Below are 288358 nucleotides of genomic sequence, written 5' to 3'. Positions count from 1 at the left end.
TGCATATGAAAATATTTATGTGAAGCTCTTTAAACATGTTTATAAAATTTAGAAAATATATTCAGGTGGTTTTAAAAATATTTCATATCATTAATAAAATGTTTACTTATGTTTTTAAAATACTTAACACATATAAAAATGTGAAAATCATTAAAATGTAAATCATGTATTTAAAAAATGTTAGATAAATATGAAGAAACTATATGTATACGGGAAATTTAAAATATTTGTGAAAAAGTAGACTTAACACGTATATTTTAAAATTATTAATTATGTATCATGAACATGTTAAACATATATAAAAATTGTTTTGCAGCTTACAAAAAATGCATAATATATATGAAAAAATTAGACATGTGTTTTTTTATATGAAAAAATTAGACATGTGTTGAAACAGAGAAATAAAAGAAATAAAGATAAAACAAAAGATAAAAATAAATAAAACCAAAAAATAAAAAGAAAAGAAAAAAAGGAAAATCAGAGGAAATTGAACAAATTTGTTCTCAATAGACAAGTAAGATTTGCGCAACTAAAATGTTGGGCTGGTCCAAATGAGGCCGCACCGTAGGTGATTTCTAATTGGAACCACTACGAGCCGAAATAAGCTCTCGCAACATATCATTGTCCCGTCTGCTACGGTTGCACTATCGTTATGTTTGTGCGTCCATGAGGCGTGTCAAAAGGCCGAAGGGGTCAATGGGTTTGTCACAATCTAGCTGGTTGCAAAGAGAGCAACTAACCGATGAGTACTCTTTCTTGAGCCCGTCTAAAGGTAACTTCGGGATGGACTGGGAGCATGCCACTTGACACGTTCTCATCGTCGTCATGAGTCGCGTTCTGTGTGTTTTATTAAAATTTATTATTATTTTATTTTCTATAGGCGTTCTCTGCTTTTAGATGATATTTTTGTTTTTTCGGCTTTCCTGTGTCCCTCATTTTTCTTAGGATTCGGATCAAATGTTAAAAGTCATGATTTTTCTACGAGAGACACAAATTTACTTCTCGTAATTCAAAGATTTGCTTTCACGAGAGGCACGGTCATGCCTCTCGAAAAAGATTCCCTCCGCGAGAGGCATGGTCATACCTCTCGGAAAGGGAAAATACTGGTTTTTCATTTTTTTGTTTCCTTCCACAAGAGTTACGGATCTCATAGAGGCACCAATTTGATTCCATGAGAGCCATGGCCATGCCTCTCAAAAAGAAAAGAAAAACTCTTTTTCTTTCGTTTCATAGGAGGCACGGATTTACTTATCATAAAGATACAAATTTCCTTCTTTGAGAGGCATGGATTTGAACAAAGTTTGTGATTTAAGTAAAATTCATGAGTTTGAGAAAAATATGATTTAAGAAAAATATATGAAGAATGGAAAAAGGAAAGGATAAGAAAAAACACCCAAAGAAAACCTGGCCAAAAAAAAAAACAGACGAGGAAGCATCTACAAGCTTCACAAAATCAAAATGCAGAAGTAACTGGCCAATACCTGGCGGGCGCTCCATTTTGTAGTGTTACATGCGATGTATATATTTGACACGCTGTGCGATAAGAAAAAATAACATAAATCGTCAAGCGCCAGATGGGGGTGCACGCCACATTGCAAAACAGTACTATTTTCTTCCTTTTTAAATATAAGACCTTTTGAAGATTTCATTATAAATTATATACGGATTTATATAGACAGATTTTAAAGTATAGGTTTACTTATTTTACTTCGTATCTAGTACATAATATTTTTTTTAAAAAATATTTAGAAAAGGAAGGAGTAGAAAACATTGCCTTAGGCACCAAACAGAGATTGGCCGAAAGGCCACCATTCTTAACAGAAAGGATATTTCTCAAGAAATAAAAGGACAAAAATAACGAGTTGTCCTAAAAAATGCAGACCAGGACAAAGGGACATAGTGCAACACCGCAGCTTATTCTTGGAGCTTATCCAAGTCCCATGCTGAACAACGAAGAGTGCAGAACAATTACATGGTGCCTTTAATTATTTTATATAGAAGGCGACTTTGCAAGCTCGCATCAGCTGTAATTGGTGCTAATCTCCGACCGAACCCATAATTTCTGGAGAGGATAATGCATACACGATGCATGTCATACCCTTATCTGCAAGCTAAGCTCCAGCGCTTTTCGGTCTCCTCCTTGCATGTTTGCCTTGCATTGCATGCCTTCTTGTAACTGCATGATAGTTGCAGCCTTCATTGCTTAATTAAGAGTTAAGACAACTAGGGAGAAGTCTATTACTAGCATACTATGGAGAGCAACGATCCGATGCCCAACCATATCTGTACCTACGATGAAGAACAAAATCAAAACAAATAGCTATAGTATAAAATTATACTAAGCTTGAGATACTTATTTTGAAACGGAGGAGTTTTCATGGCACATCCACATTTAGACCACTAGTCGGTCTCCTCAGGGGATATACGAGTGCCACTAAGTTTTCCCTCCCACTCAATAAACCTCGATCACTCCGGAAGCACCTAGTGCAGAATCCATATTAGTTCTGACGGACCCGAGTACTTATGTGGTACTCGGGACAAATCAAGTCTTTAGTGAATTCGTTCTATAAAACTTCAACCGATTCAGGTGTTAATGTTGGGGTTGTCTACTACGGATAGGGTCACAAGACATGCATCTTGGGCCTTACCTAGGGCCCAACATCAACAAACATTAAGGCCTATGAGCCACAAGCACATTCAAACGATCACCGAGACTAATTTCATTCAGATGTCATTCATCCACTCGGACACTACGTGTCCACTCGGATGATGACGACCCACCGGGAGACTGTTCCATCCACTCTGCTATCCCACCACCACTCGAACAAGGGAGATGAACAACCAACATAAAATCTAGAGTGTCCAAGGGCACAAGTCTTCTGGCTTTATCAGCAATCAATGCTTCAACTATCAGTAGTAACACGTGTAATAAACCTCATACTATATGACCCAAAGTATGTCTAATGGGGGTGGGGGTGATTAGACTACTTGACCAAATAAAAATTTAGCATTTTCCCAATTTTAGTTGTAGGCCAGTTTTAGCAATTATGACTAGTCAAGTTCACCCTCCGGAATTTGTAGGGCAGGGAAGGAAGATCAAACGCAAAGGTTGACACGATGATTTTTGGCGTGCTTCCGATAGGTGGTGCTATCATACGTTCACGTTAATGGAGACTTCAACCCACGGAGGGTAACAACTGCAAGAGACCATGGAGGGCTCCACCCACAAGGGGTCCACGAAGAAGCGGCCTTGTCTATTCCACCATAGCTTACGTCCACACATGACTAGCCTCACTCAGAGTAGATCTTCACAAAGTAGGCCATCTCCTTGCCCTTACAAATTCTTGGTTCAACTACACAACATGAAGTAGGAGGCTCCCAAGCAACACCTAACCAATCGAGGAGGCACCACCCTCGAAAAGGTAATAGATATGGTAGAACGATGAACTCCTTGCTCTTCTGCTTGAACAGATAGTCTCCTCAACACTCAACCACCCTCTCGCAGATTTGGCATGGGTAGGAGAGATTTATTTTGTGGAAAGAAACATGGGGAGGCTATAGATCAAGTTTAAAATGGTTGGATTGGAATCTCTAGATCTCAGCACATGAGTAGGTGGCTCTCTCTCAGAAAAATGGATCTCGCAAGTGTGGGTGTGTTCTGAGTGCTTCCTCTACGAATGAGAGGAGGTGGATGGGTATATATAGGCATCCCCCAAAATCCAACCGTTACAACACTATTTCCCAACTCGGTGACACCGAAATGAATCTCCGTGGTACCGAGTTGCACTAAATGTGGCAACTTCTGAATTCTTGGTGAGACCGTTATATAAATATCGGTGGTACCAATTCGACGACCTAGGACAGTTTCCAAATCTCGGTGAGACCAATTTCAAAATCAAAATTTCAATTCTTGAAATCTACTCAACAGAAAGTTGGTCACATGCTTTCGGTGGAATTGATATGAAACTTGGTGGTACCGAGAGATTAGGGTTTGGCAAAGTATCTGTTGCTAGAAAAATCGATAGGGCCGAGTGGGAAAAGTTGGTGGCACCGATTTTGCTGTTTTGGCTTGGGACAAAGATATTTGCGGGAGAATGACTGAATACTTATTATGGCTATCTCTAAGCACTTGAGCAAACAATTAATCATAATATCTCACCCCCTTTTAGTAGTACTGGCTTTCCCATGGACTCAAAAACTGATTTCTCAGAAATGTAAAATGTAGAGTCCTCTTGCTTGAAGCTTGAGCTAATCCTATTCCTTTCCTTGCATCAAGGGGTTTCTCCTCACAATCCTTTAGCCAAGGCATCTTTGAACTTTTCTGAAATATACTTGGATAAGATCATTAGTTCAATGATACATATGTTGTGATTAATTTCCAAAACCACCTTAGGGAGCAATTGTGCTTTCAATCTCCCCCTTTTTGGTAATTGATGACAACATATATATCAAAGCATAGAAAAAAGATATAAGGAATGATTAGCATCTTCGCTTTGAAAAGTATGTGAAAAACAAGAGCTCTCCCTAAATTTATGCATTATTTAATTTGCGTTTGAATGCAAATGCACAATCGATTAGGATCATGGGTCACTCTTCCATGTCACATACATCTTGGTGGGGCGCATGAATGATATGAATGATTAGTAATGCACATAACACGAAACAAGCAAGTGAATGATCATCATGTAGATAGATCAAAGGTTTAACATAGTCGCATCAATAATCAAGGTGTATGATCAAACACAACGAAGTTTAAATCATCCAAAAGACCAAAAGTTTTGTAAATCCGAACGAGAGCAAATAAAATGCAAATTTCTCTCTCGAAGCCCTAATTGATCTATACACTTCCCCCCCTTTGGCAACAAGTTACCAAAAAGTTCAAAGCTCTAGAACTAATCGTCTGTGTGGGCTCGATCTCCTCCAGTGTCAGTCGATGGAGTGGATAGAAGAGCGTCGTCAAAGGCCTTTGTGGATGTCCTTGGAACTGGAGGTGTAGACACTAGAATTGCAGGAGCTCGAGCTGAAGCTGAAGATGCTGAAACTTGAGCTGATGAAGTTCGTCTTGCTTCCGGTACTAGCACAATTGCTGACCTAGTCTGGGTCATGAACTGAGTAGTCATGGGAAGAGGCAACTCTTCATCATCACTGTTGGAATGAGGAATCTGCACAGAACCAACTTCATGTTGGAGCTGCTGAACAGTGGTAGTCAACTTTGTCACCTTAACATCTAGGTCATGGAGTTTTTCTCCACGATCCCCTCAAGGCTCTTCTGCTTCAACAATATCTCTGAATTTTTGTTCTCCATCCCTTGGATGGTGTTGAAAATAAAATACATCTGCTCCTATCTAGTTATGACCTATGGAGCTGGTACTGGAGCATTCCTAGCTGCCTCTGCTGCCTCTACGGGTTAACGCGCTGAAGCTGAGCTGGGATGGCTGGGGTCCATCACAAATATGTTATCCTCGAAGTCTGGATGAAGTGGCACGTGAGGACGATCAAATTGATATGCATGCTTGCCAATCTTGGCATTGATGAGCATTTGAATGTAAGGTGCATACCCACAAGATATCTTCTGATCTGCAGCAGTCCTCCTGATAGTCTCTACTATCAAGTCCATCAGTATGAACTAGGTGTGGGTGTCTAAGTGGTGCAGCATGTTAATGGAATAACCTCTGATCATCTTATCATCTCCTGATTTAGGCATCAGTGTGTGTCTCAAAATGGTGTTCGTTGTAGGTATTCCTACTTGCAGAAAATAGACACAACCAAATTCATGTGTCTTCACATAATGATGGGGCACTCGATTGTACATATTTGACATTGTGTTGTGGTTCATCTTGGATTCTGAGTACACATCCAAATCTCCCTCTTGTGCCTTCGGGGCACCAATCATAGTGGCCCACTCATCTACCGTAGACTCATACCGGTGACCTTGTGTCATCCATACTATCGTTCCATCGGGATAAAAATGAGCAGTTGAATAGAATTGCATGATCATCTTATCGTTCCACTCAGTCATCTCTGTGCCAACAAAATCTTCAATATCAACTAGCCTGGATTTTTTTCTCACATGAGGAAAGTAGTCCTCATTAGCCTTGATATATTCCCAATCAACATATCGCATGTCACTACCTATAGGACTCTTTAGAAGCAACACTATCTCATAGAAATCTTGTTGCTCCTTAGTGTGGAAATGAGGATCAACATCAGCATACGTGCATCTCCTTCTCCCTCTGCAGCAAACTCTCTCGATGCAGAGTGTTTGTTCTTCTTTGCTGCAGTTATATCCTCTGTAGTCCTCTTGGGATATACTAGCTTCTTAGGTGCAGAAGGCTTGGGTGCAGACTTCTTTGGCATAACATCAGCCATGAGCTTCTTCTTCTTAGCAAGAGGGGCATTAGTAGGAATCTCTTCCTCCCCTTGCTCAACAGCTTCTGTTGGGTCTTCAAACATTGATGTTGGCCTTCCAACAACATGCGCGACTCTCTTCCTGGGTCTTTTCTGACCTGGCTTCTTAGCAAGCCTGGAAGAAGGGGCTCCAAGGGTGAGCTTCAATCCTATCCCAGTAGCCTCTGGAGCTCTCACGTATGCAGGTCTGGCATACTCCTTTCTCACAGTCTTTTTGACAGTGGTCTTCTCCTTCTGCTTCAAGGTTCTAATTTCCTCTAGGATAAAATTATCATCTTCTTCATCTGAATTACGCTTCTTCCTAGACCTGGTAGCTGCCTTGGGCAAACTATGGAATATAGGTGTACCTGGGTCAGAAGCTGTCCTCTTTGGACTAGTGCCTGAATCCATCTCAACAGTGGGCTATCCGAAGTTGTTATGACTATCCTCTGATCCTGACATACTGATAGACAACCAAGCAGACAAGCAAACCATGTGAAAAGAATTAGAAGAGCTGGAATGGATGAGCTTTACAAAACCAGAAGTTTTTTTAAACTTTTGAACTCTAAAAAAATTAGGTTAACTTTCTACAAAAAGGAATATCGGTTCCATCGAGACAAAATTTTCGGAGCCACCGAGGCTGACATTCCCTTTAACATAAATTTGGCAACCCTTTTTGCTTTCACCGAAAAGGGAAACTCGGTTTCACCAAGAATGTTCTGTATAGCCCTAAAACCAAAATCGGTAAGACCGATTTTTTGACTCGGTGACACCGAGATTAGGTTTTGCGGACTACTAACCCTAATTTCTTCTTCGTTCTCTTATCTACAAGAATATTATTTTGGATGGAGTCATTGCAATCGTGGATATATTTAATCAAAGCCTCTTTGCACATGATTCGAAGATGGGAGCGCAAAGAGGCGTTGGATCCATACCCTAGCGCGATGACAGATCCGCTACAGCGATGACGATGACGGTGTAGATTCCTATCAACAGTGAAAACTCCGGTGGCGAGGGCGCACGGGAGAAAGTTGATGAAGTCCTGGGGACGAGGGCACGAAAGCGAGGTGCGGGAGGTGAGGTTTCAAGAAGATATTTCATATGTCGAGTCTGCGAACAATATATACCCCCTAACTGTCATTGACACTGAGTTGGAACTTTCGGTGCCACCGAGTTCCATAACTATGAGTTGACAGTGAAACTCGGTGAGGCCGAAAAGAACCAATCGTGGTATCGAGAATGAAAAACCTGATCAACCCCAGGCTTCAATGGGACCGAGTTTTTGAGTTTGGTCACACCGAGTTGCTTTTGGGAGGTTTTGGAAGTCAGCCCTTGTCGAGACGGATCTCCAAGCGCTGCTCACACAGAGTGTCCCTAAAGTTCTTGCTCAAATTTTGTGATGTAACATGAATATAATTTGAGACGAGGAAGCATATATAGCTAGAGAGAGGTACTTAGGCATTCTTGTATATCCAATTGGCCAAATAAGATAGAAATCCAAATAACAACAATTGGATATCCTCAAATGAGAAAAATATGCATACCAACATGCTCACATAATAAGATGTCAAATAAAACTTGGTGAACATGCACAAACACTCTAGTATCTACCAAGAACTTTGGCGATGACGAAGTCATCTATATATGAGTATATTGACTTAGGATCCAAGCAAGAGTACTTGATCATAGGTCATACTCATCTTTTGAGCACAAGTGGGGTTACCACTTTTTCATAAAGTGTTCAATGTGTTCACATCTTTAAGAGATGCTTATACTCAAGTCTTAGAGTAAAGCTCCCCCTTGATGTGACATCCCCCCTAAGAGGGATAAACCAACCTTGGGTGTCGTCGTAGAAGACTTCATGTAGGTGTAGTAGTGGTGGATGCTCATTGTTGATGAAGATCATATTGAGTTGGGAGTAATCCTTGTTGTTTCTTACTCTTTTCAGCTACATGGGTTAGTCCCAAAGCACAAGGAACATATGCAAGGATATCTATGGACATGGAATGAAATGCATGTGATATGATGTCCAAAGATACATTACTTACCTTTTCCCTTTCTTACCTTTGAGGGAATGTGCGACTCCTTGAAATAATGCATATGGTTGGAGTTGATTGCATATAGTTCTTTCCAACATGAATAAGAGTGAATTTCATTGACGAAGTCACCCCTCAAGAACTTCTCTAGTTCATCTTCTTGGGGACCCACATCAACTTGATGGGGATCCTTGGAGTTTTGGTAGCACTAGATGAAGTAGAGATAGTAGTGTACTTGGGAAACCACTTGACCTTGGCTTGGGGTTCTTCCTCAAATGACTCAATCTCCTCTTGAAGCTTGCCTTTGCCCTTGTGGTCTTGTGGTAGAAGGTCATCTTGAGAAATTGTTCCCTTGGGGAGAGTAGGATGGTACTTCTCCTTTTGAGGAACAGACTTCAGGATGGCATATTGACCTTCATCACATTCAAACCAGTTGGCATTGAAGTAGCCAACACCTTGTTTCTTCCGATGTCCTCCTTGCTTGCGCACAATTTCCTCGAATTGCTTACTTCCGACAAGAATCTTGAATACACCTCTCTCTGTAATTCCTTTCAATAAATCATTTTCTTGCTCAAGTGTAACTTGGCTAAGAGAATCATTAGTGGAATCAAGAGAGCTACTAGCAACAACATCATTTGGTTTGACTTTAGCATTGTTGTTACTAGATGAAGAAACTTTCTTGCCTTTGTTACTAGTGCTCTTAGGTTTAACTTGTGGAACAAAAGTAGACAAGAGTAATTGTTTGGCTAGGTAAGAAGAATGCTTCTTTGAAAGACCATCATTGATTGCTTTTAGAAACTCATGCTCTTGCTCTAAATTTAGCTTCTCGAAGTGTAGCTTCTCATGAGTTCTTGCAAGCACTCTATGATCTTCTAGAGTAGTGTCATGAGATAATTTAAGAGTGTTTAATTATTTAGTTAGTCGTTCAACCTATTTATTATTATCATCATTCGACTTCTCTTGACTAGCATGATTATTATCAAGTTCATTTTCAATGTTATCACTAGTCTTATCAAAGAGCAAGTCATCCTCTCCTAACAAGCCATCCTTATCACTATCAAAGTAAAAATACTCGGGTTGTGATACCTTGGGGCCTTCTTCCATGAACTAGTTTCCAATACCTTCATTTGGTGAATCAAATAAGTCATAGGAGTTGGAGGAAATGAGTGCAAGACCAACAACACCTTCATCTTAACTATAGTCGGAGTCAGATGGTAGCTTCTCTCGGATTGGTTGTCGAACTCGGAGCTGGATACCCATTCACCAACGTGAGCTTGATGTCTTCTTCTTGAGCTTCTCTTGGTGTACTTGTCCTTCTTCTACGATTCCTTGCCTCTCCGGGAGTGTCTTTGTTCATAACGGTATTCTCTACTCCATCTTTCTCTGCGAGGTGACTCATCTCTTGAGCTTCATCTTCTAGGAGTCTCTTCTCTTCGTTTGTGGGGAGCTGAGCACTCATTGGAATAGTGTCCGGGCTTTCCACAATTGTAACCGTTTCTGTCACAACTCGATGAATGCTTCTCATCATATCTTGAGTTTGAGCTTCTCTCTTTGCCTCTACTCTTGTAGAACAAGTTGAGTTTCCTGACCATGAGGCTTATCTCTTTATTGTTAACAAGGTTGTCATTTGAAGTAGAGAGAGCATCACTTGAATATTTGTAAGCACCGTTTGACTTGTTGTGCAACTCATCTTTGTCCTTGAGTGACATTTCATGAGCAACAATCCTTCCAGTGACTTCCGTTGGCTTAAGATCCTTGTAGTTTGGCATCATCTGTATCAATGTGCACACGGTATCGTATCTTCCATCCAAGGCTCTAAGTATATTCTTGATGATGAATTTGTTGGTCATCTCTTTGCTTCCTAAGCCGGCATTCTCATTTGTGATGAGAGCTAGCCTAGAGTACATCTCAGCGACTCCTTCACCATCCTTCATCTTGAAATTGTCAAGCCGACCTTTAAGCACATCTAACTTAGATTCCCTCACACGTCCAACACCTTCGTGCATATCAACCAAAGTATCCCAAATTTCCTTTGCATTCTCAAGGCGACTAGTTTTGTTGAATTCTTCGGGGCACAAGCACTTGAACAAGATGTCAGAGGCTTGAGCATTGCATTGTAACATCTTCAATTCTTCCACTCTCGCATCATGACCCGGTTCTCTTCCTTCTCTGAAGAAATCACCTTGCACACCAACACCAACAACATCCCAAACGGCACAGTTATGACCAAGAATATGCATTTTCATCTTATGCTTCCAACCAACAAAGTTTGTACCATCAAAATATGGACCTCTAGAGTGCTAATTCCCCTCAGTAGACGCCATGCGCTCCTAGGTTGTGAAACAAATGCAATGGAGACCACTTGTAGGATCCGAAGTATGTCTAGAGGGGGGGGGTGCTTAGACTACTTGACCAAATAAAAACTTAGCCTTTTCCCAATTTTAGTTGTGGGTAGTTTTAGCAATTATGACTAGTCAAGTTCACCCTACACATTCATATCTAAGAGTATAACAGCAGAAAGTAAAGACATGCAAATGTAATGTAGAGGGTAGGGAAGGAAGATCAAACGCAAAGGTTAACACGATGATTTTTGGCGTGGTTCCGATAGGTGGTGCTATCGTACGTCCACGTTAGTGGAGACTTCAACCCACGAAGGGTAACAACTGTGAGAGTCCACGGAGGGCTCCACCTATAAGGGGTCGACGAAGAAGCGACCTTGTCTATTCCACCATGGCTTACGTCCATAGAGGACTAGCCTCACTCATGGTAGATCTTCACGAAGTATGCAATCTCCTTCCCCTTACAAACTTCTTGGTTCAACTCCACAACACGAAGTTGGAGGATCCCAAGGGACACATAATAAATCTAGGAGGTACCAACCTCCAAAAGGTATTAGATGCGGCAGAACAATGAACTCCTTGTTGTTGTGCTTCAAAAGATAGTCTCCTCAACAGTCAATCACTCTCTCACAGATTTGACATGGGTAGGAGAGATTGATTTTTTGCAAAGCAACTTGGGGAAGCTAGAGATCAAGTTTCAAATGGTTGGATTGCAATCTCTTGATTTCAACACATGAGTAGGTGGCTCCTCTCAGAAAAATGGATCTCGCAAGTGTGTTTGTTTTATGAGTGCTTCCTCTGCAAATGAGAGGAGGCGGAGGGGTATATATAGGCATCCTCCAAAATACAATCATTACAACATTATTGCCCAACTCAGTGTCACCGAAATGAATCTCGGTGGTACCAAGTTGCACTAAATGTGGCAACTTATGAATTCTCGGTGAGACCGATATATAAATCTCGGTGATACTGATTCGATGACCTAGGGCAGTTTCCAAATCTCGGTGAGACCGATTTCAAACTCGGTAATTTCGATTCTTGCAATCTACTCAACATAATGTTGGTCACATGCTTTCGGTGGCACCGATATGAAACTTGGTGGTACCAAGAGATTAGGGTTTGACAAAGGATGTGTCACTGAAAAGTCAATAGGGCCGAGTGGAAAAAGTTGGTGGCACCGATTTTGCTGTTTTGGCTTGGGACAAAGATATTTGTGGGAGAATGACTGACTATTTTTGGTGGCTATCTCTAAGAACTTGAGGAACCAATTCATCATAATACCTCACCCCCTTTTAATAATATTGGCTTTCTTATGGACTCAAAAAGTGATTTCTCCCAAATGTAAAATGTAGAGTCCTCTTGCTTGAAGCTTGTGCCAATCCAATTCCTTTCTTTACAACAAGGGGTTTCTCCACACAATCCTTTAGCCAATGCATATTTGAACCTTTATGAAATATACTTGGATAAGATCATTAGTTCGATGATACATATGTTGTGATTAATTACCAAAACCACCTTAGGGAGCAATTGTGCAATCTATTTCCCCCTTTTTGGTAATTGATGACAACATATAGATCAAAGCTTCGACAAAATATATAATAAATTATTAGCATCGTCGCTTTGACAAGTATGTGAAAACAACACCCCCCCTAAATTTGTGCATTATTTAATTTGTGTTTGAATGCAAATGCACAATGATTAGGATCATGTGTCACTCTTCCATGTCACATACATTTTTGTGGTGCGCATAAATGATTAGTAATGCACATAACACCAAACAAATAAGTGAATGATCATCATGTAGATAGATCAAAGGTTTAACGTAGTAGCATCAACAAACAAAGCGTATGATCAAACAAAACAAAGTTTAAATCATCCAAAAGACCGAAAGTTTTGTAAAACCAAACAACAGCAAATAAAATGCAAAGCTCTCTCTCTCTCTCTCAGCCCTAATTGCTCTATATGTTGGGGAATGTTGCATGGGAAACAATTTTTTTTCTACGCACACATAAAATCTATCCATGGTGATGACCATCTATGAGAGGAGAGATCGGATCCACATACCCTTGTAGATCGCTAAGCGGGAAGCGTTAAGAAATGCGGTTGATGTAGTTCGCCATCCAATCTCGATCCATCCCACGAACTCCGTCCCGATCTAGCGCCAAATTTCCTGCACCTCCGCGTTCAGCACACGTACAACTCGATGACGATCTATGCCTTCTTGATACAGCAAGAGGGGCAGAGAGATAGATGAATTCTCCGGCAACATAATGGCGTGACGGTGATGTTGGTGGAGCTGCTCTCGTAGGGCTTCTCCATACCGTGTCGAACTAGCTACGGGGTGTCACGAGGTGGTGGAGTGAGAGAGGGATGCACCGTGGCTTGGATGGCCCCTCCCGGTGGAACTCCGGAACCCATTTGTCACTCCCGGTACTTTACCGATAATGCCAATCTTCGTCTCCAGACCATTCCGAAAACCCTCGTGACGTCCGGGATATCATTCGGGACTCCGAAGAACATTCGGTGACCAACATCAATAATTCAACTATACTGAAATGTCACCGAACCTTAAGTGTGTAGACCGTGCAGGTTCGAGAACTATGTAGACATGACCGAGACACTCTCCGGTCAATATCCAATAGCGAGACCTGGATGTCCATATTGCATCCTACATATTCTACAAAGATCTTTAATCGATTGAACCTCTATGTCAAGGATTCAGTTAATCCCGTATAACATTCCCTTTGTCCTCCGGTATGTTATTCGCCCGAGGTTCGATCATCGGTATCTCTATACCTATTTGAACCTCGTTGCCGGCAAGTCTTTTTACTCATTCCGTAATACAAAATCCCGTGGCTAACTCTTTAGTCACAATGCTTGCAAGACTTGATGTGATGTTGTATTACCGAGTGGGTCCCGAGATACCTCTCCGACATACGGAGTGACAAATCCCAGTCTTGATCCATGCTAACTCAACTGACACTTTCGGAGATACTTGTAGATCACCTTTATAGTCACCCAGTTACGTTGTGACGTTTGATACACACAATGTATTTTTTCGGTGTGAGTGAGTTACATGATCTCATGGTCATAGGAATGAATACTTGACATGCAGAAAAACAGTAGCAATAAAATGACACGATCACATGCTACGTTCATAGTATGGGTCTTGTCCATCACATCATTCTCCTAATGATGTGATCCCATTATCAAGTGACAACACTTGTCTATGGATAGAAAACCTTAACCATCCTTGATAAATGAGCTAGTTGTCAGCGTTCTGGGAATGGGGGTACCTAGACTTGCCTGCCTGTGGCCCAGGGCTGGCCCACTTCATCGAGCAAGCACAATCGGGCGCGGCACCACTCAAGGCAAGATCCTCGCGAGGGGCCAAGCCTCGCGAGGAGGAACAACATCAAGACCCGCAGGAGGCCTCATTAGGACCCCTCCGGAGCGGCGGATATTACGAGGCGAGACCCGGCATCAGGAATCAAAGATGACGCGGAGGAAGGATAGGCGAGGAGCAGACAGCAGGATAGAGCAGTTTCCTCTTTAGTGCAAAGGGGGCAAGGACGAACCGGGGTTCCCAAGGCATCTTCCAAAGGTTTCCTTTCTAGTGCAACAAGGCCATCGCCGCCCACCAGCAGGACATACGTCATCCCTGGACCCATCCCTGCAGCGCTGGCAGCCACTTTGCACGCGAATACTACCTTTGGGTAGGGGAGCATGTTCCCCTGTTCCCTTCAAAATTGTCCGTTGTGGGATCCCTTCCCGCTGAAACGATAAGGGAAGAGGACCGGGGACGCCACTACATATATAGAGAGTAGGTTACTTCGTAGGGGACCCGATCGATTCATTCGCCCAATGGCACCACCCAAAGGCCACCCAGCCTCCGGAGGCCCTCGAACACTGTACTAGTTCATCCACCAACCTCCACGAGAGGCAATCCACCAAAGCAGGAGTAGGGTATTACGCTTCTCAGCGGCCCGAATCTAGGTAAACTTGTTGGGGAGCATTGCATGGGAAACAAAAAATTTCCTACGCACACAAAGACCTATCATGGTGATGTTCATCTACGAGAGGGAGATCAGATCCACATACCCTTGTAGATCGCTAAGCGAGAAGCGTTAAGAAACGCGGTTGATGTAGTGGAACAGGTTCGTGATTCAAATCACCGTCGTCCCCCGATCCGTTCCGATCTAGCGCCGAACGGACGACACCTCCACGTTCAGCACACGTACATCTCGATGACGATCTCCGCCTTCTTGATCAAGCAAGAGAGACAGGGAAGTAGATGAGTTCTCCGGCAGCGTGATGGCGCGCCGGTGATGGTGATGGTCTATTCCTGCACGGCTCCGCCCGAGCTTCGCAGAAAACCAATCTAGAGGAAGAACTACAAAGTAGAGGTTAAGGGTTGCAAGTGGCAAAGTTGTGTCTCAAAAACCCTAAAACCTCTAGTATATATAGGAGGAGGGGAGGGGCTATCCTTGGGGCTAAAGGAATCCCCTAGGGTGCTGGCCAAGAGGAGGAGGAGGAGACTCCAACTCCAATTCGGTTTGGGGAAGGAGGAGTCCCCTCCTTCCTTCCCACCTCCCTCTTTTTTTTCCTTTGATTTCGTCTTCTAGCCTACATAGCCCACTTGGGCTGGACTCACCAGCCCACTAAGGGCTGGTTCACCACCCTTGGGCTATTAGGTTCACTCTTGGGTGGGTGGGACCCTCCCGGTAAAAACCCGGAACCCATTCGTCACTCCCGGTACACTGCACGTAATGCCCGAAATCTTTCCGGAGGCCAAATGAAACAATCCTATATATCAATCTTCGTTTCCGGGACATTCCGAAAACCCTCGTGATGTCCGTGATCTCATATGGGACTCCCAACAACCTTCGGTCACCAACACCTATAACTCAACTATACCGAAGCGTCACCGAACCTTAAGTGTGCAGACCCTGCGGGTTCAAGAACTATGCAGACATGACCTGAGACACTCCCCGGTCAATATCCAACAGGGGGACCTAGATGTCCATATTGTATCCTACATATTCTATGAAGATCTTATCGGTTGAACCTCTATGCCAAGGATTCATATAATCTCGTATACCATTCCCTTTGTCCTTCGGTATGTTACTTGCCCGAGATTTGATCGTCGGTATCCCTATACCTATTTCAATCTCGTTACCGGCAAGTCTCTTTACTCGTTTCGTAATAAGAGATCCCATGACTAACACATTAGCCACATTGCTTGCAAGGCTTATATGTGATGTTGTATTACCGAGTGGGCCCCGAGATACCTCTCCGTCACACGGAGTGACAAATCCCAGTCTTGATCCATGCTAACTCAACAGACACCTTCAGAGATACCTGTAGAGCACCTTTATAGTCACACAGTAATGTTGCGACATTTGATACACACTAGGTATTCCTCCGGTGTCAGTGAGTTACGTGATCTCATGGTCATAGGAATGAATACTTGACACACAAAAAAAATAGCAACAAAATGACACGATCACATGCTACGTTTATAATTTGGGTCTTGTCCATCACATCATTCTCCAAATGATGTGATCTAGTCATCAAGTGACAACACTTGTATATGGTCAGAAAACCTTAACCATCCTTGATCAACCGGCTAGTCAACTAGAGGCTTACTAGGGACATTGTTTTGTCTATATATCCACACATGCATCTATGCTTTCATTCAATACAATTATAACATGCATAATAAACGATTATCTTGAAACAAGAAATATAATAATAACTATTTTATCATTGCCTCTAGGGCATATTTCCAAAAAACCTGTCGTGTTCTGTGTCTTCCTCACCATCGAGTGAGTTATCTGCCATCCCTAGCAAGTAGGGAGTTAGGTGAGGCAAGCCCGTGAGAGATCTTCGTACACGCCCCTGAGTTTGAACCTTTAGGGTTTTGCGGAGCCCGAAATCCGACACTAGTCAACTAGAGGCTTACTAGGGACAGTGTGTTGTTTATGTACCCACACATGTATTTAAGTTTTCAATCAATACAATTATTGCATGGACAATAAACAATTATATTGAACAAGGAAATATAATAATAAATATTTTATTGTTGAATCTAGGGCATATTTCCAATGCTATACACATCTCACCCTTTGGCAACATGTTACTGCTACCTCTTGAGCTTGCGTTGGTTTTTCCCTTGAAGAGGAAAGGGTGATGCAGCACAGTAGCGATAAGTATTTCCCTCAGTTTGAGAACCAAGGTATCGATCTAGTAGGAGTATCAAGATGAGGTACCAATGTACCTGCGCAAAAACAAACAAACTTGCACCCAACACTATAAAGGGGTTGTCAATCCCTTCACGATTATTTGCAAGGTGAGAACTGAAGGTGGAAAGTGCAACAAAGTAAAAGTGTAGATCTGAAAATATGATGTGAAGTAGACCCGGGGGCTATAGTGTTCACTAGAGGCTTCTCTCATGATAAGAAGTATTACGGTGGGTGAACGAATTACTGTCGAGCAATTGATAGAATCGCGCAAAGTCATGATGATATCTAAGGCAATGATCACACATATAGGCATCACGTCCGAGACAAGTAGACCTATGCTGTCTGCATCTACTACTATTACTCCACACATCAACCGCTATCCAGCATGCATCTAGTGTATTGAGTTCATAACAAACAGAGTAACGCTTTAAGCAAGATGACATGATGTAGAGGGATAAATTCATGCAATATGATATAAACCCCATCTTTTTATCCTTGATGGCAACAACATGATGCGTGCCTTGCTACCCCTTGTGTCACTAGGTGAGGACACCGCACGGTATGAACCCAAAACCAAACACTTCTCCCATTGCAAGAATTATAGATCAAGTTGGCCAAACGAAACCCACAACTCGAAGAGAATTACAAGGATACGAAATCATGTATATAAGAGATCAGAGGAGACTCAAATAATATTCATAGATAATCTGATCATAAATCCACAATTCATCGGATCTCAACAAACACACCGCAAAACAAAGTTACATCGGATAGATCTCCATGAAGATCATGGAGAGCTTTGTATTGAAGATCCAAGAGAGAGAAGAAGCCATCTAGCTACTAGCTATGGACCCGAAGGTCTGTGGTGAACTACTCACGCAATATCGGAGAGGCAATGGTGTTGATGAAGAAGCCCTCCGTGTCAGAATCCTCCCTCCGGCAGGGCACCAGAACGGTCCCCAGATGGGATCTTGCGGAGACAGAAGCTTGTGGCGCCTGAAAAGTATTTTCGTGGCTCTCTTTGGTGGTTTTGGATTTTTAGAGAATTTATAGGCGGAAGAGGTAGGGCAGAGGAGCCACGGGGGGCCCACAAGCCTGCTAGGCCCGCCACCCCCTAGGCCGGGGCTAGGGGGCTTGTGACCTCCCTCGAGGTCCCCTGCCTTGGTTCTCAAGTCTCCTGCGTATCTTCTGTTATGGAAAAAATCATTCCGCAGGTTTTATTCCGTTTGGACTCCGTTTGATATTCTCCTCTGAAAAAGGTCAAAAACATAGAAAAAACAGAAACTGGCACTTGGCACTGAGTTAATAGGTTAGTCCCAAAAAAGATATAAAATAGCATATTCATGCATACAAAACATCCAAAGTTGACAAGATAGTAGCATGGAACCATAAAAAATTATAGATATGTTGGAGACGTATCAGTTACCCAAAAGTTCAAAGGTCTAGAACTAGTCGTCTATCTCAGCTCGATCTCCTCTGGTGGCAGTCGATGGAGTGGACAAGAGAGTATCGATGAAGGCTTATGCGGATGTCTGTGGAGCTGGAGGTGTAGACACTGGAGATGCAGTAGCTGGAGCTGAAGTTGTAGGTGCTGAAAGTTGAGCAGATGAAGTTTGTCTCGCTTCCGATACTCGCACAACTGCTGACCTAGTCTGGGTCATGAACTGAGTAGTCGTGGAAAGAGGCGACTCTTTATCATCACTACTGGAATGGGGAATCTTCACAGAATCAACTTCATGCTCGAGCTGCTGAACAGTGGTAGTCAACTCCGTTACCTTATCATCTAGGTCATGGAATTTTGTCTCCACGATCCTCTCAAGGCTCTACTGGTTTAGCAATATCTCTACAATTTTCTTCTCCATCCCTTGGATGGTGCTGACAAGAAAAGACATATGCTCCTCTCTTCTTCTGAGCTATGCAGCTAGTGCTGGAGCATTCCTAGATGCCTCTGCCTCTCCTGCTTCACGTGCTAAAGCTGAGATGGTATTGCTGGAGTCCATCACAACTACATTATCCTCGAAGTCTGGCTGAAGTGGTAGGTGCGAACGATCAATTTGATATGCATGCTTGCCAATCTTGGCATCAATGAGCATGTGAATGTAAGGTGCATACCCAGAAGATCTCTTCTGATGTGCATCAGTCCTCCTCACAGTCTCTACTATCAAGTCTATCCCTCTGAACCGGGTGTGGGTGTGTAAGTGGTGCAGCATGTTAATGGAATAAAACCTCATCATCTTATCATCTCTGATTTAGGCATGAGGATGTGTCTCAAAATGGTGTTCGTTGTAGGTATTCGTGCTTGCAGAAAATAGACAGAGCCAAATTTATGTGTCTTCACATACCGATGGGGCACTCGATTGAACATGTTTGACATTGTGTTGTGGTTCATCTTGGATTCTGAGGACACATCTACAGTAGACTCATACCGGTGACCTTCTATCATCCATACTATCCTTCCATCGGGATAAAAATGAGCAGTGAATAGAATTGCATGATCATCTCATCATTCCAGGTAGTCATCTCCTTGCCAAGAAAATCTTCAATATCAACTAGCCTGGAATTTTCTCTCACATGAGGAAAGTAGTCCCCATTGTCCTTGATATATTTCCAATCAACACATTGCATGTCACTGACTGCAGGACTCTTGTCAAGCAACACTGTCTCATAGAAATCTTGTTGCTCCTTAGTGTGGAAACGAGGATCAACATTAGTTGTTCTCCTGCTAGCATATGGATCTTTAGTCCTCCACTACCTCAAACCTTTATCCCTTCTCTTCTTCATGTCCTCAGCAACAGGATGAGCAACATTGTGCAATGGAAAGTGAGATCTCAATTTCATCACCATAGGTGCATCTCCTTCCTCTGTAGCAAACTCTCTGGATGCAGAGCCTTTGTTCTTCTGTGTTGCACGTATATCCTTTGTAGTCCTCTTGGGAGCTACTGGCTTCTTAGGTGCAGAAGGCTTGGGTGTAGACTTCTTTGGCATAACATCAGCCATGAGCTTCTCCTTCTTAGCACGAGGGGCATCCACTGGAATCTGTTACTCAACAGCTTCTGCTGGGTCTTTATACATCGATGTTGGCCTTCCAACAACATGCACTACTCTATTCCTCGCTCTTTTTTGATCTGGCTTCTTAGCAAGCCTGGAATAAGCGGCTCCAAGGGTGAGATTCAATCCTCTCTTAGTAGCCTCTGGAGCTCTCACATCAGCAGGTTTGGCATACTCCTTTCTCACAGTTTTTTGATAGTGGTCTTCTCCTTCTGCTTTGGGGACTAATCTCCTTTGGGATAAAATCGACATCTTCCTCATCTGAATTAAGCTTCTTCCCAGAACTGGTAGATGCCTTGCGTAAACCATGGGATCTAGGTGTGCCTGGGTCAAAAGCTGTCCTCCCTCGACTAGTTCCTGAATCCATCTCAGCACTGGGCTCACTAAAGTTGTTCTGACCATCCTCTGGTCTTGACATAGTGACAGATTTCCAAGCACACAAGCAGACCTTGTGAAGTATTTTTTTTTGTTTCATGCTATTATAATATAAATGTTGAATACTTTTTATAGTAATTTTTTTGAACTAACCTACTAATTTAGTGCTTAGAGCCATTTGCTATTTTCTATATACTTTTGCTTTTCTAAAAAACCCATATCTATGGAGGTTAAAAAACCTAAGTATTTAATACATTTTTTGCGACCAGAAGATTCCAGTAAGTGTCGGGACCTGCCGAGGGACCAGCCAGGGCTGCCACATCGCCAGGTGGTGTGGCCTAGGGCTGACCCTCATGGGGCCCGTGGCCACCACCTTCCATCCATTGTTCTGCCTATAAATTTCACATCTCAGATTTTTTCCACCACTTGAAGTTCCTTTTTGGAGGAAATACAATTTGGAGGCCAGTCCCAACACCTATATGATGTGCTTGGTGCTATGTTTATTGGGATATGATGAATTGCCACTTTGTGATCAAATTCTTCATTTAAATTAGTTGAACCTTTTTAAATTTTCTTTGTTGTATAATTAATAGCTTTACTGTCTATATTATGTCATCTTGCTCATTGCATTGTTGTGTTTGCTTGCTCCAAAGTTAATACTTCAATATGCATGCTCGATAGCGGTCTTGGGATGAAGTATTGATTGTAAATGCAGTTGCATAATGGTCTATACATCCGCTATTTTTTAAATATAACATTTTTTATTAATTTTGAAAAATATTGCGTAGGTTCAAAAATTTGCAAGAATAATACACCGTCAGCCTCACCAAAGCCGACTGGATCTAGTCGGCCTCGCCATGGTCGATTAGGGCCTATCGGCTATGACTAGGCCGATAGTCATGTCGGCCTCCCACAGTACCTCCAATCGGCATTGGCTAGGCTGATTAATACTAATCAGCTCCTCCATGACCAATTAGCACCAATTGGCTTACTTGTGGCCAATTAGTACTAATTGGTGTTGGCAAAGACGATATGTGCATGGAGTTTTTTCCCTTCCATAACTCCAAATTTTTTATGACCACAATAGCAAAATAGCCCCTCTATAATTTTTTCCCGCCAATTTTTCTTGCCTTTTTCCTACCAATTTTTCCCGCCTTTTTCACGCAAATTTTTTCGTCCCTATTTTCCTGTCATTGCACTTGTCATCTAAGCCTATAAAACGAGGCATTGCAACTGTCTTCCTCCATCGTTGAGACACACTTCAAGGCACCAACATGCTAGTCATTATGAGTTTGCCTTGCTCGGATCAAAGCATTAGGCCTAGGAAAATGAAGAGTGCGAGTTTGGCTCACGGGGTGGAAGTACTGCATTATTGGTGTAGCAATCTGTGCAAGGTGAAGGAGGTGACGGATTTTTCTGATTGGTTGGTGCTACTGCAACAAAAGACCTTCCAACGGCGCCAGAAACAAGCGTGTTGACGGGAGACTATTCTTGTCTTGATACTCCTCAACAACGGCACCAAGAATCCTTCTGTTATGGCTACGCCTTTAGGGACTTCCTTGGAAGATATGCAAAGGATTCCCCCGTGGCCTTGGAGCCTTGCGTTGGTGTTCCCTCAAAGCGGAAAGGGTGATGTAGCACAGCGGCGGTAAGTATTTCCCTCAGTTTAGAGAACCAAGGTATCGATCTAGTGAAGGATTGTCACAAGTACCTGCACAAACACAAAGAGATTGCACCCAACACTATGAAGGGGTTGTCAATCCCTTATAGATTATTTGCCAAGTGAGAACTGAAAGCAAAAAGAAACAAAGCAAAGTAAAAGTGAAAGCGGAAACGATAGTTGTGAATAGACCTGGGGGCCGTAGTGTTCACTAGTGGCTTCTCTCATGAAAGCAAGTAGACGGTGGGTGAATGAATTACTGTCGAGCAATTGATAGAACCGCGCAAAGTCGTGACGTTATCTAAGGCAATGATTATATCTATAGGCATCACATCCAAAACAAGTAGACCAATACTTTCTGCATCTACTACTATTACTCCGCACGTCGACCGCTATCCAGCATGCATCTAGTGTATTAAGTTCATGAGAACAGAGTAACGCCTTAAGCAAGATGACATGATGTAGATGGACAATCTCATATCTACGATAAAATCCCATCCTGTTACCCTTGATGGCAACAACATGGTGCGTGCCTTGCTACCCCTTCTTTCACTGGGAAAGGTCACCACACGGTATGAACCCAAAACCAAGCACTTCTCCCATTGCAAGAATCATAGATCTAGTTGGCCAAACAAAACCCAAGACTCGGAGAGACTTACAAGGATATCAAATCATGCATATAAGAAATCAGCAAAGACTCAAATATAATTCATAGATAATCTGATTACAAATCCACAATTCACCGGATCTCGACAAACACACCGCCAAAGCGGATTATATCGGATAGATCTCCATGAAGATCATGGAGAACTTTGTATTGAAGATCCAAGAGAGAGAAGAAGCCATCTAGCTACTAACTACGGACCCGTAGGTCTGAAGTGAACTACTCATGAGTCATTGGAGAGGCGATGATGTTGATGTAGAAGCCCTCCAACTCCAAAGTACCCTCCGGCAGGGCACCGGGAAGGGTCTCCAGATGAGATCTCACGGAAACGGAAGCTTGCGGCGGTGGAAGAGTGTTTTCGTGGATGCCCTTATTTTTTCTGGATTTTAGGGAATATATAGGCGAAGGAGCTAGGTCAGGGGGGCGCCAGGGAGGCCACAAGCCTGGTAGCCGCCGCCCCCCTGGTGGCGGCTACAGGGCTTGTGGGCCCCCTGTGGCTCTCCTGGCTTGGCCCTCAAGTCCACTGATCTTCTTCCGTTCTAGAAAAATTTATTTCGGGGATTTTATTCCGTTTGGACTCCGTTGCAAAATCAGATCTGAAAAGAGTCAAAAAACAGAAAAAACAGGAACTGACACTTGGCACTGAATTAATAAGTTAGTCCCAAAAAAGATATAAAAGGTACATAAAACATCCAAAGTTGACAAGATAATAGCATGAAACCATCAAAAATATAGATACGTTTGAGACGTATCAGTTGGGCAGGAAGTTTTTCATGTGCGCCAATTATGAGGAGATCCACCCATTGCTAGTTCACCATACAAGAAGCCTCTAGTATGCTTCAGTCATATAGAATAAACACGTTGTTGATATTATTGTTGATTTGATATTTCTATTTCTATTTTTGTTGTAGTCTCCTTTGCCTCTGTGCATGTACTATCATTGTATTGACACAAAAATACCGGTCTAGGCGGTGACTGAGATTTGTGAAAGAGGTCATCGTGCATGGGAAAGTTTGTATGCGGAAGAGCGTTGTGAGAAGGCGGCATCAGAGGAGAAATTACAGGAGGAGAGAGAGTGGAAAGAGTACCATGTGAACCAGAGGTGTTTTATTGATGAGATGCAGAAGAAAAACCGAGAAGAGAGACTTCGACTGGAGGAGGTGCAACGACAGCGATAGGAGGCCCGTGAGGCTGAGAGGCAAAGAAAGAAGAAATGGCTCGTGCGGCCGAGGCAGCCAAAGAAGCTGGTGATGGAAAAGGAAAATATCCACGTTGGACTCACTAAATTTGTGTTATTGTATCCTAAAATTCATATCACATCAAGTTTTATCTTAAAATTTGCAGCAAGTTGTATCTTAATTTCAGCAAGTTGTGTCTTAATTTCAACATGTTAATTTTTCCCTCCTCACATTCCCACCATTTTTTCCCGCCTACTCTGGTCTCCGGCACCTATAAACCCCCCTCACACTAAGGTGGGTAAGCAGTGTAATCTAGTAGCTTACTCTCGTCAAGATGTCCCATTATCCTTTCGATCGTAGTTTTCACTCTGGTATGTCCGAATGTCTTATGAGCTTTGCTAGGAATTTCAAGATAGACAATAGAATAGTTTCATGGGACGAACTCATCAGTAGTGACACGCTACTGAATGAGCTTGCTTACGCATTAGCTAGGAAGGGGTGGCCTCCAAGGACATTTGAGGAGATACAGAAAGAACTTATCAGGTTGAATGGGAGATGGAAGAAGAAATGCCAACACATACACGATGGAGTGAAACATCCTTTTTGATGGATGGACGACAACGAGGACGAAGACAATATCTTCATGCCGAGTACCAAGGCCAATAGTACCTCATCGTCGAGGGGTAAGAGCTATGCATCAACGAAGGGCAAGAGCTCTGCGTCGACGAAGGGCAAGAGCTCTACATCGACGAAGGATGACGATGATGCCTTCATGTATTCGTTCACCTGTATCTTGTAAGTTTAGTCGTACCTTTTAATTTAGAGGTATTTTCTATTATTTGTTTGTAATGTCATGTTGTGGGGCCATTATGTTCTATCTAAGCATGACGTTGGATGCATCTGTTTGTAGTATAAGTGTTATCCCCGCTAAACCAACTAAGCATTGAAGTAGAACATGAATATGTCTCATACATAAAATAGACATATGTCTCATACATAATTAGATAGTCATGTCTCTACTGATAGATAGAAGCGTCACTGATGACGTTTGCCATGGCACTCACGAGGCGTGCTAGGCATACGCCAACCAAACCTATGGGGGGCCTAATGTTACAAAGAGGAATCACTACTAGGGAAAACCCTACTAGTAGCGCTGGATATATTAGTACCGGTAGCGCTGGTCCACACGCTACTGCTATCGCGCTAGAGCTAAAAACTAGTAGCAGCGTAGATACAGGCAACGCTACTGGTAAGTTTAGTAGCAGTGCTTAATCACAGAAAGCGCTGCTGCTAATATTTTCCAGCACTACTTCTAACGTTTACTATCAGAATGCATCATCATCGACAATATTAGCAGTATTCAGAATATTCACATAACAACTCATATAACTCATATTCATATAACTCATATAACTCATACTCATTTCACTCATATAACTCATACTGATTTAACAACTCATATAACTCATACTCATACAACTCATACTCATATAGCTCATACTCATATAACTCATACTCATATAGCTCATATTCATATAGCTCATACTCATATAGCTCATACTCATATAGCTCATACTTATATAACTCATACTCATATAGCTCATATTCATATAACTCATACTCATATAACTCATACTCAGATCACTAATAATAATCCAGTTGACGCCTCACGGTGCAGCCGGTGGCAACCCAAAGATAAGGAACCTTCACCGAATCATAGCTCGGGTGATGTCCTTGGAGAACCTGCCAGGTATTGGAGAACCTGGCATCCAATGCAGCCATGTAGCGATAGACGTGCTCGTCCTCCTCCCTGACACGACGATGTACCACCTCCGTGGGGGCCGGCTCCCTCGCCACAGATAATGGCCCACACGACAGCCACCAAAGAAGCTCCGGGTCAACGATGAGACCCAGATTCTGCACCAAGGTGCGCCCAGGGGGAAGGTAGCACCTCCCAGTGCCAGCCCGACGAAGCCTAGTCCCGCACATGCTGGCGCCTATCAAGCAGGTGGTCGCCATCGAGTCGACAACGAGGATGCGGGATGGGCATCGTCGACGTCGAGACAAATTCCTCTGAATTTGTTTAGCTCATGTTTAATGTTTGAACCGAATATTACATGGCAACATCATATGACAAATTAACCAAATATTACATAGGCTATCTCAAGAGAACATGGCAACATCATATGACAAATTAACCAAGTTCATATGACAAAAACTAATTAGCTCATGTCCAGGGGATCAACGCTCATGACAACATCATATGAAAAATTAACCAAATAGGATTGTGCATGTTTGCAAGTTTGAGGTAGTATGAACTAGAGGGGAGTCACAGCATGGTAGTACCGTGCGGGGGCGACGTCGGAGGTGGTCGGGGGCAACGTCGGAGGTGGCCGGAGGCGGCGGCGCTAACTCTAGGAGAATGACATAAATAGAAATTAAACAATAAGAAATTAGTTGTCAAATATTTTTAAACAAACGACATAAATTACTTAATAAATATGGTTGAGGAACTTAAATAAACGACATATGATGGACACTCTTCTCTCATGTATGGTGGACACCCCCTCACCGATTTTTCGACCGTCGATGATGGTCGCTACTCCTACTTCCCCTAGTGCATAACAAATATCTAGCACAAGGAGAAGAAGGAGAAGTGACCCCCACGACAACAGTCGGCATTATTATTCTCTCATATATGGTGGACACTCCCTCACCGATTTTTCGACCGCCGATGATGGTCGCTACTCCTATTTCCCCTAGTGCATAACAAATATCTAGCACAAGGAGAAGAAGGATAAACGACCCTCACGACAACAGTCGACATTCTTCTTCTCTCATATATGGTGGACACTCCCTCACCGATTAAACTATTTCTATTAAACAATTACTAAATAAACTATTTCTAATAAACACTTACTAAAAACAGTAAAAAAAACTATATTATACTTATATTGAAATATAAGTAGCACAAGGAAATAAACGAAGAAATATGACATGTTCATTCTAGCAACTATCCCAAATCAAAATGTTGCATATCAACTAAACCCTAGAAACTATCCTAAATCAAAATGTTGCATATCAACTAAACCCTAGAAATTATACTACAAACTATTAAGTAAAACAGAATGTTGCATATCAACAAGAAAATATCAACTAGCCTACTAAATCAAAATGAAGCAGGGAGGAGGGGTTGTGGATGGAGGAGGGAGAAGGGAGGAGAAGGGGCGACTGAAGGAGGGAGGAGAAAGGAGGACAGAGGAGGAAGGCGGAGCGAGGAGGGGCCGACCGACAACGAATGGAGGAGGAAGCGAGGAGGGGCCGGCCGACGGCGAATGGAGGAGTGGAGGGAGGACGGAGGAGGTGAGGCGGGGAGGAGGGAGGAGGGGGAGGTGATGGAGACAGAGGGAGGAAGGGGGGATTACCGAGTCCAGGGAGGAGGGGGAGGTGACGGCAGCAGAGGGAGGAGGGGATTACCGAGTCCAGGGAGGAGGGGGAGGTGACGACGACAGAGGGAGGAGGGGTAGGCGATGGCGGTGGGGGGCTGAGATGGAGCGACAGTGTGAGGGGGGACTGAGGGGGCCCCAGGAGTGAGGAAGAGAGAGGGATAGCACGGGGTGGATAAGGTGAGCATAGCAGCAGCGCGGGTTGGTGCCCAGCGCTACAACTAAGTAGACTAGCAACAACGCTGGTTTAGGAAGTGCCCTACTACTATACCTAGTCTGTCGGGAATGGTGTGGTAGTTATAGTAGTAGCGCGTTTTATAGGAGACACGCTACTGATATGAGTTTATTATTAATGTTGTTTTTGTACACGCGCTACTGCTAAGTAGCAGCAGCACGTCCTTTTATAAAGCGCTATTGGTACGCTTCTGTGTATAAGGTTTTTCCTAGTAGTGAATCTCGGACCCGCCCTAGTCATTCTTTGTATCGTGGGTGGTCCATGATGGAGGATTCGAAAACATGTCGAGCCACATGTTTTGCTGTGATAGTGGTTCTTCTTGTTCACTCGCGTAGCCGGATCCGGACGCTGATGACTCCTGATATGCATAGGATCCTGCAGGTGGGATCATATGACCTGGATGTTGTTGAAACATGAAACCCGTTGTGGGACTTTGATGTTTTGGTGGAGGCTGAAACACGAAGCTGGACGAGGGAGCATGATGTTGTGGTTGCTGCCACGCTGAACGGACAGCCTGATCAGGAGGGGGTGGATGGGGCATCGATTGTTGTTCTAGGCGAGGACGCGGTTGCTGTAATTGCATGGTTGGACACGGGCGCTGTTGGTGGTGGTGTTGAACAACGTCCAAAGTGCGAGTGCACGTGATAGCTCTGTAGACATCTCGTATCTTCTGCTCCATGCGCGCGAACCATGGTTGGAGCTGAGACCTAGGTAATAGAAGAGGTGCAGACAACAATTGTCGTCCATAGTTCATCACGTCACTATGAAGAGTGTACATCAACTCAACCTGAAATTGTCACGATGATTATTAAGTATGGAGGACAAAGTATATATAGCAACAATATGCATTAGATAAATATAATAAATATTATCGCGTACTTCCTAGAGCCCGAAGTATCATAGATTGGGTACGTGTCCGACGTAAGAGAGTCCAGTATCTCATCTGCATTAGAGTGCTGAACAATGCATAACCGTGTCCCTTCCATGTACTAATCCAAATAGGCATTGTATCCAGCGAGATCAAATCTCACTGGTTCATGCCACAGACGTTGAGTGGCAGTATCCCAGTCTATAATGTACTGCTGAAGCCTCTGTAGCCACTCAACTTGTGTCCTGCTTGTTCCCTTCCTTGTCATCCTGTAATCGAGGTGTGTGTTTAACAATTAATCGGTGCTTCACCATAAACAAAAGTGAAAGACAATGTAATATTCAGTAAGTACTCCTTGCAGTTGTTTCTCTGTAGGGGCTGGATTCTCGAGCGGCCGAAGACCAAATTGCCTCATAACCCGTTGTTGCGCCATTTCCTTGATGAAGACATCGAATATGATCTTCGATTTTGTCATCCAGTAACCCCAACCTCTCATGCATAGTTCAGAAATACCACCGGGATATGTGGTAGCTATGGCTGCTTGTGTGTACGGTTGCCAGATAACCCGTGTTTACGTACCGAACTGCTCATTTAATGCAGTGTAGGCTCGCCTAGTCTGTACACATTAATACATAGTGCCACACTTAGTACAAATAACAAGATAGTGTCGTACTTAATACAAACTTAAAATATAGTGCTTCACTTAGTACAAATTAAAAGATAGTGCCATAATTAATACAAATTTAATCTCTTGCTCTCCCTCTTGCTCTCCCTCTTCCTTCTCTTCTTCCCCGTCTGCCTCGTCCACGCCCACTGCCCCTTGCAGTGGCAAAAGTGGGACAATCAGGGTCCCTATGCCCAAATTCATTGCATAGAATGCATTGTATGGTGCGCCCGCTGGTTTTAGATTCATCAATGTCATTCCAGATGCGCTGACACTGCCGTCTACCTCTACTTGTACGCATATTCTCAGGGTGTGGAATATATTGCATTTCAACAGGGTCAACAGTGTTGAAGTTACCCATTGATCGAAAACCCATCAACTCACATGTCCAGGTACTGAGGACGAACTCTTTCAAAAAGTATGAAGATACGTATGAGATTGCATCAAGTCCTAGCTGCCTGCAAGCAGCAAGTACATGCGAGCAAGGTAGGTGAAGCAACTTCGGTTTGTTGCATGTGCACTCGCACGTTGGCCTGACTTCGTTTCCAATTATGACCTCATGCGTCCTCACCTCATTTGCACATTCGAATTTGTTGTTAGCTAAGTGGACCTCAAACCTTCGCTCTAGATTTCCGATGGCGATAACGCTGTGTAACCGGGCTTTCTTCATTTGTTGATCCATGTACTTCATAACCCTTTCACAGCAACATTTGTTCAGGATGTTAGTGATATGCAGGTCAGCGCTTTGACGTCTATCTCTAAAATACTTCACCATGCCATATAAAATACCCTCCACGATGGCTGTAAGTGGCAAATCCCCGTTTCCTGTGAGGAGAAAGTTATATGTTTCAGCGAGATTGGTAGTCATGATGCTGTACCTTGGTCCATGCGTGCCATGCAAAAGAGACCACCTCTCTAGAGGCACATGCTCTCTCCACTGATCAAAGGTTTTAATCGTCCTACCAAGCCTTCTCCTAGTACCAGGAGGGTCAAATCCCGGCAAGTCACAAAGCCCAAGAGGCTCTTCCTCCACATCAGCTAATCTTGTTGCTAACTTTGCATCTACTGCTTCAACATGTGCCCTCACAGCTGCATCTCTTGCAGCTCTCCTGTCCCTAATGTGTTTGTGTGTGCAAACATTAAGTCTGTTATGTATTAGCTCATACTTCCATTGTTGGTTCTACTTGCAGAGTTTCTTGGATAGATTCATGAGGTTCTTATTTCTGAATTGCGAGAAGAAATTGGCCCCAAGATGGCGCATGCACCAACGGCTGTGCAAGTCATGCCATGGAGTTTGTTCATCGGGACCAGGGTTTGACAATGTCTTGATCGCGCTGAGTATACCTGCATGCCTGTCATGAGGGATGCACACATTCGGCTTATCATGCAAAATTGCTAATTTCAATTGCCTGACACTAGTAGGAAAAGGGCCATCAGTCCCGGTTCTAGAGGGGCTTTAGTCCCAGTTCTTCAACCGGGACAAAACAACCGGGACTAAAGGCCCAAACCTTTAGTCCCGATTGGCTTATGAACCGAGCCCAAAGGATCTCCACGTGGCCATTGCGGGGGGCCCAGGCAGGAGGACCTTTAGTCCCGGTTGGTAACACCAACTGGGACCAAAAGGAAGCCATGCGTCAGCAGCTCGCAGGCGCTGGTTTTTTTTGAAGGGGGGGGTTAGTGGTTTTGGAGGGTTTTACTAGGGTTTTCATATTGTGTTCGCTAGCTACTACATATAGAGAGAAGTGCCTTTGTTTCTTCGTTCTTGGTCGACGGTAGCTTCTACATATAGAGACAACTCGATGCTAGCTAGTAAGAAAATGAAGGAACCATTAATTACACAACATCGTCATGAACATATATAGAGAGAAGTGACCTCTCTTTCTCCGTGCTTGGTCGAACAACTCGATGCTACTAGATATAGTACACGATCATGCATATATACAATATACAACATCTCTTGGGATCCCTAACTAGATAATATCTATCGTCCACCAAAATCGGTAAGGAAACCTGATGATATTCCCCGTCTCATGGTATGACATGCTCAACAAAGAATCCCACCAATTCCTCTTGAATTGCTCATATGCGATCAGTTGGTAGGAGTTCTTCCCGCTTCCTCTTGATCTAATTTAAAGAAGGGGGTCTACATATATATATATATATATATATACATACATACATACATACATACATATATATATATACATACATATATATATATATACATACATATATATATATATATATATAAATGAAACTCAACACAATTGATGGTAATAAAATAAAAATGTGAATATTGTTTACGTACATCAAGTTCTTTAAAACATCTGCCCTTCTCACAGGTCGTCTGGTGAATTTACTCGCAAACGAAGTATCCACATAAATTAGTCCCAGTTTCCTGCCTCAAGCAGTACTTTACGAGAATACAGTTCAATCAAAATAATAATCAAGCATGATAATGGTATTAAAACTAGAATGAATGAGAGATGCGCGGAACTAGCTAGAACTACTTACTTTACAGAAGGTAAATCGCAGCTCCTTATTCCATTCACCATTAGATTTCTTGGTGAACTTTTTCAGAACCCTGCACGGCAAAAAAATGATTACTTGATATCAGGAAATGAAAGGAAAGTTGTCGATATGGTGCGATAATGATTGAACTTACTTCTGGAGCATTTGAGTAGTTAACGCCAACTCTGTAGGGTCTTTACGTAGCGAGTCCAGGACAAGTACTACTCCCTTGCCAAGCTTAATGATTAGCAAAACAAAGTGAAACAAGCGCACACACAACTCATCAATTACACTTAACCTCGAGTAAGTGAAACATAATGTGCAGAAGACAACTAGTAACACTCACCCGAAGTTGTAAGGAAATAGTATTTCCCTTCTATCATGTTGTCGAAGTAACAATGTTAGCAAGTTGTTCTCTATATCCTTGGGTGTATTACATATGTTATATGAATTTACGGTATTTGGGTTCATGAACCCAATGTCATATATTTGTCCTCTTTTGCATTCGAGGATCTTCAATCTGCATAATATAGCAACGATCATTACACATGCAATAATGAAGGAGATGAGCTAGAGACTTAATTACATAAATAATACATACAAACAATAGGAACTGACGATCCTTTTGTCGAGGGCGTCTTGATTGTATAACTAAAATAATTCATCAAATTCAACAAACAACGACCCGTTTTCCATTACAAAAGTGCTCATCTTTAAATCCCACGTAGATACTCTTGATCGAATCATTGCAAGCTTTCAAGTATCAATCATGCAGTCTTCGCATCATCGTTGATAGTTCCGTCAACTGCTCAGGTTTCACGAGAGGCTTCCCGTACTGGTATCTAAGGGTACTATCAGGGCAGTTTCGAACTGTAAATCACCGCTTACGAAATCAGCAGGACTAAAACTACGATAATTAGCGGCCACTACCCCCGGATCAACAATAATGACATCGGTAAACACCTTGAACGGGGGGCACGGTTGCTTCTCCTGTAAGCCGAGATGGGGACTTTTTTCCCACTTCTCGAACCAATGGTACTTAAGCTTTCCGAGTGCTTCTGTTTAACATATGTCTTCTGAATATTTCGCTCATAGTGTGATGGCAGCGGACGCAGTACCGATGTTGGTCGCTCAAGGGCATCCAGACAGCGCTTCGCTTTTACCGGATCAACTTTCTACTTTGGAGGTGGACGTTTTGGTGCAAAATGGGCCTTATTGTAGGCAACCACGATTTCCGCGTTTTCCTCGGGAGTCCTCTCATATGGTAACTTTGGAAGAGCCTTGAGGCTTGGACCATATTTGAATTTCTTCCCTCCTCCAATACTGCTAGCCACCGGAGTGGCAGCGTCTCTATTCCGCCATTGCTGACGCACCGGAGGAGGAGGAGGAGGCGGAGTGTGCTCACGCGCTGGAGGAGGCAGAGGAGGAGGACGCAGAGGGCGCTCACGCGCCGTAGGAGGCGGCAGTGGAGGAGGAGTGGAGCGCACTTACACGCCAGAGGAGGCGAAGGAGGAGGAGGCGGAATGCACTTATGCGCCGGAGGAGGCGAAGGAGGAGGAGGCGGAGTGCGCTCACACGCCGGAGGAGGCGGAGTGCGCTCACGCACCGGAGGAGCCTGAGGAGGAGGAGACGGAGGAGGAGGAGGCGGAGTCTGCTGAGGCGTCCAGTGTGGAAGCCTGATGTATTCCTTTCTCCATAGACATGTAGAGCTTAAAGCATTTTCTAGATGAATCTCCACTTTACCTATAGGGTAGTCAAGCTCCTGCTCCTCAAATCCCTCCGTTATTTATCCACAATCACAATAGCATAATCATGTGGAATCAGACGGCAATGGAAAGTTCCCTCAACTCGAGGAGGTAGAATAGAGCCGACCGCCGCCTTCAAGGTCAGGTTCACACATTTCGCCATTAGCACACAATCTTCAGCGTCCGTGATACTATCCATGGGGTAGCGAGGAGCCGTGAAATCAGGCTGAACGAGCTCCGTGGAAGCCACACTGCTTCTCCACTAAGATGGTGGGGTAGCTTCCGTGGCAGCGTCCAAGGAATGATCTTCGTGCCGCTGAGATGGTTGGTTGGTAGCTCGCTGGCTCTCAAGTTCCTCTAGTTTCGCTAATCTTGCACCGAGCTTCTGCATTTTGGTTGCTTCCTCTTTTTTCTTTCTCTCTCGGCTTCTATAACCTTCGCTGTCAAGAAACCCATGCACCCACGGAATGGAGCCTAATGTGACCTGTGTTTGTCCAGGGTGTTCAGGATTCCTGAGGGCCTCTATCAGCTCATCCTTCTCTTTGTCGGGAATGAACGTCCCTTCCTGCGCTGCCTTGATTTCCTTCGGAAGCTTGCTAATGGGTATTGCAGGTTGCTCGTTCGTCCAAACACACTTCCCTAATTCTGGGTCCAAAGTTCCCCCAACCCCAAAGAACCAATTCCTTGACCGATCTGGCCAGTGCAATGTCTCTAGTTGGACCCCTTTAGCAAGCAGGTCTTGCTCAGCTTTTTGCCACGACGACCGGGCTTTGCTGTAGCCACCTGACCCCGTGGTATGGTGATACTTCTGCAGTGCAACATTTTGCTTGTTTGTCTCTGACCTTTGATTACCCTTGTTCAATTTCTTGTAGGCCACAAATGCGGGCCAGTGATCTCTGATCTTCCCATATTGACCGATGAACTCTGGAGTCACGTCTTTGTGAACAAACTTCGTGTTCAAATGTTTCCTCAAGTTCTTGAATAGTTCTGCCATCTTGTTTAGAGCAAACGCCTTGACCTTTCGCTATATAGCTGGATTATTCGGATCCTCCTCTGGAGGTAGGCTGAAATTTGTCATCAGCGAGGTCCAAAGATCATCTTTCAACCTATCATGGACATAAGAAACTTCAGGGTCCTTCTTCTTATTCCATTCGTGGATTGTGATCGGGACGTTGTCCCTAGCAACAACTCCGCACTGATGTACAAATGTGTCATTGGTCCGCTTCGGAGCAATCGGTTGTCCATTTTTCGCGACTTCTATGATCGTGAACCTCTCATCCTACCGCAACCTTTTCTTCGGGCCTCGTCTCCTTACGGAAGTTTGGCTCGATTCGGAGGGCTAAAAGAAGAGAGAAGCGTTACCAAAACATATAATGCATCAAGTCAACACATGCTTATATATATATATATATATATATATATATATATATATATATATATATATATATATATATACCTTGCCGGATTTTGCAACATTTAAGGCTCCGTCCTCCGTTCGGTGACCAGAGCCATCAACATGATCTCCTTCCTCCATGATTCGGTCACCGGATCCGTCATGACCTCCTTGCTCCTCCATTGTTGGATCACCGGAGACGTCATGACCTCCTTCCTCCTTCATTGTTGGATCACTGGAGCCATCATACTCTCCTTCTTCACCATCGGTGTCATTGAGAAACGACAAGGGACCACGTCCGTCGCAAATTATACCCCCAACAAACCTTCTTGTTCCCAGTCTGTGTCCATGGTTTCTGCAAATATTACAACATGACAATATACAAGCATGAGAGATGGATTAGCGTGGCCTCGATAGTTGGTCGAGCGAGCGGACTGCCTCTCTCTCATGCATGTCCGACGTCCCCCCTCATGTCGAAGTTATTGGGGAGGGGGTAGATCGACAACGACGCTCTTTATTTTAGGGTTTGGGTGGCCTCGATAGTTGGTCGAGCGAGCGGACCGCCTCTCTCTCATGCATGTCCGACGTCCCCCCTCGTGTCGAAGTTATCGGGGAGGGGGTAGATCGACAATGACGCTCTTTCTTCTATGGTTTGGGTTGCCTTTATATTTGGTCGAGCGAGTGGACCGCCTCTCTCTCATGCATGTACGACGTCCCCCCTCATGTTGAACTTATCGGGGAGGGGGTAGATCGACAACGACGCTCTTTCTTCTAGGGTTTTGGTGGCCTCAATAGTTGGTCGGGCGAGCGGACCGCCTCTCCTCATGCATCGTTGACGTCGATAATAGGATTATGAATCATAACTGATTCTCTTAAACTTTAAGGGATTTAACAAAATGGCGCCATTTTGGATGTGCAGAAAATGGTCCATATTTTTCCTGATCTCATCTACCCTTCTATATGTCATGTTGTCTACTGTCAAAGGATTCAAGAAAACCATGACTTCATCATTAGCCGGAAGTAACAGGCACATGATGGTACGAAGCTCTCCAAAGTTGTTTTGGAACGGAGTCCCGGATAGGATAATTCGCTTTTTGGTACGAAGTTAGCGACAGCCTTCCAAATATCGCTATCTGGAAGGCCTTTGTTGAACTTCGTACCAAAAAGCGAATTATCCTATAAGGAACTCTGTTCCAAAACAACTTTGGAGAGCTTCGTACCATCATGCGCCTGTTACTTCCGGCTAATGATGAAGACATGGATTTCTTCAATAGTTTGACACAAGACAATGTGACGTATAGAAGCTAGCTAGGGTACGTATATGATATTAGAAAAAAATGGATCAACTTGTGCAAATCCATAATGAGGGCATTCCTGATAAATCCCTTATTAAAGAATTCTGAATAATCCAATCCTCCAAAAATTCTATGTTTTTCTTGAATCAAAGAAGTTGCGTATTAAATGTAATGCTCCAATAAAGTATATGACAAACTACTTTATTTTGAAAATTAGCCTAATAAAGATCTTTAGTATATATATGACAAACTTTATAAATTTTGACCAAGTTTATACAAAAACACTAGTGGAGAAAGGGGTATTAGAACCGGTTGGTAAGGGCCTCTGGACCCGGATACACATCCGGTGCTACGTATCCGGGACTAAAGGCCCCCCCTTTAGCACCGGTCTCTTACAAACCCGTGCTAAATGCCTCCACGTGAGCGCCGAAGAGTGTGCGCAGGCGGAGGACCTTTAGAACCGGTTGGTAACACCAACCGGTCCTAATGCTTTTTTTTCTTTTTTTTCCTTTTCTTTTCAGGGTTTTCGATTCCGTATTTCGGTGTTTCCGTGTTCCGTATTTTCAGGGTTCTCGTTTACGTGTTTCCGGTTCCGTATTTCCGTTTACGTCTTTCCGATTCCGTGTGTCCGTGTTCCATTTTTTACGAACACGGAATCGGAAACACGTAATCGGAAACACGTATCCGGAAACACCGATTCCGTGTTTGCGGTTAAGTGTTTCCGATTCCGTGTTTGCGGTTAAATGTTGATGCACCAAATAAAAGTACATATATACATGTAACACGAAGTACTGGACTGATTATCATTACATAATTTGAAGTTCGTTTCCTATAGCTGTATACTTGCATAGAGAAGGGAGCTGGCTATTGGTTCATAAGATGGAAAAATTCTCCGCCTTCATCTATGACTTGCGTGAGGAGAAATCCTGCCAATTTCTCTGCAACTGCCTTGCAACGTTGGATTGGTCTTAGCATCGCCCGCTTTCGTTGCAGCTTTAAAAGAAGTAGATGAAAACAATTAAGTTATGAACAAAACTAACATAATTGATGGCAACATAAATAAAGTTGTGAAGATCCGGTTACGTACCTCTAGATTTCTGGAAGTACGGGATTTCTCATTGATAATCCTGTGAATGTACTCGCAAACGTAGTATCCACAGTAATCAGTGCCCTGTGGTTGTTGCGGGACGCCCTATATACGAGAACATAATTTAGTCAAATTAATAATAATCAAGAGAATGGTAATGGTATTGAAACCAGGGTACGTAGTACTACTTACTTTGTTAATCTGAAAGTGGAGCTTGTCTGCCCATGTACCGGGTTCTTCCTTGATGAACATTTGCCAAACCCTGGCCGACAAAGAAAAATGAATACAAGAGTTAATTATTACTTACTTGATATCAGGAAATGAACGAAAAAGAGGCCGATGAACGAAAGAGGCCGATATATATATACCTTTGACGCATCTGACGCGCGCTCTTCCATTTGTCAGCGTCCCAGGTTAACGGGTCCCAGACTTCAACTTGTCCTTGATCGATTCTAATGATGAACAATATGAAGTGGGACCTGCGCACGTGTACACACGCAGTCATGCATACTCATCAATTACACTTAACATCAGGTAAGCAAAATGGAATGTGTACAAGACAGTAACACTCACTTGAATCCGTAGGGCCAAAGTATTTCTTTTTTGGTACTTTGTCGCTTCAAAAACCTTAGCAAATCATCCGGTGTATCCTTGTTGAACTTTTCTATTGTCTCTTGATGAAACGAATACGGGTCAATGAACCCAAAGTCCCAGATTCCTGCCAGCCTGCATTCACGAATCTTCATTCTGCATAGTAGCGTACAAAAAGAATGTCTCGTGAGTGATAATTATACGGGCAATGAACGCGAGCTTAACTAAATAATTAAATTACACAAATAAATCACTTACAAACAGTAGCAGCTGACGATAGCTTTGTCGAGGGCACGTTGATTGTACATCTGGAAAAAATCATCGAACCCAACCTCCACACCGTACTCTCCGAAGTAGTGTTGATCCTGAACTGCCGCCATGATACAGTCTCTCTTTTGCCTTGCGGCCTCCAAGTACCAACCATGTAAATTCCATAGTTGGGTTGTTAGAGCACTAGGATTTTCGACCAGAGGGTGCTCGGGCTTATATTTATATACCACATCAGCAATAGCGTAACCTACGTCGCCCATGCGTGGACCGGACACTGAAGCCTGGTCAGATAACACCTTGAGCGGGGCAATTGACTGTGCTTCTTGTTGTCCGGGCTGGGGAACTTGTTTCCCGCATTTCGTCTGCTCCGCCTGCTTCATCTGTGCGGTGTGCATCTTTTCAATGAACCGTTCATAGTTTGAAAGGGGCGGCGGTGGCGGCGGTTCAGGATAATATAAGTTGTCGATGGTGCGCTCAATTTTCCACTTTTGTACGTTCTTCAGAGTTTCCTTCCAGATGTCTGGAGGGGGCTTCAGGGGAAACCGTGCGAACCATGCTTTGTTTTTGGCTTTCACGGCCTCGTCTAGTTCCTCCGGAGTCATCAGTCCTGGTAACTTCGGGGGAGTCTTGACTTTATTGGGTTTCCTTTCTCTCTTCTTGGGAGGAGTCCCGTTTCTTCTGAACTGCAGCTTCCGCTTTGCCGTACCCGTAGTGGGCGCATCCGTCGGCTCACTGGAGTGCACGGGCGATGGACTCTCGGCCTCGGGCTCCCTATCTTCATTGTGGGGTGGACTTGGAGGTGCGTTGGGGGGTGGACTTGGAGGTGCATTGGGGGGTGGACTTGGAGGTCGTGCATTCTCTGTACGAAAGTGAAAAAACTATTAAAAATAGGCTTACATGTGGTGCAACATTTAGTAATTGTTGGAGGTGGTGCATTTGTACCTGGAGGAGTCGGTGGCCTTGGCGCCGCGTTAGGAAACACGATGTGTTTCTTCTTCCACAAGATGATACCAAGCTCCATTTCTCCCAGTGTCTTCTTGCCTTCACCTCCAGGAATATCAAGCTCAATTGACTGGCATCCCGGCGTAATTGTTGACAACCCGACACAAGCATGGGATGCTGGAATCTGACCACCATGGTAGGTTGCTCCAGGTTGATTCGGTAAAGCATAGCCTGACGCCACCATGAAGGATATGTTCCCCATTGGCATATGTATCTCACAGTTTGTCTTCTCCGTGACATCATCCACGGGGTAGTGAGGCGCCGACGGTTCGACTGCAGGACCGTCTTCTAGCTGCAGCTGCGTGGAACCCACGCTGCTTCTATGCTGAGATGGGACGGCATCTGCTACATGATCGTCTTCTAATTGCTGCTGATCAGCATCAGGTGCAGGATCTTCTTCCTCCTCTTCAGTGTCAGGTACAGGGTGTCCCCCTTTCTTCAAGAGAAACGCCACCTTTTCTTCTAATGTCGCTATCCGTTCCAGCGCCTTCCTCTTGCTTCTACCACGGCTTCTGTAAGTGCCAAGGTCCGCCGGAAACCCTTGGTTCCACGGGGTAGTGGCTCCAAAGCCTCGTGTTCGTCCCCACTTTTCGGGGTTCCCGAGTGCCTTCGTCAACTCGTCGTTCTCTCTATCGGGAACAAAAGTTCCTTTTCGAACAGCTTCTATTGCCTTCTCTAGATCTGATACGACTTGTGTTATTTTTTCCGACCATGGTCCCTCCGCAACAATCATCCCAGTCTCAGCGTCCAACGTTGCCCCATGCGCGAACAACCAGAACTTGGACCTATCGGGCCAGTCATGTGTCTGTGGAATGATATTTCTTTTCAGAAGCGCATCTTCATAGCGTCGCCACCTAGGCAGGGCAGTCATGTAGCCACCTGACCCCAAAATATGGTGATATTTCTTCTTCTTCGCATTCTCCGTATTTGTGGCTGATCGGGATGTAAAGACACCCGATTTCTTGTACGCCTTAAAATCAGGCCAAGCGTCTCTTATCTTCACTAGGTGCCCAGTGAAAACTGGATCTTCGTCCTTATATTTCTTCCACAAGTCTTTCTTCCACCTCTGGAATTGTGTGGCCATCTTCTTCAAAGCCCACTCCTCGACTTTCTTCTTCTTATCTTCCGCTACGCTGAAATTTAGCCAGACCGTGTCGCAAAGCACTCTTTTCAATCTGTCATCGACATAAGTAGCTCCAACGTTGGCGCTGGTCTTCGGCTTATTCCATTCTATTAAGTTGATCGGGACCAGGTCTCTTACAACAACTCCGCACTGATTTACAAATTTGCGATAAGTTTCTGGGGGTTCCAGTGGTTTGCCATCAGCAGCAACTTTATCGATCGAGTACCTTGCAGTATCTTTCAACCTTCCGGCCGGGCCTCGTTTCGACTTTGTCTCAGTACTTGCGCTAGGTGTTCCGGAGGGCACCTAAACGGGAAAATAATGATTCGTTAGTAAGTGCAATACAAATTAATTGTTACGTCAACAGTGACTTGAGATATACATTGGCTGAGTTTGTTCCGGAGGGCACTTCTGCATCTACTACATCTTCTATATTCTCAGCTCCGTCACCGGGGTCGTTCAAAAATTGATTGCTAAACGCATGCCCACCGTCATCATCATGATATATGGCCGTTGCATCTTCAAAAATCATCTGGCACATGTATCTTTCCTTCTCCGCCTCACCCATTCCCGCGAGTTGATCGGCATGCTGATCATGTGGTTCTTGGGGATCCATAGCTCAACACCTGCTAGTAACAAGAATTTAACTTAGCAAAATTATTTACGGAACCGGAAATTTTACGGAATCGTCGGAGTCGTAATCGTCGCAAAGTTTTACGGAATCGTCGGAAAGTTTTACGGAATCGTCGGAATCGTCGGAAACTTTCCCCGCAGTTATGGAATCGTCGGAATCGTAGGAAAGTTTTACGGAATTGTAATCGTCGGAAAGTTTTACGAAATCGTCGGAATCGTCGGTTTAGGGTTTTACGGAATCATCGGAACGTCGGAATCGTCGGTTTAGGGTTTTACGGAATCATCGGAGTCACCTCACGTTGCACGAATGTTGACCGACTTCGTCTATAGGATTTGTACGTCGGAAAGTTTTGAATGTTGACTAAAAAAGCGAGTCTACTAGAATCGTCTTCCTCGCTTTAGCGACATAAATGATGAAGGCGGCTTCAAATCGAGCCGTGAGAGCATCTCTAGCAGGTACGATTTGTACGTCGATAGAACAAATCCCATATAAACCAATTGAATTTACGACAAGGTCCAACAAAATAGCAGCCTCTCCCGTAGAAATGGCCGAGAATATGCATGATCACGTAACTTTTTTTTATAGGATGTCTTATTCGGGCCGGAAAAAAACTAATATCGACGGTTATAATTACAAGCATACAACAATATGGATATACGAAAATATGGATATACCGTACGTGAAGAAGACGAAGTGGGGCGGCGAGGAGGCGGCGTGGGGCGGCGTGCGAGGAGGCGGTGAGGAGGCGTCGAGGAGGCGACGGCGCGGCGAGGAGGCGGCGAGAGGATCGGTGAGGAGGCGGCGCGAGGAGGCCGCGCGCGAGGAGGCGGCGGCGCGGCGAGGAGGCGACGACGCGGCGAGGAGGCGACGGCGCGGCGAGGAGGCGGCGAGGATCGGCCGGCGAGGCGGCGCGAGGAGGCCGCGCGCGAGGAGGACCCGCGCGAGGAGGCGGCGCGCGAGGAGGCGGCGAGGAGGCGGCGAGGATCGGCGAGGAGGCGACGGCGGCGAGGAGGTCGAGTCGGCGAGGAGAGAGGCGGCGTGGAGAGAAGGCGAGGAGAGACGCGCGGGAAGGCGAGAAGTTGGCGACCCCGGAGAGGTATAGACCCTTTAGCACCGGTCTGTGTTAACAACCGATGCTAAAGACCCTTTAGCACCGGTTGTTAACACAGACCGGTGCTAAAGGGTCCAAAAATTGGGCGCGAACCGAACCCACCTTTAGGACCGGTTGTTGTTACAGACCGGTCCTAAAGGTTTTTTTCCTTTTTCTTTTTTCCTTTTTTCTGTTTCCTGTTTTCTTTTTCTTTTTGTTTCCTTTTCCTTTTTCCTGTTTCTTCTTTTATTTTTCTTTTTTCCTTTTTTCTGTTTCCTGTTTTCTTTTTCTTTTTGTTTCCTTTTTCTTTTTCCTGTTTCTTCTTTTATTTTTCTTTTTTCCTTTTTTCTGTTTCCTGTTTTCTTTTTCTTTTTGTTTCCTTTTTCTTTTTCCTGTTTCTTCTTTTATTTTTCTTTTTTGTTTCCCTTTTCTGTTTTCTTTTATATTTATTTACAAATTGTCAAAATGTCATTTTAACACTTAAAAAATAAAAATGATATTTATCAAAATGGTCAAATTTAGTGGAAACTGGTTAAATTTTTAATATTTATCAAAATGGTCAACACAATTACATAAAAGGTTTAATACATTATTACACATCACCAACAACACCCCCTATCTATTTTTCTTCTTGCCTTTCTTCTAATTGCGCCGTAACCATGGATTATCTTCATCATTTAACGGGATGCTTGGATCATCTTTGACTTTGAAGGGAGGAATTTCATCAAATTTATTGTAATCTTCTGACATGTCTGTCTTGTCCTCGACTCCCACGATGTTTCTTTTCCCTGAAAGAACTATGTGGCGCCTTGGCTCATCGTCTGATGTATTCGCTTCCTTATCTTTTCTTTTTCTCGGTCTGCTAGACATGTCCTTCACATAGAAAACCTGAGCCACATCATTGGCTAGGACGAATTGATCATTGCCGTACCCAAGATTCTTCTGATCCACTGTTGTCATTCCGTACTTCGGGTCTACCTTCACGCCTGACAGGTTGAACCATTTGCACCAGAACAAAGGGACCTTAAAGGAAGGTCCGTAGTCAAGTTCCCATATCTGCTCTATGTAACCATAGTATGTGACCCTTTGCCCGTTGTCGTCTTTTGCATCAAACCGGACGCCACTGTTTTGGTTGGTGCTCTTTTTATCTTGGTCTGCCGTGTAAAATGTGTTACCATTTATCTCGTACCCTTCAAAGGTCAATACAGTCGAAGATGGTTGCTTGGCCAACAAGTATAGCTCATCTTCAACAATGTTGTCATTAATGAGCCATCTTTGCAACCAACCGCCGAAAGTCTTCGTGTGTTCTTTAGCAATGAAATCTTCAGGTTGCTCCGGGTATTCCGAGCGTAAAATATCCTTGTGTTCCTGGATATATGGAGCTGCCAAGCTGGAATTAACTAGAACTGTGTAGTGTGCTTGAGTGAAAGATTGCTCGTCCATACATGTTGTTGATTTCTTTCCTAGCGTGCCTTTTCCACGCAGTCTCCCCTCATGGTGCGACTGAGGAACACCGATCGGGTTCAGGTCAGGAATAAAGTCAACACAAAACTCAATGACCTCCTCTGTTCCATAGCCCTTGACCATGCTTCCTTCTGGCCTAGCACGGTTTTTAACATAATTCTTCAAGACTCCCGTGAACCTCTCAAAGGGGAACATATTGTGTAAGAATACAGGACCGAGAACGGAAATCTCTTGGACTAGGTGAACTATGAGGTGCGTCATAATATTGAAGAAGGTTGGTGGGAACACCAACTCGAAGCTGACAAGACATTGGACCACATCCTTCTGTAAACTTGGTAGAGTTGCTGGATCGATTGCCTTCTGAGAAATTGCGTTGAGGAATGCACATAGCTTCACAATGGGTACTCGCACGTTTTCTGGCAGAAGCCCCCTCAATGCAATCGGAAGTAACTGGGTCATGATCACGTGGCAGCCATGAGACTTTAGGTTTTGGAACTTTTTCTCTTCCAGGTTTAGTATTCCTTTTATGTTCGACGAGTAGCCAGACGGGACCTTGATACTGCTCAGGACTTGGAAAAAGATCTCCTTCTCTTCCTTGGTAAGAGCGTAGCTGGCAGGACCTTTGAAATTCTCTCGATTCATCAGGTCGTCTCGTTCGTGCATACGTTGGTGGTGCAGCCGTGCTTTTGGTGTATCTCTCGACTTCTTCCCATGCACGCCCAATAAGTTTAGCAGGTTCACGCAAATATTTTTCGTCACGTGCATCACGTCGATCGCAGAGCGAACCTCTAGGAATTTCCAATAGGGTAGTTCCCAGAATATAGATTTCTTCTTCCACATGGCTACGTGGTTGTCGGCGTCATTCGAAACAGATTGTGCGCCAGGACCCTTACCAAAGATTACTTTTATATCTTTGACCATGTCATATATATCAGTACCTTTAGGGAGGGTTGGCTTCCTCCGTGTATCTGCCTCGCCTTTGAAATGCTTTCCTTTCTTTCTTACGGGATGCCTGTCTGGAAGAAATCGACGATGCCCCGGGTACACATTCTTGCCTATATGTATACTTTTAGTCTCGCCTAAACAGTGTGTGCATGCGCTATATCCCTTGTTTGACTGTCCTGAGATGTTACTAAGAGCGGGCCAATCATTGATGGTTACAAACAGCAACCCCCGTAGGTCAAATTCCTCCTGTTTGTACTCGTCCCACACATGTACACCTTCGTCAGCCCATAACTCTAAAAGTTCATCAACCAGTGGCCTCAGGTACACATCAATGTTGTTGCCGGGTTGCGACGGGCCTGGGATAAGCACTGGCATCATAATGAACTTACGCTTCATGCATAACCAAGGAGGAAGGTTATAGATACATAGAGTCACGGGCCAGGTGCTATAACTGCTACTCTGCTCCCCAAACGGATTCAGGCCATCTGTACTTAGACCAAACCTTAAGTTTCTTAGGTCACGTGCAAAGTCCTCGTACTTATCGTCGATGTTTCTCCACTGCGACCCATCATCGGGTTGTCTCAGCATATCGTCTTCCTTACGGTCTTCTTTGTGCCATCGCAGCAACTTGGCATGCTCTTTGTTTCGGAACAAACGTTTCAACCGTGGTATTATAGGAGCATGCCACATCACCTTGGCAGGAACCCTCTTCCTGGGGCGATCGTCGCCCTCAAGATCACCAGGGTCATCTCGCCTGATCTTATACCGAAATGCACCGCATACCGGGCAGGCATTTAAATTCTCGTGCTGACCACGGTAGAGGATGCAGTCATTGATGCATGCATGTATCTTATGCACTTCCAATCCTAGAGGGCAGACAACCTTCTTTGCTTCGTACGTACTGCAGGGCAGCACGTTATCTCTTGGAAGCATCTTCTTCATTATTTTCAGCAGCTTTTCAAATCCCTTGTCAGATATTCCATTCTCTGCCTTCCATTGCAGCAATTCCAGGGTGGTGCCCAGCTTTTTCTGGCCATCTTCGCAATTTGGGTACAACAATTTTTTGTGATCTTCTAACATGCGCTCCAACTTCAACCTCTCGTTTTCACTTCCGCAGTTTATCTGTTCTTCACGAATGACCTGACGAAGATCATCATCAGACTCATCAACAATGTTCTCAAGTTCAGGCTCGTCTTCCCCCATTTCAGTATCACCGTGTTCACCGAACATAGGATAGTTATCATTATCCTCTTCTTCTTCATTGTCTTCCATTACAACCCCTCTTTCTCCGTGCTTGGTCCAACAAAAATAACTGGGCATGAAGCCTTCTTGCAACAGGTGGGTGTGTATGGTTCTTGAGTTAGGGAAATTCCTCTTATTCTGGCATTTTTTACATGGACAAAAAATAAATCCATTCTGCCTGTTTTTCTCAGCCACATTGAGAAAACTATGCATGCCATTAAGGAATTCGGGACGACGTCGATCACTGTACATCCATTGCCGGTTCATCTGCATTATATAAATTTATCAAAAACCATTATGCTAAATCATCATGACTAAATTAATTAATTAATACAAAAAGTTCATCACACGTTAAAACCAAAGTAGCGGAGTGACCATACATATATAGTTCTCATAAAAACACACACTGAAACCAACCATAAAAACTCTCTCTAATTAATGCATTTAAAAACAACAACAAATGCGATCAAAATCGCAACAAAGGTAACAATTGACCCGACGGCATAATGATACCAAGCCTCTTTACTAATTGCATATTTTCTAATCTTTCTAATCTTCAGACGAATTGCGTCCATCTCGCTCTTGTGACCATCGACGACACCGGCAAGAACCTTTTCCAAGGTCATCTTCTCTCTTTCAGTTTTTTCCAACCTTTCTTCAGTTTTTTTCAATCTTTCTTTCAGGCCAACATTTTCTTGTTCAACTAAGTGTAACTTCTCAACAATAGGGTCGATTGGCATTTCCGGTTCCACTACCTCCTAGATAAAAATATCTATGTCAAGTTGGTCGGCGTAATTAATTGTCATATAATCAGGAAATGAAAATATGTAGTTATAAAAGATAATATACCACATCCGAATCATAGACTGGACGAGGGCCAACGGGGACGGATATCAAAACCATGGCGCTATACATATAAAAAAAATCTTACACAATAAGAAAATTATATACAAGTAAATATGTAAATCATACAAATCAAAATTTGTTTTGGTAAATAAAAACAATAGGCTCACCAAGGTTGTGTCTGTGACGGGGCGATCGACGGCGGTGAGGAAGGGGACAAGGCGCGCGACACTAAAAAAAACCACAAATCATAATTAAATTTGAGCTCAAATTGCATATGTATACATAACAAATGATGAACTCTCTCTAGCTTAGGCATTTCATCAAACACCTAGCTAGCACAACAAAAATGAAATGAGCAAGAAAACGAGCAAAACTTGCAATACCGGAAGAGGGAATGTTGATGCTAACCGTAGGACCGATGGGTGCCAACAATCTTGACAAATGGTGGAGAAAAATGGGGATGGATTAGAGCTCCCAAGAGGAAGGAGAGAGCAAAAATGGAGTTGAGCTCGAGCTAGAAAAAATGGAGCTAGAAAAAATGGGGTGGAATATAGGGGTGCTCGGGGAGGAAGGAGAGGAGGGCTTTAGGACCGGTTTGTGTTAAAAACCGGTGCTAAAGTGTCTGACAGCGGGGCCCCGCAGTTGCTGCAAAAATGAGAAAACCTTTAGCACCGGTTTGTGATACAAACCGGTTCTAAAGGGTCTGTCCACTGGGCCCCCTCCCTGCAGCAAACGGTCCAACCTTGCGGCCATTTGCTGCAGGGAGGGGGCCCAGCGGACAGACCCTTTAGAACCGGTTTATATCCAATCCGGGTCCAATGTGGTTGGCTCAATGCCCTGTTTTCTACTAGTGAAAGGTATTAACACCCACAATGTACCATTAGAATAATCATTGAATATATTTTCACAACATATAAATTTTGACCAAGTTTATACAATATGGTAGCTTGTATCTGATTTTTCCTTTTTTCTTTTGCGGGGAAGCTTATATCAGACTTATGCACATCGTTATGTCAAAACTGATTGATATACATTGTTGTCGATTTCACATGCTGTCAAAATTGTCGTTCCAAAGTACAAAAATAACCCTGCAACTCTTACATGCACGATAGCGGGATCGATGGAGAACGGCAGCGGCTACACGAGGAAGCAGTGGAAGTTGACGGGGGCGGGATCGACGGAGAATGACACCGGTCCTCGTAGTCGAAGGAGCGAAGCTCGACGGGGGCTGCTTATAACCTATATATGAAAATATCTCTAACTTTTATTAGTGACCTATGCAAATTTTCCTAAAAAAATGACTTTGATCATGAATATCTCTAACCATGTAAATAATTTTCTTATATTTAATAAATTCCAAAGTTGAAATTTCAATTATTCATAGTTCCTTTGATTTGCAAAGGAGCTATATTCTCCCCAATTCTTTTGCACCCACAAAAATTACCCCATCTATTTGACAGTACCCACAACCCATTCCACCAAAAACATTTGGTTCTATAGTTCAAAATTTTCAAATTTCATTCAGTTCAAATTTGGACTAGATTCAAACTCCTTGGTCAAAGCCCAATTTAACTTGCTCCAAAAATTCTGAAACTTTGCCAGACTCTCTTTTGTGCACCAAGACCTCACTACAACAATTCTAAAATAATCCATAAATTCCTAGAGCCCTCTGGAATTCCAAATTTTCAGAAACCCACACTTTCTGCTCATCCCTGCCCTCTTTCCAGTTTTATAGCCCAACACATAATTAGTTAGATGCAAGAATTTAAACATATGCTCCTCCTCGGATATAAGATTCTGCGGCCTCTCAATCATGATACTATAGCATGAACATGAACAAACAACTGAACATTTACAAACCCTTAAAGAGAGAAAATATAACACGATGTGACATTTTACTGATCCAACTACATGCTCATCCTTTGTGGGCGTGTCGTCGCCGCCGCCGTGGCCGCTGCTCCCTCCTGGAGCCAGCGAGAATCTTGGATTCGCGGCCGGAGCCCATCGGTGTCTCCTAGTCTACTATGTAACAGGGGTGGAGGAGAGGGGTGGAGGGAGTACCTAGCACGGCGGCGTCGGGGATGGAGCATGGCGGCGTCAGGGCATGGGTGCAGCGGCATCGGGGCAGGGCAGGGGCGTGGGGAGTGGCGTCGGTGGGGGCAGGGGCGTCGGCACCGTCGGGAGAGAGGGAAGAAACTAGACTGAGTTGCCGAAGGCTTGGAGGCTTTTATACACAGACCTTTAGTCCCGGTTGGTGGCTCCAACCGGGACTAAAGGGACCCCTTTAGTCCTGGTTGGAGCCACTAACCGAGACTAAAGGTGAATTTCACCAGCCCACCTTTGCAGGAACCCTCTTCATGGGGTGCTGGCCTTCGATATCACCAGGGTCATCTCGTCTGATCTTATACCGTAATGCACCGCATACTCGGCATGCGTTCAAATCCTCGTATTCACAACTGCAGAGGCCGGAGTCATTAGGGCATGCATGTATCTTCTGCACCTCCAATCCTAGAGGGCAGAGAATCTTCTTTGCTTCGTACATACAGTCAGGTAATTCGTTATCCTTTGGAAGCTTTGTCTTCATTATTTCAGTAGCTTCCCATATCGCTTGTCAGATAAACCATTCTCTGCCTTCCATTGCAGCAATTCCAGTGTGGTACCGAGCTTTGTGTTGTCATCTTCACAATTTGGGTACAACCCTTTTTTGTGATCCTCTAGCATGCGCTCGAACTTCAACTTCTCCCTTTCTCTTTCGCATTCTCTCTGTGCACCGACAATGACCCGACGAAGATCATCATCAGGCACATTGTCTGGTGCCTCTTGATCTTCAGCTTCCCCCGTTGCAGTATCACCATATTCAGGGAACATAGGATCCAGATAGTTGTCATCATCCTCTTCTTCTTCATTGTCTTCCATCATTACCCCTCTTGCTCCGTGCTTGGTCCAAACATAATAGTGGGGCATGAAACCCTTCTCAAGCAGGTGGGTGTGAAGGGTTTTCGCCGAAGAGTAATCCTTCGTATTCTCACATATAACACATGGGCAGTATATAAAACCATTTTGATTGGTTGTCACACCGAGAAAATTACGCAGGCCCATAATGTACTCCTAAGTGCGTCGGTCACCGTACATCCATTGGCGGTTCATGTGTATTATGAAATTAAGTATATCAAAAAGCATTGCAGAACATCATGAATAGAGAAATGACCAAATTGATACAAGTTCATCATCACATTAAAACCAAAGTACAGTAGTGATCAAATGTTATTACTGCAAAAATAAATACATAAAGTTCATATATAGTTCTCATGAAACAACATACAATTATGTAAATATTTAAATGCAACAACAAATGTAATCAAAATCGCAACTAAGGTAACAATTTACCCAACAACATAATGATACCAAGCCTCTTTATCAATGGCATATTTTCTAATATTCCTAATCTTCAAGCGCATTGCATCCATCTTCAACTGTATTGCATCCATCTTGATCTTGTGATTATCAACGACATCGGCAACATGCAACTCCAATTCCATATTCTTCTCCTCAATTATTTTCAATTCTTTCTTCAAGTAATTGTTTTATTTTTCAACTAAATTTAACCTCTCGACAAGAGGGTCGGTTGGAATTTTTGGTTCACATACCTCCTAGATAAAAACATCCATGTCATGTTGGTCGACATAATTGTCATAAACACTAAATGAAACAAATAGTTATAAAAGAAAATATACCACATCCGAATCATAGGATGGACGACGACCGGCGTGGGTGGATACCAAAACGAACACACTATATAGTAACAAACAATAATAAAAGTAAGAAATTTATACAAGTATCTATCTAAATCATACAAGTAAGATTTTTTTCTAAAAAGAAGATAATAACAAGAGGCTCGCCACGGTGGTGCTGGCGACGAGATCAATGCGGTCGATCGACGACGGTGAGGACGGGAACAGGACGGCACCCTACACATGTGGAGACTCTAAGAAGTTAATTTGAGCTCAGATTATGCATCTAAATCAAAAGAACTCCCATATACACTCCTACACTAAAACCCACAAATCACTCTAGTTCTAGAGCATTTGAAATGAGCTAAACTAGAAGTGAGAGATGAAAGGATGAAGTAGCTAACCTTTTAGAACACTTGTGTAGTTGGTGTACTGGCAAACCTAAACAAATCTTGAGGAAAATGGAGCTTGGAGAGGAAAAAGCTGAAGTGTGGCTCGGGCATTTCATCGAACACCTCATGTGCATAGGAAGGCAAAACAGAGCAGCACACACACCTCCCACCTTCTAATGGAAAAACAGAGGAGAGGGTGGAGGGGCAAGTATATATAGGCATCTCTTTGGTCCCAGTTTGTGGCCAGAACCGGGACAGAAGACTGACCTTTAGTCCCGGTTTTAGCCGCCAATTGGGACTAAAGGTGCTGTGCGAGGAGCGAGGACCATTGGTCCCGGTTCGTGTCTAGTACCGGGACCAAAGGGGTCACACAAACTGGGACCCTGGCCCAGCCGACGTCCTGGCCTCACAAACCGGGACTGATGCCCCCATTGGTCCCGGTTCATAACAGAACCGGGATTAAATCCCTTTCATCGCGTGGATCAAAGCCCTGTTTCTACTAGTGTGAAGAACCATGTCCAACTCTCAATGTTCTCGCTCTCCACAAAAGCAAATGCAAGTGGGACGACTTGATTTTGTCCATATTGACCAATGGCAGTGAGGATCTAACCCTTGTACTTGCGAGTGAGAAAAGTGCCTTCTACACATATAACCGGTCAACAATGCGTGAAAGCTTCGATGCAGACATCAAAAGAGAAGAACAATCGATGCAGCACCCTCACAGTTGGGAACTCTGGCATGCACATGTCTTGGATATCGACATACGTGCCTGGATTCTGGTTCTGCAGTGTGTGGAGGAGCCAGACAACAGAGTCATATGCGCCAATATACAAACCAAATTTGGTCTCAAGTGCCCTTTGCTTAGCCCTCCAAGCCTTGCCATAAGAAGTTTTGTACTTGAACTTAACGAAGACTTTTCTATGGATAGCCTTAACTTTCGTCGCTTTGCTCTCCACTATCTCGTTGTAAAGCAACCAAGAATGACCATGGAAGTAAGGTTAGGATGATCTTGAGGGACACATGGAATAACACAAGTATGATGAACTATGTCACTAATGACCCAGCTTGTGCCATACTTAGGGAGATAGCCATACACCCTTGCGGGACAACCCTGGTTTCTACATACCATTGTCAAGTATTTCAGACTTGACACATCAGCTACAAAGCCCCTTTACGTGGACATTGCCCAACCAATGATTGCATCGTTCACAGCTTGCTTGTTTGGATACATGGCACCTGTCGCAATGTTGTTCTGGTTATACTACCAGGTAGAATCATGACCATCATTCACGATCATTGCAGATGAGAAGTCCTGATTCCATGACGCAGGAATAAGCACTTCATGTGCGTTCTCTTCTTCGTCCGACTCGGCGGAATCATCGGCAATATCACCATCTCTATATTCTTCCTCCATCTGGTTTTGCATGTGCCCATCTATCTTGTCAGCGTCCACCTCGCCATTGACATAACCATCTCCATTTCCTCCTTCTACCTGACCGCTCCGTCCTGCTTCGTAAACATCATCTCTTGCATGGGACGCATAATTTGGCTGTGAATCATGCATCCTTTCACTGCTCTGGCCATAATCGTAACTACATTCGGCTTCAGGCACACTAACCGGCTTGACCAAGGGGAGCAGTAAGGCGACATGATTACATCTCCTATGCTCGCAAGCTTTTAACCAGTGCACCCACTGACCGTCCGCTCTATATGCTTCAAATAAAAGTACATATTTGAGTTGGACCAGGTCCATAATGCATGGACACCTATGGTGTGTGTTTCAAACTTTTAATATTAAACTCTAAACATCCGGCCAACCATTCTGTCAACTGGCTAACAGACCATGTTTCACGGGAAGTCACTAGCACCTCAATGTACTGAAATTCACCTAGATAAGTTCCCATCTCATTTGTTTCAACAGTACGAGGACCATAATGAGAACCTAACTTCACTACATCAGACTTCTATACTGACCTAAAAATATATTCAACATGGACAAATTTTAAGCAAAAGGACAAACCTATAAAAATACTAAAAATATACACATAACTAAATATTTGACATCTACGTTTATTACCAAAGAAACTACAAATATTCTCACAACTAAATACAAGAGGAAACAGACGTTGAAACTTACCCTTTAAGCGTGCGAACGACGAACCACAGGGGAAGAATGACGAACACCGAGAGACGAACGACGAACACAGCAGCCTCCACCACCACCAACATCACCACCACCTCCACCTACACCTCCACCACCACCACCACCACCACCACCACCACCACCACCACCACCACCTGCACCTCCACCTCCACCTCCACCTCCACCACCACCACCACCTAAACTACCACCACCAAAATGGTCAATAGCACCACGACGAGCTACCCCATCACAAGATTGAGGGTTCCCTTGCCTCCTCTAACCCTTTAGAATCCAACCACAGTGGAAAACGAGTAACAAATCAGTTCATTTTTCGTAGAAAAATTGAGGCATGGAAGAGGGGGGAGATAAAGGAAGAAAGAAAGAAGAAGAGGAGAGGAGGAAGAAGGGGGCGCGGGCAGCCGAGGGTGACCAGGGCCCTATCGGCCTTGCCGTGACCGACTGGCCAGTCGGCTTCGCTGCGGCCGATAGAAAACCGGCCAGGAGGAGTGACGTGGTCCAGCCAGTAGTCGGCTGCCACGCGGCCGAGTGCCCAGTTGTTGGCCTAGTCGTGGCCGATTGCGTCCTGTCGGCTTTGGTGCAGCCCACTGGATCCAATCGGCCACTGTTAGCCCGACGGTGTAATATAACTGATTTTTTTAAACCTGTGCCATATTTCTCAAATTTAATAAAAAGCGTATTATTTTAAAAAACTTAGCTATATATCACAGACGTAATGCCTATATGAGATGATACCATGGATGATCGCAATCATAAATATAAGTATTATAATTTAAGCGCTGCACAATTGTAATTTGCTCACCACACTACATTTTTATGCTTACAGAGATGCCACAGTGACCCTGGGGGCTATCTTTCTATACTGAAAAGCTTACGGAGGTGGTGTTTTGGCTCATAGGTGTAGATACACCTATTATGAAACATATATAAAAACACATTTTCAAATGTTAAAAGATTCCGAACAATAATTTCACGTGTACATCCAGACATTTTTGTTCGCACACAAAATCTATGATTTTTTTGTGACATGTATGAAAAAGATAAAGAATGTTTTGTGAATAGTTATAATCAAGCATCAACAATTATCTTTTTTGCACAAGCCACAAAAGATGTCATTTTTCACTGCAACTTTGCGCATGGATATACAATGTCCGGATGGACACGTGCAATTTTTTCTCGAATTGTTTAACATTTTAAAACGTGTATTTAGACAATGAGTACATCTACACCTATGAACCAAAGTAAATTTCTCAAACTTTACCAAAAATATTATTTCTTTGCTATACCGTTTCTTTTATTTTGTCTATCTTTCCATTCTTATCAGACCGTACAGTTTAATCTTGTAACTAGCACGGCAAGAAGATTGACAACCTTCCTGATGTCTTCAGAACCACAAAAGAAGTTTGCCTTGTGTTTTGTGTGCATCTACGAGTGACTTTGTGGTAGAAGAACTCCGTCTGGTTTGATAAACCTTGATTCTTTATTGAAGAAAATACTTATTGCTAGGTTACATCGCCCTTATATTTAAGGGGTTGCCAACCATTCTTATGAGAGAGCAAGCAACGACAACCGATCGGGATGGGGTTGCGATTTGGGAGGTGTTCAATGACTGATGTGGGCAATGGCTACATATTTGAGAGGAGGAAAATATTCATGACATCATGTATTGCGTGACCATTTTGCAAAAAGGAAACGGTGCACAAATGGACCATCTGCCCCCAATTTATTCTTTAATACGGCGAGCGAAGTGAATTTGAAGGACAAGTCCAATGACCATTAATGAATTTCACTTTGGTGCTAGCACATACATGGATGGTCTATCGCTCAAAGAGTATGCAACAAAGGTAGAATATAGAGCCGAAGCATACGCAGTGACCGTGGTTTTCACTGATGTGACTTTGATGACCGTATTTTGGATATTTCCTAAGTTCAATGACAGAAGTGAAATTTGGGAAGAAGTTCAGTGACATGGGATGAATTTATCTCAATTGCATGGTATGAGTTTCACTTCCGTTACTAGATTTTAATACATTGATAAGTTTGAGTGGATCATTGACATCATCATGCCCAACAGATAAAATTCGAATGGGAAAGAAGATATATGCTCCTGGCCTCAACTTGTCATTGGCCATCATCATGCATGTGATTATGATGGGTGGATATGTTACCCATACAGGCCGCTATGCACATGCTATTTTTGTTCGTAGTCAACATTTATGGAAAGATAGGGCATAGACTAAAATAGCAAATTAGGGAGTACCACTTTAAACTTATTCTTGGGCATGCTATGATCAGTAGCTATCTATGATCGAGCATGCAAACTCAGTCAAAATTTTAGCACGAAGGCCACGTTGATATGTTAATTTGGAGCTCTATAATTGAACTGTCGAAGGCGATTGATATGTCAATGCATGTTGGCTTCAATGCAGTACCGAAATTAACCAATGGAACCCTGAAGGACCAGCAAGAATGTTCGATTTGCCGCGGATGACCTTGCCTGCATCTTCGGTCGTATGGCTTGCCTCCTTTTGGGAAGTATATAGAGGCCACGAATACTTGCCAATGGCGACCCCTGTTTGGTTGTATGTGCCCTTCAGATGCCTCGTAATTCCAGAACGAACTTGTACCAGCCCTACTAATCAAATGTGTTAACCGCCTGTGGAAAGCATAATTTAGGATTTATCCGCACTTGGGCTATAGCACAGAACATGGGAATGTACGTAATGCATGACATAAACGAAATGTCGCACGCTGGCGCTTGTATTAACTATTCCTTGACCAACCAGATAACAGTATTGTGTAGGGTCAGAGAACCCTCATTGGCTAATCACCTGCATGCAGAAACCTTTAATAATTCAGGTCGTCGCGGATACCTGTTCATGGGTCGACCCTGTACGTACGTGGCATGAGAGCGTGCCCGCCTGCAAGCTTGCAGCTGCAGGTAGACGAACAGTCCCAAGCTTGCCAAAGGTAGTCAACCAAATATAAATGTAGGACTAATTATTTGTCAAACTATCCCGAAAAACAAGGTGTCAACGTACTACTATTTGCCACATAAGCATAAACATATGTAGACGACCCCAAGTTTTTTATGCTTTTCTCCGTCGAAAGCAAAGCTTTTGCTAACAATAATTAGCAAAGAGTACCTCCACATTGCTCTTGCGATTCAAAAGGGCCAAAAGTACATCTTTTATATAAACAAAACGGCAGTAGAAATGTGAAGGAAAAAAAAACTAGAGTTGGAATTATTCATATAAACACATAAAATCAGTGGAAGATGATGCACTCCCATTGAAGTGCCAAAGGACGGGGCCGGACCCGAGTGTAAATCAAACGACTGAACCTGCGCTACAGTGAGCCGACCCCAACGAACGACGGTTTTTTATGCTTTTTATCTATTAGAGTCGGTCTGATGAACACCAACGTTCGCTTTTGTGTTTGAGTCGGCACATGCGTCCAACGTTGTTCCGATCCATTTTGACGGTGCATTTTTTACAAACATTTGCAAAAATAATAACAAACATAAATTAAACATTAGAGCGGGTCACGAAGGTCGATAAGAGTCCACGTGTCCCATTACGTTAATTAAACATAAAAAATAAAATGCGCGCTATCCTAGGCGTCCTCGTCGGCGGCGTCGAGGCCAATGAGGTCGATCTCAACGACAGCGTCGGCCCAGGGGCGAGCTGTGCCTGCGCGGTCAGTACTGGTGGCGGCAATGGTGGCGCGGGCAGTGCTGGTGGTGACAGTGGCGGCGGTAGCGTAGCACGGGCGCGCTCCTCCGTCAGGCGCAGCGCCCTCCTATGCTGGAGATAGGAGGCCTTTCCAAAGGCAGCGCGCGAGGATAGATGATGCCGGACTTTCCCTTGTTTTGGGCGGAGCCGGCCATGGCTGCTGGCTAGGTTTTGCCGTCGATGAGGGAGCAAAGAGGTGGCGAGATGGGGACGATGTCTGGAAGCATATGAGGCCGAACCCCATTGCACGCTAGGATTAAAGAAGGCCGACGGCGGTCACTGACGCGTGGGCCCGCGAGGATGGCCGTCATTAATTAAGTTGACCGCGGGTAGTTGGACGACTGGCGGGTGTGGATGGGACGGACACCGACAGGGCGCGCGTGTCCGCTTTGTGTCCGCGCCGACACATTTCAGTTTCAAATTTGGGCCGAAAATGAGTCGGCGCGGACGCGTTTTGGCAACGGATCCATCCGTTGGGCCATCACATTTGTCCGTACGGACCCAAACGGACGATGGCAGACGAAATGGGTCGCCGCGTTGAAGTTACTCTTAAACACTTGTTTTTCTTTACTTTTGACACCGGACCAATGGAGGCGCTTCTTGTTTGAGTTTGTGTTTCAGACTTCGATCCTTCTCGACTTCTGACATACTTGACGGAGCTTCATTGTAGATTTTTGGCGTCTTGTTGAAACGATGAGGCTAGGGGTTTTTATCATGTGACGAGATATGGCGCGGGGGCTTCAGATCTATGTAAAAGTGTAATGGCGACTACTGCAGCTCCAGGACACTGGTCATTAGGGGCATGCGCACAAAGACTTATAGCTGTCATTAAAGTCAAGCCAACTTCGATAGGGGAGCGACGACAATGGCGCGTCGACGACTCGTTTTAGTGGGAGTAGTGGTCTTTCATTTGGTCTCAAAATCTTCATGTATTTTCTGTTACGGTTGAGTAATATATTTGATTCTTTTCGTAAAAAAATGGAATATGGAAAAAATAAGAATTAAAATTATTCGTATATAAACACGTAAAATCAATGGAAGATATATGCACTCCCATCGAAGTGCCAAAGGACGGGGCCGGGCACGAGTCTAAATCAAATTGCACTATAGTTAAACTCTTGTTTTTCTTTACTTTTGACACCGGCCAATGTCTTTGGAGCTCGAAACGCAGCGAGACACGTAAGAAGGGCTTAGTGTTTTTATTTAGTCATCTGCGGCTGCTACACCGATGGATCGATGAAAATTATGCGTCCGAAGGCCAATGAAATCGAAACGCCGATCGTCCTCGTTCTATACAGATCGATCACGGGATCAGATCGATGCACCTATCGACCGATTTGCCGCGCGCGGGGGGGTTGGCCTCTCCATCGATCCGGCAGCTCTTTTTGAGCATCAGAGGCCGGGCGTGCCGGCTCCGATCATCATCTATCTCTGCTGATCTCTTGCTGTTAGCTTGGTGTACTTTTTTCAGTTAGTTTACGGAAAACAATTATACTCTTTCAGATAGCCGGCGTACATCTACCTATGAAAGCCCACGTAGAGAATAGGTTAGTTATTACTACAGTTCGTCGATTGTCTATGTTGAGGACGGCACGAACTGGTAAAAATGCGATATCTCGCTAGTACCTACAGTTGGTTAAACTCTGCTAGCTTGCGACATCTGTCGATGCATGCAATCGCTTGCATGGCCATTCTCTTTGACTGTTTATTTAGGGCATCTACAATATGGATCTCAAACCGCCCATAAATCGTCCGGACCAAATTGTTTGAACATATTTTGCCATCCAACGCAGTCTCGCATTAGTCTACTATCAGGTCTTGCCTTTTGTTTTCCTGCAAACCGGATGCAAATTTATGAATGTGGGAGGGCTTTGCGCGACTCTGAACCGTCACCACGCAGGACTCTGATAACCCCGGCCCGCTGAAACCCCTCTTTCGATGCACTTTTTCTCCACTCCATCCCTGCTGTCCCTTGGTTCCACTCCGCACCCTCCTCGTTCATGCCACTGTTGTATCTCTCCGGCTGCCGTCCAGGCTTCTAGTGACGGGGCTTGGTGGGGCCCAACCTGGGCCATAGCCCCCCACTTCAAAAACAATTAAGCCTATATTTACTTATATTAGGTTCATTTTTGACTCAAAATCAGTTAAAAATAATGAGGTTTGCCTTCCCCCTCCTTCACGTTTTTGGCTCAAGCTCCGCCGCTACAAGCATCCTCAGACGTTTCCAACCCCCACCAACAGGCTTGTCTGCATTGGACTACGTCGGCGTCCACCCAGGATCCATAGTGGACACCGTCCATAGTGGACACCACGCCCGACAAGTCTTCGGTCAAATGTCATTGAGCTTTTTTGTTGTTTCCTAGAGTAATTTTATGGCGGGGTGTTCGGTGCTCGAGGATGAGTTGATGTAAGATGTGTGGTTGGACGTATCCACGGACTTTATAGGCAGGAACTCAAGGAGCTTGATCTTGTGACATCCCGTGCATGCTTCGTTTAATTAGCAAAATAACTCAACGTTCCACAACATGCATGTTATTCATGAACATAATTTAAAGTTGATATCGCATCGATGATATACCATCTATAACTCTGTTAAGTTTTGCTTCTTGCTGCTTCACATGTTAGTTATACCATTCATTCACGGAAGTTGCTCTAAAAATTGTATAGCATGAATGCGTTGTCATGTTGTACTACATGACCGAGGACAAAGTAATTCACACACATACATTGTTGGATGAATCTCAATAGACAGTATGTGTGGAACGGCATGTGCCGATTTTGACTCAAGTATCATTGAATTTAAAATCGATGAATTCAAAAAACTTATTGATTGTCCGGTCATTTGGGATGTAATATTTACATTTGAACTATTGCTGTAGGAGACATATTTACATGTTATTTATTAATGAATAATACTATTTATAATTATTTTATGTGTCGTGGACTTGAAGAAACTGTTTAGGCAAAAGGACTGGATGTCTAGCTCCTACTCCCTCTGTCTCAAAATAACTGTCTCAATTTTATACTAACTTTAGTATAAAATTGTACTAAGCTTAGTACATTTATTTTGGAACAGATAGAGTACATCAGTATCTGTGGATTGATCCGGATCAATCCACTGATAAGTAGTGTGTCCATTTTGCGGGGTGAGATGCCCTTATCCAGTGATCTACCAGGCCAGTTATTAGACAGGTACAATAAATTAATGAAGCAAAAGTTATACATACTGTACCGCTGCCAAGGGAAAAAAACATACTCTACACGGCAATGCATTCGCGTAGGTTCAGCAATTTAGACATTAAGTCACCTAGTGTCCAAGCTGCTCCATCTCCACCTTTTTCTTTAGTCACCAAGTGTCCAAGTTGCTTCATCTCCACATGTATGCATATGCAAGCTCCTGCTTCGTCATTGGGCCTGTGTGTAAAATCGGAGATCCACGGCCAACCGAACCATTATCTTGTTTCTTTGGTTAGCAAAATGCTGACGTCCTGGAAGGAAAAATGACAGCTTACATGCATGCATTTAGTTGGGAAGCTTCATAACAGGCAAGCATTCATATATAGTATTAAGAGTAAGGAGTCCTTTTCCCTTACGTACATGCAGATTCTTTCCTTTTTCTTTGCATTGGAATCCGCCTGCAGATTCATTCTTAGAACTCAAGAAGTGCAGCGATACGCAGATGTCTACTACATCCTTTCTCAATATAAGTCTTCTTATTTTTTTAATAAAGGACTATATACGAAGCAAAATGAGTGAATTCATACATTCGTATGTAGTTTTATAATGAAAACTTCTAAAAAACTTATATTTAAAAAAGGAAGGAAGTACATTTTTTACCGATATATCTAGTGCTATGTTTGAATGTTGATATTCAAGGCCATGGAATTGAATTGGACTCAATATCAAATCTTCTTGACTTTGATATTGACATTGAACCCAAATTCTGTTGTTCACATGTGCTCATAATTCACACTTGAAATTTGCATGAGAGGCTCAATTCTGTAGCTTGTTTGGATGGCCATCCGATACATTGGAATTGCTTTGGATCTTCCTGCTTCGCTCAAATGCATTGACCTGCAAAAAGGAGCAGATCTGCCATGAGAGGAGCAGATTCGGGCGCCTCTGTTGTCGCCGGGAGCCAACCTGCGCCTCCGATGGGAGCTGAGCTGCGCCTCCACCGGGAGCTGGCCTGCGCCTCCGCCGGGATCTGACCCGTGCCTCCGCCGGGAGCTGACTTGCACCGCCGGGAGCTTCATTGTCGCGCCTCTGTCCGCCTCCTCTTCCCCTCGTTCGCATGTTCCTTTCCCTCGAGCGCACCGAAGCGATAAGTCGAGCGCTCGACCCCGAATATCAGCCAAACCCGAGCTGCTGACCTGTCGGGGGGATAACCCCGGGGTAGGCTCAACGAGCCTGCTCCTTTATCTCCGGCCCCAAAGGAATGACCAAGAACCATTCCGCAAGGCCCAAGTCCTCTGGCCGGCTAGGCCACACCTGCCGGCTAGGTGGCGAGATGGCCAACTCTCTGGCCGGCCAGGCAACACCTGCCGGCTAGAGGCAAGATGGCTACCTCTTCCTGGCCGCCTAGGCCAAGCCGGCCGGCTAGGAGCGAGGCGGCCGTGCCCGAGCCGGTTAGCCAAACGGGCTAGCCGGCCGGGGATCTCAAGTCACATCAGATCGTAGGTCATGACGAGACCCTACGATTAAAGGTGGCTACGCGTCACCAAAGGTACTGGATTGGAGTGCACGGCAGGTACCAGCGTCGGCGGCCACGCTGCTGACCTACCCCGGCTCTGATCCATCACCCAACATAGTGTCGGCCGTCAAACTCCCACTCTATTACTGCACTCGGCGTGGGAACAGTGGAGGCGGCCGTACCGTCTGCCCATGACGAATGTCGCTGGACGACGCCGGACGTACCGCGCGTGTCTTGCGTCAACCTTACGCGAGAGCTCCATTGGCTAGCCGGCGGGTCCCACAGCCAGACGGGACCTCGCAGCCGGCGGGACCCTCAAGCGACAAGACAAGACCCTCGTGGGCCCGTCTGGCCAGCCGGCGAGGCTGCCAGCCGGGCCCCACTCTTGTACCCTTTATCCATATTGTAGGCCGGTGGGTTCGTCTATAAAACCCCCCGGTCCCCCTCCATGCAGAGGGTCGGTCAACAGATTACACACACCTTCACTAACCACATAGGAGAGGCAGAGAAGAGTCGGCTGCTCCCCTCTTCCTCCTCCGCAATACAGCTCCAGGAGGAACCTTGTAATCCCACCCATATACATCATACACTCCGACAGGACTAGGGGTATTATCTCTACGGAGAGCCCTGAACCTGGGTACATCGTGCGTTCCATGCTTGTACCAACCTCGTGCCTAGCATCCTCTGTTGCCACTTCGGTTCTCACTGACTTTAGCCTACCTATGGCATATGTTGTGAGTATTCACCGACATTTGGCGCCCACCGTGGGGCCGATCACGGCATCGACTAGCTTTACGTGCTGGGCGGGGCCCGGCACCTACGCCACCGGATGCATCGCGTCCGGATCGATCTGCATGCCCGTGGAGACCGCTTTTGATGAGGCAACACCGATGATGATCGATGTCCCGGTCCGCCATGTGGATTCGGACGAAGATTCCGATGACGAGGCGCCTCCTAGCGTCGTCGTTGCTGCTATGGAGAACCTCAGCATTCTCTTTAGCGACCTGCGTCTCAACGACGATCCTCGCTACTTCGGCGAGGACTTCGACGTTGAGGCACTATGTGCCAGTTTCAGTAGGCTCTCTATCGCTGAGACGCCTACACATGACGTGTACCCCAGCAATGTACTAGTCTTCGACGGCCCTCCGCCGTCGGTGGGGTTCTTCACCCCCTACCATGTCGCCACCGTCTCCAACGTCGTGGAGGTGATGGTCATCGGCGCCGGCACCAGCACGTCTCAGGACAAAGCGTCAGCACACACTGTTGACCCTGCTGCCGCCGCCGCTGACGCTCTTCAGGCTGCGCTAACCGGCCTGAAGATGCCGAAAGCCGCCTCCACAAACCCTAACGACGCACGAGCCACGCTGGAGGAGGCTTGCAGGCAGATCTTGGAGGAGGGCATCGCCGTCACCTCGGCAAAGCGCCGGATGGAGGCCACGCAGCGCGAGTATAACTCCGCATACGGCGTCACTCCGGTTTCCGAGGCCCCTAGCCGGCTTGGGTCGGTCCGCGCTCGCGGCCGTTTCATTGCCGAGATTCTAGGCGGCAAGCATCCCGTCTACGAGACCCCTGCAGCCAACTTGCGGGCGGCACAGGCGGCCATGGAAGAAATGTCGAGCTTGGAGGGCGAAGAGCGCGCCTTCCAGGAGAAGCGGGTCAAGGATCTCCTTGACGCCGCCAACGAGTAGCAGATACGGCTTGACCCCGGTCAAGCCCAGTCAGAGTCTCCGGGACCCAACCCTAGAGCGCGCCGCAACCCTAGCGGTCATCACCATGCGTAGGGATCTTCCTCGCATCGCACCTCTGGCCGGAGGGGCGAAGGAAGTCAAGACAGGCGCTCCCAGCGTCAGAGCGAGCACACTTCGAGCAGGCGTCGCAGAGGCGACAAGAGGGACTCAGTGTATGAGGTTCCTCGTCCGGCGAGGACCCATGCCACCGGTTCGCAAGGTGCCCTTCCGATCGCAGCTCAGATCGGCGCTCGTGTTCCCTAGGGCGACCAGGACGCTCGCAGGCGTCTCAACGCCCTGGCCCAGTTAGCCCTTATGGAGGAGGACGGCCCCATCGGTCCGGCCTGCTTCGGCCCCCGGATCTGAGGTGAGCCGTTTCCCCGAGGCTTCACCTTGCCTCGGGACACTCCTAAGTACAATGGCACTGCCAAGCCGGAGGACTGGCTGATCGACTACACCACCGCCGTTGGCATAGCCAGGGGCAACAAGCGCATAGTAGTCCACTACATGCCACTCATGTTGGCCGGCTCGGCTCGGACTTGGCTCAACAGCCTTCCAGCCGGCAGCGTCAACTCATGGGTGGACTTTGAGGAGGCGTTCGTACGCAACTTCACCAGCACCCACAAGCGCCCTGGCCGGCCTTGCGAACTGGCCATGTGCGTCCAGAGGCCCGACGAACCCCTTCGCGACTATGTCACTCGCTGGAAGGAGCTTCGCAACTCCTGCGAGGGGGCGCATGAGGTACAAGCCATCCAGTACTTCATCGACGGTTGTCGAGATGGCACCCTCCTCAAGCACAAGCTCATGTGCTCCGAGCCTACTTCTCTGGCGGTGCTCATGGCCAAGGCGGACAAGTACGCCATGGTGGACTCCGCGATGCGGGTCAAGATGACCGCCTCGGACAAGGTTGTCCCTACGCCGGCTACTCCCAAGCCGGCTGGAGACAGTCGAGGCGGCCAGAACAACAACAAGCGCAAGGCGGATCAGCTAGATTCGCGCTCCAACAACAAGTTGGTAGCAAGCGTGGAGGGTGAGGCGTCGGCTTCTCAAGCCGGCTCTCAACGGAAGCGGCCCAACAGGGGCAACACGAACTGGTTGCCCAAGCAGACTTTCGAGGAGCTTCTTGACACCCCCTGCAAGATACATTCTGGGGCACAACCTTGTACCCACACCCTTCGACAGTGCAGTTTCGCACGACGGCTGTCGCAAGGGGAGGGCCTGCCGGCTGCCCCTGGTGCACAGGCTGCGCCTCAAGTCCTGACTCCTGGTCCAGCTCCAGCTCCATCGCCTCCGCCTCGCAACGACGGCGCCTCCACGATGACTACCCCCATCAAGACGGAGCCTTCATCGTCTTCACCAGTGAAGGCAACGACAAGCATAGCCTGTGCCAGCGATAGCGTGAAGTGAATGCTACGCCCCCCCGGTTCCCCAATACATGCATTGGTCCGATAGGCCAATCACATGGAGCCGGGTAGACCATCCTGCGGTGATGCCCAACCCGGGCTCATACGCGCTCGTCCTCGACCCCACCTTCGCCTCCAAGAGGCTCACCTGCCGGTTCTCACGGGTGCTGGTCGATGGCGGCAGCAGCATCAACATCCTCTACCTCGACACTCTCCGCAAGCTCGGGCTCAAGGAGACGGACGTCCTGTCGACCAGCACTGTCTTCCACGGCATCATGCCTGGGCAGTCCCGCTCGCCTATCGGCAAAATCCAGCTGGACGTCCTCTTCGGCGACAAGGCTCACTTCCGCCGCGAGTCCATATGGTTCGAGGTAGTGGACCTCAGCAGCCCGTATCATGCACTGTTGGGCAGACCGGCTCTGGCCAAGTTCATGGCTATCCCGCACTACGCCTACCTGAAGATGAAGATGCCGGGTCCAAAGGGCATCATCACCATTGCTGGCGAGTACAAGAAGTCGCTCGAGTGTGCACAAGACAGCAGCCGCCTGGCCGACGCCCTGGTGATTGCTGAGGAGAAGAGACAGATCGACTGGCTCGTGGCTCAGGCTACCGAGCAGCCGGCGATCCCTTCTCTTCCGTCCCAGTCGGCCGGCGAGGGCTCCTTCAAGCTGGCCAAAGAGACCAAGTAGGTGCCACTCGACCCAGCAAACCCCAAGCAGTGCGTCACCATCGGGGCTGGCCTCTGCCCCAAATAGGAAGGCGAGCTCGTCGACTTCCTTCGTGAGAATCGGGGCATCTTTGCATGGTCCCCCAAAGACATGCCAGGTGTTCCGAGGAAGTATGCCGAGCACAAACTTCACGTGCGACCGGATGCAAAACAACACTTGCACCGCTTCGCTGAGGGGAAGCGGCGCACAATTGGAGAAGAGATTACCCGACTCCTTGCAGCCGGCTTCATCATGGAGGTTTTCCACCCGGACTGGTTAGCTAATCCAGTCCTGGTGCTGAAGAAAAACAATACTTGGCAAATGTGTATTGACTACACTAGCTTGAATAAGGCCTGTCCAAAAGACCCTTCCGCGTTGCCTAGGATAGATCAAGTGATCAACTCTACTGCAGGCTACGAAATGATGTCGTTTTGGGATGCTTATTCAGGCTACCATCAAATCAAGCTGGATCCAGCTGATCGCCTGAAGACCTCCTTCATCACGCCCTTCGTGGCCTACTGCTACACCACCATGACGTTCGGTCTGAAGAACGCTGGTGCGACGTTCCAACATTGCATGCAGCAGTGCCTACTGCCACAGATCGGCGGAAACATCCACGTCTATGTGGATGACATCGTCATCAAGACGAAGTAGCACTTCAGCCTCCTCGACGACTTGCGGGAGACGTTCGCCAACCTGCGCGAGTACAAGATCCGGCTCAACCCAGAAAAGTGCGTCTTCGGGGTTCCAGGCGGCAAGCTCTTGGGGTTCTTCATGTCCGCTCGTGGCATCGAGGCGAACCCCGAGAAGATTGGCACCATCGAGCGGATGGTGAAGCCGGCTCAGATCCTAGTCGTCCAGAAGTTCGCCGGCTGCCTGGCATCCCTTAGCCGGCTCGTCAGCCGGCTCGGCGAGAAGGCCCTTCCACTCTACCAGCTCATGAAGAAGATGAAGAAATTCGAGTGGAATGACCAGGCGGACGAAGCCTTCAACGACCTCAAGATGGTCATCTCGAGCCTGCCAATCTTGGCAGCGCCGGCTGAAAGGGAGCCCATACTCATATACATTGCAGCGACCACTCGCGTGGTTAGTGTATTGCTGGTAGTTCAACGCAAGGAGGAGGGCAAGGTACTGTTAGTGCAGCGCCCTGTCTACTACCTCAGCGAGGTCTTGTCCGCTTCCAAGCAGAACTATCCCCACTACAAAAAATGTGTTATGGTGTTTACCTTGCTGCAAAGAAGTTGAAGCAATACTTCCAAGAGCATGCTATCACCATGGTGAGCACTGCTCCACTTTCAGAAATCATGGGCAACCGTGATGCAACTGGCAGGATCACAAAGTGGTCCATCGCCATGGTGGATCACGATATCCGCTATGAGCCTCGCACCTCCATCAAATCTCAGGTGGTGGCCGACTTCCTGGTCGACTCGGCCGAAACCCAATGTCACGCCCAAGATGCGATGATGATGCGACAAAAGAAAATAGACACCCGACGAAAACGGAATAGAAGGGGAATCTTCTGAAACGTCGGTCTCGGGCTGTCACAACTCTCCTACACTACAAGAGGATCTCGCCCCAAGATCCAAGAATGAAAGGGGGAGAGGATGAGAAAGAACAAGAGGTAAAAACTTAGTCGCTTCTTTGACAAACAAGTGAAACCAACAATCCTTGAAGGTTGCAAAGATATGAGGACTGATATGAGAAAGAAGCAAGAATTCATGGAAAATTTCGGCAGCACTTCGGTAGGAAAATGGGACAAAAAAATTCGATAAGAAGAGAGAATTACACAATATACATAACAAACAACTAAATAGAGCAAGGGAACACCATGATCTTGATAGAACAACATAATAGACCCAAAAGAGCAACATCACAAAGCCTCCGGAACAAGAGAATATGAACTAGCTCAAGCGGAAGAAGAGAATGAAGAAAAGAATGACGACTATCATCACAATAGAATTGAAGGGCCTCCGGACAGAGAATTGACGTAGTAGTTGGAAAACCTACAACGAAAAGAACAAGATAGTAGTGGGCTTATGAAAATCATCTCAACAAATATGAGGTGACAGTCAACCACTAAAAGAAACAAGGGTAGAAGAAAGCAAAGATATAAAAACTTCTTACACCAAGAGGGTGCATGAGAACTGGGATTAATGACAAGCACCATGATAGCAACAATCCATAGACAAGCTTTAGGTGAAGTCCAAACCAAGATAGCTCAATGAAGAAATCATGGGTTGAAAATATCTCATGATCAAAGAATTGGTGGGTTTAATTATCTCATACTTGAAAGGAAAACTCTTCGAAACTCCTACACTAACAAGAATGCTATAATACCACCTCAAAGGATAAAGGAAGAACAATTGCACATATAAATGCAAGAGAAAGGATACTTGAGGTTCTCCAACAAGAATCTTGAAGAACACTTGAGAATGGATTGAAACCTTGGTGAACCACCATGAAGGACCTCCGTATAAAAATGAATGAAGCAAATATATGAAGGTAGAAAAGAATAAGATTATGACCTTGCCAAGATTTAGATGAAGCTTCACAAACAAATACTTGATAAAACTTAGAACTCCGGAAAAGAAAAGATAAGAACACTTGAGAAAAGAAAAGAATTGATAACGTGAGCCACTCCGGAAGAAGAATTCAGATTACTATGAACAAGAATAAGAATTATGTTATGCTTATCCTTCATCAAGTTTAATTGATGACAAGCAACGGATTTAGCATACCCCTTATTCTTCTTGACAGAAACTTGAAGAGAGAGATAGATATGCACCACAAGAAGAAGTCTTGAAGGAGACACCAGTGAGAATTCACAATTGAATGGGAATACCAAGAAAGCATGGAGACACATGGGAATGAAGAGATCATGAGCCACCTGAGAGAAAACTTGAACAAGGCACCGGATAATCGAGAGACGAACGAAGAGACAACAATTGAGAAGAATTGAGGATGAAAGCTGAAAGCTGAGAACGAAGAATCTTCTGAAATAATAGCCTTCGGAGGATCGAGAATGAAAACAACTCAGAAATGCACCGGATAGCGAGAAAGGATTTACTCATGATTGACAACAATTAAGATGACGACACCAAGCTGAAATTATGGATCTTGTAGATAAAGAACCAAGACTGAGAAAAACACTCCTTCGATTGCAAGTTGAGAATGATGACGAGAACAACACCGAGAATAACTGAGACACTCCGGAATAAAGACAATGAAAGGTTGAGCCAAATATGAGAACTAGTTTCTGATAGATCTTGGAGAAGTAATATGACTGATGAAATTCATACTTACGTCATAGTTGAAAAGAATTAATGATCTCCGGAAAAAAGATTAAAAGAGCCAGGAAAGATCCTGGGAAAAACATGTGGGTTATGGGCCCACTCAAAAGAACCACCGTTAGAAAAGATTGCTAGAAAGATTGATATTGCACTGGTACAATGAAGACTAGATGAGGTTAGCACCTCGAAATAAATGCAAGAATTGAAAACAAGAATTTCTGAGATAACTTCAGCACTCCGGATAGACTAGAGAGAAATGAATAACAAGATAGGCTGAAAGAATTTCCAACGTCGGAAAAAAATTTAATGGTTGAAAAGGATATGATGACCATGGATAACTGAACTGAATTCACCGGTAAGGATGACAAGAATGAATAAAGATGAACATGAAGCTTCTGAGAATCTTCACAACGAGTCACCGGGTACAAAAGGAAGAAGAGATAGCGGAAGCATCACTGAATAAGAAGGCACTAGGATGAAATCCAAACACTGAAGAAAAGGACGGGAGGGCGGGGAAAAACAAAGTCAACTTGAGACAGATGAGACAACTCTGGTAAGAATGAGAGAATGATCTGACAAAATTGGAGAGGATATGATTACTTGAAGAGAAACACACCGGTTGAAAAGGATTTACAAGATGACTCCGGTTGACAAGAATTGACATGACAATCTGATTGAGCAAAGAATTTGCATTCTCAGATAAAAATATGAGAACACCTCTTGGAAAGATCTGAAATCACCACTTGACATCGAAGCAACTTGAATTACCATATTCAGTAAAACAAAGGGATGAGGCTTATGAAACAAGCCAGAACAAACTCATGAGAAAGATTGCATCCGATATTTTCGTGGACTCGATCGCACGGGCTCGATTTTACAGTAGCCATCAAGTGCAAGGCAGTGCACCCGACATACGAAGCGTCCCCGAGTCGTAGCAAGCTACAAGGACTCTTTAAGACACAACGTGTACCGTTGTAAGTCGACCGTGAACAAACGAATCCACTAGATGTCGAACCCCAACCTAACATCATGTATTTGTTGGAAGATTGTCCTATAAGTAACTACTTGAATTCCCACCTATGAATTCCCGAAATATCTGGTCATGCAATCTGGTACACGGATACAAGGAGTTATAACACACAACTCCTATACTAACCCGTCACCTGTATCACATCCGTCAACACACAACCAGAATCTCGGACCTTCATCTACAACAGACCCTCGTGATCACAACGATACAAAGTATGGCAGTACTCCCGAACAATCTGCACCAGTACTGGGGACATCGGGGTTATCTCGCCACTACTAGTATTGAAGCAATTACGAACATCCTTCGTACTGAGACATTAAGAAATCTGAATGATAACGATGTGCTCGAGAATCCCCTGGAGCTCAACTCCCCTGAGACTTAGAGCAGATAGGAGGCACCAAGACAGAACTCCGTCGCATCGGCATCATATAGATTCCAAAAATATCCGCGTGATCCTAAAAATAATTTTTGAGTGAGAAGAGGAGTAGAATTAAATTATTACGTCAAGATTCCTCACCAGAGCATAGAAGAGGAGAAAAAAGAATCCTACTCTCCGATATATAACTAAGACTCAATAGTTTTTCACTAGACTTGACTCAGCCAAGTTTGATCAATCAAGGGGGCTCCTAGGTCGGTACTTCTCTGATACCAACTTGTCACGCCCAAGATGCGATGATGATGCGACAAAAGAAAATAGACACCCGACGAAAACGGAATAGAAGGGGAATCTTCTGAAACGTCGGTCTCGGGCTGTCACAACTTGTCACGCCCAAAATACGACCCTATCCTCAATTTGGCACGAGGGCCTCGTTAGGGATAGAAGCACATCTCGTCGTGTCGCAAGAATGGATATCGTTACAAGTACATGTACTGAAAAGAAGAGATGTATAAAGAGTTTGGCTTACACTCGCCACAAGCTACATCAGAGTCACATCAGTACATTACATAATCATCAAGAGTAAGAGCAGGGTCCGACTACGGACGAAAACAAACTAGAAAATGAAACGACGTCCATCCTTGCTATCCCAGGCTGCCGGCCTGGAACCCATCCTAGATCGATGAAGAAGAAGAAGAAGCAACTCCAAATGAACAATCAACGCGCTCGCGTCAAGTAACCTTTACCTGTCCCTGCAACTGGTGTTGTAGTAATCTGTGAGCCACAGGGGACTCAGCAATCTCATTTACAAAGGTATCAAGACTAGCAAAGCTTAATGGGTGAGGCATGGTTAAGTGGTGAGGTTGCAGCAGCGGCTAAGCACATATTTGGTGGCTAATCTTACGAGTACAAGAAATAAGAGGGGGAGGATCAAATGAATGATCCTGAACACCTACCTACGTCAGACATAACCCCACCGTGTCCTCGATCGGAGAAGGGACTCACGAAAGATACAGTCACGGTTACGCACACAGTTGGCATATTTTAATTAAGTTAACTTCAAGTTATCTAGAACCAGTGTTAAACAAAGTTTCCACGTTGCCACATAACCGCGGGCATCTCTGTGTTACAAGATGCAGACTGGTCTGGGAGCCGGCATCGTCTTGACGTCTCCGAAAGGAGACCATCTCAAGTATGCTCTCGAGATCCACTTCGCCGCCTCCAACAACGTCGCCGAGTACGAAGCGCTCGCTCATGGCCTCCGGCTCGGCAAGGAGATTGGCATCCGGCGGCTCATCTGCTTCGGCGACTCAGACCTCGTGGTGCAGCAAGTTTCTGGCGAATGGGACGCCAGGGACGCCAACATGGCAAGCTACCGCTTCCTCATCTAGCAGCTCAGCAGCCCCTTCGAGGGTTGCGAGTTCCACCATGTTCCTAGGGAGGACAACGAGGCGACCGATACACTGGCCAAGATTGGCTCCATGAGACAAGCTATCCTAGCCGACGTCTCCCTCGAGCAGCTCCACAAGCCGTCTATCAAGCCGTCTCCAGAGTCGGCATCAATCTTCGTGCCGGCTGATTCTTTGGTGCAAGCGCCGTCGGCTCCACCAGCTACACCGGCTACAACTCCTGTGCCGGCTACGCTGGCTCTGCCGACTCCAAATGCGGCACCGGCTGATTCTTCAGCTCAAGCATCATTGGCTCCACCAGCTACAGCTCGTGTGTCGGCTACGCTGGCTGTGCCGACTCCAATTGCGGCACCAGCTACAACCACTTTGCCGGCTACGATTACTTCACCGGCTACAACAACAAATCCGGCTCCGCCCTGCCTCGAATCATGTCGTTTCGACACCCAGTGGGTGGACGTTGATACGTCTTCGTCGTATCTACTTTTCCGAACTCTTTTGCCCTTGTTTTGGACTCTAATTTGCATGATTTGAATGGAACTAGCCCGGACTAACGTTGTTTTCAGCAGAATTGCCATGGTGTTTTTTTGCGCAGAAATAAAAGTTCTCGGAATGACCTGAAAATTTACGACTTTTTTTTTCTGAAATTTATGAAAAATATTGGTGCAAGAATCAGCGGAAGGAGTGGAGCCGTGAGCCCACAAGCCCACCAGGCGCGGCCCCCCTGGCCGCGCCTGGCAGGCTTGTGGGTCCCACAAAGCTCCACCGCTTCTCAATCCAGCTCTATATAGTTCGTTTCGTCCGAAAAAAAAATCAAGGAGAAGAGTTCATCGCGTTTTACGATACGGATGCGCCGCCACCTCCTGTTCTTCATCTGGAGGGCAGATCTGGAGTCCGTTCTCGGCTCCGGAGAGGGGAGATCATCGCCATCGTCATCACCAACCTTCCTTCATCGCCAATTCCATGATGCTCTTCACCGTTCGTGAGTAATCTCATCATAGGCTTGTTGGACGGTGATGGGTTGGATGAGATCTATCATGTAATCCAGTTAGTTTTGACGGGGATTGATCCCTAGTATCCACCATGTTCTGAGATTGATGTTGCTACTACTTTGCCATGCTTAATGCTTGTCACTAGGACCCGAGTGCCATGATTTCAGATCTGAACCTATTATGTTGTCGCCAATATATGTGTGTTTTAGATCCTATCTTGCAAGTTGTAGTCACCTACTATGTGTTATGACCCGACAACCCGGAGTGACAATAACCGGAACCACTCCCGGTGATGACCATAGTTTGAGGAGTTCATGTGTTCACCAAGTGTTAATGCGTTGGTCCGGTTCTTTATTAAAAGGAGAACCTTAATATCCCGTAGTTTCCATTAGGACCCCGCTGCCACGGGAGGGATGGACAATAGATGTCATGCAAGTTCTTTTCCCTAAGCATGTATGACTACATAGGGAATACATGCCTACATTAGATTGACGACCGGGAGCTAGTTACGTATATCTCCGTGTTATAACTGTTATATGATGAATAGCATCCGACATAATCATCCATCACCGATCCAATGCCTACGAGCTTTTTCCTACTGGTCCTTGCTACGTTACTTTGCCGCTACTATTGTCACTGCTGCTGCTGTTACTCTGTTGCTACTGCTGCTACTGGTTACTGTTGCTACTGCTGCAATCATACTACCTTGCTACTGATACTTTGCTACACACACTAAATCTTTCAGGTGTGGTTGAATTGACAACTCAACTGCTAGTACTTGAGAATATTCTTTCGGTTCGCCTTGAGTCGAATCAATAAATTTGGGTTGAATACTCTATCCTCGAAAAGTGTTGCGATACCCTATACTTGGGGGTTATCAAGACTATTTTCTGGCGCCGTTGCCGGGGAAGCACAACTATATTCTTTGAGTCACTTGGGATTTACGTCCGCTGGTCACTATGAGGAATCCGATAGATCCAAGAACTAAAGTCTTGCCCTCCACTACGAGGACAGGTAAGGAACTGCCATCTAGCTCTGCACTTGATTCACCTTCAGTAATGAGTAAGTTTGCGACATCACCTCCTGCTAGAAATCTTGATATGTCGCCTGTGCTTGATGATGCTACTTCTGCTGCCCATGATGCTTATGATGATGCTATGCTTGATACTGCTTTGCCTGATGATGCCATGCTTGATACTGCTTTGCCACTAGGTGCATTCCTTGATGCACAAATTGCTAGAGTTGCTGCTAGATGTGATGATACTTCTGAAACTGCTGATACTATTGAAGTAGAACCTGCTATTTTGCCTGCTAGAACTAACTCTCCTAGCCATGAATTGCCTGATATGCCTGAGCGTTATGTTATGGAGAGAGAGATAGCCGAGGACTTTCTTGCGTGTAAGCATAGCTATGATGTTGAGAAATTACTGCTCAAGTGGAAACAAAAATCTTTGAATGCTAGGATGAAATACGACCCGAAGTTTGCTACTTCGCCTATCTTTGTGACCGATAAGGATTATGAATTCTGTGTCGACCCTGAGTTAATCACTTTGGTCGAATCTGATCCTTTTCACGGTTATGAGTCTGAAATGGTTGTAGCCCATCTTACCAAACTGCACGATATAGCCACCCTATTCACTAGTGAGGAAAAGATCCGCCACTACTATATCCTCAAGCTGTTTCCTTTCATGCTAAAGGGTGATGCTAAGACTTGGTTCACTTCTCTTGCTCCTGGTTGTGTGCGTAGCCCCGAGGATATGGTCCACCACTTCTCTGAAAAATATTTCCCTGCCCATAAGAAGCAAGCTGCCTTGCAGGAAATATACAACTTTGTGCAAGTTGAGGAAGAGAGTCTCCCACAAGCTTGGGGGAGGCTTTGCCAGATCACCCTCTTGAGAAGAATGAAATACTTGATATCTTCTATGATGGACTTACCGATGCTTCTAGAGACCACCTAGATAGTTGTGCTAGTTGTGTTTTTAGGGAACGAACCGTAGAACAAGCTGAGATCCTATTGAATAACATCTTGTGCAATGAGAATGCTTGGACTATTCCCGAACCACCTCCTAAGCCAACTCCGAAGAAAAGAGGTATTCTATTCCTCAGTCCTGAAGATACGCAAGAAGCTAAGAAATCTATGCGAGAGAAAGGCATTAAATATGAAGATGTCAAAAATCTACCACCTATCGAAGAGATCCATGGTCCTGATAACCCGATACAGGTAGTAGAAGTAAATTCTCTGTGTAGGTTTGATGATAGTGATATTCCTTTTGATAAACCTGCTAGCTTATGCCTGGATGAATTTGATAACTTTGTTGCCAAACAACAGAGTTTCAATGATTATGTTAGCAGACAATTGGAACAGAATGCTCATATGCTTAGTCATTTAAGTGCTTGTGTGGACAGAAACGTCAATGATCTTAAGCTCTTGAGTAAACATGCCTCTATGGTTACCACTCAAGTAGAACAAGTACTTAAGGCTCAGAATGACTTTCTCAATGAGTTGAATGACAATTCTGTCAGAGTCGTCACTAGAGGCGGTAGAATGACCCAGGAACCTTTGTATCCCGAGGGTCATCCTAAGAGAATTGAACAAGATTCTCAAGGAGTTAGCACTCATGCACTGATGTTTGCTGTGTATCCCTTGCAACGGCGCTAGAAATAGTTGTGTCGACGGCACCAGGAATCCTTCAGCTACGGCTACGCTTTAAGGGACTTCCTAGGCAAGTATGCAAAGGATTTCCCCCGTGGCCTTGGAGCCTTGAGTTGGTGTTCCCTCGAAGAAGAAAGGGTGATGTAGCACAACGATGGTAAGTATTTCCATCAGTTTGAGAACCAAGGTATCAATCCGACGGAAGAGTATCTCAAGATCCTGCACAAACACAAAAGCTTGCACCCAACGCTATGAAGGGGTTGTCAATCCCTTATAGATTGTTTGCCAATTGAGAACTGAAAGCAACAAAGTAACAAAGCAAAGGAAAAGCGGAGATGTAAACGATGGATGTGAATAGACCCGGGGGCCGTAGTGTTTACCAGTGGCTTCTCTCATGAAAGCAAGTAGACGGTGGGTGAACAAATTACTGTCGAGCAATTGATAGAATTGTGCAGAGTCGTGACGATATCTATGCAATGATTATTTCTATAGGCATCACGTCCGAAACAAGTAGACCGATACTTTCTTCATCTACTACTATTACTCCACACGTCGACCGCTATCCAGCATGCATCTAGTGTATTAAGTCCATAAGAACAGAGTAACGCCTTAAGCAAGATGACATGATGTAGAGGGATAATCTCAAACCAATGATAAAAAACCCATCTTTTTACCCTTGATGGCAACTGCTTGATGTGTGCCTTGCTGCCCCTACTGAAAGTGCATTATATCGACTAGAGGGGGGGTGAATAGGAGATTTTTAGAATTTCATCACTGAGGAAATTCCTTTTGAGGAAATTCCTCACTGATGACTAACTTACAGCGGAAACAGTTAAGGATCAGTTGTGCAATTGTTCACAGCAGCAGTATTACAGAGTGAAGATTATGAAAACAGATTGCACAGCAAGCAGGCACGCAGAATACAGATGATGATTTACTCAAGTGAAGAATTTGGGGTTGAGGAAATTCAGAGAAAGTCTTCAGCAAATTCTGTTGGGGAACGTCGCATGGGAAACAAAAATTTTCCTACGCGCACGAAGACCTATCATGGTGATGTCCATCTACGAGAGGGGATGAGTGATCTACATACCCTTGTAGACCGTACAACAGAAGCGTTAGAGAACGCGGTTGATGTAGTGGAACGTCCTCACGTCCCTCGATCCGCCCCGCGAACAATCCCGCGATCAGTCCCACGATCTAGTACCGAACGGACGGCACCTCCGCGTTCAGCACACATACAGCTCGACGATGATCTCGGCCTTCTTGATCCAGCAAGAGAGACAGAGAGGTAGAAGAGTTCTCCGGCAGCGTGACGGCGCTCTGGAGGTTGGTGATGATCTTGTCTCAGCAGGGCTCCGCCCGAGCTCCGCAGAAACGCGATCTAGAGGAAAAACCGTGGAGGTATGTGGTCGGGCTGCCGTGGAAAAGTCGTCTCTCATCAGCCCTAAAACCTCCGTATATATAGGTGGGAGGGAGGGGGCCTTGCCTTGGGGTCCAAGGACCCTCAAGGGGGTCGACCGAGCAAGGGGGAGGACTCTCCCCCCCCCCAAACCGAGTTGGACTAGGTTTGGTGGGAGGGAGTCCCCCTCCCTTCCCACCTCCTCCCTTTTTTTTCCTTTTTCCTTTGATTTCTTATCCTTGGCGTAGAGAGCCCTTTTGGGCTGTCCCACCAGCCCACTAAGGGCTGGTGCACCACCCTTATGGCCTATGGGCTTCCCCGGGGTGGGTTGCCCCCTCCCGGTGAACCCCCGGAACCCATTCGTCATTCCCCGTACATTCCCGGTAACTCCAAAAACCTTTCGGTAATCAAATGAGGTCATCCTATATATCAATCTTCGTTTCCGGACCATTCCGGAAACCCTCGTGACGTCCGTGATCTCATCCGGGACTCCGAACAACATTCGGTAACCAACCATATAACTCAAATACGCATAAAACAACGTCGAACCTTAAGTGTGCAGACCCTGTGGGTTCGAGAACTATGTAGACATGACCCGAGAGACTCCTCGGTCAATATCCAATAGCGGGACCTGGATGCCCATATTGGATCCTACATATGCTACGAAGATCTTATCGTTTGAACCTCAGTGCCAAGGATTCGTATAATCCCGTATGTCATTCCCTTTGTCCTTCGGTATGTTACTTGCCCGAGATTCGATCGTCAGTATCCGCATACCTATTTCAATCTCGTTTACCGACAAGTCTCTTTACTCGTTCCGTAATACAAGATCCCGCAACTTACACTAAGTTACATTGCTTGCAAGGCTTGTGTGTGATGTTGTATTACCGAGTGGGCCCCGAGATACCTCTCCGTCACACGGAGTGACAAATCCCAGTCTTGATCCATACTAACTCAACTAACACCTTCGGAGATACCTGTAGAGCATCTTTATAGTCACCCAGTTACGTTGCGACGTTTGATACACACAAAGCATTCCTCCGGTGTCAGTGAGTTATATGATCTCATGGTCATAGGAATAAATACTTGACACGCAGAAAACAGTAGCAACAAAATGACACGATCAACATGCTACGTCTATTAGTTTGGGTCTAGTCCATCACGTGATTCTCCCAATGACGTGATCCAGTTATCAAGCAACAACACCTTGTTCATAATCAGAAGACACTGACTATCATTGACCAACTGGCTAGCCAACTAGAGGCATGCTAGGGACGGTGTTTTGTCTATGTATCCACACATGTAAATGAGTCTTCATTCAATACAATTATAGCATGGATAATAAACTTTTATCTTGATACAGGAATTATAATAATAACTATATTTATTATTGCCTCTAGGGCATAATTCCAACAGTCTCCCACTTGCACTAGAGTCAATAATCCAGCCCTCACATCACCATGTGAATTACATTGTAATAAATCTAACACCCATACAGTTCTGGTGTCGATCATGTTTTGATCGTGGAAGAGGTTTAGTCAGCGGGTTTGCTACATTCAGATCCGTGTGCACTTTGCATATATTTACGTCCTCTTCCTCGATGTAGTCGCGGATGAGGTTGAAGCGTCGTTTGATGTGTCTGGTCTTCTTGTGAAACCGTGGTTCCTTTGCTAAGGCAATGGCACCAGTGTTGTCACAGAACAAGGTTATTGGATCCAGTGTGCTTGGCACCACTCCAAGATCCGTCATGAACTGCTTCATCCAGACACCCTCCTTAGCCGCCTCCGAGGCAGCCATGTACTCCGCTTCACATGTAGAATCTGCTACGACGCTTTTCTTGGAACTGCACCAGCTTACTGCACCCCCATTAAGAATAAATACGTATCCGATTTGCGACTTAGAGTCGTCCGGATCTGTGTCAAAGCTTGCATCGACGTAACCTTTTACGGCGAGCTCTTCGTCACCTCCATACACGAGAAACATCTCCTTAGTCCTTTTCAGGTACTTCAGGATATTCTTGACCGCTGTCTAGTGATCCACTCCTGGATTACTCTGGAACCTACCTGCCATACTTATGGCAAGGCTAACATCCGGTCTAGTGCACATCATCGCATACATGATAGAACCTATGGCAGAAGCATAGGGGACGGAGCGCATATGCTCTCTATCTTCATCAGTTGCTGGGCACTGAGTCTTACTCAATCTCGTACCTTGTAAAACTGGCAAGAACCCTTTCTTGGACTATTCCATTTTGAACCTCTTCAAAACTTTATCAAGGTATGTGCTTTGTGAAAGTCCTATCAGGCGTTTTGATCTATCCCTATAGATCTTAATGCCTAGAATGTAAGCAGCTTCTCCTAGGTCCTTCATAGAGAAACTTTTATTCAAGTAACCTTTTATGCTCTCCAAAAGCTCTACGTTGTTTCCAATCAGTAATATGTCATCCACATATAATATTAGAAACGCCACAGAGCTCCCACTCACTTTCTTGTAAATACAAGATTCTCCAACCACTTGTATAAACCCAAATGCTTTGATCACCTCATCAAAGCATTTGTTCCAACTCCGAGATGCTTGCACCAGTCCATAAATGGATCGCTGGAGCTTGCACACCTTGTGAGCATTTTTAGGATCGACAAAACCTTCGGGTTGCATCATGTACAACTCTTCCTTAAGGAAACCATTAAGGAACGCCGTTTTGACATCCATCTGCCAGATTTCATAATCGAAAAATGCAGCTATTGCTAACATGATTCTGACGGACTTAAGCATCGCTACGGGTGAGAAAGTCTCATCGTAGTCAACTCCTGGAACTTGTGAAAAACCCTTTGCCACAAGTCGAGCTTTATAAACGGTCACATTACCGTCAGCGTCCGTCTTCTTCTTAAAGATCCATTTGTTCTGAATAGCCTTGCGGCCCTCAGGTAGTATCTCCAAAGTCCACACTTTGTTCTCATACATGGATCCTATCTCGGATTTCATGGCTTCTAGCCATTTGTTGGAATTTGGGCCCACCATTGCTTCTTCATAATTTGCAGGTTCATTGTTGTCTAACAACATGATTGATAAGACGGGATTACTGTACCACTCTGGAGCAGCGCGTGATCTCGTCGACGTGCGTGGTTCAACAGAAACTTGAACTGGAGTTTCATGATCATCATCATTAACTTCCTCCTCAACCGGCGTTGCAACGACAGAGGTTTCCCTTTGCCCTGCGCCACCATCCAGAGGGATGAGAGGTTCGACAACCTCGTCAAGTTCTATCTTCCTCCCACTCAATTATCTCGAGAGAAACTCCTTCTCGAGAAAAGCTCCGTTTTTAGCAACAAACACTTTGCCCTCGGATTTGAGATAGAAGGTGTACCCAACTGTCTCTTTTGGGTAACCTATGAAGACGCACTTTTCCGCTTTGGGTTCCAGCTTTTCAGGCTGAAGCTTTTTGACATAAGCATCACATCCCCAAACTTTAAGAAACGACAACTTTGGCCTTTTGCCATACCACAGTTCGTATGGTGTCGTCTCAACGGATTTTGATGGTGCCCTATTTAAAGTGAATGCAGCTGTTTCTAATGCATAACCCCAAAATGGTAACGGCAAATCAGTAAGAGACATCATAGATCGCACCATCTCTAACAAAGTACGATTACGACGTTCGGACACACCATTACGCTGTGGTGTTCCAGGCGGTGTTAACTGCGAAACAATTCCACATTGTCTTAGGTGAGCACCAAACTCGAAACTCAGATATTCACCCCCACGATCAGACCGTAGGAACTTGATCTTCTTGTTACGATGATTTTCCACTTCACTCTGAAATTGCTTGAACTTTTCAAATGTTTCAGACTTGTGCTTCATCAAGTAGACATAACCATATCTACTTAAATCGTCAGTGAAGGTGAGAAAATAACGATATCCGCCGCGTGCCTCTACACTCATTGGACCACACACATCGGTATGTATGATTTCCAACAAGTCACTTGCACGCTCCATTGTTCCGGAGAACGGATTCTTAGTCATCTTGCCCATGAGGCATGGTTCGCACGTGTCAAGTGAATCAAAGTCAAGTGACTCCAAAAGTCCATCAGCATGGAGTTTCTTCATGCGCTTTACACCAATATGACCCAAGCGGCAGTGCCACAAAAATATGGCGCTATCATTGTTTACTCTAACTCTTTTGGTCTCAATGTTATGTATATGCGTATCGCCATCAAGATTCAATATGAACAATCCTCTCACATTCGGTGCATGACCATAAAAGATGTTACTCATAGAAATAGAACAACCATTATTCTCAGACTTAAAAGAGTAACCGTCTCGCAATAAACAAGATCCAGATATAATGTTCATGCTCAACGCAAGCACTAAATAACAATTATTTAAGTTCATCACTAATCCCGATGGTAGCTGAAGTGACACTATGCCGACGGCGATTGCATCAACCTTGGAACCATTTCCTACGCGCATCGTCACTTCGTCTTTCGCCAGCCTTCGTCTATTCCGCAGTTCCTGCTTCGAGTTGCAAATGTGAGCAACAGAACCGGTATCGAATACCCAGGCACTACTACGAGAGCCGGTTAAGTACACATCAATAACATGTATATCAAATATACCTGATTTTTCTTTGCCCGCCTTCTTATCTGCCAGATACTTGGGGCAATTGCGCTTCCAGTGACCCATACCCTTGCAATAGAAGCACTCTGTTTCAGGCTTAGGTCCAGCCTTGGGTTTCTTCGGCGGAATGGCAACAGGCTTGCCGCTCTTCTTCGAATTGCCCTTCTTGCCTTTGCCGTTTCTCTTGAAACTAGTGGTCTTGCTCACCATCAACACTTGATGCTCTTTACGGAGTTCAGACTCTGCGACTTTCAGCATCGCAAACAACTCGCCGGGAGACTTGTTCATCCCTTGCATGTTGTAGTTCAACACAAAGCCTTTATAGCTTGGCGGCAGTGATTGAAGGATTCTGTCAGTGATAGCTTCTTGCGGGAGTTCAATCCCCAGCTCAGCTAGACGGTTTGAGTACCCAGACATTTTGAGCACATGTTCACTGACAGACGAGTTTTCCTCCATCTTGCAAGCATAGAATTTATCGGAGGTCTCATACCTCTCGATCCGGGCGTTCTTCTGAAAGATAAACTCCAACTCCTGGAACATCTCAAATGCTCCATGACGCTCAAAGCGACGTTGAAGTCCCGGTTCTAAGCCATACAAGACTGCACATTGAACTATTGAGTAGTCCTCCTTACGTGCTAACCAAGCGTTCTTAACATCCTGATCAGCCGTAGCGGGTGGTTCATCTCCTAGCGCAGCATTAAGGACATAATCCTTCTTCCCAGCTTGTAAGATTAGCTTAAGATTACGAGCCCAGTCTACAAAGTTGCTTCCATCATCTTTCAACTTAGCTTTCTCTAGGAACGTATTAAAATTCAGGATGACTGTCGCGTGAGCCATGATCTACAACACAAATATATTCAAAGTGGACTTAGACTATGTTCAAGATAATTAGAGTTCAACTTAATCAAATTATATGCTAAACTCCCACTCAAAAAGTACATCTCTCTAGTCATTTGAGTGGTTCATGATCCACTTATACCATCCCAAGTCCGATCATCACGTGAGTTGAGTATAGTTTCAGTGGTAAGCATCCCTATGCTAATCATATCAACTATATTATTCATGATCGACCTTTCGGTCTCATGTGTTCCGAGGCCATGTCTGCACATGCTAGGCTCGTCAAGCTTAACCCGAGTGTTCCGCGTGCGCAACTGTTTTGCACCCGTTGTATGTGAAAGTTGAGTCTATCACACCCGATCATCACGCGGTGTCTCGAAACGACGAACTGTAGCAACGGTGCACAGTCGGGGAGAACACAATTTCGTCTTGAAATTTTAGTGAGAGATCACCTCATAATGCTACCGTCGTTCTAAGCAAAATAAGGTGCATGAAAGGATTAACATCACATGCAATTCATAAGTGACATGATATGGCCATCATCACGTGCTTCTTGATCTCCATCACCAAAGCACCGGCACGATCTTCTTGTCACCGACGCCACACCATGATCATCCATCAACGTGTTGCCATCGGGGTTGTCGTGCTACTTATGCTATTACTACTAAAGCTACATCCTAGCAAAATAGTAAACGCATCTGCAAGCACAAACGTTAGTATAAAGACAACCCTATGGCTCCTGCCGGTTGCCGTACCATCGACGTGCAAGTCGATATTTCTATTACAACATGATCATCTCATACATCCAATATATCACATCACATCGTTGGCCATATCACATCACAATCATACCCTGCAAAAACAAGTTAGACGTCCTCTAATTTTGTTGTTGCATGTTTTACGTGGTGACCAAGGGTATCTAGTAGGATCGCATCTTACTTACGCAAACACCACAACGGAGATATATGAGTTGCTATTTAACCTCATCAAAGGACCTCCTCGGTCAAATCCGATTCAACTAAAGTTGGAGAAACCGTCACTTGCCAGTCATCTTTGAGCAAAGGGGGTTACTCGTAACGATGAAACCAGTCTCTCGTAAGCGTACGAGTAATGTCGGTCCAAGCCGCTTCAATCCAACAATACCGCGGAATCAAGAAAAGACTAAGGAGGGCAGCAAAACGCACATCACCGCCCACAAAAACTTTTGTGTTCTACTCAAGAAGACATCTACGCATGAACCTAGCTCATGATGCCACTGTTGGGGAACGTCGCATGGGAAACAAAATTTTTCCTACGCGCACGAAGACCTATCATGGTGATGTCCATCTACGAGAGGGGATGAGTGATCTACATACCCTTGTAGACCGTACAGCAGAAGCGTTAGAGAACGCGGTTGATGTAGTGGAACGTCCTCACGTCCCTCGATCCGCCCCTTGAACAATCCCGCGATCAGTCCCACGATCTAGTACCGAACGGACGGCACCTCCACGTTCACCACACGTACAGGTCGACGATGATCTCGGCCTTCTTGATCCAGCAAGAGAGACGGATAGGTAGAAGAGTTCTCCGGCAGCGTGACGGCGCTCCGGAGGTTGGTGATGATCTTGGCTCAGCAGGGCTCCGCCCGAGCTCCGCAGAAACGCGATCTAGAGGAAAAACCGTGGAGGTATGTGGTCGGGCTGCCGTGGAAAAGTCGTCTCTCATCAGCCCTAAAACCTCCATATATATAGGTGGGAGGGAGGGGGCCTTGCCTTGGGGTCCAAGGACCCTCAAGGGGGTCGGCCGAGCCAAGGGGGAGGACTCTCCCCCCCCAAACCGAGTTGGACTAGGTTTGGTGGGAGGGAGTCCCCCTCCCTTCCCACCTCCTCCCTTTTTTTTCCTTTTTTCCTTTGATTTCTTATCCTTGGCGCATAGAGCCCTTTTGGGCTGTCCCACCAGCCCACTAAGGGCTGGTGCACCACCCTTATGGCCTATGGGCTTCCCCGGGGTGGGTTGCCCCCTCCCGGTGAACCCCCGGAACCCATTCGTCATTCCCGGTACATTCCCGGTAACTCCGAAAACCTTCCGGTAATCAAATGAGGTCATCCTATATATCAATCTTCGTTTCCGGACCATTCCGGAAACCCTCGTGACGTCCGTGATCTCATCCGGGACTCCGAACAACATTCGGTAACCAACCATATAACTCAAATACGCATAAAACAACGTCGAACCTTAAGTGTGCAGACCCTGTGGGTTCGAGAACTATGTAGACATGACCCGAGAGACTCCTCGGTCAATATCCAATAGCGGGACCTGGATGCCCATATTGGATCCTACATATTCTACGAAGATCTTATCGTTTGAACCTCAGTGCCAAGGATTCGTATAATCCCGTATGTCATTCCCTTTGTCCTTCGGTATGTTACTTGCCCGAGATTCGATCGTCAGTATCCGCATACCTATTTCAATCTCGTTTACCGGCAAGTCTCTTTACTCGTTCCGTAATACAAGATCCCGCAACTTAAACTAAGTTACATTGCTTGCAAGGCTTGTGTGTGATGTTGTATTACCAAGTGGGCCCCGAGATACCTCTCCGTCACATGGAGTGACAAATCCCAGTCTTGATCCATACTAACTCAACTAACACCTTCGGAGATACCTGTAGAGCATCTTTATAGTCACCCAGTTACGTTGCGACGTTTGATACACACAAAGCATTCCTCCGGTGTCAGTGAGTTATATGATCTCATGGTCATAGGAATAAATACTTGACACGCAGAAAACAGTAGCAACAAAATGACACGATCAACATGCTACGTCTATTAGTTTGGGTCTAGTCCATCACGTGATTCTCCCAATGACGTGATCCAGTTATCAAGCAACAACACCTTGTTCATAATCAGAAGACACTGACTATCATTGACCAACTGGCTAGCCAACTAGAGGCATGCTAGGGACGGTGTTTTGTCTATGTATCCACACATGTAAATGAGTCTTCATTCAATACAATTATAGCATGGATAATAAACTTTTATCTTGATACAGGAATTATAATAATAACTATATTTATTATTGCCTCTAGGGCATAATTCCAACATATTCTTCAAACAGTCACAGTGAAAGTCATCAACACATAATACAGATAAAGTAAAGAGTTGAGGAATTAGAACCCGATTCTTGGTGAAGACTGTTGTTGATGACCCAGTTCCAACTGCTGTGACAGTTGTACATCTGGTTTGGAGCGGCTTGGTATTGAAACCAAAGGACACCCAGTCCCGGGACACACAGTCCCTACTGTATTCTCCTTGAGCTAAGGACACACAGTCCTCGCCCAACACTCGTGGTAAGTCTTCAGGGCAGACTTCCAAACCCTCACAAACTCGGTCACCCGGCGATCCACAATTGACTGCTGGATTGCTCTAGACCATGACGCCTAACCGTCTGGAGGATGCACAGTCCTCAAAGGTAAAAGGCTTCAGTCCCACACAGGAACAACTTCTTCAGTGATGCTCAATCACTAGATTTGGTTTGTGGTTTCGGTGGGTGGTGTATTTCCTCACTGATGATTTACTCTCGAAAGCTTTGAGGAATTGGGTTGCTCTTATGACAAGTGTCAGTTTCTAGCAGAGCAGCCAACCAGCTAGTGGTTGTGGGGGGCGGCTATTTATAGCCTGGGAGCATCCCGACATGATTTGACATTAATGCCCTTAAATAATATGACCGTTGGAGTGGATAAGATCAGTGACTTGGCATGGCTTATCGAAACAGTCGGGACTCTCAACTGTGAGAGTCCTCATGTCACTCATATTCCTCACTTGAGGCTTTTGGTAGGATTTGGCTTGGGTTGAGCATCATGAGGAAATCCATTCCATAGTGTTACTTTGACCCCCTTTAACAGTACGGTGTTCCTATTCATCAAATGCGAAGAAAGTAAAACAGAAAGCGAAAATCTTCACGCTTCAATTTCTTCATAACGAATTTCTTCAGGAATCACCGATCTTCTCAATATTAATATCTTCATGAGGAATATCAATTTCATCGCAGATTCTTCGCGATTCATTTCTTCAGCTTCAGACCCATTCCTTCAACTGAAGACATATATTTTTAGGGGTCGATATTCTTCAAATATCTCAAACTCCTCAATGACTTATAGATCTTGTGTACACTTATAAACACATTAGATACTTAACCTACAAGTCTTCAAACCACCAAAATCACTAAGGGGCACTAGATGCACTTACAATCTCCCCCTTTTTGGTGGTTGATGACAATTAGGTTAAGTCTTCAACAGGGATCAAAAATATGAAGTGTAAATGCCCATTTGAGGAATTTTGAAAACAAGATTCACAGAGACTCCCCCTGAAGTTGTGCATACCTTGAGGATTTTTCTTTTATAGCATATGCACATTGATGATTTATATCATGGAGATCTCCCCCTGAATCTTGTAAATCATGCATACATATAACATATCATATGAAGAAAATGAAGATGCATGATGACAAATGGTATCTGACGAATTTTAGCATGCGTGCATTAAAACTTGAGGAATAAGCATGCGAAGAAAAACGTTCAAAAGCGTCAGAGTACCATCGGGCTTAAGTTACAACTCATTACATAAACACTTCAGAAGAGCCAAGAGTTTGTAACTTAAATATAGTTCATAAGCCCCAAAAATTAATCCCGTTTGAAGACTAACTCTCAAGCTTCTCCCCCTTTGTCATCAATGGACAGAAAGGGACAAACTGAGGACTAACGCCCGTGAAGACTTCATTGCTTGGCAGTTGATGAAGATCCTTGGCGCTTCTTGGGTGTAGTCTTCTTCCTTGGGCCGGTTGCGGTGTCAAGTTGTACATCATCAGATTCGGCAGTGCGGAAGGACGAGAAGGAGCTGTCTTCAAGATCTGGCACTGGAATGGGCCTGAACTTCTTCTTGGGAGGCCACGACCAGTCAAAGTACTGCTCAAAGTTCAATTCTTCAAGCTCAGTCTGGGTCTTCAGATGTGCAAGGGTAGCCCAGGTGCGATCAAAAACCTCATGCAGATAGTGATGATTAAGCTTCACACTATTCTGTGTCTCAGTGAGGGTTTTCACAATGGCACCAAACTGGCGTTTGACCCATTTGTGGTTGTGATCCACCTTCTGATGAAGACTGAGAAGAAGTTCTCTGGTGGTTAGCACGCGAGGAGGAACTGGGCTTGGCGGACGAGTCTCAGTGTCGTCCCATGAGGAATATGCATCTGGTTCTTTGAACTGGCCATCAAGGGGCCTGCTTCCTTCATCAATCACAGACTTTCCTTTTCCCTCAATGGGCTCGAAAGTCTTCTTGTTGACCCGGATAGGCGGCATATAACCAACATGGTTCTGGAAATCTGCGTGAAAGTTGATGCCTGTCCTTGTCCGGAGGAATCTCATGATCCATGGTGCATAGATTTTGTGATCATAGGGGCACATTGCATTGTCAGCCAAAGTCCTCAAGAAGAAATCATGGATATTCATGGGGATACCGTGAATGATGTTGAAGAGGATATTCTTCATGAGGCCGACGACATGTTCGTCATCATCATGGCCTTTGATTGGCGCTAGCACACTTCAGAGAATGCGGTAGACAGACCGGGGTGTGTACTTTAGCTCATGGACGAGGAATGTGGTTCTTGAGGGTTTTCCTGCAGCCAAAGGCTTCATGAGGACTTCCATCATTCCATTTGGCAGCTCACGCTCACCATAAAGCTTCACTGCCCCTTCTGAAGGAATTGGTACGGGCAGTTCTCTGAGGAGTTCAGACGCTGGAGCCTTGTAGTGAGTATTTTGGGTCATCCAGTCGAACACCCAAGTGTTGATGTCATCAGCATTGCCCGAGATGTGCATAGTTGAATAGAACTGAAGAATTAGCTCACTATTCCAATCTGATATGTCTGAGCACATAGGGAGCAAACCTTCATCATGTAGTACACTGAGGACTAGTTCCATGCAGGGAATCTCTTCAAGTTCATCATGAGGAATGTGCCTGTGCTGGAATATCTTGTTCCGGCCACAGAGCACAGAGGCATAGTAGTTCATCTGAGTCCTTGTCCAAAACTTCAGATGCCTCATTTGAGGCCTGTCATAAGGATTCTCGCCGATGAAATACATGCGTTCCTCAAAGAAATTCTCTTTCTGAAACTTTGGCCTCTTCGAGAATGGCAGGCGCTAAACTGGATTGAGATTGTGCTGAGGAATGGGAGGGGAAACAACCATGGCAGATTCTGGGTTGAGGACAATGAATTCATTGTCAGGGGCGGGAACATTTTCTTCAGCAGTTTCCTCATGATGAGGAATTTCTTGTTCTAGCTGAGCATCAGGTTGAGGAATTTTTTCATCCTTCTCAGCTTGAGGAGTTTGATCATCCTGTTCAGTGGGAGGAGCCTGCTCAGACTGGACATTTTCTTCAGCTTGATTTTCATCAGCTGACTTTGTGGCAGAAGCAGATTCATCAGCTGTTGCAGCTGAGGCTTCAGTAGTTTCTTTCTAAGGAATATGAGGTTGAGGACTGTCATCAATCTGTATTTCCTCATCAGTATGCTCCTCAAAGGCAGCATCCTTCATTTCCTCATCTGCCCTCGTAGTGTGGTCACCAACGACGACCATTTCAAATGATGGTGCAACATTAAGAGGCACCAGGTCCAGTGGGGCAGATTCTTCAGTTTCCTTGAGGCGTTTTGCCTCAATCTTTTCTTCTGCTGAGGAAGCTTTTCTCTTCTTCGCTTCCTTCTCAGCAGCCCTTGTCTTTTTCACTTCTGATGCAGACGGGATTAACCTCTTCACCTTTGAAGTTTTTGGTGAAGGTGATTTCTCAACAGATTCTTCAGCTGGCAGTGAGGAACCAGCTGGAACAGAGTCATGAGCCTGCTTTGGTGAAGCAGCTGGATCAGTAGCAGTTTCATCAGGAGCGGTCTCAGTGATGATCTCTTCAATGGCCGGCTCATCAGCACAACGCTCTTGGTGTTGTTCCTCAGCTTGAGGAATTTCCTCCTCAACAGGAGATGCATCTTCTGGCTGTTCAACCAGGGGCTGAGGAGTTGGTGCTGGTGGGGGGTGACGTCTGTTGTAGTCATCAACAGCACTAGTGGCTAGCTTGATGAAATTGCGTTTGATGCTTGTGCGGTCTGACAGTTTCTCACACTTGTCAGTTAGGACTTGCAGTTCTGCCTGGGTGGACACCAATGCTTCAGGCGTCAGTTTGAGAACATTTTGCCTGAGGAATTTCTCCTTTCTGGCCTTTGCAATCTTTGCCTGCTTGGCCTTCTGTTCCTTCCACTTGGCTTCGCTTATGAAAGTAGCCACCATGTGGCTTACACCAGGAGGAAGTTTCAAATCATCAATGGGTGTGTTTGGGTCTTCATACCACACGTTGATGAAATTGAGGAGGACCCTGGGATCCATCGCCAGAGGAATAGCACTGCCTGATGCTTGTGCTACCCTTTCTTGTTTGTTCCTGATGATGGCTTCCAGAGTTTCATCATCATATTCTTCACTTCCCTCTGATGCAGACGGGACTGTGATGATTTTGCTTGGGCTGGGCAGAGGTGCAGGTTCAGTAGTAGCCAAAGTCTTCACATGGGGAGTTGAAGACTTTGTCTCCGAGCTAGTTGCAGCTGGGAGTGAGGAGCTGCAGCTGGCAGTCGTAGTCTTCACGGCTTTCTTCTGTACTGGCTTTGGAGGTGGAGCTGAGGACTTTGGTGTGGATGCGATTGGTGCTGAGGGTTTTGGCGTGGACGGTTTTGGAACCGGGGGTTTTGGAGCTGAGGGTTTGGTGACAGAAGCCTGTGCAAACTTTTCTTGGGGTTTTGAAGCTTTTGCCTTTGCTGGCACAGACTTTGGTTGAGGAATCTCGGAGCCTGAGGTTTCTGCTGCTGAGGAATGAGCAGCACCGGAGGCAGCAGCTGAAGATTCATGAAATTTCTTTACCGCTGTTTCTGCTTGCTTCTTGAGCTTGGCCAGATGCCTTTCTTTTTCCTCTGGGTAGTCATCAAGTGTCATGAGACTTGAGGGATGAGCAACTTGATGATCCTCAAGTGGGGCCCTTTTGCCAGGAGGCTTCAAGGCGAATTTCTTCGCATACTTTGGAGTCACAAACCTGTACTCCTTCCACTCCTTTGCCCATCTGCGTTCAATTTTCTGCAGCCTAATCTTTCTTTTAGGCATAGTCTCAGGTTCATCATCAGGCGTGCAATAGTCCAGGTATATGTCATCAGGAATGTCCACAACTGTGTTCTGCTCCAGTTTCTTTCCTCCCCTTTGTTTCCTTTCTTCCTCCATTTTCTTCAGACGAGGAACTATCTGAGGATTTTAAACTCTTGAGGATTCTGATGAGCCTTGAAGAGTTTCTTCCAGAAATGCTGCAAATGAGTTAATGTGATGAGAACCGAGAGATTCATCAGCTGACATGTGTGTACCTGTGAACAGAGTATAGTTGCGAGGAATTTGGAGAAGTCATATGCGTTCTCAAATTTGAAGAAAAAGGAAAGGTTTGACAGTTTGAGGAATATAACCAGTGGTTGAGGAATTTGCTTAAGCATTCTGTTCTTGGGTTCCAGAGTTGTACAAATCCGAAAATTCGCACAATTGAGGAATCTCGTGAAAATCTTAGATGCTTAGCTAGTTCATCAGTGATTGTGGTGATGGATAGTGTGTGAGGAATCATGTGCGCATCGTATCTCGAAGAAAAACAGATTTCACAAGGGAGAGGTAAAATTTTAGATCTAATCTGTTGTAAAAATGGGATATAATTACCCTGGAAGGTGCGAACGAAGAACAGAAAAAGGTGGTGTTGGAGAGGTTCTTCGGTCAAGTGTCCAATGCACCCTAACTTGGCAGCAGAGGACGTCTAAGGCGGCGGCGGACGTAGATGTTGGCGCTAGGGTTCGGTGTGCTGTGGCAGGAGAGCGATGAGGCGAAGAAGATGATACAGAGGGGGTTAAGGACATATTTATAGCCCGAAAGTTACTGTTTGGCGCGAAAGTTTCGGACCGAATAGCCCTTGCCTCTACGTCTCCGCAGGACACGTGTAGCTCCCGTACGATGCGGTGGAGATAGTGGAGATCGTGGCTATCCAATCGTGGGAAGTGGGGGTTCACTTACTGTTCCTTTGAAGAAAATATTTTTTCGAAGATTTGAGAATTTTCATTACAAAATCATCAGCTGACAAGGATGCAGTGAGGATTTTGAACAAAGTTTCAAGTAGAACGCATATGAAGAATTGAATAGACTGGATAACTATAACATAGAGGGAAAATAGGGTCCGATCACATTCACTTAGCGGAAACATCAACTTGAAGAAATAGCAATAAGTGAATGCTGTTGAGGACTAGAAATCACAGTCTACCTAGGCAAATGAAAGTCATCAAGTGTTTTTGAAGATTTTGCAATAGATCATCACAATTAAGAACAGCTGTTTTGATGAAAGATGTATTGTGAGGAATTTGATCATTTGAAGAAAATCAACTTGAGGAATTTCACATTGGGCGGTGGCGTTGCCCACCATATAAGAATGTTGATTACAGACGCCGCGTACCATTGTCGTAGGGCCGTGAGAATCAATTTCTTCGTTAATTTCTTCACATTCAGAGTGATTTTCTTCATTGGTTGAAGAAAATCGTTTCATCATGTGTTGCACATCTAAGTCATCAACTTTGCATAAGTGTTAGGATGTGTGCATGTTTTTACAAAACATTTGAAGACTAGATATTTAGCTCACACCGCAACTTGCAAAACCTTTTCTCATCCAAGGGCTTAGTGAAGATATCAGCCAGTTGATCATCAGTCTTCACATGGTCGATGAGGATATTTCCCTTGAGGACATGGTCCGGAAGAAAATGATGACGAATCTGGATGTGCTTGGTCTTCGAGTGCTGTACTGGGTTGTAGGCAATCTTGATGGCACTCTCATTGTCACAATAGAGAGGCACATTCTTCATGTTGATGCCGTAGTCCTTGAGGGTTTGCTTCATCCATAGTAATTGAGCACAGCAAGAACCAGCAGCAATGTACTCAGCTTCGGCAGTGGAGAGTGATACGCAGTTCTGCTTCTTTGAGGACCAGCAAACAAGTGATCTTCCGAGGAAATGGCATGTGCCAGATGTTGACTTGCGATCCACACGATCACCAGCATAGTCTGAATCAGAATACCCTACCATATGAAGATTGGAGCCCTTGGGATACCATAATCCTAGTGTTGGTGTGTGAGCTAAGTATCGAAGAATATGTTTCACAGCCTTATGGTGTGATTCCTTCGGTTTTGCTTGAAAACGTGCACACATGCAAACACTAAGCATTATGTCTGGCCTAGATGCACATAGATACAATAAAGAACCAATCATAGAACGATATACCTGCTGATCGAAATCTTTACCATTTTCATCAGTGCCGAGGTGACCGTTGGTAGGCATTGGAGTCTTGGCACCTTTGCATTCATGCATGTCGAATTTCCTCAGAACATCCTTGAGGTATTTCTCCTGTGATATGAAGATTCCATTCCTTTGTTGACGAATTTGAAGACCTAAGAAGAATTTCAGCTCCCCCATCATAGACATCTGATATTCTTCACTCATCATATAAGAAAATTCATCACTGTATCTTTTGTCAGTACAGCCAAATATGATATCATCAACATATATTTGACATACAAACAGCTCATTATCATAAGTTTTTGTGAAAAGAGTTGGATCGAGTGAACCAGGTTTGAAGCCTTTCTTCATGAGGAATTCCTTCAATGTATCGTACCATGCCCGAGGGGCTTGCTTGAGGCCATACAGAGCCTTTTTGAGTCTGAAGACTTTGTCTGGATTCTTTGGATCCTCAAAACCTGGGGGCTGAGCAACATATACTTCTTCCTCAAGCTTACCATTGAGGAATGCACTTTTCACATCCATTTGATATAAGATGATGTTATGATGATTAGCATAAGCAAGTAAAATTCGAATGGCTTCAAGTCTAGCAACAGGTGCAAAAGTTTCATCGAAATCTATTCCTTCAACCTGGGTGTAGCCTTGGGCTACTAGTCGTGCCTTGTTCCTCACCACTTGACCGTCCTCATCTTGCTTGTTTCGGAAAATCCACTTGGTGCCGATGATGTTATGCTTGCGAGGATCTGGTCGTTTGACGAGCTCCCATACGTCATTCAGCTTGAATTGAAGAAGTTCGTCTTGCATGGCTTGGATCCACTCCGGTTCCAGAAAAGCCTCAGCTACTTTTGAGGGTTCTGTGATAGATACAAAAGAAAAATGCCCACAAAAGTTAACTAAGTGTGAAGCTTTTGAGCAAGTGAGAGGACCTGGCGCGTTGATGTCGTTGAGGATTTTGTCAAGTTCTACTTCATTTGCAATCCTCGGATGAGCTGGTTGAGGATTTTGTCTGGGCTGAGGAAGTGGTGCTGTTGCAATTTCCTCAGGAGCATCTTCTTGGTTTTCATCAGCGATGGGAATGGTTTCTTCACCAATTTCCTCAGTGGGGACAATGTCTTCAGTAGGCTTAAGCTTTATCGCTTCCTCAGGGGACAGTTTATCTAGATCAGAAGGCAATTGCTCTCTTTGCGAGCCATTAGTTTCATCGAACCGCACATCTACAGTCTCAACAACTTTGTTGTGATAGTTGTTGAAGACTCTGTAGGTGTGCGAGTCCTTTCCGTAACCGAGCATAAAACCTTCATGTGCCTTAGGTGCAAATTTTGAGCTATGATGAGGATCTCTAATCCAACATTTTGCACCGAAGACTTTGAAATAACTAACATTGGGTTTCTTGTCAGTGAGGAGTTCATATGAGGTTTTCTTGAGGAATTTGTGAAGATATACCCTGTTGATGATATGACATGCAGTGTTAATTGCTTCAGGCCAGAAGCGACGAGGAGTCTGATATTCTTCAAGCATAGTTCTTGCCATTTCAACCAGAGTCCTGTTCTTTCTTTCGACGACACCATTCTGCTGAGGAGTATAAGGAGCAGACAATTCGTGAGTAATACCAAGTTCATCAAGATAATCATCAAGACCAGTGTTTTTGAACTCGGTTCCATTATCACTCCTAATATGTTTGATCTTGATGCCGAAGTTCGTCGAGGCCCTTGAAGAGAATCGTTTGAAGATTTCCTGCACTTCAGTTTTATACACTATGATATGCACCCAAGTGTATCTCGAATAATCATCAACTATGACAAAGCCATATAGAGATGCTGCATTGGTTAGTGTTGCATAGTGAGTAGGTCCAAACAAATCCATATGAAGCAATTCAAATGGTCGGGTAGTGGTCATGATGGTTTTAGAGGGATGCTTGGATCTGGTCATATTCCCAGATTCACAAGCACCACAGAGATGATCCTTGAGGAATTTGACTGATTCAATGCCAATGACATGCTTCTTCTTTGCAAGTGTGTGCAAATTCCTCATGCCTGCATGACCTAGTCTTCTGTGCCACAACCATCCTTCTGAGGTTTTTGCTAGTAAGCAAGTGGCTGGTTGAGGACCTGTAGAGAAGTCAACAATGTACAAATCCCCTCTTCTTACACCTTCGAAGACTTTGGATCTGTCAGATTCCATGATAACTACACATCTATATCTACCAAATATAACAATCATATCAAGATCACAAAGCATTGAGACTGACATGAGGTTAAAACCAAGGGATTCAACAAGCATCACTTTGTCCATATGCCTATCCTTGGAAATAGCTACTTTGCCAAGTCCCAATACCTTGCTTTTACCTTTATCAGCATATGTGATTTGCTTCAGAGGTGATGGAGTTAGTGGCATATTCATTAGTAGGCTTTTATCACCAGTCATATGATGTGTGCAGCCACTATCGAGAACCCACTCAGTATTTTTGGGTTTGTCATCCTGCAGATGAATTAGTACTGCTTACCATCTCATACGCTTCAAGTTTGAAGAATATGATACTAATTTCATCATAACAGAAATGTAAGGACGTGTGAAATATTTCCATTTCATCAATCATTAGCTTGCGTCCTATCAAGCATTTTCTCAGGTCTCCAGCAAATTCTTCAGATGATGATTTTCATCTGGAGACCTGACCTGCAGAAGTGATTAGTTTGATTTCTTCACCACCCACATTTGAAGGGGTGGCAAAGCGTTCATCATCCTGCGAGCACCATATGAAAAAGGTGGCATTGACGCTAATGCACTTCTCTTAACAGTAGGGGGGTTAAAGTACTCATATGAGTATGCAGAGAACTGGTTTAAGGATTTATGAACATAATAATTTGAAGAATAGCGCTCATAATCATATTCCTTGTAGTTTCCGTGCATGTTAGACGCATAAGCACGGGTATGAGCATAGTTTTGACCAGTTGAGGATTTTGATCCTCTTGAAGACTTTGGTCCTCCTGAGGAATTTGATCTGGGGTTCAGATTCTTCAGAGGTGATGTCATGAGGACATTTACTTGAAGATTTTCAAGACAATTTTTGGGAACCCAGATTTTCCTGAGAGGAGGGCCATTCCTGCAGTTAGTTCCAACATATCGAGCAAATACTTCACCAGATTGATTTTTGAACAGTTTATAGTTGGAATCAAATGACTCATCAGAGGAATAGGATAATTCACATGAGAAGCCAGTTAGATTAGATGGATCAAAAGGAGGCCCAGTAGCAGCAACCCATGAGGTTTTGGGATACTGCTCAGGTTTCCAATAAGATCCATCAGCATTCAGCTTCCTCTCAAAGGCAATTCCTTCTTTCCTCGGGTTCCTGTTCAAGATCTGCTTTTTGAGCACATCACAAAGGATTTGATGTCCTTTGAGGCTTTTGTACATGCCTGTCAAGTACAATTCCTTCAACCCTGCATTTTCATGAGTGACATTTGTGTTTTCCTCAAGTGAGGAAATAGACACAACAGGTGCAGTTGAAGAATTTGTAGCAGTGGTAGCATTTGAAGATTCTGGTGAAGAATTAGCAGTTTCACGATCAATGCATTTAAGACATGGAGGAATAAATTCAACTTGACTAGCGCTGATCTGTTGAGCTAGTAATGAATCATTTTCAGTACGAAGATCATCATAAGACATCCTCAGCTTCTCAAGATCAAGCTTCCTTTGAAGAAACTCGTAGGAAAGCTTCTCATGATCAGTGAGGAGTGTATCATAACGATCCTGAAGAATATCAAATCTAGACTGAAGATTTTTCATGTCATCAGCAAGGATTTGATTAAGATTCATTTCATCATTCAACAGATCATCACTTTTGTCTAGCAGTTTTTGAAGCTTTTCCAGAGCAGTTTGTTGTTTAGTGGCAATGATGGCAAGTTTACTGTAACTGGGTTTTTTGTAATCATCATGTTCACAGTCACTTGAATCAGATGAGGAGGCATTATGTGATACCTTTGAACCTGTTGCCATGAAGCAATAGGTTGGAGCGAAGTCATCAGCATAGTCATCAGTATGGATGGTGCACTCATTTTCTTCATGATTGAAGATTGACTTGCTGACGAAATTGGTTGCTAGTGCAAGACTAGCCTGTCCGGATTTTGAATCTTCTCCAGAGCCTTCTTCATCATCACATTCTTCTGATTCTGCCTCGGAATCCATTTCCTTGCCAATAAGTGCCCGAGCCTTTCTGAAGCTAGTCTTCTTGTGTGAGGAGGACTTTGAAGATGAGGATTTTGAATATTTCTTTTTCTTCTTTGAGTCATCAGAACTGCCATCCTTGTATTTCTTCTTCTTTGATTCCTTTCCCCAGCGAGGACAATCAGCAATGTAATGACCTGATTTCTTGCACTTGTGACAGGTCCGTCTCTTGTAGTCCTCAGATGCAGATTCTGATTTCCTCATGTCTCTTCTTGATGATTTACCGAACTGGCCTCGTCGTGTAAATCTGTGGAATTTCCTCACAAGCATTGCAAGTTCCTGACCAAATTCTTCAGGGTCACAACTGCTGTCATCTGTGTCTTCTTCTTCAGATGAGGAAATTGCTTTTGCCTTCAGTGCACGTGGTCTGGAATAACTTTGTCCATATAGATCTCTCTTTTCTTTTAGCTGGAATTCATGAGTATTTAGTCTTTCGAGGATATCAGCAGGATCTAGCATCTTGTAGTCTGGTCTTTCTTGAATCATCAGAACTAAAGTGTCAAATGAAGAATCCAAAGATCTCAGCAGTTTCTTCACAACTTCGTGATCAGTGAGGCGATCAAAGGTGTCTTGACAGCTTTCAGTGTCATGTCTCTTGAAGCGATTGAAGAGATTGCGAAGAATATCAACACGAGAGTCGCGTTGGGTTGATACTCCTTCATTTACCTTGCACAGTCTCTCCCAGATCAGTGTTGTGGAGCCTAAGGCACTTACTCTTCCAAACTGGCCAGGGCTCAGATGACCACAGATGATGTTCTTCGCTTGAGAATCGAGTTGCTTGAATTTCTTCACATCAGCTGCAGTGACACTGGCAGAAATGATGGGGACACCATTTTCCACAATATACCAGAGATCATTGTCTATAGCTTGTAGATGCATTTGCATTTTGTTCTTCCAGAAGGGAAAGTTCTTTCCCTCGTAGGTAGGACATGCTGCAGTCACCTTAAACATGCCTGCAGTCGACATAACTAAAACTCCAGGTGGTTAAACCAAAATCACACAGAACAAGGGAGTACCTCGCTCTGATACCAATTGAAAGTGCGTTATTTCGACTAGAGGGGGGGTGAATAGGAGATTTTTAGAATTTCATCACTCAGGAAATTCCTTTTGAGGAAATTCCTCACTGATGACTAACTTACAGCGGAAACAGTTAAGGATCAGTTGTGCAATTGTTCACAGCAGCAGTATTACAGAGTGAAGATTATGAAAACAGATTGCACAGCAAGCAGGCACGCAGAATACAGATGATGATTTACTCAAGTGAAGAATTTGGGGTTGAGGAAATTCAGAGAAAGTCTTCAACATATTCTTCAAACAGTCACAGTGAAAGTCATCAACACATAATACAGATAAAGTAAAGAGTAGAGGAATTAGAACCCGATTCTTGGTGAAGACTGTTGTTGATGACCCAATTCCAACTGCTGTGACAGTTGTACATCTGGTTTGGAGCGGCTTGGTATTGAAACCAAAGGACACCCAGTCCCGCGACACACAGTCCCTACCGTATTCTCCTTGAGCTAAGGACACACAGTCCTCGCCCAACACTCGTGGTAAGTCTTCAGGGCAGACTTCCAAACCCTCACAAACTCGGTCACCCGGCGATCCACAATTGACTGCTGGATTGCTCTAGACCATGACGCCTAACCGTCTGGAGGATGCACAGTCCTCAAAGGTAAAAGGCTTCAGTCCCACACAGGAACAACTTCTTCAGTGATGCTCAATCACTAGATTTGGTTTGTGGTTTCGGTGGGTGGTGTATTTCCTCACTGATGATTTACTCTCGAAAGCTTTGAGGAATTGGGTTGCTCTTATGACAAGTGTCAGTTTCTAGCGAAGCAGCCAACCAGCTAGTGGTTGTGGGGGGCGGCTATTTATAGCCTGGGAGCATCCCGACATGATTTGACATTAATGCCCTTAAATAATATGACCGTTGGAGTGGATAAGATCAGTGACTTGGCATGGCTTATCGAAACGGTCGGGACTCTCAACTGTGAGAGTCCTCATGTCACTCATATTCCTCACTTGAGGCTTTTGGTAGGATTTGGCTTGGGTTGAGCATCATGAGGAAATCCATTCCATAGTGTTACTTTGACCCCCTTTAACAGTACGGTGTTCCTATTCATCAAATGCGAAGAAAGTAAAACAGAAAGCGAAAATCTTCACGCTTCAATTTCTTCATAACGATTTTCTTCAGGAATCACCGATCTTTTCAATATTAATATCTTCATGAGGAATATCAATTTCATCGCAGATTCTTCGCGATTCATTTCTTCAGCTTCAGACCCATTCCTTCAACTGAAGACATATATTTTTAGGGGTCGATATTCTTCAAATATCTCAAACTCCTTAATGACTTATAGATCCTGTGTACACTTATAAACACATTAGATACTTAACCTATAAGTCTTCAAACCACCAAAATCACTAAGGGGCACTAGATGCACTTACAATCTCCCCCTTTTTGGTGGTTGATGACAATTAGGTTAAGTCTTCAACAGGGATCAAAAATATGAAGTGTAAATGCCCATTTGAGGAATTTTGAAAACAAGATTCACAGAGACTCCCCTTGAAGATGTGCATACCTTGAGGATTTTGCTTTTATAGCATATGCACATTGATGATTTATATCATGGAGATCTCCCCGGTATTGGCCAAGTAATTGTTTCACAACTTTACTTTCTCAAACCTTTTCAACTCTCACGCAATACATGAGCGTGAGCCATGGTTATAGCACTATAGATGGCGTGGAGTGTGGTGGAGGTTGCAAGACAAAAAAGGAGAAGATAGTCACATTAACTAGGCATATCAATGAGCTGTGGAGATGCTCATCAATAGATATCAATGTGAATGAGTAGGGATTGCCATACAAATGATGCACTATAGCTATGAGTATGTGAAAGCTCTTAAAGAAAATTAGTGGGTGTGCATCCAACTTGCTTGCTCACGAAGACCTAAGCCAATTTTGAGGAAGCCTATCATTGGAATATACAAGCCAAGTTATATAATGAAAATTTCCCACTAGCTATATGGTGGTGACAAAACGAGAGATTCTCAATCATGAATATCATGGTGCTTAATATGCACAAGTGTGGAAAAAGTGGTAGCATTGTCCCTTCTCTCTTTTTCTCTCATTTTTTTTATTTTGGTGGGATCTTTGGCCTATTTTTTTATGGGCTTCTTTGGCCTCTTTTATTTCCTCACATGGGACAGTGCTCCAATAATGATGATCATCACACTTTCAACTCAAAACTTAGAGCAACTATGACTCTGTATGGAATGCCTTCGGTAGTGTACCGTGGCAATGATCTAGCATGGCATAGACATCAATGGAAACATCATGCTAGCTATCTTACGATCGTGCAAAGGCAATGTAGACGTGGTGGCACATATCATGGTGGTAGTTGCATGGCAATATATCTCGGAATGACTTTGAAAAAGCCATAGTAGGTAGGTATGGTGGCTGTTTTGTGGAAGGCTAATGGTGGGTTTTGTGCATCGGCGAAAGTTGCACGACACTAAGAAGATAGTGGTGGTGAAAGGTGAAAGTGCATCTAAACCATGGACTCAACATTAGTCATGAAGAACTCATATACTTGTTGCAAAAGTTTTATTAGTAATCGAAACAAAGCATTCAACGCATACTCCTAGGGGAAGGGTTGGTAGGTATAAACCATCACGCGATCCCGACCGCCACGCAAAGGATGAAAATCAATAGACTAATCATGCTCAGATTTCATCACATAGCGGTTCACCATACGTGCATGCTACGTGAATCACTAACTTCAACACAAGTATTTCTAGATCCACAACACCTTACTAGCATGACTTTAATATTACCATAACCACAACTCAAAACTAATTGAGATGAATCAAACTTCTCTAACTATTCAATGCACATGAAGGTGGAAGTTTTCGTATCCCTTTGGATAACTACCCCTTTTGAGACTACTTTCAAAGCATAGATCAAGTACCAAGCCACACACCGCTGTGCTCTAGAAGATATAAGTGAAGCACATAGAGCAAAAATATCTAGCTCAAAATATATAAGTGAAGCACATGTGAGCTGAATTGTCTACCAAAAGATATAAGTGAAGCTCGACAAAATCATGGTGTGTGCATGTCTCTCTCTCTAGGTGTGCAGCAAGGATGATTGTGACACAAAAAATAAAATAAAATACTCCTACGATACAAGACGCTCCAAGCAAAAACACATAACATGTGGTGAATAAAAATATAGCCCCAAGTAACGTTACCGATGGATTGAAGACGAGAGAGGGGATGCCTTCCCGGGGCATCCCCAAGATTAGGCTTTTACGACATCCTTGAATATCTTGGGGTGCCTTGGGCATCCCCAAGCTTGAGCTCTTGCCACTCTTTATCTTTTTGTCCATAAGAACTTCACCCAAAACTTGAAAACTTCACAACACGAAACTTAAACAGAAACTCGTGATAACAATAGTACAAGAAAGCAAACCACCACTTCCTTAGGTACTGTAGAAAACTTAAATTCTACTTGTGCTGATGTTGGATTACTGTACTTTCAGTCTTCCATGGCTAATACCCCCCGATACTATCCATAGTTTCAGCAAAATAAGCAACCAACACAACAAAAACAGAATCTGTTAAGAGCAGACCAGTCTGTAGCAATATGTATGTTTCGTATACCTCTGGTACTTAAAAAATTCTGAAACAATACGAAAGTCTGAAGAATTTGCGTAGCAATCAGAAGCAAAAAGAATCAACTCAAAATATCTTACAGAAAAAACATGAAAACTCTTTTCGTGAGCAGAAAGTTTCTGTCTTTTCCAGCGTGACCAAACGATCATCCCCAAGACTAATCATAACGGTTTTGCTTGGCACAAACGCAAAAAGGAACACAAACAACACAATCATAACAGAATTATGAAAGTGTGGAAAACACAAAACAGAAAGAAAAAGGATAAATTCGTTGGGTTGCCTCCCAACAAGCGCTTTTGTTTAACGCCCTTAGCTAGGCATTGATTTCAATGATGCTCACATAAAAGGTAAGGATTGAAACACAACGAGAGCATCATGGAGCAAATGGCTAGCACATTTAATTCCAACCCACTTCCTATGCATAGGGATTTTGTGATCAAACAATTTATTGGAGCAAGAATCAACTAGCATAGGAAGGCAAAATAAGCATAGCTTCATAAATTTCAACATATGGAGAGGAAGCTTGATACTATTGCAATAAGTAGAAGCATATGATCCTCTCTCATAATAATTTTCAATAGCATCATGAATGAATTCAACAATGTAACTATCACAAAGGATATTCTTTTCATGATCCACATGCATGCAAAGTTGATGCTCTTCAAAAATAGTGGGATTATCATCTAAAGTCATGACTTATCCAAACCCACTTTCAATAATATTGCAAATATCATATTCATCTTCAGGCTTGAACAAATTTTCAAGATCAAAAGAAAAATCATTACCCCAATCATGATATTTGCAACAAGTAGTGGTAATAGCAAGACTAGCATCCCCAAGCTTAGGGTTTTGCGTAATTTTAGCATGATTGTCACTAATAGGATTTATAGTGAAATCATTGCAATCATGATTTTCATCCAAGGAGCCCTCGTGAATCACTTCATGAATTCCTTCCTCACAATTTTCAGATTCACGCATCTTACGCAAAACTCCAAAGAAATAGTCAATTGCCCTCAACTCACTAGCAATTTGTTCCACACGAGTGGGTCTCTTAAAGAGATTAGCTAGTGGATGATGATCCATATCAATGGATTTTTAGCAAGAAAAGATGTAAGCTAAAAGAAGGCACATGGTAACACAAGCAAACATAAAGCGAGCGGAAGAAGGGCGAACGGAAAAAGGCAAATGGAAACGGCAAACGTGAAGTGGGGGAGAGGAAAACGAGAGGCAACTGGCAACAAAAGTAAATGCAAGAGAAGAGTTTGTGAGACCTACTTGGATAGATCTTGATTTCTCCTCCCCGGCAACGGCGCCAGAAATACTTCTGATGTTTGCTGTGTATCCCTTGCAACGACGCCGGAAATAGTTGTGACGATGGCACCAGGAATCCTTCAGCTACGACTACGCCTTAAGGGACTTCCTAGGCAAGTATGCAAAGGATTTCCCCCGTGGCCTTGGAGCCTTGCGTTGGTGTTCCCTCGAAGCGGAAAGGGTGATGTAGCACAGCGACGGTAAGTATTTCCCTCAGTTTGAGAACCAAGGTATCAATCCGGCGGAAGACTATCTCAAGATCCTGCACAAACACAAAAGCTTGCACCCAACGCTATGAAGGGGTTGTCAATCCCTTATAGATTGTTTGCCAAGTGAGAATTGAAAGCAACAAAGTAACAAAGCAAAGTAAAAGCGGAGATGTAAACGATGACTGTGCATAGACCCGGGGGCCGTAGTGTTTACTAGTGGATTCTCTCATGAAAGCAAGTACACGGTGGGTGAACAAATTACTGTCGAGCAATTGATAGAAATGTGCAGAGTCGTGACGATATCTATGCAATGATTATTTCTATAGGCATCACGTCCGAAACAAGTAGACCGTTACTTTCTGCATCTACTACTATTACTCCACACGTCAACCGCTATCTAGCATGCATCTAGTGTATTAAGTCCATAAGAACAGAGTAACGCCTTAAGCAAGATGACATGATGTAGAGGGATAATCTCAAACCAATGATAAAACCCCCATCTTTTTACCCTTGATGGCAACTGCTTGATGTGTGCCTTGCTGCCCCTACTGTCACTGGGAAAGGTCACCACATGGCAGAACCCAAAACCAAGCACTTCTCCCATTGCAAGAATCATAGATCTAGTTGGCCAAACAAAACCCAAGACTCGGAGAGACTTACAAGGATATCAAATCATGCATATAAGAAATCATCAAAGACTCAAATATATATCATAGATAATTTGCTCACAAGTCCACAATTCATCGGATATCGACAAACACACCGCCAAAGAAGATTACATCGGATAGATCTCCATGAAGATCATGGAGAACTTTGTATTGAAGATCCAAGAGAGAGAAGAAGCCATCTAGCTACTAACTACGGACCCGTGGGTCTAACGTGAACTACTCACGAGTCATTGGAGGGGCGATGATGATGACGAAGAAGCCCTCCAACTCCAAAGTCCCCTCCGGTAGGGCGCCGGGAAGGGCCTCCAGATGAGATCTCGCGGAAACGGAAGCTTGCAGCGGCGGAAAAGTATTTTCGAGGTTCCCCTGATTTTTTGCGGAATATTTGGGAATTTATAGGCCAAAGACCTAGGTCAGGGGCAGCCAGGGAGGCCACAAGCCTGCCCACCGCCGCCTCCCCCTGGTGGCGGAGTGGGGGTTGTGGGCTCCCTGGAGCCCACCTGGCTTGGCCCAAAAGCCCCCTGGACTTCTTCCGTTCGGGAAAAAATCATTTCAGGATTTTTCTTCCGTTTGGACTCTGTTCCAAAATCAGATCTGAAAAGAGTCAAAAACACGGAAAAAACAGGAACTGGCACTTGGAACTGAATTAATAAGTTAGTCCCAAAAAGATATAAAAAGATACATAAAACAACCAAAGAAGACAAGATAACATCGTGAAACCATCAAGAATTATAGATACGTTTGAGACGTATCATGCACCTAGTCATCCTATAAAGAAGAAGAAAGATGATAGGGATTTGCTCGCTAGCAACCCCGTTGCTGCTACACCTGAGAGTCCAAACGATGTCTCCGTATTTGATGCCGAAACACAATCTGGCGATGAACATGAGCCTAATGACAATATCGATAGTGATGTTCATGTTGATGCTCAACCTAGAAATGATAAGGATGTGGAGATTGAACCTGTTGATCTTGATAACCCACAGCCTAAGAATAGAAGATACGATAAGAATGACTTCACTGCTAGGAAGCATGGTAAAGAAAGGGAACTTTGGGTTCAGAAACCCATGCCCTTTCCTCCCAAAAACCATCCAAGGAAAAGGATGATGAGGATTTTGAGCGATTTGTTGAAATGATTAGGCCTGTCTTTCTGCAAATTCGTTTGACAGATATGCTCAAAATGTCTCCGTATGCTAAGTACATGAAGGATATTGTGACTAATAAAAGGAGGATACCTGAGGTTGAGATTTACACCATGCTTGCCAACTACACCTTCAAGGGTGGAACTCCCAAGAAACTAGGTGATCCCGGAGTGCCCACTATACCTTGCTCCATTAAAGGCAACTACATTAGAACTGCTTTATGCGACCTTGGAGCCGGTGTTAGTGTTATGCCTCTCTCTCTTTATCGTAGACTTGAACTGGATAAGTTGACACCCACTAAAATCTCTCTGCAAATGGCCGAAAAATCAACTGCTTTTCCTATCGGCATTTGCAAGGATGTGCCTGTTGTGGTTGCCAACGTCACTATCTTAACAGACTTTGTTATTCTAGATATTCCCGAGGACGATGCCATGGCGGTCATCCTCGAAAGACCCTTTTTAAACACTACAGGGGCTGCTATAGATTGCAACAAAGGCAATGTCACTTTCCATGTCAACAGTAATGAGCATACGGTGCACTTTTCGAAGAAACAATATCGAGTACATTGCATCAATGCTATCGAAAAAACTTCATCGATTCTTATTGGGTGCTTTGAATGCCCTATACCTCCTGTTAAGATGAAGTATGATTTGCTTGATGGGGAGATACACATCCCCATTGAGGTGACCTAGTGACTGTTCGAAAATTCTGCGCTCTGTTTTGCGATTCGAAAAGGTTTGTCGAGGAGACTTGATCAATCTCACTCACGGATTTCTTTCGATGACCATGAGATGGATGAATCGAGAAGTCACAAACCTCTGTTCCAAGCTTTCACCTTCGGTTGCTTAGAAGAAAAATGATAAGTTTAGTTTAGTTTTCCCTGTTTTCTGTCTTAGCGTCCCATAGAAAAGTATCCCGAAAATAAAAGTTCTCCGAACGTCCTGAAAATCAAGTATGATTTTTCTGGATTTTTTGAAAATACTGAGACGAAGAGCTAGTCTTGGGGCTACACCAGTGGGCCACAAGCCCTGGAGGCACGGGCCCCCCTGGCCACGCCTACTAGGCTTGAGGGGCCCACGTGCACCCCTCCACTCATTCTAGGTCCCATCTGGTTCTCCTACCTCCAGAAAAATCGTTTCGCAGCTCAAACCCGTGTTCTTGCTCTTCTTGCTCGGATTTTCGATCTCCTTGCTCAAAGCACCATTCTCTGAACTGTTTTGGGGAAATTACTCCTTGGTAAGTGACTCCTTCATTGGTCCAATTAGATTTTGCTCTACTGCCTTATACTTCGCGTATTTTTGCTGCCTTGGTGACCATGTTCTTGAGCTTTGCATGCTAAATTTAGCTGGTCCCAAGTAGTTTTGATGTGTAATATGGTCTCTAGGCACTTGTTGGAGTAGTTGCTACAAGTTTAGTTGAGCCTTGTTCATTTTTCCTTAGAGTCACTGAAAATTTCAGAAAAGGAAGATGTTCAGGAGAAACTATCATGGTGGTTCCTCAAGCAAGAGAGGTCCCCGTCTTGCAATTCGGGAGCCCGATCCTTACCAAACAAGGGACGCGCAGGTACAACCATGTGAATGGCCTTCTGATGAATTCATGATTGAGGCAGGTTTCAAAGACGAGTTTGATGCACTTGTTCACAACGTCGGACTCGAAGAATTCATCTCCGATAAATGTGAACAGTATGTTGCTCTCACTGCCTCTTTTGTTCATAGATTCAAATTTTCAGTTGGCCGTGATACATCTGTACTGTTTGATCTCTGTGACAAATCGTATACCATGGATTTATAGGATTTCAATAGAATTTGCAAAATACCTATTTGGGGTAGTCTTAATGATCCTCCTAAATCTTCGGTTAGAGATTTTTTTCTCTGGTATAACTGTTGGAGAAACTAGAGATATTACACAGGCTACCATGGGGAGCATTCATTTTCCTGTCTTGCATTATTTTACCCTCTTCATAGGCAGATGTATTAATGGTAAGATTGAGCATTGTCACCTCTGCGCACCCGACCTTAGTATCCTTAAGAGCGCAGTAACAGGTGATCGAAGTTTCAACATGGGAGCTATTATAGCAAGGAGGCTGAATAATAATGCTAATGAAGGGGATTTCTTTGGTGGGATCTATGCCACTCGCGTAGCAAATTTTCTTGTAGTACCCATCCGCGAACGAGATCCCCCGCTCCATACAGCTTTCCTTGACAGCGTCGCTTTGACACGCTACCAGTTCCTTGAGAGGGATGATGAATCCCTCCTATACCGTTTGATATTTAACCGGCAGCGTGTTTTCCATATTACCCTTCCCGCTCCTGCCTTCTTTGACTTTCAGGTAAAACGGAGATATTACATAACCATAGGAGAGGCAGAGGAGTATGAGAGGGAGGCAAAGGCTACTCGTGTCCGTGAGGCAGCTATTCAGGCAGTGGCCGCAACGCTCCCGTATGACCCCCATTATGATTTTGGGTGTCGCCAGGACCATCCTTGGGAGTAGACCAACTTAGGCCAAAAGCCTAAGCTTGGGGGAGTACGTGTTTCTCACTGACTTTACATTCTTTCTTATGCTTTCACTTTGCTTGTTGGTGTTCAGACTTTGCCACTGTATCATCCATGCTAGTTTATTTCTTTTTCTCGTTTTATTTTCGTGTGTCTGTCTAGTTTGAGAAAACCCAAAAAGATTTTCTTTTTCTTCTTTTGCTTGTTGGGAGCTTTCCCGTGTAAATAGTTTTGTTTTTCTTTGGGTCAAGGTAGAAGACCATGGTTACAATGTTTAGTGGCTCTCGCATGCATATCTGTTTATCTGTTAAAGAGCCATATTACCTTGTCTTCTCCTTTGTGTTTGCATGCAGATTCTAGTGTAGTCCAATGCACGAGCACTCTTATTATTGTTCGCATCGTTCGGTCATGCAAGTGAAAGGCAGTAATGACGATATATGATGAAGTGACTGAGCCTGGAAAAGCTGGTATGAAGTCGATCTATTTTGTTTTTGTAAATATGACTAGCTCATCGTGCCTGATTCAGCTTTGTTGTGAGGGAAACATGTTTGCAATGACAACTTAGAGATCATAGTTTATGATGCCATGTTTACTTAGCTAGGAGCTTATAATGGTTTGTCTTGGATGCCCACATGAATTTGAGATGACTGTGTTGTAGTATGATAGGATGGTATCCTCCTTTGAATGATTCAAGTGGCTTGACTGGTTGTATGTTCACGCATGTAGTTGAAACAAAATCAACATAGCCTCTATGATATTCATGTTCATGGTGATTTATGTCCTAGTCATGCTTGCACTCAATCTTAGTTAATCTCAATGCATTTTGATGACTCTTGTCGCTCTCTAGTTGGTCGCTTCCCAATCTTTTGCTAGCCTTCACTTGTACTAAGTGGGAATACTGCTTGTGCATCCACCTCCAAAAACCCAAAGTTGTTCCATATGAGTCCACCATACCTACCTATATGCAGTAATCTGTTTTGCATGCCCGAACCGCTCATGTGGTGACAGGGGGCTATCAGTATCTTCCATGCTAGGCGTGTTATCCTCGATATGTGTCTATTCACTATCATTCACGAGAAAGGGGCCGGTAATTGGAATGCCCAGTTCCATGCTCAAATCGAAAAGATAATTGCAAACAAAACTCCCCCAGGATTGATGTTGGTATGGACGGCACCCGAGTATTCGGCTAGTCGTGGAGTGTGATTGATTGGTGGTGGGGGAGTCAAAACTTTACTTTTCTCTTTGGGAACCGCCTATAGCATGTGTAGCGTGGAAGATGGTGAGAACTCTTAGTCATTGCATTGACAATGAAAGCATGCCACCCAAAATTATTATCTCTGTTTTCAAAGCTTGAGCTCTGGCACCTCTGCAAATCAATGCTTCCCTCTGCAAAGGGCTTGTCTATTTTTGTTCCTGTTGAGTCATCCTCCTCTTATAAAAGCACCAACTAGAGAGCACCTCAGTCATTTTTATGCATTGCTTTTAACTGTGTTGAGTATGACTGTGACTGGATCTTCTTTGCCATGAATGACAATGTTTAATCAGCCCTTGGTCTTTGAAGGTGCTCTGCATTTATGTTTTGCGGTCTCAGAAAGAGCTAGCGAGATACCATCTGTTCGTACTGCTTCATGATTGTTTTGATTGAAGTGTTGACGTTTGAGACTTATTATTATTTGCTCGCTAGTTGAATATGCCATTGATATGAGTTTACCGTGAGACCAAGCTGTCATTTGCTTATGTGGTTAGCTTGTGATCTTGCTGAAATTCTGGTTATGACTTAGACATAGTTACAACAACAAGATCAAACAGAGTTCGTCAAAGTTTTTCTTTTGTCTCTTTCATTTTGTCAACTGAATTGCTTGAGGACAAGCAAGGCTTTAAGCTTGGGGGAGTTGATACGTCTCCGTCGTATCAACTTTTCTGAACTCTTTTGCCCTTGTTTTGGACTCTAATTTGCATGATTTGCATGTAAATAACCCGGACTAACGTTGTTTTCAACATAATTGCCATGGTGTTGTTTTTGTGCAGAAATATAAGTTCTCGGAATGACCTGAAAATTTACGAGAGTTTTTCTGGAATTTATGAAAAATACTAGCGCAAGAATCAGCGGAGGGAGTGGAGCCGTGAGCCCACAAGACCACCAGGCGCAGGCCCCCTAGCCGCCTGTTCTCCATCTGGAGGGCAGATATGGATTCCATTGTGGGCTCGGAGAGGGGAGATCGTCGCCATCGTCATCACCAACCTTCCTTCATTGCCAATTCCATGATGCTCTTCACCGTTCGTGAGTAATATCATCGTAGGCTTGCTAGACGGTGATGGGTTGGATGAGATCTATCATGTAACCGAGTTAGTTTTGACGGGGATTATCCCTAGTATCCACTATGTTCTGAGATTGATGTTGCTACTACTTTGCCATGCTTAATGCTTGTCACTAGGGGCCGAGTGTCATGATTTCAGATCTGAACCTATTATGTTGTCGCCAATATATGTGTGTTTTAGATCCTATCTTGCAAGTTGTAGTCACCTACTATGTGTTATGACCCGGCGACCCCGGAGTGACAATAGCCGGAACCACTCCCGGAGATGACCATTGTATGAGGAGTTCCTGTATTCACCAAGTGTTAATGCGTTGGTACGGTTCTTTATTAAAAGGAGAACCTTAATATCCCGTAGTTTCCATTAGGACCCCGCTGCCACGGGAGGGATGGACAATAGATGTCATGCAAGTTCTTTTCCCTAAGCACGTATGACTACATACGAAATACATGCCTACATTAGATTGATGAACGGGAGCTAGTTACGTATCTCTCCGTGTTATAACTGTTACATGATGATTAACATCCGGCATAATCATCCATCACCGATCCAATGCCTACGAGCTTTTTCCTACTGGTCCTTGCTATGTTACTTTGCCGCTACTGCTGTCACTGCTGCTGCTGTTACTTAGTTGCTACTGTTATTACTCTGCTTCTACGGGTTACTCTTGCTACTGCTGCTATCATACTACCTTGCTACTGATACTTTGCTGCAGACACTAAATCTTTCAGGTGTGGTTGAATTGACAACTCAACTGCTAATACTTGAGAATATTCTTTTGCTTCCCCTTGAGTCGAATCAATAAATTTGGGTTGAATACTCTACCCTCGAAAACTGTTGCGATCCCCTATACTTGTGGGTTATCAGACGTCATGGAGGTAGATGGCAAGCTAGCCGCCACAACGGTATCAGAGACACCTTGTCTCGAGCCCACGATTACTGCTTCATCAAGTGCAGGGGCTGCAGAAGCCCCTGACAGTCAGGTCGAGACGGAGCTAGCCCTTGTGTCGGCTCCGTCATGGGCTCAACCCATCCTGGCCTTTCTCCTTCGCGGCGAACTTCCTCAAGACGAGGCGGAGGCGAGGCAGATCCAGCGCAGATCCGCAGCCTACGCCATCATCAATCGCGAGCTGGTTCGGCGTAGCGTGACTGGCGTGTTCCAGCGCTGCGTCGAATCAGAAAAGGGACAGGAGATCCTCAAAGACATTCACCAGGGGGAGTGCGGGCATCATGCCGCATCTAGAACCCTGGTGGCCAAGGCGTTCTGCCACGGATTCCACTGGCCCACGGCCCTCGAGGAGGCCGTGGACATGGTCAACAAATGTGAGGGCTGTTGCTGCGGCAACAAAAGTCCTTCCTTGGCGCTAGGAATATTTCTTGTTACTTCTCTGGTTTGCGTCGGTTTTTCCCTTGAAGAGGAAAGGGTGATGCAGCATAGGAGCAGTAAGTATTTCCCTCAGTTTGAGAACCAAGGTATCGATCCAGAAGGAGGGCCTCGTCAAGTCCAGAGTACCTGCGCAAACACAAACAAGCTTGCACCCAACGCTTCAAAGGGGTTGTAAATCCCTTCAAGATTGTTTACAAAGTGAGATCTAAAGGAGGAAAGTGCAACAACGTAAAAAGTGTAAGCCTGAAAAATATGGTGTGGAGTAGACCCTCGGGGCCGTAGTGTTCACTAGAGGCTTCTCTCATAATAGAAAATATCACGGTGGGTGAACAAATTACTGTCGAGCAATTGATAGACCCGTGCAAATTCATGACGATATCTAAGGCAATGAGCATACATATAGGCATCACGTCCGAGACAAGTAGACCGATACTTTCTGCATCTACTACTATTACTCCACACATCGACCGCTATACGGCATGCATCTAGTGTATTGAGTTCATGACGAACAGAGTAACGCCTTAAGCAAGATGACATGATGTAGATGGATGATCTCAAACCAATGATGAAAACCCCATCTTTTTACCCTTGATGGCAACAACATGATGCGTGCCTCGCGACCCCTTCTGTCACTAGGTGAGGTCACCGCACGGTATGAACCCAACACCAAGCACTTCTCCCATTGCAAGAATCATAGATCAAGTTGGCCAAACAAAACCCACAACTCGAAGAGAATTACAAGGATATGAAATCATGCATATAAGAGATCATCAGAAACTCAAATAATATTCAGAGATAATCTGATCATAAATCCACAATTCATCAAATCTCGACAAACACACCGCAAAAGAAGATTACATCGGATAGATCTCCATGAAGATCATGGAGAACTTTGTATTGAAGATCCAAGAGAGAGAAGAAGCCACCTAGCAACTAGCTATGGACCCGTAGGTCTATGGTGAACTACTCACGCATCATCGGAGAGGTCATGGTGTTGATGAAGAAGCCCTCCGTATCCGAATCGCCCCCTCCGGCAGGGCACCAGAACGTGCCCTAGATGGGATCTTGCGGAGACAGAAGCTTGCGGTGGCGGAAAAGTATTTTCGTGGATTTCTTGTTTTTTTTCTGGGATTTTAGGGAATATATAGGCGAAGGAGCTAGGGCAGAGGAGGCCCAGGGAGCCCACAAGCCTGGGAGGTGCGGGCCCCCCTGGCCGCGCCATGAGGGCTTGTGGGGTTCCTGGTGACCCTCTGCCTTGGTTCTCAAGTCTCTCGATCGTCTTCTGTTTCGGAAAAATCTCTTCGGAAGTTTTATTCCATTTGGACTCTGTTTAAAATCCTCCTCTAAAAAGGGTCAAAAACATGGTAAAAACATGAACTGGCTGTTGGAATTATGCCCTAGAGTCAATAATAAATATAGTTATTATTATAATTCCTGTATCAAGATAATCGTTTATTATCCATGCTATAATTGTATTGAATGAAGACTCATTTACATGTGTGGATACATAGACAAAACACCGTCCCTAGCAAGCCTCTAGTTGGCTAGCCAGTTGATCAAAGATAGTCACTGTCTTCTGATTATGAACAAGGTGTTGTTGCTTGATAACTGGATCACGTCATTAGGAGAATCACGTGATGGACTAGACCCAAAGTAATAGACGTAGCATGTTGATCGTGTCATTTTGTTGCTACTGTTTTCTGCGTGTCAAGTATTTATTCCTATGACCATGAGATCATATAACTCACTGACACCGGAGGAATGCTTTGTGTGTATCAAACGTCGCAACGTAACTGGGTGACTATAAAGATGCTCTACAGGTATCTCCGAAGGTGTTAGTTGAGTTAGTATGGATCAAGACTGGGATTTGTCACTCCGTGTGACGGAGAGGTATCTCGGGGCCCACTCGGTAATACAACATCACACACAAGCCTTGCATGCAATGTAACTTATTGTAATTTGCGGGATCTTGTATTATGGAACGAGTAAAGAGACTTGCCGGTAAACGAGATTGAAATAGGTATGCGGATACTGACGATCGAATCTCGGGCAAGTAACATACCGAAGGACAAAGGGAATGACATACGGGATTATATGAATCCTTGGCACTGAGGTTCAAACGATAAGATCTTCGTAGAATATGTAGGATCCAATATGGGCATCCAGGTCCCGCTATTGGATATTGACCGAGGAGTCTCTCGGGTCATGTCTACATAGTTCTTGAACCCGCAGGGTCTGCACACTTAAGGTTCGACGTTGTTTTGTGCGTATTTGAGTTATATGGTTGGTTACCGAATGTTGTTCGGAGTCCCGGATGAGATCACGGACGTCACGAGGGTTTCCGGAATGGTCCGAAAACGAAGATTGATATATAGGATGACCTCATTTGATTACCGGAAGGTTTTCGGAGTTACCGGGAATGTACCGGGAATGACGAATGGGTTCCGGGAGTTCACCGGGGGGGGGGGCAACCCACCCTGGGGAAGCCCATAGGCCTTGAGGGTGGCGCACCAGCCCTTAGTGGGCTGGTGGGGCAGCCCAAAAGGGCCCTATGCGCCTAGGAAAGAAAATCAAAGAGAAAAGAAAAAAAAGAGGAGGTGGGAAGGGAAGGAAGGACTCCCACCCACCAAACCAAGTCCAACTTGGTTTGGGGGGGGGCCTTCCCCCTTGGACTCGGCCGACCCCCTTGGGGCTCCTTGAGCCCCAAGGCAAGGTCCCCTCCCTCCCACCTATATATACGGAGGTTTTAGGGCTGATTTGAGATGACTTTTCCACGGCAGCTCGACCACATACCTCCACGGTTTTTCCTCTAGATCGCGTTTCTGCGGAGCTCGGGCGGAGCCCTGCTGAGACAAGGTCATCACCAACCTCCGGAGCGCCGTCACTCTGTCGGAGAACTCTTCTACCTCTCCGTCTCTCTTGCTTGATCAAGAAGGCCGAGATCATCGTCGAGCTGTACGTGTGCTGAACGCGGAGGTGCCGTCTGTTCGGTACTAGATCGTGGGACTGATCGCGGGATTGTTCGCGGGGCAGATTGAGGGACGTGAGGACGTTCCACTACATCAACCGCGTTCACTAACGCTTTTGCTGTACGGTCTACAAGGGTACGTAGATCACTCATCCCCTCTCGTAGATGGACATCACCATGATAGGTCTTCGTGCGCGTAGGAAATTTTTTGTTTCCCATGCGACGTTCCCCAACAGTGGTATCAGAGCTAGGTTCATGCGTAGATGTCTTCTCGAGTAGAACACAAAAGTTTTTGTGGGCGGTGATGTGCGTTTTGCTGCCCTCCTTAGTCTTTTCTTGATTCCGCGGTATTGTTGGATTGAAGCGGCTTGGACCGACATTACTCGTACGCTTACGAGAGACTGGTTTCATCGCTACGAGTAACCCCGTTGCTCAAAGATGACTCGCAAGTGTCGGTTTCTCCAACTTTAGTTGAATCGGATTTGACCGAGGAGGTCCTTGGATGAGGTTAAATAGCAACTCATATATCTCCGTTGTGGTGTTTGCGTAAGTAAGATGCGATCCTACTAGATACCCATGGTCACCACGTAAAACATGCAACAACAAAATTAGAGGACGTCTAACTTGTTTTTGCAGGGTATGCTTGTGATGTGATATGGCCAACGATGTGATGTGATATATTGGATGTATGAGATGATCACGTTGTAATAGAAAATATCGACTTGCATGTCGATGGTACGGCAACCGGCAGGAGCCATAGGGTTGTCTTTATACTAACGTTTGTGCTTGCAGATGCGTTTACTATTTTGCTAGGATGTAGCTTTATTAGTAATAGCATGAGTAGCACGACAACCCCGACGGCAACACGTTGATGGAGATCATGGTGTGGCGCCGGTGACAAGAAGATCGTGCCGGTGCTTTGGTGATGGAGATCAAGAAGCACGTGATGATGGCCATATCATGTCACTTATGAATTGCATGTGATGTTAATCCTTTTATGCACCTTATTTTGCTTAGAACGACGGTAGCATTATGAGGTGATCTCTCACTAAAATTTCAAGACGAAATTGTGTTCTCCCCGACTGTGCACCGTTACTACAGTTCGTCGTTTCGAGACACCACGTGATGATCGGGTGTGATAGACTCAACGTTCACATACAACGGGTGCAAAACAGTTTCGCACGCGGAACACTCGGGTTAAGCTTGATGAGCCTAGCATGTGCAGACATGGCCTCGGAACACATGAGACCGAAAGGTCGATCATGAATCATATAGATGATATGATTAGCATAGGGATGCTTACCACTGAAACTCTACTCAACTCATGTGATGATCGGACTTGAGCTAGTGTAAGTGGATCATGAACCACTCAAATGACTAGAGAGATGTACTTTTTGAGTGGGAGTTTAGCAAATAATTTGATTAAGTTAAACTCTAATTATCTTGAACATAGTCTAAGTCCACTTTGAATATATTTGTGTTGTAGATCATGGCTCACGCGACAGTCACCCTGAATTTTAATACGTTCCTAGAGAAAGCTAAGTTGAAAGATGATGGAAGCAACTTTGAAGACTGGGCTCATAATCTTAAGCTAATCTTACAAGCTGGGAAGAAGGATTATGTCCTGAATGCTGCGCGAGGAGATGAACCACCCGCTATGGCTGATTAGGATGTTAAGAACGCTTGGTTAGCACGTAAGGAGGACTACTCAGTAGTTCAATGTGCAGTCTTGTATGGCTTAGAGCCGGGACTTCAACGTCGCTTTGAGCGTCATGGAGCATTTGAGATGTTCCAGGAGTTGAAGTTTATCTTTCAGAAGAACGCCCGGATCGAGAGGTATGAGACCTCCGATAAATTCTATGCTTGCAAGATGGAGGAGAACTCGTCTGTCAGTGAACATGTGCTCAAAATGTCTGGGTACTCAAACCGTCTAGCTGAGCTGGGGATTGAACTCCCGCAAGAGGCTATCACTGACAGAATCCTTCAATCACTGCCGCCAAGCTATAAAGGCTTTGTGTTGAACTACAACATGCAAGGGATGAGCAAGTCACCCGGCGAGTTGTTTGCGATGCTGAAAGTCGCAGAGTCTGAGCTCCGTAAAGAACATCAAGTGTTGATGGTGAATAAGACCACTAGTTTCAAGAGAAACGGCAAAGGCAAGAAGGGTAATTCAAAGAAGAGCGGCAAGCCTGTTGCCAATCCGACGAAGAAACCCAAAGCTGGACCTAAGCCTGAAACAGAGTGCTAGTATTGCAAGGGTATGGGTCACTGGAAGCGCAACTGCCCCAAGTATCTGGCTGATAAGAAGGCGGCCAAAGAAAAATCAGGTATATTTGATATACATGTTATTGATGTGTACTTAACCGGCTCTCGTAGTAGTGCCTGGGTATTCGATACCGGTTCTGTTGCTCATATTTGCAACTCGAAACAGGAACTGCGGAATAGACGAAGGCTGGCGAAAGATGAAGTGATGATGCGCGTAGGAAATGGTTCCAAGGTTGATGCAATCGCCGTCGGCACAGTTTCACTTCAGTTACCATCAGGATTAGTGATGAACTTAAATCATTGTTATTTAGTGCCTGCGTTGAGCATGAACATTATATCTGGATCTTGTTTAATGCGAGACGGTTACTCTTTTAAGTAAGAGAATAATGGTTGTTCTATTTCTATGAGTAACATCTTTTATGGTCATGCACCTAATGTGTGAGGATTGTTCATATTGAATCTTGATAGCGATACACATATACATAACATTGAGACCAAAAGAGTTAGAGTTAACAATGATAGCGCCATATTTTTGTGGCACTGCCGTTTAGGTCATATTGGTATAAAGCGCATGAAGAAACTCCATGTTGATGGACTTTTGGAGTCACTTGAGTTTGATTCACTTGACACGTGCGAACCATGCCTCATGGGCAAGATGACTAAGACTCCATTCTCCGGAACTATGGAGCGTGCAAGTGACTTGTTGGAAATCATACATACCAATGTGTGTGGTCCGATGAGCGTAGAGGCGCGCGGCGGATATCGTTATTTTCTCACCTTCACTGACGATTTGAGTAGATATGGTTATGTATACTTGATGAAGCACAAGTCTGAAACATTTGAAAAGTTCAAGCAATTTCAGAGTGAAGTGGAAAATCATCATAACAAGAAGATCAAGTTCCTACGGTCTGATCGTGGGGGTGAATATCTGAGTTTCGAGTTTGGCGCTCACTTAAGACAATGTGGAATTGTTTCACAGTTGACACCGCCTGGAACACCACAGCGTAATGGTGTGTCCGAACGTCGTAATCGTACTTTATTAGAGATGGTGCGATCTATGATGTCTCTTACCGATTTGCCGTTATCATTTTGGGGTTATGCATTAGAAACAGCTGCGTTCACTTTAAATAGGGCACCATCAAAATCCGTTGAGACGACACCATACGAACTGTGGTATGGCAAAAGGCCAAAGTTGTCGTTTCTTAAAGTTTGGGGATGTGATGCTTATGTCAAAAAGCTTCAGCCTGAAAAGCTGGAACCCAAAGCGGAAAAGTGCGTCTTCATACGTTACCCAAAAGAGACAGTTGGGTACACCTTCTATATCAAATCCGAGGGCAAAGTGTTTGTTGCTAAAAACAGAGCTTTTCTCAAGAAGGAGTTTCTCTTGAGAGAATTGAGTGGGAGGAAGATATAACTTGACGAGGTTGTCGAACCTCTCATCCCTCTGGATGGTGGCGCATGGCAAGGGGAAACCTCTGTCATTGCGACGCCGGTTGAGGAGGAAGTTAATGATGATGATCATGAAACTCCGGTTCAAGTTTCTATCGAACCACGCAGGTCGACGAGACCACGTGCTGCTCCAGAGTGGTACGGTAATCCTGTCTTATCAATCATGTTGTTAGACAACAATGAACCTGCAAATTATGAAGAAGCAATGGTGGGCCCAGATTCCAACAAATGGCTAGAAGCCATGAAATCCGAGATAGGATCCATGTATGAGAACAAAGTGTGGACTTTGGAGGTACTGCCTGAGGGCCGCAAGGCTATTCAGAACAAATGGATCTTTAAGAGGAAGACGGACGCTGACGGCAATGTGACCGTTTATAAAGCTCGACTTGTGGCAAAGGGTTTTTCACAAGTTCAAGGAGTTGACTACGATGCTTAAGTCCGTCAGAATCATGTTAGCAATAGCCGCATTTTTCGATTATGAAATCTGGCAGATGGATGTCAAAACGGCGTTCCTTAACGGTTTCCTTAAAGAAGAGTTGTATATGATACAACCCGAAGGTTTTGTCGATCCTAAGAATGCTAACAAGGTGTGCAAGCTCCAGCGATCCATTTATGGACTGGCGCAAGCATCTCGGAGTTGGAACAAACACTTTGATGAGGTGATCAAAGCATTTGGGTTTATACAAGTGGTTGGAGAATCTTGTATTTACAAGAAAGTGAGTGGGAGCTCTGTGGTGTTTCTAATATTATATGGGGATGACATATTACTGATTGGAAACAATGTAGAGCTTTTGGAGAGCATAAAAGGTTACTTGAATAAAATTTTCTCTATGAAGGACCTAGGAGAAGCTGCTTACATTCTAGGCATTAAGATCTATAGGGATAGATCAAAACGCCTGATAGGACTTTCACAAAGCACATACCTTGATAAAGTTTTGAAGAGGTTCAAAATGGAACAGTCCAAGAAAGGGTTCTTGCCAGTTTTACAAGGTACGAGATTGAGTAAGACTCAGTGCCCAGCAACTGATGAAGCTAGAGAGCATATGCGCTCCGTCCCCTATGCTTCAGCCATAGGTTCTATCATGTATGCGATGATGTGCACTAGACCGGATGTTAGCCTGGCCATAAGTATGGCAGGTAGGTTCCAGAGTAAGCCAGGAGTGGATCACTGGACAGCGGTCAAGAATATCCTGAAGTACGTGAAAAGGACTAAGGAGATGTTTCTCGTGTATGGAGGTGACGAAGAGCTCGCCGTAAAAGGTTACGTCGATGCAAGCTTTGACACAGATCCGGATGACTCTAAGTCGCAAACCGGATACGTATTTATTCTTAATGGGGGTGCGGTAAGCTGGTGCAGTTCCAAGCAAAGCGTCGTAGCAGATTTTACATGTGAAGTGGAGTACATGGCTGCCTCGGAGGCAGCTAAGGAGGGTGTCTGGATGAAGCAGTTCATGACGGATCTTGGAGTGGTGCCAAGCGCACTGAATCCAATAACCTTGTTCTGTGACAACACGAGTGCCATTGCCTTAGCAAAGGAACCACGGTTTCACAAGAAGACCAGACACATCAAACGACGCTTCAACCTCATCCACGACTACGTCGAAGGAGAGGACGTAAATATATGCAAAGTGCACACGGACCTGAATGTAGCAGACCCGTTGACTAAACCTCTTCCACGGCCAAAGCATGATCAACACCAGAACTGTATGGGTGTTAGATTTATTACAATGTAATTCACATGATGATGTGAGGGCTAGATTATTGACTCTAGTGCAAGTGGGAGACTGTTGGAATTATGCCCTAGAGGCAATAATAAATATAGTTAATATTATAATTCCTGTATCAAGATAATCGTTTATTATCCATGCTATAATTATATTGAATGAAGACTCATTTACATGTGTGGATACATAGACAAAACACCATCCCTAGCAAGCCTCTAGTTGGCTAGCCAGTTGATCAAAGATAGTCAGTGTCTTCTGATTATGAACAAGGTGTTGTTGCTTGATAACTGGATCACGTCATTAGGAGAATCACGTGATGGACTAGACCCAAACTAATAGACGTAGCATGTTGATCGTGTCATTTTGTTTCTACTGTTTTCTGCATGTCAAGTATTTATTCCTATGACCATGAGATCATATAACTCACTGACACTGGAGGAATGCTTTGTGTGTATCAAACGTCGCAACGTTACTGGATGACTATAAAGATGCTCTACAGGTATCTCCGAAGGTGTTAGTTGAGTTAGTATGGATCAAGACTGGGATTTGTCACTCCGTGTGACGGAGAGGTATCTCAGGGCCCACTCGGTAATACAACATCACACACAAGCCTTGCAAGCAATGTAACTTATTGTAAGTTGCGGGATCTTGTATTACGGAACGAGTAAAGAGACTTGCCGGTAAACGAGATTGAAATAGGTATGCGGATACTGAAGATCGAATATCGGGCAAGTAACATACCGAAGGACAAAGGGAATGACATACGGGATTATATGAATCCTTGGCACCGAGGTTCAAACGATAAGATCTTCGTAGAATATGTAGGATCCAATATGGGCATCCAGGTCCCGCTATTGGATATTGACCGAGGAGTTTCTCGGGTCATGTCTACATAGTTCTCGAACCCGCAGGGTCTGCACACTTAAGGTTCGACGTTGTTTTATGCGTATTTGAGTTATATGGTTGGTTACCGAATGTTGTTCGGAGTCCCGGATGGGATCACGGACGTCACGAGGGTTTCCGTAATGGTCCGGAAACGAAGATTGATATATAGGATGACCTCATTTGATTACCGGAAGGTTTTCGGAGTTACCGGGAATGTACCGGGAATGACGAATGGGTTCCGGGAGTTCACTGGGGGGGGGGGGCAACCCACCCCGGGGAAGCCCATAGGCCTTGAGGGTGGCGCACCAGCCCTTAGTGGGCTGGTGGGGCAGCCCAAAAGGGCCCTATGCGCCTAGGAAAGAAAATCAAAGAGAAAAGAAAAAAAACGAGGAGGTGGGAAGGGAAGGAAGGACTCCCACCCACCAAACCAAGTCCAACTCGGTTTGGGGGGGGGAGCCTTCCCCCTTGGACTCGGCCGACCCCCTTGGGGCTCCTTGAGCCCCAAGGCAAGGTCCCCTCCCTCCCACCTATATATACGGAGGTTTTAGGGCTGATTTGAGACGACTTTTCCACGGCAGCCCGACCACATACCTCCACGGTTTTTCCTCTAGATCGTGTTTCTGCGGAGCTCGGGCGGAGCCCTGCTGAGACAAGGTCATCACCAACCTCCGGAGCGCCGTCACGCTGCCGGAGAACTCTTCTACCTCTCCGTCTCTCTTGCTGGATCAAGAAGGCCGAGATCATCGTCGAGCTGTACGTGTGCTGAATGCGGAGGTGCCGTCCGTTCGGTACTAGATCGTGGGACTGATCGCGGGACTGTTCGCGGGGCGGATCGAGGGACGTGAGGACGTTCCACTACATCAACCGCGTTCACTAACGCTTCTGCTGTACGGTCTACAAGGGTACGTAGATCACTCATCCCCTCTCGTAGATGGACATCACCATGATAGGTCTTCGTGCGCATAGGAAATTTTTTGTTTCCCATGCGACGTTCCCCAACACTGGCACTTGGCACTGAGTTAATAGGTTAGTCCCAAAAAAGATATGAAAGGCATACAAGATATCCAAAGTTTGACAAGATAATAGCATGAAACCATCAAAAATTATAGATATGTTGGAGACGTATCAAGCATCCCCAAGCTTAACTCCTGCTCGTCCTCGAGTTGGGAAGTGAGAAAGACTGAATTTTTGATGTGGAATCCTACCTAGCGTAGTTGTCCTTTGTAACTTCTTTTCAAGTGACATGAATGTTCAGATCCATAAGATTCAAAACAATAGTTTGCTATTGACATGAAAACAATAATACTTCAAGCAAACTAGCAAGGTAATCATGAACTTTCGAAATAACAAGGCCAAAGAAAGTTATCCCTACAAAATCATATAGTCTGGCTATGGTCCATCATCCCCACACAACTAATTTAAATCATGCACAACCCCGGTATTGGCCAAGTAATTGTTTTTTCACTCTTACTTTCTCAATCCTTTTACAACTATCATGCAATACATGAGCGTGAGCCATGGATATAGCACTATAGGTGGAATAGAGTGTGGTGGTGGTTGTGAGACAAAAAAGGAGGAGATGGTCACATTGACTCGGCGTATCAAAGGGTTATGGAGATGCCCATTAATAGATATCAATGTGAATGAGTAGGGATTGCCATACAAAGGATGCACTAGAGATATAAGTATATGAAAGCTCAAAAGGAGAACTAGTGGGTGTGCATCCAACTTGCTTGCTCACGAAGACCTAGGGCAATTTGAGGAAGCCCATCATTGGAATATACAAGACTAGTTATATAATAAAGATTCCCACTAGCATATGGTGGTGACGAAACGAGAGGCTCTCAATCATGAAGAACATGGTGCTATTATGAAGCACAAGTGTGGAAAAAGATAGCAGCATTGTCCCTTCTCTCTTTTTTTTATTTGGACTCGTTGGCCTCTTTTTTTTATGTGGGCAACTTTGACCTTTTTTTTTATTTCCTCACATGGGACAATGCTCTAATAATGATGATCATCAAACTTTTATTTACTCACAGCTCAAAGCTTAGAACGATGATCACTCTATAGGAAATGCCTCCGACAGTGTACCGGGTTGTGCAACGATCTAGCTTAGCGTATGACATTGAAACATATCGCTAGCTATCTTACGATCATGCAATGGCAATATGAGAGTGATGACACAAGTTATGAGACGGAACGGTGGGAGTTGCATGGCAATATATCTCAGAATGGCTATGAAAATGCCATAGTAGGTAGGTATGGTGGCTGTTTTGAGGAAGGCTTATGGTGGGTTTGTGCACCGGCGAAAATTGCGTGGTACTAGAGAGGCTAGCAATGGTGGAAGGTGAAAGTGCATCCATACATGGGCTCACATTAGTCATGAAGAACTCACATACTTGTTGCGAAAGTTTTTATTAGTAATCGAAACAAAGTGCTAAACGCATACTCCTAGGGGAAGGGTTGGTAGGTGTTAACCATCGTGTGATCCCGACCGCAACACAAAAGATGACAATCAATAGACCAATTATGCTCCGACTTCCTAATATAGCGGTTCACCATACGTGCATGTTACGGGAATAACTAACTTCAACACAAGTATTTCTAGATTCACAACACCCTACTAACATAACTCTTAATATTACCAAATCCACGTCTCAAAACTAATTGAGAGGAATCAAAACTTCTCTTTCTATTCAATGCACATGAAGATGGAGGTTTTTTATCCTCTTTGGGTACCTATCACCTTTGGGACTAGTTTCATAGCACAAGCCAACTACCAAGTCACACACCGCCGTGCTCTAAAAGATCTGAGTGAAGCACATAGAGCAAAACTTGTATAGCTCAAAAGATATAAGTGAAGCACGATGAGCATTCTAGCAAAATCACGATGAGTGCATGTCTCTCTCAAAAGGTGTGCAGCAAGGATGATTGTGACACAACCAAAAGAAAAGACTCCTACGATACAAGATGCTCCAAGCAAAACACATATCATGTGGTGAATACAAATATAGCTCCAAGTAATCTTACCGATGGATTGAAGACGAAAGAGGGGATGCCTTCCTAGGGCATCCCCAAGCTTAGGCTTTTTGGTGTCCTTGAATTTGGCTTTGTATGCCTTGGGAATCCCCAAGATTGAGCTCTCTACACTATTTATCCCTTTGTCCATGAGAACATCACCCAAAACTTGAAAACTTCACAACATAAAACTTAAACAGAAACTCGTGATATCATTAGCACAAGAAAACAAAATACCATCTCTTTAGGTACTTTAGCAATCTTGATTTCTATTTATATTGGTGTTAGATTACTTTATTCTCACTTTTCTATGGCTAGTACCCCCCCTGATACTATCCATAGTTTCATCAAAACAAGCAACCAGCTCAACAAAAATAGAATCTGTCAAAAATAGACCAGTTTGTACCAATCTGTATACTTGGTATACTTCTGGTACCTCAAAAATTTTGAACAATTACGACTGCCTGGGCAAAAGGCACATGAACCTGCAGCAAAAATAATCAACTCAAAAGCTCTTTCTGAATAAAAATTAAAAATAATCTCGTGAGCGAAAAGTTTCTGTCTTTTTCCAGCAGGACCAAACAACCATCACCAGGACTAGTCATAAAGGTTTTGTTTGGCTCAAACACAAAAAGAAACACAATCTACACTATCATAATAGAATTATGATGGTGTCGACGCAACAAAACAGAAAGAAAAAGGTAAATCCATTGGGTTGCCTCCCAACAAGCGCTATTGTTTAACGCCCTTAGCTTGGCATAAGGTGATGGAATCACGTATAGTCGTCTTTGGTGCTCAAACCATAAGGAGCGTGATCACTCATCATCTTAAGGTCTTCATTTCTCTTACTAGATGATTCTCCACTACTTTAGGAACAAAAATGGACTTGGTGGCCTTATTGTGGGCAAAGTTTGGAGTATTCTGCACAGCGGCAAAAGCGGAACCCAAGTTGGTTATAACATCCTCTAGTTTGCCAATCCTAGCGGAATCATGACCGAGTTTTTAGTTAACTCTGGGTTCCTTCTCCTTTAAAATTTTCAAAACCATTCCCACCTTGGATCCGTACTGAGTGATTTGATTGTGGATCTTTTTATCCAAATTCTCAATAAGTTCGATCGTAGCAACTTTATTTTCAATGACGTCCAGCCTACGCATCACATGTTCCAGAGTTAAGGTAGTTCCATTAACCATGAGAGGGGGTGAGCCTACCAAATTTATTACAGCTCCATAAGGATCAACGGTATGGCTACCCAAGAAATTTCCGCCTACGATGGTGTCAAGAATATACCTATTCCAAGGAGAAATAACCACATAAAAACTGCGAAGCAGGACGGTAGTAGATTGCTTATGAGTAGATCTACTCTGAGCATCACAAATCCTATACCAAGCGTCCTTTAAGTTTTCTCCCTCAATTTGTTTGAAATTGAGAACTTCATTCTCGGGAGTATCGTTAGAAGTGGTGGATCTAGCCATGAGGACACGTAGACTATCCCACACAAACGAACAGAAAGCAACGAGAGAAAAGGGCGAACGAAAAAGGCAAATGAAAAAGGCAAATATTTTTGTAAATTTTTGTTTTTTCAGAAGTGGGGGAGAGGAAAACGAGAGGAAAAAAAAGTAAATTCAAGAGATGAGTTTGCGACACTTACTTGGATGAGTTCTTGACTTGATCCTCCCCGGCAACGGCGCCAGAAATCCTTCTGCTACTTCTCAAACAACTGCGCCAGAATTGGCACGTCGACGGAGACTTGGCTTGCGTTGGTTTCCCCTTGAAGAGGAAAGGGTGATGCAGCACAGGAGCAATAAGTATTTCCATGAGTTTGAGAACCAAGGTATCAATCCAGTAGGAGAATCTCGTCAAGTCCAGAGTACCTGCGCAAACACAAAAGAGCTTGCACCCAACGCTATAAATGGGTTGTCAATCCCTTAAAGATTGATTGCAAAGTGAGACCTGAAGGCCGAAAGTGCAACGAAGTAAAAGAGTAAGGCTGAAAATATGGTGTGAAGTAGACCCGTGGGCCATAGTGTTCACTAGCGGCTTCTCTCAAAATAGCAAATATTACGGTGGGTGAACAAATTACTGTCGAGCAATTGATAGAACCGCGCAAAGTCATGACAATATCTAAGGCAATGATCATACATATAGGCATCACATCCGAGACAAGTAGACCGATACTTTCTGCATCTACTACTATTACTCCACACATCGACCGCTATCCAGCATGCATCTAGTGTATTGAGTTCATGACAAACAGAGTAACGCCTTAAGCAAGATGACATGATGTAGAGGGATAAAATCAAACCAATGATGAAAAGCCCATCTTTTTACCCTTGATGGCAACAACATGATGTGTGCCTCGCTACCCCTTCTGTCATTGGGTGAGGTCACCACACGGTATGAACCCAAAACCAAGCACTTCTCCCATTGCAAGAATCATAGATTAAGTTGGCCAAACAAAACCCACAACTCGAAGAGAATTACAAGGATATGAAATCATGCATATAAGAGATCAGAAGAAACTCAAATAAGATTCATAGATAATCTGATCATAAATCCACAATTCATCGGATCTCGACAAACACACCGCAAAAGAAGATTACATCGGATAGATCTCCATGAAGATCATGGAGAACTTTGTATTGAAGATCCAAGAGAGAGAAGAAGCCATCTAGCTACTAGCTATGGACCCGTAGGTCTATGGTGAACTACTCACGCATCATCGGAGAGGTCATGGTGTTGATCAAGAAGCCCTCCGTATCCGAATCCCCCCTCCGGCAGGGCACCAGAACGTGCCCCAGATGGGATCTTGCGGAGACAGAAGCTTGCGGCGGTGGAAAAGTATTTTCGTGGATCTCCTGATTTTTTTCTTGGATTTTAGGGAATATATAGGCGAAGGAGCTAGGGCAGAGGAGGCCCAGGGAGCCCACAAGCCTGGGAGGTGCGGGCCCCCCTGGACGCGCCATGAGGGTTTGTGGGGTCCCTGGTGACCCTCTACCTTGGTTCTTAAGTCTCCCGATCGTCTTCTGTTTCGGAAAAAATCTTTTTGGAAGTTTTATTCCATTTGGACTTTGTTTAAAATCCTCCTCTGAAAAGGGTGAAAAACACGGTAAAACATGAACTCGCACTGAGTTAATAGGTTAGTCCCAAAAAAGATATGAAAGGCATACAAAACATCCAAAGTTTGACAAGATAATAGCATGAAACCTTAAAATATTATAGATACGTTGGAGACGTATCACTCCTCCACGCGTGGAGGGGTCATGTCTAGCCTTCTTACGCTTCTCCGCCGGCTTCTCGGCTCGGCTGGGGCGAGACTGGCCCTCAGCCGTCTTCCCCGCAGCCGCATCCCACCGACGGGTGGACTGCTCCTCGAGCTCCTTCCGGGCAGCATCAGCCGCTGCCCAGCCGGCTCGCTCGGCTGCGGAGGCGGTCTCTTCCTCCACGTCTTCCGCCTCTCTGCCAGACGACGTTTTGAGGAATGAAGCTTCACACAAGACAAAATAAAAAGAAGGGAGGGGAACGCTTACCCTGCGACAACGGGCACCTGCCTCCTACTACCACCAGCACGACGCTTCTTAGCACCGCCTGCTCGTGTTTCGGCTGGAGGACCCGTCGCTGGGCGCTTAGGAGCCGTCCTGGAAGCTGTGGCACCCTTGCCCTTCTTCCGAGCCACCTCGTCAAGTCCGGCCGCCTCGTCCCTATGACGCCGTCCGCGCGTCAGAGGCGGGCTGGTGACCTCCTCCACTCCGTCGGAGTCTTCGTCGAAGGCTGCATCAGATAGGGAGGAGGGAGTCTCGTCATCGTCCGTCCAATCTACAATGGAGGGCCACGGAAGCTCACCAGACAGCTCCGTCCCTTCCTACTCCAGCGCATTCTCCAAGCCTTCAGAGGAGGCAGATGATATGTCTCCAACGTATCTATAATTTTTGATGGTTCCATGCTATTATCTTGTCAAACTTTGGATGTTTTGTATGCCTTTTATATCTTTTTTGGGACTAACTTATTAACTCAGTGCCAAGTGCCAGTTCCTGTTTTTCCGTGTTTTTGACCCTTTTCAGAGGAGAATTTTAAACGGTTTCCAAACGGAATAAAACTTCTGAAAAGATTTTTTCCAGAACAGAAGATACGCAGGGGACGTGAGAACCAAGGCAGAGCCACCAGGGGAGGCCACAAGCCCCCTAGGCATGGCCAGGGGGGCCCGCGCCTAGCTGGCTTGTGGGCCCCCTGTGGCTCGTCTTCCCTACCTCTTTTGCCTATAAATTCCCGAAAAATCCAAAGCTACGCCGGAGATCCACGAAAATACTTTTCCGCCGCCGCAAGCTTCTGTCTCCGCAAGATCCCATCTGCGGCACGTTCAGGTGCCCTGCCGAAGGGGGGATTCTTATACGGAGGGCTTCTTCATCAACACCATGGCCTCTCCGATGATGCGCGAGTAGTTCACCATAGACCTTCAGGTCCATAGCTAGTAGCTAGATGGCTTATTCTCTCTCTTGGATCTTCAGTACAAAGTTCTCCATGATCTTCATGGAGATCTATCCGATGTAATCTTCTTTTGCGGTGTGTTTGTCGAGATCTGATGAATTGTGGATTTATGATCAGATTATCTATGGAACTTATTGGAGTTTCTTCTGATATCTTATATGCATGATTTCATATCCTTGTAATTCTCTTCGAGTTGTGGGTTTTGTTTGGCCAACTTGATCTATGATTCTTGCAATGGGAGAAGTGCTTGGTTTTGGGTTCATACCGTGCGGTGACCTCACCCAGTGACAGAAGGGCTAGCAGGGCACGCATCATGTAGTTGCCATCAAGGGTAAAAAGATGGGGTTTACATCATTGGTTTGAGTTTATCCCTCTACATCATGTCATCTTGCTTAAGGCGTTACTCTGTTCGTCATGAACTCAATACACTAGATGCATGCTGGATACCGGTCGATGTGTGGAGTAATAGTAGTAGATGCAGACAGTATCGGTTTACTTGTCTCGGACGTGATGCCTATATGTATGATCATTACCTTAGATATCGTCATGACTTTGCGTGGTTCTATCAATTTCTCGACAGTAATTTGTTCACCCACTGTAATATTTGCTATTTTGCGAGAAGCCTCTAGTGAACACTATGGCCCCCGGGTCTACTTCACACCATATTTTCAGCCTTACACTTTTACTTTGTTGCACTTTCCGGCTTCAGATCTCACTTCGCAATCAATCTTGAAGGGATTGACAACCCCTTTATAGCGTTGGGTGCAAGCTTGTTTGTGTTTGCGCAGGTACTTGATACGTCTCAAACGTATCTATAATTTTTGATGGTTTCATGCTGTTATCTTGTCAACTTTGGATGTTTTATATACCTTTTATATCTTTTTGGGACTAACTTATTAATTCAGTGCCAAGTACCAGTTCCTGTTTTTTCTGTGTGTTTGACTCTTTTCGGATCTGATTTTGGAACGGAGTCCAAACGGAATAAAATCCCCGAAATGAATTTTTCTAGAACAGAAGAAGATCGGCGGACTTGAGGGCCAAGCAGGAGGCCCACAGGGAGCCCACAAGCCCTGTAGCCACGGACAGGGGGGCCTGCCTTTACCAGGCTTGTGGCCTCCCTGGAGCTCCCCTGCCCTAGCTCTTTGGCCTATATATTCCCTAAAATCCCAGAAAAAATCAGGGCGTCCACGAAACCACTTTTCTGCCGCCGCAAGCTTCCGTTTCTGCGAGATCTCATCTGGAGACCCTTCTCGATGCCCTGTCGGAGGGGACTTTGGAGCTGGAGGGCTTCTACATCAACATCATTGCCTCTCCAATGACTCGTGAGTAGTATACTTCAGACCTACGGGTTCGTAGTTAGTAGCTAGATGGCTTCTTCTCTCTCTTGGATCTTCAATACAAATTTCTCCATGATCTTCATGGAGATCTATCCGATGTAATCCTCTTTGGCGGTGTGTTTGTCGAGATCCGATGAATTGTGGATTTGTGATCAGATTATCTATGAATTATATTTGAGTCTTTGCTGATTTATCATATGCATGATTTGACATCCTTGTAAGTCTCTCTGAGTCTTCGGTTTTGTTTGGCCGACTAGATCTATGATTCTTGCAATGGGAGAAGTGCTTGGTTTTGGGTTCATACCGTGCGGTGACCTTTCCCAGTGACAGAAGGGGCAGCAAGGCACGCATCGTGTTGTTGCCATCAAGGGTAACAAGATGGGCTTTCATCATAGATTTGAGATTGTCCATCTACATCATGTCTTCTTACTAAAGGCGTTACTCTGTTCTTATGAACTCAATACACTAGATGCATGCTAGATAGCGGTCGACGTGTGGAGTAATAGTAGTAGATGCAGAAAGTATCGGTCTACTTGTTTTGGACGTGATGCCTATATGTATGACCATTGCCATAGATAACGTCATGACTTTGCGCGGTTCTATCAATTGCTCGACAGTAATTCGTTCACCCACCGTCTACTTGCTTTCATGAGAGAAGCCACTAGTGAACACTACGACCCCCGGGTTTACTCACAATTATCATCTCATCTTTTACTTTTACTTTGCTTTGTTTACTTTTTGCTTTCAGTTCTCACTTTGCAAACAATCTATAAGGGTTGACAACCCCTTCATAGTGTTGGGTTCGAGCTCTTTGTGTTTGTGCACGTACTTGTGACTTGACGCGATCCTCCTACTGGATTGATACCTTGGTTATCAAACTGAGGGAAATACTTACCGCCGCTGTGCTACATCACCCTTTCCTCTTCAAGGGAACACCAACGCAAGGCTCCAAGGCCGCGGGGGAATCCTTTGCATATTTGCCAAGGAAATCCCTATAGGCGTAGCCAGCAGCAGTACTCCGGACACTTGGCTTGATTCTCCTACTGGATTGATACCTTGGTTCTCAAAACGGAGGGAAACACTTACTGCTACCGTGCTACATCACCCTTTCCTCTTCAAGGGAAAACCCAACGCAAGCTCAAGAGGTAGCAAGAAGGATTTCTGGCGCAGTTGCCGGGGAGGATCAAGTCAAGAATAGTCTCCCGCCACCGTTTCAATTTCTGGCACCGGGGATTATTCTAGGTGAAGCTCATCCAAGTAAGTGTTGCAAACTCATCTCTTGCATTTAATTTTTTGCCTCTCGTTTTCCTCTCCCCCACTTCTGAAAAACAAAAATTTACAAAAATATTTGCCTTTTTTGTTCGCCCTTTTCTCTCGCTTGCTTTCTGTTCGCTTGTGTGCTTGTTTGCTTGTTGAAGTCACCATGACTGAAAACACCAAACTTTGTGACTTCTCGAATACTAATACTAATGATTTTATTAGTACTCCGATTGCTCCCACCACTAGTACGGAATCATACGAAATCAATCCTGCTTTGCTGAATCTTGTTATGAAAGAGCAATTCTCCGGCCTTCCTAGTGAAGATGCCACATCCCATCTTAATACCTTCATTGAACTTTGCGATATGCAAAAGAAGAAAGATGTGGATAATGATGTGATTAAATTGAAGCTTTTTTCCTTTCTTGTTGCGAGATCGAGCAAAAACTTGGTTTTCGTCTTTGCCCAAAAATAGTATTGATTCTTGGAACAAGTGCAATGATGCTTATATATCCAAGTATTTTCCGCCGGCTAAGATTATCTCTCTCCGTAATGATATCATGAATTTTAAGCAACTTGATCATGAACATGTTGCACAATCTTGAGAGAGAATGAAATTGTTGATTAGAAATTGTCCCATTCATGGCTTGAGTCTTTGGATGATTATACAAATCTTCTACGCTGGCTTGAATTTCGTTTCTAGAAATATCTTGGACTCCGCCTGAGGTGGAACGTTCATGGAAATCATGTTAGGAGAAGCCACAAAACTCCTAGACAATATCATGACGAACTACTCTCAGTGGCACACTAAAAGGTCACCTACTAGTAAGAAGGTACACGCTATAGAAGAAATTAACTCGTTGAGTGCTAAGATGGATGAGTTAATGAATTTGGTTTCCAGTGGAAGTTCTCCTTTAGATCCTAATGATATGCCCTTGTCTTCCTTGATTGAGACTAGCAACGCTAGCTTGGACATTAATTTTGTTGGTAGGAATAATTTTGGCAACAACAATGCTTTTAGAGGAAACTATGTTCCTAGGCCTTTTCCTTGTAACCCCTCTAATAACTTTGGCAACTCCTACAACAATACTCATGGAAATTACAATGGATTACCCTCTGATCTAGAGAATAATATCAAAGAGTTTATCAACTCACCAAAGATTTTCAATGCGTCCATAGAGGAAAAACTACTCAAAATTGACGATTTGGCTAGGAGCGTTGATAGAATGTCTAGTGATATTGATGCTTTGAAAGTTAGATGTGCTCCTCCCAAGATCAATATGGATGAAACTTTGAAATCTATGCGTGTTTCCATGAGTGAGAGCAAAGAAAGAACCGCCCAAATTCGTGCTAGACATGAATGGCTTAAAAAGGCGTGTTCTCATGATAAGAATCACGAAGATCTTAAAGTGCTTGGTGTGACTCCCATTGAATCTTTGTTTTCTTGTGTCAAACCTAATTATGATGGGGTTGGATATGAATCCACTTTGGTTGAAAAACGCCCCAATGATTCGGAGTCCATCTATCTTGATGCTAAAAGCATTGAAAGTGGAGTAGATGATATTAAAACCTTGAGTAGTAATGAAATTACTACTTTGGATTTCAAGGAATTCAATTATGATAGTTGCTCCTTGATTGAATTCACTTACTTGATTCAATCCACGCTAAACTCTCCACACGCTTATAGCCAAAACAAGGCCTTTACCGATCATATCTTCGAAGCTATGATAAAATATCTTGAAGAGAAACTTGAATTGGAAGTCCCTATCCCTAGAAAGCTTCATGATGAGTGGGAACCTACTATCAAAATGAAAATCAAAAACTATGAATGCAATGCCTTGTGTGATTTGGGTGCTAGTGTTTCCGCGATTCCAAAGTCATTATGTGATGTTCTGGGTTTTAGTGAGATTGAGGAGTGTTCTTTTAATTTGCATCTTGCGGATTCTACTGTCAAGAAACCCATGGGAAGGATCAATGATGTTCTTATTATTGCAAATAGGAATTATGTACCCGTGGATTTCATTGTGCTTGACATTGATTGCAATCCTACATGCCCTATTATTCTTGGTAGACCTTTCCTAAGGACTATCGGTGCTATCATCGATATGAAGGAAGGGAACATTAGATTTAAATTTACTATAAAGAAGGGCACGGAACATTTTCCTAGAAATAAGATTGCCTTATGAATCCATGATGAGGGCTAGTTATGGTTTGAGCACCAAAGACGACGATACGTGATTCCATCACCTTATGCCTAGCTAAGGGCGTTAAACAATAGCGCTTGTTGGGAGGCAACCCAATGAATTTACCTTTTTCTTTCTGTTTTGTTGCGTCCACACAATCATAATTCTGTTATGATAGTGTCTTTTGTGTTTCTTTTTGTGTTTGAGCCAAGCAAAACCTTTATGACTAGTCTTGGTGATGGTTGTTTGATCCTGCTGGAAAAAGACAGAAACTTTTCGCTCACGAGATTATTTTTCATTTTTATTCAGAAAGATATTTTGAGTTGATTTTTTTGCTGATGGTTGATATGCCTTTCGCCCAAGCAATCGTAATTTTCCGAATTTTTGAGCGAACAGAAGTATACAAAGTATACATATTGCTACAGACTGGTCTATTTTTGACAGATTCTGTTTTTGTTGAGTTGGTTGCTAGTTTTGATGAAACTATGGATAGTATCGGGGGGTACTAGCCATGGAAAAGTGAGAATACAGTAATCTAACACCAATACAAATAGAAATCAAGATTTCTATAGTACCTCAAGAGGTGGTAGTTTGTTTTCTTGTGCTAATGATATCACGAGTTTCTGTTTAAGTTTTGTGTTGTGAAGTTTTCAAGTTTTGGGTGATGTTCTCATGGACAAAGGGATAAAGAGTGGAAAGAGATCAAGCTTGGGGATGCCCAAGGCATCCCAAGCCAAATTCAAGGACACCAAAAAGCCTAAGCTTGGGGATGCCCCGGGAAGGCATCCCCTCTTTCGTCTTCAATCCATCGGTAACATTACTTGGAGCTATATTTTATTCAACACATGATATGTGTTTTGCTTGGAGCGTCTTGTATCGCAGGAGTCTTTTCTTTTTGTTGTGTCACAATCATCCTTGCTGCACACCTTTTGAGAGAGACATGCACTCATCGTGATTTTGCTAGAATGCTCATCGTGCTTCACTTATATATTTTTGAGCTAGATAATTTTGCTCTATGAGCTTCACTTAGATCTCTTAGAGCATGGCGGTGCGTGACTTGGTAGTTGGCTTGTGCTATGAAAGTAGTCCCAAAGGTGATAGGTACCCAAAGATGATACAAAAACCTCCATCTTCATGTGCATTGAGTAGAAAGAGAAGTTTTGATTCCTCTCAATTAGTTTTGAGACGTGGATTTGGTAATATTAAGAGTTATGTTAGTAGGGTGTTGTGAATCTATAAATACTTGTGTTGAAGTTAGTGATTCCCGTAACATGCACGTATGGTGAACCGCTATGTTAGGAAGTCGGAGCATAAGTGATCTATTGATTGTCATCCTTTGTGTTGCGGTCAGGATCGCGCGATGGTTAACACCTACCAACCCTTCCCCTAGGAGTATGCGTTTAGCACTTTGTTTCGATTACTAATAAAAACTTCCGCAACAAGTATGTGAGTTTTTTATGACTAATGTTAGTCCATGGTATAGATGCACTTTCACCTTCCACCATTGCTAGCCTCTCTAGTACCATGCAATTTTCGCCGGTGCACAAAACCACCATATGCCTTCCTCAAAACAACCACCAGCCCCACCTACTATGGCATTTTCATAGCCATTCCGAGATATATTGCAATGCAACTCCCACCGTTCCGTCTCATGACTTGTGCCGTCACTCTCATATTGCCATTGCATGATCGTAAGATAGCTAGCGAGATGTTTCAACGTCATACGCTAAGCCAGATCGTTGTACATCCCGGTACACTGCCGGAGGCATTTTCCATGGAGTCATCATCGTTCTAAGCTTTGAGCTGTGAGTAAATAAAAGTGTGATGATCATCATTATTAGAGCATTGTCCCATGTGAGGAAATAAAAAAAATATAAATAAAAAAGAGGCCAAAGTTTCCCACATAAAAAAAGAGAGGCCAAAGAGACCAAATAAAAAAAGAGAGAGAAAAAGAAAGAAGGGACAATGCTACTATCTTTTTCCACACTTGTGCTTCATAATAGCACCATGTTCTTCATGATTGAGAGCCTATTGTTTCGTCACCACCATATGCTAATGGGAATCTTTATCATATAACATGGCTTGTATATTCCAATGATGGGCTTCCTCAAATTGCCCTAGGTCTTCGTGAGCAAGCAAGTTGGATGCACACCCACTAGTTCTCCTTTTGAGCTTTCACATACTTATAGCTCTAGTGCATCCTTTGTATGGCAATCCCTACTCATTCACATTGATATCTATTAATGGGCATCTCCATAACCCTTTGATACGCCGAGTCAATGTGACCATCTCCTCCTTTTTTGTGTCACAACCACCACCACACTCTATTCCACCTATAGTGCTATATCCATGGCTCACGCTCATGTATTGCGTGATAGTTGTAAAAGGTTTGAGAAAGTAAGAGTGCAAAAACAATTACTTGGCCAATACCAGGGTTGTGCATGATTTAAATTAGTTGTGTGGGGATGATGGAGCATAGCCAGACTATATGATTTTGTAGGGACAACTTTCTTTGGCCTTGTTATTTTGAAAGTTCATGATTACCTTGCTAGTTTGCTTGAAGTATTATTGTTTTCATGTCAATAGAAAACTATGGTTTTGAATCTTACGGATATGAACATTCATGTCACTTGAAAGAAGTTACAAAGGACAACTATGCTAGGTAGCATTCCACATCAGAAATTCAGTCTTTATCACTTCCCTGCTCAAGAACGAGCAGGAGTTAAGCTTGGGGATGCTTGATACGTCTCCAACGTATCTATAATTTTTGATGGTTTCATGCTATTATCTTGTCAAACTTTGGATGTTTTTATGCCTTTTATTTCTTTTTTGGGACTAACTTATTAACTCAGTGCCAAGTGCGAGTTCCTGTTTTTTCCGTGTTTTTGACCCTTTTCAGAGGAGGATTTTGAACGGAGTCCAAATGGAATAAAACATCCGAAAAGATTTTTTCCGGAACAGAAGATACGCAGAAAGCTTGGGAACCAAGGCAGAGAGTCCCGGGGGAGGCCTCAAGCCCTCATGGCGCGGCCAGGGGGGCCGCGCCTCCCAGGCTTGTGGGCTCCCTAGGCCTCCCCTGCCCTAGCTCCTTCGCCTATAAATTCCCTAAAATCCCAGAAAAAAATCAAGAGATCCACGAAAATACTTTTCCGCCACCGCAAGCTTCTGTCTCCGCAAGATCCCATCTGGGGCACGTTCTGGTGCCTTGCCGGAGGGGGATTCAGATACGGAGGGCTTCTTCATCAACACCATGACCTCTCCGATGATGCGTGAGTAGTTTACCATAGACCTACAGGTGCATAGCTAGTAGCTAGATGGCTTCTTCTCTTTCTTGGATCTTCAATACAAAGTTCTCCATGATGTTCATGGAGATCTATCCGATGTAATCTTCTTTTGCGGTGTGTTTGTCGAGATCTGATGAATTGCGGATTTATGATCAGATTATCTATGAATCTTATTTGAGTTTCTTCTGATCTCTTATATGCATGATTTCATATCCTTGTAATTCTCTTCGAGTTGTGGGTTTTGTTTGTCCAACTTGATCTATGATTCTTGCAATGGGAGAAGTGCTTGGTTTTGGGTTCATATCGTGCGGTGATCTCACCTAGTGACAGAAGGGGTAGCGAGGCACGCATCATGTTGTTGCCATCAAGGGTAAAAATATGGGGTTTTCATCATTGGTTTGAGTTTATCCCTCTGCATCATGTCATCTTGCTTAAGGCGTTACTCTGTTCATCATGAACTCAATACACTAGATGCATGCTGGATAGCGGTCGATGTGTGGAGTAATAGTAGTAGATGCAGGAAGTATCGGTCTACTTGTCTCGGACGTGATGCCTATATGTATGATCATTGCCTTAGATATCGTCATGACTTTGCGCGGTTCTAGCAATTGCTCGATAGTAATTTGTTCACCCACCGTAATAATTGCTATTTTGAGAGAAGCCTCTAGTGAACACTATGGCCCCCCGAGTCTACTTCACACCATATTTTCAGCCTTACTCTTTTACTTCGTTGCACTTTCCGCCTTCAGATCTCACTTTGCAATCAATCTTGAACGGATTGACAACCCCTTTATAGTGTTGGGTGCAAGCTCTTTTGTGTTTGCGCAGTTACTTTGGACTTGACGAGATTCTCCTACTAGAGTGATACCTTGGTTCTCAAAATGAGGGAAATACTTACCGCTCCTGTGCTTCATCACCCTTTCCTCTTCAAGGGAAAAACCGACGCAAGCCTAGTATCCGTCAACGTGTGAATTTCTGGCGCTGTTGTGTGTTGCCGTAGCACGGCCCGGCGAGCTTCTCCAGCTCGACCTTCTCCATCGCAACGGACTGCTGCTTGAAGAAAAACAAGCTTCGCCAGAGGTCGAGGTGGGGCGCGATCCCCTGGAAGCCCTCACACAAGATAACGAACGCCGACAGCTGCATGATGGCATTCGGCGCGAGGTGGTGGGCCTGCAGGCCGAAGAAGTTAAGCCAGTCGGAGAAGAAGGGGCTCGTCGGGAGCCCAAAGCCCTTGTAGAAGTTCTCGTCGAATACGACGATCTCCCCCTCTTCCAGGGTTGGAGCTGTCTCGGGGCCAGGGATCCGCACCAACACCTGGGAGGTCGGGGGCAACATCCAACAGTGGCAGAGCGCCTCGATGCGGCCTTCGAAGATCTCGCTGCCAAGCCAGGCTCCCTGAGATGAAGTCTTCTTCGAGGAGGTGCCGCCGACCATGACTGCGGGCGGCGGATGCTCGGGAAGGCTGGTTGCGCCACAGCGACGGAGAAGAAGAAGGCGAAGATGGAAGGGCTCTTTCTCTCTGGGCTCAGGGAGGAAGAGGGCATCTATGCGGGGCGAGTGGCCTCATCGGAACCCCCGCATCCCATTTAAACCCCACGAAGCGTCGTAAGGAGGGGATCCGGTGCGCGCGGAGCCCCACTAACCCTATGTATTACGGGCGGTAACGCTTCCTGAAACCCAACCATCACGTAGTAAATCCACAGAGGATCTTCCACGCGGAGGTCGAGGGGGCGTCGTGGCGGGACCCTGGGCCCAGGCCCAGTCCCGTCACCAGTAATAACCATCATTACGTCAGGCTGGGCCTGGCACGTGGCGCGACCTGTGCGGCTTACGACAAAGCCAAGGCGTCGCTTCGAAGCCAGCCGGGTCCCGACCCGGCGAACCCTGCCGTATGTGGCGGCAGAAATACAATGAAAAAAATCAAGCCGGTGAGGCCACCCGCCAGCAGGCTGCGGGCCTCTCAGGCTTTGGGGACTACTATCGGGGGGATAACCCCGGGGTAGGCTCAACGAGCGTGCTCCTTTATCTCCGGCCCCATAGAAATGACCAAGAACCATTCCGCAAGGCCCAAGTCCTCTGGCCGGCTAGGACACACCTACCGGCTAGGAGGCGAGACGGCCAACTCTCTGGCCGGCCAGGAAACACCTGCCAATTAGAGGCAAGACAGCTACCTCTTCGTGGCCGCCTAGGCCAAGCCGGCCGGCTAGGAGCGAGGTGGCCGTGCCCGAGCCGGTTAGCCAAACGGGCTAGCCGACAGGGGACCTCAAGTCACATAAGATCGTAGGTCATGACGAGACCCTACGATTAAAGGTGGCTACGCGTCAGCAAAGGTACTGGATTGGAGTGCACGACAGGTACCAGCGCCGGCGGCCATGCCGCTGACCTACCCCGGCTTTGATCCATCACCCAGCATAGTGTCGGCCGTCAAACTCCCACTCCATTACTGCACTCGGCGTGGGAACAGTGGAGGCGGCCGTACCGTCTACCCATGACGAATCTCGCTGGACGACGCCGGACGTACCGCGCGTGTCCTTCGTCAACCTTACGCGAGAGCTCTATTGGCTAGCCGGTGGGTCCCACAGCCTGACGGGACCTCGTAGCTGGCGGGCCCCTCAAGCGACAAAACAAGACCCTCGTGGGCCCCCTGGCCAGCCGGCGAGGCTGCCAGCCGTGCCCCACTCTTATACCCTTTATCCATATTGTAGGCCGATGGGTTCGTCTATAAAACCCCCCGGTTGCCCTCCATGCAGAGGGTCGGTCAACAGATTACACACACCTTCACCAACCACATAGGAGAGGCAGAGACGAGCCGACTGCTCCCCTCTTCCTCCTCCGCAATATAGCTCCAGGAGCAACCTTGTAATCCCATGCATATACATCACACACTCCGATGGGACTAGGGGTATTATCTCTATGGAGAACCCTGAACCTGGGTACATCGTGCGTTCCATGCTTGTACCAACCTCGTCCCCAGCGTCCTCCGTTGCCACTTCGGTTCTCACTGACTTTAGCATACCTATGGCATATGTTGTGAGTATTCACCGACATGACCTCTAAATTCGGGAATAGCTACGCGGGCTGCGGGAGCGGGCCAGCGAATATCTCGGGCCAATTCAACGACTCAATTCCCTAACCATCCAAACAATGGCATTCGGGCTGCCCAATGCCAATATCAATATCTAGGCCTCAATATCAACATCCAAACGAGGTGTAATGTTATAGCCATGATCGTACCTGGTGTTATATATGTACGGAGAGGAGAAAACCAAAACAACTATGTCTCCCATTTCAAAACTCGCCTTACACAACTAGTAGTGCAAAATAAGTCATCACTAAGTTTTATCTTTTTTCTTTGCTGGCGATCACTAAGTTTTATCATCCGAGAGATGTGATGTGTTAGAAAAGTCTAAACTCCTATTAAGAAAACAATATGTGTTAGTAATGTCTAGTCTATCATAGATTCTTGAGTAAACAACCTAATAGAGGGCACATCTCCAACGGATTAATTTGCGGTACTGCTATCGGGCGACTGTTCGCTGGAGGTGCATGGAAAAATGATCGTTTTGCTCGGTAATTTATGTTGCGGGACCATGACAATTCCTTCAAACGAACACGCTAATTATCACAGCAAAATCCTTTATTGTTAGAAATTACCATATGTTTCTGAAGAAATTTCCATATGTGTTCTGAAAGATTTTCCATAAAAACGTTCGCAAATGTCATCTCTTCCAACAAACGTCCGCTAGCTATGGTACATAATTTTTTTGTCCACTAGAATTATGATGATGTCAGACAATTATCCAAGTTTGAGCCACAAGAGACCGTGTCCCTCAGAAGTGGTTCACTTCGGAAGTCCGCTTATTTTCATGTCTCAGTTGTTCAGAAATAACAACGGATCCAGTGAATGCTCAATTTATCACCACATCCCTTGCACACATAAATATACAAAGCAATATACTACTCCCTCCATCCCAAAATAAGTGACTCAAAAATGACTCAATTTTATACTAACTTTAGTATAAAGTTGAGTCAATTTTGAATCACTTATTTTGGCACGGAGGGAATATATCACTAATTCCCCTAGTATTAAAGAACCCACATCCAATTGAGGTCTTCAATTAACATTGTGAGACCCGATTTTAACTAGGTCATCAATTTTTACTCAATTATTTTAATCCTCTATAACATTAAGTTCTCTATTTTTTTAATGCCTCACAACCAATTAAGGTCATAATTTGAAGTTGGGTCATCCAATTTTGACCGAGTTAACAATTTCACAATGAGCTCTTTCATCCTTTTTAATACATTATGCTTCCTAATTTTAAAGCTTCTCCCATCAATCCTTGATTTTGACTCCGTCAATCATTTGTCGTGGCAATAAAATCTTTAACTTCATTAAGATAACAATGTGAGTAACTTTCTCATGTTTTTGTATTAACTAAAATACGTCCTCCAATCACACGGTCAAAAAATCCACCCAAACAACATAATATATAAAAGCAATGATAATAAACTCATGAACGGTTCGCTACGAATTGATCATACCAAACATTTTTGCATAAATCACTTCCCCGATTTGCAACGTTGGCCCACTTTTTTCTTAATCTCTCATCATAAATTGACACATCCACTTATCATAAAGTCTGACCATATGAGTATCATACCTCATAAAAAATGCAATTTCTAGCATCCCCGTACGCCAAACCAACTAATATGTAAATATTTTTCGCAGCTTCAGTTTTTTTACATTAAACATGTACAATACCAAGAATATCATATGTAAAACCTGTACAAATCCCAAGTAAGGCGGTGAGCAATCAGGGGGCTCCAACCCGTAGTTCATCGTCATTTGATACATGCACATGTCATACACTTTGTTTTGTTTTGTAATAAAGGATAATAAATTAATATCAAAATGACATCCACCTCTGCTCCAATGGAGTACGCCGAGACAACGGCTTGGAGAATGTGATGCATGTTGTTGGACATCTCACACCGGTGCGGAGTGGAAACAGCCAGATCCGCAAGACAACTTGGGTAACCCCGTGATAGTTGTGGAGGTTATCTATGGTAGGAAGACATTTCACCCTTCCGTTAGCGCCACCTCAACCTAGAATGGAGTGCTGCCTAGTATGACTCAGTACATCCATTACCAAGATGGTGTTTGAAGCACCACTTCACGTATTGGGTGAAAGCCTTGTTCTGGTCTTTACTAATCTGACTCGGTAGCGATGAACTTGCGGCATTACCTTGTTGAAGGCCTTGTCTCCATGCTGATGCATAGTTGGTCTATTACTAGGATGGGAAGCTTTGTCTTGGCCATCTTTGGTCAGATGTGGTGACGGTGGCGCGAGGGAATGTACCCCTTTCCGAAGGCATTGTTGCAAAAGAAGTCAACCTAGTTATAAATGTTTATTCATTTCTTGTAATGTTTTTTACCATGGTAGTCCTGATTTGTACTCTACTTATTGATGTTTAGCCTCACCGACTTGCATCAATTTTACGAAAAAGGTGTGTTCATCTTTTTGATGCAGAGGCTGAGGGATTTAACCCCCTTTTCTAAAAGAAAAATATTGACACGATGATATCAGATACACCAAGCTTATGCAACGACACATGATCAAGACGAGACAAAAAGATAAAAGAAGAGGAAGTAAAAAAACTAAGAGGGGCATGATACGTCTTTAACGTATCTATAATGATGGGTTTCTTCATGTTATTATATTATCAATCTTGAATACTTTATATGCAATAATACACTATTTTATATCATTTTTTGAGACTAACCAATTAACCCAGTGCCCAATGTCAGTTCCTATTTTTTTGCATGTTTTTGACTTTTCAGAAAATCAATACCAAACGGAGTCCAAACATGATGTAATTTTTTGGTGATTTTTTCTGGACCAATTGGTACCCATGAAGCTTCGGGAGGAGTCATGAGGCCACACGAGGCAGTGATGAGCTTGGTGGGCGCGCCTTGGGGGCGGTAGGGAACGCCCACTCAGCTCATGGCCTCCTCGCACACCTATATGACCTAATTCCACTTCTATAAATCCTCAAATATTCCAAAAACAACAGAGATCCACCAGTAACACCATTTCGCCACAACAAACCTCTTTTCTGCCACGATCCCATCTAAAGACCTTTTCCGGTACCCTGTCGGAGGGGTTTCGATCACAAAGGCCATCTACATAAAACTTGACGCCTTCATGATGATGTGTGAGTAATCCACCATAGACCTATGGGTCCATAGCCAATACCTGGACGACTTATTCTCTCTCTTTGATCTTCAATACCATGTTCATCACTAGTATAACGACGTGCTATATAAACAATTTTTAACCCTTTTCTGTGACTTAATTTTAAACCGCCGCCTTGTATGTGTGGACGATAGGGGGGTGGTCCATTCTGAGATGGAAAATTCGTCGGTGATGGTGATCAACGAACACAAACGTTTGGAAAAACTAAGCCTATTAGATATCCGCACCTATCGTAAACGAGAGTTGTCTAACAACCACTTGAGATATGTAAAAGGACTCCCTTTAAATCATGGACTTGTAGTGCAATTCCCAAAGCAGGGGTTTGAAGCTAGAAAAATAAATTAAAGGGTTTTTGTTGAAATAATATTTTATGAAAATTGTCTCCTCATGTTATACCGAAGGTATGACCATTGGTATGGGTTTGGATGCAAGGTGCAAGTTTATGAGAGAAAAGTTTTTTTAGTGAGCTACTCACAAGCACATACACAAGCAACGATAATCAAAGCACTCAAAACATTTGCTTAACAAGTTTTATTTGACTCCAAATTTTAAAAAGGAAACAGTAGTGACAAAGTGGTGCAAAAACAGGGCGTGACATGCTCTAGGGCACCAAAATGGGTTAGAAAATCACTTTTATGTCATTGGGTCCCTATTTAGGTCACACGCAATTGTTAGAAACATCTTGGCGTCGTGACTATGACGTAAAGGTTGAGAAACCATGCTTTTAAACCCCCATTAATCTGAAATTCTTGAAACTTACCCCGGTGTCATGACACGTCTCTTATACGACATGGTATTTTTTGACCAATTTGGGGCAAGTTTTGGGACAAACCTCTTACAAATCAGAGCTTCCCACGAGAAGCCTCATGGTTTTGATTGGGAACATGTCACCTTTGTGGTCAAAACGACATTGAGTTTTGTAGTGATGCACTTAATGTGAAGAACTCAAATTTGAACTACAACAAGCATGTGCTCTAGGGAACCAAAAATGGATTAAAAACTATTTTGTGGTCCCTGTTTAGATCCCATACAATGAAGGTCAATGAATTACAAACATCTTGGCATTGTGACTAGGCCGCAAACATTGAGAATATTTGGTTTTTAAATCCTCGAGAACCCAACGTTCATCTAAAATTCATGAAACTAACCCAGCGTTATGCCACAACACATCTATGGGGTGCTATTTTTATGAATTTGCGAAAATATTGGGACATGCATCTTACAAGCCAAATCTTATGCAAGAAGGCTCATCATTTCAATATGGTAGCGAGACTACATTCAATGCATACCTATAGGACACTAATTCGGTCAGTTTTATACATTAGTTGAGTTTTCTAGGGATTTAATACATGTATTTCAAATTTTGAACAGAACCACATGCTCTAGTGCACGAAAACTCGTTGGAAAATCATTTTTGTGTCTCTAGGTGCCTTCTTAGATCCCATGCAACGAATGTGAATGAATTAGAAACCTTTAGGCATGACAGCTCGTGGAACCGCGATCATTGATAATCTTGGTTTTTGAATTCCTATAAATACAAAACTGACAACGTAGAGGTTCACACATAAGAGACAAGATAGACATTTTGGAACAAATAGTTGCCATACTAGTATCACAAACAATTGCATTATGTGAATCGTGTGCGTTACGATAACAATTTATTTGGTGCCATGCATCCAACATTCTTTTACTTGATATGGGGGTGACGTGCAAGCAGCTATTTGATGACAGGAAGCGCGTGAGATTTCCGCCGTGCGGGTTCGATGGGACGTGTGAGAGCCGTCACCCACGCAGGCTCGACAGGATGCATGAGAGTTGTCTGCCGCGCACGCTCGATGGGATGCACGAGAGCAGTCTACTACGTAGGCTCATCGGGAAGCGATACTTTAACCTCCACCCCCGTTCGCCTAGCTCCCAATTTCTAAATTAATAGTGTCTAACCTGGTGCTTATCATGTGGTTAATGCTTCTGGATGGAGGAACTAGTTTGCTTGTGATGCGATTGCCCCGCTCAACGTAACCATTATTTTTTTCGTGCCTCGATGAGAACTTGACTTTTTTTCTATTTTCGACTCGTATACATGTAGCTACAAACAAAATAATACAACTACAAATTCACACCGGCAAAGAATAACAATTCTCTTACATATTCAGGATAATAAAAAATGCCACATGCGGCAACTCCCCAAAGACACAGGGGAAAAGGAAGAAGAAAGAGGCTGAAGAAGACACACACAACAATCTGGGCGGCCGCTACCTAATTCTTGATGGATTGCTCGACGTATATTTCGTCAATATCCTTCTTCATCGCCTCCACAACCTCCATCTCCTCTTGCCTCTCCTCCACCATCTTCCGCATTGTGGCCATGGCGCAGAATTTTTGCTTGACAGCGTCAATGCTCTCCGTCACGTATGCATGAAGTCCTTGACACGCACCACAGATTCCTTCACGAGCCCCCCCCGTGCTCGATCTGGAGCTTCACCAAGTCTTCCAAAAGTTCCTTGGCGAGTTCTCTTAGCCTCCCCTCTGAGACACTTTTCTTCTCGAGAAGTTTCTCCCAGGCGGCAGTCTGCTCCATAAGTTTCACCACGAGACTGGTGGTCATCTCAACCGAGGCTTCGCTATTCTCCAATAGCTTCACCAAGGCGTCAATCATCGCCTCCTTCTTATTGAGCTAAGCTCACTGTCGTCGCTAGCCGAGGAATCCAAAACTACCAGCTAGTCCAGTTCGTCTCCCAGGTGAATGCGCTTGTGATTTTGAGAGACGTCGCCTCTCCATGAAATATCCTCCGAGGCGTCCCTGGTGTTGGGAACGTTGCATAGGAAGCAAAAAATTTCCAACGCACACAAAGACCTATAATGGTGATGTCCATCTACGAGAGGAGATTAGATCTACGTACCCTTGTAGATCGCTTAGAGGGAAGCGTTAAGAAATGCGGTTGATGTAGTGGAACGTCTTCACGATCCGTCCCACGATCCGTCCCACGAATCGTCTCGCGATCCGTCCCACGATCCGTTCCGATCTAGTGCCGAAGGGACGACACCTCGGCGTTCAACACACGTACAGCTCGATGATGATCTCGGCCTTCTTGATCCAGCAAGGAATACATACAAGTAGATGAGTTCTCCGGCAGCGTGACGGCGATCCAGTGGTGGTGACGATCTACTCGTGTAGGGCTCCGCCCGAGCTCCGCAGAAATCCAATCTAGAGGTAAAACTGTGTAGAATAGCCTTGAGTTGCACGTAGCAAAGTTGTCTCTCAAAAAGTCCTAAACCAGCACTATATATAGGAGGAGGGGGAGGGGCTAGCGTTGAGGCACAAGGGCCTCAAGGTGTGCCAGCCGCCAAGACGAGGAGGACTCCTCCTCCAATTCGGCTTGGGAAGGAGGAGTCCTCCTCTTCCTTCCCACCTCCCTCTTTCTTTTTTCTTCTTCTTTCCTTTGGTATTTTCTTATGTGGCGCCAAAGACCTCTTGGGATAACTCCACCAACCCAATAAGAACTTGGTGCGCCACCCTAGGGCCTTGGGCTCACTCCCGGGTGGGTGGGCCCCTCCCGGTAAACACCCGGAACCCATTCGTCACTCCCGGTACAGTGCCGGAATTGGCCGAAACTTACCGGTGACGAAATGAAACCATCCTATATATCAATATTCGTTTCTGGACCATTCCGGAAACCCTCGTGACGTCTGTTATCTCATCCGGGACTCCGAACAACATTCGGTAACCACACATATAACTCAACTATACTTAAACATCATCGAAACTTAAGTGTGCACACCCTACGGGTTCGAGAACTATGTAGACATGACCCGAGACACTCCTCGGTCAATATCCAATAGCGGGACTCGGATGCCCATATTGGATCCTACATATTCTCCGAAGATCTTATCGGTTGAACCTCAGTGCCAAGGATTCATATAATCCCGTATGTCATTCCCTTTGTCCTTTGGTATGTTAGTTGCGAGAGATTCGATCGTTGGTATCTGCATACCTATTTCAATATCGTTACTAGCAAGTCTCTTTACTCATTCCGTAATACAAGATCCCGCGACTTACACTTATTCACATTGCTTGCAAGTCTTGGGTGTGATGTTGTATTACCGAGTGGGCCCCGAGATACCTCTCCGTCACACGGAGTGACAAATCCCAGTCTCGATCCATACTAACTCAAAGGACACCTTCGGAGATACCTGTAGAGCACCTTTATAGTCACCCAGTTACTTTGCAACGTTTGATACACACAAGGTATTCCTCCGATGCTAGTGACTTATATGATCTCATGGTCATAGGAATAAATACTTGACACGCAGAAAACAATAGCAATAGAATAACACGACCAATATGCTACTTTCATAGTTTGGGTCTAGTCCATCACATGATTCTCCTAATGGTGTGATCCAGTTATCAAGAGACAACACTTGCACATAGTCAGAAAACCTTGACTATCCTTGATCAACTGGCTAGCAAACTAGAGGCTTGCTAGGGACATTGTTTTCTCTATGTATCCACACATGTATCTATGTTTTCATTCAATACAATTATAGCATGGATAATAAACGATTATCTTGTAACATGAAATATAATAATAACTATTTATCATTGCCTCTAGGGAATATTTCCAACAGTCTCCCACTTGCAATAGAGTCAATAATCTAGTCCTCACATCGCCATGCGATTTGCATTGTAATAAATCTAACACCCATACAGTTCTGGTGTTGATCATGTTTTGCCCGTGGAAGAGCTTTAGTCAGCGGGTCTGCTACGTTCAGATCCGTGTGCACTTTGCAAATATTCACGCCCTCTCCTTCGACGTAGTCGCGGATGAGGTTGAAGTGTCGTTTGATGTGTCTGGTCTTCTTGTGAAACCTTGGTTCCTTTGCTAAGGCAATGGCACCAGTGTTGTCACAGAACAGAGTTATTGGATTTAGTGTGCTCGGCACAACTCCAAGATCCGTCATGAACTGCTTCATCCAGACACCCTCCTTTGCTGCCTCCGAGGCAATCATGTACTCCACTTCACATGTAGAATCTGCTACAACGCTTTGCTTGGAACTGCACCAGCTTACCGCACTCCCATTAAGAATAAATACATATCCGGTTTGCGACTTAGAGTCATCTGGATCAGTGTCAAAACTTGCATCAACGTAACCCTTTACGACGAGGTCTTCGTCACCTCCATAAACGAGAAACATTTCCTTAGTCCTTTTCAGGTACTTCAAAATATTCTTGACTGTTGTCCAGTGATCCACTCCTGGACTACTCTGAAACCTGCCTGCCATACTTATGGCCAAGCTGACGTCTGGTCTAGTGCACAACATTGTATACATGATAGAACCTATGGCTAAAGCATAGGGGACGAAACTCATTTGTTCTCTGTCTTCCGCAGTTGATGGGCACCGAGTCTTACTCAATTTTATACCTTGCAACACTGGCAAGAACCCTTTCTTGGACTGCTCCATTTTGAAATTCTTCAAAACTTTATCAAGGTATGTGCTTTGTGAAAGTCCTATCAAGAGTCTCGATCTATCCCTATAGATCTTAATGCCTAGAATGTAAGCAACTTCTCCTAGGTCCTTCATAGAGAAACTTTTATTCAAGTAATCCTTTACGCTCTCCAAAAATTCCATGTTGTTTCCAATCAGCAATATGTCATCCACATATAATATTAGAAACGCCACAGAGCTCCCATTCACTTTCTTGTAAATACAAGATTCTGCAACCACTTGTATAAACCCAAATGCTTTGATCACCTCATCAAAGCGCTTATTCCAACTCCGAGATGCTTGTACCAGTCCATAAATGGATCGCTGGAGCTTGCATACTTTGTTAGCATTCTTTGGATCGACAAAACCTTCGTGTTGCATCATATACAACTCTTCCTTATGAAAACTATTAAGGAACACCGTTTTGACATCCATGTGCCAGATTTCATAATCGAAAAATGCAGCTATTGCTAACATGATTCGGACGGACTTAAGTATCTCTACCGGTGAGAACGTCTCATCGTAGTCAACTCATTGAACTTGTGAAAAACCCTTTGCCTCAAGTCGAGCTTTATAAACGGTCACATTACCGTCTTCGTCCGTATTCTTCTTAAAGATCCATTTGTTCTGAATAGCCTTGCAGCCTTCAGGTAGTACTTCCAAAGTCCACACTTTGTTTTCGTACATAGATCCTATCTCGGACTTCATGCCCTCCTGCCATTTGTTGGAATCCGAGCCCACCATTGCTTCTTCATAATTCGCAGGTTCATTTTTGTCTAACAACATGATTGATAAGACAGGATTACCATACCACTCAGGAGTAGTACATGATCTTGTCGACCTACGAGGTCCAATAGGAACTTGATCCGAAGTTTCATGATCATCATCATTAACTTCCTCCTCAACCGGCCTCACAACGATAGGGGTTTACCCTTGCCATGCGCCACCATATAGAGGGGTTAGAGGTTCGACAACCTCATCAAGTTATATCTTCCTCCCACTCAATTCTTTCGAGAGAAACTCCTTCTCAAGAAAAGCTCCGTTTTTAGCAACAAACACTTTGCCCTCGGATTTGAGATAGAAGGTGTACCCAACTGTCTCCTTTGGGTAACCTATGAAGACGCACTTTTCCACTTTGGGTTCCAGCTTTTCAAGTTGAAGCTTTTTGACATAAGCATCACATCCCCAAACTTTTAGAAACGCCAATTTCGGTATTTTGCCATACCACAGTTCGTATGGTGTCATCTCAACGGATTTTGATGGTGCCCTATTTAAAGTGAATGCAGCTGCCTCTAATGCATAACCCCAAAGTGATGGCAAATCGGTAAGAGACATCATATATCGCACTATTTCTAACAAAGTACGATTACGATGTTCGGACACACCATTACGCTGTGGTGTTCCAGGCGGTGTCAACTGTGAAACAATTCCACATTGTCTTAAGTGAGCACCAAACTCGATACTCAGATATTCACCCCCACGATCAGACCGTAGGAACTTGATCTTCTTGTTACGATGATTTTCAACTTCACTCTGAAATTGCTTGAACTTCTCGAACATTTCAGATTTGTGCTTCATCAAGTAGATGTATCCATACCTACTGAAATCGTCAGTGAAGGTGAGAAAATAACGATATCCGCTGCGTGCCTCCACACTCATCGGATCGCACACATCGGTATGTATGATTTCCAAGAAGTCACTTGCACGCTTGCTGCCTCTTGAGCTTGCGTTGGTTTTTCCCTTGAAGAGGAAAGGGTGATGCAGCACAGGAGAAGTAAGTATATCCCTCAGTTTTGAGAACCAAGGTATCAATCCAGTAGGAGAATCAGGCCAACTGTCCAGAGTACCTACGCAAACACAAACGAGCTTGCACCCAACGCTAAAAGAGGTTGTCAATCCCTTCAAGATTGATTGCAAAGTGAGATCTGAAGGTGGAAAGTGCAACGAAGTAAAAGTGTAAGGCTGAAAATATGGAGTGAAGTAGACCCGGGGGCCATAGTGTTCACTAGAGGCTTCTCTCAAAATAACAAATATTACGGTGGGTGAACAAATTACTGTCGAGCAATTGATAGAACCGCGCAAAGTCATGACGATATCTAAGGCAATGATCATACATATAGGCATCACGTCCGAGACAAGTAGACCGATACTTTCTGCATCTACTACTATTACTCCACACATCGGCCGCTATCCAGCATGCATCTAGTGTATTGAGTTCATGACAAACAGAGTAACGCCTTAAGCAAGATGACATGATGTAGAGGGATAAACTCAAACCAATGATGAAAACCCCATCTTTTTACAATTGATGGCAATAACACGATGCGTGCCTCGCTACCCCTTCTATCACTAGGTGAGGTCACCGCAGGACATGAACCCAACACCAAGCACTTCTCCCTTTGCAAGAATCATAGATCAAGTTGGCCAAACAAAACCCACAACTCGAAGAGAATTACAAGGATATGAAATCATGCATATAAGAGATCAGAAGAAACTCAAATAAGATTCATAGATAACTGATCATAAATCCACAATTCATCGGATCTCGACAAACACACCGCAAAAGAAGAGTACATCGGATAGATCTCCATGAAGATCATGTAGAACTTTGTATTGAAGATCCAAGAGAGAGAAGAAGCCATCAAGATACTAGCTATGGACCCATAGGTCTATGGTGAATTACTCACGCATCATCGGAGAGGCCATGGTGTTGATGAAGAAGCCCTCCGTATCCGAATCCCCCCTCCGGCAGGGGATGAGAACGTGCCCTAGATGGGATCTTGCGGAGACAGAAGCTTGCGGTGGCGGAAAAGTATTTTCGTGGATCTCTCGGGCAGTTTTGGATTTTTCGGGAATTTATAGGTGGAAGAGGTAGGGCAGACGAGCCACAGGGGGACCACAAGCCTGCTAGGCGTGGGGCCCCCCTGGCCGCACCTAGGGGGCTTGTGGCCTCCCCTGGTGGCCTCTGCCTTGGTTCTCACGTCCCGTGCGTATCTTCTGTTCCGGAAAAAATATTTTCAAAAGTTTTATTCCGTTTGGACACCGTTTAAAATCCTCCTCTGAAAAGGGTTAAAAACACAGAAAAAACAGGAACTGGCACTTGGCACTGAGTTAATAAGTTAGTTCCAAAAAAGATATAAAAGACATACAAAACATCCGAAGTTTGACAAGATAATAGCATGGAACCATAAAAAATTATAGATATGTTGGGGACGTATCAAGCATCCCCAAGCTTAACTCCAGCTCGTCCTCGAGTTGGGAAGTGATAAATACTGAATTTTTGATGTGGAATCCTACCTAGCGTAGTTGTCCTTTGTAACTTCAAGCAAAACAATAGTTTGCTATTGACATGAAAATAATAATACTTCAAGCAAACTAGCAAGGTAATCATGAACTTTTGAAATAACAAGGCCAAAGAAAGTTATCCCTACAAAATCATATAGTCTGGCTATGCTCCATCATCCCCACACAACTAATTTAAATCATGCACAACCCCGGTATTGGCCAAGTAATTGTTTTTGCACTCTTTAATTTCTCAAACCTTTTTCAACTCTCACGTTATACATGAGCGTGAGCCATGGATATAACACTATTGTGGAATAGAGTGTGGTGGAGGTTGTGAGATAAAAGGAGGAGATGGTCACATCGACTCGCCGTATCAAAGGGCTATGGAGATGCTCATCAATAGATATCAATGTCAATGAGTAGGGATTTCCATACAAAGGATGCACTAGACTTATAAGTATGTGAAAGCTCAAAAGGAGAACTAGTTGGTGTGCACCCAACTTGCTTGCTCACGAAGACCTAGGGCAATTTTGAGGAAGCCCATCATTGGAAAATACAAGCCAAGTTATATAATGAAGATTCCCACTAGCATATGGTGGTGACAAAATGAGAGGCTCTCAATCATGAAGCACATGGTGCTATTATGAAGCATGAGTGTGGAAAGAGATAGTAGCATTGTCCCTTCTCTCTTTTTCTCTTTTTTTTCTTTGGGCTCATTGGCCTCTTTCCATATCTCTCTTTTTTTGTGGGGAATTTTGGCCTCTTTTTTTTTATTTCCTCACATGGGACAATGCTCTAATAATGATGATCATCACACTTTTATTTACTCACAGCTCAAAGCTTAGAACGATGATGACTCTATAGGAAATGCCTCCGACAGTGTACCGAGATGTGCAACGATCTAGCTTCGCGTATGACGTTGAAACATCTCGCAAGCTATCTTACGATCATGCAATGGCAATATGAGAGTGACGGCACAAGTCATGAGACGGAACGGTGGGAGTTGCATGGCAATATATCTCGGAATGGCTATGAAAATGCCATATTAGGTAGGTATGGTGACTGTTTTGAGGAAGGCATATGGTGGGTTTGTGCACCGGTGAAAATTGCGCGGTACTAGAGTGGCTAGCAATGGTGGAAGGTGAAAGTGCATCTGTACCATGGACTCACACTAGTCATGAAGAACTCACATACTTGTTGCGAAAGTTTTTATTAGTAATTGAAACAAAGTGCTAAACGCATACTCCTAGGGGAAGGGTTGGTAAGTGTAAACCATCACGCGATCCCGACCGCAACACAAAGGATGACAATCAGTAGATCCATTATGCTCCGACTTCGTAACATAGCGGTTCACCATACGTGCATGTTACGGGAATCAGTAACTTCAACACAAGTATTTCTAGATTCACAACACCCTACTAACATAACTCTGAATATTACCAAATCCACGTCTCAAAACTAATTGAGAGGAATCAAACTTCTCTTTCTACTCAATGCACATGAAGATGGAAGTTTTATTGTATCCCATTTTGGTACCCATCACCTTTGGGACTACTTTCATAGCACAAGCCAACTACCAAGTTACGCACCGTCGTGCTCTAAAAGATCTAAGTGAAGCACATAGAGAAAAATTGCCTAACTCAAAAGATATAAGTGAGGCACAAAGAGTATTCTAGCAAATTCACGATGAGTGCATGTCTCTCTAAAAATGTGTGCAACAAGGATGATTGTGACACAACAAAAATAAAAGGCTCCTATGATAAAATACGCTCCAAGCAAAACACATATCATGTGGTGAATAAAAATATAGCTCCAAGTAATGTTACCGATGGATTGAAGACGAAAGCGGGGATGCCTTCCCGGGGCATCCCCAATCTTAGGCTTTTTGGTGTCCTTGAATTTGGCTTGGGATACCTTGCGAATCCCCAAGCTTGAGATCTTTCCACTCTTTATCCCTTCGTCCATGCAAACATCACCCAAAACTTGAAAACTTCTCAACACAAAACTTAAAACAGAAACTCGTGATATCATTATCACAAGAAAACAAACTACCACCTCTTGAGGTAATGTTGCGAACTTAATTTCTATTTATATTGGTGTTAGATTACTGTATTCTCACTTTTCCATGGCTAGTGCCCCCCGATACTATCCATAATTTCATCAAAACAAGCAACCAACACAACAAAAACAGACCAGTCTGTAGCAATCTGTATACTTCGTATACTTCTAGTACCGCAAAAATTCTGAAAAATTACGATAGCCTGGGAAAAAGGCATATCAACGAGCAGAAAAAAGTATCAACTCAAAATATCTTTCTGAATAAAAATGAAAAATAATTTCGTGAGCGAAAAGTTTCTGTCTTTTTCCAGCAGGATCAAACAACCATCACCAAAACTAGTCATAAAGGTTTTGCCTGGCTCAAACACAAAAAGAAACTCAAAAAGCACAATCATAATAGAATTATGTTTGTGTGGATGCAACTAAACAGAAATAAAAAGATAAACTCATTGGGTTGCCTCCCAACAAGCGCTATTGTTTAACGCCCTTAGCTAGGCATAAGGTGATAGAATCATGTATCGTCGTCTTTGGTGCTAAAACCATAAGTAGAGTGATCACTCATCATCTTAAGGTCTTCATCTATCTTACTACATGGTTCAACACTATTTTTAGGAACAAAAACAGACTTGGTGGCCTTATTGTGGGCAAAATTTGGAGTGTTCTGCACTGCGGCAAAAGCGGAACCCAAGTTGGTTATAACATCCTCTAGTTGGCCAATCCTAGTGGAATCATGACCTAGTTTTTCGTTAATTGTGGGTTCCTTCTCCTTTTAATTTTTCAAAGCTATTCCCACCTTGGATATGTACTGAGTGATTTGATTGTGGATCTTTTTATCCAAATTCTCAATGAGTTCGATCGTAGCAACTTTATTTTCAATGATATCCAGCCTACGCATCACATGTTCCAGAGTTAAGGTAATTCCATTAACCATGAGTGGGGGTGAGCCTACCACACTTATTAAAGCTCTGTAAGAATCAACGGTATGGCTACCCAAGAAATTTCCGCCTACGATGATGTCAAGAACATACCTATTCCAAGGGGAAATACCCATATAAAAGCTACGAAGCAGGACGGTAGTAGATTGCTTACGAGTAAATCTACTCTGAGCGTTGCAAATCCTATACCAAGCATTGATACGTCTCAAACGTATCTATACTTTTTGATGGTTTCACACTGTTATCTTGTCTTCTTTGGATGTTTTATGTACCATTTATATCTTTTTTGGGACTAACTTATTAATTCAGTGCCAAGTGCTAGTTCCTATTTTTTCTGTGTTTTTGACTCTTTTCAGATCTGATTTTGGAACGGAGTCCAAACGGAATAAGAATCCCGAAATGATTTTTTCCCAAATGGAAGAAGATCAGGGGGCCTGTGGCCAAGCCAGGTGGGATCCAGGGAGCCCACAAGCTCCCACTCCGCCACCAGGGGGGAGGCGGCGGTGTCAGGGCTTGTGGCCTCCCTGGCCGCTCCCTGACCTAGATCCTTGGCCTATATATTCCCAAAAATTCAGCAAAAAAATCTGGGGAGCCTTGAAAATACTTTTCCGCCGCCGCAAGCTTCCGTTTCCGCGAGATCTCATCTGGAGACCCTTCCCGGCGCCCTGCCGGATGGGACTTTGGAGATGGAGGGCTTCTTCATCATCATCATCGCCACTCCAATGACTCGTGAGTAGTTCACTTCAGACCTACGGGTCCGTAGTTAGTAGCTAGATGGCTTCTTCTCTCTCTTGGATCTTCAATACAAAGTTCTCCATGATCTTCATGGAGATCTATCCGATGTAATCTTCTTTGGCGGTGTGTTTGTCGAGACCCGATGAATTGTGGATTTGTGATCAGATTATCTATGATATATATTTGAGTCTTTGCTGATTTCTTATATGCATGATTTGATATCCTTGTAAGTCTCTCTGAGTCTTGGGTTTTGTTTGGCCAACTAGATATATGATTCTTGCAATGGGAGAAGTGCTTGGTTTTGGGTTCTACCATGTGGTGAGCTTTCCCAGTGACACTAGGTGCAGCAAGGCACACATTAAGTAGTTGCCATCAAGGGTAAAAAGATGGGGTTTTCATCATTGGTTTGAGATTATCCCTCTACATCATGTCATCTTTCTTAAGGCGTTACTCTGTTCTTTTGGACTTAATACACTAGATGCATGCTGGATAGCGGTCGACGTGTGGAGTAATAGTAGTAGATGCAGAAAGTATCGGTCTAGTTGTTTTGGACGTGATGCCTATAGATCTAATCATTGCCTTAGATATCATCACGACTTTGCACGGTTCTATCAATTGCTCGACAGTAATTTGTTCACCCACCGTCTACTTGCTTTCATGAGAGAAGCCACTAGTAAACACTACGCCCCCCGGGTCTATTCACATCCATCGTTTACACCTCCGCTTTTACTTTGCTTTGTTACTTTTTTGCTTTCAGTTCTCACTTGGCAAACAATCTATAAGGGATTGACAACCCCTTCATAGCGTTGGGAGCAAGCTTTTGTGTTTGTGCAGGATCTTGAGATACTCCTCCACTGGATTGATACTTTGGTTCTCAAACTGAGGGAAATATTTACCACCGCTATGCTACATCACCATTTCTGCTTCGAGGGAACACCAATGCAAGGCTCCAAGGCCACGGGGGAAATCCTTTGCATACTTGCCTAGGAAGTCCCTTAAGGCGTAGCCGCAGCTGAAGGATTCCTGGTGCCGTTGCTGAGGAGTATCAAGCAACACTCCTATTTCTGGCACTGTTGGAAGGTCTTTTGTTGCAATAGCAGAAGTATTTCTGGCGCCGTTGCCGGGGAGGAGAGATCAAGATCTATCCAAGTAGGTCTCACAAACTCATCTCTTGCGTTTACTTTTGTTGCCAGTTGCCTCTCGTTTTCCTCTCCCCCACTTCACATTTGCCTTTTTCGTTTGCCTTTTTCTCTCGCTTGCTTTCTGTTCGCTCGTGTGCCATGTGCCTTTAATATGCTTGCATCTTCGCTTGCTGAAAATCTAGTGATATGGATCCTCATCCACTAGCTAATCTCTTTAAGAGACCCACTTATGTGGAACGAATTGCTAGTGAGTTGAGGGCACTTGACTATCTTTATGGAGTTTTGCTTCAGATGCGTGAATCTGAAAATCGTGATGAAGAAATTCTTGAAGTGATTCACGAGGGCTCCTTGGATGAAAAGCATGATTGCAATGGTTTCACTATAAATCCTATTAGTGACAATCATGCTAAAAATATGCAAAACCCTAAGCTTGGGGATGCTAGTTTTGCTATGTCCACTACTTGTTGCAATAATCATGATTGGGGTGATGATCTTTCTTATGATCTTGAAAATTTGTTTAAACCTCACGATGAATATGATATTGGCAATAATATTGAAAGTGGGATTGGAGAAGTCATGACTTTATTTGATGATAATCCCACTATTTTTGAAGAGCGTCAACTTTGCATGCATGAGGATGATGAAAAGAATATCCTTTGTGATAGCTATATTGTTGAATTTGAATATGATCCCACATGTAATTGCTATGAGAGAGGAAAATATTGTGGTAGAAACTTTCATGTTACCAAATCACCTCTCGTTATGTTGAGATTGCTAATGTCTCTTTCTTCTTCCTTGCATATGGCAACTATTGGTTGCCTTGACAATCTGTTTTCCTATAAAATCCCTATGCATAGGAAGTGAGTTAGACTTAAATGTGCTAGCCATATGCTCCATGATGCTCTCGTTGTGCTTCAATTCTTGTCTTTTGTGTGAGCATCATTGAAATCAATGCCTAGCTAAGGGAGTTAAACAAAATCGCTTGTTGGGAGGCAACCCAACGAATCTATCCTTTTTCTTTCTGTTTTGTGTTTTTCACACTTTCATAATTCTGTTATGATTGTGTTTTTTGTGTTTCTTTTTGCGTTTGTGCCAAGCAAAACCATTATGATTAGTCTAGGGGATGATTGTTTGGTCATGATGGAAAAGAAAGAAACTTTGTGCTCACGAAAAGAATTTTCATTTTTTTCTTTAAGAGATTTTGAGTTGATTCTTTTTGCTGCTGATTTCTACGCCAATTATTCAGACTGTCATAATTTTTCAGAGTGTTTGCAGTACCAGAGTTATACGAAATATACAGATTGCTACAGACTATTCTGCTGTTAACAGATACTGTTTTTGTTGTGTTGGTTTCTTATTTTGATGAAACTATGGATAGTATTGGGGGGTATTAGCCATGGAAGATTGAAAATACAGCAACCCAACATTAGCACAAGTAGAATTTAAGTTTGCTACAGTACCTAAGGAAGTGGTTGTTTGCTTTCTCATACTAATGTTATCACGAGTTTCAGTTTAAGTTTCGTGTTGTGAAGTTTTCAAGTTTTGGGTGAAGTTCTTGTGGACAAAAAGATAAAGAGTGGAAAGAGCTCAAGCTTGGGGATGCCCAAGGCACCCCAAGAGATTCAAGGATGCCGTAAACGCCGAAGCTTGGGGATGCCCCGGGAAGGCATCCCCTCTTTCGTCTTCAATCCATCGGTAACGTTACTTGGGGCTATATTTTTATTCACCACATGTTATGTGTTTTTGCTTGGAGCGTCTTGTATCGTAGGAGTCTTTTATTTTTGTTGTGTCACAATCATCCTTGCTGCACACCTAGAGACAGAGACATGCACTCACCGTGATTTTGTCGAGCTTCACTTATATCTTTTGGTAGACAATTCAGCTCACATGTGCTTCACTTATATCTTTTGAGCTAGATACTTTTGCTCTTTGTGCTTCACTTATATCTTTTAGATCACAGCGGTGCGTGGCTTGGTAGTTGAACTATGCTTTGAAAGTAGTCTCAAAAGGGGTATTATCTAAAGGGATACGATAACTTCCACCTTCATGTGCATTGAATAGTTAGAGAAGTTTGATTCATCTCAATTATTTTTGAGTTGTGGTTTTGGTAATATTGAAGTCATGCTAGTAAGGTGTTGTGGATCTAGAAATACTTGTGTTGAAGTTAGTGATTCCCGTAGCATGCACGTATGGTGAACCGCTATGTGATGAAATCTGAGCATGATTAGTATATTGATTGTCATCCTTTGCGTGGCGGTCAGGATCGCGCGATGGTTTATACCTACCAACCCTTCCCCTAGGAGTATGCGTTGAATGCTTTGTTTCGATTACTAATAAAACTTTTGCAACAAGTATATGAGTTCTTCATGAATAATGTTGAGTCCATGGTTTAGATGCACTTTCACCTTCCACCATCACTATCTTCTTAGTGCCGTGCAACTTTCGTCGTTGCACAAAACCCACCATTAGTCTCCCTCAAAATAGCCACCATACCTACCTACTATGGCTTTTTCAAAGTCATTCCGAGATGTATTGCCATGCAACTACCACCATGACATGTGCCATCACGTCTACATTGCCATTGCATGATCGTAAGATAGCTAGCATGATGTTTCCATTGATGTCTATGCCATGCTAGATCTTTGCCACGGTGCACTACCGAAGGCATTCCATATAGAGTCATAGTTGCTCTAACTTTTGAGTTGAAAGTGTGATGATCATCATTAATGGAGCATTGTCCCATGTGAGGAAATAAAAGAGGCCAAAGAAGCCCACCAAAAAAAAGAGGCCAAAGATCCCACCAAATAAAAAAAATGAGAGAAAAAGAGAGAAGGGACAATGCTACCACTTTTTCCACACTTGTGCATATTAAGCACCATGATATTCATGATTGAGAGTCTCTCGTTTTGTCACCACCATATAGCTAGTGGGAAATTTTCATTATATAACTTGGCTTGTATATTCCAATGATAGGCTTCCTCAAAATTGCCTTAGGTCTTCGTGAGCAAGCAAGTTGGATGCACACCCACTAATTTTCTTTAAGAGCTTTCACATACTCATAGCTATAGTGCATCATTTGTATGGCAATCCCTACTCATTCACATTGATATCTATTGATGAGCATCTCCACAGCTCATTGATATGCCTAGTTAATGTGACTATCTTCTCCTTTTTTGTCTTGCAACCTCCACCACACTCCACGCCATCTATAGTGCTATAACCATGGCTCACGCTCATGTATTGCGTGAGAGTTGAAAAGGTTTGAGAAAGTAAAGTTGTGAAACAATTACTTGGCCAATACCGGGGTTGTGCATGATTTAAATTCGTTGTGCAATGATGATAGAGCATAGCCAGACTATATGCTTTTGTAGGGATAACTTTCTTTTGGCCTTGTTATTTTGAAAGTTCATTATTACCTTGCTAGTTTGCTTGAATTATTATTGTTTCCACGTCAATAGCAAACTATTGTTTTGAATCTAATGGATCTGAAAATTCACGTCACATAAGAGGAATTACAAAGGACACCTATGCTAGGTAGCATGAAAGCATCAAAAATTCATTCTTTATCACTTCCCTACTCGAGGACGAGCAGGAGTTAAGCTTGGGGATGCTTGATACGTCTCAAACGTATCTATATTTTTAATGGTTTCACGCTGTTATCTTGTCTTCTTTGGATGTTTTATGTACCATTTATATCTTTTTGGGACTGACTTATTAATTCAGTGTCAAGTGCTAGTTCCTGTTTTTTCTGTGTTTTTGACTCTTTTCAGATCTGGTTTTGGAACGGAGTCCAAACAGAATAAAAACCCCGAAATGATTTTTTCCCGAACGAAAGAAGATCAGGGGGCCTCTAGGCCAAGCCAGGTGGGCTCGAGGGAGCCCACAAGCTCCCACTCCGCCACCAGGGGGAGGCCGCGGTGTCAGGGCTTGTGGCCTCCCTGGCCGCTCCCTGACCTAGATCCTTGGCCTATATATTCCCAAAAATTCAGCAAAAAATGAAGGGAGCCTCGAAAATACTTTTCCGCCGCCGCAAGCTTCCTTTTTCGCGAGATTTCATCTGGAGACCCTTTCCGGCGCCCTGTCGGAGGGAACTTTGGAGTTGGAGGGCTTCTTCTTCATCATCATCGCCCCTCCAATGACTTGTGAGTAGTTCACTTCAGACCTACGGGTCTGTAGTTAGTAGCTAAATGGCTTCTTCTCTCTCTTGGATCTTCAATACAAAGTTCTCCATGATCTTCATGGAGATCTATCCGATGTAATCTTCTTTGGCGGTGTGTTTGTCGAGATCCGATGAATTATGGATTTGTGATCAGATTATCTATGATATATATTTGAGTCTTTGCTGATTTCTTGTATGCATGATTTGATATCCTTGTAAGTCTCTCTGAGTCTTGGGTTTTGTTTGGCCAACTAGATCTATGATTCTTGCAATGGGAGAAGTGCTTGGTTTTGGGTTCTACCATGTGGTGACCTTTCCCAGTGACAGTAGGGGCAGCAAGGCACACATTAAGTAGTTGCCATCAAGGGTAAAACGATGGGGTTTTCATCATTGGTTTGAGATTATCCCTCTACATCATGTCATCTTGCTTAAGGCGTTACTCTGTTCTTTTGGACTTAATACACTAGATGCATGCTGGATAGCGGTCGACGTGTGGAATAATAGTAGTAGATGCAGAAAGTATCGGTCTACTTGTTTTGGACGTGATGCCTATAGATATAATCATTGCCTTAGATAACGTCATGACTTTGCGCGGTTCTATCAATTGCTCGACAGTAATTTTTTCACCCACCGTCTATTTGCTTTCATGAGAGAAACCACTAGTAAACACTACGTCCCCCGGGTCTATTCACATCCATCATTGACACCTCCGCTTTTACTTTGTTTTGTTACTTTGTTGCTTTTAGTTCTCACTTGGCAAACAATCTATAAGGGATTAACAACCCCTTCATAGCGTTGGGAGCAAGCTTTTGTGTTTGTGCAGGATCTTGAGATACTCATCCACTGGATTGATACCTTGGTTCTCAAACTGAGGGAAATACTTACCACCGCTACGCTACATCACCCTTTCCGCTTCGAGGGAACACCAATGCAAGGCTCCAAGGCCATGGGCGAAATCCTTTGCATACTTGCCTAGGAAGTCCCTTAAGGTGTAGCCACAGCTGAAGGATTCCTGGTGCCGTTGCTGATGAGTATCAAGCAACACTCCTATTTCTGGCGCCGTTGGAAGGTCTTTTGTTGCAGTAGCAAGCATCCTTTAAGTTTTCTTCCTAATTTTGTTTGAAATTGAGAACTTCGTTCTCGGGAGTATCATTCCAAGCAGTGGGTCTAGCCATGAGGACAGGTAGACTATCCCACTCAAGCAGGCAGAAAGCAAGCGGAAGAAAAGGGCAAAGGAAAAAGGCAAACGAAAAAGGCAAATAATTTTGTAAATTTTTGTTTTTCGGAAGTGGGGTAGAGGAAACCAAGAAGCAAAAAAGTAAATGCAAGAGATCAGTTTGCGACACTTACTTGGATGAGTTCTTGACTTGATCCTCCCCGGCAACGGTGCCGGAAATCCTTCTGCTGCCTCTTGAGGTTGCGTTGTTTTTTCCCTTGAAGAGGAAAGGGTGATGCAGCACACGAGTAGTAAGTATTTCCCTCAGTTTTGAGAACCAAGGTATCAATCCAATAGGAGAATCAGGCCAAGTGTCCAGAGTACCTGCGCAAACACAAACAAGCTTGAACCCAACGCTATAAAGGGGTTGTCAATCCCTCCAAGATTGATTGCAAAGTGAGATCTGAAGGTGGAAAGTGCAACGAAGTAAAAGTGTAAGGCTGAAAACATGATGTGAAGTAGACCCGGGGGCCATAGTGTTCACTAGAGGCTTCTCTCAAAATAGCAAATATTACGGTGGGTGAACAAATTAGTGTCGAGCAATTGATAGAACCGCGCAAAGTCATGACGATATCTAAGGCAATGATCATACATATAGGCATCTTGTCCGAGGCAAGTAGACCGATACATTCTGCATCTACTACTATTACTCCACACATCGATCGCTGTCCAGCATGCATCTAGTGTATTGAGTTCATGATGAACAGAGTAACGCCTTAAGCAAGATGACATGATGTAGAGGGATAAACTCAAACCAATGATGTAAACCCCATCTTTTTACCATTGATGGCAACAATATGATGCGTGCCTTGCTACCCCTTCTGTCACTGGGTGAGATCGCCGCACGGTATGAACCCAAAACCAAGCACTTCTCCCATTGCAAGAATCATAGATCAAGTTGGCCAAACAAAACCCACAACTCGAAGAGAATTACAAGGATATGAAATCATGCATATAAGAGATCAGAAGAAACTCAAATAAGATTCATACATAATCTGATCATAAATCCACAATTCATCGGTTCTTGACAAACACACGCAAAAGAAGATTACATCGGATAGATCTCCATGAAGATCATGGAGAACTTTGTATTGAAGATCCAAGAGAGATAAGAAGCCATCTAGCTACTAGCTATGGACCTGAAGGTCTATGGTGAACTACTCACGCATCATCGGAGAGGCCATGGTGTTGATGAAGAAGCCCTGCGTATCCGAACCCCCCTCCAGCAGGGCACCAGAACGTGCCCCAGATGGGATCTTGTGGAGACAGAAGCTTGCGGCGGCGGAAAAGTATTTTCGTGGATCTCTTGCGCAGTTTTGGATTTTTCTGAAATTTATAGGCGGAAGAGGTAGGGTAGACGAGCCACAGGGGGGCCACAAGCCTGCTAGGTGCGGCCCCCCTTGGCTGTGCCTAGGGGGCTTGTGGCCTCCCCTGGTGGCCTTTGCCTTGATTCTCACGTCCCGTGCGTATCTCCTGTTCCAGAAAAAATCTTTTCGGAAGTTTTATTCCGTTTGGACACCGTTTAAAATCCTCCTCTGGAAAGGGTCAAAAACACGGAAAAACAGGAACTGGCACTAGGCACTGAGTTAATAATTTAGTCCCAGAAAAGATATAAAAGGCATACAAAACATACAAAGTTTGACAAGATAATAGCATGGAACCATCAAGAATTATAGATACGTTGGAGACGTATCAACGCTCCATTGTTCCGGAGAACAGAGTCTTAGTCATCTTGCCCATGAGGCATGGTTCGCACGTGTCAAGTGATTCAAAGTCAAGTGACTCCAAAAGTCCATCGGAATTGAGTTTCTTCATGCGTTTTACACCAATATGACATAAGCGGCAGTGCCACAAAAACATGGCACTATCATTGTTAACACTCTTTTGGTATCAATGTTATATATATGTGTATCATTGCCATCAAGATTCAATATGAACAATCCTCTCACATTGGGTGCATGCCCATAAAAGATGTTACTCAAAGAAATAGAACAACCATTATTCTCTGACTTAAACGAGGAACCGTGTCGCAATAAACAAGATCCAGATATAATGTTCACGCTTAACGCAGGCACTAAATAACAACTATTTAAGTTCATAACTAATACTCATGGTCACTACTGGAATCAAAGAATTAGCCATCAGCTGCTTCTTTGCCGTCTGCTGCCTGATGGCAAAGACACTTTTTGCCATTAGCTACCCAAAACCTAACGGCAAAGAGCAGGCTGATGGCAAAGAGTGTCTTTGCCATGTGCTGCCTCTTTGCCGTCTGCCAGCTGACGGCAAAGCACATGCAGGAAGACGGCAAAGAACCCACCCCACACCGCCCTCTAACCCATAACGGTCCACCTCTTTGCCGTCAGCCTGTTACCCCTTTGCCGTCGGGGGCAGACGGCAAAGCGCCACTAGACCTAACGTCGTCAACCCCCACCCCAGCCCCTCTCTCCCCCCCGTAACGGCTCACCACAGCCCGTGACTCTCTCCCTGCACCGCCGCCGGAGCTCGTCCTCCCTCCTCCCTCCTCCCCGCGACCCGCCGCCGGAGCTCGCCCCTCCTCCTCCCTACGACCCCCTCCTCCACCATTGTGCCCCTGCTCCACCATCGCCCCCTCCTCTCCGTTCCCCTGCTCCACCACCGCCCCCGACTCTCTCCCTGCACCGCCGCCGGAGCTCGTCCTCCCTCCTCCCTCCTCCCTGCGACCCGCCGCCGGCGCTCGCCCCTCCTCCTCCCCGCGACCCCCTCCTCCACCATCGTGCCCCTGCTCCACCACCGTCCCCTCCTCTCCGTTCCCCTGCTCCACCAGCGCCCCCTCTTCCCTGCGACCCCCTGCTCCACCGCCGCCCCTCCTCTCCGTGCCCCTGGTCCACCTTGCCGCCGGCATTTCCCCCAAGCTCCACCTCGTCGCTGACGTATCCCCTAGCCACTTGTAAGTCCTCCGACCCTCCTTTCCTCTCTTTGCCTCTTTGCTAAGGGTAATTTAGTTAAGTTTAGTGACTTAGGTTAATTTAGTTAGGTTATTGTTATTAGGTTCTTGTTGCTATTAGGTTCTTACTTTAAGTTGTTTAGGTTAATTTAATTAAGTTACTTAGGTTAATTTACATAGGTTAATTTTTATTAGGTTCTTAGGTTAAGTTACTTAGGTTAATTCTTATAAGGTTGCAAATTTTTCTTCAAGTTTCATATATGCTCTTTAAAGAAAAAAAACAGAATTGATTACCACTAGTTCCAAATATTGCAAAGAAAAAAGACTCTTGCATTTTGCTTCAAGTTCTATAGTGTTCTTCCTATTATATGAGAATTTGAAGTGGACATGTCATATGTGGACATGTGATTTGGACACGTGAAATTTCGAATTGGGACATGTCATGCCGAAATTTTCCCGTGAAAGAAGAAGAAGAGGAGAGGAGGAGGAGAAAAGGAGAGGAGGAGGAGGAGGAGAAGAGGAGAGGAGGAGGAGGAGGATGAGAAGAAGAAGAGGAGAGGAGGAGGAGGAGGAGAAAAGGAGAGGAGGAGGAGGAAGAGAAGAGGAGAGGAGGAGGAGGAGGAGGAGAAGGCCAAGGACCTTCTAGTCCTTCTCCTCCTCCTCCTTCTCCTCTTCCTCCTTCTCCGCCTTCTCCTCCTTCTTCTTGATTTCTTCTTCTTCTCCTCCTCCTCCTCTTTCTTCTCCTCTTTCATATTATCCTTGCTTTAATTTCCCCAACAATGACATAATTAGCCCATTTAGCTCCAAAATACCATAATAAGCTCAAAATGGCATAAGAACCTTGGTTAGCTCATGAATATTATATACTTTGCTTGTTTTCCTCTAAAATGGGATAATTAGCCCATTTAGCTCCAAAAAGACATAATTAGGTAACTTAGATACAACAAGAGGAGAAGAGGAGAAGAAATAGGAAAAATGAAAAGAAAGAAGAAGAAGAAGAAGAAGAGAAGAAGGAGAAGGAGGAGGAGGAGGAGGAGAAGGCCAAGGACCTTCTAGTCCTTCTCCTCCTCCTCCTCCTCCTTCTTCTTGATTTCTTCTTCTTCTCCTCCTCCTCTTTCTTCTCCTCTTTCATATTATCCTTGCTTTAATTTCCCCAACAATGACATAATTAGCCCATTTAGCTCCAAAATACCATAATAAGCTCAAAATGGCATAAGAACCTTGGTTAGCTCATGAATTTTATATACTTAGCTTGTTTTCCTCTAAAATGGGATAATTAGCCCATTTAGCTCCAAAAAGACATAATTAGGTAATTTAGCTCCAACAAGAGGAGAAGAGGACAAGAAATAGGAAAAATGAAAAGAAAGAAGAAGAAGAAGAAGAAGGAGAAGGAGGACGAGGAGCAGGAGGAGGAGAAGGCCAAGGACCTTCTAGTCCTTCTCCTCCTCCTCCTTCTCCTCCTCCTCCTTCTTCTTGATTTCTTCTTCTTCTCCCCCTCCTCCTCTTTCTTCTCCTCTTTCATATTATCCTTGCTTTAATTAACCCAACAATGACATAATTAGCCCATTTAGCTCCCAAATACCATAATAAGCTCAAAATGGCATAAGAACCTTGGTTAGCTCATGAATATTATATACTTAGCTTGTTTTCCTCTAAAATGGGATAATTCGCCAATTTAGCTCCAAAAAGACATAATTAGGTAATTTAGCTCCAACAAGAGGAGAAGAGGAGAAGAAATAGGCAAAATGAAAAGAAAGCAGAAGAAGAAGAAGAAGAAGAAGAAGAAGAAGAGAAGAAGGAGAAGGAGGAGGAGGAGGAGGAGGAGAAGGCCAAGGACCTTCTAGTCCTTCTCCTCCTCCTCCTTCTTCTCCTTCTCCTCCTTCTTCTTGATTTCTTCTTCTTCTCCTCCTCCTCCTCTTTCTTCTCCTCTTTCATATTATCCTTGCTTTAATTTCCCCAACAATGACATAATTAGCCCATTTAGCTCCAAAATACCATAATAAGCTCAAAATGGGATAAGAACCTTGGTTAGCTCATGAATATTATATACTTAGCTTGTTTTCCTCTAAAATGGGATAATTAGCCCATTTAGCTCCAAAAAGACATAATTAGGTAATTTAGCTCCAACAAGAGGAGAAGAGGAGAAGAAATAGGCAAAATGAAAAGAAAGAAGAAGAAGAAGAAGATAAGAAGCAGAAGGAGGAGGAGGAGGAGGAGGAGGAGAAGGCCAAGGACCTTCTAGTCCTTCTACTCCTCCTCCTTCTCCTCCTTCTCCTCCTTCTTCTTGATTTCTTCTTCTTCTTCTCCTCCTCCTCTTTCTTCTCCTCTTTCATATTATCCTTTTTTTAATTAACCCAACAATGACATAATTAGCCCATTTAGCTCCAAAATACCATAATAAGCTCAAAATGGCATAAGAACCTTGACTAGCTCATGAATATTATATACTTAGCTTGTTTTCCTCTAAAATGGGATAATTAGCCCATTTATCTCCAAAAAAAGACATAATTAGGTAATTTAGCTCCAACAAGAGGAGAAGATGAGAAGAAATAGGCAAAATGAAAAGAAATAAGAAGAAGAAGAAGAAGAAGAGAAGAAGGAGAAGGAGGAGAAGGAGGAGGAGGAGGAGGAGAAGGCGAAGGCCAAGGACATTCTAGTCCTTCTCCTCCTCCTCCTTCTCCTCCTTCTCCTCCTTCTTCTTGATTTATTCTTCTTCTCCTACTCCTTCTCTTTCTTCTCCTCTTTCATATTATCCTTTCTTTAATTAACCCAACAATGACATAATTAGCCCATTTAGCTCCAAAATACCATAATAAGCTCAAAATGGAATAAGAACCTTGGTTAGCTCATGAATATTATATACTTAGCTTGTTTTCCTCTAAAATGAGATAATTAGCCCATTTAGCTCCAAAAAGACATAATTAGGTAATTTAGCTCCAACAAGAGGAGAAGAGGAGAATAAATAGGCAAAATGAAAAGAAAGAAGAAGAAGAAGAAGAAGAAGAGAAGAAGGAGAAGGAGGAGGAGGAGGAGGAGGAGAAGGCCAAGGACCTTCTAGTCCTTCTCCTCCTTCTCCTCCTTCTTGATTTCTTCTTCTTCTCCTCCTCCTCCTCTTTGTTCTCCTCTTTCATATTATCCTTGCTTTAGTTAACCCAACAATGACATAATTAGCCCATTTAGCTCCAAACTACCATCATAAGCTCAAAATGGCATAAGAACCTTGGTTAGCTAATGATTATTATATACTTAGCTTGTTTTCCTCTAAAATGGGATAATTAGCCCATTTAGCTCCAAAAAGACATAATTAGGTAATTTAGCTCCAACAAGAGGAGAAGAGGAGAATAAATAGGCAAAATGAAAAGAAAGAAGAAGAAGAAGAAGAAGAAGAGAAGAAGGAGAAGGAGGAGGAGGAGGAGGAGGAGAAGGCCAAGGACCTTCTAGTCCTTCTCCTCCTTCTCCTCCTTCTTGATTTCTTCTTCTTCTCCTCCTCCTCCTCTTTGTTCTCCTCTTTCATATTATCCTTGCTTTAGTTAACCCAACAATGACATAATTAGCCCATTTAGCTCCAAACTACCATCATAAGCTCAAAATGGCATAAGAACCTTGGTTAGCTAATGATTATTATATACTTAGCTTGTTTTCCTCTAAAATGGGATAATTAGCCCATTTAGCTCCAAAAAGACATAATTAGGTAATTTAGCTCCAACAAGAGGAGAAGAGGAGAAGAAATAGGCAAAATGAAAAGAAATAAGAAGAAGAAGAAGAAGAAGAAGAGAAGAAGGAGAAGCAGGAGGTGGAGGAGGAGGAGGAGGAGAAGGCCAAGGACCTTCTAGTCCTTCTCCTCCTTCTCCTCCTTCTTGATTTCTTCTTCTTCTCCTCCTCCTCCTCTTTCTTCTCCTCTTTCATATTATCCGTGCTTTAATTAACCCAACAATGACATAATTAGCCCATTTAGCTCCAAAATACCATAATAAGCTCAAAATGGGATAAGAACCTTGGTTAGCTCATGAATATTATATACTTAGCTTGTTTTCCTCGAAAATGGGATAATTAGCCCATTTAGATCCAAAAAGACATAATTACGTAATTTAACTGCAACAAGAGGAGAAGAGGAGAAGAAATAGGCAAAATGAAAAGAAAGAAGAAGAAGAAGAAGAAGAAGAGAAGAAGGAGAAGGAGGAGAAGGAGGAGGAGGAGGAGGAGGAGCAGGAGAAGGCCAAGGACCTTCTAGTCCTTCTCCTCCTCCTCCTCCTCCTCCTTCTCCTCCTTCTTCTTGATTTCTTCTTCTTCTCCTCCCCCTCCTCTTTCTTCTCCTCTTTCATATCATCCTTGCTTTAATTAACCCAACAATGACATAATTATCCCATTTAGCTCCAAAATACCATAATAAGCTCAAAATGGCATAAGAACCTTGGTTAGCTCATGAATATTATATACTTAGCTTGTTTTCCTCTAAAAAGAGATAATTAGCCCATTTAGCTCCAAAAAGACATAATTAGGTAATTTAGCTCCAACAAGAGGAGAAGAGGAGAAGAAATAGGAAAAATTAATAGAAAGAAGAAGAAGAAGAAGAAGAAGAAGAAGAAGAAGAGAAGAAGGAGAAGGAGGAGGAGGAGCAGCAGGAGGAGGAGAAGGCCAAGGACCTTCTAGTCCTTCTCCTCCTCCTCCTTCTCCTCCTTCTCCTCCTTCTTCTTGATTTCTTCTTCTTCTCCTCCTCCTCCTCTTTCTTCTCCTCTTTCATATTATCCTTGCTTTAATTAACCCAACAATGACATAATTAGCCCATTTAGCTCCAAAATACCATAATAAGCTCAAAATGGGATAAGAACCTTGGTTAGCTCATGAATATTATATACTTAGCTTGTTTTCCTCTAAAATTAGCCCATTTAGCTCCAAAAAGACATAATTAGGTAATTTAGCTCCAACAAGAGGAGAAGAGGAAAAGAAATAGGCAAAATGAAAAGAAAGAAGAAGAAGAAGAAGAAGAAGAGAAGAAGCAGAAGAAGGAGGAGGAGGAGGAGAAGGCCAAGGACCTTCTAGTCCTTCTCCTCCTCCTCCTTCTCCTCCTTCTCCTCCTTCTTCTTGATTTCTTCTTCTTCTTCTCCTCCTCCTCTTTATTCTCCTCTTTCATATTATCCTTGCTTTAATTAACCCAACAATGACATAATTAGCCCATTTAGCTCCAAAATACCATAATAAGCTCAAAATGGCATAAGAACCTTGGTTAGCTCATGAATATTATATACTTAGCTTGTTTCGCTCTAAAATGGGATAATTAGCCCATTTAGCTCCAAAAAGACATAATTAGGTAATTTAGCTCCAACAAGAGGAGAAGAGGAGAAGAAATAGGAAAAATGAAAAGAAATAATAAGAAGAAGAAGAAGAGAAGAAGGAGAACGAGGAGAAGGAGGAGGAGGAGGAGGAGGAGAAGGTCAAGGCCCTTCTAGTCCTTCTCCTCCTCCTCCTTCTCCTCCTTCTTCTTGATTTCTTCTTCTTCTCCTCATCCTCCTCTTTCTTATCCTCTTTCATATTATCCTATCTTTAATTAACCCAACAATGACATAATTAGCCCATATAGCTCCGAAATACCATAATAAGCTCAAAATGGCATCAGAACCTTGGTTAGCTCATGAATATTATATACTTAGGTTGTTTTGCTCTAAAATGGGATAATTAGCCCATTTAGCTCCGAAAAGACATAATTAGGTAATTTAGCTCCAACAAGAGGAGAAGAGGAGAATTAATAGGCTAAATGAAAAGAAAGAAGAAGAAGAAGAAGAAGACAAGAAGGAGAAGGAGAAGAAGGAGGAGGAGGAGAAGGCCAAGGACCTTCTAGTCCTTCTCCTCCTCCTCCTTCTCCTCCTTCTCCTCCTTCTTCTTGATTTCTTCTTCTTCTCCTCCTCCTCCTCTTTCTTCTCCTCTTTCATAATATCCTTGCTTTAATTAACCCAATAATGACATAATTAGCCCATTTAGCTCCAAAATACCATAATAAGCTCAAAATGGCATAAGAACCTTGGTTAGCTCATGAATATTATATACTTAGCTTGTTTTCCTCTAAAAAGGGATAATTAGCCCATTTAGCTCCAAAAAGACATAATTAGGTAATTTAGCTCCAACAAGAGGAGAAGAGGAGAAGAAATAGGAAAAAAGAATAGAAATAAGAAGAAGAAGATGAAGAAGAGAAGAAGGAGAAGGAGGAGGAGGAGGAGGAGAAGGCCAAGAACCTTCTAGTCCTTCTCCTCCTCCTCCTTCTCCTCCTTCTCCTCCTTCTTCTTGATTTCTTCTTCTTCTTCTCCTCCTCCTCTTTATTCTCCTCTTTCATATTATCCTTGCTTTAATTAACCCAACAATGACATAATTAGCCCATTTAGCTCCAAAATACCATAATAAGCTCAAAATGGCATAAGAACCTTGGTTAGCTCATGAATATTATATACTTAGCTTGTTTCGCTCTAAAATGGGATAATTAGCCCATTTAGCTCCAAAAAGACATAATTAGGTAATTTAGCTCCAACAAGAGGAGAAGAGGAGAAGAAATAGGAAAAATGAAAAGAAATAATAAGAAGAAGAAGAAGAGAAGAAGGAGAACGAGGAGAAGGAGGAGGAGGAGGAGGAGGAGAAGGTCAAGGCCCTTCTAGTCCTTCTCCTCCTCCTCCTTCTCCTCCTTCTTCTTGATTTCTTCTTCTTCTCCTCATCCTCCTCTTTCTTATCCTCTTTCATATTATCCTATCTTTAATTAACCCAACAATGACATAATTAGCCCATATAGCTCCGAAATACCATAATAAGCTCAAAATGGCATCAGAACCTTGGTTAGCTCATGAATATTATATACTTAGGTTGTTTTGCTCTAAAATGGGATAATTAGCCCATTTAGCTCCGAAAAGACATAATTAGGTAATTTAGCTCCAACAAGAGGAGAAGAGGAGAATTAATAGGCTAAATGAAAAGAAAGAAGAAGAAGAAGAAGAAGACAAGAAGGAGAAGGAGAAGAAGGAGGAGGAGGAGAAGGCCAAGGACCTTCTAGTCCTTCTCCTCCTCCTCCTTCTCCTCCTTCTCCTCCTTCTTCTTGATTTCTTCTTCTTCTCCTCCTCCTCCTCTTTCTTCTCCTCTTTCATAATATCCTTGCTTTAATTAACCCAATAATGACATAATTAGCCCATTTAGCTCCAAAATACCATAATAAGCTCAAAATGGCATAAGAACCTTGGTTAGCTCATGAATATTATATACTTAGCTTGTTTTCCTCTAAAAAGGGATAATTAGCCCATTTAGCTCCAAAAAGACATAATTAGGTAATTTAGCTCCAACAAGAGGAGAAGAGGAGAAGAAATAGGAAAAAAGAATAGAAATAAGAAGAAGAAGATGAAGAAGAGAAGAAGGAGAAGGAGGAGGAGGAGGAGGAGAAGGCCAAGAACCTTCTAGTCCTTCTCCTCCTCCTCCTTCTCCTCCTTCTTCCTGATTTCTTCTTCTCCTCCTCCTCCTCCTCTTTCTTCTCCTCTTTCATATTATTCTTTCTTTAATTAACCCAACAATGACATAATTAGCCCATTTAGCTCCAAAATACCATAATAAGCTCAAAATGGGATAAGAACCTTGGTTAGCTCATGAATATTATATACTTAGCTTGTTTTCCTCTAAAATGGGATAATTAGCCCATTTAGCTCCAAAAATACATAATTAGGTAATTTATCTCCAACAAGAGGAGAAGAGGAGAAGAAATAGGCAAAGTGAAAATAAAGAAGAAGAAGAAGAAGAAGAGAAGAAGCAGAAGGAGGAGGAGGAGGAGCAGGAGGAGAAGGCCAAGGACCTTCTAGTCCTTCTCCTTCTCCTCCTCCTTCTCCTCCTTCTCCTCCTTCTTCTTGATTTCTTCTTCTCCTCCTCATCCTCCTCTTTCTTCTCCTCTTTCATATTATCCTTGCTTTAATTAACCCAACAATGACATAATTAGACCATTTAGCTCCAAAATACCATAATAAGCTCAAAATGGCATAAGAACCTTGGTTAGCTCATGAATATTATATACTTAGCTTGTTTTGCTCTAAAATGGGATAATTAGCCCATTTAGCTCCAAAAAGACAGAATTAGGTAATTTAGCTCCAACAAGAGGAGAAGATGAGAAGAAATAGGCAAAAGGAAAAGAAATAAGAAGAAGAAGGAGAAGAGAAGAAGGAGAAGGAGGAGAAGGAGGAGGAGGAGGAGGAGAAGGAGAAGGCCAAGGACCTTCTAGTCCTTCTCCTCCTCCTCCTCCTCCTCCTTCTCCTCCTTCTCCTCCTTCTTCTTTATTTCTTCTTCTTCTCCTCCTCCTCCTCTTTCTTATCCTCTTTCGTATTATCCTTTCTTTAATTAACCCAACAATGACATAATTAGCCCATTTAGCTCCAAAATACCATAATAAGCTCAAAATGGCATAAGAACCATGGTTAGCTCATGAATATTATATACTTAGCTTGTTTTCCTCTAAAATGGGATAATTAGCCCATTTAGCTCCAGAAAGAAATAATTAGGTAATTTAGCTCCAACAAGAGGAGAAGAGGAGAAGAAATAGGCAAAATGAAAAGAAACAATAAGAAGAAGAAGAAGAGAAGAAGGAGAAGGAGGAGAAGGAGGAGGAGGAGGAGGAGAAGGCCAAGGACCTTCTAGTCCTTATCCTCCTCCTCCTTCTCCTCCTTCTTCTTGATTTCTTCTTCTTCTCCTCCTCCTCCTCTTTCTTCTCCTCTTTCATATTATCCTTTCTTTAATTAACCCAACAATGACATAATTAGCCCATTTAGCTCCAAAATACCATAATAAGCTCAAAATGGCATAAGAACCTTGGTTAGCTCATGAATATTATATACTTAGCTTGTTTTGCTCTAAAATGGGATAATTAGCCCATTTAGCTCCAAAAATACATAGTTAGGTAATTTAGCTCCAACAAGAGGAGAAGAGGAGAAGAAATAGGCAAAATGAAAAGAAATAAGAAGAAGAATAAGAAGAAGAGAAGAAGGAGAACGAGGAGAAGGAGGAGGAGGAGGAGGAGGAGGAGAAGGCCAAGGACCTTCTAGTCCTTCTCCTCCTCCTCCTTCTCCTCCTTCTCCTCCTTCTTCTTGATTTCTTCTTCTTCTCCTCCTCCTCCTCTTTATTCTCCTCTTTGAGATTATCCTTTCTTTAATTAGCCCAACAATGACATAATTAGCCCATTTAGCTCCAAAATACCATAATAAGCTCAAAATGGCATAAGAACCTTGGTTAGCTCATGAATATTATATACTTAGCTTGTTTTCCTCTAGAATGGTATAATTAACCCTTTTATCTCCAAAAAGACATAATTAGGTAATTTAGCTCCAACAAGAGGAGAAGAGGAGAAGAAATAGGAAAAATGAAAAGAAAGAAGAAGAAGAAGAAGAAGAAGAAGAAGAAGAAGAGAAGAAGGAGAAGGAGGAGGAGGAGGAGGAGGAGAAGGCCAAGGACATTCTAGTCCTTCTCCTCCTCCTCCTTCTACTCCTTCTCCTCCTTCTCCTCCTTCTTCTTGATTTCTTATTCTTCTCCTCCTCCTCCTCTTTCTTCTCCTCTTTCATATTATCCTTGCTTTAATTAACCCAACAATGACATAATTAGCCCATTTAACTCCAAACTTCCATAATATGCTCAAAATGGCATAAGAACCTTGGTTAGCTCATGAATATTATATACTTAGATTGTTTTCCTCTAAAATGGGATAATTAGCCCATTTAGCTCCAAAAAGACATAATTAGGTAATTTTAGCCTCAACAAGAGGAGAAGAGGAGAAGAAATAGGCAAAATGAAAAGAAAGAAGAAGAAGAGGAAGAGAAGAAGGAGAAGGAGGAGAAGGAGGAGGAGGTGGAGGAGGAGGAGGAGAAGGCCAAGGACCTTTTTGTCCTTCTCCTCCTCCTCCTTCTCCTCCTTCTTCTCCTTCTTCTTGATTTCTTCTTCTTCCGCTCCTCCTCCTCTTTCTTCTCCTCTTTCATATTATCCTTGCTTTAATTAACCCAACAATGACATAATTAGCCCATTTAACTCCAAACTACACTAATAATCTCAAAATGGCATAAGAACCTTGGTTAGCTCATGAATATTATATACTTAGCTTGTTTTCCTCTAAAATGGGATAATTAGCCCATTTAGCTCCAAAAAGACATAATTAGGTAATTTAGCTCCAACAAGAGGAGAAGAGGAGAAGAAATAGGAAAAATGAAAAGAAAGAAGAAGAAGAATAAGAAGAAGAAGAGAAGAAGGAGAAGGAGGAGGAGGAGGAGGAGAAGGCCAAGGACCTTCTAGTCCTTCTACTCCTCCTCCTTCTCCTCCTTCTTCTTGATTTCTTCTTCTTCTCCTCCTCCTCCTCTTTCTTCTCCTCTTTCATATTATACTTGCTTTAGTTAACCCAATGATGACATAATTAGCCCATTTAGCTCCAAAATACCGTAATAAGCTCAAAATGGCATAAGAACCTTGGTTAGCTCATGAATATTATATACTTAGCTTGTTTTCCTCTAAAATGGGATAATTTGCCAATTTAGCTCAAAAAAGACATAATTAGGTAATTTAGCCCCAACAAGAGGAGAAGAGGAGAAGAAATAGGTAAAATGAAAAGAAAGAAGAAGAAGAAGAAGAAGAAGATAAGAAGGAGAAGGAGGAGGAGGAGGAGGAGAAGGAGAAGGCTAAGGACCTTCGAGTCCTTCTCGTCCTCCTCCTTCTCCTCCTTCTGCTTGATTTCTTCTTCTTCTCCTCCTCCTCCTCTTTATTCTCCTCTTTCACATTATCCTTGCTTTAATTTCCCCAAAAATGACATAATTAGCCCATTTAGCTCCAAAATACCATAATAAGCTCAAAATGGCATAAGAACCTTGGTTAGCTCATGAATATTATATACTTAGCTTGTTTTCCTCTAAAATGGGATAATTAACCCATTTAGCTCCAAAAAGACATAATTAGGTAATTTAGCTCCAACAAGAGGAGAAGAGGAGAAGAAATAGGCAAAATGAAAAGAAAGAAGAAGAAGAAGAAGAAGAAGAAGAAGAAGAGAAGGAGAAGGAGGAGGAGGAGGAGGAGAAGGAGAAGGCCAAGGACCTTCGAGTCCTTCTCCTCCTCCTCCTTCTCCTCCTTCTGCTTGATTTCTTCTTCTTCTCCTCCTCCTCCTCTTTATTCTCCTCTTTCACATTATCCTTGCTTTAATTTACCCAACAATGACATAATTAGCCCATTCAGCTCCAAAATACCATAATAAGCTCAAAATGGCATAAGAACCTTGGTTAGCTCATGAATATTATATACTTAGCTTGTTTTGCTCTAAAATGGGATAATTAGCCCATTTAGCTCCAAAAAGACATAATTAGGTAATTTAGCTCCAACAAGAGGAGAAGATGAGAAGAAATAGGCAAAATGAAAAGAAATAAGAAGAAGAAGGAGAAGAGAAGAAGGAGAAGGAGGAGAAGGAGGAGGAGGAGGAGGAGAAGGAGAAGGCCAAGGACCTTCTAGTCCTTCTCCTCCTCCTCCTCCTCCTCCTCCTCCTTCTCCTCCTTCTTCTTGATTTCTTCTTCTTCTCCTCCTCCTCCTCTTTCTTCTCCTCCTTCATATTATCCTTTCTTTAATTAACCCAACAATGACATAATTAGCCCATTTAGCTCCAAAATACCATAATAAGCTCAAAATGGCATAAGAACGATGGTTAGCTCATGAATATTATATACTTAGCTTGTTTTCCTCTAAAATGGGATAATTAGCCCATTTAGCTCCAGAAAGAAATAATTAGGTAATTTAGCTCCAACAAGAGGAGAAGAGGAGAAGAAATAGGCAAAATGAAAAGAAACAATAATAAGAAGAAGAAGAGAAGAAGGAGAAGGAGGAGAAGGAGGAGGAGGAGGAGGAGAAGGCCAAGGACCTTCTAGTCCTTATCCTCCTCCTCCTTCTCCTCCTTCTTCTTGATTTCTTCTTCTTCTCCTCCTCCTCCTCTTTCTTCTCCTCTTTCATATTATCCTTTCTTTAATTAACCCAACAATGACATAATTAGCCCATTTAGCTCCAAAATACCATAATAAGCTCAAAATGGCATAAGAACCTTGGTTAGCTCATGAATATTATATACTTAGCTTGTTTTGCCCTAAAATGGGATAATTAGCCCATTTAGCTCCAAAAATACATAGTTAGGTAATTTAGCTCCAACAAGAGGAGAAGAGGAGAAGAAATAGGCAAAATGAAAAGAAATAAGAAGAAGAAGAAGAAGAAGAGAAGAAGGAGAACGAGGAGAAGGAGGAGGAGGAGGAGGAGGAGGAGAAGGCCAAGGACCTTCTAGTCCTTCTCCTCCTCCTCCTTCTCCTCCTTCTCCTCCTTCTTGATTTCTTCTTCTTCTCCTCCTCCTCCTCTTTATTCTCCTCTTTGAGATTATCCTTTCTTTAATTAGCCCAACAATGACATAATTAGCCCATTTAGCTCCAAAATACCATAATAAGCTCAAAGTGGCATAAGAACCTTGGTTAGCTCATGAATATTATATACTTAGCTTGTTTTCCTCTAAAATGGGATAATTAGCCCATTTAGCTGCAAAAAGACATAATTACGTAATTTAGCTCCAACAAGAGGAGAATAGGAGAATAAATAGGCAAAATGAAAAGAAAGAAGAAGAAGAAGAAGAGAAGAAGGAGAAAGAGGAGAAGGAGGAGGAGGTGGAGGAGGAGGAGGAGGAGAAGGCCAAGGACCTTCTAGTCCTTCTCCTCCTCCTCTTTCTCCTCCTTCTCCTCCTTCTTCTTGATTTCTTCTTCTTCTCCTCCTCCTCCTCTTTATTCTCCTCTTTCATATTATCCTTGCTTTAATTAACCCAACAATGACATAATTAGCCCATTTATCTCCAAACTACCATAATAAGCTCAAAATGGCATAAGAACCTTGGTTAGCTCATGAATATTATATACTTACCTTGTTTTCCTCTAAAATGGGTTAATTAGCCCATTTTGCTCCAAAAAGACATAATTAGGTAATTTAGCTCCAACAAGAGGAGAAGAGGAGAAGAAATAGGCAAAATGAAAAGAAAGAAGAAGAAGAATAAGAAGAAGAGAAGAAGGAGAAGGAGGTGGAGGAGGAGGAGGAGAAGGCCAAGGACCTTCTAGTCCTTCTCCTCCTCCTCCTTCTCCTCCTTCTTCTTGATTTCTTCTTCTTCTCCTCCTCCTCCTCTTTCTTCTCCTCTTTCATATTATACTTGCTTTAGTTAACCCAACAATGACATAATTAGCCCATTTAGCTCCAAAATACCATAATAAGCTCAAAATGGCATAAGAACCTTAGTTAGCTCATGAATAGTATATACTTAGCTTGTTTTCCTCTAAAATGGGATAATTTGCCAATTTAGCTCAAAAAAGACATAATTAGGTAATTTAGCCCCAACAAGAGGAGAAGAGGAGAAGAAATAGGAAAAATGAAAAGAAAGAAGAAGAAGAAGAAGAAGAAGAGAAGGAGAAGGAGGAGGAGGAGGAGGAGAAGGAGAAGGCCAAGGACCTTCGAGTCCTTCTCCTCCTCCTCTTTCTCCTCCTTCTGCTTGATTTCTTCTTCTTCTCCTCCTCCTCCTCTTTATTCTCCTCTTTCACATTCTCCTTGATTTAATTTCCCCAACAATGACATAATTAGCCCATTCAGCTCCAAAATACCATAATAAGCTCAAAATGGCATAAGAACCTTGGTTAGCTCATGAATATTATATACTTAGCTTGTTTTCCTCTAAAATGGTATAATTAACCCATTTATCTCCAAAAAGACATAATTAGGTAATTTAGCTCCAACAAGAGGAGAAGAGGAGAAGAAATAGGAAAAATGACAAGAAAGAAGAAGAATAAGAAGAAGAAGAAGAAGAGAAGAAGGAGAAGGAGGAGGAGGAGGAGGAGAAGGCCAAGGACATTCTAGTCCTTCTCCTCCTCCTCCTTCTACTCCTTCTCCTCCTTCTCCTCCTTCTTCTTGATTTCTTATTCTTCTCCACCTCCTCCTCTTTCTTCTCCTCTTTCATATTATCCTTGCTTTAATTAACCCAACAATGACATAATTAGCCCATTTAACTCCAAACTACCATAATATGCTCAAAATGGCATAAGAACCTTGGTTAGCTCATGAATATTATATACTTACCTTGTTTTCCTCTAAAATGGGATAATTAGCCCATTTAGCTCCAAAAAGACATAATTAGGTAATTTTAGCTCCAACAAGAGGAGAAGAGGAGAAGAAATAGGCAAAATGAAAAGAAAGAAGAAGAAGAGGAAGAGAAGAAGGAGAAGGAGGAGAAGGAGGAGGAGGTGGAGGAGGAGGAGGAGAAGGCCAGGGACCTTCTAGTCCTTCTCCTCCTCCTCCTTCTCCTCCTTCTCCTCCTTCTTCTTGGTTTCTTCTTCTTCCGCTCCTCCTCCTCTTTCTTCTCCTCTTTCATATTATACTTGCTTTAATTAACCCAACAATGACATAATTAGCCCATTTAACTCCAAACTACACTAATAATCTCAAAATGGCATAAGAACCTTGGTTAGCTCATGAATATTATATACTTAGCTTGTTTTCCTCTAAAATGGGATAATTAGCCCATTTAGCTCCAAAAAGACATAATTAGGTAATTTAGCTCCAACAAGAGGAGAAGAGGAGAAGAAATAGGAAAAATGAAAAGAAAGAAGAAGAAGAATAAGAAGAAGAAGAGAAGAAGGAGAAGGAGGAGGAGGAGGAGGAGAAGGCCAAGGACCTTCTAGTCCTTCTCCTCCTCCTCCTTCTCCTCCTTCTTCTTGATTTCTTCTTCTTCTCCTCCTCCTCCTCTTTCTTCTCCTCTTTCATATTATACTTGCTTTAGTTAACCCAATGATGACATAATTAGCCCATTTAGCTCCAAAATACCGTAATAAGCTCAAAATGGCATAAGAACCTTGGTTAGCTCATGAATATTATATACTTAGCTTGTTTTCCTCTAAAATGGGATAATTTGCCAATTTAGCTCAAAAAAGACATAATTAGGTAATTTAGCCCCAATAAGAGGAGAAGAGGAGAAGAAATAGGTAAAATGAAAAGAAAGAAGAAGAAGAAGAAGAAGAAGAGAAGAAGGAGAAGGAGGAGGAGGAGGAGGAGAAGGAGAAGGCCAAGGACCTTCGAGTCCTTCTCGTCCTCCTCCTTCTCCTCCTTCTGCTTGATTTCTTCTTCTTCTCCTCCTCCTCCTCTTTATTCTCCTCTTTCACATTATCCTTGCTTTAATTTCCCCAAAAATGACATAATTAGCCCATTTAGCTCCAAAATACCATAATAAGCTCAAAATGGCATAAGAACCTTGGTTAGCTCATGAATATTATATACTTAGCTTGTTTCCTCTAAAATGGGATAATTTGCCAATTTAGCTCAAAAAAGACATAATTAGGTAATTTAGCCCCAACAAGAGGAGAAGAGGAGAATAAATAGGAAAAATGAAAAGAAAGAAGAAGAAGAAGAAGAAGAAGAGAAGAAGGAGAAGGAGGAGGAGGAGGAGGAGAAGGCCAAGGACCTTCTCCTCCTCCTCCTTCTCCTCCTTCTCCTCCTTCTTCTTGATTTCTTATTCTTCTCCTCCTCCTCCTCTTTCTTCTCCTCTTTCATATTATACTTGCTTTAGTTAACCCAACAATGACATAATTAGCCCATTTAGCTCCAAAATACCATAATAAGCTGAAAATGGCATAAGAACCTTGGTTAGCTCATGCATATTGTATACTTAGCTTGTTTTCCTCTAAAATGGGATAATTAGCCAATTTAGCTCAAAAAAGACATAATTAGGTAATTTAGCTCCAACAAGAGGAGAAGAGGAGAAGAAATAGGCAAAATGAAAAGAAAGAAGAAGAAGAAGAAGAAGAAGAAGAAGAGAAGGAGAAGGAGGAGGAGGAGGAGGAGAAGGAGAAGGCCAAGGACCTTCGAGTCCTTCTCCTCCTCCTCCTTCTCCTCCTTCTGCTTGATTTCTTCTTCTTCTCCTCCTCCTCCTCTTTATTCTCCTCTTTCACATTATCCTTGCTTTAATTTACCCAACAATGACATAATTAGCCCATTCAGCTCCAAAATACCATAATAAGCTCAAAATGGCATAAGAACCTTGGTTAGCTCATGAATATTATATACTTAGCTTGTTTTCCTCTAAAATGGGATAATTAGCCCATTTAGCTCCAAAAAGACATAATTAGGTAATTTAGCTCCAACAAGAGGAGAAGAGGAGAAGAAATAGGCAAAATGAAAAGAAAGAAGAAGAAGAATAAGAAGAAGAAGAGAAGAAGGAGAAGGAGGAGGAGGAGGAGGAGGAGAAGGCCAAGGACCTTCTAGTCCTTCTCCTCCTCCTCCTTCTCCTCCTTCTCCTCCTTCTTCTTGATTTCTTCTTCTTCTCCTCCTCCTCCTCTTTCTTCTCCTCTTTCATATTATACTTGCTTTAGTTAACCCAACAATGACATAATTAGCCCATTTAGCTCCAAAATACCATAATAAGCTGAAAATGGCATAAGAACCTTGGTTAGCTCATGCATATTGTATACTTAGCTTGTTTTCCTCTAAAATGGGATAATTAGCCAATTTAGCTCAAAAAAGACATAATTAGGTAATTTAGCTCCAACAATAGGAGAAGAGGAGAAGAAATAGGCAAAATGAAAAGAAAGAAGAAGAAGAAGAAGAAGAAGAAGAAGAGAAGGAGAAGGAGGAGGAGGAGGAGGAGAAGGAGAAGGCCAAGGACCTTCGAGTCCTTCTCGTCCTCCTCCTTCTCCTCCTTCTTCTTGATTTCTTATTCTTCTCCTCCTCCTCCTCTTTATTCTCCTCTTTCACATTATCATTGCTTTAATTTCCCCAACAATGACATAATTAGCCCATTCAGCTCCAAAATACCATAATAAGCTCAAAATGGCATAAGAACCTTGGTTAGCTCATGAATATTATATACTTAGCTTGTTTTCCTTTAAGATGGTATAATTAACCCATTTAGCTCCAAAAAGACATAATTAGGTAATTTAGCTCCAACAAGAGGAGAAGAGGAGAAGAAATAGGCAAAATGAAAAGAAAGAAGAAGAAGAAGAAGAAGAAGAAGAAGAAGAGAAGAAGGAGAAGGAGGAGGAGGAGGAGGAGAAGGCCAAGGACCTTCTAGTCCTTCTCCTCCTCCTCCGTCTCCTCCTTCTCCTCCTTCTTCTTGATTTCTTATTCTTCTCCTCCTCCTCCTCTTTCTTCTCCTCTTTCATATTATCCTTGCATTAGTTAACCCAACAATGACATAAATAGCCCATTTAGCTCCAAAATACCATAATAAGCTCAAAATGGCGTAAGAACCTTGGTTAGCTCATGAATATTATATACTTAGCTTGTTTTCCTCTAAAATGGGATAATTAGCCCATTTAGCTCCAAAAAGACATAATTAGGTAATTTAGATCCAACAAGAGGAGAAGAGGAGAAGAAATAGGCAAAATGAAAAGAAAGAAGAACAAGAAGAAGAAGAAGAAGATGAACAGAAGAAGGAGAAGGAGGAGGAGGAGGAGGAGGAGGAGGAGAAAGCCATGGACCTTCTAGTCCTTCTCCTCCTCCTCCTTCTCCTCCTTCTTGATTTCTTCTTCTTCTCCTCCTCCTCCTCTTTCTTCTCCTCTTTCATATTATCCTTGCTTTAATTTCCCCAACAATGACACAAATAGCCCATTTAGCTCCAAAATACCATAATAAGCTCAACATGGCATAAAAAACTTGGTTACCTCATGAATATTATATACTTAGCTTGTTTTCCCCTAAAATGGGATAATTAGCCCATTTAGCTCCAAAAAGACATAATTAGGTAATTTAGCTCCAACAAGAGGAGAAGAGGAGAAGAAATAGGCAAAATGAAAAGAAAGAAGAAGAAGAAGAAGAAGAAGAAGAGAAGGAGAAGGAGGAGGAGGAGGAGGAGGAGAAGGAGAAGGCCAAGGACCTTCGAATCCTTCTCCTCCTCCTCCTTCCCCTCCTTCTGCTTGATTTCTTCTTCTTCTCCTCCTCCTCCTCTTTATTCTCCTCTTTCACATTATCCTTGCTTTAATTTCCCAAACAATGACATAATTAGCCCATTCAGCCCCAAAATACCATAATAAGCTCAAAATGGCATAAGAACCTTGGTTAGCTCATGAATATTATATACTTAGCTTGTTTTCCTTTAAAATGGTATAATTAACCCATTTAGCTCCAAAAAGACATAATTAGGTAATTTAGCTCCAACAAGAGGAGAAGAGGAGAAGAAATAGGCAAAATGAAAAGAAAGAAGAAGAAGAAGAAGAAGAAGAAGAGAAGAAGGAGAAGGAGGAGGAGGAGGAGGAGAAGGCCAAGGACCTTCTAGTCCTTCTCCTCCTCCTCCGTCTCCTCCTGCTCCTCCTTCTTCTTGATTTCTTATTCTTCTCCTCCACCTCCTCTTTCTTCTCCTCTTTCATATTATCCTTGCTTTAGTTAACCCAACAATGACATAAATAGCCCATTTAGCTCCAAAATACCATAATAAGCTCAAAATGGCATAAGAACCTTGGTTAGCTCATGAATATTATATACTTAGCTTGTTTTCCTCTAAAATGGGATAATTAGCCCATTTAGCTCCAAAAAGACATAATTAGGTAATTTAGATCCAACAAGAGGAGAAGAGGAGAAGAAATAGGCAAAATGAAAAGAAAGAAGAACAAGAAGAAGAAGAAGAAGAAGAAGAAGAAGAGCAGAAGAAGGAGAAGGAGGAGGAGGAGGAGGAGGAGGAGGAGAAGGCCATGGACCTTCTAGTCCTTCTCCTCCTCCTCCTTCTCCTCCTTCTCCTCCTTCTTTATTTCTTCTTCTTCTCCTCCTCCTCCTCTTTCTTCTCCTCTTTCATATTATCCTTGCTTTAATTTCCCCAACAATGACATAAATAGCCCATTTAGCTCCAAAATACCATAATAAGCTCAAAATGGCATAAAAACCTTGGTTACCTCATGAATATTATATACTTAGCTTGTTTTCCCCTAAAATGGGATAATTAGCCCATTTAGCTCCAAAAAGACATAATTAGGTAATTTAGCTCCAACAAGAGGAGAAGAGGAGAAGAAATAGAGAAAATGAAAAGAAAGAAGAAGAAGAAGAAGAAGAGAAGAAGGAGAAGGAGGAGGAGGAGGAAGAGAAGGAGAAGGCCAAGGACCTTCTAGTCCTTCTCCTCCTCCTTCTCCTCCTTCTCCTCCTTCTTCTTGATTTCTTCTTCTTCACCTCCTCCTCCTCTTTCTTCTCCTCTTTCATATTATCCTTGCTTTAATTTCCCCAACAATGATATAATTAGCCCATTTAGCTCCAAAATACCATAATAAGCTCAAAATGGCATAAGAACCTTGGTTAGCTCATGAATATTATATACTTAGCTTGTTTTCCTCTAAAATGGGATAATTAACCCATTTAGCTCCAAAAAGACATAATTAGGTAATTTAGCTCCAAAAAGAGGAGAAGAGGAGAATAAATAGGCAACATGAAAAGAAAGAGGAAGAAGAAGAAGAAGAAGAAGAAGAAGAAGAAGAGAAGAAGGAGAAGGAGGAGGAGGAGGAGGAGAAGGGCAAGGACCTTCTAGTCCTTCTCCTCCTCCTCCTTATCCTCCTTCTCCTCCTTCTTCTTGATTTCTTCTTCTTCTCATCCTCCTCCTCTTTCTTGTCCTCTTTCATATTATCCTTGCTTTAATTAACCCATTTAGCTCGAAAATGCCATTATAAGCTAAAAATGGCATAAGAACCTTGGTTAGCTCATGAATATTATATTCTTAGCTTGTTTTCCGCTAAAAATGACATAATTAGCTGAAAAACATCATATTTTGTTCTTCTTCTGACTTTCTTATTCACATTTTTGCAGATTGGATATACTACATGCATGGAAGCTGGCATTCATGGAGTTGAACAAAGTCGATGGATGAACTTTATATGTGTATCATCTAGATTTCATTTGAGTTGATGAACAATGTCGAACTATATGTATATGTATATATGGATAAACAGTGCAATACTTTGTATGTTGGTTCTTTAGATATATGGGGATGTACATTGATTTATATGTATATCATATATGTGTGGTGAATTATATATATGTGTTGGCAAGTATATGTGTGGTGAACTATATATCATATATGTGTGGTGAATTATATAAATGTGCTGTCAAATATATATATATATATATGTGTGTGTGTGTGTGTGTGTGTGTGTGTGTGTGATGTGAAATAATATAAAACAAAAAAACAGGTACTATATGGGCTCTCGAAACGACAAACTGTCGCAACGGGGCACAATCGGGGAGAACACAATTTCATCTCGAAATTTTAGTGAGAGATCACCTTATAATGCTACCGTCGTTCTAAGCAAAATAAGTTCCATAAAAGGATTAACATCACATGCAATTCATAAGTGACATGATATGGCCATCATCTTGTGCTTCTTGATCTCCATCACTCAAGCACCGGCATGATCTTCTTGTCACCGGCGCCACACCATAATCTCCATCATCATGATCTCCATCAACGCGTCGCCATCGAATGTTGGAAATATGCCCTAGAGGCAATAATAAATTAGTTATTATTATATTTATTTGTTCGTGATAATCGTTTGTTATCCATGCTATAATTGTATTGAATGAAAACATACCTACATCTGTGGATACATAGACAAAACAATGTCCCTAGCAAACCTCTAGTTGGCTAGCCAGTTGATCAATGATAGTCAAGGTTTTTTGGCTATGTGCAAGTGTTGTCACTTGATAACTGGATCACATCATTAGGAGAATCATGTGATGGACTAGACCCAAACTATGAACGTAGCATATTGATCGTGTGGTTTTGTTGCTATTGTTTTCTGCATGTGAAGTATTTGTTCCTATGACCATGAGATCATATAACTCACTGGCACCTGAGGAATACCTAGTGTGCATCAAACGTCACAACGTAACTTGGTGACTATAAAGGTGTTCTACAGGTATCTCCGAAGGTGTCCGTTGAGTTAGTATGGATCAAGACTGGGATTTGTCACTCCGAGTGACGAAGAGGTATCTCGGGGCCCACTCGGTAAAACAACATCACACACAAGCCTTGCAAGCAATGTGACTAAGTGTAAGTCACGTGATCTTGTATTACAGAACGAGTAAAGAGACTTACCAGTAACGAGATTGAAATAGGTATGCGGATACCGATGATCGAATCTCGGGCAAGTAACATACCGAAGGACAAAGGGAATGACGTACGAGATTATATGAATCCTTGGCACTGAGGTTCAACCGATAAGATCTTCGTAGAATATGTAGGATCCAATATGGGCATCTAGGTCCCGCTATTGGATATTGACCGAGGAGTGCCTTGGGTCATGTCTACATAGTTCTCAAACCCGCAAGGTCTTCACACTTAAAGTTCGGTGATGTTTTACTATAGTTGAGTTATATGTGTGGTTACCGAATGTTGTTCGGAGTCTCGGATAAGATCACGAACGTCACGAGGGTTTTTAGAATGGTCCTGAAACGAAGATTGACATATAGGATGGTTTCATTTGGTCATCGGAAAGTTTCGGGCAATTCCGGCAGTGTACCGCGAGTGACGAATGGGCTCCGGGAGTTCACCAGGAGGGGCCTACCCACCCGAGAGTGAGCCCAAGGCAATAGGGTGGCGCCACAGGTCCTTAGTGGGCTGGTGGAGTCAGCCCAAGGGGCCCATTGCGCCACATAATAAAATACCAAAAGAAAATAAAAGAAAAAGGGAAAGAGGGAGGTGGGAAGGAAGAGGAGGACTCCTCCTTCCCAAACCGAATTGGAGGAGGAGTCCTCCTACTCCCCTAGGCCGGCGCACCTTGAGGGCTTGTCCCTCAAGGCTAGACCTCCCCCTCCCTCCTATATATAGTGGTGTTTTAGGGCTGATTTGAGACAAATTTTGCCACGTGCAACTCAACCCTAGACCACATAGTTCTACCTCTAGATCGGATTTCTGCGGAGCTCGGGCGGAGCCCTGCAGGAGTAGATCATTACCATCACCGGAGCGCCGTTACGCTGCCGGAGAACTCATCTACTTCTCCATCTTGCTTGATGGATCAAGAAGGCTGAGATCATCGTCGATTTGTACGTGTGCTGAACGCGGAGGTGCTGTCCGTTCGGCACTAGATCGGAACGGATCGTGGGACAGATCGCGGGACGGTTCATGGGACGGATCGCGAGATGGTTCGTGGGACAGTTTGAGGGACGTGAAGACGTTCCACTACATCAACCGTGTTTCTTAATGCTTCCCTCTGAGCGATCTACAAGGGTATGTAGATCTAATCTCCACTCGTAGATGGACATCACCATGATAGGTCTTCGTGTACGTAGGAATTTCTGCCCTCCTACGTTCCCAAGCAACGTTCCCCAACAGTGGTATGAGAGCTAGGTTCATGCGTAGATGTTATTTCGAGTAGAACACAAAAGGTTTTGTGGACGGTGATGTTCGATTTTCTGCCCTCCTTAGTCTTTTCTATATTCGGCGGTATTGTTGGATTGAAGCGGCCCGGACCTACATAACTCGTACGCTTACGAGAGATTGGTTTCATCGACATAGATGACTGACGGGTGCCTGTTTCTTAAACTTTAGTTGAATTGGTTTTGACCGAGGTGGTCCTTGGAGAGAGGTTAAATAGCAATTTGCACATCTCCGTTGTGGTTTTTGCGTAAGTAAGATGCGATCATACTAGATACCCATAGCAGCCATGTATAACATGCAATAACAAACTAGAGGACGTCTAACTTGTTTTTCCAGGGTATGCTTGTGATATGATATGGCGAATGACGTGATGTGATATATTGGATGTATGAGATGATCATGTTGTAATAGTTAATATCGACTTGCACGTTGATGCTACGGCAACCGACAGGAGCTATAGGGTTGTCTTTAAACTAACGCTTGTGTTTGCAGATGTGTTTACTATATTGCTAGGTCGTAGCTTTAGTAGTAATAGCATAAGTAGCACGACAACCTTGATGGCGACACGTTGATGGAGATCATGGTGTGGCGCCGGTGACAAGAAGATCATGTGGGTGCTTTGGTGATGGAGATCAAGAAGCACAAGATGATGGCCATATCATGTCACTTATGAATTGCATGTGATGTTAATCCTTTTACGCACCTTATTTTGCTTAGAACGACGGTAGCATTATAAGGTGATCTCTCTCTAAAATTTCAAGATGAAATTGTGTTCTCCTCGACCGTGCACCATTGTGATAGTTCGTCATTTCGAGAAACCACGTGATGATCGGGTGTGATAGACTCAACGTTCACATACAACAGGTGCAAAACAGTTGCACACGCGGACACACTCGGGTTAAGCTTGACGAGCCTAGCATGTGCAGACATGGACTTGGAACACATGAGACCGAAAGGTCAAGCATGAATTGTATAGTTGATATGATTAGCATAGAGATGCTTACCACTGAAACTATTCTCAACTCACGTGATGATCGGACTTGAGTTAGTGGATTTGGATCATGTACCACTCAAATGACTGGAGAGATGTACTTTTTGAGTGGGAGTTTATTAAGTAATTTGATTAGTTAAACTCTAATTATCATGAACATAGTCAAAAGGTCTTTGCAAATTATCATGTAGCTTGCGCTATAGCTCTACTGTTTTTATATGTTACTAGAGAAAATTTAGTTGAAAGATGATAGTAGCAACTTTGCGGACTAAGTCCGTAAAAGTGAGGATTGTCCCCATTAGTGCGCAGAAGGCTTATGTCCTTAATGCACCACTCGGTGTGCTGCACCTCGAGCGTCATCTGTGGATGTTGCGAACATCTGACATACACGTTTTTGATGACTACGTGATAATTTAGTGCGTAATAATTAATGGCTTAGAAGCAAGGCGCCGAAGACATTTTGAAACGTCACAGAACATAAGAGATGTTCTAATAGATGAAATTGATATTTCATGCTCGTTCTCGTGTTGAGAGGTATGAGACCTCCGACAAGATTTGTCTACAAAGTAAAGGAGAAAAGCTCAATCGTTGAGCATGTTCTCAGATTGTCTGAGTACAACAATCGCTTGAATCAAGTGGGACTTAATCTTCCAGATGAGATAGTGATGGTTCTCCAAAGTCACTGCCACTAAGCTGCTAGAGCTTCATGATGAACTATAACATATCAAGGATAGATATGATGATCCTTGAGGGATTCACAATGTTTGACACTGCGAAAGTAGAAATCAAGAAGGATCATCAATTGTTGATGGTTATTAAAACCACTAGTTTCAAGAAGGGCAAGGGCTAGAAGGGATACTTCTTGAAATGGCAAACCAGTTGCTGCTCTAATGAAGAAACCCAAGATTGAACCCAAACCCGAGACTAAGTGCTTCTGTTATGAGGGGAACAGTCACTGAGGCGGAGCTACCCTAGATACTTGGTAGATGAGAAGGCTGGCAAAGTCAACAGAAGTATATTTAATATACATTATATTAATGTGTACTTTACTGGTACTCCTAGTAGCACGATGGTATTAGATACCGGTTAGTTTGCTAAGTGATTAGTAACTCGAAATAAAAGCTACGGAATAAACGGAGACTAGCTAAAAGCAAAGTGACGATAAGTGTTGGAAGTGTTTCCAAGGTTGATGTGATGAGACATCGCACGCTCCCTCTACCATCAGGATTGGTGTTAAACCCAGATAATTGTTATTTTGTGTTTGCGTTGAGCATGAACATGATTGGATCGTGTTTATTGCAATACGATTATTCATGTAAAGAGAATAATGGTTATTCTATTTGCTTGAATAATTAACTTCAATGGTTTATTGAATCTCGATCGTAGTGTTACACACGTTCATAATATTGGTGCCAAGAGATACAATGTAATAATGATAGTACCATTTATTTGTGGCACTGCCGCTTGAGTCATGTTGGTGTAAAATGCATGAAGAAGCTCCACGCTGATGGACCTTTGTACTCAGTCATTTTTGAAACGTTTGAGACATGCAAACCATGCCTGTTGGTATAAATGCATGAAGAAACGCCATGCAGATGGATCGTTTGGACTCACTTGATTTTAAATAACTTGAGACATGCAAGATCATACCACATGGAACAAGAACGTAACTTGTTGGATGCAATACATTTTTGATGTGTGCAGTCCAATGAATGCTGAGGCACGCAGTGGATATCGTTATGTTCTTACTTCACTGACAAATTGAGTAGATACAGGAGTATTAACTTGATGAATCACAAGTCTGAAATATTGAAAAGTTCAAAGCTATTTTAGAGTGAAGATCGTCATGACAAAAGGACAAATTGTCTATGATATGATCATAGAGATGAATATCTGAGTTACGAGGTTTGGTACACAGTGAGACAATGTGGAAATAGTTTCGCAATTCATGCCACCTAGAAAACCATAGTGTGATGGTGTGTCCAAACGTCATAGCCACGCCTTATTTGATATGGTGCATACTGTGATGTGTCTTATCCAATTACCACTATCGTTTATGGTTTATGCATTAGAGACAACCGCATTCACTTTAAATAGGGCACCGCGTATTTTCGTTGAGATGACACGGTATAGATTATGGTTTGGAGAAACCTAAGCTGTCGTTTCTTAAAATGTTTGGGGCTGCGACGCTTATGTGAAAAAGTTTCAGTCTGATAAGCTCGAACCCAAAGCGGATAAATGCATCTTCATAGGATATCCAAAACAGTTGGGTACATCTCCTATCTCAGATCCGGAAGCGAAGTGTTTGTTTCTAGAAACGGGCCCTTTCTCGAGGAAACGTTTCTCTCAAAAGAATTGAGTGGGAGGGTGGTAGAACTTGATGAGGTTAGTGAACCGTCACTTCAACCAGTGTGTAGTAGGGCGCAGGAAGATGTTCGTGTGGCGCCTACACCAATTGAAGTGGAAACTGATGATGGTGATCATTGAGCTTCAGATCAAGTTACTACAAACCTCGTAGGTGACAAGGTCGGGTACTACTACAGAGTGGTGCGGTATACCTGTCTTGGAGGTCATGTTGTTGAACAACAATGAACCTACGAGCTATGGAGAAGCAATGGTGGGCCCGGATTCCGAGAAATGGCTGGAGGCCATGGAATCCGAGAGAGGATCCATGTATGAAAACAAAGTGTAAACTTTGGAAGAACTACTTGATGGTCGTAGGACTGTTAAGTAAAATGGATCTTTAAAGGGAAGACAGACGATGATGTTGAAAAGTCACCATTAAGAAAAGCTTGACTTGTCGCAAGTATGTTTCCGACAAGTTCAAAATGTTGACTATGATGAGACTTCCTCACTCATAGCGATGCTAAAAGTCTGTTGGAATTATGTTAGTAGTTGCTGCATTATTTATGAAATATTGCACATAGGATGTCAAAACATTGTTTCCTCGACGGTTTCCTTGAGGAAAGGTTTTATGTGATACAACCAGAAGGTTGTGTCGATCCTAAGGATACTAACAAGTATGCAAGCTCCCGCGATCCTTCAATGGACTGGTGCAAGCATCTCGGAGTTGGAGTATACACTTTGATGAGATGATCAAAGCTTTTGGGTTTGTACAAGGTTTGTGAGAAACTTGTATTTCCAAAGAAGTGAGTGGGAGCACTATAGAATTTCTGATAAATATATGTGGTTGACATATTGTAGATCGGAAGTAATGTAGAATATCTTTGAAGCATAAAGGGTTGTTTGAAAGGAATTTTTCAAAGGAAAACCTGGATAGAGCTACTTGAATGTTGATCATCAAGATCTATACAGATAGATCAAAACGCTTAATAGAACTTTCAATGAAATACATGCCTTGACAAGTTTTCGAATGAGTTCAAAATAGATCAACAAAGAAGGAGTTCTTGGTTGTGTTGTAAGGTGTGAATTTGAGTAAAGACTCAAAGCCCGACCACGACAGAAGAAAGAGAAAGGACGAAGGTCGTCTCCTATGCCTTAGCCATAGACTCTAAAGTATGCCATGCTATGTGCCGCACCTGATGTGTGACTTGCCACAAGTCTGTTAAGAGGTACAGAGAGTGATTCAGGATTGAATCACTAAACAATGGTCAAAGTTATCCTTAGTAACTAATGGACTAAGTAATTTTTCTCGATTATGGAGGTGGTTAAAGAGTTCGTCGTAAAGGGTTACGTCGATGCAAGCTCTGACACTAATCCGAATAACTATGAGTAGTAAAACGGATTCTTATAGTAGAGTAGATATTTGGAGTATTTCCGAATTGCACATAGTTGCAGCATCTATAAGATGACATAAATATTTGTAAAGCACACACGGATCTGAAAGATTCAGAACCATTGACTAAAACCTCTCTTACAAGCAAGACGTGATCAAACCCCAGAACTATATGGATGTTGGATTCGCTAAAATCAAATGGTGATATGAACTAGATTATTGACTCTAGTGCAAGTGGGAGACTGTTGGAAATATGCCCTAGAGGCAATAATAAATTAGTTATTATTATATTTCTTAGTTCGTGATAATCGTTTGTTATCCATGCTATAATTGTATTGAATGAAAACATAGATACATGTGTGGATACATAGACAAAACAATGTCCCTAGCAAGCCTCTAGTTGGCTAGCCAGTTGATCAATGGTATTCAAGGTTTTCTGGCTATGTGCAAGTGTTGTCACTTGATAACTGGATCACATCATTAGGAGAATCATGTGATGGACTAGACCCAAACTATGAACATAGCATATTGATCGTGTCGTTTTGTTGCTATTTATTTCTGCCTGTCAAGTATTTGTTCCTATGACCATGAGATCATATAACACACTGGCACCAGAGGAATACCTTGTGTGCATCAAACGTCACAACGTAACTGGGTGACTATGAACGTGTTCTACAGGTATCTCCGAAGGTGTCCGTTGAGTTAGTATGGATCAAGACTGGGATTTGTCACTCCGTGTGACGGAGAGGTATCTCGGGGCCCACTCGGTAATACAACATCACACACAAGCCTTGCAAGCAATGTGACTAAGTTTAAGTCACGGGATCTTGTTTTACAGAACGAGTAAAGAGACTTTCCGATAACAAGATTGAAATAGGTATGCGGATACCGACGATCAAATCTCGGGCAAGTAACATACCGAAGAACAAAGGGAATGACGTATGGGATTATATGAATCCCTGGCACTGAGGTTCAACAGATAAGATCTTCATAGAATATGTAGGATCCAATATGGGCATCCAGGTCCCGCTATTGGATATTGACTGAGGAGTGCCTCGGGTCATGTCTACATAGTTCTCGAACCCGCATGGTCTGCACACTTAAGGTTCGACGATGTTTTAGTATAGTTGAGTTATATGTGTGGTTACCGAATGTTGTTCGGAGTCCCGGATGAGATCACGGACGTCAGGAGGGTTTCCATAATGGTCCGGAAATGAAGATTGATATATAGGATTGTTTCATTTGGTCACCGAAAACTTTTGGGCAATTCCGGCAGTGTACGGGGAGTGACGAATGGGTTCCGGTAGTTCACCAGGAGGGGCCCACCCACCTGTAAGTGAGCCCAAGGCACTAGGGTGGTGCCACAAGTCCTTAGTGGGCTGGTGGAGTCATCCCAAGGGGCCCATGATGCCACATAAGAAAATACCAAAAGAAAATAAAAGAAAAAGGGAAAGAGGGATGCGGGAAGGAAGAGGAGGACTCCTCTTTCCCATACCGAATGGAGGAAGAGTCCTCCTCCTCTCCTTGGCCGGTGCACCTTGAGGGCTTGTCCCTCAAGGTTAGCCCTCCCCCTCCCTCCTATATATAGTGGTGTTTTAGGGCTGATTTGAGACAACTTTTGCCACGTGCAACTCAACCCTAGACCACATAGTTGTACCTCTAGATCGGATTTCTGCGGAGCTCGGGCGGAGCCCTGTAGGAGTAGATCATCACCACCACCTGAGCGTCGTCACGCTGCCGGAGAACTCATCTACTTCTCCATCTTGCTTGCTGGATCAAGAAGGCCGAGATCATCATCGAGCTATACGTGTGCTGAACACGGAGGTGCCGTCCGTTCGGCACTAGATCGGAACGGGTCGTGGGATGGATCGCGGGACTGTTCATGGGATGGATCGCGGACGGTTCTTGGGACGGTTCGAGGGACGTGAAGATGTTCCACTACATCAACCACGTTTCTTAACACTTCCCGCTGAGCAATCTACAAGGGTATGTAGATCTAATCTCCACTCGTAGACAGACATCACCATGATAGGTTTTCGTGTGCGTAGGAAATTTTTTGTTTAACATGCAACGTTCCCCAACATCGAGGTTGTCGTGCTATCTATGCTATTACTACTAAAGCTATGACCTAGCAATATAGTAAACGCATCTGGAAACACAAAAATTAGTTTAAAGACAACCCTATGGCTCTTGCCGGTTACCGTAGCATCGACGTGCAAGTCGATATTAACTATTACAACATGATCATCTCATACATCCAATATATCACATCACGTCATTCGCCATATCATATCTCAAGCATACCCTGGAAAAACAAGTTAGACGTCCTCTAGTTTGTTGTTGCATGTTATACGTGGCTGCTATGGGTATCTAGTATGATCGCATCTTACTTACACAAAAACCACAACGGAGATGTGCAAATTGCTATTTAACCTCTCCAAGGACCGCCTCGGTCAAAACCAATTCAACTAAAGTTGAAGAAACAGGCACCCGCCAGTCATATTTATGCAATGAGGTTGCATGTCAATCGATGAAACCAGTCTCTCGTAAGCGTATGAGTTATGTCGGTCCGGGCCGCTTCAATCCAACAATACAGCTGAATCGAGAAAAGACTAAGGAGGGCAGCAAATCGAACACCATCATCCACAAAAGCTTTTGTGTTCTACTCGAGATAACATCTACGCATGAACCTAGATCATGATGCCACTGTTGGGGAATGTTGCATGGGAAACAAGAAAAAATCCTACGCACACAAAGACCTATCATGGTGATGTTCATCTACGAGAGGAGATTAGATCTACGTACCCTTGTAGATCGCTCAGCAGGAAGCGTTAAGAAACGTGGTTGATGTAGTGGAACGTCTTCACGATCCGTCCCTCAAACCATCCCACGATCCGTCCCACGAACCGTCTCACGATCCGTCCCACGATCCGTTTCGATCTAGTGCCGAACGGACGGCACCTCCGCATTCAGCAAACGTACAACTCGATGATGATCTCGGCCTTCTTGATCTAGCAAGCAAGACAGAGAAATAGATGAAGCTCCGGCAGCGTGACGGTGATCCGGTGGTGGTGACGACCTACTCCTGCAGGGCTCCGCCCGAGCTCCGCAGAAATCCGATCTAGAGGTAAAACTGTGTGGAATAGCCTTGAGTTGCACGTGGCAAAGTTGTGTCTCAAAAAGCCCTAAACCATCACTATATATAGGAGGAGGGGGAGGGGCTAGCCTTGAGGCACAAGGGCCTCAAGGTGCGCATGCCACCAGGAGGAGGAGGACTCCTCCAATTCGGTTTGGGAAGGATGAGTCCTCCTCTTCCTTCCCACCTCCCACCTCCCTCTTTCCCTTTTTTTTCTTCTTCTTTTCTTTTGGTATTTTCTTATGTGGCGCCATAGCCCTCTTGGGCTGACTCCACCCGCCCAATAAGTACTTGGTGCACCACCCTAGGGCCTTGTGCTCACTCGCGGGTGGGTGGGCCCCTCCCGGTAAACACCTGAAACCCATTCGTCACTCCCGGTACACTACCGGAATGACCCGAAACTTTCCGGTGACCAAATGAAACCATCCTATATGTCAATCTTCGTTTCCGGACCACTTCGGAAACCCTCGTGACATCCTTGTTCTCATCCGGGACTCCAAACAACATTCGGTAACCACACATGTAACTCAACTATACTAAAACATCATCGAACCTTAAGTGTGCAGACCCTGCGGGTTCGAGAACTATTTAGACATGACCCAAGACACTCCTCGGTCAATATCCAATAGCGGGACCTGGATGCCCATATTGGATCCTACATATTCTCCGAAGATCTTATCGGTTGAACCTTAGTGTCAAGGATTCATATAATCTCGTATGTCATTCCCTTTGTCCTTTGGTATGTTACGTGCACGAGATTCGATCGTCGGTATCCGCATACCTATTTCAATCTCGTTACCGGCAAGTCTCTTTACTCGTTTCATAATGCAAGATCCCGTGACTTACACATGGTCGCATTGCTTGCAAGGCTTGGGTGTGATGTTGTATTACCGAGTGGGCCCCGAGATACCTCTCCGTCACACGGAGTGAAAAATCCCAGTCTCGATCCATACTAACTCAACGGACACCTTCGGAGATACCTGTAGAGCACCTTTATAGACACCCAGTTACGTTGCGACATTTGATAGACACAAGGTATTCCTCCGGTGCCAGTAAGTTATATGATCTCATGGTCATAGGAATAAATACTTGACACGCAGAAAACAATAGCAATAAAATGGCACGACCAATATGCTACGTTCATAGTTTGGGTCTAGTCCATCACATGATTCTCCTAATGATGTGATCCAGTTATCAAGTGACAACACTTGCACATAGTCACAAAACCTTGACTATCCTTGATCAACTAGCTAGCTATCTAGAGGCTTGCAAGGTACATTGTTTTGTCTATGTATCCACACATGTATCTATGTTTTCATTCAATACAATTATAGCATGGATAATAAATGATTATGTGTTAACAGGAAATATAATAATAACTATTTATTACTGCCTCTAGGGCATATTTCCAATAGCTGGCACCGTCGGACATCTCTATTGCGGCAAACACAAAATTGTTGGAGCTCTCTCGCGCTTCCTGTGTGCGTTAGCGGGGCCTCTCTTGTGACGCCCTCGATTTGATCGTATGCTAATCATACATGCATATTGATACGTCCATTTTGCATCATTCTTTTATGTTGATATTTATCACTTTATGGGATGTTATTACACTTCACGGTACAATACTTATGCCTTTTCTCTCTTATTTTATAAGGTTTACATGAAGAGGGAGAATGCCGGCAGCTGGAATTCTGGTCCGAAAAAGGAGAAAGTTTGAGATACCTATTCTGCACAACTCCGAAAGCCGTGAAAATCAACGAGGAATTATTTTGGAATTTATAAAAAATATTGGATGGAAGAAGTACCAGAGGGGGCCACCAGGAGGCCACAAGCCTGCGAGGCGCGACCTACCCCCTGGTCGCACCTAGGTGGCTTGTGGGCCCCCTGTTGCCCCTCTGGCTCCCATCTTTTGCTATAAGGAAGGTTTCGTTCCATACAAAATCAGGAGGAGGCTTTCGGGAGGAGTCACCGCCGCCACGAGGCGGAACTTGAGCACAACCAATCTAGAGCTCCGACAGGGTCGTCTTGCCGGGGAAACTTCCCTCCCAGATGGGGAAATCGTCGCCATTGTCATCACCAACACTCCTCTCATCGGAGGGGACTCATCACCATCAACATCTTCATCGGCACCATCTCATCTCCAAACCCTAGTTCATCTCTTGTAACCAATCTTCGTCTCGCGACTCCGATTCGTACTTGTAAGGTTGCTAGTAGTGTTAATTACTCTTTGTAGTTGATGCTAGTTGGATTACTTGGTGGAAGATTATATGTTCAGATCCTCAATGCTATTCAATGCCTCTCTGGTCATGAACATAATTATGCTTTGTGAGAAGTCACTTTTTGTTCCAGAGGACATGGGATAAGTCTTGCTATAAGTAGTCATGTGAATTTGGTATTCGTTCGATATTTTGATGCGTTGTATGTTGTCTCTCCTCTAGTGGTGTTATGTGAACGTCGACTACATAACACTTCACCATTATTTGGTCCTAGAGGAAGGCATTGGGAAGTAATAAGTAGATGATGGGTTGCTACAGTGACAGAAGCTTAAACCCTAGTTTATGCGTTGCTTCGTAAGGGGTTGATTTGGATCCACTAGTTTAATGCTATGGTTAGACTTTGTCTTAATTCTTCTTTCGTAGTTGCGGATGCTTGCAAGAGGGGTTAATCATAACTGGGATGTTTGTCCAAGTAATTGCATCACCCAAGCACCGGTCCACCCACATATCAAACTATCAAAGTAGCGAACGTGAATCATATGAACTTGATGAAAACTAGCTTGACAGAAATTCCCATGTGTCCTCGGGAGCGCTTTACCTCCTATAAGAGTTTGTCCAGGCTTGTCCCTTGATACAAAATGGATTGGGCCACTTTTCTGCACCATTGTTACTATTGTTACTCGCTACTTGCTACGAATCATCTTACCACACAACTATCTCTTACCGATAATTTCACGGCTTGTAGAGAATACCTTGCTGAAAACCACTTGTCAGTTCCTTCTGCTCCTCGTTGGGTTCGACGCTCTTACTTATCAAAAGGACTACGATAGATCCCCTACACTTGTGGGTCATCAAGACTCTTTTGTGGCGTCGTTGCCGGGGAGTGAAGTTTCTTTGGTAAGTGGAATTTTGTAAGGAAACATTTATATAGTGTGCTGAAATTTATTGTCACTTGTCACTATGGAAACTAATCCTTTGAGGAGCTTGTTCGGGGTGTCTTCACCTTGAACGGAAGCACAAGGAGTTTCTCCTCAACCTGCTGCACCTACTGAAAATATTTGTTATGAAATTCCTTCGGGTATGCTATAGAAACTGTTGGCTAATCCTTTTAGAGGGGATGGAACATCACATCCCGACTTGAATCTAATCTATGTAGATGAAGTTTGTGGTTTATTCAAGCTTGCAGGTTTGCCCGAGGATGAGGTCAAGAAGAAGGTATTTTCCTTATCTTTGTGGGATAAAGCATTGACATGGTATAGGCTATGTGATGATACTGGATCATGGAACTACAACCGATTGAAATTGGAATTTCATCAAAAGTTTTATCCTATGCATTTGGTACATCGTGATCGGAATTATATCTATAATTTTTGGCCTCGTGATAGCTAAAGTATCGCTCAAGCTTGGGGGAGGCTTAAATCAATGTTATATTCATGCCCCAACCATGAGCTCTCGAGAGAAATTATTATTCAGAACTTTTATGCTCGGCTTTCTCATGATAATCGCACCATGCTTGACACTTCTTGTACCGATTCTTTTATGAAGAGAGATATTGACTTCAAATGGAATTTATTGTAAAGAATTAAACGCAAATCTGAAGATTGGGAGTTTGATGAAGGTAAGGAGTCGAGTATGAATCTTAAGTACGATTGCGTTAAATCCTTTGTTGAAACAAATACTTTTTGTGATTTTAGCGCTAAATATGGACTTGACTCTGAGATAGTAGCTTCACTGTGTGAATCATTTGCTGCTCATATTGATCTCCCTAAAGAGAAGTGGTTTAAGTATCACCCTCCCTTAGAAGTCAATGTAGTTAAACCCAATCCAGTTGAACAGAAAGTCATTGCTTATAATGATCCTATTGTTCCTAGTGCTTACATTGAGAAACCACCTTTCCCTGTTAGAATAAAGGATCATTCGAAAGCTTCAACTATGATACGTAGGGGATACATTAGAACACCTACACCCCCTAAGCAAATTAGAGTTGAACCTAGCATTCTATTATCAAAGATCTCCTATCCAACAATGTTGATGGCCATGATATTCACTTCTGTGAAGATGCTGCTAGAATTGCTAAACCTCATGCTAGAGACAAACATAGGCGTGTTGTTGGCATGCTTGTTGTTTCTGTTAAGATAGGAGATCATTGTTATCATGGTTTATGTGACGTGGGTGCTAGTGTTAGTGCAATACCTCAATATTTTATGATGAAATTAAAGACGAGATTGCACCTGTCGAGATGGAACCTATTGATGTCACTATTCAGCTTGCCAATAGAGATACTATCTGCCCTTTGGGAATTGTTAGAGATGTTTAAGTCTTGTGTGGTAATACTAAGTATCCTGCTTATTTTCTCGTTCTTGCTACCACACAAGATAGCTTTTGTCCCATCATATTTGGCAGACCTTACCTCAATACTGTCAATGCTCATATTGACTATGAGAAGCAAACTGCCATTGTTGGCTTTGAAGGTGTGTCACATGAGTTCAATTTCTCCAAGTTTGGTAGACAACCTCATGAAAAAGAGTTGTCTAGTAAGGATGAAATTATTGCCCTAGCTTCTATTGTTGTGCCTTCTACTGATCCTTTAGAGCAATACTTGCTTGAGCATGAAAATGATATGCATATGGATGAAAGGAATGAAATAGATAGAGTTATCTTTGAACAACATCCTATCCTTAAGAATAATTTGCCCGTTGAACTGCTTGGAGATCCACCCCACCAAAGGGTGATCCTGTGTTCGAGCTTAAACAGTTACCTGATACTCTTAATATGCTTATCTTGATGAAAAAGAGATGTATCCTGTTATTATTAGTGCTAGCCTTTCAGAGCATGAAGAAAAGAAATTATTGAAAACTCTGAGGAAGCACCATGCTGCTATTGGATATACTCTTGATGATCTTAAGGGCATTAGTCCCACTCTATGCCAACACAAAATTAAAACCGATCCTGATTCCAAACCAGTTGCTGATCATCAACCGCAATTAAATTCTAAGATGAAAGAGGTAGTAAGAAAAGAAATACTAAAGCTCCTGGAAGCAGGTATTATCTATCATGTTGCTCATAGTGATTGGGTAAGTCCGGTGCATTGCGTCCCTAAGAAGGGAGGTATTACCGTTGTCACAAATGATAAAGATGAATTGATCCCATAGAGGATTATTACTGGCTATAAGATGGTGATTGATTTTAGGAAATTGAATAAAGCCACTAGGAAAGATCATTACCCTTTGCCTTTTATTGACCAAATGCTAGAAAGATTATCTAAACACACACACTTCTGCTTTCTAGATGGTTATTCTGGTTTCTCCCAAATACCTGTTGCACAATCTGATCACGAGAAAACCACTTTTACTTGCCCTTTCGGTACCTGTGCTTACAGACGTATGCCTTTTGGCTTATGTAATGCACCTGCTACCTTTCAAAGATGTATGATGGCCATATTCTCTGACTTCTGTGAAAACATTGTTGAGGTTTTCATGGATGACTTCTCCGTTTACGGGTCTTATTTTGATGATTGCCTCAGCAACCTTGATCGAGTTTTGCAGAGATGTAAAGATACCAACCTTGTCTTGAATTGGGAGAAGTGCCACTTTATGGTTAATGAAGGCATCGTCTTAGGACATAAAATTTCTGAAAGAGGTATCGAAGTCGATACGGCTAAGGTTGATGCCATGGAGAAAATGCCATGCCCTACAGATATCAAAGGTATAAGAAATTTCCTTGGTCATGCTAGTTTCTATAGAAGGTTCATTAAGGACTTCTTTAAGATTTCTAGGCCTCTTACCAATCTCTTGCAAAAGGATATTCCTTTTATTTTTGACGATGATTGTGAGGAAGCCTTTTAAATACTTAAGAAGTCCTTGATAACTGCACCTATTGTTCAACCACCTGATTGGAACATACCTTTTGAAATTATGTGTGATGCTAGTGATTATGTTGTTGGTGTTGTTCTAGGACAAAGAGTTGATAAGAAGTTGAATGTTATCCACTATGTTAGTAAAACTCTCGATAGTGCCCAAAGAAACTATGCTACTACGGAAAAGGAATTTTTAGCAGTCGTGTTTGCAGGTGAAAAGTTCAGATCTTACATTGTTGATTCCAAGGTTACTATTCACACTGATCATGCTGCTATTAAGTACTTCATGGAAAAGAAAGATGCTAAACCTATACTTATCAGATGGGTTCTCTTGCTACAAGAATTTGATTTGCATGTTGTTGATAGGAAGGGTGCTGAGAACCCCGTAGCAGATAACTTGTCTAGGTTGGAGAATGTTCTTAATGACCCACAACCTATTGATGATAGCTTTCCTGATGAGCAATTGAATGTCATCAATGCTTCACGTAGTACACCGTGGTATGATGATTATGCAAATTATACCGTTGCCAAATATATACCACCTAGTTTCACATACCAGCAAAAGAAGAAATTCTTCTTTGATTTGAGACATTACTTCTGGGATGATCCTCACCTTTATAAGGAAGGAGTAGATGGTGTTATTAGACGTTGTGTACCTGAGCATGAACAGGGACTGAGCCTACAGAAGTTTCACTCTGAGGTTTACGGAGTACACCATGCGGGCGATAGAACTGCACACAAGGTATTGCAATCAGGTTTCTATTGGCCTACTCTCTTCAAGGATGCTCGTAAGTTTGTCTTGTCTTGTGATGAATGTCAAAGAATAGGTAATATCAGTAAACATCAGGAAATGCCTATGAATTATTCACTTGTCATTGAACCATTTGATGTTTGGGGTTTTGATTATATGGGACCTTTTCCAAAGTCCAACGGGTATACTCATATCCTAGTTGCTCTTGATTACATTACTAAGTGGGTAGAAGCTATCCCAACTAGTAGTGCTGATCACAACACCTCTATTAAGATGCTTAAGGAAGTTATTTTCCCTAGATTTGGAGTCCCCAGATATTGGATGACTGATGGTGGTTCACATTTCATTCATGGCGCTTTCCATAAAACACTTGCTAAGTATGATGGCAACCATAGAATTGCATCTCCCTATCATCCTCAGTCCAGTGGTCAAGTAGAGCAAAGTAATAGAGTGATTAAACTAATTCTACAAAAGACTGTTAATAGGTCTAGAAAGAATTGGTCTAAGACGCTTGATGATGCACTGTGGGCTTATAGAACTTCTTATAAGAATCCCATGGGCATGTCTCCGTACAAAATGGTTTACGGTAAAGCATGTCATTTACCTGTTGAGCTAGAGAATAAGTCTTATTGGGCAATCAAAGAGCTCAACTTTGATTTCAAACTTGCTAGTGAGAAGAGGTTATTTGATATTAGCTCACCTGATGAATGGAGAGCTCAGGCATATGAAAATGCCAAGTTGTTTAAAGAAAAAGTTAAGAGGTGGCATGATAAAAGGATACAAAAACGTGAGTTCAATGTAGGTGATTATGTCTTGTTGTACAATTCTCATTTAAGATTTTTTGCAGGCAAGCTTCTCTCTAAATGGGAAGGTCCTTACATTGTTGAGGAAGTATATTGTTCCGGTGCCATCAAGATCAACAACACGGAAGGTAATTTTCCGAGAGTGGTAAATGGGCAAAGAATCAAGCATTATATCTCAGGTACTCCCATAAATGTTGAAATCAATATTATTAATACCATAACTCCGGAGGAGTACATAAGGGATATTTATGAGCCTGTTTCAGACTCCAAAAACGAAGAGGTATGTGATACGGTAAGTAAACTGACTCCAAAACTTTTCCAGTAGCAATTTTACTCCATTTTGGAATTTTTAGAAAAATAGAAAAATTTAAAGAAGTCCGGAAAGCGCACGAGGAGGCGAAAAGTCTGTCAGGCACGACCTACCCCTCTAGTCGCCCCTGGGTGGTTTGTGGGCACCTCGTGTGCCTCTCAGACTCTGTTTTCTTGCGGAGTACTCCTTTTGGTCGGGAAAAATTCATTATATATTCTCCCGGAAGGTCTGACCCTCGTATCACGCAAATATCCTCTATTTTCGTTTTGAGCTACTGTGCACACAGATTTAGATCGCTATGGCGTCCCCAAAAGTTTCGAAGGATAAGTTCTTCAAGAAGGTCATCTATCCCTACCTCGCGGGAGTGCTGCAACACCCTCAATCTATCGAGATGCATGAGGGGGTGCTGCACATCCGTGATGTTGAGGGGCCAAAGAAGACCGGAAGCGTGGAGGCTAGGCTCGAAGCAATGGAGCAGCAAGTCTTCAAGTGCCAAGGGATGGTGGAACGCGGAGTCAACGCTAACCACATGATGATCATAGAGTTCACCAACAAGCACAAGATCGATGCCAATGACATCGGGAAGCACCTCTCCAGGCTCCATGACAGAATTGATCACCTCCAAGCCCAGATCTATGACCTGCAGAACCAAAACTGTGAGTATGAGTATAGATTTAAATCAATACGGTTGGCTGCAGATTTGAGGATTCTGGAGACTCGATCATATTTCCATGATGAAGCACCTATGCCTTGGAAGACGGAGGATCAAACCCAGGTTGCAACAACTCCACCACCATCACCTTCGAAGGAAGACAATTAAGCACGGGTATGGGCAATCCCCTTGGCTTGTGCCAAGCTTGGGGGAGTTGCCCCTGTATCGTATCACCATCACATCTTTTGCCTTTGCCTTTTTCTTAGTTCGATCCTTTTTGGTTTTATCTTTATCTATTAGAATAAAGTAATTAGTGTTCTAGGTTTGATTTTTGCTCTGTGTTACCCCCAATGTATTCGAGCTCGTGAGTCATATAATAAAGAGTGTTTTAGTTAAGGGCCTTGCTTCATGCCATGATCTAAAGAAAAGATTAATAAGAGAACAAAGGCATGAAAGATCATGTAATGATCTTATGGGAAGTGATTGCTTCACATATAAAAAGAATGTTGATTGAAACTTGTTGTGGGTGGACAAACGTAGACCTTGGTCATTGATGCAATTAATAGGAAGTAATAAAGAAGGAGAGGTTCACATATAAATATATCATCTTGGGGGCCATCTATGATAGTGAACACTCACTAAACTATTACATGCTTAGAAGTAGATGTTGGACAAGGAAGACAACATAATGAATTATGTTTGCTTGGTTCCGAATAATGTTATATGACTAGAGATCCCTTAGCATGTGACGATTGCTTCCACCTCATATCAGCCAAAACTTCCGCACTAAGTAGAGATACTACTTGTGCATCCATAAACCTTCAACCCAGTTTTTCCATGAGAGTCCACCATACCTACCTATGGATTGAAGAAGATTCCTCAAGTAAGTTGTCATCGGTGCAAGCAATAAAAAATTGCTCCCTAAATATGGATGATCTATAAGTGTGTGGAAAATAAGCTTTGTACGAACCTGTGATGAGGAAGACATAAAAGCGACAGACTGCATAATAAAGTTCTTTATCACAGGAGGCAATATAAAGTGACGTTCCTTCACACTAAGAGGTTACACATCCAAACCTCAAAAGCGCATGACAACCTCTGCTTCCCTCTGCGAAGGGCCTATCCTGTACCTTTACTTTTTGTCCTTAAAAGTGTCATGGTGATCGACAACAATTCCTTATTTCGCCTTTATCTTGGCTAACGTCATATGCTAGGGAAAGATCTATATTCATATGTCAACTTGGAAGTAAGTATTCATGAATTATTATTGTTGACATTACCCTTGAGGTAAGTAGTTGGGAGGCGAAACTATAAGCCCCTATCTTTCTCTATGTCCAACTGAAACTTTGATCTCATGAGTACCACGTGAGTTTTAGCAATTGTAGAAGACGAAAGCATGATTGAATATGTGGATTTGCTTTACAAGCTCTTATTTGACTCTTTTCGACGTTATGATAAATTGCAATTGCTTCAATGACTAAAGGCTATTGGTTGTTAATTCTCAATAAGGTTCTTGATCCATACTTTACTTTTTGAAGGAATTGTCACTTTAGCATAAGAGATTATATGATGATATTGTTGTTCTAATTATGATCATGTCGGGACCCCGATCCTAAGCCATAGGAATCCAGCCTGTAACACATCGCATCTCTTTGCGGTCTCACGCACGGTTATCCCCACGGCTGCAGCCTTACCTTAGCCGGGACCGTTTGCGCCTTTTGACTCACGTATGCAATTGTGTCGCTAGCAATCCAATGACAAAGAACCCGGATCGACATGTCTAGTCATAAACCAAAGTGGCAGTTCCGCACAGGGACATGCATACATGACCCAGCAAAGCAGGTGTCGATCACAAGCGAATGTAGTCGAGTCGTAGCAAGCTACAAGGACTCCATTACATCGCGTGACATTTCCCCAAAGGGGACAGACACAACAGCTAAGAAGGACACATGCCGGTCAACCAATGTGTCCAGAGCAGTAGCGAACTACCATGGCTCGTTGGAATCACAAAGGGCCATTTCCCTGTAAGTAGTGCTACTAAAAGCCTACGGCTAGGTATTCGAACCCCATACATATCAAGTACAACACACGTACGCATGTCATACCGATATGTATAGATACATCGATGGCATCACAGCATAACCATAAACATACAACTTTATTTAGAAGGCTCGGAAGAGCCACACACATAATATTACAAGATAGGGTCTCACGACCCATCATCACAAGTCATACACACAATTCTTACAAGCCAGCGGAAGATTTAAAACTGTCTGAGTATACACAAAGGGAAAGATAAAGGCACATGACCTGACTATCTACAGAACCATCCTAGGGCCAGATCGTAGCTGGGATACCAGCTACTCGTCGTCGTCGATGTCTAGGTAGAACCCTCCATTAGGGTCATGAACAACCTCTGCAACAATTTATTAAGCAAACGTGAGTACAAAAGTACTCAGCAAGACTTTAGGATAAACTATCTACTCATGCAAGGTATCAACAAGGAGTTGTGGGGTTTCATGCAGAAAGCGAGCATTTGACTCTTGGCTAGACAACTTGTATTTTTAAATAGTTTTGAAAACTATGTTTCTCGCACACGAGTCCACTAACACCACAAGAATACTCTATCGTGGAATCATTCCGTCTTCCTATGGAAATGTCATCCACGACACTCACGCTTTTCTTGAAAACTTTATGAGTAGCCATTATAGTTATCTATGAACAACATATGTTTCCAAGTAGTCCATATTCGCGGACGCGGCTATTCGAATAGATCATAACCCTGTAGGTGTGTACTTCTTCACACACGCTCTCGCCACTTATCGCCATGTGCACGTCATGCACCTCGGCAACCTTCAAGCGGAAGCCCAACGAGGGAGTCGGCCACGACCGTTAACCATGCTAATACTTAGTCCAGGTCTATCGCCTATCTGAGGGTAACCCGCACGGAAGTCCGGACGAGGTTTCCGCCACGGCCCCAAACGATGTGAGCAGGGTTCCAAAGTCCACCATCCGGGTGCCACTAGGTACACCGTGCCACTGCCTACCGCATCATAGCCCACCTCTAAGGTCAGCGCTACGCACGGCCTCCAGCATGACTATAAACACTAGAAACTACTTGCAACTCCTGGACCGAGTACTAAGCGATTAATAAGTCGAGAGGGTCAATTAAGTATCTAGTCTTGGATTACATACACGGAACTCAGTTCCTAAGGACGGTTCCAATGAAACAATCCGCCATGTACTCCTACATAGCCTTTCACAGGTACCTTTACCAAAACAGGTTCAACACACGACCTTTACCGACTGAACACATTCTCACGATCCTGTTCATCACCCAGATGACAGACCATACACAACTCTAAGCATAGCATGCATAGCAGGATAAGGCACATCATGGCTCAAGCATCTACCAGGTATGCTAGGTTGCAAGGTTCAGCTATTTACTATGACAAGGACAGGTAATGCAAAGGAAGTGGGTTCGACTAACGTGGTAAAAGCATTGAAAGAATTTGCCCTAATGCAAGAAATAAGAGCAGGAGCGAGACCATGAGATTTATCGGGATGATCAAAATGGTTGCTTGCCTTGTTGCTCAGCAGAGGGATAATATCCGTCAGTCGGATATTCGGTGGAATCCGGAGGAGCGGGGCCTACCGGTAAAAACAACATCAATCAATAACAATCATGTGCAACAAGATGATGCATGAGCATGGCATGAAAATGAAAGGTGGTAGGCTAATGTGGCTACCATTTCTTAAGTTGAAGTTGATTTGAATCAAGATTCAATTATCAGTTCAAACAAGGTATTTTCAAATACCCTTTAATTGATTCAACCTGATGCTTAGGTAATCTTGTTTCACATTGCATGAAGATGGTATTTGGATGTGCTGATTGTTCTTGATCAGTGTTTGGTCATAATAGTTGAAGTCGAATTCAAATGGATTTCAAATTCCAACTCCAAATTATTTCATAAGGTTATCCTATTCATCATTTTATCTGTTTGTTGATGTTAACATTTTCAAACATGTTTGAAAATATCGAAATCAGATTCCTTGGATTTGTCTGATGATTTTTCATATATAAATTATTTTCATTGGAGTTACAGATTATTTTCTATGATTTTTAGAAGTTTTAGGCATTTTCTGGAATTCTTTTAAATCAGAAAATCGCTTTATTGCGTTAGATCTACGTCAGCAGTGCGTCAGCAGGTCAGCCGACCTCGTCAGGTCAAACCTGACAGGTGGGGGCCACTGGTCAGCGACACAGGAGATAATCCCGCGCTGTCAGTGACTAATTGGTGGTAAACAAGAGGGATTAGGCCAGCCACGTCATCCCCTGCCGGAGACTGACCGACGGCGACCAGATTCGCGGCAGATCTTCGTCGGAGATGCACCAGAGCTTCCTGTGGTGCTCGGAATCGAGTGCAGAGAGCACTAGGATTATTCCCAGGCTCGACCTCATCCACTACGGGCATCAGGAGGGGCTGAGGGTGGCCGGAGGATGCCGGCGACGAGCTGCGGCGGCTGCCGGAGCTCGGGCTCGTCGGTCCCATGGCTAGAGTGCGGGAGAACGAGGGGAAACAGGGGGAAAATGCTCGTGAGCTCACGGTGGAGACGATGGAAGGCTGAGACGGCTCGGGGAGGTGGTGTAGCCGGCGATCCAACGACGATTTGCCGGCGGCCGGAGGTTGAAGACAACGGCAATGGGGCATTGCAGAGCTCAGGGAGGCTGATTCCTTTGGCGTGCGCGTCAAGCTCGATGAGGCGGAGAGGATGGAGCACTCGGGGAGGCTTCTCTGTGGCCAGAGAGCTCGGGCTCCTCGAGCTCAAGCTCCTGCTAATGGCGGCAGGGAAAGGAGAGAAGAAAACCGAGAGGGGGGGGAGAATGTAGAGCGGGGGAGGATAAGGACGCGTTCGGGTAGTCATTCCCGACGTCGTGCTGTCCTCGGGGCAGCGGGGAGCGCCACGGCGAAGCATGAGATGGAGGGGGTCGCCGTGGTCGGTCTCTCCTCTACTAGACGGCAGAGGAAGAAGACGACCCTGCCCCTGGTGGGCTGGGCCTTGCAGGTAAGCGTAGGATAGGTTTTTGCCTTTGTCTTCTGTTTCTGTTTTCTATTTTATTTGCTGATATTATTAGCTATTTCTTGTGGCTTCAAAAAGCAATTCAAAAATTAGTTTGAATGGCCCTGAGTGTTAGTTGGAGTATTCCCAACTACTCCTAAAGTTTGCAACATTTTTGAATTCAAATATAAGGTTGAATTCATGGGCTTTCTGATTTTAAATAAAATGCCAAGGGTTTTTTGAAAATAGTTTTCTCCCTTGATAATTTGTTTTCAATATTTATCAGAAATATTGAACTTTTAAGAAGGCCATTTTGGGTTCATTGATTTTGGCAAGATTTGAATTTCCTTTGAATAAGAAGTGGCTAGGGTTTTTGGTTTGAGTTTCACTACTTCCTGTGATTTTGTTTCAACTTCTTGAATGCAATGGAAGAAGGCATGACCACAAATACTAAACCCTAGTTAGGGATCCAGGGATGTGACAACTCACCCCCACTCAAAAGAATCTTGTCCCGAGATTTGGAAGTCGTCGGGAATAGCGCGGGATACTCAAGTCGAAGATGATCCTCTCTTTCCCATGTTGCCTCCTTTTCGGACTGATTTGACCGTTGAACTTTAAGAAGCTTGAGGTTTCGACGTCGAGTGGTACGCTCAGCTTGATCAAGAATACACACAGGGTATTCCCGGTATGAAAGGTTATCTTGGAGATCAAGCGTTTCGTGGTCCACTTCACGGATAGGATCCGAAAAGCAACGCCTGAGTTGCGAGACGTGGAAAACATCATGAACCTTGGAAAGATGCAGAGGAAGTTCCAACTGGTAGGCAACTTCTCCTCGTTTGGCAAGAATGCAAAAAGGACCAATGTAACGAGGAGCCAACTTGCCCTTGATACCGAATCGATGGGTACCCTTCAAAGGTGTAACCCAAAGGTAAGCCTTCTCTTCAACTTCAAAGGTCACAACCTTATGATGACGATCATATTAGCTCTTTTGACGAGACTGGGCTGTTTTCAACTTTTCACGAATAATGCGAACCTGCTCTTCTGCTTCCTGGATCATATCCGGGCCAAAGAGTTGCCTCTCTCCGGTTTCTGACCAATTAAGAGGTGTTCGACATCTTCGTCCATAGAGAACTTCAAAAGGAGCTTTGCCCAAGCTTGATTGATAACTATTGTTATAAGCAAATTCAGCGAATGGAATGCACTTCTCCCAATTCATACCGAACGATATAACACAAGCTCGGAGCATATCTTCTAGGACTTGATTCACTCTTTCTACTTGACCACTTGATTGAGGATGGAAAGCAGTGCTAAAAGATAGGTGAGTTCCCATAGCATTCTGAAAACTCTCCCAGAAGTGAGAAGTAAAGATACTTCCACGGTCTGAGTTAATTTCCAGAGGAACACCATGAAGAGACACTATTCGAGAGATATATAACTCTGCTAGCTGGCTAGCTGTTATACTCTCACGAACTGGAAGAAAATGAGCTACTTTGGAAAGACGGTCAATGACCACAAAGATAGCATTATTTCCTTTCTTGGTCTTTGGAAATCCGGTGATGAAATCCATACTGACTTTATCCCATTTCCATTCAGGAATAGCTAAGGGTTGAAGGGTGCCAGAAGGCCTTTGATGTTCTGCCTTAACTCGACGACAAACATCGCAGTTAGCAACGAACTCAGCAATTTCTCTCTTCATCCTAGTCCACCAAAACCTCTGGTGTAGGTCCTGATACATCTTAGTACTACCAGGATGAATGGTGAGCGGAGAATCATGAGCCTCCTTAAGGATCAATTGCCGCAGACGTTTGCTCTTAGGAACCACTAAACGGTTCTGAAAGAACACAACACCTTGCTCATTGATGGAAAATTCCCTAGCGTTTCCACTAGAATATTCTCCTTGATCCGGGATATACCCTTATCATATGCCTGCACGGCTATGATTTGATCCCTAAGAGTAGGCTTCACCACCAGGGTAGAAAGGAATCCTTGAGGAACAATATGAAGATTTAACTTCCAAAATTCCTCATAGAGACGTGGTTGACCTCGTTGTAGCATCAAATTGTTACAATAAGACTTATGACTTAGTGCATCAGCCATAACATTGGCCTTCCCTGGTGTGTAAGTTATTCCTAAGTCGTAATCCGTGATCAACTCAACCCATCGTCTTTGCCTGAGATTCAAATCCGGCTGGGTGAAGATATATTTCAGACATTGGTGATAAGTGAATATTTCGCAACGATTACCAAGAAGGTAATGTCGCCAGGTTTTAAGTGCATGGACTATAGCTGCAAGCTCAAGATCATGTGTGGGATAATTATCCTCATGTGGACGCAACTGTCGAGATGCGTGTGCAATCTCATGACGATCTTGCATGAGAATGCAACCTAATCCTTGTCGCAAGGCGTCGCAGTAGATAACAAAGTCCTTAGAGAAACCCGGTGGTAGCAACACAGGTGCGGTAGTCAGGCGTCTTTTCAGTTCCTGAAAACTATGCTCACACTATGGTGTCCACTCGAACTTTTTATCTTTCTTGAGGAGTTATGTTAGAGGCTTTGCAACCTTGGAGAAATTCTAGACAAAGAGGAGACAATAGCTCCCTAGACCAAGAAAACTCCTAACTTGCTTAACCGATTCAGGTTGAGTCCAATCAAGGATAGTTTGAACTCTCTCGGGATTGACAGAAATACCCTTACCAGAGATTACATGACCTAGATAGGTCACTTCTGGTAACCAAAATTCACATTTTGAAAACTTGGCATTAAGGTGATGCTCCCGAAGTTTCATCAATACCAGCCTTAGATGCTCAGCATGTTCTTGTTCGTTCTTCGAGTAGATGAGAATATCGTCGAGGTATACTACGATGAATTTATCCAAATACCCCATGAAGATTGAATTCATCAAGCGAGAGAAGGTGGCTGGGGCATTGGTTAAACCGAAGGACATGGCGGTGTACTCGTATTGGCCATAACGAGTGACAAAAGTCGTTTTTGGAATGTCCCCGTTCTTGATCTTGATTTGATGGTATCCCAACCTCAAATCCATTTTTGAGAAGACTGAGGATCCAGAGAGCTGATCATACAGATCGTTGATCCTGGGGAGTGGATATTTGTTCTTTATGGTGACCAGATTAACTGGTCGGTAATCTACAACCATCCGATCCGTTCCGTCTTTCTTCTTGACGAAGAGGACGGGACAAGCCCAAGGGGAAGAGCTAGGACGAATGAAACCTTTATTCAAGGCCTCATCTAGTTGCTTCTTAAGTTCGGATAGCTCCAGGGGTGCCATCTTATATGGTCTTCTGGCTATTGGAACAGTACCCGGAACAAGGTCTATCACAAACTCCACATCTTTGTTAGGTGGAATTCCTCGCAGTTCCTCTGGAAAAACATCCGGGAAGTGACGGACTACCGGAATGTCTTCAAGTTCCGGAAGAGGGTTGGCATTAAGGGAATAGAGTTGGCATTTGGCAACTCGAGTAGAGACATTGAGTATCTCACCCGAGGGATGGGTAAGCTGAACATTTCTAGAATGAGTATCAATCTTGGCATAATGAGCTGACATCCAGTCCATACCCAAGATGATATTGATATCCGAAGATTTCAAGGCTATCAAGGATGCTAGAAAAACTAGCCTGTCTACTAGAATTTCATTGTCATAGGTTATCCTGGAGGTTTGCTACTTACTACCAGGAGTTTGGACAACCAATGGGATTGGCATATCACAGAAAGACATGTTATGCAACTGTGCATAACTTTCCGAAATGAAGGAATGAGAAGACCCAGTGTCAAAAAGAACACACGTTGGGTGATGATTAACAAGGAGCGTACCCAGTATGACGTCGGGATCCTCTGCAGCTTCTTCTGCTGAAACATAGTTCACACGACCACATGGAGGAGTTGGCTTCACATAATAAGCTTTGCCCGACTTGCCTTGCCCAACGGACTTTCCGGGTTGCTTGGCACCCACATTCTAAGGACACTCTCGGGAATAGTGCCCTGGTTCTCCACACTTGTAACATATCACCTGATTGGCACGTGGTGCAACATTGCTCGCTGGACCACCATAGGTTTTTGCTGGGGGGTTGGTCTGATTCGTCTGAGGCGCCCCATAGGATGGCCTCGGAGTGTATCTTGGCGGCAGAGAACTATTTGCAACCCACAGCCTGCATTTTGGGAACGCAGAACCAGATGACGAGCCAAAGTCACGGGAGTGCTTCTTTGTGGCTTCATAGTCAGTATGACCAGTCTCGATATGGATCGCCTTGTTGACCAGGGCTTGGAAGCTTGTACATTCATGGAGGCACAAATCACGACGAAGCTCAAGGCTCAGACCCTTACGGAATCTTGCTTTCTTCTTGGCGTCAGTAGACACCTCCTCTATTGCATAGCGGGCGAGGTTACCGAACTCGCGGCTATAGGCATCCACGGTCAACTTCCTCTGGGAGAATGCACAGAACTTCTCTCTCTTTCTGTCCATCAGGCCCTCTGGAATATGATGCAGACGGAAGCTTGCACTAATGTCTACCCATGTGGCTGCTGGTTCAGAAGGACGCATAGATTCAAAGTTCTCCCACCACATATTGGCGGGTCCTTCCAGAAAGTACGCCGCAAAGGTCACCTTGTCGGCCTGAGAAACATTCGCAGAGCGAATCTTGCACGATATACTGCACAACCAATCATCAGCGTCGAGGGGATCGACGGAGTGATGGAACTTTGGAGGATTCAGCTTCACAAAGTCATTGAGGGACATTGCAACATTCCTAGGCTGACGAGCCGTATTTTGCTCAATACGCTCTAACAGACGGTTGGTCTCCCTTTTGTTTCTCTCTGCCTCCAGCATAACTTCTGCCGGAGAGGGCGGGTGAGGCAGTTCCTCCTGCGACGCTTGACTACCCTCGCCTTGCTCATGAGCAGGGGCACGGTTCAACCTGGTGAACAACATCCTGACAAACGAACTCACAGCTTAGACCAATATCATCATCAATACTAACTATGGATTAAGAATGCACTGAACACATGGAATGCGGAAATGAATATCCGAACAGCATGGTAACAAGCAACCGCTATATATACACCATGGTTCATACACACCATTACATAGTTCAGTACAACCTTAACCGAAGAGCAAACTACTGAAAACATGAAACTACTCATTAGAGGCTTCCAAGCTTACTATACATTATTTATCGATGCCTCCGGAATTCATTTCACGACACAAGCATACTTCACAAGTCACACAGGACTATGAAAGTACAGCTAGGACCATACTATCCTTCCACTCACGGTTCAGGCATCCGCATAGAACATCTCATAAGGATTGCCTCCATGGCCTGGAAGCTCAACTTGCGGATCGGGAAATACTCTAGCCTGAGACCCCTGGGATCCATAAGGACACGGGTGTGGCCTTGGTCCCCTGACTGGTGGTAGTAGAGGTCCCCGAAGAGGGGTGACTCCTCCTATAGCAGGCCAGTCAACATGAGCCGGAAGATAGGTCCTAATAGGGTTCAGCATCTCCATATCTCCATGCCCTGTCTGGACTATAGGTGCCAACTGTGTCAAAGCCGTCCACAGACGGGCACGTGTAGCATAGAGCTCCATACGAAGGGCACGAGCATCCCTGTCTCTATTCTCTCTCAGTAGTGGACTGCAGTAGCGGATCCTCCATAGAGGAATCAAAATAGACCCCACTGAGGTATCCTTCTTCACCTGGCTGAGAGGCAGGAACATAGCAGAACTCTAAATTCTACAGTAGTGCATGTCTAGCCCTCATGATGGTCAACATTGAATAGGCAGCATCTTGTACTTCCATGTCAACAGTGACCCCCAATCCTAAGACCAATGGATTGGCTCCTCAGCTCCAGGGTAATCTCGGAATACCCTAACAGTGAAGAGGTACTGACTCTGATTAAAATCTCGGTAGTGCTCCTCCACTGTGTACTCTGGGTACCAGCGGTAACCGGACACTGACATCATCCTGACTAGCATGGCCGTATGACCTAGCACATCAATGCACCTAGTCAGACAAACCACCTGACGAGAAGGACGACCAGGCATCTGAAAATAGAGAGTAATGCAAAAGCATTAGAGCTCTGAAGACAAAATTGGGCAGCATAACGGCTGTAAATGCTCAAAAACAATTTTGAGACAACCCATAAAAATAGGATAGCGTAACCACTCAACTATCAAGTTCAATTCTCTAATCATCAAAACTTACTTCCTTTTCCTTAGGATAAAAGAAACCCGAAGTAACTCTCGACCCGTTGTCGTATAATCTACCGATCAGAAACACAAGCCTAAGAGAAGATAAGTAACCTAGTCCTTAATCACCGCAGAAAAGACGAGGATGACCAGAATAGAATAACTTCAGAAGAGAAGCAAGAGTCTTACGTTCCCTTCCACAAACAATTCCCTTATATATAACTAAAGAAATTCTAGACTCAACTTCGACCAGTTTGGCTTAGTAATCCTACAGTCAGTCAGGCTCTGATACCAACGCTGTCGCGACCCCGATCCTAAGCCATAAGAATCCAGCCTGTAACACGTCGCATCTCTTTGCGGTCTCACGCACGGTTATCCCCACGGCTGTAGCCTTACCTTAGCCAGGACCGTTTGCGCCTTTTGACTCATGTATGCAATTGTGTCGCTAGCAATCCAATGACAAAGAACCCGGATCGACATGTCTAGTCATAAACCAAAGCGGCAGTTCCGCACAGGGACAGGCATACATGACCCAGCAAAGCAGGTGTCGATCACCAACAAATGTAGACGAGTCATAGCAAGCTACAAGGACTCCATTACATCACGTGACATTTCCCCAAAGGGGACAGACACAGCAGCTAAGAAGGACACATGCCGGTCAACCAATGTGTCCGGAGCAGTAGCGAACTACCATGGCTCGTTGGAATCACAAAGGGGCATTTCCCTGTAAGGAGTGCTACTAAAGCCTACGGCTAGGTATTAGAACCCCATACATATCAAGTATAACACACGTACGCATGGCATACCGATATGTATAGATACATCGATGGCATCACAACATAACCATAAACATACAACTTTATTTAGAAGGCTCGGAAGAGCCACACACATAATATTACAAGATAGGGGTCTCACGACCCATCATCACAAGTCATACACACAATTCTTACCAGCCAGCGGAAGATTTAAAACTGTCTGAGTACAGACAAAGGGAAAGATAAAGGCACATGGCCTGACTATCTACAGACCCATCCTAGGGCCAGATCATAGCTAGGATACCAGCTACTCGTTGTCGTCGATGTCTAGGTAGAACCCTCAATTAGGGTCATGAACAACCTCCGCAACAATTTATTAAGCAAACATGAGTACAAAAGTACTCAGCAAGACTTTAGGATAAACTATCTACTCATGCAAGGTATCAACAAGGATTTGTGGGGTTTCATGCAGAAAGCTAGCATTTGACTCTTGGCTAGACAACTTGCATTTTTAAATAGTTTTGACAACTATGTTTCTCGCACACGAGTCCACTAACACCACAACAATACTCTATCGTGGAATCATTCTGTCTTCCTACGGAAATGCCGTCCACGAGACTCACGCTTTTCTTGACAATTTTATGAGTAGCCATTATAGTTATCTATGAACAACATATGTTTCCAAGTAGTCCATATCCGCGGACGCGGCTATTTGTATAGATCATAACCCTGCAGGGGTGTACTTCTTCACACACGCTTTCGCCACTTATCGCCATGTGCACGTCATGCACCTCGGCAACCTTCAAGCGGAAGCCCAGCGAGGGAGTCGGCCACGACCGTTAACCACACTAATACTTAGTCCAGGTCTATCGCCTATCTGAGGGTAACCCGCACGGAAGTCCGGCCGAGGTTTCCGCCACGGCCCCAAATGATGTGAGCAGGGTTCCCAAGTCCACCATTCGGGTGCCACTTGGTACACCGTGCCACTGCCTACCGCATCATAGCCCACCTCTAAGGTCAGCGCTACGCACGGCCTCTAGCATGACAATAAACACCAGAAACTACTTGCAACTCTTGGACCGAGTACTAAGCAATTAATAAGTCGAGAGGGTCAATTAAGTATCCCAACGTGTGGTATTATCTAGTCTTGGATTACATACAAGGAACTCAGTTCCTAAGGACGGTTCCAATGAAACAACCCGCCATGTACTCCTACATAGCCTTGCACCGGTACCTTTACCAAAACAGGTTTAACACATGACCTTTCCCAACTGAATACATTCTCACGATTCTGTTCATCACCTAGATGACAGACCATACACAACTCTAAGCATAGCATGCATAGCAGGATAAGGCACATCATGGCTCAAGCATCTACCAGGTATGCTAGGTTGCAAGGTTCAGCTATTTACTGTGACAAGGACAGGTCATGCAAAGGAAGTGGGTTCAACTAACATGGTAAAAGCATTGAAAGCATTTTCCCTAATGCAAGAAATAAGAGCAGGAGCGAGAACATGGGATTTATCAGGATGATCAAAATGGTTGCTTGCCTTGTTGCTCAGCAGAGGGATAATATCCGTCAGTCGGATAGTCGGTGGAATCCGGAGGAGCGGGGCCTACCGGTAAAAACAACATCAATCAATAACAATCATATGCAACAAGATGATGCATGAGCATGGCATGAAAATGAAAGGTGGTAGGCTAATGTGGCTACCATTTCTTAAGTTGAAGTTGATTTGAATCAAGATTCAAATATCACTTCAAACAAGGTATTTTCAAATACCCTTTAATTGATTCGACCTGATGCTCAGGTAATATTGTTTTAGCATGCATGAAGATGGTATTTGGAGGTGCTGATTGTTCTTGATCATTGTTTGGTCATAATAGTTGAAGTGGAATTCAAATGGATTTCAAATTCCAACTCCAAATTATTTCATAAGGTTATCCTATTCATCATTTTAACTGTTTGGTGATGTTAACATTTTCGAACATGTTTGAAAATATCAAAATCAGATTCCTTGGATTTTTCTGATCATTTTTCATATATAAATTATTTCCATTGGAGTTACAGATTATTTTCTATGATTTTTAGAAGTTTTTGGCATTTTCTGGAATTCTTTTAAATCAGAAAATCTCTTTATTGCGTCAGATCTACGTCAGCACTGCGTCAGCAGGTCAGCCGACCTCGTCAGGTCAAACCTGACAGGTGGGGGCCACTGGTGAGCGACACAGGAGATAATCCGGCGCTGACCAGACCCTAAGTGGGTTTGACCCACTGCTAGGGCCCACTGTCAGGGACTAATTAGTGCTAAACAACACGGATTAGGCCGGCCACATCGTCCCGTGCCGGAGACTGACCGGCGCCGACCAGATCCGTGGCGGATCTTCACCGGAGATGCACCAGAGCTTGCTGTGGTGCTCGGAATCGAGTGTCGAGAGCACTCGGATGATCCCCAGGCTCGGCCTCATCGACTACGGGCATCAGGAGGGGCTGAGGGTGGCCGGAGGATGCTGGCAACAAGCCGAGGCGGCTGCCGGAGCTCGGGCTCATCGGTGCCGTGGCTAGAGTGCAGGAGAACAAGGGGAAACAGGGGGAAAATGCTCGTGAGCTCACGGTGGAGATGATGGAAGGCTTAGACGGCTCAGGGAGGTGTTGTAGCCGGCGATCCAACGTCGTTTTGCCGGCGGCCGGAGGTTGAAGACGACGGCAATAGGGTGTTGCAGAGCTTAGGGAGGCCGATTCCTTTAGCGTGCGCGTCGAGCTCGATGAGGCGGAGAGGATGGAGCACTCGGGGAGGCTTCTCAGTGGACAGAGAGCTCGGGCTCCTCGATCTCAAGCTCCTGCTGATGGCGGCAGGGAGAGGAGAGAAGAGAACCGATAGGAGGGGGAAGAACGGAGAGCGGGGGAGGATAAGGACGCGTTCGGGGAAGGCATTCCCGACGTCGTGCTGTCCTCGGAGAACCGGGGAGCGCCACGGTGAAGCAGGAGGTGGAGGGGGTCGCTGTGGTCGATCTCTCCTCTGCCAGAAGGCAGAGGAAGAAGACGACCCTCACCCTGGTGGGCTCGGCCTTGCAGGTAAGCGTAGGATAGTTTTTTTTCCTTTTTCTTCTGTTTCTGTTTTCTATTTTATTTGCTGATATTATTAGCTATTTATTTTGGATTCAAAAAGCAATTCAAAAATTAGTTTGAATGGCCCTGAGTGTTAGTTGGAATATTCCCAACTACTCCTAAAGTTTGCAACATTTTTCAAAACTTAAATATTTTTGAATTCAAATATAAGGTTGAATTCAGGGGCTTTTTGATTTTAAATGAAATGCCAAGGGTGTTTTGAAAATAGTTTTATCCCCTAATAATTTTTTTCCAATATTTATCAGAAATATTGAACTTTTAAGAAGGTCATTTTGGTTTCATTGATTTTGGCAAGATTTCAATTTCCTTTGAATAAGAAGTGGCTAGGGTTTTTGGTTTGAGTTTCACCACTTCCTTTGATTTTGTTTCAACTTCTTGAATGCAATGGAAGAAGACATGAGAACAAGTACTAAACCCTAGTTAGGGATCCAGGGATGTGACAGATCATGATGCGTGCATGTCCGTATCTTGTTTTGTCGACACCTCTGTCTCTAAACCTGTGGGCATATTTATTGACCTTGGTTTCCGCTTGAGGACAAGCGAGGTCTAAGCTTGGGGGAGTTGATACGTCCATTTTGCATCATGCTTTTATGTTGATATTTATCGCTTTATGGGCTGTTATTACACTTCACGGTACAATACTTATGCCTTTTATCTCTTATTTTATAAGGTTTACATGAAGAGGGAGAATGTCGGCAGCTGGAATTCTGGTCTGAAAAAGGAGCAACTTTGAGATACATATTCTGCGCAACTCCAAAAGCCGTGAAAATCAACGATGAATTATTTTAGAATTTATAAAAAATACTGGACAAAAGAAGTACCAGAAGGGAGCCACCAGGAGGCCACAAGCGTGCCAGGCGCGGCCTACCACCCTCGCCGCGCCTAGGTGGCTTGTGGGCCCCCTGTTGCCCCTCTGGCTCCCATCGTTTGCTATAAGGAGGGTCTCGTTCCATAAAAAATAGGAGGAGGCTTTCGGGAGGAGTCTCCGTCGCCACGAGGCGGAACTTGAGCAGAACCAATCTAGAGCTCCGGCAGGGTCGTCCGGCCGGGGAAACTTCCTTCCCGGAGGGGGAAATCGTCGCCATAGTCATCACCAACACTCCTCTCATCGGAGGGGACTCATCACCATCAACATCTTCATCAGCACCATCTCATCTCCAAACCCTAGTTCATCTCTTGTAACCAATCTCCGTCTCACGACTTCGATTGGTACTTGTAAGGTTGCTAGTAGTGTTAATTGCTCTTTGTAGTTGATGCTAGTTGGATTACTCGGTGGAAGATTATATGTTCAGATCCTCAATGCTATTCAATACCTCTCTGGTCATGAACATAATTATGCTTTCTGAGTAGTCACTTTTGTTCCAGAGGACATGGGATAAGTCTTGCTATAAGTAGTCATGTGAATTTGGTATTCGTTCGATATTTTGATGCGTTGTATGTTGTCTCTCCTCTAGTGGTGTTATGTGAACATCGACTACATAACACTTCACCATTATTTGGGCCTAGAGGAAGGCATTGGGAAGTAATAAGTAGATGATGGGTTGCTAGAGTGAAAGAAGCTTAAACCCTAGTTTATGTGTTGCTGCGTAAGGGGTTGATTTGGATCGACTAGTTTAATGTTATGGTTAGACTTTGTCTTAATTCTTCTTTCGTCGTTGCGGATGCTTGCGAGAGGGGTTAATCATAAGTGGGATGTTTCTCCAAGTAAGGGCAGCACCCAAGCATCGGTCCACCCACATATCAAACTATCAAAGTAGCGAACGCGAATCATATGAACATGATGAAAACTAGCTTGACAGAAATTCCCATGTGTCCTCGGGAGCGCTTTACCTCCTATAAGAGTTTGTCCAGGCTTGTCCCTTGCTACAAAAGGGATTGGGCCACTTTCTGCACCTTTGTTATTATTGTTACTTGCTACTTGCTACGAATCATCTTACCACACAACTATCTGTTACCGATAATTTCAGTGCTTGCAGAGAATACCTTGCTGAAAACCACTTGTCAGTTCCTTCTGCTCCTCGTTGGGTTCGACACTCTTACTTATCGAAAGGACTACGATAGATCCCCTACACTTGTGGGTCATCACATATGCGTATGTCCAAGCTCAAGGACTCACGGGAAGATATCACAATACAACTCTAGACACAAATAAAACATACAAGCTTCATATTACAAGCCACGGGCCTCGAGGGCTAGAATACAGAAGCTCGATAAACACACGAGTCAGCGAAAGCAACAAATATCTGAGTACACACATTAAACATGAGGTGCCTTAGAGAAGGCTATCACAAAAGATACAATGATCGAACGAGGCGAGGCCTCCTACCTATGAGCCTCCTAACTACTCCTGGTCTTCAGTGGCCTCCACGTAGTAGTAGGAACCGTCGGGGTAGCAGTCGTCGTCGGCGGGATACGCCATCTCCTGGGCTCCATCATCTGGTCGCAGCAACGAATCAAGGGGAAAAGGGGGAGCAAAGCAATGGTGAGTGCTCATCCAAAGTACTCGCAAGACTGACATCAGAACTATGCTAAGTATGCATCAGTATCAAAGGAAGGGGTGTACATGTGGACTGACTATACCAACGTGAGAAAGAGAGGAAAGGCCTAGTCCTATCGAAGACTAGCATCTTCAGGGATCTTGCAGCCATATACGAGAGTAGAATAGGTAACACAAATAATAGACATATTGTTGCAGCAATATTAATATGAGGTCATGCCCAGAGATTCTCCCTCGACTCCCTGCGAGGAAGCAATCTCGGAGCAAACATTCTAGTTAAGTAAAAGTTGTAGTTGTATAAGATCACGACACAACTCCAAGTCATCCTGTAACCATGGACACTGCTATTCGAATATATAAGTTCTTCCATGTAGGGGTGCACCACATATTCCCTGTCACGTTCGATAAACTCTGTTCGGACACACTTTCCTAGGTCATGCCCGGCCACGGAACATCAACACGTCACAACCCCACCTAGACTCAATAGAGAGGCCAGCCGCCGGTCTAAATCCTAAGCACGCAGGGGTCATGGGCCCATAACCCTTTGCACTCCTGCACGATACGAGGGCGGCCGATGTATATCCTAGCACCCCTTATTACAAGCGCGATGCCTATCCGGACCACTCGCGCGCGTGCCACTCCATTGCTGACGCCTGAAGAGGTTCGGCTAATACCGCGATGTCGAGAACCCATAACTCCTCCCACATAGATGGTTAGTGCGAATAAAGTCTCCGACCAACCCATATCAAATACCCAAATAAATTAACATTTTAATTAACTAATAGACACATCCATGCGGGAAATCCACCCGCCTAACATTATTTCAACAAAGTTCCCAGTAACATGGTCAAGTAACTATGGGGTTGTAACATCAGGGGGATCTGAGGTATCACCCATGTTGGATTCCGAACAATGTAACCGTCAAGGTGGACTTAGAGGAATCACCCTCGAGGGTCTCACACTTGAGGGGTTGCACGACAGAGTCATTGTCGGGAGTGGTGAAGGAGGTTTCACCCTCGATAACCACGATCAACTAGCTGCACTACAGAGATATCATCATGAGTACTTCATGAGGTGTCACCCTCGACATCCGATAGTAGCTCTGAAGCATCTTACAACTAAGGGGGGGGGGTATAAGTGTTGTGTCGGGTCTTGGCTCGTCGATCAGGGTTCAAGACTTGATGATAAAGCGGGGGCAACTAGACTAAGGGGCAAAGGGGAAGACTGAGCCACCAATACTAAGCAGTTTAAAGTGCGGTACTGAAAGTAGCAGTTCATCAAAATTAGGCTATGCATCAGATATAGGAACTAACTACAATAGTAGCAAAATTCTAATGCAAGCATGAGGCAGAAAGGAATGGGCAATATAGGAATGATCAAGGGGGTTTGCTTTCCTTTTTGCTCTGCGGAAAAGGGCTGATCATCAACGTGTAGTCATACCCGGCAGCAGCGTCAGTCCCACGGTCTACCGGTAAGAAGAGGGGGGGGGAAGAAACAATAAATATAAACACAGATGCAATCACTAAGCATGACATGTCAAGATGCAGTGCTAGGCATGAGCTAACGTAGTATCATCCGTCATAGACGGGTCGGGAAAATATCGGATGATATTTCCCGGGTCTCTCGCTACTACCAACCACACGAAAACGGTGGAAAAATCCACGTTCGCTATGCTAGGGGCGCGATACACACGAATGGACATCGTATCCGGGTTCGTCTCATTCTGCTAATGAGCTTCCATGTTCAAAATATTTTCATCTGACTTACGGTTTAGTTAGTATTAAATTTTCAAAATTTTATTCATTTATTAGGAATTAAACAGATTTAAACAAATTAGATAATTAAATATGACAACATTGTGATGTCATCATGACATCAGGAGTCAATAGGGTTTTGACTGGTCAACTATGACCAGTGGGTCCCATGTGTCATAGGCACATTTATCTTTAGGGTTTAAATAGTTATTTAATAAAGTTAATTAGTGGGGTGGGACCTAGCTGTCATACAGTGCTTTAGGATATTTTATTTATCTTAATTAACAAATTTAGCTAACAATTATTTAACTAACTTACCTAATCTTAATCATTATAATTAACTAAATAATTATTTATCTATTATTATTATTAAATTAAATCCTAATTATCCAGAACAAGAATTACCGTTTAACTAAATAGTTAATCCAATTAATTAATTTTATTAATATTAAACATTTATAAAACTGTTTTCATTTTTTATTTTTGCATGTTTTTATGAGGGGCCCCACTTGTCATTTGGTGGGAGTTGTGGGGCCCATATGTCATTGGGACAGCGAGAACACACCTACACTACACGCACACACAATCTGTACACACATTTTTATACATACATTCATACATATATTCTTACATACATTATTCTGCACAGACATACATCTGCACACATACATATCTTCATATACACATGCATACATGCATACATATATATCCCTTTTTTATTTTATTTACATACACACACATGGGGGGGGTTATCCCCCATGACTAACAGGGAGGTAGCAAGGGGCGAACTATGCCGGCGCCACCCGAGGCCATGGCCGGGGTGGACGGAGGGGAGCGCAGGGGGCCGTGGCCGCGACGTGAGGGGCTGAACGGCAGCGTCGCGCTCGCGGGGCTGGAGCTACGGGGGGAAGTGTTGGAAATATGCCCTAGATGCAATAATAAAATAATTATTATTATATTTCCTGTTTCAAGATAATCGTTTATTATCCATGCTATAATTGTATTGAATAGAAACATAAATGCATGTGTGGATATATAGACAAAACTATGTCCCTAGTGAGCCTCTAGTTGACTAGCCTATTGATCAAGGATGGTTAAGGTTTCCTAACCATAGACAAGTGTTGTCACTTGATGATGGGATCACATCATTGGGAGAATGATGTGATGGACGAGACCCAAAGTGTAAACATAGCATCTGATCATGTCATTTTGTTGCTATTGTTTTCTGCATGTCAAGTATTCATTCCTATGACCATGAGATCGTGTAACCCACTGACACCGGAGGAATGCCTTGTGTGTATCAAACGTCACAATGTTACTGGGTGACTATAAAGGTGATCTACATGTATCTTCGAAGGTGTCCGTTGAGTTATCGTGGATCAAGACTGGGATTTGTCACTCCGTGTCACATATAAGCCTTGCAAGCAATGTGACTAAAGAGTTAGTCACGGGATCTTGTATTACGGAACGAGTAAAGAAAGTTTCCGTTAACGAGGTTAAAATAGGTATTAAGATACCGACGATCAAATCTCGGGCAAGTAACATACCGAAAGGACAAAGGGAATGGTATACGAGATTATATGAATCCTTGCTATAGAGGTTCAACCGATAAGATCTTCGTAGAATATGTAGGACCCAATATGGACATCGAGGTCCCGCTATTGGATATTGACCGGGGAGTGTCTCAGGTCATGTCTGCCTAGTTCTCGAACCCGCAGGGTCTACACACTTAAGGTTCGATGACGTTTCGGTCTAGTTGAGTTATAGGTGCTGTCGGCCGAAGTTTTATTCAGAGTCCCGGATGAGATCACAGACGTCACGAGGGTTTCCGGAATGGTCCGTAAATGAATATTGATATATAGGAAGTTGGTATTTGGATTTCGGAAGAATTTTGGACATTGCCGAGAGTGTACCCGGAGTGACGAATGGGTACCGGCGGCCCACCAGGTGGGCCCCCCACGCCCCAAGGGGTCCACATGGGTTTATTGGATGCGCAATAAGGCATAATGTGCTGAAAAGTCATCCAAGGAAAGCCCATGAGGAAAAAAGTGGAAAATCCATAAGAGGTGGGAAATTTAGGGAGGAGTCCTATTCCAGTTGGGATTGGAGGAGGACTCCTCCCTGCTCCACTTCGGCCGAAGCCAAGGAGGCTCCCTTGAGCCTCAAGGATAGCCCCTCCCCTCCTCCTATATATACTAGAGGTTTTAGGGTTTTTGAGACACAACTTTGCCACGTGCAACCCTAAACCTCTACTTCGTAGTTCTTCCTCTAGATCGGATTTCGGCGGTGCTTAGGCAAAGCCCTATAGGAATATATCACCACCACCACCGGCGCGCCATCACGCTGCCATATAACTCATCTACTTCCTCAAATCTCTTGCTGGATCAAGAAGGCATAGATCGTCATCGAGCTGTACGTGTGCTGAACGCGGAGGTGCCGTCTGTTAGGTACTAGATCGGGACGGATCGTGGGATGGCGTCGATTTGGATCGTGAAGACGTTCCACTACATCAACCGCATTTCTTAATGCTTCCCTCATAGCGATCTACAAGGGTATGTAGATCCGATCTCCCTCTCATAGATGATCATCACCATGATAGGTCTTGGTGTGCGAAGGAAATTTTTTGTTTCCCATGCAACGTTCCACAAGAGTGGCATCATGAGCTAGGTTCATGTGGAGATGATATCTCGAGTAGAACACAAAAGAGTTTGTGGGTGTTGATGTTAAATTTGTTGCCCTCCTTAGCCTTTTCTCGATTCGGCGGTATTGTTGGATTGAAGCGGCCTGGACCAACCTTACTCGTACTCTTATGAGAGACTGGTTTCATCGATTAACATGCAACTTGTTGTATAAAGATGACTGGCAGGTGTCTGTTTCTTCAACTTTAGTTGAATAAGAATTTGATCGAGGCGCCTCTTGGAGAAGGTAAAATATCAATTTGCATATCACCGTTGTGGCTTTGCGTAAGTAAGATGTGATCGTACTAGATACACATAGCAGCCACATAAAACATGCAACAACAAATTAGAGGACGTCTAACTTCTTTTTGAAGAGTATGCATGTGATGTGATATGGAAAAAGACATGATGTGATATATTGGATGTATGAGATGACCATGTTGTAATAGTTAAATATCGACTTGCACGTCGATGCTACGGCAACCGGCAGGAGCCATAAGGTTGTCTTTAAACTAATGTTTGTGCTTGCAGATGCGTTTACTATATTGCTAGGTAGTAGCTTTAGTAGTAATTGCATAGATAGCACGACAACCTCGATGGCGGCACGGTGATGGAGAACATGGTGTGGCACCGGTGACGATGAAGATCATGTCGGTGCTTTGGTGATGGAGATCAAGAAGCACAAGATCATGGCCATATCATGTCACTTATGATTTGCATGTGATGTTAATCCTTTTATTCACCTTATCTTGCTTAGAACGACGGTAGCATTATAAGGTGATCCCTCACTAAAATTTCAAGATAAAATTGTGTTCTCCCCGACTATGTACCATTGCGACATTTCGTCGTTTCGAGACACCACATGATTATTTACTACATGTTGTTCTGTTTTTCACACATTCTGCCATGTTTTGCCTTTTCATCATTTTGTAAATCTTAAGCTTGCTTTTCCTTTGCAAAAACCTTTTGGCAATCATGAGAAACAGTAGCTTTTCATGACAATCTTTATTTCTAGTAGGTAATGAATTATTTTATCATGGATACTAACCACTCTAATCAGCTTATGATGAGTTTCGTATGAAGGGAGTTTTCAAGTATGCGATGGACGATGATGAAAGAAGATCCAGGAGTGTCAAGCGCTCAAGCTTGGGGCTGCCCCCATGCACCCCCAAGAAATATTCAATAATACTCAAGCGTCTAAGCTTGGGTATGCCCCCGTGCATCCCCTTCTCAATCAACAATCATCAGTTCGTCCATCTCCATGCTATATTTTTATCACTTCATATGTTATGTGCTATACTTGGAGCGGCCCGCTCTTTACTTTTTAGTTTTTTGTAGTTTTTCTTGTTGTTCATAACAAGTCGTAACCTAGCCTACCTTGTTTGGGAGAGAAACACGCTCCATTCCACTCTAGAACACAACATAGGTTTTCATGCTTATCTTTTATGTGTGTTCTTTATCTTTTCATAGCTACTATCATGCCTAGCTCTTAGTTTTCATGCTATATCTTTTTAAGAGCTATTATTTAGGTTTCTTTTGGAACTCTCTTGAGTTATCATGCTTATCTTGTTTAGAGAGTCGGCTCGTTGCACTTAGTTGTGTGTCTTGCATGAGTAGGTAATTGAGGTTTCCATTTAAGTATCGTAGTAACTTGCAATAGTTTTGAGGTATTGATTTGAGTAATGTTTGGACTATTGGTGCCAAGATCTTGAGCCTATTAGTGATACGTGTCGTATTTTGGGAAATCCATGTATTTTCTAAAATCTAAAAATTAGTTGAGAACTCTAGCTACTAAATTGATCGCTACCCTCTGGAGGGGTTGGAATATATAGAGTACCCTCACGTTACCATGGGTCGAGGATGCGCAAGTATAACCAAACCCCCAAACACTCCTCCTCGGGGTACTTGTCTCTTTGTGAATTTCCTAACTAGATAGAGAGTTACCGATAATAAGTGTATGAGTTCTTCAGACTAATATGAGTATTCGATTGTTGGCACTTCCACCATCCATATTTTGCAAGCCTCTTCGGTACCGTGCATTGCCCTTTCTCATCTTGAGAGTTGGTGCAAACTTCGCCTCTGCATCCAAACCCTTGGCATGATACGCTCTGTCATCATAAGCCTCATTATATCTTTCCTCAAAACAGCCACCATACCTACCTATTAAGGCATTTCCATGGCCTTTCTGAAATACATTGCCATGCAACATCCACCATCTCATGACTTGTTCTTCATGTCATACATGCTTTTGCTTGATCGAGGACCCGCATTATAGTTGGGCCTTTCCCTTATTACTGGTACATGACGCGCTAGTTTCATTGCATATCCTACTACACTAGCAGAGGCATACATTTTCATACATCATGATAGTTTTCACTTGTCTTTATGTTGAGTACTTCTTATAAAGTGTGATGATCTTCTTTTATTCTTGTGAAACATATAGTGTTGCCCTTAAGTGAGGAAAAGATCCCAAAGAGGACAAATGAAAAGATCCCAAAAGAGGACAAATGAGAGATAAAAAAGAAAGAGCCAAAGAGGTCACACAAAAAAGAGAGAAAAAGGAAAAGAAAAAAAGAGAAGGGGCAACACTACTATTCCTGTTGAAAGATCCACACTTGTACTCCATTTCTATATTTGTACTACATAGAGATTATCATTCATGCATAACTATGTGGGGACCCTTACACTATAGAACTTGGCTTGCATATTCCAATGATGAGCCTCCTCAAATGAGCTCTAGGTCTTCATGAGCAAGCAAGTTAGATGCACCCCCACTAATTCTATTGGAGAGCTTACCTTAGCTCATATGTGCATCCATTGCATGGCAATCCCTGCTCCTCACATCATATCTATCATTTGGCTTTCTCTCGCCTATGGTTTTCCTCATTGATGTGAGCCTTTCACACCTTTTTGTCTTCCTTCCCCATCATTATTTTATTTTCCATCCTAAGTGCCAACATATATTTCTTACGCTCATCCATTGCATGAGTTCTCAAAGTCGAAAGGGAGAGGATCATTTTGACTTGTGCGTGACTAGTGGTCTGGGGATGAGTCAAAATAAGATTCCGAAGGAGACCAAGTGTGAGGTTTAGTAGATTGAGTTCTGAATTAAAAAACTATATTTCATGCTATAAACCCATCTCCCAATTCTTGGACACAAACACCATTTGGAGACATTCGAGTCACGGACAACGAGAGCTCTTGCACTTTTATGTTCTTACTTTGCTAATTTCAATACTAGATATAGACTCTTGCTTGTTATTGTCTTGACTTGAATTGCATACCTCACTTGCTTTACTTTGAAGTTGTTATATGTGTGATACCATGTCACCACTGAAATTATTGTGTTATCATTTACCTACTCGAGGACGAGCAAGAATTAAGTTTGGGGATGTTGATACGTCACAAACGTATCTATAATTTCTGCTTTTTCCATGATCTTTTGGGTGACATAGTTATATGTTTTGCTACACTTTTATATATTTTTACACATATTTGGACTAACCTAGTAACTTAGTGCGCCCAGTGCCAATTTCTGTGTGCTGATGTCTCTTTTGTAGGGGCTTTTACCCAATTTTCCATAGCCCCAAAAATCCAGAGAAAAATATATAAAAATCAGTGTGACGGAAGCTTTGAGAGCACCAAAGGTGGACTAGAGGGGAGCCAGGCGTCGCCCAGGCGGCCTCCCTGCACGTCCTACCCCCTGGCCATGCCCAGAGGCTGCCTGGGTGGGGCCCACCTCCTATGGTGCCCTGCCTTAGCTCCTATTTTTACCCGTGTGGAGGAAAAGCTGATTCTGGAACCCTTTTCCCCAGAAGCAATTCCGATCTACGCCGCCATCACCAACAAGTTTCGGGGGACCGGAATTCCTGTGCCGGCACCGTGCCGGGACGGGGAAGTGCCCCCGGATTCATCTCCATCGATGTTGCTTCCTCCCTCCATGAAGCGGGAGTAGTTCGTCCTCGGGGCTGAGGTCTTCTACAGTAGCTATGTGGTTAATTATCTCTCTCATGACGTGATCTTGATTGTGATCACGGGCTATGTTAATCTAGGGTGATCCCATGATGTTTCCCCTTCTTGTATGTATTGGATTGATGTACTCACTTGATCTTATCTAGTATAATCCCCGAGACCATGGTGACAGTAGTCTATTGGACATGGATTAGAAGAATATTTTCATGAGTGATTTCCTCTTTTGTGAATTGATTGAAGATTGAGAGTCTCTTGGTGCTTGTTTTTGACTATCCCTGAGATACGTTGTGGTGATTGTGGTACTCTCTTTGGATGGCCGCGGTGACATTGGTAAATCCATAGAGAGAACTATGACCTTTGAGGTGTGCTTTTTTAGCGCTACATAATTCTCATCCTCTCTTGATCACAAAGGAATGACCTCCGAGTACGTCTCCATTGCATGTTTTAGTGGAAATATCATGTGATTAGACTATGTTAATGTTGTTGGGAGTTGCCACTAGTGAAAGTATGAAGCCTAGGCCCTATTTATCATCATTGTTACACCGTTTATGCTCAATTTTGTCACTTGCTACCTTGCTGCCATTTTTATATCAGATTTATATTACCTTGCTTTGCCACACCTATCACCCATATTTTACCATCTCTTCGTCGAACTACTGCACCTATACAATTTACCATTGTATTAGGTGTGTTGGGGACACAATAGACTTCTCGTTTCTTAATTGTAGGATTGCTTGAGAGAGACCATCTTCAACCTCTACTTCCCTGAGTTTGATAAACATTAGGTCACCCACTTGAGGGAAATTGTTGTTGTCCTACAAACCTCTATGCTTCGAGGCCCAACGTAGTCTACAAGAATAGAAGTGTGCATAGACATCAGGAGCCTCCAAGCTTTGGGTGGAGATTGCCCCAACCTTGTTTGTAAAGGTCCGACCGCCGCCTTCAAGGGCACTGCTAGTGGAATCACGGCATCTTGCATTGTGTGAGGGTGTGGGGAGGATACGGTGGCCCTAGTGGCTTCTTGGGAGCATTGTGCCTCCACACTGCTCCAACGGAGACGTACTTCCCCTCAAAGGGAAGGAACTTCGGTAACACATCCTCGTCTCCACCGATTCCACTTTGGTTATCTCTTACCATTACTTTGTGCTTGTTATTGTTGTGTTGTATTCCTTGCTTGCACTAGTTGTTGTTGTTGTTGTTGTTAGCATCATATAGGTTGCTCACCTAGCTTTTCATCTAGAGAATCTTTTGTTGTTAACCCTAATTTGTTAAGAAAGCTAAAATTGGTTGTTGCTTATTCACCCCCCCTCTAGTCAACCATATCAATCCTTTCAGTTACACATAGCACTTCTATAAAATACCTTGTTGGAACTGCTTATCATTTCCTTCTACTCCTTGTTGGGTCTGACACTCTTACTTATCAAAAGGACTACGAATGGTCCCCTATACATCTGGGTCATTTGTTCACACGTTCACTGACCTATTGCACCGAATGAAGCCCTATGCTTTTTTCACACTTAGTCGGGCACCTCGATCGTTAAAGCTACATGCGTTTTAATAGTCGTGATGTAACGATGCTCCGTTGGCTGCATGCGTATTGATATGTCCATTTTTCATCATGAATTATTATTGATATTTATGTTATTCATGTCCATTATTCCCCATTATCATACAATTCTTATGCCCTTTCTCTCTAAATATGCAAGGTACATCACAAGGAGGGAAATATCTAGAAAACTGGAATTCTGGACCGGGGAACCGAAAACAAGGCAGAAAAATCAACATACTTCAAATGACCTAACATTCCACGGAGAATTTTTCTGGAATATTTAAGAATTACTGGGCCAAAATATACCACCGGGAGGCCACCTGTTGGACCCAAGGCAAGAGGGTGCGACCACACGCCCTAGCCACGCCCTGATGCCTTGGGGGCCCACTGGTGGAATTTTGACATCCCTCTTCTCATATACGGCGTGTTTTGACCAATAAAAAAATCATAAGCAACCTTTCTGGACAAAAGGCCATCCTCTCGAGGCGAAAACCTAGGTGGAGGCCCTTTTGCTCTCTAGTAGAGAGATTCTGTCGGGGGGACTTCCCTCCGGGAGGGGGAAATCAAAGCCATCGTCATCACCAATGCTTCCTACTTTATGGGAGGACCAATCTTCATCAACATATTCACCAGCACCATCTCATATCCAACCCTAGTTCATCTCTTGTATTCAATCTTTGTCTAAAAACCTCAGATTGGTACCCGTGCGTTACTAGTTGTGTTAATTGCACCTTGTAGTTGATGCTTGTTGGATTACTTGGTGGAAGATATTATGTTGAGATCCTTAATTATCATTATTACACCTCTGATCTTGAAGATGTTGATGAGATGTGAGTAGTAACTATTTCTTCTGAGGACATGGGAGAAGTCTTGTTATAAGTAATCATATAAAGTTAGTATTCATTCAATATTTTGATGATATGTATGTTGTTACTTCTCTTAGTGGTGTCATGTGAATGTCGACTACATGACACTTCGCCATGTTATGGACCTAAGGTAATCATTGTGGAGTAACAACTAGATGATGGTTGCGAGAGTGACAGAAGCTTAAACCCCAGTTTATGTGTTGCTTCTGAGGGTTGATTTGGATCCGCACGTTTAATGATATGGTTACATTTATCTTAATTCTTCTTTCATAGTTGTGGATGCTTGCGAATGAGGGTAATCATAAGTTGGTTGTTTGTTCAAGTAATAACAGCACCTAAGCACCGGTCCACCCACATATCAAATTATCAAAGTAGCGAACATGAATCAACTCAATATAATGAGCGTGGCAAGACATAAATTCCCATGTGCCCTCGGGAGTGCTTGCTTTATATAAAAGTACTTTCAGGCATGTCCTTTGCTACAAAAGGATTGGGATACCTTGTTGCACCTTTGCTACTATTGCTACTTGTCACTTGTTACGAATTATCTTGCTACAAAATTATCTATCAATGTTACTTACATCACTTGCTGAGAATACCTTGCTGAAAACCGCTTATCATTTCCTTCTATTCCTCGTTGGGTTTGACACTCTTACTTATCCGAAGGACTATGATTGATCCCATATACTTGTGTGTCATCACGCATGCATGGTGATGGTGTGGCCGCACACATTTTAATAGCCCTAGTATGACGACGGGTTGGTTCACGCAAGCATGCATGGCAACAGCCTGGTTGCACGCACGTGCATGGCAGGTAGAGAAGACGAGCAGAGAACCACGACCCATTCATCGGTCCAACGAGCGTGCCCCAATTCTATGATCACTTTTTGGACCATGGTTGTTGTGGCATGTATCTTGTCCCTCTTCTGTCGTTGCGAGGTGATCCACTCACATTAGCACCCGGCCGAATCCAGCCAATCAGTCCACCTCTTCTGGATTGACCATGTGTAACCCTAGATGTCTTGGTTTTGTCACGGAATATGTCCTCGTGAAAGGACTTAGTGAAGGAGCCATCGCACCTTGGTGGTGACTCAAAGGGGGGTGAGCGAAAGCGAGACTCAGATTTACCCAGGTTCGGCCCCTCTTGTGGAGGTAAAAGCCTATGTCCTGCTTTGTCTATATTGATGGTGGATTCGATTACAAGGAGGGCGTAACTCGCCTGACCTAGCTCTCGATGATTTCTAACTTAACCTCTCTATCCTAGAGACTCGCCTTTATATATAGGTAAAGCTCTAGGGATTACAAAGTCCTGGCTACATTACAAATCGTGGCCTTCCATATCTCTAAGTCGCTGTGTTTGCCAAGCCAGGAAACCTTCTTGGCGACTTATCTTCTTTATCAATCACAAATCACCATCTGGCTCATGGGCCCTGGCAGTCCCTCTGACGAAAATCTCTCTACACGCCTCAGTCCTAGGCCAGGACTTGCACTGACCATGTACGTATGAGTCGCCGCTTTCCTGACCCGGCCCAACAGGGCGGGTCATACCGCAGGTAATATCCCCAACATTAGGCCCCAGTTTGACTTGAATTTATTCACGCCAACAAACCTTCATGTCTATCTTCGGTGACTCATATTACCTTCCTCTTTTTTGTAATAAGTGACAAGCCGCTAGCTTTCTCAATTTGCTTGAGTCGCCAAATCATCTATCGGTGACATCATCTTCTCCACTATTCCCGGGATTCTGGTGACGTCACTTTCCAACGGATGTTTTTCGTCTTTATCGTGTCATCCCAAAAATCTAGGCATCATCATTTTCGGTTTTCAATTTGTCGCCTCGATTCTCGCGCCTTGTGTTTCGTTCTCGCCCTCGGCCTTTAAATATCCACGAGGGAAATGGGAGGGCATCGCCACCTACCCCCATTCTATTCCTTTGGAAACATCGTCTTCCTCAGGCTCGCATCACGGCCACCTCGCCATCGTTGAAGCTCCGTCGCAGGTTATCGTGGTCCAGCCGTTCCCCAGGCTAGTCAGGGGTGCGGTCGCTGTCGCGGAACCTCCGCAACCTTCAATCAACGTCTTCTTCCTTCTTCAGGTAAGTTCTACTCTTCCATTAGAGATAGATCTCGAAACTCTGCATTTTTTAGGGCAGCATCGGGACCCCTTGAACACCATATCCCCTTAGCTTTTAATCCGTCTGGGTACGACATTGTAGATCCTTCCTCATGGTGATAACCGCGGTAGTTCCATTGTGTTCCACCGCAAGTAGTATTCCTCTTCATAGATTTACACACTCTTTTTCGTAGCGTTCTTGTGTTCTTAGCACCTGGTTCCTTGGCCAGCATTATTTTCTCAATTAGAACCACCCGTAGATCCGTAAGTTATCTCTTGGTGTTGGAAACATGTTTGTCCCAAATTGAAAATATTCTTAAGGAAACCTTTTAGAGCCACAACCCGCCTCCTTTTGTTACGGTGAGTTACAACATCCTTGTAGATATGTTCCCGATCATTTAGCCAGCGAGTTACCATTCTGTAGATCGTGGCAACCCGCCCATCTTTTTCTTTTTGTAGTTATGGGTACCATCTCGAAATGCAACTGGCTGCCAACAGAGGTCAATGATGCCTATCTTGATAAATTTGTGAAAACGGGTAATCTTGATCCCAGGGAGACCATTGGGTGGTGGACCGCCTTCAGGGAGACAATTCCCCAACCCACCAAAGGGGAAGTAGTCCTCTTTGCTGATCACCTGGAGCGAGGCTTCAAGCCGCCTGGCTCGAAAAATTTTAGAGACGCCTTGCACTTCTTCAACCTTCATCCCCAAGACCTCGGGCCGAATTCCATCAGCAACCTTTGCCAGTTCCAGGTATTCTGTGAGGCTTATCTGCAAATAGAGCCCACTGTGTTGTTGTTCCAGAAGTTTTTCTATCTGAACCGCCAGATAGAGTTTGCCAACGGGCCTCGCCTAGAACTTGGTGGAGTCAACATTCAGCGGCGTCGTGAGTGAGGATTTCTAGCCGTCACATTGCCCAGTCATCCCAAAGGCTGGGCAAAGACTTGGTTCTACTGCCAAGACACCTCTCCATCTAATGAGAACCCTGTGCCAGGTTTCAGGGAAGATCACCTACCTATAGATTTCAAGCTGTCGGAAAAGATAACTAAAGAAGAGGAAGCTACATTTGTCCCTATCTTTGCAAAGTTGAAGGCCCTTACCACCAACGGTCTTACCGGGATTGATATGATCCGCTGCTGGGTAGAATGGAGAATTCTGGCCTTAAGCCACCGAGATGGTTTCATGTGTGAGTATAATGGCGACTTGAACCACCCCCAATGCTTTTACAATGTGAGGCTCTTGGAAAAAGACATTGTTGATATCATAAAGACGCTATGTGGCGAGCCTATTGAGAATTGCTCCAAGATTGGGCTTAAACCCTTTTGCGTCACCAACCCGGCTCCAGAGGTAAACAACCCGGGTTACCCTTTTATACTTTCCATATGTTCATTTATGTTTCTCGTCTTGAACCTTTCATCATGTTTAATCAGAGGGATTCGGCATTTTGGACCCGAAGACCCAAGACAACTGTCAAGAAAACAACCAAACCTGCCTCCAAGATGAACAAGAAGGGTAAAGGCAAAGCTGCAGCAAAAGAATCTCGGGCCATCAAAGAACGGTCAGAGGTAAAATTTCTCTTGTCTTTATCGCTTCATTCTAACTTGTACTTATGATTTACTGCCTTTGTTTATAGGATGATGATTTTGAGAGTCAAGATGAAGATGTCGAGGTAATTTCCATTTCTTCCGATTCAACTTCTTCTCTCCCCAAGCCGGCCAGGCGAATTTGTAGGAAAGTTCCTATGTCTCACCCAGATGCTCATGTGGACCCCAATTTCCTTTTGAAGAAGGCGAGTTATACACCTAAACGTCATACTTGAAGCCATTCTGGAGACCTAGTATCCGGCTTTGCCGAAAGAACAATTGGTCGAAAACGGCAAAGCGAGGTATGTTTTAGCGAGAATCTTTTCCTCCTTGTGAAAGATATTCTCGCAATTTATCCAATCTTTAAATTCTTGTCCATCAGGTTGCACCTCCTTCATCTGGCGATTCAGCAATGTCGACTCTCCGCCCAGTGATTCGTCTTCAGGGGTAAGTTCCTTTACTAACATGTTCTTTCAAAAGCCAATGTCTTTGTTCCAACATTGGTGTCGTTGTTTCTCAGAGAGCAAGCAAAGAAAAGGAAAATTGGCAACTCATCTTCGGCTCCCAAAGCGGCTAAAACGTCTAGTATGGGTACCTCCATCCCAGAGGCTCTAGAAGAACCAGCTGAAATGCACGACAATATTTTTGATGATGTTCGTGATATTCGGGTCAACCCTTCAAACCCTCAAAAGGAGGTGACTGAAAACGTCAACCCACCCAGTCCTTCTAAGACGCGTGATGATCCAGACGCAATCATCGTTACTGGTACTGGTTATTCTAAACCTGCAACCGCGGTGTTAACCAAACACATGCCAAAAGATGCCCAAGTATTTGCAGAGAAGGATATCACCAAGCTGAAGCTTCCTCATTATGAAAAACTGGAGTTTGAGGAGCTGTATTATGGTTTTGTGAGCTGCCTAGAGACAAGCCGCGAGATGGAGAAAAGCTTGGCCAACTTGATGCGAATCAAACATGAGGTATGACATCTTTATCATTGTTAATATATACTCCCATGAGCCCTCCAAAGGACGGATCATCCATGATGAATCGTACTTTTGTATCATTCTGCAATGCATAGCCCCAAAGGGTCAGGTCATCTTTGTAATGATGAGCCGGGTCTTGAACTTATATTTGCAAAGAACAGCTTCAACCTGTAGCCCCCAAGGGTTGGGCCATCTTTTGAAAGATGAGCCGGGTATTTAACTTGTAATTGAACATAAAATTTCTTCAACCTGTAGCCCCCAAGGGTCGGGTCATCTTTTGAAAGATGAGACGGGTCTTGAACATGTAATTGAACAAAAAAAATCTTCAACCTGTAGCCCCCAAGGGTCATGTCATCTTTTGAAAGATGAGCCGGGTCTTGAACTTGTAATTGAACAAAAAAATTCTTCAACCTGTAGCCCTCAAGGGCCGGGTCATGTTTTGAAAGATGAGTCGGGTCTTGAACTTCTAATTGAACAAAAAAATTCTTCAACCTGTAGCCCCCAAGGGCCGTGTCATCTTATGAAATATGAGTCGGGTCTTGTATGAAGGTAGCCCCCAAGTGTAAGGGATGTCACTTGCAATGGTCCTGAAACTTCCTTCCCCAATGTTTGTTTGCAGGAATACTTGACTCGGGCCGACTTAATCGTGGCCGGCTTAAAGGATAACTTAGCTAAGCAGCAGGACGCTCGGGCTAAGTTTGAAGAAAAATTTTGTCTTGCCCGTTCTGACATGGAGAAAATGAAAGCCGAACACAAAATGTTTGAAGATAAGGTCCATGCTGAGCAAGCCGCCATCTTGAAACGGGCGGAACAAGCCGAAGAGAAGCTGAAAGCCGCTATTCAAGAACTCTCTGGCTTGAAGCATCATATCTCCAACATGACCCATGCTATATTTGGTAAGGGTCAATTACCTTCTTCTGAAAAGTGTTGCAAAGCATATTGCAAACGCTAATTATCCTGTTTTGCCACTCGTAGGTCCACGAGCCGCCACACTGCAGAATGACTGCATTCTGAAGCTGAAAGCGATTTATACTTTAACAGAGCAGCTATACACGGGTGGTATGATGACTATGAAGGTCGTGATCGGCAACAGGGAACCCATAAGATCCATCAAGCACATGTTGGGTTGCTTGTCAACACTGCCGCCCCAGATAGAAGAGTTAAAAAGTTCATCCACCCGTAAAGGAGCACTAACCACCGTGAGTTGGTGTTTGGCCTATGCCCCCAAACTTAAGCCGGAAGAGGTAGATGGTGGCTTTCCAGAATTAAAGGATGATGCGTCGGATTTCATCGAGGAGGACTACCACCATTGCGTGAAAGAGTCTCGTTTTGTAGCGACTCAGCTAGCAGCCGGCCTGGACTTAGGCAAGTACCAAACGGCTTATGACGAACACAGCAAAAGGGTGACTGATACGTATCCAACGTATCTATAATTTTTGATGGTTTCATGCTATTATCTTGTCAAACTTTGGATGTTTGGTATGCCTTTTATATCATTTTTGGGAAAACCTATTAACTCAGTGCCAAGTGCCACTTCCTGTTTTTTCCGTGTTTTTGACCCTTTTCAGAGGAGGATTTTAAACGGAGTCCAAACGGAATAAAACTTCCAAAAAGATTTTTTTCGAAACAGAAGACGATCGGGAGACTTGAGAACCAAGGCACAGGGTCACCATGGACCCCACAAGCCCTCATGGCGCGGCTAGGGGGCCGCGCCTCCCAGACTTGTGGGCTCCCTGGGCCTCCTCTGCCCTAGCTCCTTCGCCTATATATTCCCTAAAATCCCAGAAAAAATCAGTAGATCCACGAAAATACATTTCCGCCGCCGCAAGCTTCTGTCTCTGCAAGATCCCATCTGAGGCACGTTCTGGTGCCCTGCCGGAGGGGGGATTCGGATACGGAGGGCTTCTTCATCAAGACCATGACCTCTCCGATGATGCGTCAGTAGTTCACCATAGACCTACGGGTCCATAGCTAGTAGCTAGATGGCTTCTTCTCTCTCTTGGATCTTCAATACAAAGTTCTCAATGATCTTCATGGAGATCTATCCGATGTAATCTTCTTTTGCGGTGTGTTTGTCGAGATCCGATGAATTGTGGATTTATGATCAGATTATCTATGAATCTTATTTGAGTTTCTTCCGATCTCTTATATGCATGATTTTATATCCTTGTAATTCTCTTTGAGTTGTGGGTTTTGTTTGGCCAACTTGATCTATGATTCTTGCAATGGGAGATGTGCTTGGTTTTGGGTTCATACCGTGCGGTGACCTCTCCTAGTGATAGAAGGGGTAGCGAGACACGCATCATGTTGTTGCCATCAAGGGTAAAAAGATGGGGTTTTCATCATTGGTTTGAGTTTATCCCTCTACATCATGTCATCTTGCTTAAGGCGTTACTCTGTTCGTCATGAACTCAATACACTAGATGCATGCTGGATAGCGGTCGATGTGTGGAGTAATAGTAGTAGATGCAGAAAGTATCGGTCTACTTGTCTCGGACATGATGCTTATATGTATGATCGTTGCCTTAGATATCATCATGACTTTGCGCGGTTCTATCAATTGCTCGACAGTAATTTGTTCACCTACCGTAGTATTTGGTATTTTGAGAGAAGCCTCTAGTGAACACTATGGCCCCCGGTCTACTTCACACCATATTTTCAGCCTTACTCTTTTACTTCGTTGCACTTTCCGCCTTCAAATCTCACTTTGCAATCAATCTTGAAGGGATTGACAACCCCTTTATAGCGTTGGGTGCAAGCTCTTTTGTGTTTGCGCAGGTACTCTGGACTTGACGAGATTCTCCTACTGGATTGATACCTTGGTTCTCAAACTGAGCGAAATACTTACTGCTCCTGTGTTGCATCACCCTTTCCTCTTCAAGGGTAAAACCAACGCAAGCCAAATCTCCGTCGATGTGCCTATTCTCGCGCTTTTGTTTCAGAAGTAGCAAAAGGATTTCTGGTGCCGTTGCCAAGGAGGATCAAGTCAAGAGCTCATCCAAGTAAGTGGCGCAAACTCATCTCTTGCATTTACTTTTTTTTGCCTCTCGTTTTCCTCTCCCCCACTTCTGAAAAAAAAATACAAAAATATTTGCCTTTTTCGTTTGCCTTTTTCGTTGACCCTTTTCTCTCGCATGCTTTCTGTCCACTTGTTTGTCTGCTAAGACCTGTATGTCCCAACCAAGGGATTTTAATGCTCACCATGCGAGGTTGGAAGAGATTGAAACTAGTGTTAAAGGCTTCTTGTCTACATGGTTTGAATACAACAGTTACTTTCGTAGAGAACTGAAGGAGCAAAATTCTTTTTTCGCTTTTATGAATAAAGAATTTGATGATATGGCCAAAGAATTCCTTGCGCTAAATTCTCAGTTTGCTCGTCTTGAAAAATTGGTAGGCCAGATTTCTGATAAACAGGCTACTTTAGTCAATAAAATGGCTGCTAAACCTGAAAATTGTGATGAGAATCACGAAGAGCTTGAAGTGCTTGGTGTGACTCCCATTGAATCTTTGTTTTCTTGTGTCAAACCTAATGATGATGGGGCTGGATATGAATCCACTTTGGTTGAAAAACACCCCCAATGATTCGGAGTCCATCTATCTTGATGCTAAAAGCAGTGAAAGTGGAGTAGAAGATATTAAAATCTTGAGTAGTAATGAAACTACAACTTTGGATTTCAAGGAATTAAATTATGATAGTTGCTCCTTGATTGAATGCATTTCCTTGATGCAATCCATATTAAACTCTCCACACGCTTATAGCCAAAACAAGTCATTTACCGATCATATCGTCGAAGCTATGATAAAATCTCTTGAAGAGAAACTTGAATTGGAAGTATCTATCCCTAGAAAGCTTCATGATGAGTGGGAACCTACTATCAAAATCAAAATCAAAAACTATGAATGCAATGCTTTGTGTGATTTGGGTGCTAGTGTTTCCGCGATTCCAAAGTCTTTATGTGATGTTGTGGGTTTTAATGAGATTGAGGAGTGTTCTCTTAATTTGCATCTTGCGGATTCTACTGTCAAGAAACCCATGGGATGGATCAATGATGTTCTTATTATTGCAAATAGGAACTATGTCCCCGTGGATTTCATTGTGCTTGACATTGATTGCAATCCTACATGCCCTATTATTCTTGGTAGACCTTTTGTAAGGACTATCGATGCTATCATCAATATGAAGAAAGGGAATATTAGATTTCAATTTCCTTTAAAGAAGGGCATGGAACATTTTCCTAGAAAGAAAATAAGATTGCCTTATGAATCCATGATGAGGGCTACTTATGGTTTGAGCACCAAAGACGATGATACGTGATTCTATGACCTTATGCCTAGCTAAGGGCGTTAAACAATAGCGCTTGTTGGGAGGCAACCCAATGAATTTACCTTTTTATTTATATTTTGTTGCGTCCACACATCATAATTATGTTATGATAGTGTCTTTTGTGTTTCTTTTGTGTTTGAGCCAAGCAAAACCTTTATGACTACTCTTGGTCAAGGTTGTTTGATCCTGCTGGAAAAAGACAGAAACTTTTCGCTCACGTGTCATCTTTCATTTTATTCAGAAAGAGCTTTTGAGTTGATTCGTTTTGCTGCTGGTTGATATGCCTTTAGCCCAGGCAGTCGGAAAGTTTCAGAATTTTTGAGGTACCAGAAGTATACGAAGTATACAGATTGCTACAGACTGGTCTGTTTTTGACAGATTCTGTTTTTGTTGAGTTGGTTGCTTGTTTTGATGAAACTATGGATAGTATCGGGAGGTACTAGCCATGGAAAAGTGATAATACAGTAGTCTAACACCAATATAAATAGAAATCAAGATTGCTACAGTACCTAAAGAGGTGGTAGTTTGTTTTCTTGTGCTAATGATATCACGAGTTTCTGTTTAAGTTTTGTGTTGTGAAGTTTTCAAGTTTTGGGTGATGTTCTCATGGACAAAGGGATAAAGAGTGGAAAGAAATCAAGCTTGGGGATGCCCAAGGCATCCCAAGCCAAATTCAAGGACACCAAAAAGCCTAAGCTTGGGGATGCCCTCGGAAGGCATCCCCTCTTTCGTCTTCAATCCATCGGTAAAATTACTTGGAGCTATATTTTTATTCACCACATGATATGTGTTTTTCTTGGAGTATCTTGTATCATAGGAGTCTTTTCTTTTGGTTGTGTCACAATCATCCTTGCTGCACACTTTTTGAGAGAGACATGCACTCATCGTGATTTTGCTTGAATGCTCATCGTGCTTCACTTATATCTTTTGAGCTATACAAGTTTTGCTCTATGTGCTTCACTTAGACCTTTTAGAGCACGAAGGTGTGTGACTTGGTAGTTGGCTTGCGCTATGAAAGTAGTCCCAAAGGTGATACATACCCAAAGAGGATACAAAAACCTCCACCTTCATGTGCATTGAATAGAAAGAGAATTTTTGATTCCTCTCAATTAGTTTTGAGACGTGCATTTGGTAATATTAAGTGTTATGTTAGTAGGGTGTTGTGAATCTAGAAATACTTGTGTTGAGGTTAGTGATTTCCGTAACATGGACGTATCGTGAACCGCTATGTTAGGAAGACGGAGCATAATTGATCTGTTGATTGTCATCCTTTGTGTTGCGGTCGGGATTGCGCGATGGTTAACACCTACCAGCCCTTCCCCAAGGAGTATGCGTTTAGCACTTTGTTTCGATTACTAATAAAAGCTTTTGCAACAAGTATGTGAGTTCTTCATGACTAATGTGAGCCCATGGTATAGATGCACTTTCAACTTTCACCATTGCTAGTCTCTCTAGTACCGCACAATGTTCGTCGGTGCACAAACCCACCATAAGACTTCCTCAAAGCAGCCACCATACCTACCTACTATAGCATTTTCATAGCCATTCTGACATATATTGCCATGCAACTCCCACTGTTCCGTCTCATGACTTGTGTCGTCACTCTCATATTGCCATTGCATGATCGTAAGATAGTTAGCGATATGTTTCAATGTCATACGCTAAGCTAGATCGTTGAACATCCCGGTACACTACGGGAGGCATTTCCTATACAGTCATCATCGTTCTAAGCTTTGAGCTGTGAATAAATAGAAGTGTGATGATCATCATTATTAGAGCATTGTCCCATGTGAGGAAATAAAAAAAGAGGCCAAAGTTGCCCACATAAAAAAAAGAGGCCAAAGAGCCCAAATAAACAAATAAAAAAGAGAGAGAGAAAAAAGAGAGAAGGGACAATGCTACTATCTTTTTCCACACTTGTGCTTCAAATAGCACCATATTTGGGGAAGGTTTGAGAAAGTGAGAGTGCAAAAACAATTACTTGGCCAATACCGGGGTTGTGCATGATTTAAATTAGTTGTGTGGGGATGATGGAGCATAGCCAGACTATATGATTTTGTAGGGATAACTTTCTTTGGCCTTGTTATTTCGAAAGTTCATGATTACCTTGCTAGTTTGCTTGAAATATTATTGTTTTCATGTCAATAGCAAACTATTTTTTTGAATCTTACGGATCTGACATTCATGTCACTTGAAAGAAGTTACAATGGACAACTATGCTAGGTAGCATTCCACATCAAAAATTCAGTCTTTATCACTTCCCTACTCGAGGACGAGCAAGAGTTAAGCTTGGGGATGCTTGATACGTCTCCAACATTCTATATTTTTTGAAGGTTTCATGCTATTTTCTTGTCAAACTTTGGATGTTTTGTATGCCTTTTATATCTTTTTTGGGACTAACCTATTAACTCAGTGCCAAGTGCCAATTCCTGTTTTTTCCATGTTTTTGACCCTTTTCAGAGGAGGATTTTAAACGGAGTCCAAATAGAATAAAACTTCCGAAAAGATTTTCCCGAAACAGAAGACGATCGGGAGACTTGAGAACCAAAGGAGAGGGTCACCAGAGACCCCACAAGCCCTCATGGCGCGGCCAGGGGGGCCGCGCCTCCCAAGCTGGTGGGCTCCCTGGGCCTCCTCTGCCCTAGCTCCTTCGCCTATATATTCCCTAAAATCCTAGAAAAAATCAGGAGAGACACGAAAATACTTTTCCGCCGGCGCAAGCTTCTGTCTCCGCAAGATCCCATCTGGGGCACGTTCTGGTGCCCTGCCGGAGGGGGATTCGGATACAGAGGGCTTCTTCATCAACTCCATAACCTCTCTGATGATGCGTGAGTGGTTCACCATAGACCTACGGGTCCATAGCTAGTAGCTAGATGGCTTCTTCTCTCTCTTGGATCTTCAATACAAAGTTCTCCATGATCTTCATGGAGATCTATCCGATGTAATCTTCTTTTGCAGTGTGTTTGTCGAGATCCGATGAATTGTGGATTTATGATCAGATTATCTATGAATCTTATTTGAGTTTCTTCTGATCTCTTATATGCATGATTTCATATCCTTGTAATTCTCTTCGAGTTGTGGGTTTTGTTTGGCCAACTTGATATATGATTCTTGCAATGGGAGAAGTGCTTGGTTTTGGATTCATACCATGCGGTGACCTCACCCAGTGACAGAAGGGGTAGCGAGGCACGCATCATGTTCTTGCCATCAAGGATAAAAAATGGGGTTTTCATCATTGGTTCGAGTTTATCCCTCTACATCATGTCATCTTGCTTAAGGCGTTACTCTGTTCGTCATGAACTCAATACACTAGATGCATGCTGGATAGCGGTTGATGTGTGGAGTAATAGTAGTAGATGCAGAAAGTATCGGTCTACTTGTCTCGGACGTGATGCCTATATGTATGGTCATTGCCTTAGATATCGTCATGACTTTGCGCGGTTCTATCAATTTCTCGACAGTAATTTGTTCACCCACCGTAATATTTTCTATTTTGAGAGAAGCCTCTAGTGAACACAATGGCCCCCGGGTCTACTTCACACCATATTTTCAGCCTTACTCTTTTACTTCATTGCACTTACCGCCTTCAGATCTCACTTTGCAATCAATCTTGAAGGGAATGACAACCCCTTTATAGCGTTGGGTGCAAGCTCTTTTGTGTTTGCGCAGTTACTCTGGACTTGACGAGATTCTCCTACTAGATTGATACCTTGGTTCTCAAACTGAGGGAAATAATTACTGCTCCTGTGCTGCATCACCTTTTCCTCTTCAAGGGAAAAACCAACGCAAGCCAAGTCTCCGTCGACGTGCCAATTCTGGCGCTGTTGTTTGAGAAGTAGCAGTGACTCCTCCCTTGTATGAAGTCACCAGCCTGACTCCACGACGTCATAAGAATCCTTTCGATTTTGATCTTGATCTGTCCACCATCTTGACTGATGAAGACGAGTTCCTTGCCTTGACCAATTGCAATTGGAAATTGGGCGACTTACAAATCGATGACGGCGAAAGCTCGAGGCAGGGTAACCCGGAGGCGGCTTGAACCAAATTGTCATGAAGTTTATCCTCCAAGAATATTTTGATCTTTTTATGACAAGGATATGATTCCTGGTATGGCCTGCTGAGCCATCTAATAGTCTTAGGATTCAGGAAAACAACATGATAACCGTACCTTGTGATGGTGTTTGAAAGTTTCAACCTTCATTAATATGAATCGCTTTTCCCAAATCTTCATGTTTTGACAAAAAAAATTCTTTGCCCTGTTTATCAGAGAAAAACCAATAGGCCGGCTCAATGAGTCGCTGCGGGTTAAAAGAAATTATGAAACCTGTGGGCGATGCCACAAAGATAGTCATAAAGTTCGTCGGCTCAATGAGTTACGACAGGATAGGACGAGTTTGCAAAACTCTAGTGCTACCCCAAGAAGGCTTTTGCAACAACCCGAGTTGTTTAGACCGGCTAATCAGGCGCGAGTCAAGCTTCAGTGAAGCAGGTTCAGTGAACCCATGGTTTGTCTATTTTCCATGTGCCGGCTCTCGCCAGTACCTTTCATGTTTTAACCAAGGGAAGTTCAGGGTCCAAAAAGTGGATTGACTCGCCAAGAGTACATGGGACCATAGGGCGAGTTGCCAAACACACAGTCCAGTATAACCATTGTAATGCGTTAATTTTTCGCTATCCAAGAGGGTATTTAGGCTGAACTCAGTGAGTGGAAGCCCCCAAGTGACGTATGATTAGGGAAAAGCCAGACATACGATTGCAGAAGCGTATAGGCTCTTACTGCAAAACGACTTGGGAGATAGTAGCCCCCAAGTAAGCCGTCTTAATTCTCAAAACCATATAAGGTGCCCATGTTTGAATCGTGAAGCGTGGCAACTTTGGTCCTCTTTGGCGTATCAACATCCAGTTTTGAAATAAGCGCAACGTGGCGACCTATGCTCTTTCATGCTGATAGCGTCCATGTTTGGACGACTTATGGAACAATAAAGACTCATGCTTTCAAGAAGCTGAAACGGCAAAAGACCCCGAAGTTCGTGGGAGCCGGCTTTATTGCTTTATATATAAAATAAGAGATTACAAAGTCAAAATTGTAAACATAGTTAAGGGGCGAGTGGCTCTAAGTATAGTATGGCCACAAGTGGGCGATGTTCCATGGGCGGGTTGTCTCAACCTCTGTTGTTGGCCTATCGGGGCGAAGATCCACCAGGTAGTATGAACCGTTGTGGAGATTCTTGCTGACGACAAAAGGTCCTTCCCAAGGAGGAGATAACTTATGCATACCAGTATGATCCTGAATCAACCGGAGCACTAAGTCGCTCTCTTGAAAAGCTCGACTCTTGACTCAGCGGCTGTGATAGCGTCGCAAGTCCCGCTGATAAATCGCCGACCGTGACGTGACCAAATCACGCTCTTCCTCCAAGGCGTCCAACGAATCCTGACGTGCTAGCATGTTATCCACTGGGTTCGAGAAGTGACCCCGTGGCGTCTGGAAACGGGGCACGTGAGCCTCCATCAGCTGAGGCGGCTGCAGGTTAAGCGGTGGCTGAGCTGGATCGCCTCCTGGGGCGGCCTGCCCTCGCCGATTGGGCTCCATCCCAGGGGTATGCGGGCTATAGAAGAGCCGAGTTGGGTTTAAATCAACCGGCAAGCGGCCGTGATGTCTCTTCTGGTGGATCGCATCGGAGGCACGCTGCTGTCTCTCAAGCTGCCAACCTTCAGTATTCAAATGCTTTGTCTCCGCGGTGATCTCGGCCTGCTGTGTTGCCAGCATAGTGGCCTCTGCTTCTATATCTCGCTGGATCTTGGCCATCTCCTCCTTCAGCTTCGTGAGTTCAGCGTTGACCGTTTCCTGGTTCTCTGTCATCACAGTGATCGCCATGAGTTTGGCCATTTCTGCTGCCAGGTCCGCCATGGCTTGAGTCGGGGCCTTCCCCGACCCGTTGGCTTCGTTGTTACCCGCTGCATTTGGCTGAGGTGGCGCTGCGCCCGCCATGTAGATGGCGACTTGATGGTGTGGACCCACAAAGTCCTCAGGGATTGCTGCCACCGGCAACCCTCTGAGTTGTCCCTCGTGGAGAGAGTAGATTGAATCTGTATCACCCATGGATGACTCATCGTCCGAGTTGACGGGGGTGATCTCCTGGATGACCGGTCCGTCCGGTAGGTCGGTTCCCTATGTAAAACCAACGAAGACATGGTGTTCCCTGACCTGATGTTTGGCGGGATGGGCATACTGGGCCGGCTCGACGATGTCGGTGAAGGTGTCCGGCTCAGGTATGGGTGCCCCAATCTTGTCGACGAAAACATGGATCTTGCCAAAGGGGACCATATATCCAGATTCGATTGAATCGGCTTCTGATCCCCACTGAGAGTTGTCGATGTAGTACTTCCCGCGGCGGCTCTTTGTCATGATGCCGAGAGTGTAGATTCCTGACCCTGGAAGGGATCCCTTTGAGAACGCAACTCCACCGTACGCTCGCCCCATGGTGGGCACCAACTGTTGTGGTTTTGTCATGGCAGATGTCCTCGTGAAACCCTCGTGACGAAACATTCCGGAAACCCTCGTGACGTCATGGTAGATGTCATGGTGGGCACCAACTGTTGTGGGCACCAAATGAGGTTATCCTATATATCAATCTTCGTTTCCGGACCATTCCGGAAACCCTCGTGACGTCCGTGATCTCATCCGGGACTCCGAACAACATTCGGTAACCAACCATATAACTCAAATACGCATAAAACAACGTCGAACCTTAAGTGTGCAGACCCTGCGGGTTCGAGAACTATGTAGACATGACCCGAGAGACTCCTCGGTCAATATCCAATAGCGGGACCTGGATGCCCATATTGGATCCTACATATGCTACGAAGATCTTATCGTTTGAACCTCAGTGCCAAGGATTCGTATAATCCCGTATGTCATTCCCTTTGTCCTTCGGTATGTTACTTGCCCGAGATTCGATCGTCAGTATCCGCATACCTATTTCAATCTCGTTTACCGGCAAGTCTCTTTACTCGTTCCGTAATACAAGATCCCGCAACTTACACTAAGTTACATTGCTTGCAAGGCTTGTGTGTGATGTTGTATTACCGAGTGGGCCCCGAGATACCTCTCCGTCACACGGAGTGACAAATCCCAGTCTTGATCCATACTAACTCAACTAACACCTTCGGAGATACCTGTAGAGCATCTTTATAGTCACCCAGTTACGTTGCGACGTTTGATACACACAAAGCATTCCTCCGGTGTCAGTGAGTTATATGATCTCATGGTCATAGGAATAAATACTTGACACGCAGAAAACAGTAGCAACAAAATGACACGATCAACATGCTACGTCTATTAGTTTGGGTCTAGTCCATCACATGATTCTCCTAATGATGTGATCCCGTTATCAAGTGACAACACTTGCCTATGGCCAGGAAACCTTGACCATCTTTGATCAACGAGCTAGTCAACTAGAGGCTTACTAGGGACAGTGTTTTGTCTATGTATCCACACAAGTATTGTGTTTCCAATCAATACAATTATAGCATGGATAATAAACGATTATCATGAACTAAGAAATATAATAATAACTAATTTATTATTGCCTCTAGGGCATATTTCCAACATGGATAATAAACGATTATCATGAACCAAAAGTGACCACATAACTCATCATCACCCTCGGGCATTAGTGGCACCCGACGGGGTTTTTATAAACTCTTGATTTATGTCATCAACATGCTCATGATAATACTACTTTCAACTTTGCTTGTCAACATGGTATTAGCATGACCCTCAAGGGGTAGGATCAAGCTCAATGCATGTGCTCCGGGGGAGCCATCGGTAAAATCATATCAAATGATTACCGGCACTTACGATCATATGCAACGGAAATACTTGTTATCTTAACATGCAAAGTAACATATGCTCAGTCATGGTCAAAGGGTTGCTTGCCTTGGTCAGCTAGGTATCCGGGGTCTTTGACGTCTTCCGCTCCGATTCCCTCGTCACACGGATTTTCTATCGTCGATAAAATATTAAATAAGAAATAGCTCACACAGGAACAGATTACAAAGTCATTTTAAAAATGTTCTTTATTACTGATAAATCTAATTTGTCATTTTGAAAATTATTTTCCTTAATTTCCCTTGAAGGAACATTTTTAATATTAACCAAACAGAAGCAAAACTATTGCAATTTAGTCCTTTTTATTATTGTAAAATAGAATAGTTGTAGAAAAATTCATCCAATCATATTATTAAATACTACATATTTTTAGAAGAATAAGAGTGGAAAAAATATATTTTTACACTGGTTAAATGTTTTTATAAAAATCTTAGAAACCAGATTTTAAAAATAAAAGAAAAACGGTCTAAACTCCTGGCCTGGCTCAGCCTGGAGCTGGGCTGGCCCATGGCCAGCCGACAGCCTGCCCAAGAGCGCGCCGTCAGGTTTGAACCTGACGTGCGGGGCCCTGCGGTCAATGGTTGTGGACAGTGCGGGGGAGGAGGCTGGGCCACCGACACGTGGGGCACACCTGTCGGGGTCGTATCCTACCTGTAGCGAGAGAGGAGGAGCACGCCGGCGAGATTGCCCACGCTCTCAAGCCCCAACAAGTACTGGAATGGGTTCGCTTTGATGTCGCCTACCTGCTGGTGGTCGGAACAATGTCGGAGAGGCTGGGGTTCGCCGGCGACGAGGAGGCCATGGCAGAGGAGTTTCGGGAGGTGGTCGAGGAGGTGGCTAGAGACACGGAAATACTCGGCGAGTTGGGGGGAAGCTTCCTAGGTTTGAGGGCATCAGTTTGGTGGGTCGAGGGGCGCACGAGCCGTCGTGTAGCCGGAGATCGACCGGAGTTCCCAAGCGGAGGGGCCTCGGTCGATCTCGAGCACCGGGGATCTGCTGGTTTGGTGGGGTGGATAGGGAGGGCTATTTATAGGCCCGCGACGGTGAGCCGATTCGGGAGCTCCGGTGACTCACCGTGGCATGCATGGGGGTGCAGAGAGGGGCTGGGTCCGAAACCACGGTCTCAGGACATGGTTTTGGACAGCCAAAACAATCTGCTGCGGAGGGAGAGAGGGAGAAGTCGAGCATCCGTGGCCGCACAACCTTGGTCAGTTCTGGTGCACGCGGGCACGCGTCGCACGAGCTCTAGCGGGGAGAGGAGGGGCCCTGAGGGTTGCTCTACATAGAGGGGTTGTCGGGGAAGAGGTTGTACACCTCGGGGGAGGCTAGAACTAGCCGAGAGTGTCTCCCAAACCTTAGTGGCTTCCTGTAGCATGCCCACAGCGCAGTTTTGGCATGCCACGGCATGCTGGTGCGCTCTAAGGCACTTTGGACATGTCTAGCATGTCCTGGCACTGGCTGGGAGTGTGGCTAGCCGTTTTGGTCTCGTGGGAGCTTCGGCTGGTCAAGGGAGACAAGAAATACTGGTGTTCTCAGCCTTGAACTGAAGCCTAAATTGGAGTTTTTGGCCTTCCCACTTTGAACAGTGAGGGGCCAGTTGACTGGGGTTAGATACAGATACTGGCCACCTAATCTATAAGTTTGGAGCAAAGGGGTTGGGTTTAGCTGTGGCTAAGGTGGCTTTTCCCTTTCTGGCAGAAGGTGCTTGACAGTGGTTTGAGGGGGTTGCACCCGAACACTGGTGCTGCAACTTAACAGGTTTGGGTTTGGTGCTAAATCATGGGGTTTCACCAAGTTGGAGCTGCATTGGACAAGTTTAGCTTTGTAAACTTGAAAATACTTCAATATGACCAGATTTATCCCTTCCAAGAAGAATGTGGGCAAACTAAGTCCCACAAATCCCATTTTTGGTGTGGAACCTTCATTTGAGGTATTAGGCACTCGTGCAAAGTTCCAGCATCATTGGACAAACTTTGCTATGTAGAGTTGCTCTAACTTCAATCTGGATAGAAGGGGTTTTAGGGTTATTTGGGGTCCTTAACCACCTTTGATCAAGGTGAAACTTTGTGTGGAGACCAAATATGGCTTAGGGAGGCTACTAGAATATTCTAGGATTTTATTGAGAATATTTCCTTTGGAAATATTTCAAAAGGTCAAAACAGACAGAAATGGCTTTCAGGGTTTTATTCAAATAATTATAATATAAAATAGGGTTTATAGTCTTATGTATGGAAAATATATGTCCTTCTGATCATCTCCCAATTTAATCAGATTTTTCTAGGGCAGAAAAGTATTTTTCCAAGTAGGAATACCAATTCTGGCCTCAGAAATGGACATGCAATTTAATTAGGAAAATAGTTACAAAAATAATTATCTTCGTGGTTTTGAAATATAAAGATAAGTTAAAATCAGATCACCAACTTTGAATAGAAGGACTGCTTGCTATCAAGGGCATGTAGAGCAACTTAAGGTAGGGTTTTACCTTGATCAGAAATAAGTAAAGGCTTTTGGAAATCAATGTTACGAAATAGGGTTTTATCATCAGATGATCAAACGCACAAGCATACATTGACAATCATGGCACTCACAACATTAGTTTGGAAAAGTTTTAACAAGCTCAGATTTTCACAATATAGATAAGTGGTAGTAAAAACAGGGTGTGATACTCTCGATGATTTCTAACTTAACCTCTCTTTCCTAGAGACTCGCCTTTATATATAGGTCGAGCTCTAGGGATTACAAAGTCCTGGCTACATCACAAATCCTGGCTACATCACAATCTCTAAGTTGCCGTGTTTGCCAAGCGAGGAAACCTTCTTCGCGACTTATCTTCTTTATCAATCACAAACCGCCATCTGGCTCATGGGCCCTGGCAGTCCCTCTGAAGACAATCTCTCTACACGCCTCAGGCCTGGGCCAGGACTTGCACTGACCATGTATGTAAGAGTCGCCGCTTTCCTGACCTGTCCCAACAGAGCGGGTCATACCTCAGGTAATATCCCCAACACTAGAGCTTGATCCAAACTATCCCCGTACGATAGTCCAACGGACCGGAGGGATGGTGCCAGGTGGGACCCTCATGCTAGGGCCCGACTAAATCCACCCAAACAGGTCACCTCTAATGGATCGACAATGTGTAACCCTAGCGCATGATCCAAACTGTCCCCACAAGGTGATCCAACGGCCCGAAGGGTGCGGGGTTTCAATAGGGGTTTGAATGGGTTTGAGGGGTTTTTAGAGGGGTTTCATGGGTTAGGGTTGAGCATAAGTAACTAAAAAATAATAAAATGTAGAACTTGCACGCATCATCATTTTATGTAACCAAAGTTGCTCGCAAAAATAGGAAACCACATATACGGATATTTTAATGAAATTCCCTTCACATAACTTAGCTATCACGGACAATATTGCATGGTTTGCAAGGGTAATGAGGTATGGTTTAGAATTAACCATGGCATAGCTTGTCCAAACGATCCTATATTGGGCATAGACCCAATATTTGTCATACTTGTGTGAGACAATTGGTGACCCACATTTCATGAATTTGTTAAATTAAATATGCTTTTTCAATCGAACATTGCCAAATTTTCAAATTTGTTGTATTTGAAAGATGATGTATAACAAGTTTACTATTTTTCCTACAAACTAGTGCACAAAAGATAGCTCCATGCAAAGGAATTTTATTGTTGGGTCTTTTTTCCATTTTCGCTTTTTTCAAAATGCGGTCAAACTTGAAGTGTTGACCCTAGATTTGGAGCTCATTTGGATCACATTTTTCATGAATATGAGTTTTACTTCACAAAAGTACCCGGATTAATCACGTAATGTGCGTAAAACTTGGGAATGCACTCGAACATAAATACCCATATGGTACGTCTCTGTCGTATCTATGTTTTTTGATTGTTTCATGGCAATACTCCAGAACATTTATATACTTTTGGCAACATTTTCTATAATTTTTACGACTAAAATTAATCAGCGCCCAGTGTGAGTTCCTGTTTTTTGTGGGAGTTTTGTTTCATAGAAAATCCATATGAAATGATGCCAAACGCGATAAAATTCTGCAAACTTTTATTTTGCAATATATGTCATTTTTGGGAGTTGGAATCAACGCGAGATGGTGCCCGAGGTGCTTCCAAGCTAACAGGGCACGCCCAGGGGGTATAGGCACACCCTGCTGGCTTGGGACTCCCTCATAAGTCAGCCAGGGCCCTTCTTCCTATGCATGAAAGATAATTTCTTGAGAAAAATCCCGTCAAAATTTCAGCCATATCGGAGTTATGGATCTCCGAATATTCAAGAAACGGTGAAACACCATAAAATAAGACAGAAAAAACAAAAGAGAAACAAAGAGAGAGAGTTCCAATCTCGGAGGGTCTCTTGCCCTCCGAGAGCCATGGAGGCCATGGACTAGAGGGGAAACACTCCTACCATCTAAGGGGATACCAAGGAAGAACAAGGAGGAGGGTGGCTCTCGCCCCTTCCTCTTGGCGGCGCCAGAACACCGTCGGGGCAATCATCGTGTGATGGTGATCTACTCCAACAACTCCATCATCTTCATCAACATCTCCATCACTTTCCCTCGTCTATTTCCAACAGTCCACTCTTCCGCATCCTCCTTTATCCTCTACTTGAACATGGTTCCTTATGCTTCATATTATTTTCCAATGATGTGTTCCTATGATGTTTGAGTAGATTTTTTTGTCCTATCTGTGATTGGTGAATTGCTATGATTGGTTTAATTGCTTGAAGTTATGTTGCTGGCCTTTGGTTCCCATCATATGAGACTGCACATGGGTCACACGATAGGGTTAGTTGTATGTTTATAGGACTATGTATTGGAGGGGAAGAGTGACCGAAGCTTCTTCCTAACATATAATTTGATTCATACATGATTGAAGGGGGACCAATATATCTTAATGCTATGGTTGGGTTTTACCTTAATGAACGTTAGTAGTTGCATATGCTTTCTAATACTTCCAATCATAGGTGCATAGAATTCCAAGTAAGGGATGACATGCCAGAAGTGGACTCTCCCACATAAAAACTTGCTATCGGTCTAGTGACTTAGCCAATCTCTTAGGGATAATTTCGCTAATCCTACCACCACTTTTTCACACTCTCTATATTTACCTTATTGTTATATTATCAAAACAACACCTGAATTTTATTTCCATGTTCTTTATTAACTTGCAAAACTATCTTACTACTCCTACAAAGTACTTCTAGTTATATTCCCGCAAATTAGTTTATTTTTTATACTAGCTATAGTGAACATTGTTGCGTGTAGAGTTGTATCGGTGGTCAATAGAACTTGAGAAAATATTAATTCGAACTTTAGCTCCTTGTTGGGTTTGACACACTTACTTATCAAAAAAGTGTACAAACAATCCTCTACACTTGTGAGTTAACAAGACCTTTTTCTAGCGTTGTTGCCACGGAGCAATAGCGTGGGGTTGGTATTCTCGTGTGTGCTTGTTTTCTTTGTCACTAAGTTGATTGTATCTTCTCTTTTGAGTTGTTTTCTATCATTAGATATAGGTAGGAAATGTAAAATACCAAAAACAATAGTTGTACTTGTTACCCTCAAAAGTTGAAGAACCACTAGTGTTCCGTACTATTGAAGCTTTCTAGTTGGATCATCTTTGATCCCTTGTGCTCGTGCTGAAAAACCCAACAAGCTTATTTGAGGGGAAATCATTAGATGAGCATGCTTATTTTTTCCGACACAACTTGTCTCAAAAAGGGAAACTTTTATGGGGTCAAATTAAATGTTTGGATTGGTGTAATTCAAATTTATGCGAAATACATGATTTTACTTATAGTTTTGAAGGCACTGAAAAACACCTTCCCTAGAAATGTGAATTTAGTGATAATGAAATACTATCTTCTTATATGCCAAGGATGTCTATAGTTATTAGGATATTGAACAAATTGAAGAATGTTTTTGCTTTTGAGGGTGCATATGGAATTGCTTCTTTGATTGAAAAGTATGATGCTACTCTTTACAATTCTAAATTTTTTGCCATACTTAAATATTTCTATAAAAATTATGCTTCTAATGCTTATGTTAAAGAATTTATTAAGAGAATGTTTTATGTCTTGGAAGAGACTAAAATATTGGAGGAATCTATGGAAGAAGAAATTGTCGAAACTGTGTGCTCATTAGTTGAAGAAGATGAGGAAGGGAGCGAAGAACAAAAGGAGGAAGAGCAGATTAGCTAACCATTCCCACCTTCTAAAGAGAGTAACTCTTCAACTCATACATTGTTTAATTTCCCTTCACGCATATTGAAGGAAGATTGCTATGATAATTGCTATGATCCCTTGGATTTATTTGAAATGTCCCTTTTTGATGAACTTGATGCTTCTTATGCTTGTGGACATGATGCCAATTTGAAGAATGCTTATGGAGATGAACTTGCTATAGTTCCTTATGTTCAACATGAAATTTTTTCTATTGCACACATACACGATAGTCCTATTATCGTTTTGAATTCTCCCAACTACACTATATCCGAGAAGTTTGCGCTTATTAAGGATTATATTAGTGGGTTGTGTTTTACCATTACACATGATGATTTTGATGAATATAATATGCATGTGCTTTCTTCTCCTACTTGCAATTGTTATGAGAGAGGAGCCAAATTTTCATCTCTCTATGCTTCCAATATGATAAAATTGCAAGAAACTACTTGTGCTATGTATTGGCCTTCTATTTGTGTGAATGAACTGTTCCTTTATGACATGCCAATGCATAGGAAGAGAGTTAGACTTCCTTTTTACAATATATATGTTTATTTGTGCTAAGTACTAAATTACAAATCATTGTTAATTAAAATTGGCTTTGATATACATTGGGATCCACGTGGATCAATTACTTGAGCACTATATGCCTAGCTTAATGGCTTTAAAGAAAGCGTTGACAGGGAGACAACCCGGAAGTTTTATAGAGTCATTTATTATGTTGTGTGCTTTTAAAATAATTAAAAACTAAAAAATAAAGTGGATAAGCTAAAACTTTTCCAAAAATAAAAGTGGAAGTGAGAAAAATGAGAACCGTTGAAGTGGGGGACGTCCTTGAACTTTTGCTCATGCCCATGGAAACTTTGTGAATCTTGATTACAACAAATTTTCAACAAAAATAATTATCATATTGTACTAATACATTGTATTATAAAAATACTATGCCAAGATTTAGCTTTAGGGTGTTTAAATTGCTTGTCTGATATGAGTTGTCCAAAAACAGAAAATTTGGTTGTAGTGTTTAATCTTTCTTATTTTACTGGAACGTCAAAAAGTTCTGAAATTTTTACACAGTACTATTATGCAAATTCTTATTATGTCCTAATTTTTTATATTTTTATGAGTTACAAAAGTATATGTTTCATCTGCATCTTTACAGATTGTCCCGTTTTTCAAAAATTGTTGTTATAGTTCCTTTTTGTCCTTATGTTTGAATTCTTGTTGAACCCCATTGACTTGGGAACCATAGAATTGTTATAGCATATAGTAGGTAGTGTCGTATTATAATTGTACAATAGTGTTATGGCAAGACATGATGGGATTTGATTTTATATGTACACAACTTTCTAATAAAAGTTCTATTAAGATTTGTGTGAATGGAGTGTTCGAAGATCGAGGAGGTAGCGATATAAGAAGAATAAGGAGAGACAAGAGTTAAAGCTTGGGTACTTTTATTGACCCGACTCAAAACGAGTCAAGCCTCTGTATATATCTATTCCATCCCTGGATCAGTATGCTGGCACACATAGTATATCAATGTATATATCAAAGTGCAATCACATGTAAATAACGTAAAAGTGATATATACCTCATGAGGCTCGGCGGAAACAGTCAAACGGGAGTGGAATCCCATCAACACCAATGGAAGGTTTAGTGTAGACCGTAACCCTAAATCGTAACTCTTACTCGTCGTAGAAATATCTGCAACATAAGATGTTGCAGCCGTGTAGGTCAGTACATTGAATGTACCGACAAGATCACAATAGGAGAAAACAGATGAAAAGACTATTGTATATGCAATAAGGCTTTGTGGCTCTGTGACTGGTTTTTTGCATAAAAGCTAGTTTTATTTTAATTTTACTACGACAAAGGAATATCAAGAATGTTCACTATAGAGTTGTCTAATATGACATGGTTCCACCAACCGATGTCTCATAGCCCAAAATCATCATAAGTTGCCCACAATTAATTATCAGTCTAATCTTGAGAGTTCAGAAGTAGATCCAAGTCCACATGCTCAATTTGTCTGTAACCGGGGACACGACTAATCGATTAGGTTTTAAACTCTGTAGAGTGTTGTGTACTTTAAACACAAGATTCATTCCCTCTTTGTAAGTCCTCGCAGTGCGTGTTGTTTGAGAATAGGACGAACTAAACATGGTCTTCCGAAGAGTTCCTCTCACCACTATACAGGCCCATCCATCATAACATAGTTCTACATCTCGTAGCATCGTCCTGGCCAGAATCATAACTAAGGTTAACCAAGCCAAAGCCCATAATGACTTGTGGCTACACAGGTAAGCTTCCAGGCATGAAGTATTCATCCGTATCTTTGAGTCTGGGTGAAGCTTTCTCCAAAATGTCATGGTGCTTCTCCATGCGTCCCGAGTCATCCACTAGCTTCTCCAGGTTGCCCATTTAAACCATCCTGCACCCAGTAGTGTGTATTGTAAACTTGTCTCGAGTCTCGAAGTCTTGAGGTCTTAAAGATGCAGGCCTTGAAGATGCCATCATGAATTTGTCGTCTTTGACGTGGAGTCCTCCATCTCACACCACTCTCGAACACTCATACCAACCCAGTCTACTATAGCGTAACATGAAAATGAGTAACGTCCCGGGGCTTGATAACAGGGTAGTGGGTTGTCCTACCTCATGCATACTACTCAAGTACAAGACTCAATAACACTACGGGAGGGCTTGTTGAAAAGGTGACACTACATGCAAGTAAAAACATAGGTAATAAACGAATGATCAATGTGAACTTGCCTAGTAAGGTTGATGAAGGTAATATCGCTCTCAGAAAATAATTCCATAGAACTATTCGTCACTCTCCGATGAAATCTATATAATCAAACATACTATTCACAGAAGCAAGCAATCAATACTAGCAATCAATATAACAAACAACAATTAAAATGTATCCAAGAATTCAATAAGAAAATATAAATAAGAATCCAAAAGAAACTTCAAAGAAAACTACAAAGAAAACTATGGAGTTTTCTACTACAACAACACAAAAATAGTTTTTGTCCTAATTAAACTTAATAGCAAAGGGAACACTAAAATAGTAAAATAACAAAAAACAAAAATATAAAACAACGAAGATAATAGAAAGTATTTTTCATAAAACTTTATTAGCAAAAGGAACTAATTGAAAAGCTTTTATTAACTTGAATTAAACCAAAAACAAGGTTAACTTGAATTAATCCAAAAATAATTTCAACTTTAATAACAAATTGTTTTTAATCTAAACTAAACTTAACACAAAATAAAACTTATAAAACAATTTGTAAATAGAATTTTCAAATAAGAATTCAAACTAGCCATGAAATCAATTTGCAAGTTATTATAGAACTAGAATTGATTTTATGCAATCAAATAACTATAAATAAAATAAAAAGTAATTTTGTTTTAAATACTAATGTAAACAAAAAGAAAACAAAGTAAAACTTGTCTACTAATATGAAAGAAAAACAAATTGAACCAAGTAAAACAATGGAAATAGCAATAAACCTAAAAAAGAACTAAAACAGAATCTGTTTTGCGTAAAACCTCAATTTAAAAATCTTCCAAAAATTCCCAAATTCTACATACTGATAAATAAAGTCACTAGTGACGAGAAGCAAAAAAGAATCAACTCAAAATCTATTTTTAAACTCAAGTTATAAGCAAATTAGTGTTTGAATCAAATCTGTTTGAATTCGTTTTTAAACTTTTCAAATATAACCAAATTTTATATCTACAGAAAGTACATGAACTTTGTGACACAATGCAAAAATAATCAACAAAAAACTATAAATATATTAGAAGATAAAGCAAAAAACAAAAACAGAACTATTCTGTTTTTAAAACAGAAACAGAAAAAAAACTAACTAGCGAATATACTAGGTGGCGTGCTATGAGTGGACAGAGGTGTGCAAGCGTAGGTGCTAACAAATGAACGTGTGCAAAAGAAAAGAAAACGGTTTGGCCTACTTAAGTGCTTCTAATCTGGACCGTGAGATCTAGATCGTGCGGATGACAGGAGGAGGGGTGAGCTCACAGAGGGGGTGGTGACGCTCCGCAAGTTTGACGGCGGCCGAGCTCGATGGTGGTCGGGCAGGTGGATCTAGTGGTCCGGGGTGGCAGCGGGGAGGTACGGCGAAGGTTGGAGGCGTCAAAGAGGCTCGGGGTGGCGGTGTGAGCGACACGAGCTCGAGGAGATCCGGGAGGTGGCCAAACTCTGATAAGTTCATTGCAGCGGCGTGGGCATGGGGAGTGGGCTTTTCGAGGGCGTAAAGGGGTGCGGGGGTCTCGCGCTTTATAGCAACGGGGTCAGGGCGAGGGAAGGAAAGGGATCGAGGAAATCGGCTCGGATCCGGTGGTGTTCCAACGAGAAAAGGAAAGAGAAGAGAGTAGTCACAAGAGAGGCGCTCGGGAGAAGGGAACGGTCGGTGGGACCCACGGTTCACAGAGAGGGAGGGGGAGATCACACGGGATCAATGAACGACCCGGATATCAACCGGATCTCGCAAGGCAGTTTCAGGACGGTACTATTCCAACTTGGCCTCGGGGGTTTTCCTATTAAAGCGAAGTTTTCCTTTTTTGTGAAAATAGGAAAGAAAAACATAAAAAGGAAAATAAATATAACTCCAAATATAGGGATATTATATATCAAAATTATCAGAAAAATAAATCGAGTAAGTTGAACATTTTTCTACGACCAAAACAAATACTTTAAAAAAATGTTTTCAGAAAATCCCTAAATTGGTTTGTTTTCCTTTATGCAAATAGTTTTTTTCAAATAACCCCGTGGGTTTTATGGCTCAAACAAATGCACAAAAAATACTCATGCTATGGAGGGTCATGTTCTTCCTCTCATGTTTTTTTTAATTTGGGCAAGGGGAGTTTGAAAATAAAACTAAATATTAAATAGATTCCAAATAGAAAAGTTTTTTAGAAATTTTCAAATCCACTTTTCAAATCCTTTATTTTGAAGAAGTCATGTCATCTTCTCTCACTGAATTTAGTTGGAAAGAATTTGAATTCAAGAGCAATGGGGAAAGTCATGTTATTCCCTCTCAGTATAAAAGTTTCAAATTTCCCTCAATTTAAATCATTCAATCAAACAATCAATCAATCTAGTAATTAATATAACATTACAAAATTTGGGATGTTACAAACCTACCACACTTAAAATGAATCTGATCCTCGAAATTCGAAGAGGCTAGAAAGAAAAGGTTAATGTTTGGGGGTCTTCTAGCAAATCCATTGTCTTGTAATGTGTGGGGGCTACCACACTTAAAATGAGAGTTACTAGGCCTTCAGGGTCATGCCATTTTTCTGGTGTCTTTGGACATATCTGTCTTTTCATATTCTTCATAGTAACTCATTTGTTGATGCTCATCTGTTATTGTCATAACTCTTCAAAATCTTGTTTTCATGGGTTTGAGTCATCAAGCAAGCAAGCATTCACTCATACAAGGGCTGACATTGCACTCACAACATTATTTGAAAAAGTTTTAACAAGCTCTGATTTTTGCAACATAAAATACTTGTGGTGAAAAACAGGGTGTGATAGACCTATCCCTCTTACAAGAATCTCGTCCCCGAGATTCCTAAGCTAAGCGTTAAATAGCTCGGGAAATTCTGATCGGAGATAGTCTTCACGTTCCCACGTGGCTTCTGCTTCGGTATGGTTGCTCCACTGAACCTTGAAAAACTTGATGGTGCGCTTCTGGTGCAATGCTCGGCTTCATCCAAAATGCGGATCGTTCTCTCGCGGTAGGTAAGGTCCGATTGAAGGTCAATAGCTTGATGATCAATGTCCTTGTAAAGATCGGGATGGTTCGGCACTTGTAAACACTTCCGGAGCTGTGACACGTGAAACACGTTGTGCACGCCCGAAAGCTCAGGAGGTAGCTCCAACTAATAAGCTACTTCCCCGCGCCTTGCCATGATCTTGAAGGGTCCAATGAACCTTGGAGCTAGCTTCCCCTTGACGTGGAAACGCTTGGTCCCCTTGAGAGGCGTGACTCGCAAGTACACCTGGTCTCCGGGAACAAACTCCACATCTCTGCGGCGAGGGTCCGCATAGCTCTTGTGCCTTGACTTAGCTGCCTCCAAGTTCTCTCGGACAAGCTGAACCTTGTCCCCTGCTTCCTGCAGTGCTTCTGGTCCGAAAACTAGTCCTTCACCGGTTTCGAACCAATTGAGTGGGGTGCGGCACTTCCGCCCATATAACGCTTCGAATGGGGCCATCTGAAGACTGGACTGGTAGCTGTTGTTGTAAGAAAACTCAGCAAACAGTAGGCAGTCTTCCCATTTGGCACCATGAGCCAAAACAAAGGCGCGGAGCATGTCCTCCAGTATCTGGTTTACCCTCTCGGTATGTCCGCCCGTCTGCGGGTGGAAAGCCATACTGAAGGAGAGTTTGGTTCCGAGAGCTTCTTGAAACTTCTTCCAGAATCTTGAGGTGAATTTTGTGCCGCGGTTGGACACGATCTCCTTGGGAACTCCATGGAGACTCACCACTCGATGAATGTATAGACTAGCCAGCTGGCTGCCATCGTAGGTGGTGTTAACGGGGATGAAATGGGCCACCTTGGTCAAATGATCGACTATGACCCAAATGGAGTTATGACCCTTATTCGACTAGGGCAACCGGGTGATGAAGTCCATGCCGACTTTATCCCACTTCCATTCCGACACTTGAAGAGGTTGCAGCAATCCAGCAGGTCGCTGGTGTTCAGCCTTGACTCGCTGGCATACATCGCATTTAGCAACATAGGAGCCAATTTCTCTCTTCATGCCATGCCACCAGAATCGTTCTCGGATGTGTTGGTACATCTTGGTACCACCTCGATGGATAGAGTACGGTGTGTCATGAGCCTCTTGCAGGATCAAGTCCTTAAGTTCGGCCTTGTTAGGTACGCATAAGTGCTTCTCGTACCACAGTACTCCTTGCTCATCAATCGAGAATCCTGGGGCTTTGCCTTCTCGCACCTTCCTCTTGAGGCCTTCGATACTCTTGTGCCCCTTTTGGGCTTCCTTGATGTCGTCTGCCAGAGTAGGCCTGACTTCGAGGTTGGCCAGGTATCCTGGTTCGACTATCTCAAGCCCGAAGTCCTCCATCTGTTCATACAAGACGGGTAACCTTTCCTTGAGCGTGACGTTCAAGGAGCCTGCCTTCCGGCTTAAGGCATCGGCTACCACGTTCGCCTTGCCGGGATGATACTGAATGCTGAGATCGTAATCCTTGATTAACTCAAGCCATCTCCACTGCCTCATATTCAGCTCCCTTTGAGTGAAGATATATTTCAGACTTTTGTGGTCTGTATATATCTCACATCGCTTCCCCAGAAGGTAATGTCGCCACGTCTTCAGAGCATGCACCACAGCTGCTAGCTCAAGATCATGGGTGGCGTAGTTCTCCTCATGCGGTCGCAGTTGCCGTGACAAGTACGCCACGACCCTGCCATCTTGCATCAGGACTCCACCGAGCCCTGTTCCAGAGGCATCGCAATATATCACGAATTCCTTGCTGATGTCTAGGGTAGCTAATACCAGGGCGGTAGTTAGCCTCTTCTTCAACTCCTGCAAGCTTGCTTCACACGCCGGTGTCCACTCGAACTTTCGGCCTTTCTTCAAGAGCTGAGTCATAGGTCGAGCGATGCTGGGGAATCCTTCTACAAACTTGCGGTAGTATCCCGCGAGCCCGAGGAAACTCCTGACATCCTTCACGTCCTTTGGTGATTCCCAGTTGGTCACTGTAGTAATCTTGGACTGATCTACGGCCAAACCGCGTGCCGTCAAGGTATGACCCAGAAATCCAACTTCATTCAGCCAGAACTGACACTTGCTGAATTTGGCATAAAGCTGGTGCTCTCGAAGCTTTCCCAGTACTAACCTCAGGTGTTGCTCATGCTCCTCTTCGGACTTGGAGAAGATTAATATGTCATCGATTAACACGACGACAAACTTGTCCAAATATTCCATGAAGACCTTGTTCATGAGGTACATGAAGTAGGCTGGGGCATTCGTCAAACCAAAGGGCATGACAGTGCATTCATATAGACCGTATCGGGTCACGAATGCAGACTTGGGTATATCTTCGGGTCGAATCTTCAACTCGTAATATCCCGATCGAAGATCGATCTTGGAAAATACCCTGGCCCCGTTTAACTGGTCAAACAGGTCTTCGATCTTGGGGAGCGGGTACTTGTTCTTAATTGTGACTTCATTAAGAGAACGGTAATCGACGCAAAGTTGAATGGTACCATCCTTCTTTGAAACAAATAGAACAGGTGATCCCCAAGGTGATGCACTCGGACGGATGAACCCTTTCCTGAGTTGCTCATCCAGCTGCTTCTTCAGCTTTGCCAACTCTTCGGACCCCATCCGGTAAGGATTTTTATATATAGGCCTTGATCCGGGCATGAGCTCGATGATGAACTCGATGTCTCGATCAGGAGGCATTCCGGGTAGCTCGTCAGGAAAGACGTCCGGGTATTCACAGACTACACGCACTTGATCAAGCTCTACCTCGGATAGACTGTTGACTCGAGGCACTTGAGCCGATACTGGCTCGGAGACAAACTTGACCTTGACCCCTTGGTTGCTTGTCATGGTAATGGCCCTGTTGGCACAGTCCAAAAGACTCTGGTGATTGGCCAACCAATCCATGTCGAGGATTACTTCTACACCTTGCGATTTAAGCACAATGAGGTCGGCCAAGAAACTCGTTCCATTGATAACTATCTCGACCCTTCTACACCCTAGGTTGGTCCTCAATACTGCTCCCGGGGTTTGAATTGCCATCTACCCACGGAGTAGAGTGGGTTTTAAACCACACTTCTCCGCAAACCTTTGAGTAACTAAAGAATGCGAGGCACCACAATCAAACAACACTGTTGCTGGAGTTGAGTTGACGAGGAACGTACCCAGAATGCAGTCCGGGTCTTCCTGCGCCTCTTCTGCAGTGATGTGATTGATCCGGCCCCTGCCATTGAACTGCTGGTTGCGGGGGGCCTGGTTCCTTCCTGGTGCACCTTGACCGGGGTTGGGTGCATTGGGACGCGGTGCGTCGGGCTTCTTGTTGGGACACTGCCTGGAATAGTGCCCGGTCTAACCACACCCAAAGCAGGTGACCTGCCCCGGAGGGTTGGTCTTGACTCCACCGTTGTTCGGCGGGTTGACTACTGGCTTGGCTTGTTGCTGAGACTGATATTTTGGTCGGAACACCGGGTGCTTGTACTGTTGCTGCTGAAAGTTGGGTCTTGCAGGTGCTGACTGCCATGGTCTTGGTCTTGCGCTACTGGGTCCTCCACTGCCTATCAGTTTGTGCTTGCGGGTGTCGTCCATCGCACGACGCTTGTCTTCCAACATAAGCGCCTTGTTAACCAACTCGCTGAAAGTCTGGCAGTCGCAAACCACCAGTTGGTATTGCAGGGACTGCTGTAACCCTTCCATGAAGCGTTCCACCTTAGCGGCCTCAGTGTTAACATCTTTGGGCGCGTACCTCGACAAGAGGTTAAACTTCTGCAGGTACTCCTTAACAGTTCCACTGCCCTGCCTCAAGGCTCGGAATTCCCGCTTCTTAACGGTCATCAGTCCAGGTGGAATGTGAGCCGTGCGAAATCCTTCCTTGAACATCACCCAAGTGATGACTTGCCCTATCCGCATGATCTGGAATCCATCCCACCATGCCCTGGCGGTTCCTCCAAGACAGTGAGAAGCATAAAGGACCTTCTCATGATCGTCGGTGCACTTGACCAGCGCAAGGAGGTTTTCAATGGTGCGAACCCAGTCATCGGCGTCCAGTGGTCCAGTCGTCTCCGTGAATATGGGGGGCGTAGTCCGCATGAACTCAGAAAGAGTAGAGCGGCCACCGCCATTCTCATTCCATGGCGGGTTGTCCACAGGACTTGAGTGAGTTACTGAATAGCGGCATTGCTGGCTTGACGCTCCTCCCGAAGAGCTTGAAGGAACTGAGTCGTCGTCAAGTTCTCAGGAGGAGGTGGTGGCAGAAGGTCTCTAGGCTGCTCGTGGTGACCTCCAGCGTGAGCTTCTCCTTCGGTTCCCTGCGGTGTCCCTGGGGAGCCGGCGCCGGGGTTGCCGAAGGTGCTGTTGCGGGTTGCGTTCACCATCCTGTCATAGAAACAGACAGGTCAAAATGCCAGCTTTCTCGAGAATACAAGGATTCGCTCCTAGTAAGAGGGGGTCCAATGCGTGCATGTGCCAAGTTTTCAAAACCAAAGTTTTTGACAAACGGAAATTGCATTCATAAAAACTAGGTGATGTAGTCACTTACAGGCTGCCTAAGGCAATAGGTGAATTACATCATGCACACATACGTAAATTAGAAACGGATACATGGATACCCTATGCTCGGGGTATTCCTGATTGCCTACGCTAAATCCTACGCGGCGGACTGCTCGGTCTCAAAGGCGGATTCAACAGGATCCTCATCTTTGTCCTCGTCTTCATCAACTTCTTCTTCCTTTATAGGAGTGGAAGAAAGAATCCGCACATCACGACGTCTCTTAGGCGAGGCGGCGAAGATCTCAGTGTACTCTTCCGCTGTCAGGCGGCGACTCCGAAGAGGGACTGCCTGGATGGGTAACACACCACCCCTAGCAGCAACAGCTGTCCGCCCTTCAGGTGCGCCTGCCTTCTTTACTTTGCGGTTCTGCATCTTCTCAGTGTGGCGCAGGCCCTTGACTAGGTGCAGCTCTTGGCGAAGCTTGGCTGATTCCTTAACCAGGAAGTGCGTCAGGGTGTCCGACGAGAGGTTGAAGTAGGTCTGAAACCTTAATGGCATCGCATCCTCCGTGGCTGGGGTGAGTGTCCAACTCCCATCCACTCCTTCCTTAATGAAAGGTAGGTGACTAGTGACAGGCTCATTAGCCATCTCAGGGAGGATGTTGCAGAGACACACGAGCGCCTCTCGTGCGGCTGTCTCCACTGCCAACATCAGATCTCCCATCTGTGGTACTTCGAAGAACCAACTAGACGGGGAGTCATTAGCCTTCACTATCACGTCCACGTGATATTCCTTAGTGTCGGCGTTGACCCAGTGCTCGTGGTAGAGGAAGATGGGCATGCGACGTACGTGGCACTTCTTGAGACAATCCACCAAGAGTAGTGGAAAGCCAGTTTCCAGAAGCGTCTCAGGTACGGCAGCCATCTATAAGGCATAGGAGAGAAGTCAGAAGGTTGTATGTGCAAAAGTTTTGTGCAAGGCTGGCGTTCTAACGTTCTCGGCTAACGTCCATGCTATCTAAGGCTTCCTATAGTCAGGATGGCTCTGATACCAGTTCTGTCGGGACCCCGACTAGCAAGTCGAGTTCGCCGTGCCCAGTGACCCCAAGGATCAATGTTCACTGAACACAGATACTGAATAATAGAGTCTTACATCCAAGTACCGAAATTATTACATCAAACGACCAGAAGGTCGGGTTCAAGAGCGAGTCCTAAAGCCAAATAAACATATACATCGAGTAGTGGAAACTTGTAAGGGCTAAGCGGTGCCCATGCCATCAAGCCTACACCGACAGGCATTCTGACTTGGAAGCGTCCTAGATCGCAGGTTCGTCTCCGACGGCGTACTCGTCGCCAAACTCCGGTCCTTCCATGTCTGGTCAATAATATAACCAGTGGCAAGCCAATGAGTACTTTGAATGTACTCGCAAACAGCCCATGATATGAACATTTATAGTGAAGAATAACAGTAACAAGTATCTTTGGTGGAATGCAATTTGGTGGAATGATCAGGTACATGCAAAAAGTTAAAGAATTACTCTTTAAGAACACGTTAAAGATATCAATCATATCTGCTAAGGGTTGAACACACCGGGTTCACCCTATATGCCAAGTCATCGGACTTGTCATAACCTCAATGTATTAATGAGGGCTAAACCGTCCGGGTTTACCCTCTATGCCAAGTCACCGAACTTGGTCATATTATTGTGTTTATCATAACAACACCTTTTTAACACCAACCACACACACTTGGTTTAAGCGGAAACGCTTGACGTACTTTAAGCAGCACCACCCAACTATCCTTGACCGTGGACACGGCTATTCGAATAGTTTGACACTCTACAGAGGTAGTACGCTCGACCCACGAGAAACGGGAAACTTCCGTGTCATCCACGACTCGCGGTATATCACATATACCCGAGGTAAATACCCGATCATCCTCTTTCCCCTGACGATACTAGACAAAGAGGTCCACTCGATTGGTACCCAACCCACATGTTGTACGTCTTACGAGCACCGACTCTGGACAGTATCAACCATGCGGGGACCAACGGTGTGCCTGGAACTCATAATAATGGCATAGTCGTCCTACCTGGCACGACTCCATCACGAGAGTGACACCGATCACTCCCGTCACTAGTAATGTGGCTCTTTGCTAGTACCGACCAGAGTAATCAACAAAGCCCCGTCCCATAAAGGGGTATCGTGGTCGTACTGGTAAGGTTGGGACGGTCGACACATCATAAATCCAATCCCATTTCCAAAACCATACTCACACAAAAACACCGGTGCATCACTTCACCAAAAGTGATCACCAACTCATCATCACCCTCGGGCATTAGTGGCACCCGACGGGGTTTTCATAAACTCTTTATTTTAACTCATTATCATGCTCATGATAAAGTGCTTTTATTTTACTTGTCAACATGGTATTAACATGACCCTCAAGGGTAGGGTCAAGCTTAATGCAATGATCTAACTCTACTAGTCAACATGACAGTAGCATGATCCTCGTAGATGGTAAGATCATGCTCATCATGCTCATGCTCCGAGGAGCCATGTGAATAACATCATCAACATGCAAGGGCTTTGAAGAAGCCTCCGGTGCCATCACCACAATGATGAACCGGCATCGTGATCACATGCAACGGGAAAATACTTGCTATACTAGCATGCAACAATGTTTATGCTCAAGTCATGGTCAAAGGGCTGCTTGCCTTGGTCAGCTAGGTATCCGGGGTCTTCGAGGTCTTCCGCTCCGGATCCTCTGTCACTCGTAACTCTATCGTCGAGAAAGGAATAAATAAATAATAGCTCACACCAAAACAGATCACAAGGTGCTTTTAAAAATGTTGCAAAGTTTGAATAAATTCAGTTTATTATTTTGGAAAATGATTCCTATGGTTTTTATTAGCTAACCATATTTATTTAAAAGCAAACAGAAGCAAACAAATGCTTTTAATATCATTTTATTATACCAAAATAGTTTTTGTCTTTGATAAATGTCAAACACTACAGAATCAATTACTACACATTTTTAGAAAATTACTGGTGGAAGAATCATATTTTTCTACTCGCTAAATATTTTTATAAAAATCATTTTAAGTTGCAGGTTAAAAATAAAAGAAAAAGGTCAGGGGCGAGACCCAGCCGGCCCAGCCAGCAGACCGGCCACCAGGCGCGCGCGGGCCAGGTTCAAACCTGACATGCGGGCCCCTGGGGTCAGCGTCAGCGGCTGCGCGCGCTGGCTGCCCCAGGACACCGACAGGTGGGGTCCACCTGTCGGGTCCTTCTCCTACCTCCGGCCAAAGAGGTGGAGACGGACGCCGGCGAGGCTACCGTTGTCCTCAGGACAATCTAGGAGCGGGAATGGGTCCCTTGTTCCTCCGCCTACCTACTCGTGATCGGGACGTCACCGGAGGTGGTCTCGGTCGCGGGCGACGAGGTGACCGTGGCGGAAAGGTTTCGGGTTGGTGTCGAGCTAGTGGCTAGGGGCACGGATTCGCTCGGGGAAGTTGGGGGAAATGGTCCTGGCGTCAAGGGGAGTGTAATGGGAGGTCGGGCAGCGCAGGAGCCGGCTGGTAGTGGGAGATCGACCGGAGCTCCGAGGCGGAGGGGCCTCGGTCGATCTCAAGCACCGGGGCTCTGCGGGCTCGATTGGGCGGCTAGCGGGAGTCTAGTGGTTGTGCTGAAGCTACCTGGGAGGTGCTGGGGTGCCGGGGGGCCTATTTATAGGCCAGCGGTGGTGAGCAAACTCGGGCGCGCCGGTGACTCACCGTGGCGCGCGTGCGAGCACAGTGAGGTGCTGGCCGCGAAACCACAGGTTTGGGACGTGGTTTAGGACCTCCTCGTGCATCGGCCGCAGAGGGAAAGCGAGTGGGGTCGAGCCGCAGCGACCGTGCATGCTCGGCCGCGTGGGGCGCGCGCGGGCACGGGTCGCCTGAGCTCTTGCGCGAGGGGAGGGTGTCCCTGGGGGTAGCTTTGCACTGAATGGCTGTCGGGGGAGCGTTTGGACATTACTGGGGAGGTTGTGACTGGCCGGGAGCGCAGTTTTGGCATGCCGTGACATGCTGGTGCGCTCTAGGGCACTTGGGAGGTGTCCTCCATGTCCTGAGTGTTGCTGGGAGTGTGCCTAGCCATTGTGTGTTAGTGGGAGCACGAGCTAGTCAAAGGAGGCAAGGAACACTAGTGTTGCCAGTACTGGCCTGCGGCTCAAATTGAAGATCTTGTCACTTGTGCTTGGAGTTGGGGAGGGGCTGGTTGACTGGGTGCTCAGGGTGTTCTGGGGTTCTAACTCACCAAGTTTGGGGCCTTGCCATTGGGTAAAACAGTGGCTAGGAGGGTTTTTACCTTCGTGTCAGTAGGTGTTCGACAGTGATTTGGGGTGCTTCCACTCCACCACTGGAACTGAAACTTAACAGGTTTGGTCTTGGGGTAAAAACATGGGGTTTCACCAAATTTGAGCTCTATTGAACAAGTTTAGCTTTGTAAACTTGAAAATGCCTCAAAATGACCAGTATTGTCCATTACAAAGGAAGTGTGGCCAAACAGAGTTTCACAAATCCCATCTTTGGTGTGGAATCCTCATTTGGGGTGTAAAACACCTGTGCAAAGTTTCAGCTCCAGTGGAGAAACTTTGCAATGTAGAGTTGTTCCAACTCTTCTCTGGACAAAGAGGGTTTTGGGCTCATTAGGTGCACTTCCCCACCTTGGATCAAGGTGAGATTTTATGTGAGCACCTAATATGGCTTGGGAGGGCTCCTGTAATTTTATGGAAATTTATTGAGATCATTTCCTTTGGAAACATCTCAAAAAGCTAAAACGGACAGAAATGGTTTTCAGGGTTTTACTCAAATAATATTAATATAAAATAGGGTTGAAAATCTTATATATGGAAAATATATGTCCTTGTGAGCTTCCATGAATTTACTCAGAATTTTCTAAGACAGGAAAGCAATTTTCCTTGTGGAATATCATTCCTGGCCTTAGAAACAGACATAAATATAAAATAGGAAAATAATATTTTAAATCACCAATTAATGTTTTAATGAATGAAAATAATATTTGGATCAGATCACCAACTTTGGTTGGAAGTGCCACTTGGCTTCATGAACTAGTAGTGTATCTCAACATGATGAAGGTGATCTTGATAAAAAGGAAAAAGGGTTTTTGAAGAGAGCAAAATAATAAGTTTTTCATGGGTTTGAGTCATCAAGCAAGCAAGCATTCACTCATACAAGGGATGACATTGCACTCACAACATTATTTGAAAAAGTTTTAACAAGCTCTGATTTTTGCAACATAAAATACTTGTGGTGAAAAACAGGGTGTGACAGATTTACCATTCCAAATAACAAGAGCGAATGATAAGAGTAAGTCGTCATGGTGATCAATCCATTCCGCACCCAAATAATTACTCTCTACAAGGTTTAGTGAATCTCGTATTCTAACACTATGGCATCCACACAAGCATTGCATAATTTCTCTTGTCCATGAACGAAGTACAAATAAATCCATTGATTCTGCAAGGTGAACAAATGGCTATCATTTCTTCACAACTCTCAGGTTTTCGTATCCTTCTAAGAAAGCGCATGTTGATCAATCATGACTTCTTCCAAGTTTCTTCCTTGAGGATAGTGCTTGATTCCTTATTGATCATGAGGTATGTGGGTTGCAAGCCCACTTTAACTTATACTTGGATTTACTAGTGTTCCATAATCCAACATTACATCGCATTTAAATCCAATAGTGTTTCATTCCATCATACTCTTGGGGAAATCAAATAAATCCCAGACTTATTCTTGTTCTAACTCCATTGGCATGGCAATACATTCTTTTTCCTTGGCTGCTGTGGTTTTACTACTTACTACAACACTTAAAATGAAAGATGTTCATGCCTGCATAGACCATGTTTTCTTATATCCTCGAAAAAGAATGGTCACAGATCTTGGTTTATGGAGCAACAACTCATACAATTCAATATAGGAAAATCATGACACAATAAATTTTATTGATTCATGAAGTTATTACAATCTATGATACTTCCATTACAAAATTCAACTCCATAATCTCATGAAAACAAGAGTGCTTCATGTTACACTCATTGCCATTTTCAAAACTTAACTAATCCATTCTAGCTTTCTTATCCTATGGACATTTATTAGCATAATGTACTGCTTCCTTGCAATGAAAAAAATGACGATCGACAAGTCTCGTGGCTTCTTGGTGTTAGTTTTAGCTCATTGGGTTTCCTCCTTCCTTCCTGGGCACATATTGGCATAGTGACCTAAGGTCTTGCATTTCAAACATGGGATATAACTCAGGTCCTTGTCCGCATGGATTTGAGTCTTCCTGGTGTACTTTCTCTTCTTTGTGGACTTGTTCGTTCTAGCCAGTTCTTCTATTTCATGTGGATCAAACTCTACTTTTTCTGTTGGGAAGTCTCCCAGATACTCTTGGCTTCCTTCGTGCAATCTTGTGAAAGGTGTCCTTCTTCTCCACATGAGTAGCAGGCGTTGGAGAAAAATCTGGTTAGACCTTGTCCATCAGGGTCTTCTATATCTTCCTTCACCACGGGTTCTTCTAAAATCTTCTTGAGGCTTTCTTTCATTGCTTCTTTTTGCTGCTTGACAACTTGTTGTACCTTAGGATAAATGTGACACTTAGCTAGGTAGTGGGTGGTTCCTTCACATAAGAAACAAGTCATCTCACTAGTGGGGCACTCCTCAGCTTGGTGATTTTTTTTCAAAATGAGGGCATTGATCCTTGTGTTCTTCCTGGGTGTGTCCTATCTCTCCACAGATATTGCATGCACAAGGCTTCTTCATCAGGTTATCATGGTGCTTCCGGTTAAACGGGATCTTAACAGAGTCTTCTTGAATTCTCCCCAAGTTTTTGCTCCATTACATCCTTGTATGGCTTGATGCATTTTCCACCATGTTGCCACTTTCTGTAAAGTACTGAAGAGCGTATTGAACCTCATACTGCCTTGAAATCAAGTTGTTTGTAAATTGATTCTCCATGTTCTGAATCCATAATTCTGCCTCTAGCTGAGTCATTGGTCCAAAAAATAGGAGTCCATATTCATTCATCATCTATTGGGTCCAAGAGTTTTGACGTGAGATATGAGGGAGAGAGAGAGATGGGAAAGACACAAACAACTTAAAGACACAAAAACTCAAGTCCACACATTCATAAAGATCAATCAATACTATAGTATCGCCACCCACATAAGGTTGGTATGGTCGATCACACAATTCGTAATAACGTTCATCTTTTATTCTCTCATGGTGGGGCTACTACCAAGCTAGCTCGTGTCTTCATCATTAGTGGGCTTCTTCTAGTCATGCTTGATCTTCTCAAGTTCTTCTGCGAGACTATCTGTGTTGACGCGGAGTTTACGATGTCGTTCGTGCAGTTCTAGGAGTTGGTTCTTGAGCTTCTGGATTTCAACATCACCAGCATGTGCCATGGCCTCACTATTCTTCAAGTCTTGACGAAGCTTCTAAATCTGGGGATCGTGTTCCTTCAGATTGGCTACCTTGAGCTTCTCAGCCTCGAGGCGGTCCTTTAGCTTCTCGATTTCAACATCACCAGCATGTGCCATGGCCTGACTATTCTTCAAGTCTTGACGAAGCTTCTGAATCTTGGGATCGTGTTCCTTCAGATTGGCTATCTTCAGCTTCTAGCCTTGAGGCTCTCATGAAGTGCGTTGTTCTCAAATAATTCTAGGAGAAGGTCCATTTGAAGGTTCTTGATATAATGTTCCAGTTCTTGATTATACACCAGTACAGGTGAAAACTTCAACTTCTATTCGTCTGTCAGGATGATGTGTGCTCCATCAGGCTTCTGCCATCCAAGCCTTCCAAAGTAGTGGGCACCTAACTCAACACGATGACGATAGCTCAAACGTGCGACAGCATCATGGACAACAGTGTTCATGCCCATATCACAGTCATGGGTCAATGTGCCATAGTTGATGTCTTCAGTCTTGGGTTCTTATTTACGTCCACAAACTTTAGTTTTGACAGCCCAAAATCTAGACTTCCTCTTAGTCACCTTGATCTCAAGTATCGACAACTTCATCATCTCTACCAGCTCCATGAGAAACGGGCCTCCAAAAACATCCTCGTAGTGCTCCCTTTCGTTCAGAATGTAGCTCTCCACCTATAGTTTGGAATGAGGAGGGTTTAGTAAAAGAAACTTGTTCCTATCAAGGTCTTCCTATTTCTATGCCATTCCCTAGGGCCACGTCCTACAGTCAACATGTGCTCTGATACCATATTTGTAGCGACCCGACTCAAAACGAGTCAAGCTTCTATGTATCTGTGCCATCCCTGGATCAGTATGCTGGCACACACAGTACATCAATGTATATATCAAAGTGCAATCACATGTAAATAACGTAAAACGGATATATACCTCATGAGCCTCAACGGAAACAGTCAAACGGGAGTGGAATCCCATCAACATCAACTGCAGGTTGAGTGTAGACCATAGCCCTAAATCGTAACTCTTACTCGTCATAGAAATATCTACAACATAAGACGTTGCAGCCATGTGGGTCAGTACATTGAATGTACCGGCAAGATAACAATAAGAGAAAACAGATGATAAGACTATTCTAAATGCAATAAGGCTTTGTGTTGTGTGTCTGAGTTTTCGCATAAAATCTAGTTTTATTTTATTTTTCCTACAACAAAGTAATATCAGGAATTTTCACTATAGAGTTGTCTAATATGACATGGTTCCACCAACCGATGTCCCATAGCCCAAAATCATCATAAGTTGCCCATAATTAATTATCAGTCCGGTGTTGAGAGTTCAGAAATAGATCCAAATCCAGAGTCTCAATTTGTCCGTAACCGGGGACACGGCTAATCGATTAGGTTTTAAACTCTGCAGAGTGTTGTGTACTTTACCCACAAGATTCCTTCCCTCCTTGTAAATCCTCGCACAGCCAGTTGTTTGAGAACTGGACGAACGAAACATGGTATTCCAAAGAGTTCCTTTGACCACTGTCCAGGCCCATCCATCCTAATGTAGTTCTACATCTCGTAGCACCGTCCTAGCCAGAGTCACAACTAAGGTTAACCAAGCCAGAACACATAATCACTTGTGGCTACACATGTAAGCTTCCGGGCATGAAGTATTCATCCGTCTCTTTGAGTCTGGGTGAATCTTTCCGCAAGATGTCATGGCGCTTCTCCATGCATCCCGGGTCATCCACTGGCTTCTCCAAGGTGCCCATCTAAACCATCCTTCACCCAGTAGTGTGTATTGTAAACTTGTCTCCAGTCTCGAAGTCTTGAGGTCTTGAAGATGCAGGCCTTGAAGATGCCATCATGAAGTTGTCGTATTTGACGTGGAGTCCTCCATCTCACACCACTCCCGAACACTCATACCAACCCCGTCTACTATAGCGTAGCATCAAAATGAGTAAGTTCTCGAGGCTTGATAACAGGGTAGTGGGTTATCGTACCTTATGCATACTACTCAAGTACAAGATTCAATAACACTACAGGAGGGTTTGTTGAAAAGGTGTCACTACATGCAAGCAAAAACATAGTTAATAAACGAATGAGCAAAGTTAACTTGTGTGGTAAGGTTGATGAATGTAATATCTCTCTCAGAAAATAACTTCATAGAACTATTCGTCACTCTCCGATGAAATCTATAAGAAAAAACAAATAAGAATCCAAAAGAAACTTCAACGAAAACTACAAAGAAAACTATGGAGTTTTCTACTATAACAACACAAAAAATAGTTTTTGTCCTAATTAAACTTAATAACAAAGAGAACACTAAAATAGTAAAATAACAAAAAACAGAAATATAAAACAACGAAGATAACATAAAGTATTTTTCATAAAACTTTATTAGCAAAAGCAACTAATTGAAAAGCTTTTGTTAAACTCTTCTTATGAACTAAACAAGGTTAACTTGAATTAAACCAGAAACAATTTCAACTTTAATACAAATTGTTTCTCATCCAAACTAAAGTTAACACAAAATAAAACTTATAAAACAAATTGTAAATAGAATTTTCAAATAAGAATTCAAACTAGCCATGAAATCAATTTCCAAGTTATTATAGAACTAGAATTGATTTCGTGATATCAAATAACAATAAATAAAATAAAGAATAATATTGGTTGAAATACTAATGTTAACAAACAGAAAACAAAGTAAAACTTGTCTATGAATATAAAACAAAGACAAATTAAAACAAGGGAAACAAGGGAAATAGGAATAAACCTAAAAAAGAACTAAAATAGAATTTGTTTTGCATAAAACCTTAATTTAAGATATTCTAAAAATTCCCAAATTTTACATACTGATAAATAAAGTCAGTAGTGGCGAGAAGAAAACAAATCAACTCAAAATCTATTTTTAAACGCAAGTTATAAGCAAATTAGTGTTTGAATCAAATATGTTTGAATTCAAATTTAAACCTTTCAAATATAACCAAACTTTATATCTACATAAAATACATTTACTTTGTGACACAATGCAAAACTAATCAACAAAAAACTATAAATATATTAAAAGATAAAGCAGAAACAAAAAAACAGAACCATTATGTTTTTAAAACAGAAAACAGAAAAAAACTAACTAGCGAATAGAGTATGTGGTGTGCTATGAGTGGACAGAGGTGTGCGCGCGCAGGTGCTAACAAATGAACGTGCGCAAAAGAAAAGAAAACGATTTGGCCTACTTAAGTGCTTCTAATCTGTATCGTGAGATCTAGATCGTACGACTAACACGAGGAGGGGTGAGCTCACAAAGGGGTTGGCGGCACTCCGGTGAGTTTGACAGCGGCCGAACTCGATGGTGCTCGAGAAGGTGGCTCTGGTGGTCGGGGACGGTAGCAAGAAGGTCCGACGAAGTTTGGAGGCGTCAAAGAGGCTCGGGGGTGGCGATGTGAGTGACACGAGCTCCAGGAGCTCCGGGAGGTGGCCAAACTCCAACGAGTTTGTTGCGGCAGCGTGGGCGTGGGGTGTGGGGTTTTCGGGGGCGGAAAGGGGTGCAGGGGTCTCGGGCTTTACAGCCACGGGGTCAGGGCGAGGGAAGGAAAGGGATCGAGGAGATCGGCTCGGATCCGGTGGTGTTCCGGCTTGAAAAGGAAAGAGAAGAGAAGACGAACAAGAGAGGTGCTCGGGAGAAGGGAACGGTTGGTGGGACCCGCGGTTCAGAGAGAGAGAGGGAGATCGCACGGGGTCGGTGACCGGTCCAGATATCGCGCCAGATTCGGGCAGGTACTATTCCAACTCGGCCTCGGGAGTTTTCCTATTAAAGCAAAGTTTTCCTTTTTATAAAAACAGGAAAGAAAAACGGAAAAAAGGAAAATAAATATAACTCCAAATATAGGGTTATTATATATCAAAATTATCAGAAAAATAAATCCAGTAAGTTGAACATTTTTCTACGTCCAAAACAAATACTTCATAAAAAATGTTTTTTCAGAAAATCCCTAAATTGGTTTATTTTCCTTTTTGAAAATATATTTTTCAAATAACCCCCTAGGTTTTATGGCTCAAATAAATTCACAAAAAATACCCCTGCTATGGAGGGCCATGTTCCTCCTCTCATTGTTATTTGAATTTGGGCAAGGGGAGTTTAAAAATAAAACTAAATATTAAATAGATTCCAAATAGAAAAGTATTTCAGAAATTTTCAAATCCTTTATTTTGAAGAAGTCATGGCATCTTCTGTGAGTGAATTGAGTTGGAAAGAATTTGAATTCAAGAGCAATGGGGAAAGTCATGATATTCCCTCTTAGTTTAAAACTTTCAAACTTCCATCAACTTCAATCACTCAATCAAACAATCAATCAATCTAGTAATTAATATAACATTCCAAAATTTGGGATGTTAGAGTACTCGCAAGGCATAACAAGCAAATATTCAAGGAGGCTCAAGCGTCTAAGCTTGGGGATGCCCAAAAGGTATCCCACCTTTATTCCTCAATAATTATCGGCATGTCTTGGTTTTTGTTTATTCAAATGATATGCATAAATTCTTAGAGGGTCGTGTGATTTATTTATTAATTTAAGCAATGCACCATGTTGGTATGATATGGTTCTTGGTTGATTTATCGAATGCTTCATTCATTACATTTATGTCTTTTTAGTATGGATTTATAGAATTCCTTGTCTGCTTAACTTATATATTTTGAAGTTTGGATGCTCATTTCTCTACATATAAAAAATCATTATTTGTAGAATGCTCTTTTGCTTCACTTATATTTATTGTGTGGTATTTTGTAGAAAGAAATTAAAATGTCATGCTTCACTTATACCTATTTAGAGAGTTAACAAGAATTGGTCATTCACATGGTTAGTCATAACATCCTACATAAAACTTGTAGATTAGTGAATATGATATGTTTGATTCCTTGCAATAGTTTTGCAATATTAAGATGGTAAAATGTGGTGGTACCCAGGGGCATGCGAGTAGTACTTTTCTTCGAGGGATCTAATAGGTTTTACAATAAATATGTGAGTTCTTTATGACTAATGTGAATCCATGGATATAGGCACTGTCACATTTCCATAATTGCTAGCCTCTTCGATACAATGCATTGCCCATTCTCACCACTGGTGCATCCAAACCCTGTGATATGATATGCTCTATCTGACATCCTCAGCTTTTGCTACAGAAATGTATGTAATGAAGCTACAGTTATCCCACGCTAATGATGCCACGTCACCATGATTCTTTTGTTAAACTCACATCGGTTCAAACCCCGCTCATATTCGGTTGCAAATTTGATTTGTTGGAAAAATAGAATTTAACAGTTTTACTAAACTAAAAATAAAAATGTCGGATGAGTTACAAAAATTCCCTAATAATATACAAAGTTGATTCGAGTATTTTTGGAATTATTTAAAACCCCTAAATAATTACAACAAAAATTGTTAATAATAAAAGAAAGGAATTAAAAAAATACAAACAAAAAAATTAAATAAATAAGAAAATAAATATAAAAATAATATTTTTATTAAATATTTTAATTAATTAATTGATGAATTAATTAGGTAATTATAATGATTATGAGTAATTAGACTAATTAAGTAAATATGTTAATATAGATATGTATTTATTCTAACAGTATATGACACGTGGGTCCCGCACTAAATTAATCTGATTAATTAATAATTAGTTCTAATTAAAAATTATGTCTATGACACATGGGACCCACTCATCAGTTTGACCAGTCAAACCCTGCTCACCGCTAATGTCAGCATGACATCATGCAGATGTCATAATTGCTTTTAATTGAATTAATTTAATATATTTTTAATTTCTGAATATTGATTAAATCTTTTGTCGGTGAATACTCACAACATATGTCATAGGTAGGCTAAAGTCGGTGAGAACCGAAGGGACAAAGGAGGGCGCTCGGAACGAGGTTGGAACGATGTACCCAGGTTCAGGGCTCTCCATAGAGATAAGACCCCTAGTCCTGCCGGAGTGTTTGATGCGTAGGAATGGATTACAAGGTTGGTCGTGGAGCTGTGTTGGGAGGAGGAAGAGGGGAGCAGCCGGCTCGTCTCTGCCTCTCTCTATGTGGTTGGTGGATGTGAAATGTTCGACCGACCCTCTGCATGGAGGGTGACCGGGGGGTTTTATAGACGAACCCACCGGCCTATAATATGGATAAAGGGTACAAGAGTGGGACCCAGCTGGCAGCCTCGCCAGCTGACCAAGGGCCCACGAGAGTCTTGTCTTGTCGCTTGAGGGGCCCGCCGGCTGCATGGTCTCGATTGGCTGTGGGACCCGCCGGCTGGCCAATGAAGCTCCTGCGTAAGGTTGACGCCGAGCACGCGTTGTACGTCGAGCGTCGTCCAGCGAGATTCGTCATGGGCAGGTAGTACGACCGCCTCCACTGTTCCCCATGCCGAGTGAAGTAATGGAGTGGGAGTGTGACGGTTCAACACTATGCTAGGTGCTGGATCCGAGCCGGGGTAGGTCAGCGGCGTGGCCGCCGACGCTCGTACCTGTCGGACACTCGGATCCAGTACCGTTGCTGACGCGTAGCTACCTTTAATCGTTAGGTATCATCCTGACCTACGATTTGATGTGACTTGTGATCCCTAGCCGGCTAGCCTGCTTGGCCAGCCGGCTTGGGCACGGCCGCCTCGCTCCTAGCCGGCCGGCTTGATCAAGCCGGTCGGGAAGAGGTTGCCGTCTCGACTCTAGCCGGCAGGGGTTTCCTGGCCCGCCACAGAGATGGCCGCCTCGTCCTCCAGCCGGTAGGCACGGCCTAGCCGGCCACAAGACTTGGGCCTTGGGAAGCTGTGCTTGACCGTATCCTTTCGGCAGGAAATGAAGGAGCAGGCTTGAAGAGCCTACCCCGAGGTTATCCCCCCGACAGTAGTCCCCGAAGCTGGAGAGGCCTACCGTCTGCGGATGGGCGGCCTCACCGGCTTGATGATTTGTCTTGGTATTTTTGGCGCTATTCGTAACAGGGAGCGCCGGCTCCGAAACCGGCTGGCTTCGAGGCGACGCCTCGGCTCCGTCGTAGGTCGCCCAGAAGCGGCACGTGCCAGGCCCCGCCTGACGTAATGATGGTGATTACTGGTGACGGGACCGGGCCTGGACCCTGGGTCCCGCCGCGACGCCCCCTCGGCCTCCGTGTGAGAGATCTTCTGTGGATTTACTCCGCGACGGTTGGTCTTAGGGAAGCATTACCGCCCGTAATACACGGGGTTAGTGGGGGTTCCACGCGCACCGGATCCCCTCCCCACGTCGCTTCGTGGTGTTTAAATGGGATGCGGTGGTTCTGAGGAGGCCATTCGCCCCCCTTCTCACCCCGCATCGATGCTCTCTTCCTCCCTGATCCCAGAGAGAAAGAGCTCGCCTTCCTCGTCTTCCTTTCCTTTGTCGTCGCAGAGCCACCAGCCCTTTCGAGCTTTAGCCGCCCGTAGCCATGGCCGGCGGCTCCACCTCCAAAAAGTCATCGACGCAGAAGGCCTCGTCACAGGGAGCCTGGCTGGGCAGCAAGATCTACGAAGGCCACATCGAGGCGCTCCGCCATCACCGGCTGCTGCCCCCAACCTCCCAAGTGCTGGTGCGAATCCCCGGCGCCGAGACCGCTCCCACACCCGTCGTGAGAGAGGTCGTGGTCTTCAACGAGTACTTCTATTGGGGCTTCGGGCTTCCGACCAGCACCTTCTTCTCCGAGTGGCTTCGCTTCTTTGGCCTGGAGCCGCATCACCTAGCACTGAACGCCATACTGCAGTTGTCGGCCTTTGTGATCCTGTGCGAGTGCTTTGTGGGGATCGAGCCCCGCGTTGACCTCTGGCGCATCTTGTTCTTCTTCAAACAGCAATCCATCGCCATGGAGAAGTCCGAGGTGGAGAAGCTCGCAAGGCCACTCCCGGTGACGTCGTGCGGAGCCGCGCTGGTGCATCACCGCTCGAAGTCGGGCTTCCCCCAGATGCCTCTGCAGGAGTCCATCAACCAGTGGCAGAGGGGCTTCTTCTATGTGAAGAACGCCGACCCCGCCCAGGACACCCTCAACGTGCCCCCGTTCAACATCGACCCGCCGACGAAGTTGAACTGGGCGGCGAGGACCCCCAAGCTGATTCCTGAGGTGACGCTGATCTGTGCCCACCTCGAGATCCTGGAGAAGAGCGGCCTCCTCAGCCGCGACCTGCTCACCACCATGGTGACCCGCCGGATCCTGCTGCTACAGAGGCGGCCACATCTGGTCTGTCAGATGAGCGGCCGGCATGATCCCTACACGCTATCCACCAAGAGGTTCACCCCCGGCGCGGTAGCGCGAAGGGTGAACCTGATCTCCGCCGCCCGCATGGACGACAGCGGAAACTGGTCATGGGGGATGACCCCCTTCAACAGGTCCCGTCTGCCTCCAATGGTAAGTGGTTTCTTTGTTCTTCGATGTTCGTCTTGCGACCGACCATCTCGCTAAGCCGGCGGTCGAATCCTTTTTCGTAGATGTTTGAGAAGCTGCAGAGATCCCTCCGTCCGCCCGCTCCCGACGTGGATGTGTCCGACGCCTCGGAGATTGAGGACGAGGGCGTGATTGAGTCCCGCTCGGACTCCTCCGCGGGCTCGGAGAACGCCTTGGAGTTGGAAGGGACACAGGCGTCTGGTGAGTACCCGCGACCCTCCGTCGCCGACTGGATGGATGACGACAAGACTCCCTCACTCTTCTCTGATGCAGCCTTCGAGGAGGACTCCGACGGGGTGGAGGAGGTTACCAGCCCGCCACTGACGCGCGGTCAGCATCAAAGGGCCGGGGCAACTGCCGTTGACGAGGCGGCCGGGAGGAAGGGCAAGGGTGCCACAACATACAGGCCGGCTCCTAAGCGGCCGGCGCCGGGCCCTCCAGCCGGAGCACGGGCAGGTGGCACAAAAAGCATCGTGGCGCCGGCCGGAGGCAGGTGCCCATGGTCGTGGGGTAAGATTCCCTCCCCCTTTTTTTCGTTTATCTTGTGGGAAGCTTTGTTCCTTAAGAACTTCGCTCGACAGGGAGGCGGAGGACGTGGAGGAAGACACCGCCTCCGCAGCCGAGCGGGCTGGCTGGGCAGCAGGCGATGCTGCCCAGAGGGAGCTTGAGGAGCAGTCCAAGCGCCGGTGGGACGCGGCCGCGGGGAAGACGGTCGAGGGCCAGTCTTGCCCTAGACGGGCCGAGAGGCCGCGGAGCAGCGTGCGAAGGCTAGACATGACCCCTCCGCGCATACTCGCGTGGAGGATCCATCTAGTAAGGCGGCTCCGAGGCACGCCCAGCCTTCCGAGCCGGATGCTTTGGCGCCGGTGGACTTGGAGACGATCCCCGACTACCCCAGGGCCGAGGCGGCGCCCGACGCGCACGAACTGATCCTAGACGTGACGGACGCGGCCCCTGATGCACCCGGGGTGGCCATGGATGCGCCGGATGCGGCCCATCCACCTCCCGTTGAGGAGGCAGCGCCGACCGGTATAATGGCCGAGCCGGCACCTGAAGCCGGCGCCATCGTCATCCCCCACCACGGTCCAGCTGCGTCGGGAGCTGGAGGTCGGGCCGGTCCAAGGTGGAGCAGTCGGCCCACGTGGTCCAAGGTGGAGCAGCCGGCCCAAGGTGGAGCAGTCGGCCCGCGTGGTGCGCGGCGACTTGGAGCGCCTGGAGGCCCACACCAGGGTAAGTGCCTCATCTTGGGTATGAATTTTTTTCCTTTTGCTTCAGTGGGGGCGCGCCAACGCACTCACTTGGTGTAACCCCCGAGAACCGGGCGAGCCGATCATCGGCCGGGCCGAATCTCTTTGAGCCTCTTTTCTTGTTTTGCTTCTTTAGTGGGGGCGCGCTAGCGCACCCACTGGGTGTAGCCCCCGAGAATCAGGATGGTTATGTCTTAACCAGGCCGAATCTTATTCCTGCTTCTTCTTTTCTTTTTGGCAGGAGCTTTATGATGCTGAGGCGCAGGCTTATAATGAGCTGCGGACTCAGCACCATGCAGCTGATGGCCAGATCGCCAATCTTGAAGTTCGACTGGGCGAGGTCGCCATGGAGCGGGACTCTCTGCGAGGTCCTGGCGACCGGCTCTAGGAGCAGTTGGCTCTTCTCCAGACGGAGAAGAAGGAGCTCGAGGCGGCTAGCCGGGTCGAGTTGGAGCAGCTGCGCGGCACGCTGCAGGAGAAGGAAGCCTCCTATTCTATCGACGTGGATCGCCTTGCGTCAGTTCATCTCAAGGAGATGGAGCTCAAGGACGCCGCCTTGAGGGAGAAGGAGGGGGCCCTTGTCCAGATGCAGTCGCAGCTGGCCAAGGCCCTGGAGTCTGCGGCGACTCTCTAGGAGGAGGTTGCCCGCCTTACTCATGCGAGCAAGGTGCGGGAGCTCGAGGTCCTGGAGAGCGCCCATGAGACCGATGGCGCCATCCATCGTGAGCCTCTATTTTTTGTTTTGTCTTGAGCTTTCTTGGCTGTCTCCTCTTCTTACTCGCTTTTGCGCCCTTGTTTTCCTGTCTCAGGCCTCTTCCCTACGACCCAGGTCGCAGACACGGTCGTCGAGATGAGCCGTGAGCAGCGCCGCGCGGCTGGGCAGGAGGTAGATACTACCTCCGGTTGGAGCGTGGAGGAGATCGGGGTGGGCCTCCGGGCCCGCCTGCACGCCCTGGGCGAGTCTGTGGCTCATCTCCAGGTTGCAGGCTCGTCGATGGTGGTGGCCCTATGGTCGTCTGGCATGGAGCCGGCGTCGATGAGCCGACTCGCCCGCTAGCTTGCAGCTGGCGATGAACACCTGGATGCCTGGCGCGTCTCTGCCGCGCGCGCTGGAGCCTACAAGGCCCTGTGCTTGGCCAAGTCCTGGTATCGAAACCTGGACTTGGGTAAGCTCGTCGCTCAGCGCGACGGCTCGGAGGCGGAGCTGCACGCTGTGGAGGAGGCGTTGCGCGTGAGGGCTAGCGGGATTGCCGAGTACGTCGCCTGGGATGAGGTCATTTTGGAGCGCGGTGAAGATGGCGGTGTGATTCCTAAAGATCTGCATGGCCTTCAATCCTATGACCCCGATGGCAGCTCCGGTGAGGCGGTCCACGGTGTGGATTCTACTGCCGCCTCCAGCGGTGCGGCGTACGCCGACTCCAGTGCGAACGGAGCCGGGAGCCCTCGCGAAGGAGACGGCGCAACCACCTCAGGAGCAGCCGGGGATGGTGAAGCCACCACTTCAGGAGCAGCAGCCGGGGTGACCGATGAGGTCGCAGCCCCGTAGCCAGTGTCCTGTTTGTTGTCTGCAATTTTCTTGGCAGTCCAACAATTCCACCCACTGGGGGGTGTAATGAACCTCGGTCGTGGGCCAATGCATTTTGAATGTATGTATTCAGCATTATATTCGTATTGCCATGCCTTTTGTTTTATATCTTTATCTTTTGATCCTGGTTGACTTCTTTTTCTCCAATCCATGTATTCCCAAGTTTCCACCCCGCTAGCTCGACAGCCGGGAGCCGGTCTGTGACTGGGTCGAGGTTTCTGGCCTTAGAACACAAGACTTAGATTTTTCGAAGCCATCAAGACTTAAAGATTTAGATATAAACCAGCAGAGGCCGGCCTGAATGAGATCGTAAATTTGATCAAGCCAACCCGAGCCGACAACCCTTTTGTAGTCAAACTTTGCATGCATCCGGCCTTACCTGGCGTCGCCTCGCAAGCCGAACGGCCGGAGCCGGTCTGCAAGCTGATACGAGGTGACTAGGGATCGGTCCGGCTTACACTATGTGTTCTACTACAACATAGGGAAGGTGTCCGGGCGGCTAGGGAGCCCCCGAGCTTATTAGAGCCAGCAAGGGGCGTACACAGAGTGAGCACTCTAGATATGAATTCTAAAAATAAGCATGAGGCATGCTCTTTCTATTGCATTCATTGAGGATCCCTGAAGAGGGAGAAAGATACATATGCATGCTCTTTCCATTGTTTGATACTTGCCTTCTAGCAATAGAATGGGCGAAGCAACGCCGCATTCCATGGACGTTCCGTCTCCTGGCCGGAGTCGTCCCTCTTGTGCTTCCTTGGCTTTTGCTCATCGATCAAGTAGTAAGCGTTTTTGTGCAACGCCCTATTGATGATGAAGGGTCCCTCCCAAGGGGATGAGAGCTTGTGTTGTCCAGCAGTGCGCTGGATTCTTCTGAGGACCAAGTCTCCCTCCCTAAAAGAGAGAGGCTTGATCTTTTTGTTGTGGTAGTATCTCAGCTTCTGTTGGTAGATGGCCGTCCGGCTCAAGGCCAAGTCCCTTGCTTCTTCGCGGAGGTCCACACCATCTTCTCTTGCCTCCTTCGCCTCTGTTTCCGTGTATAGGATGACCCGAGGCGAGTCGAACTCGATATTCGTGGGAATAATAGCCTTGAACCCGTATACGAGGAAGAACGGAGTGAAGCCGGTCGACCGGTTGGGCGTGGTGCGGAGGCTCCATAACATAGCCGGCAGTTCTTCGATCCAGCAGCCGGCCGATCTAACAAGTGGTGCCACCAGTGTTGGCTTGATGCCGGCCAGAATCAGGTTGTTGGCCCTCTCCGCTTGGCCCTTCGACTGGGGATGTGCCACTGATGCCAAGTCGAGCCGGATGCCTACCTTGGAACAGTAGAGCGCCAGAGCGCCTTCGGCAAAGTTGGTGCCGTTGTCGGTGATGATGTTGTGGGGGACGCCATATCGAACAGAGATGTCCGTGATGAACCTGACGGTCGTGGGGCCATCAAGCTTCTTGATAGGTCTGGCTTCAATCCACTTGGTGAATTTGTCGACAGCTACCAAGAGATGGGTCATTCCACCCCGAGCCGTCTTGAAGGGTCCTACCATGTCCAGCCCCAAGACGGTGAACGACCATGATAGGGGGATGGTTTTGAGGGCCAAAGGCGGCATGTGGCTCTTTGCCCTGAAGAACTGGCAACATTCGCATTTGTCGACCAGATCCACGGCCTCCTCGAGGGCCGTGGGCTAGTAGAATCTGTGGCGGAACGCCTTGGCCACCAGGGTTCTAGAGGCGGCATGATGCCCACACTCCCCCTGGTGAATGTCTTTGAGGATCTCTTGTCCCTTTTCTGACTCGACGCAGCGCTCGGACACGCCGGTCACGCTGCGCCGCACCAGCTCGCGATTGATGATGGCGTAGGCTGCAGACCTGCGCTGGATCTGCCTCGCCTCCGCCTCATCTTGAGGAAGCTCGCCGCGAAGGAGGAAGGCCTGGATAGTTTGAGCCCATGACGGGGCCGACACAAGGGCTGGCTCTGACTCGACCTGACTGTTAGGGGCTTCTGCAGCCCTCGTGCTTGGTGGAGCGGCGGTCGTGGACTCGAGACGAGGTGTCTCTAGCGATGCAGAGGCAGCTCGCTCGCTGTCAACCTCCATGACGTCCACCCACTAGGTGCCGAGACGATAGGATTTGAGGCAGGGCGGAGCCGGAGTTGTTGTTGTAGCTAGTGCCGCTATTGGAGTCGGCATAGACATCGTAGCCGGCACAAGAGATGTAGTCGGCGTATGTGGGGACCCCGACTAGCAAGTCGAGTTCGCCGTGCCCAGTGACCCCAATTATCAATGTTCACTGAACACAGATACTGAATAATAGAGTCTTACATCCAAGTACCAGATTATTACATCAAATGACCAGAAGGTCGGGTTCAAGAGCAAGGCCTAAAGCCAAATAAAGGGATACATCGAGTAGCGGAAACTCGTAAGGGCTAAGCGGTGCCCATGCCATCAAGCCTACACCGACAAGCATTCGGACTCGGAAGCGTCCTAGATCGCACGTCCGTCTCCGACGGCGTACTCATCGCCAAACTCCGGTCCTTCCATGTCTGGTCAATAACATAACCAGTGGCAAGCCAATGAGTACTTTGAATGTACTCGCAAACAGCCCATGACATAAATCGTAATGAATAACAGTGAGAGTTATCTTGAGTGGAATGCGATGAGGTGGTATGATCATGTATATGCATTAGGTTAAAGAATTACTTGTGGATATCAGGTTACAGATATTGACATATCCGTAAAGGGTTGAATACACCGGGTCCATCCTATATGCCAAGTCATCGGACTTGTCATAATCTCAAGGTATTAATGAGGGCTAAACCATCCGGGTTTACCCTATATGTCAAGTCACCGAACTTGATCATATTATTGTGATTATCATGATTATAACAACACCTTTTTAACACCACGCAGACACACTTGGTTTATGCGGAAACTCAGGACATAGTTTAAGCAGCACCACCCAACTGTCCTTGACCGTGGACACGGCTATTCGAATAGTTTACACTCTGCAGAGGTAGTACGCTGGACCCACGAGAAATGGAATACTTCCGTGTCATCCACGACTCGCGGTATATCACATATACCCGAGGTAAGTATCCGATCATCATCTTTCCCCTGACGATACTAGACAAAGAGATCCACTCGATTGGTACCCAGCCCACATGTTGTACGTCTTACGAGCACCGACTCTGGACTGTATCAACCATGCAGGACCAACGGTGTGCCTGGAACTCATAATAATGGCATAGTCTTCCTACCTGGCATGACCCCATCACGAGAGTGACACCGATCACTCCCGCCACTAGTAATGTGGCTCTTTTCTAGCACCAACCAGAGTAATCAACAAAGCCCCGTCCCATAAAGAGGTATCGTGGTCGTACTGGTAAGGTTGGGACGGTCGACACATCATAAATCTAATCCATTTCCGAAACCATACTCACACCAAAATCACCGGTGCATCACTTCACCAAAAGTGATCACCAACTCATCATCACCCTTGGGCATTAGTGGCACCCGACGGGGTTTTCATAAACTCTTTATTTAACTCATCATTATGATTGAGATGACATGCCTTAACATTACTTGTCAACATGATAATATCATGACCCTCACGGGGTAGGGTCAAGTTCAATGCAGTGATTATACTCTACTAGCCATCATGACAGTAGCATGATCCTCGTAGATGGTAGGGTCAAGCTCATCATGTCTGTGCTCCGAGGAGCCATGTGAATATGACTACTATAAATGCAAGTGCTTCAAGAAGCCTTCGGTACCATCACATCAATGATGAACCGGCATCGTGATCACATGCAACGGAAAATACTTGCTATTCTAGCATGCATCATTTTATTTACTTAAGTCATGGCAAAAGGGCATGCTTGCCTTGGTCAGCTAGGTATCCGGGGTCTTCGAGGTCTTCCGCTCCGGATCCTCCATCACTCGGTAATTCTACCGTCGAGAAAGGAATAAATAAATACTAGCTCTCACTAAAACAGATCACAAAGTGCTTTTAAAAATGTTGCAAGGCTTGAATAAATTCAGGATATTATTTTGAAAAATGTTTCCTATTGTTTTATTAGCTAATCATATTTATTTAAAAGCAAACAGAAGCAAACTAGTGCTTTTTAATATCATTTTGTTATACCAAAATAGTTTCTGTTATTGATAAATGTCAACTATTAAAGAATCAAATACTACTCACTTTTAGAAAAATACTGGTGGAAGAATTATATTTTTCTACTGGCTAAATCTTTTTATAAAAATCATTTAGTTTGCTGGATTAAAACAAAAGAAAAAGGCCAGGGAAACAGATCCAGCCGGCCCAGCCAGCAGGCCTGGCCACCAGGCACGCGCGGGCTAGGTTCAAACTTGACCTGCGGGCCCCTGGGGTCAGCGTCAGCGGCTGCGCGCGCTGGCTGCCCCAGGACACCGACAGGTGGGCTCCACCTGTCGAGTCCTTCTCCTACCTCCGGCCAGAGAGGTGGAGATGGACGCCGGCGAGGCTGCCGTTGTTCTCAGGCCTAGCTAGGAACGGAAACGGGTTCCTCGTGCCTCCGCCTACCTGCTCGTAGTCGGGACGTCACCGGAGGTGGTCTGGGTCGCCGACGACGAGGTGCTCGTGGCGGAAGGGTTTCGGGTTCGTGTTGAACTAGGGGCTAGAGGTACGGATTTGCTCGGGAGAGTTAGGGGAAACGTTCCTGGTGTCGAGGGAAGTGTAATGAGAGGTCGGGCAGCGCAAGAGCCGACATGTAGCCGGAGATCGACCGGAGCTCCGAGGCGGAGGGGCCTCGGTCGATCTCGAGCACCGGGGCGCTGCGAGCTCGATTGGGCGGCTAGGGGGTGTCAACTGGATGTGCTGAAGCTGTTTGGAGGGTGTTGGAGTGCTGGGGGTCTATTTATAGGCCAACGACTGTGACCCGACTCGGGCACGCCGGTGACTCACCGTGGCACGCGTGCAAGCACAGTGCGGCGCTGGCCGCGAAACCACGGGTTCGGGACGTGGTTTAAGGCCTCCTGGTGCAACGGCCGTAGTGGGAAAGTGAGTGGGGACGAGCTGCAGCGACCGTGCATGCTCAGCCGCGTCGGGCGCGCTCGGGCATGCGTCGCTTGAGCTCTTGCGCGAGGGGGAGAGGGTCCCTGGGGTAGCTTTGCACTGAGGGGCTGTCGGGGGAGTGCTTGGACACAACTGGGGAGGCTGGGACCGGCCGGAGCGTCGGCCCCTTGCGGGTGGCTCTCTACAGCGCGCCCAGAGCGCAGTTTTGGCATGCCACGGCATGTTGGCTCGCTCTGGGGCACTTGGGACGTGTCCTCCATGTCCTGAGTGTTGCTGGGAGTGTGCCTAGCCGTTGTGGTTTAGTGGCAGCTCGAGCTGGTCAAGGGAGCAAGGAACACTAGTGTTGCCAGTACTGTCCTGCAGCTCAAATTGGAGTTCTTGTCACTTGTGCTTGGAATTGGGGAGGGGCTGGTTGACTGGGTGTTCAGTGTGTTCTGGTGCTCTAACCCACCAAGTTTGGGGCCTTGACATTGGGTAAAACAGTGGCTAGGAAGGTTTTTACCTTCCTATCAGTAGGTGTTCGACAGTGACTT

This window comes from Hordeum vulgare, chromosome 1H (assembly GCF_904849725.1).
Source record: "Hordeum vulgare subsp. vulgare chromosome 1H, MorexV3_pseudomolecules_assembly, whole genome shotgun sequence".
Lineage (NCBI taxonomy): Eukaryota > Viridiplantae > Streptophyta > Magnoliopsida > Poales > Poaceae > Hordeum > Hordeum vulgare.
Note: the sequence above shows the minus strand (reverse complement) of the source record.